At 36.0% G+C, this 288,358-nt stretch overlaps 1 protein-coding gene across 1 annotated transcript; it reads left to right on the forward strand.

Moving 5' to 3' along the window:
• The first annotated feature begins 602 nt into the window (after positions 1 to 602).
• Positions 603 to 130,542, forward strand: LOC145674907 (uncharacterized). Its single transcript, XM_081745168.1, has 17 exons — positions 603 to 696; positions 10,061 to 10,331; positions 16,603 to 16,675; positions 21,245 to 21,300; positions 24,928 to 24,994; positions 36,579 to 36,937; positions 47,793 to 47,862; positions 50,859 to 51,058; positions 60,915 to 60,969; positions 63,481 to 63,698; positions 65,137 to 65,203; positions 79,231 to 79,427; positions 94,052 to 94,112; positions 105,372 to 105,493; positions 117,252 to 117,384; positions 121,343 to 121,382; positions 129,144 to 130,542. Exons 2-17 carry the CDS (start codon positions 10,213 to 10,215, stop codon positions 130,346 to 130,348), a joined length of 3,042 nt encoding a protein of 1,013 aa, XP_081601294.1. The 5' UTR covers positions 603 to 696; positions 10,061 to 10,212; the 3' UTR covers positions 130,349 to 130,542.
• The last annotated feature ends 157,816 nt before the right edge of the window (positions 130,543 to 288,358 follow it).

The raw sequence follows: 288,358 nt of genomic DNA on the forward strand, positions 1-288,358 counted from the left end.
ATAAAACAATATTTGTTATCTATGTTCTATAAAACGACACTAAATTTATCTCTTTGTGCTCAACCATAACGAAGATATTGCTATTTTATATTGTCATTGTTCGTTTGACACTTCCAGCGGCCATTTTCCAATATGGCGGCGAAGATCGGGTGGGATTTCGGGGGACTTTTAATATGTTGTTTAGAACATCATTCCCAACATGTGTACCAATTTTCAGCTTGTTACTAATTTGTTCCTTTCTTCATTAAAATTTGAGCTTCATTTACTGCAGTAATACTACTACAGGACAGGACATGCGTCTGCAGGGGAGAAGGATTTAGTTCATCGCATTCTAACGGTCGAACCGCATTAAGAAAGCATCACATAACATTTAACCATTTAATATTTCTACAGTTACTCATTAATAATAACAGAAATAAGCTTGCTTCGTTTCATTTTAGGTTAATGTATACTTATAAGTTAATATTATTTTCCAAGCAGGCACATATTGAAACCTCAATTACGTATATTTTAAAAATATATTCATTACAATATGCTCCTTGTTAACCATGGTACTTTACACTATATGATAATAACATTCTATTTTTTCGAATCTTGTGTTCAGTTGTATCCAACGAGAGGAGATTGAGGGAGGTCCTCAGCCTGAAGAGGGTGAGATAATAGTTGTTACTCAGCCACCCAAGGACATGGATTGAAGTAAGTATCAATACGTTAAGAAGTACATTTATTGACACTCAACAAAGGATCCAGTGACGGTTTTGGCAAAAAAGAAAAAATGAAATTCAGAGTTATTTCAAAAATTGGGTACACTCATTTAGATTTAAGGACAATTCCTTTGGAGAAAATAGAAAGGAGATTTCCAGTGACTCCCTACGTTCATGACTGGTGAGTATCAGGGTCAATATTGGTATGAAGAGAACCGGTAGCCTCTGTAGGTCACGAATACGTTGGTATCGATGTCTTAAAGTGAGGTGTGTTTGAACAGGAGTCGAAAAACCGATCGACGGTTCCGACAGCATTGTAGTCAATTCTCTGGTCACCGTATGCTTCTCGAGTGGCTTCTAGTGGAAATCGTTGGGTCTATCCTCATCTCCTGGTTCTGTTGCTTAATTCTATGCCGCACACTACGCATGAAACCAAAGAGTCAGTAGGTTCTTCGCAAATAGTGACGAAATCCGGCCCAGAAGCACGGGTTGTTCATTTGTGAGGCGTGTATATCCGGTGACTGACGGGCACCGCAGGCATTGCAGGTATGGGGACAACCCGAAAGACACGCTAGTTCCCGAATATGCAAACCTCGATGTCGCGTTTGAAGTTTGTCCATTGTCAGGGCTCAAAACAGCCAGGCACTACTAATAGCTCTCGGCTATTTCGATCCTTGCGTCAGCGGAGCTTGGTGTGTGTGTGTATGTATGTATGTCAGGGAAGAAACTATATTGGGCCTCCCCCATAACACTCCTAACTACGAGCATGCTGGATATCACAACTAAGCCAAAGAATGGGTTCCAACTGGAACCAAACCAAGCTCAGCTGACGCATGGGTCGAAATAGCCGAGAGCGTTCAGCAGTGTCTGGTCATTTTGAGATCTGGCTCTCGAACAACTTCAAATGTGACACCGAGATTTTCATATTCGGAAACTAGCGTGTCTTCCTGTTGTCCCCATACTCACAATGCCCGAGGGTCCCGTCGATCACCGAATATACACGCCTCACAAATAAACAATAAGTGCTTCTGGGCCGGATTTAGTCACTTCTTGTGAGGATCCTGCTGGATCTTTGTGGCTTCATGGGTAGTGTGAGGCATAGAATTAGGAAACAGAGTGAAGAGATGAGGATAAACCTAAAGATCTCTACCGGAAGCCTCTCCAGTTGTGCATGGTGACGCGAGAAGTGACAACAACACTGTCGGGACCGTCGATCGGTTTTTCGACTTCTGTTCGAATACACCTTACTTTAAGACATCGAAAATAACGTATTTGTGACTTACAGAGCATACTGGTTCTCTACATACCCATATCGACCCTGGTATTCGCCGGTCAATAAACTAGGGAGTCAACAATGCTTTGGGTGGAGATTCCCTTTACGAATTGCAAAACACACCACGTGTAAGAGTGCAGATTTTATAATTTAGTACCTTGTCATTACTCATTGCCGAAATTTTTAGAAACTTTATTTCATGTCAGGGGACAGATTTAAACGTAGATTGCACAGTATCATTTGTTTCCAGTTAACCATATGTATATATCATAAGTAGCGGGCATATTCCTGGAATGAATCGAAAGTTGTTAAGATATGTCTCTAGTGTCTGATCCCTAAGGTCCAGATTCTTATGTAATATCAAATAGCAAAATATGTACATAAACATATAAAAAATGCCCAAAATATCTTATTAAATACGTAATATCCAGAGAATGTTTAATATTTAAAAAATCGAAAACATCTACATATATCAGTAGTTTTAAGTGTATATATATATATATATATATATATATATATATATATATATATATATATATATATATATATATGTGTGTGTGTGTGTGTGTGTGTGTGGATCAATAACAATTTATAGCAGGAAATAAAAATAACGTACTCACATATTCTGGTCTGCAACTTTCCCGTTCAGGCTATAATATTACGAATTCCTTTGAACAAGTAACTTTTATATTATATATTTTTTAATTATACAGAAACTCACACTATCATTAAAAAACGCTGTTTATCAGTACCATATATATGTTAAAAACAATGTATTATACAAAACTTTACTGTGTAAATATATATTCCAGTTTTTCGTCGGCAGAAAATCTTACGCGATTCATTTTGATTTAAGAATGCACAACCAAGTACTTTCCAATGTTCTCTGAGTTAATTGATAGCCGTCTTTCGGAAATTATGTTCTTATATGCTGAAAAGAATCTTTCAATATCACATGACGTTGTAGGAGCGTATTTATACAAGGAAATACTTTGAGGGGATATATCTTATGGGATGGGAATCGCGACTTCCCCACTGAGAATCTTACACACACTATCAAAGGCTTCATATCCAGGATTTCTTTCAAAAACCAGCTCAATCTTTCTGCAAACTTTGTCACCAGCTTCACCTCGAACAACTGCAAGTTTTACCCTTACATTGTTTACAATATCGAAAGACTCCTGCAATGAAAGTCCTTAAGATTCAAGTTTATTTATGCTCTCCTAAAGGAAGCCAAAGTTGCTTGCAATGTACGCTACAGTTGAGACAATTTCAGGATCATTAAAAGCGACTTGAGCTCCTCTCACTGAAATCGGACTCTGGTGGGAATATGTCAACTACAAGATTTACGACGTACGTTTACGTGCTTAAAATGTTCGTTGTAAAACACGACCTTCTTTATCCAATTTTCCCAATGTGTAACTACGTGTTCAGGAGGTAAAGGTACATCCGACAAGTGTTGTTTGTAAAATTGCACTCTCTGTGGAGCTTTCAGAAAAACCTTTTTTGTACTCGATATAAATTTGTTCACCCGAGGAAAATTGCTTCTCACTTAATCCGCCACACGTTGGAATGCGTGAGCAAGACAAGTGAAATGAATTAAATTCGGGTACAATACTTTTAATACTTTCCTGGTGACAAATATCAAGGTAATTTTTCCGCAAAGTCGATTCGTCTGGAATTTGACGCTTACAATATTTTCCCAGGAATTCCCGTATTCATGTACCTGAAGCTTATACCAAAGAATATTATCAGCCACCATTTTAGAACACATGTGTTTGAAAAATTCGTTCGTTCTAGAAACCCCTTGCTACATTTGGGTCGGAAAAAGTTTCTTTCTACCGAAACAAAGTTCCTTGTTTCTAGTGTGGAGGGCGCTTCTCTTATGTTGCTCCAATTGCGATTTCATAGAGCATCCGAATTTTTGTCACATGCTGTACATATTGCGACTTTACCACCAGTCGTAAATTATTCATCTATTTCAATCCACGATTTTAATTACGTCGCTAGTGAAGAAGCGGCCGGTGCCACCTTATCACCATTATCGGATAAAGACTCATTCAGAATGCCAGTCACACTAAATTCTGCTCTTCACGAGTCCAAAAATAATTTATTGTCTACTGTCGGAATTTCTTTGCTGTATATTCGAGTACAAAAATAAAGTCAATTCGTTTAACACTAAAATAAATAAATAAACCAACAACAACTTCAATACGATTGCGAATATCTTCTAATGGGCGCTCCAACTACGATTACGGTGAAGAAAGTGCTCCGGGTATTAATTATGCAGTGGTTCTATGTACGACAATCTGCCAGACACTATGAGACGACTTGAATAAACGAAGTAAACCTAAAGTAACTATGGGTGGAAAAGCGAACTGCACCTGCTAAACTAAGACCGCGTTACCACATTACATGAATTTTGTAGCTGTCATAAAAAAATCTTGAAACAATATTTCTCCATGTATACATAGTCTTGAAAGGGACATACAATATTTTTTTCATATTGCTAGGAGTTAAACCATGTGCAACTTTCTGGGTTATCTTGCTTGCTACCTGCTATCGCCCTCCCGCTGACACACACACAAAGTTTTGCCGCTTCGGAAACAACGGATTCTTTTGGACAGGGAGGGAAAGCGCGCCAAAGTACACGTTTTTAGTGAGGAGGTACATTTTTTGTCCACTAGAGTGCAGTGCTGCATGGGTCGAGATATATTTCTTGCTTTCAGAAAGTTGTTAGAAAGATCAGGTTGAAAGTTTTTTATGACAGCTACAAGATTCATGTAAAATGACAACGCTGTCTAAGAATATACATATATTCAAACGTGACCACTGAAAGAACGCGCCCAAGTTTGCGTCAGTTTCCCTTTGTTTCTTCCCCCTACATATGCTTTATACCACACTGTCATCATTTTTTTTTGATGCCCATCATTTTTCTTTGATAGTTCTTTTCTTGCCGTTCAAATGAAAATTGCAACGTTCTGTGCAAATTAGTCAGCAATCTTTGAATTCCATTTTTCAACGTGTTTCTGTCTTATCTGAATTTGACAGAAGCAGAACACGTTACGGCTTCTGTGATCCACTGTTACTCATCCCAACGGTTACTATATATTTTACTCCATTTGTCTTCCCTCGAGTTAATTGGATGAAAAACAAAGGATAAGGAGGGGCATGCTTTTCGCTTATATTGCTTTCTCTCCCACAGAAAGATGAAATAAATATTTGTTCGAGGTACGATAAAAATAGCAAAGATACAAAATGTCACTTCTCTCGCTTTAGGCATGTGATTTCGGCTATCTTGGTGTGTTCTATGCGCCGTCTGAGAAGGAGAAGAGTCCGAGGGTGGTTGTTCTATTTACTTGGATTCTTTGAAGTCAGCGCGAAAGCTGAAATATCCTAAGCACAATTCATTTCTTTTAACGGTAGCGGTGAAAAGACAGATTATTGCATGGAATTAACCTGTCTATATTCTATAGTGTTGTCAGAAATAGAACAAATATGAAGGGAAAAACCGTGCAACTGTTTTCTTTTTCGTTTGTTATACTATTAAGTAAACTTTAAAAATTAATATTCTTAAAAATGTTCACGATAACGCAAAATATGTAGAAAATATGTAACATCATAAGAAATATATAACATTGTATGAAATATGTAAAATCAAATTTACCTATATCAATGTAAACGTCTTGATATATATACATGTGTATTCTTGTACCGCTACATACAACCAATTAAAATATATAATTACATAAATGTCCGAGGGTTAGTGATCTCATGCATGCATAAAGTGCAATTACTTTTCCTTTTTCGAAAAGTAGAGTAAGCACGATCCGAAACGGTCACCATTATCCCGAACGATCCAGAATGGAAACTATTATTTGTAGAGATTATTAGTATACAGCAGACACTGGAATCAGGCCCATGGAATAAACGTAAGGTATCTAAAAATGTCGGTTATGAGTGATGGCTTCCCATATTATTCGTTTAAAGTTTGCAGTGCTTTCGCAATCTTCGCCATGTGTATTCTGCAGTAGGGAACTGCTCCCAATTTTGTAATTAATTCTAAATTTTATTTTCCAACAAAACCGCCAGGGAAGCCTTTGAAAATACATTGCGTTAACAGTGCATTCTGTATCTGTTTTATTTCCAAGAAGATGATGTACCTTACTATACTAATATTTTCTTATGTTTCAGTTTTCAAGGACAACTAAACTCAGTGTATAGTAATATTAACTGATCTCCTACATCATGCGAATTGCTACCGTTACGATTGTTCTTTTCGAATTATCACAAAAGAAATTTCCAGCTCATTGCCCATCACGAAAGCGCTCCTTGGTGCCATTTGAAATCGCTCGCAGCTCTTAACTAGCGTTGCCCACGAGAAGAGAAATTCATTTCAAAAGGCAAACTTGCAAACCGATGGGAAACTACCGATGGGATTCTTTTTTCTACTCCAGTGGGATTATCCTTACATACTACCTTCAGCAGAAAGGTGGTACTATCACTGGCACATACTATTCTACACATCTGAGGATGTTATGAGATGCTGTTAAGCAAAAATGCCGCCGTATGAACACGAAAGAGATAGCCTCCTTGCAGGCAATGCAATCACGTATGTATCCTAAGCAACGCCTGAGAAAGCTGAGAGATGTAGTTTTGAAATATTGCCGCGCTCGCTATATTCTCTTGATTTGGACCAATCGAATTGTTCCTGTTCTCACAGATGAAGAATCCACTTCGGTGTTCCCATTTTGATATTGCAAAATACGTCATAATGGAAGTGGAACAATGTTTCCCATACAATGTACAGAGTTGTACAATGACGACGTTCGAGGGTCAAAAAGACGATGGAAGAAACGTTCTTAACTCTGTACCTTCGACTGTTGAACGTAAACACGACAAAAATGTAGTGAGTGTTATGCGTATTGTTTCAAATTCAGATAATGTACGAATAATACGTGTATATGATTTTCCTTTGAAGCTCCCCTATGCGTTGATTGGAAGAATTGTTCATCTACTTTCTAAAATTGAAAAACAATACTGGAGTCAGCCCTTCATCCAACGTGGATAGTGCTGTTAGCCTGCTCAAGTAAAACTGTATAAATACGAGGGGGGCTGATAAGTTCTCAGCCCGACCCCCTTCCGAATGTACTACCCTGATGTAATTAATGTCATGTGAAACGTTGATCTTTTATATGTTTAAGTACCAAATTTCACGATTCTACCATGAACGGTTTTTATTTTACAGGTAATTGAATGAACCATGGCGGAGCCAGATGTCAAATTCACCAAAGAGGAGTTGCGAGGTGTAATGAAGTTCTTCTTCCTGCAACAGAAGTCGCCCAAGGAAATCCATTGTTGCATGCTAGACACATTGGGTGGACAGTGCCCTTCAGACTCTACTGTGAAGAAATGGTGTGCGAACTTCAAGCGTGGCGAAGTTTCAACAGAAGATGGTGAAAAGTGTGGCAGGCCAGTGTCAGTGTCAACTCAGGAAAAAGTGGACCAGATTAATGACCTGATTTTGAGCAACAGACGGATTTCGCTTCAGGAGATAGCTGACAAAGTGCACATATCCAAAGAACGTGTTGGGTCAATAATCCATGATCAGTTGGACATGCGCAAGCTTTCTGCGAAATGGATTCCGGAATGTTTGAACGCAGATCAGAAACGCGAATGTGTGAGATCATCGCAGGTGATTTTACGGCACTTTGCGAACTCCAAGGAAAATTTTTGGATCGGCTTGTTAGCCAGGATGAAACGTGGTTGCATTACTTTGATCCGGAAACCAAACAGCAGTCATGCGAGTGGCGCCACTCAAGATCTCCAAGGCTCAAAAAATTCAAAGCACAAAAATCCGCAGGGAAGGTGCTTGCCTCAATATTCTGGGATAAGGATGGTGTTTTGCTCTCAGACTACCTTTTAAAGGGCCAAACCATAACTGCAGAGTATTACTGCAGTCTGCTGGCTAAGGTAAAGGACGCTATTAAAGAAAAGCGCCGGGGAAAGTTGACATGAGGTGTATTGTTCTTGCAGGACAATGCTCCCATCCACAAGGCTGGCAGAACAATGGATTTTCTGAGGGACCTAGGGTTTCAGTGCATTGACCACCCACCTTACACGCCAGATCTTGCCCCTTCTGATTATTATCTGTTTCCAAAACTCAAAACAGCACTGAAAGGACAGAAATTTGACAGTGATGAAGAGGTGATAACAGCTGCGGAACAGTTTTTTGCAGACCTTGAGAAATCTTTTTTTTTTTTTTGGAGGGGATGGAAAAGTTGCATCATCGAAGTGCCAAGGGTGTTGACCTTCGAGGGGACTATGTTGAATAGCCTCACACTTTTATACCTGCAGCTCAAGTCCTTCTGGGTCGGGCCGAGAAATTATCAGCCCACCCTCGTATATCCCGCCTTATGCAGAGTAGTTTTGACATATGATTAGCATCATACTAAACCCCTGACTACCTGCAGGAAACATATGTTAGTCGAGCGCTTTAGTATGGCACTAATCACGCGTCATTACGACTCTGCATAAGGAACATCCTGTCTAAGTTGGTACAATGACAATCAATTACATGCTTTTATGCTCCAGTGACATTCATACGTTAATTTTGTGTGCTTTGAAACGTACAGGATCATCTGGACCTCCTACAACTCAGTTGCTAACTCAAAAAAAAAAATGAAAAAAAAATGAAATCTTTAAGTTTTACGTCCCACGGTTATGCCGGTTAGGCTAAAGGAGACGGTGAAGATGAGAAATGAATGAAATGGTGGAATGAAGAAAGTGGGAGGAAACGGGAGAACCCCGAGAAAACCCACGAGCACGATGTTTGTCCACCACAAAGTCCACACGGCGCGAGCTGGGATCGAACCAGGGACCCCAAGCACCGGAGGTGAACGCTCTACCACTGAGCCACCGTGCCCCCCCAGTTGCTAACTCATATGACGAAGTTAGGTAAATTCCTTGTATCGATCAGTGCTCAACGTACTCATAAGGGTGACATAAGTCAACAACCATTATCTTTGCAGTTTGCAGAAACAGCGAACAGCAGTATCCTCTAACTCGGGATCCCAAAACTTTCTTATTACCTACGTCAGTCCACCAGTGGGGTCATCACTAACCCCAAAGAATAATATCGAGACCAAGAAGAATTCTGAGTGATTCTCCCTATACTGCTTATGAATGGTCCCGAAACCAAGAAGAATTCTGAGTGATTCTCCCTATACTGCTTATGAATGGTCCCGAATTAGAAAATCTAGTGTCGTCATCACAAATTCAATCTACTGATGTTGGTAGTCATTTCTTAATTCTATTCAAGGACATGATACTAGTGACTGTTTCATCTCTAAATTATCCTCTGTGTTGTCACGAAAATTCTCATCTCTCCTCCTAAGGAAAATTATTGCTAAATTATTGTAAGGAAAATTATTGCTCTGTAACCTATAAAGAAGAGGCTCTGTCTCACATACCTTTGTGTTAAGATAGAATGTAGTACTTCATATAATCAATTTTCAAAATATTAGGACTAGGGTTAGACTGGATTGCCGGGCAACACGCAAGAGATCTACTTAATAACGAAAATAAGATGAAGAAATTTCCCTGAAATAGTTAAATTATTTTTGTAGAATAATAGATGCAATAGTTCCTGTATTTTATGAATGTACTAGTAATGCTAGTAGTAATTTTTCAAAGCGGGTGTGAAATTTTCTCACTTGATGTTACAGTTATAAATTAATTACCAGAGCACCACGACTGTCTTCTGTAATCAAACTTACAAAAATGTTTGATTTGTCAGATGTTGAAAAATAGAATAAGGGTATGAACAATTGATTATTCAAGAAAAATCATAATAGGCATATAAGAACTTTTAAATGGGGTATTAGAAATTTCCTTCGAGAAAATGGTTCTGTTTGGGCCCTTGTAGTATCTGTGACTTGATGAAAGGAATAAAATTATGACTCTATAGTGCTTTAATACATGCTTGAGGCATTATATTTCATTGAGTCATAACACTACAATCACTAGAATCACTTTATTTGTTCATATGACTTAAATTAAAGTAAGTTAAATTTTTATACAGGAGAACCCTGCTGAGGATGAAGAATTATTTCTACCATCACAAGAACTATGTACAAGTGAAGCTTTTTAATTCAAACAATCTTATACAACTTACACACAAAACACTCGATCCTCAAGACAATTGCGGACGGAAGTAATTTAGGATCGAGGAAAATGATTTCTCAAAGTTTTGGTAAAGGAAAGCAGTCCCGTAGAAATGAGAGCCCTGCAACTAGTGATGCATCAAAGAAGCTTAAAATAACTGTTCCACAGAATTCGGAAGTTTTTAAAAGGTAAGTATCTAAGATGGTTATTTATTTAAATCTACACATTTCTGTGTATTTCTGATCTTGATATTAGATCATAACAAAATCTTATCTTGTTACATAACCTTCATAGGTTAAGACATTTCTGATGGCAAAATAGTTAACTTTCATCAATTTTGGACAGGAAACCTGTGTTGGCTCTGTAATTTATCCTAAACCTGATGTATGACATTCAACTTTTGACCAGAAAAATTTGTAAAATCGTACACTCCTCTCAAGGTTTGGCACAGCAGAAGAGTTTTGCTGCCTCGACTAGCTATGTCAGCCGGAATGCTACGGCACTACTTCTGTTCCGTCTTTGTTTTTTTATTTGCTGACCTTGGATGATATGATCCAGTAGTTTTTGTTACTTTTCCTGTTTTTACCATTAAAGTTAAAACATATACGCATATATATATGGAGGATAATGTAAGGACGGATTTTAATGGTCAAAATAATAAGAATAAGAAAGAAAAAAGAACCTAACATCAGTCCAGAACTTGCTTTGGACACTATCACGAAATTATCAGTTTCAAAATTAATAAGAACAAACTTAAGATAAACGCGAGTATATCCATATAATCTGCCTTAGCTAAATTACTTGATGAATGAAACCTTTTTTCTGGAAAGTATTGAAATATTTATGTATGCAGAGAAATAACCCGCTATCTTCTTTTATTTGTTGAGCTAATAAACAGGATTATTTCGTTCTTTTCTCGGTACCTTTATTTATAATGACTGTTTGAAATGTATGTTGGACATTGTATTCCAGGATTCTTTTAAATGTAATTATGTTATTGAATATTCCTCCAGAATATATGAATCAGTAGTTTTGAAAAGGTCGTGAGTCAGAAAATTGCGATTTTGCATTAAGTTCACTTTCTATTTCTGTGAAAATATATATACTATCTAGTTGAAAATGTCATGATTTGACAACAGGAGATTGGCAGATTTGTGTTTGTTGTGAAAACGCCGTGAGTCAGTAACTGATGCTCTTTTCAAAGTAGCACTCTATGTTGGTAGTTGTTAAGATGGCATCGTCTAGTGAAGATGATATTGCCTTATCTCCCAAAAACGTAAAAAAGGTGTGAGAAATAGGAAAACATACAAGCAAGTGAGGATAAAAACGCCGAAAGTTGAAGGCAGCAAACATGTCAATTACTCTGGCAAAACAGTTACTGCAGGAACAACAGGAAAATACTACAAGTAAGTTTTCTGCATTCATGTAGCCTAGTTTTATCGATATTTGCCTATATTGATAGTTATGACGATTTGTTGGTGATTTTCTTACAAGTTTGCACACAAGAAACAAGCAAAATTAATCATTTTTGCCACATCATTACGTGATAAAAAAAGTTGAGCACAACATATCTATAAAATCTTAAACACAAATTAAGAAGACAAAAGAATCTCAAAATATCAGAAACATTGTTTCTAATACCAGAAAGTGATCACGGCGTACCGTAAAATGTATAATAATCTTTGGCATGTACTGTCTCACTCAGTTTGCAATGTCCATGTCAGAGTTTAGTATCAATTTGTTGCCGTTGTTGTATGACGTGTTTCCGTAAGGCACGCACTGAATAATGTTTTATGTTTCTAGATAGGCGCGGCGGTTCAAGTGATGCAAAGGGAGTTACTTGAGTGTACTTTCACGGAAAGCTACTATATATATATATATATATATATATATATATATATATATATATATATATATATATATATATATATATATATATATATATATATATATATATATACGGAACTTAACAGTTACAACTTAAAAGTTTGTTTCACGAGGTAGTTGTACATGATATATTAAAACTGATACGTACGATGTGAGAGGAAATTACTGGAACAGAAAAATAAAAATGTATTTACACGGTACCTCTTTCCTATAATTCGAAATAACTGGAACCCACATCACACTGCTCAGTAGACTCATGGGTTTCGGATGAAGTGCGGGTTAAGTATTCATGAAGTGGTAAATTGGACCCACGATCACCGTTCGTGAACAAAGTGTTTCTTATGGAATGTGTCTCATAAAGTATCTTCCAGTTAGAGTTTCTTATGTAATTAGTAGAGACTGGATGTTAGGCAAAATGCCTATTCTTTAAGATTAAAGATATGGTCAAAAATAACGTTTTAAAGTTTTTATAGGTTGTTATAGTTTCAATTTAAGCCAATTTTATTTTGCCTATTTTGCCTATTTGGCCCCTTCCTGCCTAAATAATTGCTTTAGTGCCTAATGTTGCCTATTCTATGCATTTTCTTCGAAATAAGGCTTTAGTGGTAAAAATATATAATTTAGTATCTCAAGAAAGGATTCTGCCCCATCGAGAAATAAGTGCTGTTTGTAGTAATAAGATGCAATAAAACTTTGGACTGTTATATGTAGTGATAAAGCGCTGTATAGAATGTATTTACAAAATACACATGGAATACATGTCAACCTTCGTTTTTATATATACATTAAAAATATTAACAAACAGGTATGTTTCTATATTCTTTGAACAATACCTATGACTTGAATTTATTTTTTTAATTGTATTGAGTATTTATTTTCGTTATTTCGAGTTACACTTTAGTGCCTATTTTACTGCCTATTTTTTAAATTTTAAGTGCCTATTTGCCTGCCTATTTTCTAGGTTTTTAATGCCTAAATATCCGGTCTCTAGTAATTAGTATTTCCAATCATGGTACTAAACAAAAGGGAATGTGCGGGAGAGGTCCTCATAAGATTTTCAACAGCACTTAACATACATGAAATGTTGTACACATAATATTGTCTAGATTAGAAATGTGATTAATACACCTCTCTCTCTGAATGGCAAAATGAATACACTACTTTTTGTATATAAAGGCTATGAACGATATTTATTAATGATTTCTGTTATGTAAACGAACTTCTTTACTCAACGCAACACAAATGAGTAATAAATTCTTCAAGTTTCATTTTAGTGAAAGTTTGTAAGAGGAGTTGTTGCGCAATTGAGAGTTCACTTGTCTTATTACGATTTTTACGATTTGTCACAACAGTACTTATTTCATTTGTTTCAGGTGCAAAAAATATGTTTTTGAGAAGTTCACTGACAGTGACAGGGTGGATATTATCACTTTCTTTCATGATTTACCAACCAAAGACATTCAAAACACATTATCTCCAAAGTCAAATTCAAGTTGTTGATATTAAAGTGCGCCGTCCAATAAAGGACAACCCAAAACGTCGAGCTGTGAATTACTCCTATGCTGTAATTTGCAACGGAACAAACACTAATGGTTGTAAGAGAGCATTCGTCAGCCTGTAAGAGATTACGGAAAAAACGTATCAGAAGTTCTGTAATCTCTAGGAAAATCGTCAAAAGAGGATGAAGGCCATTTTAGGGGACATCTGTGATAAAATTTACCAACATATATCGTCGTTTGAAGTAAAAGAGTTTCTTACACCAGCAGAAAGATTAGATACCGGAACGCTGAAGTATTTGTCAAAATTATGCAGTTTATTTTGCGAGAAGTATTCCGAACAGAATGTGAATGACTTTTAAGTTTTTCCACGGGGACTTTAATGTTACATTTGATCTGCTTCAAGTCGACGTCTGCGTTAAGCGTGAAGAAATCTCTCAGCGAATCTCAAGCAAATCCTTGAATGGAAATGCCAGATGTGTCGCTGCTGCAGAGAAGATAGTTCATTTACCCAGAAGTAAGAAGTTCTACTACAAAATAAAACAAGTGGAAGAAATTTGCAAGACACGTGCAGGTACTGCTGGAGTTTGCTTAGATTTCATGCAAAGTTTACTCCACTGCTCAAAATTCCATTCCAAGAAGTCTTGTACTACCGACAGTTGTTTTTTAATGCCTTAGAAATGCACAAATTGGGGCAGAACAGTGCACAGATTTTGCAGGTATCGTGAATGTGAAGGAAGGAAATGACCTGATGAAGTTTGCACATTTATTCTTAGCTACATTGACGCGAATATTTCACTCTTAATGAGAATCCTTCATGTGGTTTCCGACAGATGCCCTGACCACAATCGAAAAAACACTATGATTTGATCTTTCCTCATATTAATTGCCAATGGTAGAGTTGATAACATTCACTGGTACTTTCCAATGCAAGGACACTCATTTCTCCTTTGTCAGGGGCTTTGGCAGTATCAAAAAGAAAACGAGCAAAGCTGATCGTGTCTAAACCCCAACAGAATATAAAAAGATGATTGTTCTAGCTGAAAGGTTTGTTATCATAGCAGCAGAGAAGAATTTTGCATTAACATTCAAGAAATGGTGGTCAAAATATTACATAAAGCAACAGTGTCAATCGATTCATTGGGAAAAGCAGTTCTTAGAGATCACAAGGTTAACTTTTGTGTGTCTCACGTCTCCTATTTTGAATATTGTCATTCGGTTCCTGGAATTGTTAAAACAAAAGAGCTCATCGATGGGTTTACAGAACATTCGTTACGTTACCAACAGAGAAAAAGCTTATTCTACAGACTGCCCTATCAACGCCAAGAAGACAGCAGATATGAAGGAACTCCTAAAGCACATTTCTGATGATGAGGAAATGACTTTCTATTAAGATATTGTAAACTGGGCTATAACGGAACAAGTTGAAGAAGAAAGTGATTGCTAATAGTACAGATGTACTTTTTCATTAAAACCTGCATTTTATTGCATTTATTCTATTCATAAGTGTCTAGTAAATGCTGTAAGAACAAACAAATGTTCTAAATGTTCAGTTATTTCACATTTGTTTTGAAATGGATTTTAGTTCAATTTTTTTATTTATTTATTTTGGAACAGCAATTACGCACAATAAGTTGTTCATTTTGTACATTGACAAGAAAACTCTACTTTTTCAAACACAGGTCGATCATATCATGTCTACCAGGATTTTCAAAAAAATAAACTTTTTTTTTTCAATTTTCTCATAGCTTTTCTTACTCATGATCTTTACAAAACTACTGATTCATTTGTAGTGAATATTGAACTTTCTACTTTGGAGACACTGTAATGACAAGGTTTCTTCCTGACACAATTTTTGTCTAGGCGGGATTTAGTTCCTCGAGTTTTTTATGTAGGCAATATTTTAACTCGTGATGGTTTGAAGCGCGAGATTTTGGTTTGAAAACTACAAACATGAGAGTTCCATGATATATGGCATGGTATAGCAAGGTGTGCATCAGGTACCAAAAGCAACAAACTACAAGCATCATGAGATATGTAGTACTAATAGGATATTATGCAAGTTTTACTTACTTGAAGCAAGTACGATGCATATAACCACGTTTTACGTTGTAATATAAAGGGTGTTTAATAAGTTTTAGAGGACATACTTTGATTCTTTGGCTTCACAATGGCAACAATTGTTTTATCCTATTGTTCACAGATAAATCATAATGGACACTGAAGTAGACATCAGGACCAGATAACGGTTGGTAATGGAATTCATGCGTAAAACCGGTGATGAATCTGTCACATCAATTCATATGAAGTTGCTTCCGGTTCATGGGGATCAAACATTGAACCACGCCAGCATCGGACATTGATTGTAGGGTTTTAGAAACCTAGACATTCGATATCAATCCAGAAAATTATGGCTTCCTTTTTCTGGGATGAGTGCGGTGTCAAAGACTTCTTGGAATATGATTCCACAATGAACAAGGATCATTATTGTTTGTCACTGCATAAGGTATGATGTGCTTTGCAGACCAAGATGCCGGAGCTGCAAGTTAAGGTAATGAAACTCCATCATGACAACACCAAGCTTCACATACCAGTGATGACACACCAGAAAATCATGAAAATAGGATGAGAAGTCGTCCTTGAGCCTTCCTATAGTTCGGATTGGCTCCTATGGACTTCTTCCTGTTTGGTCGTCTGAAGGCCCACCAGCGGGGAAAAATATTCAACAGTGAGAAGGTCCTCAGTTCTTGTGTGAAACAATGATGTAAATGTCAGCCACTTGAATTTTACCAAAGTGCATTCAAGGCATGAAAAGAACGTAAGACAAGACTACATGGAGCTACATTGAGTGACATGGTCTTTTAGGCAAATGATCAAAGTACGTTCACTTAAAATTTCATCATCATATTGCACTTAATAACAATATTATTACCAAGTGTGGGAAACTTATTGAACGCTCTTGTATTTAGAACAAATTATGTTTAGTTGCATTTTACTTTCTCGTCTAAACAGCTTTCGTTGATATACAAGTTATTTCAGAATGATATTAATTTAAATTTCTTTTCTTTTGGGACAGCTATCTTAAAGATGTATGCGGTTATGTTAAAGGACCAAAATATCTTCTTACGCTTAAAGATGAAGTTAAATCGGTAAGTGAGAGATTACAGGAAAGAACAAAAATTAAATATAGTTAAAAGATAACGGGGCAAACTTAGAATATTATAACTTATCTCTCAGAAATCTCCGTCTCTATATCCTTATCCTTAAAAAAAAAGAGTAACAAGAAACAGTTAGGGATGCGCACGAGACAAGATTTATGGGTGTCTCGACTCGAAAATGTGCTGTAAAAGTGATGTCTCGACTCGAAAAACATATATTTTTCTATTGGAAGAGCCGTGTCTCGACTCGAATTTTGTCAGGAAAATCCTGTCTCGACTCGTCTCGTGCGCATCCCTATGTAACTTTTATTTTAAGGTAACTACAGGCGAAAGTAGAATTTACAGGAGAAAAACATGTGCTTATTTTTCAATGAACATGATTGTCTCAGAAACATGACATGTGCTTATTTTTCACTGAACGTGATTGTTTAAAAACGTGACGCGTACTAATTTTTCAGTGAACGTGATTGTCTAAAACGTGACATGTACGTATTTTTCAATGAACGTAAATGTCTAAAACGTGACATGTGCTTATTTTTCAATGAACGCGATTGTCTCAAAAAAGGTGATCATTTCTCAAAGTATACATTAGCCTTAAACGCCGGAGGATGCGACTGCTGCGTCAAGATTTTAAACCTTGACCGCCATATGCAGAGTCGTTTCGACGTATGATTAGCGTCATACTAAACTACTGACTACTGCAGGAGACTTATGTTAGTCGAACTCTTTAGCATAGCCCTAATCGCGCCTCAAAACGACTCTGCATAAGGCCCTGAACGATTAGCTCCTGATTAAGCTAGGAAGAAAATCTTGGTATCAACGTCTTCCTGAAGGACGAAGTTTGCCACCGATATGCATTTTACGTAAGTAGTGGATACTAGTGCTGTCGAATTTTTGTAACATTTGCGGTTTTCGGTTTTTAATTCTTCTGTTTCTTTTGTTTCTTCCAACGTTTTTCTTGCTATTTCTCTGACAGTGAGTGCTACTGATATTCTGGTCCAATCCTCTTTCACGTACATCTGCTCTTTTGTCATTAGTAGTACATGCAATGTGGTAATTTCTTTTCGAATCTTCATAATTTGTCTCATCTAGTTTCCACCACTTTGCCCAAACAGAAACAATTTGTCTTCTAACTTTTTCTTGATGTAGATATGTGCTACTAATAGTCGATGTTGTCGCGTTAGACTCTCACCTTGCATTACTTTACTGTCCATTGCATCACGTATGTTTTCTCTCCCCAATAAGATAAAGTTGATCTGGGACCGTGAGGTGCCATTCTTATATATAATAAAATGTTCTTTCTTCTTAGCAAGATAAAATGTCCTTTCTTCCGACACTTGTAGTATGTTCCTGCCTTCCTTATTTCTGTCTCTCATTCCATATCCTCCATATGTTCTTTCATATTATAATCTTGATCGTCCTACTTGCCCATTTAGATCTGCTAAAATAAGCTTCTGAGGTAACGAGAAGTTTTGCAGAGTGCTATCTTGCTTCATCCAAAACTCTTACTTTGTCTCCTTATCACATCCAGCCTTTGAGAGATACGCGCTAACCATATTCAAGGTTTCCCTTTCTCCTAGCACAAGCTTGATTACCATAATTTTGTCGCTTACTCTCTTCACGTCCAATAATATCTCTCTCATATTCTTATCTATGGCTATTCCAATGTTATTCTTTCTGTTGTTGTTCCCAGTGTAAATAAGCTTGTATCCACTTCATATGTCCTTCGACCTTGAACCCTTCCATTTAGTCTTGTGGATTCATGCTTGCTTACTCTTCTTGTCAGCATCATTTCATAACTCGTATCTCACATCTTTTAAAGTTCCGACGCTCCACGTTCCTATTCTAATCTTGTGCTGTTTTTGAACTCACTTCTGTAACTTCTTCCTAGATTTCTACTGCTCACTTCTCACGATCGGTTCGCGTGTCCCTTCTGGGAACGCCCTAGCATTTTCTCATTCATATTCCTTTGTCGATCCAGATTTGATTTGGCATTTTTTTTACGCCAACCTGACGTCAACTTCCAGCCTGGAAGAGCAGGATTTTCTATCAGGGTTTCCTCCACTAATTTCAAAGTACTACTACTAGGTCTCCTTCTAAAATTTACTAAACTACTGTTAAAATTATAACGCTACTATTAGAAGTCACTGTAAATCTTCAAAATACTTTACATTAAAAGTGTGAATACATACCCGCTGTTGACTATGTGAAGTTATAAGATACTGTATTTCCTTATTACAAACACAGGAAAGAATTCTATGTTTCGTTCTTTGGATGTTTTTCACAAACAACGACCAGCTATCTTTTTGGTTCATTTCAAAAGGAACAGGAAACTAATTTCGTACATAACTGAATGGGCCAAAAAACAAAGAAGGCGTCAACTAAAACTATTTAAAAAAATATAGAATTAATGTTCCGTCATCTGAGATGCTCCATCATAAAAATTAAAAATGCTCCAACTTAAAAATAATCTGTAAAATGGAATACGATGCAGACACGCAAGTGGGATGAAGTGGGTAATTGTCAGCCCCTGGTGGGAAATTGTAGAATTTTTATTTTAAGAAGAAACTTTCCGCGTCCTAATATTATTCTGGCTTCCCCTAACCGTATCTGGCTGCAACTTATACGATGTACGTTGTATATTAATACATATGAGTTCTTTATTCATCTTAACCGCTACCAAGTTAAAATAACCTATACTTGTTATATACTATTACCTTAAAAATGTTATTTTTTATAGACGATTGTGAATAGTAGATATGCTAAAGATAAGACTAAATGATGCTAAAAAATAAGGGGTTGAATGTGTATGCATATATATATTATTAATAAATTGTAAGGATCCTGCATCTTAAACCAAAAGCAGCGCTACTGTATCTGTATATATTAAAATGTTAGGTTTAAGTGTTTATCTCCAATTCTTTCTACAATGAGATCTCGAAAACCACAAGTGGTAGAAACGTGCCGCTTTGCTGGTCGATTCCAAATTTTGTATAGATTTGCCAGTTCTCATTCAAATTTTCAAAAATTTGTCTTTATTTTTCTATTCCACATTTTAGGCGTCGTTTTGACCCTGTTAATTTAATATTGCAACTAGGTTGATATCCTTGCAAAAGGCAACCAGTATAGGAGCTACGTACAGCGGATTGATGGACATTTCAGGCGCTTTGCTTTAGTCTGAATGACAAAGTCTATTGCAAGCTGTCAACTTCGAAGGCTTCTGGACCACAATGAGACGTACTCGGATATGGAATTATAAGAAAAAATATCTGCATTTGATAGATAATACCAAAGTATTATCTATCACTTATCCAAGTTGCCAGAAACTCCCTGCAACATTCTATATATTAAAATACTACATTTATACGTTTGTTTATAGCAATTCACTCCCTTTGAGAGTCTTTCTGTCCTTCACAAAGGAACTTGCACAGATACAGTGAAAAGTGGGAAGGAGATTCACTCTCATATTAAAACTATGCGCTGCGTAAATGGCGTAGGTTCAGCTAGTATTTTATGGAAGATTTAATTACTTTACGTTTCATATTACATTGTAGAACCTAAAGTCAGGGTAACTGCCTCAATAAGTGACAGTATATCTCAGTGGCGTAGGGAAGGGGGGCCTAGAGGGGCCGGCCCCCCAAAGAGGTCCGACAATGTACTTTGGTATCTTGATGTTTGTAATTTTTTATATATATTTTTATGTTCATATATTTTTTTGTTTGTAATTTTTCTATATGTACCTATAACAGCACTTGAGCACCCCCAAACACACATCCTGGCTACGCTACTGGTATACCTGTTCCGAACATTTTTTTTTTTTTTTTTTTGTCGTAAGAAGATTAAAAGATATGTCACGACGAAATGCTGCTACCAATGGTTAGTTTCTTTGTGATATTAAAAGTTTGTTAGTTAGTTAGTTAGATTCATCCTCTACTGCACAGATTAGCCAATATTGTTAAATTCTTCCAAAGGAAGCAAGGAGTTGAGAAGCAATAAGAATCACGTGAGTTTCTTGGCACGTATTGAATATTAACCGCTTTTAAGATAAGTTGTTCCTGAATCTGATAAATATTAAGTGCATCAGAATAAACTCATGTCAACAGAAACTGGCGTGTAATAGTAATGTCCCACTTTTTAACGTCCATAACGTTCCAAGGATATAATCTTTATGCAGAAAGTGACGGATTGAATATTCGTATACAAGAACTGGTGTAATAGAAATGTGAGGGAAAGCTGGAGAACCCTGAGAAAGCTACAGAAGATGGTGTTGATCGTCATGAACTTGGGTTGAGTCAGCGTTAGTGCTCTGTCTCTGGACCTCCTATTACCAATCAACTCATTTCAAGTTTATGTTTTCCCCGGAGGAGCTCATGTGGTTCGGATTCCACGTTAATCAGTAGGCCCACACCTCATATAGCCTTGATGCTGAACGGGACGTTAAACTCCAAATCAATTCAATTCAACTCAGTTTATGTTATGAATGGCTATGGAACAAATGTTGTACTATAGTCACATGTAAAAGATAAAGTAATATAGCTGTTCTAATTTTCATTCTTTTAGGTAGTTAAAAGTATGAATGATCTTCTACTAACTGAAGAAAACGACTCACCTCAAAGGTAAGAATGTAATTCATTAAAATAAAGTTTAAATTATTTCTAAAAAGTGTTCGATGCAAAGCTGTACTCGTATTTGATTATAAAGTTAAATTGAGCTCCCTACCTCTATAGCTGGTAAAGGACTCTAGTATTGGGCGTGTTTAACTCGTCACCATTTCGATTAAACTACGAACATTAAAACCCTTTTTTGAGGTTGAAATAATAGGCACTGTGTTATCCAAAAGTTTGCCTAATTTTGAAGAGTCTGTTTATTGTTGGATTTTCCTACTATGTAAGGTACTACTTAATTGGGCTCATTGCTTGAATGAAAGAAGCCACGAGTAATTATAAGACATTCTTCAGATATAGCTAACAACACATTGATAAATTCTTTGGGCCTTATGGAAAGTCGTTTTGACGTATGATTAGAGTCAAACTAAAGGCTTGACTACTGCATAAACATACGTTAGTCGAACTCTTTAGTATGGCACTAATCATGTCAGAACGACTCTGTATAAGGCCTTTTGAGTTTAACGTCCAACGATTATGGTTAAGGGAGACAATGATTAAAGGAAATCTATAATGATGGACGAATTAATAGAATGAGAAAGTGGGAGGAAACGGGAGTACCCCGAGAAAACTCATGAGCATGATGTTGTCAACTAGAAACGTACTTGGCTGGGAATCGAACGAGTGACCCTGCGCAGTAGAGGCAAGCGCTGTATTACTGAGTCACCGTGCCCCGCAACACACTGATGTGTCCACCTTCCAAACTAGATAAATATCGAATATCTGCTACTTTGTTTAGTATTTAGGGAGAAAAATTATGAGGCAACCACTTTGATAAGACGATAGAGTCATCATTACTTTTTCTCACAGCATCTTCAGTTATAACTCATTTTCTTTCGAATAAAAAGATAAAATAGTTTACTTTCACATTTAGAGACCAATTTCAAGCTTAAATTTTAAACGCAAGGCCGAGCAACTAAGGTTACATTATAATGGCTTGAAATATTATCAAAACAGTGCTGTTTATTCCGGGTTTCAAGGATTAGGATTTAGGATCTAGAGTTTTGGGTTTTCGGCACCTATGGCCATGTTAGCCCGTCACGTATGAGGAATGACGTACCTCAGCGATCACACTATCCGGGGAAAGGGAAGGAAGAATGTGGTCTGGGGGGTCTATATGTTAGATACCATCCCGGCATTTGCCTGGTGTGAATGAGGAAAACAGAGGAAAACCTCATTCAGGGTGGTTGACCTGAAAAAGCTTTTCTCACTTTTATGACTGAGTGCCCCGTTGGGAATCGGCGCAAGCGTTAGCAACAACGCTACGCGGGGCCACCTTCCGGGTCTCTAATAAGTTGCGGAGTTGAATATTACAAATCATTTCAAATTCCAAAAAATACGTATGCTCACGACATAAACAAGCCGTTATTTTAAGAGAGGAAATATGAAAATAAACAAACTTTTGAATTTCTTGGTCATCATAGGAAAAATGAACTTTGTGAGGTTGCCAAATAACTAGTGGAGGAAAATTTGAAATGAATGGATTTCGTTCAAATTCTTCAATATAAGTAGAAATTATATGAACCTCAATATTAGATTACCAACTGTGAGCCTTACAAAGCCGAAATCATACAGAAATAATTCCTTCATGCAACGACTGTATTTGTTCTACGATTTGCTATTTCGAACTGTTACACATTTTATACAAAACCAATTAAGTTTTTCACCTTTTCACGACCAGGAACTATATGATGTTGCAATACCAAGTACAGTGATTCATAATTTAAGTATAAACTTACCTGCTATTTTGTAATGGGTTTTCTGCTTCCGCTTTTATTTAGTTATAACATAAATATTCAGTCACGAATTTTGTATAAACGTTAAGTTAAAGCTTTTATTTCTAAAGAATTGTATAAATCGGTACCCGTGGTAGTATTATCTAATATACAAAATTGAAAGTGACAGTATTTGTGACATCATAACTCTTGAACCACCGAACCGAACTCAATTAAATTTTCAACCTAGATGACGTTCGGACATGCAATGCTTTTTTTTTAATCATTTTCCTTTGACGGTAGAACTTAGGGAAGACGAGAGAGAGAAATATAAAAATAAATAAAGTTTAATAGCTCTTGAACCACCCGACCGATCTCGATCAAATTTTCAACATATATGATGTTCGGGCTTGGGATGTTTTTGTTTTATTTCACTTTGATGGTGTAATGGGGGAGAGGGGGAGGAGTATATATGGTACTTGTACCGATTATGGCCCGGGTCCCTAATATGGCCCACCCACCATATCTCTGCAGATTTACGTTGTTATTACTAGATGACAATATAGACTATGTCCTCTGAGCTGCGCAAATATGTATACGCTTTTCATGAGGACATAGTTTATATTGCCATCTAGTAGCACCAACGTAAATCTGCAGAATATGGTCTGTGGGCCATAATCGGTACAAGTACCATATATATATATATATATATATATATATATATATATATATATATATATATGTGTGTGTGTGTGTGTGTGTGTGTGTGTGAAAGTGATTGTGTTTGTGACTTCATAAGTCTTGAACCACCTGATCTATCAGACAAATTTTCAACATAGATGAGGTTCAGGCCTGGAATTGTTTTTATGATTTCACTTTGACTGTGTAACTTTGGGGTAAGGAAGAGGGGGATATATAAAATGATCAAAAATGAACAATATTAATGTTGCATTCATAGCTTCCGGGGTCATTGAGATGAACAGTGACACTTCCGATACTGGTTAAATCGAAATTCAGCCCGCATTGCTCTTTATGTCCAAAATGAAACACATTCTCGCCGTGCGAAGAACGGACAAGCTACTGGTACTTAATCAATCATAATATAATGTCGAAACTTAAATGAAAAAGTGTAGTGAATGTGTGCTTTAAATTTCAAAATTAAAGAATAAAAGTGCTTCAAATATTTGCACTAGAATCATTGTATTTTCTCAAGAGAAAGTTTTACCTCGAATAAGCGTATCTTTAACATGTGAGGATAATATTTTGTCTAAATGGTTGTTAGTGCGTGTATGTGTGTAAAGTATGTAGAATCCGATGCGTAGGTAAGACCTTTCCGTTCCTCTATTCGTTAACTTCTTGCAATGGCTAAACTGTAATTTCTGAAGTTCATAATTATTTACATTTAATTGCTTTTAGAAAAATAATTTGCAATTCATTAACAATATAATGTGAAATTATTAATCTTCAAAAACATTTAGCCAAAATAAACATTAGAATAAAATAAAGTTTGCAAACAATTCGGAGGGCTCGCTAAATTTCAATGTAATAGACAGCATGATTATGAAACAGAACGATTGAGGCTCTTAGTTTTAAAACGAATAATCGTAAATAATAAAACTTAAAAAAAAAAAAAAAAAAACGAGCTTGAATAGAAAAGAGTCCTATTTGTATTATGAAATATATTAGCATGTTTAGTTCCTTCCCCTGACCAGATTTCTTTCTCTCTTCCTACTGGATGCATCTGTTATTATTTATTTTAATGACATGACGTCACCTTTCTTCAGCTATTTCATCTTCAATGAGAATTATAGTATTCTGGTTTTGGCTTTTTAATATATTTTTTTATTTTAATTTATTCCGACAGGTCTGAAAAGTGTCTTGAAGATTCCACAGATATTTACAGTGTAATTTCACCTTGGGGAGAATCACAGGTAAAACGTTAAATTAAAATGTAATGTATTAAAACTTATAATCTGAAACAAATATAAAATAATATTAAAATAAATATTAGAATTCATGCGTTAGCACAGAAAAACATGTTCTAAAATATACACTTATTAAGAAAATGAATATTTTTTCAGCTCCTTTTTTTTCTGACAGCATGAACAATGTTGTCACTACGGAATCTTAAAATATTTGAAGAGGGCTTACGATTAATTTATTGGGAAGGAAAGAACAGTCTTAGTCGGTTATTACTTGTTTTGATAATTCAAAGCATATTTATATATATATATATATATATATATATATATATATATATATATAAGGGATAATTATATGCATAATTGGTTTCGTTCAAATATTCTTCTAGACTTAATGGAAGCTTCTCATTTCATAGTCTATTCTGTTATGTAAAGGAGCATATACATAGATTGACTTATAATCGCCTAGGCCATATTGCTATAGGTGGAAAGTGAAATTTGGACAGAATTTCTCTCATAATGAAAGCTAGAGATAAGAAAGGAATTTTTTAGACACATATTATTCTATCACGAATTGAGTATCTCACGAATGTCAGAAGTTAGAGAGATGCCACCTGGGTTATTAACTTTTCGTTAAAAATAATAGAACAAGTGTTTCAACGCTTCTGAAAATGGCGTTCGTAGCGGAAAAAGGAGAATATGGATATTTTCTTTGTTTATTCAGAAAGTTTCGAACGTTAATATTCGCTTAAGTTAGAGATTTGAAATTCAATATATAGACTTTTAATTCAAAATAAGAAAGCACGTATTTCAGTCCTTACAGAACGTTTGCTTCCGAGGTGGGAAAGCTTTGTCATTTCTAAAATATTGAAATTTTCCTTTATTTATTATGAGGATTCACAACTCGATACCTAGGACAACGAGTGAAGTTGCGCTTGAATAAAGGAGAAATCAATTGTGTAGAGATTGGAAGAGGAGTCAGATAAGAATATAGTATGTTATTCAACATTGACAGTGAATGGTTAATGAAGGAAGCATTAATGGTAAGGAGAAATTTCAAGATTGGAAAGCAGACCATTAATAAGATTAGATATGCAGATGATACAGTTATTATGTCTAGAACAGAAGGACTACAAGAAATGATGGACTAAATAGTTTACACTGGAAAACTATATGGAATGAAAACTAAAATCGAAAAATAGAAAATAATGAGAATATCCCGTAGAAAGAGAGTCAGGTCAGAGGTCAGGTTACAGGTCAGAGTGGAACGAAGAGAACTTCAAGAGGTCGATAAATTCAAGTATTTGGGAAATATTTTGACGAAAGACGTTTACTGCACCAAAGATATCAGGTCAAGAATTACCATAGCTAAAGAAGCATTCAACAAGAAAACGTCACTTTTAACTAGCAGTCTTAATATTGGACTAAGGAAGAAACTGATCAAGTGCTACATATGGAGTATTGGACTGAATGCTTCAGAGACTTGGATATTTCGAAAGTTAGAGAAGAAATATTTGGAGAGCTTCGAAATGTGGCGTTCGAGGAAGATGGAGAAGGTAAAATATATATATATATACACACACACACACAGAGAGAGAGAGAGAGAGAGAGAGAGAAAGAGAGAGAGAGAGAGAGAGAGAGAGAAACAAACTAAGATGTTTTAAAACGGATAGGAGAGAAGAGGACAATTCTAGCCAGTATCCTTCGTAGGAAGGCCAATTGGATTAGACACATCTTGCGAAGAAATTATCTTTTTCATACTGCTGTGGAAGGAAAGCGAGGAATAGGAAGAAGAAGAAAACAAGTGATCGATGAAAAAATAGAAGAAAACATTGAAAGTTAAAATAAGGTGAAAATCGAGAAACATGCAATAAACTTTTCCAGGCCCAAACTGAAAATTAAGAAGAAGAAAAAAAGAGAAACAACCCTCATTAGTCCCAGGAACTGCCAAGAGGCAGAATATTTAGTAATAATAATTATGAGAGTGAGGAAGGTGGAGATTCGTTTAAATTAGAGTTAGTGTTCGATTTGTGTAAATCTAAATCATTGTTTTTTTTTTTTTTTTAAGAAGTATAAATAATGGAATATGTTAGAAAGACTTGAGGCATTTTTAAGAACGATAAATGGAATTTTACCCATAAGGTGAACGTTATTTGGCTTTGAAGATATTTGAAATTTGATATTTTAACTCTTAAATAAAATAAAAGAAACACGTATTTAAGAGTTTACAAAAATGCCAGTACTTAGCGGAGTTCCAAAGGACGGAATCTATACTTTTATTTATATATAAATAAAAGAAATATAACGATGTTTCGCGTTCAACACCTCCTAGCTTACCGCACCGATGATGGTAATTTTTGTTGCATAAGCATACCATACTCTAACTTACACTTTTGTCTGATTAGTTTTCCAATAGAGTTTTCTAGAGGGTCAAAACATTCCTAGTAAGAGCATTTCAATGCCAACATACAGAGTAAACTTTAACGGCAATATGTTCACTTTATTTATTTGAATTGCAGGGCAAATATTTTTCCTTTTCTTTTTTATACACATTCAGAGTTTAATTTCAGGATATTAACGTCACTGATTACATTAAAACCAACTACAATTACGATTCTCCTTTAAATACGCAACTATAAGGTCTTTATCGGAGAAAGTAATAATAATTGGGACTTTGTGAAGGCAAGTTTGAGCGGAAAGTGTTGGGAACGTTTTCTTCCCGCGATGAGAACGAGCCTTGCACTAACCAAAGAATAAAAGTGACTGACTCATCAAAGCCTAGGCTATACTACTATATCTAGAAACTTGGAACCAGGGGAGAAAATTCCTTTTTTTACGAGAGCAAGTCATAAGAAATTAGAAATTCTATGTCTAGAATTTCGACATATAAGACCATTTTAGCCATTCACATATGAGGAATGACATTCCGCGCCGACCATACTACCCGCAGAAATGGGGAAAGAAGGAAGCGGCCCGACACCTCTCTGCTAGGTATCACTCCGGCCTTTGCGTGGTATAAATGAGAAACACTCAGGATGCCTGGCTGCAAATGACCTTTTATACCATTCCGATCTGCAGCCCCAGCGGAAATCAAACCTGGGGCCACTCGCACCAATGGTGAGAGCAGAAGTTGCCATTTTATTAGCCTTCACTTGCCCTTACCCTCAAAATAAATTGCCACCCTCACTCGCCTTCGCCCCACATTCATTCGCCTCAGAGAAAATAAGAATTTGTTTTTTTAAGCAAAACTGCATATATTTATTAACTGAGAACTTAACTATTTATATTTTACGTCTTAATTATTTAATGTTTACATGAAAATTAAAATATTAAATTTAACTCTAACTTCATTTGTTTCATAGATGCATGAATGATTTATAATATATTCGAAAATAGTTCAATTTCGTTCAAGTATTCGAAAAGTCATATCAGAAAGTAACACTTTGCAAACAGCATTACTAAATCAATATTCGCTGATTTCATAATAACTACAATTACTTAACTTTAGAAGTCTAGTCTTGTTCAAACAGGTCATAGCTACCAATCTTTTTTTTTTTTTTTTTTTTTTTAAAAGGTCTCGTACTGTTAAGTTTATTTCAAACAAAATTACTATAATAACTCTCTACAGCATGTTTGTGAAGACGCGAAGATCATTGGCAAAGAGGGCTACATCTATTCCATTATGTTTTGGTATATCATTTATGTATAAACAGTACAGGGTCGAGAAAGGATCCTTGCGGTACCCCTACCTTAATCTTCCTTAAGCTAAATTTGAAGCACCTACTTTCGTGTAAAATTTTCAGTTGTGTAAACATGGTTGCAAGATTTTTACATTGATATCTGGGATTCCTATTTTATTGAGTTTGTAGAGCAGTATTATAGACCACGCCTTTTCTGCATATAAGAACAGTACTGATGTACCTTGGTTCTTGTGAAATTTATCCGTTACAAAATTCTACTAATCGGACCAGTTGCTGAATCATGGAATGATAGTTCTTGAAATCAAGTTGCTCGTTAGTGATTATATTATAAGAGTAAGAATTTTTAAAATCTGATTAGTAATATGAATTCAGTTTTGCAAGCGTAGTAATTAAGCTGTTTAGTCTGTGGTTTGAAGGGGAACTTCCGATCTTTACCGGATTTCGGCATAGCTATGATGGTTTCTTAGCCGTTGCGGTAACCTACTACTTCTTCTGCAGCGTGCTGCATGCAGAGTTTAATATGCTCCTACCATCTGTTACTACTCGCTCTACTCGCTCCTATCCTTTTCTCGTTTGAGTAGTTTTCTTCGAATTTTTCAAGTTTTCACTATCCTAGTTCTTGTTGCCTACTTTTCTTCTGCCTACATTTTTCAGTTGAATATCCACTTGTCCAGCACGAGGTTATGAACAGAGAAAATATCAGCTCCGCCCGGAAGGGTCTTCGTGTTTTTCAAGCTATTCTGGTATATGTTCTGGATCATAACATAGTCAATCTGATATCTTCGGCTGTCTGTCGAGGATTTCCATGTATATCTTCTTCTTTTGTGCTGATTGAACCAAATGTTCTCAATTACTAGTGAATTCTGTCTACAGAAATTCACCAGTCCCTCTCCCCTTTAATTTTTTTCGCCTAAACCATATTTGCCTACGACACTATATCTTCCTGTTTTCCTGATACACCTGCATTGAAATATTCCATTATAATTACCATACACCCCAATTCCCCTGTTGATGTTACATTCGTGTAATGTTCGTCATCGGTAGTGGAGCTATTGTCTTGGTAATAAGATAATTTGTTCTTTGGTTCAGAGGGCGGGTTTTGCGTTTGAGATTAGGTTAATGGAGTCTGTGGTTAGAGGTTGAAAGTTTAGGTTGATGTGGTTTCCCTGGTACTCTTTATTTAGTCTTGTCAGTAGGTTGTGTGTCGTTTGTCTTCTGTAATGTAGTGTTCGTGGATGTGTTTTTCTTTCAACGACTCTTTCGATCTTGTTCCCAGATTTACTGGTTAAATGTTTTCCCTATACCATACAACCTTTGTAATTGCTTGAGTGGGAGCCCTTTCAATTAGCACAGGTAGGCGCGCGGGACACTCTTTGGTTTGCTACACTCAGCAATGCACTGGTCTTGTTCACAATTGATACATTTAGGTAGCTGTGAGCAATTACTGGTAGAGTGCGAAGAACCGTGACATATGTGATACTGTAACAACTCCTATAGTGGGGGTTTATACTCTTCGACTTTAATTTCCATATATAAAATATGGTACAAGTTCGCGAGTCTAAGTTTCTTTGTTAAATCTGGTGACTTAAGAAGAAATAGTGGAATCGGAATTTTCTCTGTCTCTTGAGTGTTGTGGTTTCTGTCCCTGTGGTCTCTGCCATAATTTTTTTTAAAGCTTTGTTAAGCAACTATACGTGAAATCTAAAGAGAGTAAAGCAGCCCATACACGTAAACACATGCCTGAAGAAACAGCCCGACTTGTATGAAAAATGATAAAACCACAGGCAAGTTGATCGTGTATGGCCTCGTTCATTCATGTTAAAAGTTTTCAAAATCTTCTGAAAAGTGAAAACATGTTTGATGTTTTTGCCGTTCTGCAGGCATGTTTACCGTGTATGGGCTCGTTCATGCAAGGTGGCTGTTTTATATTTAGGTCCGCCAATCACGACAGCGGAAGAAATCACGTAAGTCTCTCCTCCGTCGCATGCCAAGGTCGTGCAGTTGCAGAAAGAAAAAGCACGCGTTTCCTCGTCCTCCACATTTCTCAAACTACTTTCAGTTGTTGGACAGCACGTTGGTACGTGTGTGGGCAAAAAATTCTTTCAAGATGCATGATGAAAGAAACCTTTCATATATGTTGGTAATGCAAGTGCGTGCGTCTATGGCGCGCTTAAGAAGAGAAAGCGGATCACGGTCGCTGACAAAAGAACGGGAACTCTATTCATAGCTCCTAAACAGATCCTAAGAAGATCCATTAGAATTGTCGTTGAAAAGCTGAATTTTAAGACAAGTATAAATTGAGCAATAGTAGGATATTATTAATTTCTGGGGCTTTCTAATGATTAAAATATACAAACGAATTACATAATCCAAATAATTAATAAAATTACTTAATACTAAAAGCATATATAAATAATATCGTCATTATCATCATCATAGGTATATTGCCATTATTGACAGGTCACTTGCAGCAACTGAGAAGCTTTCATGCCCCACGGTCTTCCACTAATCTCTTCGTCTTCATGTACGATTTCTCTGTTGTGCTACCGTCCCTTAACTGTAGTCTCCTTCGCCCCCTCCCTCTCTTTCCTGCCACCATACCCTCTATGATGTCCCTCATGATACAGTTCCTTCTTAGCAATGTCCCAACCAGTTTCTCTTTCTCTTCTTATTAATATCTAGAATTGTTCTTTTCTTACCATCATTTCTAACATCCACTCATTCGTTTTCCGCTTGACTCAGCTAATTCTCTTCATTCTTCTCGACACCCACATTTCGAAAGTTTCAAGTCTTTTTCATCATTTTTACGTACTGTCCATGTTTCTGACCCATACACCACAATACTATACACGAAGCATTTTATGAGTCCTTTTCTCTTTATTCAAGTTTCCACAAAATATTCTCTTCCTCCTAAAGACTTCTTTCGCCATTCCTATCCTTGCTCTTATTTCACGTTTACGTTTCATATCATTACTAATAATACTACCCAGGTATCGAAAACTAGTCACCTGTTCTATTTTCTCCCCTCCTACTTCTATATTTGACATCAACCGCTTTGTTTCAATCACCGTCACTTTTGTCTTTCTAACATTTATTTTCATCCCATATTCTTCACAGCCTTTCCTTAAGTTTTATAACATCTTATTGATTTTCTCTCCAGAATCTCCATCAAGCGCTTTATCATCTGCAAACCGTATACATCTAATCATTTTACCTCCTGTTAAAATGCAGTGTTCGTTTTGTAGGCTCTTTTTCACTATCTCTGCTAGATAGATATTAAATAATGTATACGAGAGACAGCACATCTGTCGAACTCCCGTTCCAACTGCACTATCCTCTCTCATTTCTACCCCTATTCTAACAATTACTTGTTGGTACGTATATAAGTTTCTTATGAGTCTTCGATCTTTCCATTCCAACCCAACTTTCTTCAGAACTTCCAACAACAATTCTCAATTCACGGAGTCAAAAGCCTATTCTGTATCAATAAATACCACATATACCTCTTTTCCTTTTTCTATAAACCTTTCACCGATCACCCTTAATAATCCAATTACATCTCTTGTGTCCTTATTTCTCCTGAACTGTTCCTCCTCAACTTTTTCATTTGTTCTTCCGTATACCCTTCTATTAAAGATTCGAAGCAAAATTTTTGTTGCAGGAAATATGAGACTAATAGTTCTATAATCCTCACATGTCTTTGATGTTCGATTTCTTAGTCTTCGGTATCATGATAGTCGCCAGGAAGTTTTTGTCCACTCTCCTGTTTCAAATATTTAATTGTAGAGTTGGAACAATCCCACACTATTAATTAATTCGATTGGTACATTATCTATCCCCGTCGTCTTTCCATTCCTAATATCGCATATAGCTTTTCCAAACTCTCCCGAAGAATATCAAACCCTTTATCTTCTCCTACCTCATTTTCTATTTCAATAACTAGGCCACACGCTCTATTTCTACTCTCAATATAAGTGCTTTCGATCTTCCTAAGACTTTACTCTGTCGCTGACTACCTTCCCATACTTATCAATGAACTTAAAAAGTTCGTTACTCTCTATGTCTGTGTGTCTGTCCGTCTGTCCTTTACTTGCGATTTTTTCAGTTTTGAACCCTGCATTTGATAGAGCATCAAAAAATATCTTAGAAAGTGATTTTCGCGTCACTCTTACAGATCCCGAGATATTGGCCAAAAATAGCCAATTTCCAGAGATTTAAAGAGCCATATTTTGGGAGCGCAAGTCATAAAGAGATGATATTGGTGTTGATCAATACCTAAGATATTTTGGTTCTAAATAATGACCGGTGCACTGGCCAAACCTGGCCAGTGGTCACCAATTAATATCGGTTTCAAATTGTTTACCATTCTCTTAGGTATTGATCAACCAATATCATCTCTATATGACTTACCGTTCACGTGATATTGGCAAAAAATGACCGATTTCCAGATATTTAAGGAGTCATACCTTGGGAACCATAAGTTATAGAGAGATCATATTGGTGTTGATCAATACCTAAGAAGATGGAGAACTGTTTGGTACCAAATAGTAACCGGTGGCCACTGAGCAACTGGCTACTGGCCAACTCGCCACCGTTCCCCAGATGCTGGTCAAAAAAAGTTCGAATTTTGGGAAATTTAAGGAGCCATATCTCGGGAACTCTAAATCAGAGATAGAAGATATTTTTCGAATTTTTGCGAGGAAGAGAAGGTGCGGATAAAAAGATTTACTTTTACATGTAGCAGGCACGTAGTGAGGATTTCGTAATAGGGGGGTCCGTAACATGAAATACGTTGTTTATTACACCAGATGCTCGATCATTCTAAACTATTTTACTGGCAACATATATTGGCTTGTTAGGACAATAAAACGAGGATGGGTTAGTAAGTATTTTAATAAACTATGAAGACAATAAAAAAGTATTGAAAAATATTTTACAATATCTACGTTCCTTCCTCTGTTCATTCCAATATAACAAGTTTCCTTTCGTTATGACCTCAACTATTATAAAAAGTACATATATATATATATATATATATATATATATATATATATATATATATATATATATATATATATATATATATATATATATAGTATATATGTATATACTATTATGAAAAGTATATATCCAACAACGTCTTGACAAATATTTTGTGATATCTGCGTTCCTTTCTCTGTCAAAATTAATGTTAAAGAACTTTCTTTCTTTCCACATAACGTTTTGTTTTTGCGCTATAGTTTTTTATTTTTAACGCTGATTCTTCATTCTCTTGTTTCTTTTTGTTTCATTTTCAATTTGGTTTCGAAGGAGGGTCAGGACCCCCTAGACTCACCTCTTGGCTACGGGCCTGCATGTAGAAACAATCATAGTTATCCTTTTCGCTCCATCTCACCATTCTTTCTAGTTCGTTTTGGCAATATTCTTGGAGTATTCTCAACTGGTTTTCTACTGCAATCGTACTACCCCCTTGTTTCCTCCGCTGTTCCATAGATTTCACCTCGTTGTACATTTCCTCATATTTCCGAATTCTTTCTAATTTTTCTATGTCCTCGCATTTTCTTTTGTAAAAGTCTTCCCTTGCTCTGTCTATTTTGTTTCGCTACTTATATATAAGTAATGCTCAAACACACAGAAGAAAAATATAAAGTTGTCTCATACTCATGTGCTCTTATGATCCCACGCTGTTCTTACACACTGAATGTCGCCATTTGTAATTACGCTGCTCACTCTAGCGACGCCTGTAAGAACTACGATTGTTGCACGGTGCTGTCTTCTACATGGCAAATTTACAAAGACCCTTGAATCAAGAATGTTATAATATAGGAGATTTGCCCATGGCTGTCTTTGTCACCGTAACTCGGTTGAGCAGAAAAACAAACGAGCATCGCTAAACTTGATTGGCTTCTCTGTTTTCTGCCATTAATGTTCGCTCAAAACATTAGATTCTCCATATGTCAATATGTAGGATTTATTTAGTTTATTTTTATTTAAAATCCTTAATTTAACGTTCCTTGATGAAATTCTTGATAAAATGGTTACATATAGAGCTTACGTGCTAATGTTCATTACCTTCAGTGGAGCTCGTGCTCCTATTCTCGGGCGAGGCTCGCGCTTACTTGGGCTATAGCTCACATTCTTCAATGCAGATTGTATTCATTATCCTCTTGAGAGCTCGCGCTTACTAATTTCGTTGAGGCATGTGTTTACTCGGGCTCGTACTAACCACGTTCAGTGGGACTCGAACTTACTACCATCAATGCGGCTGGTGCTCAATTATGTCCGTAGGGCTTACACTCATTTGTGCTTAGGTTCATTACATTCAGTGGGGCAACTACTCACTATTCTTGTTGAGGTTCGCGCTTACTCGGGCTTGGATTCACCTTTTTCAATGAAACTCGAACTCGCTAGCCCTCTTGGAGCTCGCGGATTTTTCTGTCACTCGCTTACTTTGTCTCAAGCTTACTGACGTCATTAAGTATTGTACTTACAGTATTTGTCATCGGATTAATTACCCTCAGTGGTGTTCGCTCTTAGTGTTCTCGTTGAAGCTCGCGCTTACTATTTTCGTTGAGGCTCGTTTCCGGGATCGGGTTCACATCCTTAATGAAGCTGGCGCTTACTTTGGCTCGTACTCATTTTTCTGCGAGGCTCTCACTTACTAACCCCTTTGGAGGTCGCGCTCACTAATCTCTTTCGGACACGTCCGTAGTCGAATTCAAAACCACTACATTCAGTATGGCTCGGGCTCAGTAATTTCAGTTTAGTTAGGCTCATGTTCACTCGCGCTTGGTTTCAGTTTCCTCAACTGGGCTTGGGCTCACGACCATCAGTGGGGATGGAGCTCATTAATATCAGTGCAAATTGCACGTATTTGAGCTTGGGTTCGTTACCTTCAATGGGACTTAATATTCTCATTGAAGCTAGCGTTTACTTGTGCTTATGCTCATAACTTTTAAGAGACTTGCAGTCCCCTGGAGCTCCTGGTGTCACTAGTCTCCTGGAGCTGGTGCTCACTAATATGGTCGGGTACGGTGAGGCTCGCGCTCGCTAATTTCAATTGCATTAGTGCTCGAACTCACTACCTTCGGTGGGGCTCGGGCTCACTCGGGATGCGCTCACTAATTCTGTTTGTCCTCGGAATCGCTAATCTCAAATGGGCTCGTGCTTTGGCCCACTTATCTGAAATGGACTCGGACTCAATATCCTCGTGCTCAGAATCCACAGTGCGGCTTGCATTCGTATAGGTTCATACTTAATTTCGTTCGGGTTTGTGGTCATTTACCTTTAGTGGAGCTGGGATGCATTACTTTCAGCGGGATTGGGCTCACTCGGGATTGTGCTCACTAATTTCATTTATTCTCGTGCTAGAGCTCACTTATTTTAAACGTGCTCGTACTCTGGCTCCTCCCCTCAACTGAGTCTGGGCTTACTACGCTCCGTTGGAGTTCCTCTCACTTGAGCCTGCGCGCAATAATTTCATTTGAGCTTGGTGTCATTACATTCAATGGAGTTCAAACTCATTACTTTCAATAGGACTCGCGAACGGACTTACTCAAGAACGGACTTACTAACTTCAATTTGCTTCACGGTAGGGCTTACTTCCGATTATTTGCTTAATATTGAAGAAACAGAATGTAAGATATTGCAATTTTTAACTTTAACTTGTGGAACATTGATTATAAGTTGAACCAACGAAGATGGCAGAATAGGCGTGGTGAAGCTATGACGTTTGGCGTCATGATCTTGCAGTAAGGGCTCATCCCGTATTTTATAAGATCCTTGACTTGAACGCACCTCCCAATTAGTATTTTAGATAAAAATAAACTACAGAAACATTCCTGAAGAAGATACGATATATCTAATTCCTTTTTGTTTTATAATAATACTAGGTATTCCATCAAATCGCTCATCGCACAACTAAGGATGAAGAAACTGACGCAGTACCTAAGGACAATCGTGAATCATTGGTAAATTGTGAAGAAAGCAACGAAGCTACAACTGAAACTGCGCAAGCATGTATGGAAGAGACTGTCCATGGAAAGAATGCTCAGTCACCAAAAAAATTATTTGAAACTAGAAGTAATCCTGAATTGCGAAGTAATCCCGATGATATAGAAGTGCTGTCTCCAATAAGAAAATGGGTCTCAGAAAAGGAGCTCAACAAAATATTCATGCCATGTGAAGACAAGTCCAAACAATCAGAAGTAACTGCAGGTTTATCATCTGTTGGGCAGGATATGTACTCAAGGTAAGATAAATGTGCCATGCGTTACTAAACTTAGGTTATTATTCTTTTTAATTCTTTATTTCTATTTACGTCAAAAATACGGTAAATAATTTTATTAGAAACAGAATAATAAGCTTACGTGGAACTTGATCTATTTTCCATTAAAGTACTATCCTTGGCTAGAAATGTACTTATCCCAACGTTGAATCCATGACTGGAAGAATTTCTGGAAGGTTTGGAAGGGCGTTCAGCTGCTCTCTCGTGGCTCGCTCAATGTCAGGTATGGTGTCAAAACTTTTCCTTTAAGCACGGTTTTAATTTTGGGGAAAAGTCAGAAGTCATATGGTGCTATATCTGCAAAGCACAGCGAGTGAGGACAGACATGAAATTTTTTTTGACCAGAAACTCTCGGATCAAAAGCAAGGTGCGGCACGGCGCGTTTTCGTGGTGAAGAAGGAAGCCATTTGACCATTTAATCGGTGGTTGAAATGCTTTTCACGAAACCATACGAAATGTTTAGTTCTTCGGGGAGCTCCCTAATAGTCATTCGCCTGTTTGAACAAACCATTTGTGTAACTTTTTGCAACGTTTTCATATGTTTTTGACATCGAAGAACGTCTCGATCGTTGCTCGTTTTTAACCGACTCCTTGCCACTTCTGAATCGCTGATACCACTTGTAAACAGTCTTCAATTTCGCCATTTCATCATCATCACACTGATTTTGACATTTCGTGAGCTTATTTGGTACTTTTCTGCAGCTTAGAACAAAACTTCATGTTGGCGTGCGAAAGACAGTCTTAACATGTGCGCACTCTTCTGCCTCTGGAAGCCAACCAACATATCATAAGTCGTTCAAACTCTACTTTGCTGACTGTACCAAAGGTTTATGCTACTGTGCTTACTAGTTGAAATGGATACATCGATAGATGACACTATACAACCACATTCACCGTACTTTTTGATCACACCTTGTATAGTATCTCTGCGTTTTCACACAAATACGAACTTATACTGTATACCATCACCCTTCGTGATATAACAAAATAAGTTAGAAAAATATTAGCTGGTAATAGTAAAAGAATGAAGCTGTGGATTGCTCACTTAAACAGGAATACCCTTTCTCACTTTCCAAACTTCAGATCTATGGTGGAAAAGGTAAATTGTGTTGGTTGTGATCTTTGAACATTTTCAAAGCATTTGGAAATTCTTATTCTTGAGTTTCGGAACAGATTTGCCCATTTGTAGCACTTGAACCAGTGGTTCTGTTCATCAATAATCCATTTGTCTCTGTTGATGTTATTGATCTTGGTAGTAGGATATGTGAAGTGTTTGGAAATTATAATCTTGAAGATTTATAACTTGAAATCCTAACTATTCAAGAAGATATAGTTTTGAAATCTTCCTATGCAACTTGTACTAATATATGGATTCTAACGGAGAGTAAAATACCCCCTTCTGAGCAGTGTTGCTAAAAAAATTTATTCCTGCTTTGGCTCAACTTATCTTTGCGAAGTCGCATTTTCTGCCATGAACATGATCAAAAATAAGTACCGAACCTCCCTGACACCCTCTCACCTGGATGACGCAATAAGAGCAGCCTATTCCAGCTATACACCTGATATCAGATTTCCTTCAACTGGCAGCAAACGTGCAGTGTCAGTCTTCTCACTAGGTATGTGTCAATTTTCAAAATAATAATAATAATAATAGTGATGATGATAATATTAATAACAAATAAATAATACGTAGTTGTTGTACTAGTAGCAGTAGACTTATTTCTATAGTAGTTTTGTATTTTTTCTAAAGGCGCCCGCACGTCGGAAAACAGGAGCCAGTTGCGCCCGATAAGGTGAAAAAGTTGGACAGCGCTGTAGCTATGACATTATAGTTGAGAACACGCTCGGAGTTTTTGTGTTGGAAAAGCTACTTCAAGAACGATGATTCTGTGATTGTTGCACAGCGGGAATTTCTCGGTCGTCGTTGCCCGGCATGGGATAGGTCTCAACAAGAAAATCATATTATTATGAATACACAATTTCCAGCAGATTATTCAGGGTTAAAACGAAATTCTATAAGTAGAATATGTTTAACAGCGGAACGTTGTTGCAATCAGGAGGTAGGCTGCTTCACTAAAATGTTCGTAGGTTTAAGAAAATTTCCCTCGACTGACACAAAATAATCCCCTTTCTTGTAAAATTTTCCCTACTTTGTTGAGTATCAAAATTTATATGAGAAAAAATATGATAAGATTAATTTAACTATATTAAAGGAAGTGCCAACCACAGTTGTTACATTCATTTGATTTTTTTCTTCTATTTTTTGCTTTTTCTTTCACTTACTTTTAACAACGGGGTGCGATGGCTCAGTGGTAAAGCGTTCACCTCTGGTGTGTGGGGTCCCTGGTTTAATCCCAACTCGGACTAAGTGGACTTCGTGGTGGACAAACATAGTGTTCGTGAATTTTTATGGGGTTCTGCCATTTCCTCCCACTCTTTCCATTTCACAATTGCATTAATTTCTCATCATCACAGTCTCGTTTAGCCTAGCCGGCATAAACGTGGGACGTAAAACTGAAAGATCGTTAGTTCTAACAAAAAAAAAAAAAAATAGACCCAGCTAACAATGGATTAAATTATGATACTTTGAACACACACACGAATCATACACAAACTATTGCTATTCTGTTGGTTTATTTATGAAGAATAAAAAAAAAAAAAAAATTAAACATTGATATTGGTCAATCAGCCAGCTAGAGAATTTCCCTGCATTTTTCACGTTTTATTGAAAAAGTCCCTCTTTCCCTTTTTGCTAAATTTACCTGCGAAATTTCCTTAGATTAGGAAAATTTCCCTCAAACTACGAACACTGCAGTATTCTCGAGTGTCTGAACGTTGCGACGTCTACCTGAATATTTCCGTGTAGATGCTGAATCAGTCTGTTGGAAATTGCGTACCGATAACAGTATGGTTTTCTTGCTGAAAATTCTCTTCACCAACTACAACGGAGAAATTGCCACTGTGCATTCATAACTACAAACTCGTTTCCATTTTAAAATTTTTACACCAAGTAAACATGATGATATCGAAAATGGCACTCAGCTTGGCAGAATGCTTGAAATGAACTTTTTCTCATCCCAAAGGCATATATAAGTGCAAAATGTTTGCAGACAAAATGTATTCAAAGTGTATTCAACGTAAGAACCACACCAGAGATAAACAAAACAGTTTGTATCACTCCGCGTCAAGCACGTGCTTCACGGCGAGATTTCTGCTTCGGTCAGCTGTTCTTTTTCCGTGCGTTCCTCGATCTCTAAAGCAAGATATATCTCGGTTATAGAGCAAGCATGGCTAGAAGGTAATTTCGGGGGAGGGATGTCCGAGATTCCTCCCCCGGAAAATTTTTGGGCGAAAAACGTGATTTTTGGCTTAACTTTAATAACTTTTCCAAATTTCCGGGGGGTGGTGGTGTGGCGGAACCAACTCCTGACTACGCTACTGAATGAAATTAAGTAATAGCGCTAAGTAAATGTTCTTAACAACTTAAAGAAATAAACGATAAAATAATTATGAATTACTCACGTTAATCTGAGGTTTCTTCTCAATCACTCAACGCAGTAACTTGCAGGTCTTCATCAGAAGATTCATCAGATTCGTTGTTTATGTTAATTACAAGGCGATCCACCAAGGTGTCCTAAAGTCCGTCCAGATTCCACATTTTCTCTTCTTCCTTCAGCACATGACGAATATTGTTTTTCCACATATCTGGTGTCACTTGAGTCAAGGCAGTTTCAAGCAGCAGCCGAACGTCACTTAACTTAAACGTGGTATTGTTTCTGGCTACAAAACCCTTAACAAACGCCCACACAGTTTCTATCGGTTTCAAATTGCTGTGGTAGGGGGGAAGTCTCTCAATCATTCTCCCAGTCTGTTTTGCGATGCTGTCTACTACATATAGGTTTTCGTTGTTGAGAGCAGTGCTTTGCACTTTATTCAGCACTTCCACTTTAACATCGGACATATTCTGCCGTTAATTTCACTATGTCATTCACTAACACAGTAGGATTGTTTTCCAGCAGTTTATTGAACACGTTAAAAACAATCCGTTTTTCCCCGCTCTTCAATGGTTTTCCTTTTGGATGTTTCATAACTTGACACTGAACAGAAGCACTACATGTAGCCTCCATGTTTTCAAATTGTAAGGTGACTGTTGGGGGCGGGACTTAAAATGACTGTTGCAATCTCTGCGTTTCTTAAGGACAGCCATTACACTTTTTTAAAAACTTTTTTTTTATTATGGTTGTTAAGAGCAATTCAAAATATATTAAATTTGTACCGAAACATATTATATAAATGTTTATTCTCTACTACATTTACTATCTACCTCTCTCTCTCTCAAGTGTTTAACATTTGTTGTTATTGATACTTATCGGTTTGCATGTTAGCAACACTGTGACGATTGTTTTTTCTCGATAACAGAAGGTAAAAATCACAGAATATGGCATATATTTTGTCAGTAATTTGTAGTAGTATATTTTGCTCCGTGAATTAATATTTTTTCGTCTCGTATAACAAATGTGTGAAGTTAATTATACGAAACAATGTGAAAAAATAGTTCCTGTCTTTAACCAATTACAAATAAGCAACTATGTCAATCACGGAACTATATTTGTAACTCCAGCCAATTACATTTCATTGTAGTACGACATTTGTTTATCCCAGGTGTGTTTCTTACATTGAATACACTTTAGTTATGTTATGTCCTTGTTTGTGGTTTCGTACTGATTATCACGCTGCAGAAAACAAGATAATTTCTTACTACTTATCTATAAAAGTTTAGTTTCTGTTGTCATTATATATATATATATATATATATATATATATATATATATATATATATATATATATATATATATATATATATATATATTTTCTGAGGAGAGTATATACTTATTAATTAGAATTAAAATAAATCGTAACAGTTTCAATAAGTTAATGTTATCTACATCAGACGTTAACTGGTAGAAAACGTCTGATGAAGATAACGTTAACTTATTGGAACAGTTACGATTTATTTTTATTTTAATAAAGAAGTATACTCTCGTCAGAAAATTATTAAGTATCAGCGGCGTAGCGTAAGGGAACGCCGGTATGCCCGGCATCCCCTGTTAATAACAAAAAATACGTATTTCATTGTATGTAAATTGTTTACTTGTAATTATCACAATTATTTCCACTGCAATCTTCTGGATGTGCTCTCTCGCCTTACTTTGACAAGCGGAACCTACGCATGCGCGTCACTCAGATACACATTTTCTGTCTTTCCTCTTGTCGTATGCTATGTTCCTCGGGCATCCAGGCCTACTGCAAGCAACGGGGTTTTCGTCTGCTTTCTGTCGAATGCGCATGCGCAACTACTTGCTTTCCACTCCTCTACACCCCTTGCAACTCAACATTTTGCTTTAGATAAACGCTGGCGTATTGAAGTATTTCCAACTCTATATATCTTGAACTAAGTTATAGTTTCTGTACAGAACGTACGAGCGCTAACATCAAGGAGATTAAACAAAACAGAAATGGTTACTTCAATGCCTTTTTGAAGTATGCCGGCTATGTAAATAATAGTATAAAAGTAGTTATGCTTTATCGTAATTAAATACCTCGTAATTTAATCGTAATTAAAGGTAAACTATTAATCTTTATCATAAATACATAATATGTCCAGTGGCGTGGCCAGAAACTCTTTGAGGGAGCTCACAGACACGAGTATCACAGTCACCGATCTGGTAGACCAAGAGAGCCAGCATTCCCCGCCCCTCGCAAAGATTGCTTGGGCCCTTCAGTCATTGGCACATATCCCGGGGAGATGAAGGGGACATGTCCTCTCCATCCGATTTGAAATTGTGATGATTTGTATCCGAATGCCACAAAGGAAAGTGAGATGAAATTGAGGTCCCTTGACTTGTTTCATTTTAAAAAAAGAATCGTATTCTTTAATATTTCATTGTCATTAATTATTGTTAATCTATTTTCAACTATTTGTTTAATTCCTGTAACGATTCCTATAATGCTACTGAGATCATCATCATTTTGCTCAAATAAGAGTATTGTTGCACCATACATAGTTGATTTTTTTCATGGTTTTGGGGAAGTCATTATTTATATTATTACAAAACAAGTGTCCTAAAATTTTAATGTATATCATTGTGGATGCGTAAATAGAAACATATCAATTATAAATATGCATGTATTCAGATTTCAGAATGTGTTCACGGTACTGATTTGTAATACTGATACGTATCACAATTTCATCTACATCGCCTGGTATATAATATACAACAGGTTCACCTCAGAAATCAGATTCATCTACCGTAATATGAGGAGTCTCATCTCTCCTTCCCCAGAATAAGTCTCAAATATGCTCTCCTCCCTCAAATCTGCCCTCCTCCCAATGTTGAAGATAACTCTGCTCTTCTGATCCTCCACAGCATTGTTTTTCATGTTCATGAATAGTTTGAACATCGCTTTAAAAAAATGGAAACAGTCTTACCCGTTCCCCGAATGTTGAAAACAGATTTGCGCCCCTGCCTTCAGTATCTGGATATCTGACAACGAAATACATACACAGAAACAGGCCCCCAGAGTTGGTTTAAGTGCTTTCTATTTGCATCTTCAAATGATATACGTATACACTCAGGACCATATTCACGATTGGGGGACTGAGTTCGGACCCAAGATGACAAATTTGTAGGGGCGACTTTTTCAAGAGCGAGATTGAAGTATGGTATGGGGAGAAAGAAGCTGCCCATGGGAACTATGCTGGAAACAATGTTTATACAACAGTTTTCTCGTCACAACGGTAGTGGCAAGAAGAAGCTGAGACAATTGCTTATTGGCTTCTAACGTAATCCACGCACTTGCTTCTGTATGCCCCACTAGGCCACCAATTAGGGGGCCTCCCTTCTAATTTTTTTTATAACCCTATGTTTCCCATCGGTATAGCAATGTATTGCTAATTTTAGTAGTATTGTATCGCACAAGTGACTAACTTTGGCATCCCCATTTCGGAATACCACGCTACGCTACTGTTAAGTATATATACATATTACAGTACCTTGACAATAATCAGATTTTAGTACAACGTATATATATATATATATATATATATATATATATATATATATATATATATATATATATATATATATATATATATATATATAATTTTTTGATCAATTTCACTTCAATGAAATAAAAAAATGTTTAGAAAAGCTCATGAAAGTTAAAAGTTCACAAAGGAAAAACATTATTTAACCGTTTAATCGAGCTTATAGAGATAATCGGCAATGTTAAATTATTTGTTCATCTCAACGGAAACTGCAAATTAAATGACATTGAAGGTTAAAATTATTCTCGGTTAGACGGCAGGACGCAGCCTATCAGAAAACAAAGCGGGATTCTGGAGATTTCACACGAAATATAGGCTGCAGGGCGAATTCAATGCTGAACTCATTCAAGCTTGGGCTAATTCAAATAAGTAAAAGGAAAACGAATATATACAAAGTAGTTCCAATTAATAGTGCTTGATTTGTTCACAGCACAGAAGTCGCTACATTTGTAAATAAGTAACAAATCGTCATTTAAAAATCACAAAAAAAGTCGCTAATCGGAAATATTATTTTTAGTCGCTATACTGGAAGTCGAATCTCCTAGATTTAGCGATATTTCTCCCGAATTGGCAACACTGCTTTTTCAACAACATATTATGCAAAATATACCACCATATTAAGATTTATAAAGAAAAGCTCACAGTGTCCTCAAATGTCTTATGCGTCGGTGCTTGAGCTCTCCGCTTCCCCTCTCCCTCATAATAAAATTCCGTGTATACTATCACAAATAAAAGAAAATAATTCATTAAGAGACCTAATCACCGAGAAATTAAAATACCGCTAATTTTACAGTAATTATGTGATATCTTCAAATAGATAAAATATAATGAAAATGTGGAACAAGAACTCGCTAGACAATACTATTTTGCATGAGATACTGTTATCACGAGTCACCTAGTAGCTTTCCGATTTCAATCATTTAGAAACGCGAAAATAAATGCCGATTTTCTAAATGACTGGAAATCGAAAGGAGACAAGTGAGTCATGATAACGGTACCCCATGTAAAATAATATTGTCTAGGGAGCTCTTGTTCCACTTTTCGGTTATCTTTTATCTGCTTTAAGATATCACATAATTACTGCAAAATTAGCGGTATTTTAATTTCGGCGTGATAGGGCATCGCAGCAAAAGAGGGGGAGGGGGTTTGGACTTGCGTTACGAAGTGTGAAAAGGGGGAGGAAGGGGTTTACGTCCTCGTTACACAACGCATATTTTTTTGCTGTAATTTTTATTTTTATTCTCAAGTGTATATGCAATCTTTTAAACAAATAATTTTATTGAATCCTTTTCTTTTTTTATAAATATTTCTATTATTTCGAGAATTGCGAACATATAGCCTATATAAATTGAATCATGCAGGAGGGATTCGAAGACGCTATTAGATACCAGCATAACTGGTGACGAACAATTCGTGTATTACATTACAATATGATTCCGTTTTTGGTTATGGCAGCATTGCATTTACGGCACACGCTTTTCTGGAGGTAGTTGTTAGTGATCGTAACCGTCGCTTGAAAATGTCCTCGAGTTCCCACTTGTGTCGCTATTTCTGAGAATATTATTTAAAACTTTAGGTTTGAATCAGTACCCCACTCTTTTCTTGTAAAAGGTTTCGCATGTGAAACAGAAGAAAATCTTTTTCGTGAAATACTTTCCGCGACGGAACGATCCACGATTTGGACCAAAATAAGATATGAGAAACCTAATTCGTCGGATATTCATCTCGTACTATTTTCTTTTATAATTAATTTTGGATTTGAATATGACAGGTAAAATCGAGTTTATTTGGATTCTGGTCCTGATTTAGGACAAGGACAATTTAAAACGGGGTAAACTGAAGTCCAAAGTCCAAAGAAAATACTCGAAAGACTGTTCTCAAAGATGTCTCTGCTCCTTCACGTGTGCAGTCACTTCAAATATGTGGTCGACGAGGAAGAGAATTTCCTTGCATTGACGACACTGGCGAACTTCAAATATTCGAAGCATCCTGGATCTTGGAAAATAAGGCCGATGTCAGTTATTTAGATCCTATTTCATCTGTATTTTTCGGCAGTATTTTCTCTTTACCAATCATCGATAACCTTAAAGGATGGGTGTGATTTCCTTGGGATGACAACAGTATGGAAGTTTGAAGAATTAAAACTGGTTAATTAAAAACCTTATAGAGTTAAAATATTATTACGGTACTACCATTTTCTAATACTTTGAATTGTTGGCAAAAGATACTCAAATATATTCAGAATGTAAGCATTTTGTAATAAAAAGTTCAGAATACAAGCATTAAACAGTTTTTTGTTTAACAACCCACAAAATAAGCAAAATTGGTGAAAAAAACAAAAATCAAAAAGTGTTACGTAACAAATGGAAGAGGGGTTCTGCCTTGCGTTACAAAGTGTGACAAGGGGGAGGGAGGGGTTAAAAATTGTTCAAAAATAGAGTACGTAATATGTGGACGATCCCTTAGTTCAACATGATGGATCGGTTTGTTTCGGTTGCCTGTCACAAGGAGACTCTTACTGAAATGAAAATAAAATTTGCATTCAGATGTGATAGATGCCAGTGAAACCATTTAAAAAATGAAAAGGTGAAAGATTGAGAATTATTATAACTGTAATTGAAAACAACATATACAAGTCTGAATATTAATAGTCGATACTAATACAAATAACAATTTGTGAGTGCTAATAGATACTCAGATTGTCATACAGTTACCATAGAATGCAATAGTGAACGTTAGGATCAGAATAAGTGTTAGTCAGAATCCAGAATAAACGCTGAACGTGGGGATGATGCTTTGGTTAAAAGTTTGTCTTTATATACTCGTCGTTGTTCTTGTTTTCCCAACTATTTTTGTTTTTCGGGAAGTTTTTGACACTGTACACTTGAGTCTAACATTTCCTAATAAACATTGTTCTTACGTTGACAAAATATAAGATGTTTTTACAACCAAATTTAAAACAAGGTGTTGAGTAATGTACCATGTTAACATAAGGAAAGTGTTTGTCCGTTTTGACATACTTGTTGTTTTCGTCACTTAAAGATGACCAATCACTGCAAAATTAAAATCCAGCTAATTCTACAGTAATTATGTGATATCTTCAAATAGATACAAGATAATCGAAATGTGGAACAAGAACTGTCTAGACAATATTTTGCGTGAGGTACCGTTATACAGAGTCACCTAGTAGCTTTTCGTTTGTAGCCATTTAGGAACGCGAAAATAAATGGCGTTTTTCTAAATGGCTGGAAATCGAAAGCAGATAAGTGAGTCATGATAACGGTGTCTCATGTAAAATAATATTGTCTAGCGCGATTTTGTTCCACTTCTCGATTATCTTTTGTCTATTTGAAGATATCACTTAATTACTCTAAAATTAGTGGCATTTTAATTTCGCGGTGATGGAGCCTTGTAAGCTATTTTGATTATCCTCAGCTACCTGTCTGTTAACATTAAAAGTGTTCAGCATTTCCATTCTCCGTTTTGCACGTAAAATATTCGCATAATGCATATTATTATATGCGTGTATTTCACCTTCCCATTATTTCATGTTAATAAAAAGAACTTTATGCACTTATCATATGATAATTCACGTAGTGTATAATAATACCCAGTGATTCTCTTCATTATTTATGCTAGTGATATGCGCTTTGTTATCTATTATATCATGCCAGAACTAATGCTTGAAACAACCAACTTTTGTTTTTCCAGTTCTTCCTTAAGAGAAAATTGGACACCATGGTCTTTATATAGCAAACTAACCAGTGGGGAAGAAAGTAATGTAAGTATTATATTCATCTCCCTAAGTTTGTATTTGTATTTAAACCTAAAACTTCATTACAACAGAAACAATCTTCGCAACTTAATTTTTGTTTCAATTCTTATTTGGGCAAAGTTAATTTATTGCTAATTGTTGTTCTTTTTAAACTAAAACCTTATTTATTTTTTTTTTTTTAAAGAAGCTTTACTCCACGGCCTTTTTGTTTGGGTAATTTGTAGCTCTTTTGAACATTTCAACTGCAATGAAGAAATAACAGTACATTACGTTTTTCTTTCTCCAATATAACAGAAAAAACATTTAACTCCTGCATCCTCAAGAAAAAAAAAGATCCATTCAGTTCAATGATCAAGGATAGTAGATCACTCGATAGGAAAGAAACAGATAAGTCAGTGGATGCAATGGGTTTAACGAATTATTTGCAGAACTAGTAGAGCAATATTCTACGATAGAAATGTTTTATCGAAATTTTATTAGTGTTAGCAATAACTAACTAACTCTATGGCCTATGGAACCCGGAGGTTCAAAGTTCTCCATTGATTTCTGTCCGTAGTCAATTGGATTCAGCTTCTACTTTGTATTTCTATTTCTACGAGATCTATCTTAATATTGCTCTCCCATCTGCGCGTAGGTCTTCCTAATGGTCGTATTCCGATGTTGAACAAGATCTTGCGCAAGATTCGAGTTAGTCTAGAACTAAGTTTGAGCTTTCTTTATTTCTCTGTTTTTATTTATATATCTCAATGCTTTTCATAGAGCTATACTCTTCATTTATCAATGCGCAAATAACAGGTATTCATATGATAAATTACAGTAGAAAGAAATAATACTAGAAATGCAAGAAATAAAACAAATAAAAATAAAAATAATACAAATGATGTGTGAACTCATAAAAATAATTGACGACGCAATGATGAATATACAAGAATAACTTCAAATTTAACACAAGAATACCACAATTTAATGCAAGAATAAAATAATGTTGTAATGTGCAAAGTACATGATTGTATATACATTAAATACTTCAAATTGAGGATTGCATCTAAAAATAAAATAACTCACAAATAATCTGAATCAAGTAATATTATACTTTTAATAATTGAAAATTATAGATACATATTGAACATAAGGCAAAGAAAAACGAATCTTTAGCCCTTTAGGAATTGACTGATCGTGAAGATTACATAATCTGTTTACTGGAGAATGTTGAACAGTACTTCATCTGTTTATAAAAAAATGGTGTTTGCAAAAAGTCTTGAGCATCAACATAATAGCAAAATCGTTTAAAATTATTTCGAGCAAACAATCTACGAGTAAGTAATATAGAAAAAGAAAATTTCCGCAACATAGCAGAATATGATATCGTATTTATATTAGCGGATCTATTGTGCTTTCTAAGTACAAATAACAAATAAATTTATATTAAATACGTTCTATGTCGTCAATGTAAATTTGAAAATAAGGGATCCAAATTTCACAAACATATTCTAATTTACTGTGTAAAGCTGTGTAATATAATATTTTGATTGCATAAATGTTAGTCATACGTTTCGTTGTTCTTATTCAGGAAGAACAACCTCTATTCAGAAAGTTCGGTGAATGTGTCTATATTTCGAATGGATTGTTGAGTTATTACAAACAGCAGTTACTGTCCTTCGAAGACATCCCCGTTGATGGCAATCCCCGACTCGTGACGTAGTCGTCTGTAGGGATGACCTTTAGCTGGGCCTTAACATTACGTTCGATGTGCGATATGTGCATAAACTTCTGGCCCTTCAGGACTGATTTAAATTTTTAGAACAAGAAAAAGTCCGGGGAAAACAATTTTGGGGAAGGGTAAGTGATTAAGTGACACAACTCACCTGTTGGCCAGGAACTGCTGCATCAGAAAGGCAGTATGTGGTAGGGAATTGTCATGAAGCAGGGCCAAATCTGCTTCCTTGGCGTATTGGGAGCGTACCCGCTTGATTCATTGAAGCAGACGTTTCAGTATTTGCAAACATGTAACAGCATTTAACGTGATGCCCTCATGGAGGAATTATTTATGGAGAGACCCTGAGAGACGAAGAATACCACAAGCATTGTTTTGTTACAGAATCTCTCACTTCTGACCTTAAGACTTTTATATGATTCTGAAATTAAGTATTTCAAATATAGATTAAATGTTAGTTTCTGATCAAATGTAATACCCAAATTACCAATAAAATCCTTCATATCCAGCTGAGTTCCATTGATGCCATAATCATATTTTATAAATCAATTTTTCTTAGGGAAAGCCATGACAGAACATTTATTGACATTAAACGATAAATTGTTAATTATACTCTACTGATAGCATGAGTCAAGATAGTTGATTAGAATCAGCAATATGAATTAACTAACCTTCTTGTAAATTTTTACATTATCAGCATAAAGTAATCACTGAATACTTGACAGTAGGCATGTTGTTTACGAACAGTAATAATAATATAAAAGGCCTAAGTTAGATCCTTGAGGGACGTCGCATGATGTAATATAATGAGAAGACGGTTTACGATTTAAAATAACTGTTTATTTCCGACTGAGTAAATATGAAGATTAAACGCAGACTAAACTCTTTAATGTAGCGGCTAGGCGAAACGTGTGAGGAATAAAAGGAACTGTCCATTTTTGGACATACATAATACTAAATTAAAAAGTCACTGCCTCAAATGAAGAATTAGATTCTTATCTACAAGACTATCCAAATCCTTAATGGGAGAAGACAGTAAAATATACCTAACAATGTTGGAAAAATGTTATTAGGAACGATAGGGATATAAAGTTATAATTTTCTAAAGTTCTTGCTTGATTTGTGATACATAATTTCCAAATTTCGTTAGTAGGAAAGAATATAATTTGTAACACGGAAAAATAAAATACTTGCAGATATATCAAACTGCTTAAACAATTGGAAGAAATATATTAAATATAAGAGACACAAGAAGGAGTATACTTATTGTTTTTAATTTTTCTTATAGATAAATGAAAATATTGATAGCACTTCGACGTCGGAAGCAGACAGTATTAACAAGTCAGATTATTCACTGTTATGTGTTGGCGGAGAGGAGACTGTAAATAAAAAACACTCTCAACATCAAGAAAAACGAAGTGAGTCAGAGGTAGATGTTACAAACGAAAAGTATGAAGAATGTACGCATTCAACAGGTGTTAGGTCAAGGTAAGGCTTCTAAGGTAAGGGTTCCTCAAGTAATCAAAAGTAGCATATATTTTCTCGAATACTTAATATTTATTAACCATATATTTTAGTGGCTAGAAAACATAGCATTTCGCTATATTACCCGAAATTTGTATCTATTAAGAACGAGTTGATTAATTTTTACACTCACGCTAAGAAAAGTCATATTGCAAGGACATTTAAAAAAAGTTAAACTAAATTTTAAAGGATCATTATAAGTGCTTTATTCATTACACACTTTATTTCTCCTAGTAGCCTGTGCCTCCTTACTCGCTCTTTAAGATTCGCCAGGAGGAAGCTGGGCGCCCCCAGGTTGGGATCCACTACTTTCCATCGTGGCATTCTGACTGTCTGTTAGAAATTTGCATTGTGACACGTATCAGTAAACTGGATCTTTCTATTTCTACTGCGCATACACCAGTGAATTTCCATGAAAGACCATAAATAATTCTCATAATTTACATAATATTTATAAACAAATACGTAATAAAATCTATATCAGTAAATCTATAAAATCTTCTCTCTATAAAATCTATAAAATCTCTTTCATTTCTCCACGTAGATGGATGCTACGAGGAAAAACAATAGAGAAGTAATCTCTTTTTTCAGTTATGGTTGAAATTTTTAAGAAATTATCAGCTTTCTCCGAACACTTTTATTTATTTAAATAAATGTGTAATATAACAATCAGTACGTGTAACTATGTATTAGTGGTTTGCTGATTCTTCCACTCATTACACATGGTTCATAAAATTTGTCACAGATTCTTTTGAAGTACATTTGTCATTTGTCAATTTCCTTATATAATTTTCTTTTCTTTTGTATTTCTCATGTTTCCTTTTACTTTGTTTTTTATCACTTTCACCTCTTTCTCTCTTTTTAAAGTTGAGCATGAAAGATGAGAAAAGAAATGAGGTGAACCTCATTCTATCACTCTCTCTTGCATGAAATTTGTGGTTTGTAGTCATGTGTTCTGCGCATTTCTTGCTCCAAACAAAGTATGTAGAGGAACCAAGCTGAGGTTTATCCTGACGCAATTAGTGGCACTAAGACGTTAGGTTGGTTGCCTAGGTTAATAGGCGTACTTTCACAATGAACTTAAACGCTGATGTTGAGTTTTTTTTTTTTTTTTTTTTTTTTATCGAACTGTACAAGCAAATGAAGACTAGTTTGAAATGCAAATGGTTCTGGAGAATCCACATTCTCGTTCTTTGGATTCGTAGTTCTCTAGAGGGGGGCGCGGTGGCTCAGTGGTGGTAGAGCGTTCACCTCTGGTGCTTGGGTCCTTGATTCGATTCCAGCTCGCGCCGTGTGGACTTTGTGGTGGACAAACACTGTGCTCGTGGGGTTTTCTCGGGGTTCTCCCGTTTCCTCCCACTTTCTTCATTCCACCATTTCACTCATCTCTCATCATCACCGTCTCCTTTAGCCTAACCAGTATAACCATGGGACGTAAAACTTAAAGATTTATTATTATTATTATTATTATTATTATTATTATTATTATTATTATTATTATTATTATTATTATTATTATTATTATTATTATTATTATTATTATTAGTTTTCTAGGAGCAGTTTTAGTTCATTTACATGGGTCGGAAACATAACTTTCTGAAACAGCTTTTCCGAAGTTTGGAGTCGTTTTAGTTTCTAGCGACGATAGCAGAAAGTATAGTGATAATCAAAAATGTTGAATTTAAGATTTCAACAGAATTACACACTTCTTGGTCCCTACATGCCGAAAGTAGGTTTGTCTGATGTCAGTTCGTCTGTTTCTTTGTCCGTATGTTCAGACGTATGTTTGTACTCTCACATAGAAACCATATCGTTCAACGATTTTGAACCAAGGTAACACAACAGTTTTACGAGACTATCTGTAGGAAGCGAGGTTCAAAGTTTGTTCCTATACTCTCAAAAGTAAGGATAGTTTACTGAAAATCAAAATTTGCTGTTTTCTGAAAATTGACTCAAAATTTTCTTTATATTTGATAAATCAATGTGTAGCATTAACAAGGCTACAATATAAGTAGTTTTTTTTTTCTTTTAGGAAGAAACCAGAAGGTGTAGTTTCCTGTTGAAAGTAACGTCTTTTGGAACGAAAGGTATTTTCGAAAATGACTCATCCGATTTTGTTCATTTTTCAGAAATAACTATCTTATCATCAACATTAGAATGCACCGTTTCTAATTTTTCCTAAAAAAAAGTCCACAAGAAGTTATTTGTTTTCGGGGGGTAAAGTTTTTTTCGGGCGATTTTCGAGAAACATTCCAGGTATATATATATATATATACATATATATATATATATATATATATATATATAGATTTTCATAAGTGTTCAGTTGAATCTCTTCATATTTCATGTTCCATTAGGAACCCTTAATACGAAAGATAGCGATTCAAGTGAATAATCGAGAACAATTTCTTTTAGTTTTAGGGGTGAGTTTGTTTTTTTCGAAATTTTCCGAAAACGCTTATTACGGTTTTGTTCATGTATCATAAATAAATGATGCAGCATGTCATATTTGCAACATAATTTCGTTTATTTAGTAAATGGGAGCGAGAAGGTTTAATACAGTGATCCGTATATTTTATTAAATTCGTCGTACCATATATTAAATGAATTGTCTTTATATGAGCTCTTATGTAACTTTGTTTGAAGATCACTTTTGCATCAAGGGCACTCCCACGTGCAAGTCTTTATCGTGTCCGGACTAGTGGTGGGCAAAAAACTGTTTTTTCGGCTTTGGGTTTTCTCCAGAAACCGGTTCGGTTTTTCACCGAAAACGGTTTCGGTTTTTTCCAAACCCGGTTCAGTTTTTCAGCGAAAACGGTTTCGGTTTTCTTTAAAACCGGTTCCGTTTTTTCCCCAAAATTTGTTCTATTTCTGACGAGAATCGTGTTTCGTTGTTCTCCGGAAACCAAATCCGTTTTCACAGAAATAGTTTTATGTGCTTTCCAAAACTTTTTACCGAAAACAGTTTCGGTGAAAATCAAATCGGTTTTGAAGAAAACCGAACGTGGTTTCGGTGAAAAACGTCGGTTTTTCGGGTTTCGTTTTTTCTAGTAACCGGTTTCCGGTTTTTATAAAAAAGTTTTGCCCACCCATAACTTCCTAACTCAAGATACATTTGTACACTTTCTCAATAAAACTAGCAAAGAAATGATTGATGTAGCATGAAAATTCCATCTTACACTTTATCTGTACTCTTTCTGTTATAAAGACTAATTCTATAATTTTTTCTAAAAATATAAATGGAAGTATTTCACAATTACTTATCGTCTTTTCACGTGCAGTATAATAGCCGTTCAATATTTAATAGTCGTAGTGGCTTGTAGTAGTGGACATCCCCAAAGCTTTCCCACCCCAACAAAAATTTCTGCATGCGCACCTGTCTTGCACTGATGCTACACAAAGCCTTTTAGTATTCAAATACTTACTTGCAGTTGCCATATGGCTCACTAACTCAGTTTAATATATAGAATATGAGCTATGGGTAAACAATGAACATAAAAAGATCTATTACAATTGAATCAGTTAATACAAAAAGGGCTTGAGTCAAACAAACTTAGTTTTAAGAAAAATAAGAAAAACATTGCAGGTTTGAAACTATAAAATCAAGACGAACCATTTTCTTCGTCTAGTTAAAAATTAAATTAATCGAATTTCTGTATGGGAAAACAATTTTATTTTCATTTTCATGACAAAAAAAAAAAATCTGCTCTGGATTGAAGCCCTTCTTGCATGTAAAGTATAGAAGAAGCCCTGTATGCATGTAATTTTATTTATGAGGGTAATTTAACTTGAACTGGCAACATAGTTGTGAAATGGAATGTAGAGAATCACTCACCTCAAGAAGCTTACAGTTCTTCGATGTAGTCTCCGCCAATCTGTTGAACTCTTTGCCAGATGTCTGATAACCAGGGCCCGGATTTTGTTGACCTAAAATTTTCTAAAAAGTGACCTATAAAATGACACTAAAATTCCTGCAAAATGACCCTAAAATTCACAAAAGTTGACCTTAAAACTTGTAGTTTTTTAAATGTTTATTTCATTAAAACATCGACATTTTAAAAATATCTATTGGATTGTAATTACCATTTGCACTCATTTTTAAATGTTGTGTTTCAGTTACTTGTAGTCAATTGATCATTTGCGTCTTTGGTTTAAAAAAACAATAATATTGCAACTAAACTTTGACCAATTTATATAGCTAAGCATTTCATATTTGAATTACAGATATATAGGCCCATATCCAGTTAAGCAACATATAATCATTTTATAAGCTGTGATACAACAAACTAACTCAGGAACTTTGTAATCGTCAGAAAATTTAGCTCATATTTTATTCAGCATTGTAGTAGATAACTGTAAACATTGTTACGATTTTATTGAATTAGCAGCCTTAATTATATACGGAGCAGCATCTGATACAAAAACAACATGGTCATGCTGGACACCTTCAGGCCAAAGTAGCGATTTATCGAAAAGTCTACATATTTTAAAATGGTTGACAGATTCCAACACTTCACCAGTTAGCAAAAATATTTTGCTAGGTTCGTCGGCTTTCATTACCCCAACAATAATATTGACTATATAGCGTTCCTTCACATCACTAGTATGTCTATAGAAACAAAAGTTTTCTGAGTCCCAAGTTCCTATCTTATTTTTCTTATTGTGTCCTCGTTACATTTTGGCATGTAATTTTTCCTAAAATTCGTTTCGTCTGGAATGGAACGATTTGTATGACGCTCCAGGAAATCCCGCAATTTCACATTCTTGAGTTTCCAAAGAGGAATATTGGAAGATACTAAAACATCACACAACTCTTTTGAAAACTGAGGATTTGCCTTTACTATTCGAAGCACTCTCTACAAGTAACAACTGCGAACACTTGGTTTCAGTTTGTTTGGCCACTTACGAACCCCCAGCCCTCGTCAATCAACTACAGCTTAGTGTTCATTAACTTGTTAGGAACGCACCTTTTCCACCACAAAAAGTTTTTATTTGAACAAAAAGGAAAAAGTTTTTATTTGAACTTGCCTTGTCCTATGTGTAACAGAAAAAATTTGACTTGTCAACAAGATCCGGGTCCTGCTGATAACCGTTATCTGTCAAAGCCCCACTTTGTGAGAGGGTGTTGACAGGGCGTCCTAAGGCACAAACAATGCTGGGAATGTCTCCGAAACGTTTGACCCTGAAAGTTTCTTTCATTTTTGGAAAAAGATCAAAATCGCAGGGGCTCATATCCGGGAAGTATGGCGGGTGCTCCAGTACCTCCTAACCCTATCGTCGTAACAGAGTATGCACTGGATGGGCTGTATGGCATCTGGCATTGTCCTGTAGGAGAATTGGTCCATGCCTCAGGAGGTCTGGACGTTTGCGCCACCGCAATGCTGGTCGCAAATGGTCACTGTGGTATGAAGCATAGTATGTAGCATTGACGGTAACGCCCCGTGGAACTTGATGTGACAGGATAATGCCTTCGTAGTCGTCATCAATTTCACATTTGCTGGCTCTTGCCTAAGCTTTTTTGGTCGTGGTGATTCTGGGTGGCGCCATTCACTCGACCGACGTTTCAATTCAGGCTCGTACGATCTTCCCACGTTTCATCACTTACAATAACGCGGTGCAAGAAGTCATCACCTTCCTCATTGTAACGTTGAAGGTGTAGGCGCGCACATTCCCATCTCTGACACTTTTGAACCTCGGTCAGAGCATGGGGTACCCATCTGGCTGCAATTTTCCGCATGCCAAGATCTTGTGTTAGCATGCGGAACACTGATCCAAAGAAGAAATGTTCAGCTTCTACGCCAATTCACTAGCTACAAGTCCAGCGCCGATCACAGTCAAGCAGTGTCCGTAATCTTGCAAGATGAATTTCGTCCGTAGCTGTTCGCATATGCCCTCCTCCGTGCATTTTGTCTGTTGACTGTCGTCCCGCCTGAAATGCTGCAACCCATCTCGTCATGGCCCGATACAGTAGAGTAGCTTCAGCACAGGCCTCTAGTAATCCTCTGTGAATCGTCCTAACATTTCGCTCTCGTGCCACCTGGAATTTCATAAACACACACTGTTCTGCAAGCGTGAACATTGCGTTAGGGCGGTATTTCACACAACAATCACTTTAACAGTGTCTACTCACCACACACACCGTCATATGGGACGCATATTTTGTTTTTCTGCCCCAGCCTAGCCACAGTCTCATTCTCATTGGCTGATAAGATCACGTTACAATAAACTTTCACTTCCTATTTCGGTGTATCCTTCTTAGGGTAACACCTGATTGAATAAATTTAGTTTTGATGCATATTGTTTGTTGTTGATATCAATGATTTATACATGTAAAGTTTCATAAAATTAGCATTTAAGTATTTAAGTACTGGTATTAGGAAACAATACCAGTATTTCAAAAGTGGCCCCAGCTAGTGCGCCGTTTATTACTAACACATTCATACACGTGTAATACCTTTAGGCAGTGGCGTATTTAGGATTTCGTTTCGGGAGGGGGTACTATGCACAATACATGAATAAGCACTTATATTTCTCCTTTTGGGTGCCGATAAATTTTAATGACTTTTCATATAACAAATTTAGTTCGGGGCGGGGAGAGTTCGGTATCCACCCCCTAAATACTCCACTGGCTTTAGAGAATAAAGAACAAACACATTCAACGGTGAGACGGGGGCCATTGCCCTAAAAAAAATGTTGAAATAGGATAGAACTTACAAATTTTAATCTGCGTAGCGTCCTGAGAACAGAAATAATTTTTTAATATTTCCTGTTCCTATTTGTAGAGAGTAGAATGGTCCATATTCCCCCATAAAATCTCATGGTTCTCCTCTTGGGTCTAACCTAGAAAGAGATGAACGATTGGAACGAAACTTGCAAGATTAATACCTCTTCAGCTTACAATATAAACGAGAGAAAAAAATATTTTCCGTTTGCGAATACAAAGAGGGGACGGGGTGCATGACCCTCAAAAATTGTCCAAACGAGGCAAACTTACAAATTCTAATTCGAATAACGTGCTGAGAGAAGACAATTTTAATTTTTCTCGATTCCTATTTAAAGGAAGCAGAGAGGGCATATTTCTTTATAAAATACTATTGTCCAAATGGGACACAACTTTCAAATTTTAATTGGAGAACGTCCTGAGAACAGACAATTTCAAAAACTTTTTAAGTTTCTTTTTGGAGGGAGTAGAAGGGCAATATTCCTCCATATAACTGTATGCTTTGGATCTGGGGTTTATCCGAGAAGGAGTTGAGTGATTGGAGCGAAACTTGCAGCATTATACCTCTTTCGCTTACAATAAAAATGAGAAAAAATAAAATATTCAATTTCCACATACAGAGGAGGGACGGGTGTCTTGAACTGTAAAGTTGTCCAAATGGGAAAAAATACAAATTTTAATTCAAGTAGCGTCCTGAGAAAAGAAAAAAGAGCTTCATTTTTGGATTAAAATTTGTAAGATTATTTGAACATTTTTTTTAGAATCATGTCCCCCGTCTCCCCTCTGCATGTGCAAATGGAAAATGTTATTTTTTCCCCGCAATTTTATTGTGGGCTGAAGAGCTATGAATACTGCAAGTTTCGTTCCAATCACTCAACTCCTTCTAGGCTACACCCAAGACTCAAACCCTTACACTAATACACCGTTTTGCAGTTGATAAGCTCAAACAATAAAGAGCAAGATTCGGGAAAGCATCATCAGACCCATTTTACTATCAACCATCCTGGCATTTAACTGGTAAGAAACGCGAAGAATAGAAATTTTACCTGCATTCTGCGTGCAAGGAATTGCCGTATTTTTTCTTTTCTTACCACATGCAATTCAATGGGGGCAACCAGTGGTCCACCAGCAGACTTTCGTTTGAGTAAAACCATTCTAATTATTCAGTACAGCTCACAGATGACGAGAAGAACCCTAAAACAGGGGAGCAGGGAAAGGTCAACGACATGGTCAAGTACATTTTCGGTTTTTAAGGTGTGGTCTATACTTAGATGTCGTCTGCTACTCCGGGTAGTTATCTTTGTGCTATTCCGTTGTGTCATTTGAAACCCCCATGCGAAAAGTAGGCGAGCCCATACCTACGTCACACTACTTCTGCTGGTGTTCTTCTCGTCATCTGTGAGCTGTCCCATTTAATAATTCATCTTTAGACTAAAAGGTATAATAGAGGGCAGTTATTGTTTATTTTAATTTAGAGACGTGAAAAGCAGTGAAGCCATATCTAGCATCTTGGTGCTAGATCTAGCATAATCCACAAGCATTTAGCATCTAGCATCTTGACTTTAGCATCCTTGCCAAATCTAGCATAATTTCATTTTACCCTTTGTTAAAAAGAAAAAGAACGAAAATTTAAATGGTTTAAAGACCGTCGGGAATTATTCTCTTTAGTTGAAGCGATGGTTGGAGCAATGAAACCAGTCAGTATTTCTGAGGTTGTAATTTTTTGTTGAATTCAGAGCAAACGCAAATGTTCAAAAATAGCAAACGTGACTGCAAAATATATTTACTTACCCATAGTTTTATTACTGCCAACTGACACCTGAATATGTGATTATCTGGGATGTTTCTGTTCCTTTCAATTTACAACTTGAGAGGGGAGGGATTTGAGCGTCAGGGGACAACTAGTAATACACTAAAAGAAATGCTTCAGGGCTGTGTCGGAAGCGGCATGTTGTATATATATTTCTTAAAATGTTATCCATTCATAAAATATAAATTCGACCATCCTCCCCTATAACGTGCCATTTATCATCATTCCTAACAGCGTCATATTAAATTTGTACATGAATACAGTTAATACACTTCATTAAAATAATGAAGATAAGTAGGGGCGTGTCTTTGAAATTAGTTAGGAAAGATAATTTGAAAATCTGGCATAATTTACAAAAATCATGCATAATTCAGACCCGTGTTTGGCATCATCGCGAGTCTCGAGTGTGGCAACCCTGGTGAAAAGATATATATAATGAACTAGAAGAGTCGATTAGGGAAATAAGCTAGAGTGAAAATAATAGTCTTCACGCACACGCTCACCAATATTAAATACACAATAGGTGTAATGAAACTAATGACAATGCGAAACAAGTAATCGCGGTAATAATGTAAAAAGATTCCTCGTAACACTATCGCTAAGTAGAGAATTATCAGTAACAAATTAGAGATTCGGTAAGACGTACAACTCTCTTCAACATATAACAAACAGCGAGGATAGGCGGATTACAGAACTGCAACTGATTCTTTAAATATTGATCGACAACTTATATTTTATAACATTATCTGCTACATCGCCTTCTATTGTTCGGATATTGTCGAAAATTGATTCCTCCCCATGCGAATCACACCGTCTTGCTTTAATATTCTCTTATCAACTAGGTCCTGTCTCATACACCCTCGCTGCTGAAAGAGACGTTAAACTCAAAATCAACTCAACATATAAAATAAATATAATTCTCCATGCAGAAAGGGCTTCAGTCACTGAATCAAGCCCATGCTGCCTAGAATAATCAAGGTTGACATCTGTTTATAAAATGTTAAACCAATGAAACTGAAGCTCTTTATGCATAGAAACATAGGTGTACCCAATAGGAAAAAAATCCGGTATTAACTCTTTTTGACCATTTTGGTGATTGAAGTTCTTTTTGCATGAACTAATTCAATTATCCTTTCACTTGAGAGTGATTTCAGAAAATAAGTTCAGTAAAATATCACACAAACATTTGAGACCAACAGAACATAAACTAGAGAAAATTGTTTCTAAAATCAAACTGCTTTTGAAACACAACAGAATCATCAGTTATAATGATTTAATTTCTGTTTCAGTTCTGAAGGTCCTCACAGTTTACTTGTCTCCATGGCTATCAAGAAGGCATTCCAAGTAAGCTATTACGACCATTTATTGTATAATTAGAGACGAAACTTTTTCACAACAATTTTTATATTTTGTAGCATTAATTATAACAAGTTTCGCATTTATGTCGCATTTATTTTTTTAAATGTAGCACAAGTTTTTTCTTTAAATTATGGAACTTGTAAAGAGATATTTTTGGTAGTATGGTGTGTATCTAATACAAAAAATTGGATATACCTTGATTAGGTGCAGATTCTAGCTATTGTATTCACCGAAATATAGAAATTAATGCGAAAATTTAAACACTTCTTGCAGCAAGATATTACCAATTCTTCTTTTAAGTTTGTTCTCCTGTCAGTAACAGTCATATTATACTTGGAAAAGACTCTCTCGGCATCAATATTTGAGATTGGCAGCGATATTGAACGTAAAAAGCTGACAGCAAAAGACCTGTGATTAACTTTTTAACTGTTTAACAATGATACAATGTCAACTTCCTTATCCTCACTGTTGAGAACTTCAATAACCTTACTTTTAAATTGACCGTAAGCAACAAACAGATCATGAACATTTTCAGCACAAAACACAGTCAACGATTTAAACAACAGTTCAGTTTTGTTCATGTCTACATCTTTATGAAGTGAAATAGATTCTGGATCAAATACCTCACAGAGCTTTTTGTAAATGCAACGTTTTTTAAAGTTAAATAATATTGGAAATGCGCTTTTTAGTTAGTATTAGCAATAATTAACAAGAATTTCACACAGCAAAAAAATTGAAGTGTTGAAATAACAAAATGACTACCACTTTATCATGTTACTTGTGTGTCAATTCAACACCAAGCACATCACCTTCAGAGCATATCAAAAATACCTTATTACTGGCTGTGAGTATTTGCATTGATTTTTACTGTTTGATTTGAGCAAAACTTTGCGAAATATATTTCGCATTTATGCCAAGTAACTAATAACATTCTATGTTTTCTGTAATCGGTCACAATAATATTGTTCTAAACCTGTGAATCATCTGACAACAGTTACACAAATATCATTGCTTCCATCTGTTTTCTTTATCTGTTATTCTTGTGTCTCAGCAAGTATGAATAGAAGATGTCAGAACTGTTGCCTATCTAACTGTTGTCAGACAATTCATAGGTTTACAACAATATTATTATGACCGATTACAAGAAACATAGAACAATATTCGTTACTTGGTATAAGTGCCAAATATATTTTGCAAAGCTTTACTTATATTAAACGATAAATACCAATGCAAATTCTCTCAGGTAGTAACGAGTTATTTCTGATATGCTCGGAAGGCAATGTGCTTGGTGATGAATTAACACACAAGTAACACGCTAAAGTGGTAGTGATTTTTTGTTGTTTCAACACCTCATTTTTTACAGTGCACGTTTTCGTTTTCATTCGCATTTATCGCAAGTAATGCCGAACTTCCCAAAAATTCGTGGTAGATAATAAAACGTGATTTCTGGCTCTGAAACAAAAAGTCTGAGGTTTCCAGAAACATATACTCATTTCTTTAACGTTTCCCACATATCACATAAACGAAGACGTTTCGTCTCTACGTATAATTAATAGAAATAAAAGTACATTAAGGATATTTCAGGCAATTTCACCCCTGCGGTTACTAAATTCAATTTCTTCTCATGTTTTTCTGTACATAAAATTCTCCTTGTGAGCAAAAGATTGAGAAACTCTTTCGTCAACACCTAAAGCTTGAGTGATAGTAATAATACTCTTCATTTGGAATTTAATCTACTTTGAACACAATTTCTGATCTAGTGGAAATCTAAGGTCTTAACAATGCTTCTGCTACTAACTGTAATTTACGGTTTATTTCCCAAAATATATTTTTTTCTTTCGTGTTTAGTTAAAGGTACGTGATTAGTAAGTGCATACGTGAGAAATCAAATGAAGGGTAAGGGGAAAAAAGAAGGAATGTCACAAAACTGCAATTACGAGAAAACGGCGTTTTAATATTGATCATCATCATAGGTATTCTGCTTCTATTGGCAGGTCACTTGCCGCAGCTGAGAAGCTTCCATGCTCCACGGTCCTCTGCTAACCTCTTCGTCTTCGCGTATAATCTTTCTGTTTTTATATCATCCATTAATTGTAATCTCCTTCGCCCCCTTCCTCTCTTTCCCGCCACCATACCCTCTAGAACGTATATATATTTAATATTGAATACTACGTAAAAAGAATAGGGTTAGTTTACATCTTTTGCCCCTTTTTACATGGACATTTTTACATCTACGCATGAATGGCATATACAATCAAATAGTACCAAGAGTCACCAACAGATAGGACAAAGCACCCGAAAAACCTCATACATGGACACTCTTTGTTTTCCCCCCTTACCCTTCAAATTATTGTTGAACGTATTATTCAATAAGTATTTTTAGCACTATTATTCAATACGAGCTGAAAGCTAACTATGAAATTAAGCACAAATGTTATAACCTAAAACATTTTCCCTAATAATAATGTCTCAAAAACATAAATATTTTATTTACAGAATTTTATAGATAGACAGTCGACATCAATACGTAAAAAATCTGCTAAATGGAAATCTAAGTCTGGAGAGAACGTTTGCGAGTCCTTTGAGAAGACTGATCCGGAAAGTGAAAATCTACACAAATACAATGAAGTAGGAGATATCCAATTGTTAGATTTTTCAGATGAAAAGTATAGTCCAACAACAAGTATGACTCCTTTCGAACTTACTAATGAAAGGTAAGGATTCTTCTGTTCTTAATTAGTGTACTTCGTACAAGACGTAATATGCTATTCTGAACTTGGTGTCGCGGCGGTTGTGTGGTAAAGCGTTCACATATGGTGCATGGGGTCCCTGGTTCGATCCCAGCTCCGACCCAGTGAACTTTGTGGTGGGCAAACACCATGTGTGTGGGTTTCTTCGGCGTTCTCCTGTTCCTCCCACTTTATTCATTCCACCGTTTCATTCATTTCTCATCATCACGGTCTCCTTTAGCCTAGCCAGCATAACAGTGGGGCTTAAAACTCAAAGATTTCCTTTCATTTCCAATACTGAACTTATCAAAGTAGTGGTGAAAAGTGCATCATACCAAATGAATATGACGTTGAACCACACAACAGCCCTGATGTGACATGAAATGGAGTCGTAGAAGTTGTGAATTGTAGCAAGTGGAGCGCCACACAATACTGCATACAGTACATCACTTACTTTTGTGAGAGAGGCGGAAAACTGTGCTGAATTCTTGTTTCAAAAATAGACCATAGATAATCCCCTTTCGGATTATTTTGGCAAATATATACTCGTCAAAGGGTATAAGATGAACTTTCCAGGTTTTAAAAGGGATGTTGATATCCCTTGTTAACCCTTTATTTCGCTCTGTTGCTCTCAAGCAACATCGCATTCTATTGCGTTATCCGCACGAATTATAACTTCAGTGATAATTTAATTGGCATTATTGCTTTCATACTATATTCCTATACATGGTTTGCGGGTCGCTTCTTTAGATACTTCTAATCTTCGTCAACAGGACACAGTTAAATTTAGTAATGTAGAAGTTTTATCTTCTATTTTCCGCGAAAGTTCTTTTCCATTATTTTATTTGTGGTTTCTTGCTCTGTAGGAAAATATTTCAACGAAACTGCTGCTAATTATTGAGAGTATTATTATGATATTTGACCATAATAGGGTAATGCTGCTCAGTAGCTACACATAAGACCTATTTTATGGTAATGTTGCTTTGAAATAAACATCCTGTATTTTGTAACCAAAGTACAAAAATTATGAAATTATCATCAGGAAGACATGGTTCAACCATAAAAGCAAACTAAATATTTTAATGGTAATGCTATCAATGCTTGCCAATTAAAAGGTTAAAGATTTTTTTTCGCGATTCTGAAATTTAAGTGAATAGTCTCCATGGAACACCTGTCAAGATTAAACACACTGGGCTAAACTACTTTTGTCAAATTTTAATTTAGAAACGTACCATCCCAGAGTACCTCTTCTCAATTTTCTGCTACATGGTCCTACGTACCGCTATCGACTGCATTACATTTCATAAAATATTATTATAGTTACTACTATTAGAAGAAACGTTTAGGACAATATTTTTGATATATAAAAATTTCTTATAGTTTAGAATAGGACCGCACTATTTACAGCTGTTTCCGGTTTCAGTTTTCTGCAGGATGAAGAATGCGATGAACCGCAGTCTTCCGAGTTGACGTGTGATGAAGACTTGGAGGTAAGTTGTAATGCACATATACTATTTCAGAATTAAAGCATTTTTTACTTATTATAAAACCAGGCCCGTATCCACGGGGGGGGGGGCTAGGATGGGCCGGCCCCCCTAAATTTTCACTGCCCCTCCTAAAATTTTCACGGTAGGCTTGCAAATGAACTATAATATGGTGATGAAGTATAATATGGTTAGGGCAGACCCCCCTAACGTCTATTGGCCCCCTACATTTTTGGACTGGCTACCGGCCTGTATAAAACAGTGCGAAATTTTAGGGTCTGTTACATTTTGAACCTGCTCTAAAATGTTTTCGTCAAACTAAGTATGTCTTCCTTGAATGTGACTAATCGAGTCTGTTCTTCTCAAGATTTTTAGAGTAGAATATCTCCGAAATATTTTTTTTCAGCTCATGATACTCATTGAAAGAGTTAAATTTGGTTAAAACTTTCTCTCCACCTAAAAAAGAATAGGATAAACTTCTTGATTGTACTTTGTACTAGAAACATTTCTCTCGATTCTGAGGAAGTTTCTACTTTGAAAAAAATTGAAATTTCTTTTGGAATTATCACTAAATTCTTAAGTATATATATATATATATATATATATATATATATATATATATATATAAACTAGACACAAGCATCACAGCTGTAGAACTTCACCAAAATAGATCAATGGTTTTAATGATTTCAATACAAACGGAAATCTTATTTCTCTTTCACATTTCTGGTTTATATTTTTTGCTTCCAAATACCCTCCTCATTTCGTCTCGACGTTGGTCTTGAACATAAACTGAAACAACATTAATTACGAACATAATAAATAAAAATGTCTCTCATACGTATTGGGTTAATAATTTACAAAAAGCTAGTACAAAGTAAATAATTGAATCGGTGATTGCAAAAAGGGCCTAAGTTCATTTTGTGTAGCTTTGATATACTAGAGCAATGGTGCCAACCCGTGGGAAAAATTACATTTCGTGGAATTTTTTGACTTTAATTTCTCGAAAAGAGATAAAGGTGATTTTGCTCAAAATTGGCTACATATATAGGAGTTCTCACGTATATGAAATTCATATGAACAATATTTTCTAGAGGCAAAAAACAGACAATATATCATTCAGTTGATTTGATTTTGAGTTTAAAATCCCTTTCAGCAGGGACGCTATATGAGATGTGAACCTACTGATTAACGTGGAATCTGAACCACATGAACTCCCTCCGGGAATCGAAAACAGGTCTCCCACGCCAAAGGCGCGTATGCTAACCACTTAGCCATGAAGGATCTCTAATATATCATTAGTAAGCATGAAATCACTGTTGTTAAATTTTAACAAATTTATTATTTTTATCAATCAGAAAGTTTAGGCCTATGCTACGGAGGAAGTGATTTAAGGACTGCCTGATAATCAAAGATCAACTGCCAAAGTTATGTTCTTTTATTTAAAGAAAGAAGACAATAAAATAATGCATACGAGTAAATTAAAGAAAAGATAATATCAAATGATAAACAATCAACTTCCAAAACGGTCCGCATTAAACGTATGGAGAATGAAAGCAGTATCGTTAGGGTCAACATGAGATAATCGTACAGAAGCGTGATGAAGGGATTGTATTTCTGACAACAAAATATAATTTTTCATGTAAGGATATAGTTATTTACAAACTATGTTGTATACATGAAAGGCCGAATAGTATAATCTTTGTATTTTTTTTTTTTTACTATTATTTATAGTTACTAACTTGCAATTAGGGTAACGTGCGAAGTTTACAAGCAAAATGGGACTTTCTAAGTCTCGATATAGGATTTTATAACTTTTCAGGTTGGTATCACTGTACTAGAGAAAAGCTGTTTACATCCATGACTGCAAAGTTTCTTGCGATTGGCCTATAGTCCAATGTTGCGTTTCCAGAGTTGTAACACTTTGTACACTTGTCCTTCCTATACACAAAATTAGAGAAATGAAAAAGTTCGTGAAACAAATTTCAGAAAAATGTGACTTAGACCCTTTCTGCAATAATCGATTGATTTTAAAATACTTAAAACTGACCGTAAAAGCATAAGATAAAGAAAAATATGCGTATGTAACTATTAATCACGAACTAAAACATCTATCTATTAAAATGCTAGGTTTATATGTTTGTCTCCAAAGAAAAATTTATATGTTTGTCTCCAATTTTTCGACAATGAGATCTCAAAAACCACAAGTGCTAGAAACGTGCCGTTTTCATTGGCCGATTCCAAATTTTGTGTAAATTGTCCAGTTCTAATTGAATTTTTAAACAACGTGGGCAATATTTCTTTGTTACATTTTTAAGAGTACACAGGAAGTGTTGAAATTTTTAAAAAGTAAAAGCATCGTATCCTATGAGTTATACATTTCAACACAACATGGTTGTACACGAGGGTTGTATATCTCTCCTTGGTTTGTTTCATGGCCAAATGATAATGAAAAACGGAGGATAACCATTTTTCCAGTTTAAGATGAATCTTTATTATTTGGAGTGTTTTGCCCAATGAACACCATATATCACTGACACTATAAGTAATTGTGTGTGTAATGTATTTGCTTATTACATACGGCATGCAAGAAGAAAGAAATACTGATCATACATGAATTAGAAACTCCAACCGGAAGTAGGCTCAAATCTTACAAACGGTGCGAGATATTATCCCCTTTATGATACCCCTTGCCGATTTTTATGAGGACGTCCTTCACTTGTGTCTGTAAAGGGACATGTACAGATATTGTGAGGAATGACAAGAAGATTCATGTGGGTGATGCGCTGTGTAGAGAGCACAGGTTCAGCTAATTAGATTAAAAAAGTGAATCGCAGAAAACAAGAAAAAAAAAAGCATAACGAAATAAGGAAAAAAATATACGAACCTTTTAAATTTCACACTTCTAAAATGTAAGTTCCTATACCAATGTTCATATTTTCTATTGGACAACAAATATACTTCGATATGTAATTGAGGTCACAATGTGAACAAAGATTATAAGATTTACATTTTATTGTAGTAGCTATCTGATATTTCGTAAATAGTTTTTCATATATATATTTTTGTTTTAATTCGTCAGCTAGTGGATAAACTGTAGTGACTGAAGGTATAGAGAGTGAGAAAGGAAGTTTTTGGCGATGATATGAATTCATTGGAAGCATACTTCAAGTAATGTCACACGATATTTGTCTTAGTTCATGCAAGAAGTACTTCCGTGCCCAAAATGGCGTAATTGAGATAACATCATATGTCTTTTTTTTTCCTATTGGGTATACCTCTGTTTCTATGCATAAAAAGCTTCAGTTTCATTGGTCTAAAATTTTATAAACAGATATCAACCTCAATTATCCTATGCAGCATGGCTTGAGTCAATGACTGAAGCCCTTTCTGCATGGAGAATCAATCATATTTGTTTTACCGGTATATGTTGGTGGCAATAGCTACTGATTTCATCCCATTCGGTTGGCAGACTTGAAACATCTGGAACCTGGCAAAAAACACCTGAATATAGTTTTGTGTCAAAAAAGAGCAACAAATTAATAACTAAATAAAATTACAAGCATACAGGGCTTCGTCTGTAATTTACATGCAAGAAGGGCTTCAATCCACAGCAGGCCGGGGCCCCCTAAATTTTCACTGGTCTCCTAAAATTTTCACGGTAGGCTTGCAAATGAACTATAATATGGTTGGGTCGGGCCCCCCTAACTTCTACCGCCCCCCTACATTTTTAGGCTGGCTACGGGCCTCGTCCACAGCGCAACCTCTTTTTCAAAAATGGAAATGTGGTTTTCCTATGCAGCCTTCGATTAATGTAATTATTACCTACATGAAAAAATTGTTTATCTTGATTTTATAGTTTCAAAACTGCAATGTTTTTCTTAAAACTAAGTTTGTTTGACTGAAGCCGTTTTTGCATTAACTGATTTATTTTAGAAATACCGAGGACTATAAAACTGCTTTAAAAAATGTGCATTGAAGTTGCTTGACTGCATTTCACAGTAGTGGCCATTGATAACAATGATAAGGATTCTCAGTGTTCTGTAACAAGATATACCCAAATATTCAACTTCGGTTCAAGTATGCTTCGGATTTAATCCTAACATCAGGGGGGTAATCTGCAGGCCAATGAAGCCTACCCCCCTTCGAAACAGAGTTCATCTAACAAGTGTTTAGTTAAACTTGTTTGCTGCACCTAATGAAGAATGCTTATAATACAACAAGTAGGATTGTCTATTCTTCGAACGGGAAAAATAAGGATTAATAAATATACAACTGAAATTTGAATATTATAAAATATTGTCCCTCGCTTCTGATTTAGCAGTGGAATTTTCGAAAACATTTTCGATTAATTTCCACTTGAAGTTTATATACTGCACTGAGAAAAATCCGTTCTCCGGGCAGCGGTATATTGTACAAATATACGGTATCATCTTGCTTACTACGGAAGTCAGTAAGGAGCATACGTTATCCGTATGCTACATAGGCACTGTCCTTATCTGTTACATCATGCCGTTGCAGGATGTCTGACACCTAACAGTTTACCGTATATCACATGCATATACTTATGTTACATTCCTCAGCTATATGTTCTGTACGTCCATTTGTATGTGAGATCCTGATCGCCTACATTGTTTCATACAGATGTAACACTACAGATGGAACACTTATAGGGAAAGTTTTATAAAACATGCGTTTTCAGTTATAAGTCTGCTGTACGTTAAGTTCAAAAACTACAGGAATTACACATGTAACCTACCTTTTTAAGTACGCCACCTACATTTTTTCTCAGTGTGAACTAGCCTTTGGTTAGCTGGGGGTTCCGCCCCCAGACTCTCGCGTTTATTCGGTCTACGGCCTTGCATCTCTTATGCATCACTCTTTCCACCAAGAGTGAATTTTGTTCAATTGCTCTTTATATTTCCTCAATTTGTCCAGCTGGGGGCTTCGCTCCCACATTCCTGACATTGCTTGGCCTACGGCCTCGCACCTCTTAAACCTACACTTCGACCGAATTTCAAGTTTATTTGCCTATTTCAACTATCTAAAAGATAAGCTTTTGTATCCCAAGCATATCACCCATTTAAATAACATGGAAATTTCTTCATCCCCCTTTAGACCCTTTAAAAATAAAAAAAAATCACTTTTGACAATTTTCCTGTCAGTTAGTCCCAGAAGGCTCACCATTCTAATCCTGCCGGAAGTGCCTAAACATTTTGGGTGTAGAAGATGTCCCATATGAATAACATGGAAAAGATTTTTCAATTCCCCACAAAAACCACTCTAAAGTTGGAGATTTTTATTTTTCTGATTGTCTTAGGTAATGATAACGAAAATATACAAGCATACTGAATTTGAAGTTTGTATTCCAATTGCAAGTACCTAAAATATGAAATTATATGTCCAAAAAAAAAATAAAAAAAAAAAAATAAAATAAAATAAAATAAAATAAAATAAAATAAAATAAAATAAAAAAAATAAAAGACCCATTTAAATAACATGGAGAATTTCTTCATCTCCCCTTTAGACCCCCTAAAATTAAAATTATTCACTTTTGGCAATTTTCGTGTCGGTTAGTCCCGAAAAGTTACAATCATGCCAAATTTTAATTTTCGACGTCAACTGGAAGTACTCCTTTAATTTATGTCAGTTCATGTAGTTTTATGTATAGTTAGGATAGGATTTACGCACCTATACCTCCTCTACACCCCCTAACTTAAAAGAATACTCAATTGAGTTTTCTGTATACATAATTGGAAATTTGAACATTATAGAAATTGCTCCCTTTCCCCCATTAGAACTGGGATTGTCGAAAATACATGTTGTCATTTATAACATTAACATCGGATTGGCCAAAACTAAATTTGTGCTCGTGGTGCAGTTCAACAATGCTGAAATAACAGAAGTGTGCATCTAAAATGCGACACTGTGACGTTCACAAAATAGATCCACTTTAAGCGTCATTACGCTTAGAATACCACAACTATTGTGTCACCAAGTGTTTATTCCAGTGGAGCTCTGGGAGTGTCCCCCGGAGAAGACGGATAAAAATACGTCTATAATATAATAATAATACCACCAGTGCCCCTTTCCCCCGAAATACTAAGTGTGTATTTTTTTCTGAAAAAACAACTGGTGTCACCAGACACGTCATACGTTTATTGCGTTAGTGGTGCGTCTTACAAGTTTCTGCATTCTACGTTGTGCTTTAGCTGCACGAGCCTTTTCATTTTGTCATATGGAAGCCTCTAAATCTGGGTTTATCAGTGACGACGCCAGAGGGGGGTTAGGGGGCGAGCGCCCCCTAATGGTTACTACTGCCCCCCTGACTGCAACCCGGACTGCCCCCCCAGACTTCTACGATCTTAAAATATTCTACATAGGTATTTTATACGTCAGTATCATAACCAGTCTGATTGGCAAATTATATTATCTATAAATTTACTACGTGGCAGATTAGTGTTCAAGCTTTCTTCTTTGAGCATCTTGACATGCACGCATGTTTCTGTTCTCTAATTTAGCGTCTTTCCCGGTAAATTTTAGTTATAGTTCTTTCTTATGATTTTTAGTTTCCAACAGTGAGAATAGGTAACATTGTATGTCCGATTCAACTGAAAACAGAACTTTTCACTGTGCCTAGCAAATAACAATAATAGAGTTGGTCGACTTGTTTTCTACGCATTGGATGAACTATTAGAAACAAAGACAAGATAAAACCGTTAATTATATTAAATACATTAAATAACTTGAGTGTATTGATCTAGGTTTGAAGTTTTTAGTTCCGCATTTTGTTGTATTTAAAGGCTCTATTTTTTTCTGAAACATTATTTACAGCATTCAATATTCATAGAATGTTCTTATAACAGCTTAATTTGCGAATACCAGAAGTTAATTTATGAAGGAGATAAAAAGAGTTTTTTTTTTTTTTTACTGCAAATAATAATAAAGATATGGAATTAAATTGATTAGTCTCAATGAAACGTATTGTCAGAGTGTTGATCTTTAGTTAGTAATTAGTGCTCCCTTAGTTACTTTGCTTCAAAGCACTGACGTGACGTCTACCTATTGATTAGAAATCTATGAGGAACTGCTAGAAAATTGGTACGTGAAATGGTAAAATTTTAGTTATTCTATATACTTTCGCCGAGGTTCAATATACTTCCTTGTACAGTGCTCGAGTTTTTGCAGACCAGTTCAAAAAATCTGGAGACTTCCTCGCACCATTGTTCGTAGCATCATCGTTATGAAATCTAAAATGGCATTCTTTGAAGTGTTACTTGAGTTTGCGAAATCAGTAATAGTTAGACAGAGCTAAATCTAGGGAATAAGAAGGATGATCTATATGAATTTTTGTCCATGAATTTTGGAGTGCACAACGTGTAAATGTCCCTTCATTAAGCGGAAACTGTGTTATGCGGACAACGGAAAGCAAAAGAAAACTTTAACGGAAAATTCTGAGTTCCAGACTGCAGCCTTTAGAACTTTGTAAGAGGGTAAATATATACATTACATTCTGTAAGAGGGTAAATATATACGTACATTACATGTCTGCGATAAATTCTTCGTTCTTTTGTTAAATCTTTCTGGGCATTGTTGACCTTCCCCAACCACTACTCATAATTTGTCCTTAATCTCACCTTTATCAAGAATCATACGGAAAGTCGGAAAGGAGAAGACGAGATGGAAGAAGACGAATACGGTACCGAATTCGAAAAAGAGTGTAGAATAAAGACGTATCAAGATGCTCTCAGAAGTTTAAAGGAACTGCAACAATTTGCCTTACGAAAAAAATCACTCTGATTTACTTAGTGTAGTTTCTCAGGCCAAAGTGTGTGCGGAAAGTCGAGCAGCCTAGCAGCAATGTATAAAGAAAACTCTGCTTGACTACTGAGAAAAATAAAGAAAGCATATGCATAGCATATTTTGTACTAATTTTAAACTTTTTGTGTATTAATTCGTAGAAGAAAGAAGTACTGTAATTGAAAAAGGTACGTACAACGTACGTACAATATTTTCTCTGTATGTCCGTTATAAGCATATATTTCTTTAAAGGCAACGTTTACCTCCATTATGCGGAAACCTGACTTTAACGAAAATTTTTGCCAGTCCCGTTCGATTCCGCTTAAGACAGGTTTTACTGTATTTTTAACACCTCAAAGTTAGTCGATATTAAGAGATTTTTCTTCCACGGATCCATAAAGGCCTCAGATAAGTTGCTTTAGGTTTCAAATGTTGCTCGCAAGATGGAATGTACTGTATTATCCTCAGGCCGGTAGCCAGCCCAAAAATGTAGGGGGTGCCCGGCTGAAGTTAGGGGGGGGGGTCGATCCAACCAAATTATAGTTCATCACCACATTATAGTACGTTTGCAAACTTGCCGTGAAAATTTTGGAGGGGCCCGCAAAAATTTAGGGGGGCGCCCCCTAGACCCCCCTGGATACGGGCCTGATTATCCCCATGTTACTGAAGGTTATGCATTTAGAGCATGCGTTCCTTACTGGTTTCAAGCTGCTATTTTATTTGAAGTAGTTTTAATAAAATGGAAAACAATCCGAAGGGGAAAAATAGTTTTATATTTCTAAACACTCAAGAATAGCGGTCTATAACTGTTTTTATCGTACGTACTGGAAATGATACTTTTTAGGCTATTTAAACTTGTAACCTTAAATGAGGCTTCCATACAGTTAGGAACGTTTTCAGTACGTACTAAAAAGTTCCGTAGTAATGGTATGAAATTGTGGTACTTATTTATTTACTTTCGGCTATAAATATCTCTGTTGATGATGATAAATTTACTTGGTTTGTGGAGACCGAATGTAGATAAATTTGACAATGGCGATTGTAGCAGGGGCGCACAGACGAGTGAAAACCACCACTACCCAAAAAAAAAACTTCCTAACCCAACATATATTTCTACATTTTGTCAATAAAACTTTACTTGTTGAACATGAAAATGATGATACTTCATGAAAATTTGATTCTACACTTCATCTGTACTCTTTCTCTTATAAAAAAAAAAAAAAAAAAAAAATAATCTAATTCTATAATATTTGTGAAAATATAGGAAGTATTTTACAACTACGTTTCGGGTGCAGAATAATACCTATTCAATACTACATAGACGTAGTGACTTGTAGTATTGGAACACCCCAAAGCTTGGAACAAAAATTTCTAGATGCATGCCTGGGTTGTAATATTATATTTATCCAGTAAAAGAGCGTAATTAATTTTTTACTTACATACCTGCAATTGATTCGTAATATTTTCTCTTAGAATCCACGAATTAGCCAGACTTACCGCGATAATCGGAAAAAAGCTCCAAATGTTCGAGCACAAGGATTCTGCATACAAGAGAAAAACAAGATGCATGTGTAGATGGTGTAATGTTTACTTGTGTTCGTAGTGTTTTCGAGAATTTCCATTGTAAATGATCACAATAGTTTACTATAGCATCCCAAGACTGTCCATGGAAAAGACGAGGATAAATGTGAGGACACTGCAAAGTCCATTTGTGTACACAGCTCTTCCAGTGTTGCCGTTGTAAGTGATGAAAACAACCGTAGTAATGAGTTCCGTTCACAATGTAATGCTACGTGTAGAACCCATTTTGCATAGAAGCCTCATAAGAGGCGCATACAATTTTTTTTTTTACTGTAATTGTAATGAATAACAACGAAATACACGTTATACTGTAATGTAAGTCAAACATAATAAAACTAATATTTTTGGCATGAAAAACAGCTGCCCTCCCAAAAATATATCTGCCCCTCCTTTGCCCCCCTACGAAATTAAAGCTGGCGTCGTCATTGGTGTTTATCCTTGGAAATATACACCACAGACGTAATTTACAATTCAGCAAGAGTTCTCGCTATTCATAAATACGGTTCAGCTATGCATCATTTTCAATAAAATATGTAAGAATGTTCTAGGAAATGCATGTCTTATGTGGAAGATGGGATGAACAGTAGGTGGAAAATAAGAAGACATTGATTTTTGCTCTTATTTGGACTTTGAATACGATTTTCTTTCCTATGCCAGAAATTATTATTGGAAACAAACACATTAGATTGGGGACGAATGGAATATGAGAGCTCATACAAAGTAATATTTCGAAGTTTTGAGTTAGAGTATCAGTTTATGTCAATTTTTGAAACCTGAGTTTGTGTGAAGTTAAGCTTACTTCAGTTTAGTCCTGTTACAAGCATGTAGATATGACAAACGAAAAACAAAACTAATTCACTGCAATTCAATGAATGCCTTACGTATACATTGAAATGGCTATATATATATATATATATATATATATATATATATATATATATATATATATATATATATATATATATATATATAATCTGAAGGAATGAACTAAAACTGAAAGAATGAAATGAAATCCTTAAGTTTTACGTCCCACGGTTATGCCGGTTAGGCTAAAGGAGACGGTGATGATGAGTGATGAATGAAATGGTGGAATGAAGAAAGTGGGAGGAAACGGGAGAGCCCCGAAAAAACCCACGCACACGGTGTTTGTCCACCACAAAGTTCACTTGGCGGGGGGTGGGATTGAATCCGGGACCCCAAGCACCAAAGGTGAACGCTCTACCACTGAGCCACCGCGGCCCCCAATCTGGTACTACAGTAGCCAGACAAAGATATAAGGAAACCACATGTTTTGAAGTTATGGTTGATATTAACCCTTTCGGAACCTAGTCATTTTGGGTATTTTTGTAGACTTTCAGTTAATGAATTATGACTCAGAGATTACTTACCCGATTGATATGGTTAAGGCCTTGTTTCTTACAAGGGACGTATGCGAACCATCACAGCTCGATCTTTATGAAAATTGGCACCCTGACTAATTGTGGATCGCTAATAATCGTGATGAGAATCATCCGGTGCGGAAATGTGCTTGTTTACGAGCTACGTATAATACATATACCAAGTAGTGACTGAGTGAGGCTATGCCGAGTTATACCCCAAAAACGCCAGAAAAAGGCAGAAAATGAAAAAGTATGCAGGTAACCTGACATCTACGGGAGCGTGATTCGTGACCAAGAACACGGCAGTAGTGTCACACAAACAGTGTTGCCATCCCAATACAAATTTATATTTTTAGATAGCAAGTGTACTATTTTATTGTATTAAAATCATTGGTATAAAACGTTAAAGAAAATAAGCAAAAGGTGGGTTATCATTGTTGCCAAATAAGGGAGATATGAGGCTCTGAAGCTGACAAATCATGGGGATCGTACAGAGAAATGAACATGTACAACAAGAAGAAGACTGTAGAAGGACCAAATGTACAGTATAGAGTAAACTAGAGCATGCACAGCATCCAGTGACTAACGCCCTTGATACAGGATTTACCCAGAAAGAGATTACATGGTACAGTTGCCGTACAAAGAAGTTCCATGAGACATTATGTGGAAATATGAAGAATAAGCCTTCCTGTAGCGCAGCAACTCCAATTGCGTTTGTGTGGAATCGATATCTCGAACTGTTCCCGAGAGTTATAAAACGAACTAACTTGGGGTTGCAACACTACATAAGATCCTGCATACCTTCCAAACCACAGAAACGAAGGCGTAGCGCCTGAAAAGAGTACAGAAAAGATGTGGTAAGAAAGGTAACAAACCTGTGAGAAGAAAGTACCTCAGAATCGACCCGCAGAGACTAATGAACTATGATAGTTGTCAGTCGAGAGTATAGGAAACGTGTAGTTAGCATGTGAGACAACAATGAAGATAAATCACAATGCATTCAGGTTACCGCTAATATACAGGTGCAAAATATTTTAATATAATACACCAATAAATTCAACAGAAAGGACACAGATACGTATGGCAAAATACGTACATTTCTCGCCCTAGTCGCACATTCAACATGACGTATTAAGCCCGTTAGTCACTGGCTGCTGTGCATTCTGTGGTTTACTCCTTAACGTACACTCATGTCCAAAATTATTGTCGCATGTCTATAAATATGTTGTTGGAGGAGTATAATTTGACAACGAATTCGCCCGGTATTTCTTATAACGTTAGTACGTGTATAATCGGCAAAGACGTGTATGTGGCAAATTTCATATCAAAAGAGCAGTAAATAAGAACAATAAAACGAAAATAAAACTTCTTGTCCATTTAGCAACATTTTGTTTTACTCATTCTAATTTTCGTATTTATAATTCTTTACGCATGAAATTTACCAGAAACATATATTTTCCGATTATACACATAGTATCAGTATTAAAAGTGCTCTACAAAATCATTTTCAAATAATATTCTTACAAGAAGACATAGATACGCGACAATAATTTTGGACATGAGTGTACATTTGATCCTTCTGCAGTCTTGTAGTTGCTATACATTTGTTGGTTCCGTTGTACAGACCCCATAATTTCTCAACTACAGAGCCTCATGTCTCCCTTATTTGGCAACACTGATAAGCCACTTTTTGCATATATTCTACCACTTTTCATGCCAATTGTTTTAATGTCATAGAATGATATACGTTCTATAGGAAAAGCTATAAGTTTGTGTTGGGATGGCAACACTGCTTGCGTAACACTACTGCCGTGTTCTTGGTCGTGTGTCCTCCTCCGGTAGGTATCAGCTTATCTGCATACTTTTTCATTTTCTGCGTTTTTCAAGCGTTTTAGGGGTATAATTCGGCACAGCCTCACCGGTCACTGCTTGGTATATTTATTATACGTAGCGAGTAAACAAGGCATTTCCACATCCAATGACTATCACGACGATGATTAGAGATCCACAATTAGTCAGGGTACCAATTTTCATAAATATCTAGCTGTCACGTTTCGCATACGTCCCTTGTTAGAAGAATGATATGGCAATTTTATGGCGTAAGTTTGATTGCATGTTGCCCACGGGAGGGAAATGTAGGGGTAAGAATTCATTAAAAAATCCCTAACCAAATTTTAGGACATTTTGTAGCAGGCACCACTATCGCTACATGGGTTCAAGTCACCTCCAAAAATTCTTGGTGTGTCGACAATTCACAGTGAAAACGCGAAATCGTTGGCTGCTATGCAAAGACAGAAAAAATTCTCCCTTATCGTACACATGAAATTTTGACATTTTTCCTGCCTCGGAAGGAAAAATGAACAGTTTTGCAGGTGCTGCAGCTTCCCTAATTATCCCATTGGAACTTCCTGTGGTTCGCTGTGTAATGCAAAGAAGAGGCTTTCACATACTGGTACGTTTGTTCCAATGTAGCCAACAAGAGAGGAAAAACGGGATATTTTCCAAATTTTCCCCTAAAATAGGAAATTTAAATTTTGTTTGGCTGGAAACCCTGCTGCCAGACAGACGCGAACTATCTTAAAATAAACTTTGGTGCCCCACTAATGTATCATAGAAGTATCATGTTGATGTCTAAGAAAGGAAACTAGTAATTTTAAAAGATTCATTATGGTAAACAGAAAAGTAAAAAAAAAAAAAAAAAAATCAATGTTTAGAACCTAAATCCGAAATTTTTGTGCGTCCCCTAATTATCCGATTGTAACGACCTGTACTTGCTTTTGTTCAGTAAGGACTGACGTTCGACTGGCGTAAGTTGACTTGCGTTCGTATGTATAGATACTGATTTATAAATATAAATTTTAATTTTTGACCGAAAAATAGGAAAATTTTAATTCCCCTAGTTGGCAACACTGATTGTGAGTTGGTCAAATTTGTCTAAAAAAATAGGTATCCATTTGAGGTATACGCTTGACAAGTGTTAAGTAGATCTCTCTAAAAAGAAGGAAGTTACACTGAAAAAAACTTCCTGAAAAAAAACTGAAAAAATCGAAATTCGAAAATTTAGGATTTTTTGACTTTGGGCTTAAATTTGAGAAGGAAATTAGACACTCGGGAAGAAATACCATAAACTGTAGTCCAACCATATTTGGCATAGGAAAAATTATTCTGATATCTTAATTAGCGTAGTGTCAACCCCGTATGCGTCACTTTGGACATTAGGTCGGGAAAGGGTTAATAATCAATAATGAAGGCAAAATATTATATTATTTGCAGACGACTCCTATATCACCAATGTTGGAATCAGCAGTTAGCAAACCTGAGTACAATACACATAATCATAAGGTTAGCTTTAATGAAGAACAACTTGAAAGAACAGAATCCAATGAGAATCTACATGCATCATGTTCCGGAGAATCTACCAGTGAAGATAATAGTTCTTCCGAGCCGATGTTTTCTCTTAAGTATTACAGGTAAGGCTGTAGCTATAATAATTGTTTAATAACATCTCCAACTTCTAAATGTTTGAACTGTCAAGAGATTATGCGCACTACTTTTCTTAACTTTCATTATTAATATTTCATGTATTGAATAAAATTTCTATCTCCTGTAATAATTCCAACACATCGGCAAACTTATCGTTGATTCGTTCTTTTAGTTCACATGGCGTTTCCTATTGATTGTTTGAGGTCACATGATATTTTGGCGGGAAAGGACATCGTACAAAAGGCATTGCATTTCCCCGTCTGTCCGATTTGGGTGATTTTTGGATATGTTATAGCTGAGGACCCTCCGGTGAAATATTTATATGGAGCCAACTTCAGAGGTCACCAAAAGTCACACCGTTCATTTGCCGTAGCGCAGTATAACACACAACTATTTTTTGTATGCCAAGTTTGTATGCCAGTTCTACCAACACCCTTGTGTGACATTTGGTGACCTCTGAAGGCCACAGGGCTGATAATAGGGAGTTTGCCGCATATAAACAATTGACTGAGGGATCCTCAGCTACAATATATCCAAAAATCACCCAAATCCGACAGACGAGGAAATGCAATGCTTTTTGTACGGTGTCCTTTTATTGAGTCACTGCCCCCTGACACACAGTATCCGGCGGGAATTCAGAATTTCCTGTCACGTGATATGAAGCGGGAATTTTGAATTGAGAGCACTTTGGTGTAACGTACTACTTTGGATGGACTTTTAAATTAGAAGGCAAGGGGTATTTTTCTGGCAATTTTGAATTTGTGCCAACTAGGTTCTTGACTCCGGGTCACGGTCCAAGACTCAGTGGTCATGAATTAGTGCTACGTAGAACCACTATTTATATTGCCCCTTGCAATTAGATTTGGTGACGGCCTTCGTTTTGGGTATAATTACTTTTGATCGGCGAGTGGCTAGGGCGCCGATATCAACAAAACCCCCTCGATGCCCTATTTTGTTTGAAGGAAATGTGAAACAAATCTTATTTCGTTTTCAGAAAGTAATTAAATTGTAAACCCTTCTGTGTTGTCCAATCTTTGATTCTTTGGTTAGTTTATATTCCCCCCACATTTTTTGGGTAGCAAATAGGATTTTTTCTCCAGTTTTTCGCATTTTAGGTTTCAAATTGACATTTTTCGAGATTTTGTTTCTACTACTGTTTTAGCTAGCTTTTTTCCATTTGTCATTTTGTTCTCTTTTCAGGTACCTTTTGTTTTATTTGGGTTCGTGGTTTGGACCCTACAACGCTTTATTTGAGTTTAGTGACCCATATTGCGTGGGCTTGTGACCACAAGTGTTTGTTTGTTTACATTTTATCTAGGTCAGGGGGTATGACCCAGATTACTTGTTTATAGTTGGTACCATTTCCAAGTTTTGTTTTTCTTCCAGATTTCCCATTTTGGTTTCGTTCCAGCCAACGCTTTAATTTTGTTCGTTTTGTTTCTTAAGAATATTTAGTTCATTTTAAAATTGCATTTTATTTTATTTATTTACTGGTAATTCACTTTAATCTTCAATTGGTAGCGTAATTCCTTATATACCTTACCTTAATGCAACTTAATAAAAACTGTAACGTGTTACTCGTCTCACCGATATAATAATTGGAACATTAGTTGCTACGTGTATGCTGTAATACGAAGCTGTGTCAGTACGTTATTGTTTCATTTATTCATCAAACTGTGTACTCAACATCCTGCTTTGTACTCCAGCATTTTCATTCTTTTATCTTGGGACATTCTTCACTACACCGTCACCACATTCACCTGACAACAACAACTACTGTTGCATCATCGGCTGTTATGGTTGTGCTACAAGTGTGTTCCCATCCCCAGCAAATGTATCGCTTATGCCATCTCTTAGCAGTGTGGATAATTATTGGCAGTTGATCCGACGTTCTTCGTTATGGTCCAGCGGTAAGAAGTTTATCTTACTTACAGCATCTATCCCATCTTGAGATCTTAAATCTTTTTTTTTCTCCTACGATTCCACAGATCTTTGCTGTCGAAACGTCAGGATTCTCCAAGGATTCGACTCCTTCCGATTCGACATTTTGGAGGGACGCCATGTTACGGGATATGAAGTCAGGACAAGCTAGGACATCTTTATTTCATGTGGAAATTCAACAAGCCATCAATGGAAGCCAACCAGCCTTCAAGAGTTCACTGTCTGATGTTATTAACACCAATATTCTGTTATACGTCGCAATCTGACTTTACATTGAAAGTTTAATTAACTATTGCTTTGCTGTTATTGAGGAAGTCTTTGTACATGTAACTTGTAATAAACACTGGTAGCAACTTCCTATTACCTTTTGCCTACCAAACAGTCTGACACGCGACGCTTTTAATTTACTTTGTTAGATCAATTGCTTCTCTCAATTGGTTTGACCTCATTGGCCCCTCATAGTCAGGCTACTACAAGACATTGTCCGTTTCGTTCGTTTACCCACGACACGATGTTACAACAAGAAAGTAATAAATACAGAAGTAAGTACTTTGACTCAGGTGAGTCTCTTGTTGGTTCGTTTACCTGACAACGTTAGAAATCTCAGGAGAAAATTTGAGAACTTTGAGTTGAGTCGACGACATGTAGAAACATGGACTTGGTCAATGTCAGTTTTGGGTAATCGACCACGCTCAGGAAACTCTGTGGTGTCTCGTTCGGTGTTAATGATTTATAATCGTGGTTAATTATTTGATGCTAATATTACCGTAATTCGGTCAATCTGGGTTCGATGATAGCGAACCAGACAACCAGCTAAATAAATACACTTAACACATATCATTAAATAATTTATTCTTGATTCTCATAACAATTAGATTAATAAACGGCTTAGGGCTTTGCATGGGCAGTGTGGCTACTATCTATCTTCCTATTTCATTCATAAACTATTGTATTTACAGTTTAAACTTAAGTTACTTTAATTGACTTTAGTTGAAGCTAAAGATCGTTCGGTTTTGTTAATAATTGCTTAATTTAAACAGCTCAAGAGAAACTACTAACCTGGTTGCTGTTGAAGTACTTCAGTCTTGGTATGGAAGTGTCGAGATAATAATCACTAAAAATATAGAGACTTGGATGTCGAATCGCGGGATCTTTCCGAAACAAGGGTTTAGTCGAGACTGCTCTCCTCGAGCTCTACATGCAGGTCGAAAACTACCTTCCGTATTTCTTGCAATACTTGAAATTCCTATCGTTACAATTACCTCGTAGGTGATTCAACTGTCTTCCTTGTAGCAAGACTTCCTTGTCGAATCGCGGGTTCTTTCCGAAACAAGGGTTTATTCGAGACTGCTCTCCTCGAGCTCTACATGCAGGTCGAAAACTACCTTCCGTATTTCTTGCAATACTTGAAATTCCTATCGTTACAATTACCTCGTAGGTGATTCAGCTGTCTTCCTTGTAGCAAGACTTCCTTGTCGAATCGCGGGATCTTTCCGAAACAAGGGTTTAGTCGAGACTGCTCTCCTCGAGCTCTACATGCAGGTCGAAAACTACCTTCCGTATTTCTTGCAATACTTGAAATTCCTATCGTCACAATTACCTCGTAGGTGATTCAACTGTCTTCCTTGTAGCAAGACTTCCTTGTCGAATCGCGGGATCTTTCCGAAACAAGGGTTTAGTCGAGACTGCTCTCCTCGAGCTCTACATGCAGGTCGTAAACTACCTTCCGTATTTCTTGCAATACTTGAAATTCCTATCGTTACAATTACCTCGTAGGTGATTCAACTGTCTTCCTTGTAGCAAGACTCCTTGTCGAATCGCGGGATCTTTCCGAAACGAGGGTTTAGTCGAGACTGCTCTCCTCGAGCTCTACATGCAGGTCGAAAACTACCTTCCGTATTTCTTGCAATACTTGAAATTCCTATCGTTACAATTACCTCGTAGGTGATTCAACTGTCTTCCTTGTAGCAAGACTTCCTTGTCGAATTGCGGGATCTTTCCGAAACAAGGGTTTAGTCGAGACTGCTCTCCTCGAGCTCTACATGCAGGTCGAAAACTACCTTCCGTATTTCTTGCAATACTTGAAATTCCTATCGTTACAATTACCTCGTAGGTGATTCAACTGTTTTCCTTGTAGCAAGACTTCCTTGTCGAATCGCGGGTTCTTTCCGCAACAAGGGTTTATTCGAGACTGCTCTACTCGAGCTCTACATGCAGGTCGAAAACTACCTTCCGTATTTCTTGCAATACTTGAAATTCCTATCGTTACAATTACCTCGTAGGTGATTCAACTGTTTTCCTTGTAGCAAGATTTCCTGTCGAATCGCGGGTTCTTTCCGAAACAAGGGTTTAGTCGAGACTGCTCTCCTCGAGCTCTACATGCAGGTCGAAAACTACCTTCCGTATTTCTTGCAATACTTGAAATTCCTATCGTTACAATTACCTCGTAGGTGATTCAACTGTTTTCCTTGTAGCAAGACTTCCTTGTCGAATCGCGGGTTCTTTCCGCAACAAGGGTTTATTCGAGACTGCTCTACTCGAGCTCTACATGCAGGTCGAAAACTACCTTCCGTATTTCTTGCAATACTTGAAATTCCTATCGTTACAATTACCTCGTAGGTGATTCAACTGTTTTCCTTGTAGCAAGATTTCCTGTCGAATCGCGGGTTCTTTCCGAAACAAGGGTTTAGTCGAGACTGCTCTCCTCGAGCTCTACATGCAGGTCGAAAACTACCTTCCGTATTTCTTGCAATACTTGAAATTCCTATCGTTACAATTACCTCGTAGGTGATTCAACTGTCTTCCTTGTAGCAAGACTCCTTGTCGAATCGCGGGATCTTTCCGAAACAAGGGTTTAGTCGAGACTGCTCTCCTCGAGCTCTACATGCAGGTCGAAAATTACCTTCCGTATTTCTTGCAATACTTGAAATTCCTATCGTTACAATTACCTCGTAGGTGATTCAACTGTTTTCCTTGTAGCAAGACTTCCTTGTCGAATCGCGGGATCTTTCCGAAACAAGGGTTTAGTCGAGACTGCTCTCCTCGAGCTCTACATGCAGGTCGAAAACTACCTTCCGTATTTCTTGCAATACTTGAAATTCCTATCGTTACAATTACCTCGTAGGTGATTCAACTGTCTTCCTTGTAGCAAGACTTCCTTATACCTTATTCTGAAGTTTTACCAAGTGTTTTACATATTTCCTGGTTGCGAAGTCTATACAGTAATGTGTGCATACACGGAAGTCTGGTTTTAAGCAATTCAAGAGATTCTTAAGTCAATGTCCTTATACACTTGTACTATCTGACCTGCCAATTATTAATGTATCCACCACATTATTATTATTATTATTATTATTATTATTATTATTATTATTATTATTATTATTATTATTATCATTATTATTATTATTATTAGGGTTAGGATTTTATTGCACTATAAATGCGGGGAAACTGCAAAATAAAAAATGCAATTATGCACTAAAAATCTAAAAAAATACACTATAATTAAAAAAAATGCTTTCACAGAGAATCATCCGTTACTATTTATTAGTGTATTACCTATATATATATATATATACACGTGGTTCTACTCTGTTTTTTCTCAAAAGAGGCACGTAACACTGAGTTGCAATAAACAGCAAAAATCATATGAAGGTTTTCGAACTGGAATGCATGGCGGTTGTCTGCAAATAACGATTTGTACATTGAAAAAGTTCTTTCAGTTTCTACAAAAACCACCGGAGCATATTCGAAATAGACCATATCACTTATTCCTAGATCTTTTTCTAATTTGGGCAGTACAAATTTTGTGCCTGGAAGAATGTCCACTATCGCACACAAAACATGGTAACCTGAGTTTTTTTCAATACATCTGTCATTTTTCTTGACACTACCAGTCCTACTTCTCAGGAACACTTTCTAATGCACTTACTGCATTTTTGATTGAGTCAATTCAAGTTGTCAACTTGTCTCCAGATTTCTGTAAGGAAGTAATCACCCCTGGTAGAAATCCAAAATTAAATTGAATGCACATAAGCTTACCTTGGATTTCAGGATTGACCAGGATCTCTTGTGCAGTTCAAATCGCGGAAGCTTCGGAGGGGTCGAAAGAGTCTATCGTTTTCTTTGCAGCTTCGAAGTTTTGACAATAGTATTTACGGGTTTCTAGCCACGTTTCCCACCTGGTAAGAACGGGGCTAGGTAGTAGAGGGAGTTCAGGATGCTCAAACTTAAAAGCAGCTACACGTGATGGGGCCTTACTGAACACTTACTTTACACTTCCTATGAGTTTATCAACATCAGGAAACTGCACACGTATCTCTTCAGCCACTCTGTGGCAACCATGCTCGAGACACGTAATGTGAATCATTTTCGAATATAACGCCTGCAGAGAGTTCGCTGCTTTTACCATATACGGTGCAGCATCGGTTACAAAGAGCAGCACGTTTTCGTAAAGGACGCCATTAGGCCATAAGAGATGCATTGATTTATCAAATAACTTACTGATCTTGGAATAATTGACCTTTTCCAGAACTTCGCAATTCAAAAGAAATGTTTTACCCGGCCCATCCTCCTGCATCACTCCAACAACAACATTCACTGCATTTCGTTCCTCCGAATCACACGTTTCATCCATGGACACCCATATTTTCTTTCCGTCCAATTCTTGTCTAATACACTGCATTGTTTTCTCGTAAAGTTTGTTCACGTAATTCTTCCTTAAGGTCGAAGAATCGGGGAGGGGTTTGCAAGTGTATTTTTCCAAAAAGGCACGCAATGTCACGTTGTCCACTTTGTTCAACGGAATGTCAGCACAAATAAATGCTTCGCACAAATCTTCGAAAAAAAAAATGATTTTTGGATGTACCATACTGCGGGAGAAGTTGTTGCGCGGCGTTTGCCTCTCGTTTCGCACGTAACTTAAGTCCCCGTGTGTGATTGTCCCTTGAAACATGCTGTTCAACGGTAAATTTTCTTTCGGCTGAAACTGCCGTATCACACATCTTGCAGTAGACAACACTTCCATCTGTTGTAAATACTTTTTCAGCTCCAAATTCACTCACAAATCGTTTAAGCTTGGAAGCAGTACTCTATTTTATCTTCGGCATTTTAACCAGATAAACTGCAGAGTTAGGCGTCTACTAACAGCTCACCAAAACAGTGAATGCCAAGGCCAGTGAATTCTCGCTCCTTCGCTTCATGTGACTAATCGCCAGAGACTGCAGTCTGCGGACATTGGCCACGCCTACTCCAACAAATCTTCGAACTAGAATCGTGTAGAGCAATTTTCCTTGCATTTTATTTTGTGTAGGCTGAAGCATTCTGCTTCAATTTATTGTTTTTATAAGAAAAATGAGAATTATGCAGTTAAAAGTAAGATTAAATACTAAATATGCATGTAAAATGCCCAAAAAACTGTAAAAAAATGCACTTATGTACAGAAATGGACAAAAAAATGCAAAAAATGCACAAACAAGTTTGTCTTAAATTACTTCTTTTTAATAAAACAGGATTTATAACAACGATCAATGTTTATACTAATCCAGAAAAAAGTTGCAAAATCATCAAGATCCTAACCCTAATTATTATTATTATTAAGTTCGGACCTGGAAATTTTTCTTCCACATTTCTCTATCTTCAGCTCTGTCTTTTAACTCCCAATATTTTCTTCTCTTCTTCAAACCATCAATCAATTCTGTTCTTCTTCTTACTTCTCACTTTTCTTCTATGGCGGTGTGAAGAAGACAATTTCTTCGCAAGATGTGTCTAATCCAAATATCCTTCCAACGAAAGATGAATGAATCCTCTCCTCTCCTATCCGTTCTAAAACACCTTCGTTTGTCACTCTCTTTGTGTTCATTTTATTTTCTCCATGTTCCTGCAACACCACAATTCGAAGCTCTCTAAATATTTCTTCTTTGACTTCCATAATCACGAAGTCTCTGAACCACTCGCGCAAATTCTAAAGGGGGGGTGAGGGGGACATGTCCCATTCAATCTCAGAACTGGGGAGACTGTCCTCCCCAATATTCCGATTTGAAATGTGTTGTAGGGGGGGAGAAATGATGATTCCTATCCGACTGCCACTTCATCTAAATCGCCTGACATATAATATACAATGGGTTCACCTCAGAAATCAGATTCACCTAGCGTAATATGAGTTTAATGCCCCCCCCCCCAGAATAAGCCTCAAAACTGCCCGCTTCCCAGTGTTAAAGACAACTCAGTTCCTCTGATCCTCCACAGCATTGTTTTTCAACTTCATAAATATTTTGAACATCGCTTAAAAAAATTATGGGAACGGTCTTACCCGTTCCCCCCAATGTTGAAGACAGATTTGCGCCGGTGCTCTAAATCATACATATGCAGTACTTGACCAACTTCTTTCTTAGTTCAACATTAAGCCTGGTAGTTAAGAGTGATCTTCATTTGTTGAATGCTTCTTTGGCTATGGCTATTTCTAGCTTCTTTGGCTATCTCTTCTGTGTAGTAAGCGTCTTTCGTCAAAATACTTCCCAGATACTTGAAATTATCGACTTCTTAAGTTCTCTTTGTTCTACTCTGACTTGTAAAGGAGAATTTCCATGGATATTCTCATGACTTTCGAGTTTTCGATGTTTATTTTCATTCCATGTACTTTCCCAGCATCATCTCTTGTAGTCCTCCTTCTGTTCTAGCTATAATAATCGTACCATTTGCATATCTGATCTTATTAATGGTCTGCCTTCCGATCTTGCAATTTCAAATTTCCGTTAATGCTTCCTTCATTAAACATTCAATGTAAATGTTGAATAATTGGGACGTACTACACCCTACACCCGCAAATTGTATTAGATACCGTGTTTCGGAAGTGACCAATTCTGGAATCAACCACTTTTCTTCGTCAAGCCGAGTTCATTAATATATATATACCATGTGTGCAATCGCTGTAAATATCCCATCCTCGGAAACTGTATTATTCCCTAAGTTTGTTTAATTTCAGAAATAGTAATGTTAATTGAAAGTAAGAGAGGATTACAGAATGGTTACCGAGAAGTATGCGCAGTGGGTTACATGCACAGGACCGACACGGCGTAGGATCGACACGGCATAGGATCGACACGGCGTAGGATCGACACGGCATAGGATCGACACGGCACAGAACCGAAACGGCACAGGATCGACACGGCATAGGATCGACAGCAGAACTTTCATACGATCGAAATAGTAAAAAATACATTATTTTATAATTACGCAATATTAAGTAACAATTATTTTCTCAAGGATATATAGGAGAGAACAGTCATACGATCGAAACGGCATAGGAACGAAACGGCGTAGGATCGACACGGCATAGGACCGAAACGGCACAGGGCCGACACGGCACAGGATCGACACGGCACAGGACCGAAATGGCATAGGATCGACACGGCACAGGATCGACATTCTGTAGGGTGGTCAACACTTTCTGAAAATATCAATATCGCATATCCCTCACCTTGAAGTTGTGGATATAAAAAATTGTAAGGATAAATAATTCTAAATGGTCTATTTTTAAAAAAATTATATATATATATATATATATATATATATATATATATATATATATATATATATATATATATATATATATATATATACAAATTGTATAAAAATATTGTGCGTAATATATCCATGCCGTAATAAATACACCTTTAATTTTGTGATATTAAAAAAAAAATACGCTAAATAACTCCAATAGTTGATTCGAGGTTTTCAATACCGAATAAATAATATTATTTGTCTGATATTTTTATAATGCTGTAATTTTTTATGTATACTAAGTTGAAGTATGTACATGTAACTGCAATTTTAAAACTGTAGGCTTAGAATTTGCGTTTGGATTTTTTTTTTTAAGCGAAGCAATGCACCTATGTTAAGTTGCCTCCTTTCAAATTTCGAATTGAAATCGGAAGCCAATCGTTTGTTTTTCGTTTGTTATTGACTTTTTTGAAGAAAAATAGTAAAAATCGTATCTTTCTTAAAACATAAAGAGATGTTTACAAAATAAAGTTGGTATATGGCCAAATTTACCCTTGTTCCTCCACTTAAAATTTTGATTGAAAATCAAAATCAATTGTTTGATATGCGTATGCTACTAATTATTTTTAAAAGAATAGTCTGTTTCGAAAAACATAAAGAGTCTTTTCAAGAGAAATGGGTGTTGGAATTTCATATTGGCTCCACTTTAAAGTCTCGAATCAAAACCGAAGCCAAGCGTTTCTTATTGGTTGTTTTTAAGAGCAAATCGCTTGTTTCGAAAAAATAGAGAAAGAGATTTACAAAATAAATTTAGAATGTGATCAAATTCAATCTGATTCCTTTACTTACAAATTTCGATTCAAGACCAAAATCAATCGTTTGATATGGATTTGTTGTTGCTTGTTTGGAAGAAAAGTAATTTGATTCGAAAAACATAAGAATATAATTAAGAAATAATGTTGATGAAGGTGATTTGTTTCGGGGCGGTTTGCTTATTTTGAAGAAAAAATCACTTGTTTCAAAACAACCAGTAAAATATATCTATTTCCAGGATACATTTGGTGGTCAACTTCATACTGTTTTTTCTGCTTTTAAATATCGATTCAATACTCAAGCTAATAACATGTTTTCCTTTCTTATTGATTGGTTTGAAGAGGAAATAGTTTGTTTTGAAAATTATTAAGAGTCATTTACAAAATAAGGTTGGGTGGGCCAACTTTTTGGTGGTATTTCAAATTTCGATTTAAAATCAAACTCAATCATTTATTTTTCGTTCGTTATTGATTGTTTTGAAGAAAAACTAACAGCCATTAAAGAAATGTTTATAGTAAAGGTGGTCACCTTCACAGGGTTCCTGCACTTCAAATTTCGTTCAAAGCATAAAACGGTTAAGATAATAAGAGAAACACAATCAGTACTCTACGCAAATGTTTAGGGGGTTCAGGGGCTTTAGGAACACAAGTTTATATAATATCAAGTGTTTATATATATAAACGTGCTTAATTTTGCATAATACCTTGCTCAAGGGGGGTTTCAAAGTCCTTAATCCCTTTACTTCAGTACGCCACTAAACATCAATTATAAGTCATTCGTTATCCAAATTGTACTTCTTGTACTGATTCAATCCTTAATTTTAAAGTTCAAAATTATATGAGCACTTATTATGCTATTGGAAAAGAGCACATATTTTATGACAGTGCAAGGTAGTTTCTTGTTTTAACAATTGAAAGAAAGGAAAACACCAATAAAAGTAATAATAATACCTGACACGAATTCCGATAGTAAATCATATTTTATTATCTTATTTGAAACTTTGAGAAAATTGAAGCTCTACACCGAATACAAATTGGATAATAAGCAATGCTTTATAATTGCTTGATAAATTTCAAATTGAGAACAAAGAGAGTGATACTGTTTAAAAGAAAGATTGAATAAAAACAAGAATTTTAGGAATGATCTAAAAAATGGATCAAAATATTATGATCTTGGCTAATATTAATTTTTGAATCAGTTACCATAAAATATTCGAACGGTCTCTAAATCGAGTTTTCTCCAGATATGTAGTTCTCCAGGTATAAGGAGTACAAGAAAAATTTCGATTAATTAAATATTTTGGATTTTTTTTTTATAACGGGCCACAAAATTTTTGGACGGTCCCTAAATCGACTAGCACTGTCCATTTAGCACTATCATTCTTTTGTCACTCACAATTATTAATATTCATATAGTAAATATCTTATAATTCTTATATTTTAAAATCAATTGACAGGTCTCTGATTGCTTTTATGAGAAATAAATATTTGGTTTTATAGATACTACGCAGTGGGGATGATCGTGCGTCGTTTCGGTCCTATGCCGTTTCGGTCCTGCGCCGTGTCGATCCTGTGCCATTTTGTTCCTATGCCGTATCGATCCTGTGCCGTGTCGATCCTGTGCCGTGTCGATCCTGTGCCGTTTCGTTCCTATGCCGTGTCGGCTCTATACCGTTTCGATCCTACGTATTCTATGCATATAACTTGCACATGCATAGAATCGACAGGAGTTTATAATTTGTAAGAGCAAAGATTAAACAGATAATAAAAATATTATTTTTTTAGGCACATGATTAAAAGTTAAATTATTTCAGAGCAGCGGCGTGAGAGCAAAACGGCACAGGATCGACACGGCATAGGATCGACACGGCATAGGACCGAAACGGCACAGGATCGACACGGCACAGGGCCGAAACAGGTTTCTGAGCTGAATTGTCGGTCGTATGCCGTGTCGATCCTGTGCCGTGTCGATCCTGTGCCGCATCCCCTGCGCAGTAACATCGTGAATGTTATTTACAGCATATTATTCAAAGCATCCATTCTGGCAAGTACACTTCTCCCACACAGTTCGCCCTCATTAACCTAAACCAAACTCGCGTTCAATCCCTTCGTGTCCAGTTCTCTCTTTCGAGCTCTTGCTCACTTCTCTCAATTTACCTTGAGCTGGCTACTCTCAAATGAGTTCACGCTCACTCCCGATCAGACTCACTTCTGTCAATTGGCTATCACTCACTCCTGTTCGGGCTCATTTTTGTCAGAGGCTCGCGCTCATTAATCTCAATGAGTTCGCGCTCATTTGGGCTCGCTTCGCTTCTCTCAATTAGATTAGTGCCCCCTAATCTTAATAGGGTTTGCGTTCACACGGACTGGTGCTCATTAATATGAATTAACACTGTGCTGACTTGTGCAAACTCACTTTTCTCAATTGGGCTCGTATTCATTAATCTCAATTTGGAGCCACACTCACTCACGCCCGGGCTCACTTTAGACAAGGTTATTTTGCATTGAAATCTCTCGAGTTGAATGGACGCAATGTTTCACTGATAATGTTCACCTCTGTTGCGTCGGGCCTTAAGGTTGATCCCAGCTCGCGCTAAGCGGGCTTTCTACTGACCAAACTATGTGCGTGGATTTCCTTGTGCTTATTTTGTTTCTTCATACTTTCTTTTTCCATTCTACCACTTCATTTACTATTATCGTCACCGTCTCCTTTAGCATTGATGTATAGTTGTGTGACATTCAATTTGAAGTTTCTTTTCATTTCATTCTGGTAGAGCTCATCGGCTTCTATGGAATTTGCTGTCACTCACCACAGATGTCCAAATTTACGAGTATATCTTTTCGACTCTAGGTCTCGCGCTCAACAACATTTCAGCTCAATAATGAAGATCAATCCCGAGTGACCCCGAGCTGTATTGAAAGAGCACGAATTGGATGGCCTAATTAAAGAAAGTGAGCCTGAGCACGAATGCAATTAAAATTAGTGAGTGTGAACCTACATGAGACTAATGTTCTCAAAACGGGACTGATCGCAATCCCAGTTGGGAAAAGTGCGCCGAGCGCAAGTTCAATTGATAGTAGTGAGCTGGAGCGGAATTGAGCATGAGCACAATTGAGAGAAAAAAAGCGTGAATGGGAGCAAGCAAGAGTCCAATTAAAAGAAGTGAGCATGATTGAAAATGAAAGCGAGCTCATTTGAGATTAATGAGTGCGATCTCAATTGAGAAAAGTGAGCATGAGCGCGGGAGTTTGCGAGCCTAATTGAAATTAATGTTCTCAAATCCAATTGAGAGAAATCAACTCAAAACGGGTGTGACTACAAACCCAGTTTAAAGAAGTTTGCTCGAGCGCGAGCTCAGTTGAGAGAAATAAAGTGGAGCGGAAAGAAGCGTGAGAGCAATTGAGAGAAAAATCATGAGCAGGAGCAAGTATGAGATCAGTTAAGAGAAGTGAGCACGGGTGTAAGTGAGCGCGATCCTAATTGCAAGAAATGAGCTCACAGCAGGAGTAAACATGAGTATATTTGAGAAAAGTGAGTCCGAGCGGAAATGAGCGCCAGCCCATTTTGGGTTAACGAGTATGGGTCCAAATAAAAGAAGTGAGTCAGAGCACGACAAAGTCAAAGGCAAAGTGTAAATGGCTATTCTTATTTCTTATAGAGTACCGGGATGATAATCCTTTGATGCCAATCTGTGCTAGTTGACGTCGTGAATTTAGTGTAGAGCTGTGAGATAGAATAATGATCGGAGACCGTCGCTGACTGATATAGAATTTTTTAAAAATATAATTTACATGTTTAGAGATAGTGTGGTCATTGGATAAGTTTCTCGAGGTAGGTCCAAGTGACCTATATCTTGTAGTACTGGATCATTGGATCGCTGAAAGTTGAGGCAGAATCTTCACCAAGCAAGAAGATTATTTATTTCAATAATGATTATCCCAAGATACTATTAAGGCCTATGCAAACGTTATTTTACTCAATCACATTCATCTTACCACCTGTGGAAACGCACTTCGGAATTATGCATTTTAAAAATTCTGCGCTGTATTATTCTTTTCACTGTTGACAACAAATATTTACTATCATATTGAGAAATTGATCTTTTTTAAAACAAAACATTATCATGGTTTCTCTATTTCCTTCTGTTTTTTTACGTGTTTCTTAAACATTAGTATTTATATGTTCAGTACTTTAATCTATAAGTAGGATCACAAACATTAATATCGAAATAATCAATGTAAATCTTTGATGCTTTTGTTTGAAGATAGTGTTGTTTCTGATATTTCACCTATTTCGAAGTTCATTTGTTTTTGAATGATACAAGTATTTCAACATTATTGTTTTTCTATTTTTTCAGTTGGAGGATCAAATGCGGTTTCATGAAGATTTTAGAACCAATTAGTAAACTGAGTTCGGAAGTGAGTATATATTGATAATTTTGTAAATTAAATTTGTCTAGCGAGCGTACTAAAATTCGCGTCAACGATTGACAGAAAATCACAGTATTCTAGAGCAACGTTCCTCTAAAGCGATCAGGTATGACAATATTTCAACTCTGCACAGACATTGGTAAGATGTATCTCTAATGATAAACTTTACGTGATATATACACACACAGTGTGTTTCAAAGCAACACCGACAACGTTTGGGAGACGATTTCTGACACCAAGATAAAACAAAAAGTATAGACCATCCTGGGTACACAAATGCTTCCTTTCGGAGTTATAGGTTGCCGAAAACATGAAAAACTCAACTTTAAAAGACCATAGCTCTAAAACTATGGGACCTACCGTAGTCAGATCAAGACTTCACTTAGGAAGTAATATGTGCGCTATCCAAATATACATATTTCAGAATCCTAATTTACTGACACAACAATTTTTATAGATGGAGTTTGGCTACGGACATAATCTGAAGTACTCACCAACTGTAGAGCCCAAAATTATGTCATCACCAAAATACTTTTCTATGGACATGATATTGTTTTCATGTTAAGTATTAGAATAAGAATAAAATGACAATTGACGTCCAGGAATAAAAGTAGATAATACTGAAGAAACAACTACAAAATTACCTTCCACCAAGGGAAGTTACACACGTACTAGCTAAATGGTAGTTATGCTAATCTAAATTGATCTTCTGAAGATATTACATTGTGCTCTCATAACATTGTAGAGCCATGTTCAAAAATTTAAATCATCTTTTTGGTTAAGAATATGCACACAATTTTCCACAAAGAAGCTTATGTCCAGCAACACTTACTTACTTTCTATCTAGATACAAAGTTTAGATCAAATGCATCGTATACTTCAGAATCAGAATATTGAGATGTATGGTCTGTCAAAAAGACTGAAATGACTTTTTTCTTTTAAAAAAAATTCTATGTTAAAACATTGCTAGGATTTTGAGAGCGGAAGTGTACAATATCGCAACATATGCTAATAATTACATGAATAATCGATAATCACAATTATATGATACATAATGATGGAAGCAGAGACGTAAAGAGACATAAATTTAATGGTATTAGCAGTGACCCAAACAATAGAATTTTGCTTTTCTTTAGGAAAAAAAAAGTTAAAATTAGAAAACAAGAGCATGTGAACAGTAAAGCAATCCAAGGTTATTTTACACAAGTGGTGAACCATTTCTCCCCTTTTAGAATTTATAGTAACAAAAGTTACCATAACGTATTGTTGTATTAAACGCTTATGAAACTCATCTAACACGTATTGAACCTGTTTCTTTTTATTTGTCAATTCAAGCATGGACCAAAGAAGACCTCGGATGCGTTTTGGAACTGGATGGTCAACTTGGCGACGCCAAGTGGGGGCGGGGGTTGGTGGTTGCAAGGTCTTTTTTTTTTTTTAAGGCAAATTTTAAAACTTTTTCACGTCCTTATTTTTCAAGATATCAGATTAAAGTTTTGCACACGGATTGTATGCACCTGTGAGTGTTTCTCACTTTTTTGAGGTTTCTACGTAAACCAGAGCCCAGGCCTGACAGGCGCAAATGTTTCAAGGGGGCGATTTAAAAATATTCGATTTTTTCCGAATTTTCCGGTTAAGATGCAGGATACCGTCATGTGAGGGTACCGTTGGGAAGGATGCGTTATACTGAAGAAAAGGACATATGAACCATGATTCTAGGCCACACAGTAATGTTGCAGGAATTTTTTATATTATGTACTATGATATAAATTTATATATTTAAATATTTTTTACCTTCGGTTTAATTCTGAAAACTTTTCCCGTCCTTATTTTTCAAGATATCAAATTGAAATTTTACACACGCATTGTGTATATCTCTAAGTATTTCTCAGGCGATTTTTAGATATCTACGTCAACCCTAGTCTGGGCCAGATGGGCTCAAATTTTCCGAAAAGGGGAGTTTTCGGAAAATTTCCCAGATTTTCCCTAATTTCCGTTTCTGGTGAATGACATGGGCATGCGAGTGATATCGTTTGAAAGGTTGCTTTAGTCTAAAGAGTGAGGTTTGAACCGTTATCCTACTCTTAATAGTAATGTTGTAGGAAATTTTTAGATTATATATGTGTATAATGGATCACCTTCAAATTAAAAAAAAAGATCCGACCTTTGTTTTCAAGTTATATTATATTTTGCACACACATTGTGTACATAACTACGTATTTTTAAAGTAGTTTTCAGATCCCTACGTGAAACCAGGCCTGGGCCAGAGGGGCACAAACATTTTTGATTTTTTTCGAAAAAAAACTCCCGGTTTTCCCCAGTTTTCCCGTATCTGGTGTACAATACGGACAAGCGAGTGGTACCGTAGAAAGGTTGTTGTATTCTGAAGAAAAGAAATGAAGAAGTATGAACTATGATCCTACTATAAATAATAAGGAAACAGTAGCTGTTTGACTGAAAGTCTAAAATTTATCTCAAAAAGTGGAAATTTGGAAAGGGCTACAGGTTTTCCAAACTGAGATCAATCCGTTGTAGGTAATAAGGCGATATTCTGTAGTATCAACGTTTCCACAAATGTTACAGTTGCTGTCATCAATAATTTGATGGTGATCCTGTTTAGCTTTAGTATCTATAATCTTATTAATAGTTCTGAACAGAACGAACAAGCTGAGGTTAACACAAAACTATATGAAACTCATCTCCAAATACATTGTCAATTTACTGATGGGAATTTGGAAATTATGAGGACATTGGCTGGGCTGCTCTTGTAGAAATTAGTTATAGAAATTTTTCACTGTTTTAAATAAGGTTCTGGGCCACGGACAGACAGATAAAATTAATTACATATTACCTCTTGTCAGTCAGCTGATTTAGATATTGAAGTCCTAGATCATGCAATGTCAGTTGTGTTTACAGTATTCGATGAACAGGGGCATTGTCTTGAAGGAACATAATTTCTTTTTTCAATTTTCCGCGGCGATATATTTTCAATTTGAGTCTCTCAATTTTGAGTAATGCAAAGTAATACGTTGTTAAATATTTGACCAATGGGCAGGTAGTCTATGAGTATGACTCCATCCTTATTCCAGAAGAATGTTGCAAACACTTTCCCAGCCAGGGAGTAATCTACACCCCTCCAACACCCCCCTAACACCCCTCCAAATTTCTTCACACACACCCCTGGATGGAAAAGGAATACTCCCCCAAATCCAATTGTATCAATCAGTATCATCTAGGTTATTTATTGCATCAAGTTAAAAAAGGTTTAGCGTTTAGGAAAGGAGGCAATATTCTTATTTATTTATTTCACTTCAAAATACGAAGCAACCTCATTCTTATGTACGGCTTCGAGAACCACACGACCTCATTGTTTCGGGGGTTGTTTCGATTGAAACAATTGACAAAACAGAAGGCTGATACCTACCCTCCTGTGCTTCGCAGTCGTTTCCGAGAAAAGAGATTGATGGACAGATGCAGATGACTGAAATTGGCAACGTCTTGAGCGGTTATTCACTTACCTCCTCCTCAATAAGGAAAAATGTGACAACATAGTAATAAGCTTATACCAGATTCAGTTGGTACTCTGCAACAGGCTCGCAACTAGAGGGGGGTTGAGGAGGGCCTGGCTCTCCCTAAATTTTTATGTCCCCTCCAGACCTCAATACAAAATGCACAATTTAGATATTTGTAAGCGAATTTTTAATGACTTGGCCGCTCCTAACATATTCATGGCCCCCCAAAGCTCTGTGGCTGGTTTCGAGACTGCTCTGCAAGTGGTGTATCAACGGACGGACGTTAGAAGGGTGTAGTCAAAACGTTTCTAGAAATGAATAGATCGATTGAAGTAAGAATTATATATATTTTAGACTGAGTCTAGCGTTATGCAGGAACGCATTTGGCGCTAGCTTCATTTTTGTAAAGTATATTTTTATTCACGTAAATTCATTGAGCGGAACAGGGCTCATAGCGAGTCACTTTTTTAAAAACTAAAATTTACTTTTTTCAAGTTGGTCCTTAAAAGTTATTTTTTTTCAAATTTGTCACTAAAAGCTACTTTTTTGAGAAGTAAAATGACTTTTTAGTGTAATTTATGTTTTGCATTGGCAGTTTTCTAAAAAAATATGAAAACAAATGGAAAAAAGCAGAAACTTGTTACTCATTACTCTTCTGAAAGCTTCAGTATGTGAAACAGTCAGCTTCATTCTCACTTTAGCTTTTATTCTTTCTAAAGCACAGTAGACGGTTGGTGGATGCGTAAGTTCTCAAGGTGGGGTTGAGAACCCTTCTCTGTTTATTGTTTCTTCTATCATAATAATCTTTTGGTTTTCTCTCGTAATAGTTAACGTTGTGTGTATGTGTTTGTGTGGTTCATCATGTTCGTCTTGTGTTATGCTGTTTGTATGTTCTTGTGATGAATTTGAGTAGTTGATGAATTTGAATATTTCACGTTTTTGAGAACTCTTAATGCGAAGTTAAATATAATGTCTGGGATGAAGAAATTCTGAAATAGGCCAGAACTGGTTCCACTTACTCAGAAGCTTTTTACATCTGCTAAGTCTGCTTACCGTAACTACAAAACATACTTTGAAAACCTAAGAAAGGAGGAATCTCAAAAAGAAGAAGTAAAGAAAAAACAAAACAACAAACAAAGAGAGCGAGAAATTGACTAAGGAAGAAAGGGGCATGATGAGATTTTGTGTGCTTTTGACCATTTGTTATCACTTTTCAACTATTTACAAGAGACCAGACCACTATGAGCCCTGGGATTATTAAAATTAGGGTATATTAAAGAAGACAAAACAGTAAGATACAAAATATTTTTAAATTGAAAAACTGGATTTGTGGAAAACAACTAAATCAAGAAATAATTTTCTTATGAAAGATATTCAGAGCGAATAACGTAACCAGGAAGGGCAGGAACGGGGATTAAGAGATCAAATAATATTACAACAATTAACGTTAACTACAGGGTTAGAATATTGAAATAATGAAATTGGAACTATGTACAGTATTAATTCCTAAACGAATGTGATTTCAGCATGGAACGAGGGAATTTTTCCCCAATTAATATTTTGGAAAAAATCACCCACTAAAACTTGCTGGGGATGAATAAATTGAAATAATAGCAGAATTTTGCAAAATAATTAAAATAATTCGTATGTAATCAATTCACATGTAGGGGAATTATTGGGTAAAATAGTGGAGGTTAGTTCCCAATACAGTGAAACCTCTCTAACGGACATCTCTCAACAATGGACATCTTCATAAGAGGACAAACTTTGTTATTCTTTCATGCCATAAATATGTGTGGTGTGGTGTTATGAGAGAAAACCCTTCATTTTAGGGACACCTCTCATTTACGGACAAGTAATCGGTTCCACCGATGTCCGTTTTTAGATGTTTCTCTGTATTACTTAGTTTAGTAATAATAATAAATGTTCAAATGTGTGAACTTACTTTATTGAACCTACCAGTGCAAAGATCTGATATTATTATTATTATTATTATTATTATTATTATTATTATTATTATTATTATTATTATTATTATTATTATTATTATTATTAATAGTAGTAGTAGTTGTTGTTGTTGTAGTTGTAGTAGTAGTAGTAATAGTATTGTAATAGTTGCGTAACAAAATATACTGTTTTCTTGTTTGAGTCTGTTTAAAAATTATATCACTATTCTGAGAGCACACACACCCTTTTATTTTGAACACACCCCCAAGTAAAAATTTCTGGCGTACTTACTGTTCCCAGCCAACTTCTGTCTCTTGAACTTCTTGGAGTGAGAGGAATATGAGTGTCGCTACTTTATTGACTGTTGTTTCGTTTCATGACGGTAGTAGTACAACCATGTTTTGTCCATGGTAACTATTCGTAGTAGAATTTGATCAGCATTGCGGTCAAAATGAGAAATGACTTCCCTTGATTTCCTCACTTCTTTATGCTTTTGGTTTGCTGATAAATGTTTCGGAACTCATTTTTCTGAGAGCTTGTGTATGCCCAATTCAATATAAATTATGTTATTGACGCCATCCTGAGAAATACCACATGTTTTCCTGAGATTCTGGAATCTTCAAGAATAATACCATAAATTTCATGTACGATTTGGGTGAAAATCAGTTTTTGGTCTTCCTGCATGTGGAGCATCATTTGTTGAGAAATTGCCACGTTTAAATTGTGGCACCCACTTTTTTACACTGGATATGATGGAGGAGAATAGCACCTTACTCCGTAATTGAATCGCTTTCTGTTAGAAGGGTGTATGATTCATTTTTCACAGTTTTTACGTTTTTAAAGCAATGAATATTTTAGAGGTAAATGTAACAATTTGTGGTAAAAGGACCTGGGTACATTGAAACATGTTAAAAATATGTTTTTTTACATAAAACAAACCGTCTCGTAAGAACACAGTTTTTTGTCATTTACTGAAAAATTTGCTTATTGCACATACGCTCTTTTAACAGAAAGAGAGACAATTATCGATAATTACAAATACGTAAGTGAATTTTTTTTACAGAAATTTAAATGTTCATTCTTTACTGATTTTTGGGCGCTGAACACGAAATTAAAAGTAAAAATGTGCTCCTGGCTAAGATTTACTTGTAATTACACAATTTACATGTTACATATAACGCTATGATAATGAAATTGTAAAGGTAAAAGTAACAAACATTAACATACTTACGGAAATAAAAATAGCTGTCTGTTATAAATGTTTGGACACTGAGTATGAATATCAAAGATTTAACGTCCTCCTGGCATACTATCGGTGTAATAGCACTCTTAACATTTTGCATCTAGCGTTACAGGACAAGAACTGTATTGTACCAAAATCATCTGTTTTAAACACGCCGTCTCTTTGCTTTTTTTCTTGTGAGGAACATTAGGGATATAACATAATATACATAATATAATATAACATCTACATAATATAACATCAAAATAAGGTCAACAGCGTGATTCATTAAGTACATCGGATTCAACACCAATCATTATTTTATTCAGTTCGGCATAACATCCGCTCGAACTTGAATTATTATTTATACCTACGTGGAATCCATCTGTAATATCACTAGTCGACTCTCATATATCTCCTTCAGCCATCCAGTACACGTTAGAACATATATACCTATATCTACACTACTTCAGGATTCTATAAATCAAAAGAACAATAGCTTCAACGTCAAAACTCAATTTCCTTACTTGCATTTTATTACGCCTGTATATAGATATACCAAACTAACGAGTTGATCACATTTGAAGGTGAGGTAAAGAAGAATAAGTTGAGGGGACCCGTAACTAGTTTACTCACACATATTTATTATTATCTCCATGTCACAATAACATTATTTTAACTATATTCAGTCATTAACAAACTAGATCCATTATATTTTTTTACTTCTTCTAATCAACAACAGTATATCTCTTTCCTTTTTTTCTTCGAACAAGTTAAAACATAGTCATAGCCATAACATTCCACATAGGTTTACAATCATTAAAAGAGAACATTAAATTATATCATATGACAATATTTAAATACATTGAAATATTCATAAGTAAAAATGAAAGAGATTTAATAATAAGTATAAAATTTTTAAATGTTAAAAATAATCCGAATTTATATATTTATAGCCTTTCTGCATATAAAACATCTTTGACACAAATAAATAATTCTGCAAATTATTTTTTGTCATAGAACTCTCTATTTTAGGAGATGAAAACTATGTTTTTTGTTAAAGTATTAAAAATGTCTGTAACTAACAAAATCAAAAATTTTGGTCCGTTACAAAAATACCCAAATCACACTTATTTTCTGTAAGTTGGCCAACTGTCTAATTTGGCCACTTTTCGATGGAACCGATGGTGGCCAACATAGACAGGTTTCACTGTAATGGATATAAGTCTTCTAACTGCATGCCAACACGCCCACTTCTAAGAATCATCTCAAAAATGAGGTTAACCGTTAGAGCAAGTAAGTGCTCATTAGTGCCATTAACATTAACGTTAATGCCTCCATCGTACGGCCCTTTGAATAATAATAACACCACGCTCTTTGCTAGTCTCAATGCATCCCTATATTCTCGCGAACACTGACGTGCCCAAGTTAGTTACTTTTTTTTTTTTTGCAACTATTGTTTATCTGTTATTGTTTATTGTTTATTGCTATCTGCAGAGTAGTCCTTACATTAATATGCCATTGTCCTTGATAATCATTGCGTATTTACAAGCAGTTTGTTATTACTGTTAGAAGATATCAAAAAACAACAGATAAAATCTACTACTTAACGGTTCATATTTTTCTTTTACAGTACATAAACGATTATTATTATTATTATTATTATTATTATTATTATTATTATTATTATTATTATTATTATTATTATTATTATTAATAATAATAATAATAATAATATTCCAGCATAAAAGTTATCAATTGCATCACACTGGCAACAAGCGACGCATATTTTAACTTCATAAAAATTCGTTTCTCACGATTTTCTGGAAAACTACGTATGATAACATCTTCATTATGTCAAGTTGTTTATCTCAGTGTGATATGTCTTACTCTGGACAATATCACAGTAAAAGAAAAATTAAATATTAGGAGTACATCGTACTTTTGGACTACATCTCATTAACCATGGGAAGATTGAGTACTGTATACTTTAGGATGTAAGTTTCAGCTTAACTTGCATCATACATTCTTAGGATTACAAAAAGGAAATTTGTTCGTTTGCATTTGAACAAAATTCTGAGGATTACAAAAAGAAAAAATAATTTTTCCAAATTCCGGAATTTTTCTGAATTCCGGATTTTTTCCGAATTCCGGAATTTTTCCAAAATCCGGATTTTTTCTGAATTCCGAATTTTTTCCGAAATCCGAATTTTTTCCGAAATCCGGATTTTTTCGAATTCCGGAATTTTCCTATTTTACTTTCCGGATTCCGGAAAGTAAAATTCCGGAATTGGCCATCCCTAAGGAACATCTGGAGCATCTCTTGGAATCATCTAGCAGAAACCTGCTAACATTAAAACTGATCAATTTCCTTTCTGATGTTGTTCCATCGCAGAAATGACCTGGTGAAGTCGCTCTCCTTGCTCGTCACTGAAAGATTCACAATTCACTGGAAAGACATCAAGCTGGGAATGTAGGCAGTGCATTTTGAGTGGCATATTGCACCCAAGTTTCTCGTAGGCAAATAACAATTCTTCTACTAATTCTTTGTAATTTTTGGCTCGGTGGTTGCTCAAGAATCTGGCACAAACATTGCGGAAAGAATGCCACGTATGGAGCTCATCAGCACTGAAAATAGGTTCAAACACCTCGTCTTGCAATAGCTTGCGTATTTGCTGACCAATAAAGACTCCCTGTTTAATTTATTCTGTACTTAGAGACGGAAACTTTTGGCACAAGTATGCCAATGCACGTTCATTCCTGTTCATGGCCTTCACAAATGCCTACATGAGTCCAAGTCTGATGTGCAATGGTGGTAATACAATGCTTTGTGGGTTCACTAGAGGTACATTTGAAATGTTTTTTTTTCCTGATAACCAAGCTTTTCGTCACGGCCATTCGTTTTGAGTGCAATGGACATTTTTAGCACGACTACCCTACTCACATATGTAACAACTGTACTTTGTATAGCCATCCTGTAGACCAAGCAAAATTGCGATCACCTCAAAATCACCACAAACTAACTCTTGTGTTCACGATATTTTATCAGATCCAGAACGTGTTCCAATATGGAATAACTTTCTTTACCTAGGAGTGCATAAGCAACAGGGATTGTTGCTGATATCTTCTTACTGTTGTACAGGAGCATAACCTTAAGACTTGTTTTTGAGGCGTCGTACGGAATCTTTAGTTTCTGCATCAAACCTGGAAAATCATTGCAAAATACTAACTCATCGGTGCAGCAGAAATATTTATTTTGTAAGATCTTTTTCATGATTGCATAGAGTTGATACTTTAACTGTACCCTCGAGAAAGTTCCACTGCTGTAGTCTAGATGCTAAAAACGCAGCTTTATTCTTTGACAGTTCCAAATCTCTAATCAGGTCATGAAGCTCCGCTTGTGTGAGTCAGTGTGGTTAAGGATAGTTGGTTTTCAGGTCAAATGAAGGATCAGTGTCACTGGTATGTTGAGCAGGTTCACCTTCACTTTCATTCTCTGTATCACTTCCCGTCGGAATGGTAGCCGGGAGATCGGGAACAGACAATCCTTCTCCATGGACCACTGGACGAATGACAGATAGTATCACTGGGTATTCGATCTTCCTCTTCTTCTTCGTATTTATACCTTTCTTCAAGCTGGGTAGCATGCAAAAGTAGCAGTATGTACTATGGTTTGTTGATTCACGCCAAATGGCGGGCACAGCAAAGCGCATGGAAACGTTCTTCCCATGCATCCAGGTATTGAGAGTAGATGAACAACCCGTACAACAAACGTGGGGAGCCCATAATCTAACCTGGTATCAAACACGATACCCAAAGTACATTAAAATGCTCTTCGCACTGCAGCAGTCAATGGCCAGTTCCTGGAACCACAAATCACGTCCGCACATATGTAGCACATACTGTCCACCGAATTTTTACAAACGCGGGGCATTGCTGCATTTTCCTTGAATCACTGACACTTCGCGATGAAAATAATATGTACAACAGCGATAATAGCCTCACTCACTACTTTCAAACTGCTGGTTCACCAGTAACACAAACAGTCTGCCAAACTACTGCTTGAAGCACGCCACGAATACGATTCAAGATGTTAACTGGAGCTAGTTGCAACTTGCAATCATTGTCTGACGTGACTCATGAGACGCTCGCACTAGTTATTGATAATGTACAACCTTGCCAAGTCGAATATGCAGCAAATATTTGTCTAAAACGACACTTTGTACCGTGTAAAACAATAATTTCAAATCATGTACTTATAATGAATGTCCTATAGCGTTATATGCAAAATATAAAACGCTAAACTACTCAGAAAATTTTAAGAGAGAATTTTAAGTGCGACTTTCGCGTTCTGTGGCCAAAAATTAATAAAAAACGGCTACTTACCTGAAAAAAAATAAAAAGTGAAAAATGTTGAACAGTGTTATCCATTGTTACAAATATTTAGATTCGTTGGAAATAATTGCAACAAGTTAAAGTTGGGTATGCAATTTTCATATGCATAAATTAAAATAATAGCATTTTTATACTTGTTAGCGTACTAAAAGTTTGTTCTTTTCCTCTTAGATCGCCTCAGTATTTGACCTAAATGGAATTTGGTTTCCAAACCAGAGTTCAAATAAGGACGTTTCTAATGACTACGATTCTGTTACTGCTGAACAGTCAATTCATCTTCTGTATCAAAAAGGGTTTGTGTTACAGTTGTTGCTATAATATTAATTCTAGAAAAGTGCTATGTTGTTGCTGACCATTTGGTATATTAATAGACTTAATAAAATGACTAGTGCAACCTAATGAAAAATTACAAATATAATTCCATATTATATCGCATAATGTTCTAGTAGCAATTGTGTATATTCTCTACTAGTGTTTCTTAAACTGTGCTCCACAGATCTTTTGTTGTCCTTGAGATCTTCCTTGCTCTCTTATACGGAATATTAGTTGAAAAAATTAAGTGAATGAGTTTTTTGAGAACGTCAAACAAAGTTTGGTAATTATACATACAAACATATTTCATTTTCACAATTGTTTAAATACCAGGTGTGATAAAAAATACGGTGGATAACTTTATTAGAAACAAATGAATAAGCTTACATGAAAATTGATTTATTCTCCTTCAAAGTACAGACCTTGGCTAGCAATGCACTTATCCAAACGTTGAATCTATGATTGGAAGCATTTCTGTCACCTGCTCTGTCAATGTCAGGAATGGTGTCGAAACGTTTTCCCTTAAGCGCGGTTTTTAACATTTGGCAAGAGCCAGAAGTCGTATGCTGCTATATCTGGAGAGCACAGCGAATGTGGACAGACAGGAATTTTTTTCGAGGATCAAAAGCAAGGTGTGGCACGGTGCGTTTCCGTGGTGAAAGAGAAAGCCATTTTGTACATTTAATCGGTGGTTAAAATGCTTTTCAGGGACTCGTACAAGATGTTTAGTTATTCGGAAAACTCTCGAATAGTCATTACGGTGGAGCGTTTTGCACTTTTGTTGGAAATTTGATGACGGCTAGAGCGGAAAAGGTGCCATTAGTGGCACCGGCCTTACTGATTTTTTTTTGAAACAATCTCTTACTGTGCCTCAACGGACTTAAAGTTTTTAAGTGTTAGGTTAGGCAACACGCTCAACACCAATGAGAGAAAAGCTACTTGTGGTCGTTTCTAGAGTTACCTTATGTCTAAAATACAATTATTTTATTAAAAGAAACTTGTAGCAATGCCAGTAAATAATTTTAAAATGTTTGAGTCAAAGTACAGCCATATTAGCTCAATTGTTGTAATTAATGTCCAGATTTTGTTTGGAATGCCACGTTAACGATGATTATAGTCATATCCCTTGATATAACACGATTTGTTTTTGGCAACTCTTACCTTGTTATGTACACCGACAGCAAATGCCATATAGCGACAGGCTGCACAACTTCGTGGTTGCTTACTTTGGCTACGCTCTTCGAGAGTCGTCACAACGTCCGGCTCCGTCCAGAAGATTTGCGCACCTCCCGCTCGCCTCGTTGGCTCCAGAACCTACGCCAACGTTTCTAGAAGATTTTCGCTCGAAGTTCGGCGGTGGTATAAATATTGTGTACTTGGCCAACTAATCCAACAGGCCAGTTTATTGCAGCTTAAGCGTTAACGGTTTTAGTTCGCTACTGTTTTTGTTAAGACAGAGAATTTCCGCATTGTACCTATAGTTGGGTTCCAAGATCTGTAGCAATGAAAGCAAGATGAAGAAAAAGACTCATAGCAGACCAACGCGGGAAAGTGTGAAACGAGGCTTATTTGGCACTCCAAGTGAAATGGAGTTACCCACGTACGCTGACGTTATGCGACATTATCATTGGTTTCGAATTGGTTTAAGTGTAACTAAATTACCAGTGACTGACATTTGTAAACTAGTTGGACAAAGAGTTGTACATATTTGGCGTAAAGCAAGCATTCATGTGGTTTCAGAAAAGAGTTTTTGACATGCTGAAAACATTTTATAATAAGTGTCGCACCAAGAAAAAACATTTCAGTCGACAAGGACAAGAAGCAACACTTCATGCAGGTTTGGTTGCACACGAGGAAAAGTCTCTTTTTGATACTGCGTCTTGCAAATGTAAAACCGCCGAAAATTGTAACTATGAGAGTACACGCAAGATTCCAAAACGAGAATTCAAGTTTCTTTTGGACCAGAGAACATCACGAAAAATAAGCATTGGTAACATTGGCGTCTGAACAAGCAAATCTCTGTCAAAGATGTTTTCCCGTAAAGTGAGCAGATTTAAGGGGCGGGCAACCAAGAAAGACGCTGGAAGTGTTGAAGCAAGTCCATCAACTAGTGGTATTAGACATAGGCACAGGTCAAAGATACTGGCGTCGTCAGGGGAATCCAGTGAAGCTGTTGAATCGGGAAGCACGTCGGGATCTGACTTCGAGGCGCGACCAAGAAGGAAACATAGCCTAAAGCGCATCTGTCTTCAAAATACAGCGGAGGCAGCGTTCAGAACTAGAGCTTTAGACAGACAGGTTGCTTTGATCGCTTCTGCCGTACTTCAGGAAGAGAGACTCATAACGCTAGAGGACAAAAATCTTGTTGTTGTCAGATCTAAGGTACGAAGAGGAAAAGATAAATTGAGTGAGAAGATCCAGAAAGAAAAGGCTCACCTAGGCCGGGCGATTACAAGTTTCTACTTCGACGGAATAAAGATGCAACTCTTGTGCAAGAAAAAAATAACGACAAACTACGAAGACGAGAAGTTACAGAAAAGCATATCACAGTTCTATCGGAGCCCGGTTCAGAATGCTTGGGTCATGCCACACCTAAGTCAGGCACTGGCAACGATATTGCCGACTCTATATTGGAGCTTTTAGAGAAGAACCAGTACAAGTCTTGAAGCAGTCCGCAGCGATGGTGAAGCCACGAACACAGGATGGGACAACAGCGTGATAAGTCCTGATACAAAGATCCCTAGGAAAGGAACTGCAGCATCTCATTTGTCTTCTTCATACCAACGAGTTGCCATTTCAACACCTGGTTACCGAATTGGATGGTGGGACGACCGTACCCAACGCTTTTTCCGGCCCCATCGGAAAGAAATTAAAGGATTGTGAACGTTCACCGATCGTCTCCTTTACACCCATTTCCGTTGAATGGATGTCTGAAATGAAAACAAAAAAAAAAAAAAAAACAGATGGTTTAAGCAGCGACCAGAATTATCTGTTTGAAACTTGTAAGGCTGTTGCTACAGGAATGTGTACTACTGATCTAGCAAACAGAAAACGAGGACCATTATCACATTCACGATGGCTTACATTGGCCTGTAGGATGCTTCGCCACTACATCAGTACTGATAAACCTAGTTCAAGTTTGTGTCTACTTTCCCAGTACATTGTTAAAGTATACGCTCCCGTCTGGTTTTCAATACGGCGAAATCCTTCGTGCGAAATGGGCGCCATGTATCTGTTTAGCACAGTTGAGCTATCACGTTTTCTGCCACAAAATCTACAACACATAGTTCATTCTGTTGTACAAACAAACGAATACTACGCTCATCATGAAAACTGCTGATAGCGATGACAGCAAATGAAAATCCGCATATTCGAACGATAGGCTGGAGAAGGATAAAAAAAGTGCCGCAGCCAGAAGACTCCGAGATCAAGCCGCCCACGTGACTTCATTGTTCCGAAATTAAACTTTACACCTGAAAATTAATACGACATGATTAATTGGCCTAAATGTCTAACAGAGCCGCCAATCACACGAAACATAACGGATCAGCAGCTTTAAGAAAACATCCGAACCTCAGCTACTCTAACAACAACATTCCCTTGCCATAGTCAAGCTGTGGAACGCACAGTGAAGCTGGTGTCCGAGGCAGCGTCGATAAAGTGCGGCCAGAAATCAAGAGATATCTACGTTAGAGCCAAACTGAAGTCTAGAACAAGAATGCCCCGCTTCGAGACCAAGAAGAACTATGTGACCTAAGGTCAAATGTCAACGTATGCCTACTAGGTGGGTGGGTGGGCGGAATCCGATGTGCAACCACCTCCCCGTGGTGAGTTCTGGGTTATTTTGCGTACAGAGCAAAATAAGCGAAGAGTTGCACAAAGAAAATAGTATTATAAAGGGCTATGCCTATAAACATCGTTAACGTGGCACTCCAAAAAAATCTGGACTTTAATTCCAACAACTGATCTAATATGTCTGTAATTTGACTCATAAACATTTACTGGTGTTTGGCATTATTTGTGTGTTTAACAGTGTGTGTGTCTTTAGCTGGCAACAGTGTTCAAGTTGCTTAACGCTTTTCTATTGTTTGGTGAATAGTGTGTGAGTGTGGAGGCAGCAAGAACGTGCAGTTCTGGTGGACCATATATCATGGTCGAACATCATACAATATAGCACAAACAGTAAGCCATCGAATTACAATCATTTACAACTAAAGACCTTGTGAACATGTTTATTCTCGTGTATTATTTTTGTGTGCAAACTGAAGTTGTAATCATTAAATATAGTGAATTTATATTGGGTTGCATTCATGTGGTGTACGAATCAAGCCTTACAGTCCACTAGTATGAACATCGTTTTTAGCATTGTTATTGTACTTTAGTGAAAAAACAAATATATACATTCATATTGTACAACTGGTATTGCTACAAGTTTCTTTTAATAAAATAATTGTATTATAGCCATCAGGTAACTCTAAAAACGAACACAAGTAGCTTTTCTGTCATTGGTGTTTTGCGTGTTGCCTAACCAAACACTTACAAAACTTTAAGTCCTTTGGGGCAGAGTAAGGGGTTGTCCAAAAAAAAAATAATAATAATAAAAATCAGTAAGGTCGGTGCCAATAATGGCACCTTTTCCGCACTAGCCGTCATCGAATTTCCTACAAAAGTGCAAAACGCTCCACCCTAAAAGTTATTATCGTGTTTGAACAAATTATATGTGGTAATGTTTGCACGTTTTCATCTGTTTTGACGTCGAAGGACGACTCGATCGTTGCTCGTTTTCTACCGACTCCTTGCAGCTTTTGAATCGCTCAACATTTGTAAACAGTCTTTAATGTCACCAGTTAATCGCCATACACTCATTTTCACATTTCATGAGCTTTGGCATTTTTTTGTAGCTTAGAACAAAATTTAATGTTGGCGTGCGACATTCTTAAGATGTTCTCAGTCTTTTGCCCTGGAAGCCAACTAAAATGTCACAACTTGTTCAAACTCAACATTGACTGTACCAAATGTTTAGGTTAGCGGGCTTACTAGCGGAAATGGGTACAACATCGATAGATAACACTATACAACAATATTTAACATACTTTTTTTTATAACACTTTGTATAAGTAGTATTATTTTGTTCTGCTAACAGAAGTATAATATTAAGGTTTTTTCAGTTAATAATATTATAAAATACCCAAAATTAATTAATAATTTTCATAAATTTATTTTAGGAATTTTATGAGACATCTTCTTCTTTCTCATCTCAACCATGAGTTGATGGCCAACATAGAAATTTTAAAAAAATTCTCTCCCTTGAGAGAGCTGTTTTATACTTTGATAAGGTCTCTTCTTCGTAACTCCATCTAGATATTCTATCCTTGGTCTTCCTCTTCCTGGTTTTCCTTCTACCTTTCCTCTTATCAAGACAGTGATCCAATCGGAGTGCCGAATAAGATGGCCAAGCATGCTGTTTTTTCTTTCCCCTATTATCTCACATTACAAATGCTTCCAATGTGGATATTTCAGCTTTTCTCAATGTCCACGTGTCTGATCTGTTAAGTGCTACGCTTCATACCAGGGTCTTAATAAATCGTTCATGAACGTCCAACGATACATTTTTTGATGTTAGGAGTCCTCTTTTTCTATTGAATGCTTGATTAGCTTGTGCTGTTCTAGAACGTGAATCTTTTTCACCTCTTCCGTCCGAAAATGTTAGACTTCCTAAAGAAGGGAAGTCTTAATGTCTTCGATTTTCTCTCCATCTAGCCATATGTTTGCCTCTTCCTGTCCTGCTCTTATACACTTATCACTTTGGTTTTCTTCTTATTTATCTCCATTTTACATGTTTTCACAGTTGGTCGTTCAAGTTTGAAAGTGATTCCTGCAAGTCCTTTTCATTCTCCGCTATCAGTGCTATGCCATCAGCGAACCTTATTGTGCTGAAAACCTGGCCATTTACTTTTATGCCTTTCTCGTTTTTATCAAAGAATTCTTTCATAGCCTCTTCTATACAGATGTTGAACAAGAGAGGTGAAAGTCCACATCCTTGTCTTACTCCTTTACTCATTCTTGCTTCTTTCTGATCTCTTCCTATAAGCTTAACAAGTAAGAAGTAAGGTGTAAAAAAATCCATGATGCCACAATACGATACAATCCTGGTGTTCTAATTCCATATTCCGTATTTCATGTGAATGTGGGAAAGCTTATACTGGACAGACTGGGCATACAATTGAAATTCAACAAAAAGAACATTCCGATTACATCAAACAACAGCAAGCAGAAAACTCAGGCCTGCCAGAGTACAACATAACTGAGGGACACCACGTCTCTTTCTTTGAAACAACTTTGATAGCAAAGTGTTCAGGCTACTAGGAAAAAAGTGAAGGACGCAATAGCAATAATAGAAGAAGGCAGCAACCTCAATAGGGATACCGATCTTCAGCTCAGTCAAACATAGCTTCTCCTCATTGGACGAAAACTATTCAAAACAAACTATCAGGGCTTGTCAACCAATCAAATAAACAGCCAATCTTAATAGACTGACGCTGACTGGACGTCGCCATTGACCAATCAAATTTCGCTCGTATCCTACCAACATCTATATAATGAAGGCTTACGTTTATGGTCTCTCATACTTTACCATGGAAACGAGAACAATCAGAACAATCACAAAACGACGTGGAACTCACTTGGCTGATTGCACGAGAACAGCTATATTCATTATGTCATCACGACTACTTCAATTCTTATATGTATATTAGTATTGATATATGCTGAAAACACTATGTAAACGGTTCATCTTAAGTGGTATCGCGTGGCAGTTTACTAATCAAAATCAGAGAGTTACGATGCAAACGGAAAATTGCATAGGAAAAATGTGATAGAAAAACGATCTTAAATTTTTACCGAAGTGAACTGTCAACTTTCTCGTAGCTATATGGTTAGCCACGGATGTAGTGAACTAGTCAAGTACGGAATTAATTAAGCTCACATACATAGTTAGCTAATCATGGACGGTGTGGTCCTACTTGTGGTGTGTCGACAGTCTTATATGTGAAAGGAACTGTCCTATGAGCGACTGATTCGTAAAGAAATCTAAAAACCCGATGTATCCGAAGAAATTATTACACAAGTTACAAATCTTTCGCAGGACTTAACACTTCATCTAGCTATAAGGTATATATCAGATTGCTATATGACAAGCTCTTATGTAAAAGTCAAAAGAAGGGGAAGGGAAATTAAACAATTAGTTTACGTTTTGCTAGCTTACAACAGGGAAGGATGGTAATTTAAAGAGTTGGTGTACCTTTTGGATTGTTTAGAGTGCACTGCATTGTAATTAGTGAGATTGGTTGGGAATAGCCAATCACGTACACAGGATCTCAGAAACTGTCTTTTATTGTTGAAATGTTTTTCTAATTTTATTCATCGAGTATTAGGAAGTCTAAATATAGATAGCTGGCGAAACCGTGACACGTTTAAGTTTTCCGAAATAAAATGTATTGCTTTGCTTAGTGGGTAACAAGATTTGAATTAAATTAAGTAGAGAAAAGAAAAACCTTTGAAGAAAGGAGACATTACAATTGGATTTTTAATAATTAATTACATAGGAATATACTTTTCATGCAAATATCCCTGTTGTGTCATTAAGTTATTTGATAGGTTTTATGTAAAATGTAATTCAAAATTAAGATAAGTTTTATTTGCGATCAAAGTAGAGGGAAAAACATATTTGACGAACAGGATCACTGGTATGTACATTTTTAATAGCAGGGTTGTTCGAACTAATAACGCCGAATTTGCGTTACTAGCAGGGTTAATAACGCCAGAGGCAAAAATGTTTTACGAGAGGAAAGCATATAATCTTCCATCATCTCAATGTAAATGAATTAGTCGCTCATAGGATACATAATACTTACTATCGCTAATAGGACTGTCGCTTCTAGGACTAATTCATCACGCACGTAACCAAGAAGAGGGACGGGTATTACAAGCTCCGGCAGAAATCTCAGTCAACGATAATAATGTGAAATGGGGTTAAAAACTGTGGGAAGAGAAAAGAAGGGAAATAGAACACAAAATAACAATCCTAATCAAATCTACTTTCAGACTCTCAAGTAACATTACAAGTGTAACACTCCGATTTTGATAAAATTTGGCAGATAGATACTACACTTGAAATAAGTGAACACGTGTTTTTCATTTTCTGCGGAGAAACGGTTTTAGGGGGCAAACGCCCCCACCCAAAATTTTGAAAGTTGAAGTCCGAAAGGCAAAAACAAGTGAACCTAAGTCAACAGAATTGTACACACATATTATAGACGTAAAATAAGAGAATACGGGTTTCGTATTTTACTGGAAAAAACAGTTAGGTGATGCACGGACCCCTTCAAAACTTAGATCACGAAATATCAAAAGTGCTAATAACCGTATGTCGGATGTGTAAAGGACATGAAGAATTGCAACGAAACTTTGTTTAGGGACAATAAGCAAAAAATAAACGAATACAGTTTTTTATTTTCTGCAGAAAAACGGTTTTAGGGGGAAAAGGCCCCCACCCAAAATTTTGAAATCTGAGGCCTGAAAGGCAAGAAGAAGTGCGCCGAATTGAATGAAATTGTGCGCAGATATTGTAGACTTAAAATGAGCTAATTGGGTTTGGTATTTTCCTTGGAAAAAATCGGTAGAGTGGGGCACGAACCTTTCAAACTGTTCATTACGAAATATCAAAAGTGCAAATAAGTATTCGTCAGAAGTTCCTAAAGAATATGGAGAACTTCGGATAGGAACATTTAGCAAAACAATAAATGAAACGTGTTTAAATTTGTGCGGAAAACAGTGTTGGGGCCTAGGCACCTCTGGAAAAATAAATATTACGGTAATAGCGCAGGAAAGAGTGGACCGAAGAAACTGAAATTGTGTGTACATATTGTACAGACCCTATGTAAAATAAGGCCTTTCGTGTTTCTCAAGTGTCCCTATCCGTTTTGCTTCAAATTTGGCACATCAACAGCAAATAGGAAATTAAACGACACGTGTTTTTGTTTATGTGGGAAAATATTGTATGGGTTAAAGGTGCCTCCTGAAATACTATAAATTACGATATACTTTTTGTGCTTGTTTATCTGCCAAATTTGAAGAAATCGGATGGAGACATTTGTGAAACACTAAAGGCCTTATTTTACATATCCAATATCTACATACAATTTCATTCGCTTCGGTCCACTCCTTTCGCCGCTCAACGCCTCTGTCAACAGTTTTTTTCTTTTCAGGAAACACGAAACACGTATTCCCTCATCTTACATCTACAATATTTGTGCACAATTTCATTTACTTCGGTCCACTTCTTCTTGCCTTTTGGTCATCAAATTCCAAAATACTGAGTAAGGGCTTTTGCCCCCTAAAACCGTTCTTCCGCAGAAAATTAAAAAACAAAAAAACAAAAAAACAACGTATTCGTTAACTTTTTGCTTATTATCCCTACACAAAGTTTTGTTCCAATTCCTCATGTCCTTTAGGCACTTCTGACATACTATTACTAACACTTTTGATATTTCATGATCAAAGATTTGGAGGAGTCCGTGTTCCATCCAACCGTTTTTTCAAGGAAAGTACGAAATCCGTATTCCTTCATTTTTCGTCTACTATATCTGTGCACAATTTCATTCACTTCGGTCCACTTCTTCTTCCCTTTCGGGCGTTAACTTTCAAATTTTTGGGTGGGGGCTTTTACCCCCTAAAACCGTTTTTCCGCGGAAAATGAAGAGTCCGCACTCGTTTATTTATTGCGTATTGTCCATACATATAGTTTCGTTGCAATTTTTCGTCCTTTACACACATGTGACATATTGTTACTTGCACTTTCGATATTTTGTGATGAAAGGTTTGGAGGGATCCATGCGCCACCTAACTGATTTTTTTTTTTTTTCAGGAAAATACGAGACCCGTATTCCCTCATTTTACGTCTGCAATATCTGTGCACAATTTCGTTCACTTCGGTCCACTCGTTTTTGCCTTATGGGCGTAAACTTTCAAAATTTTGGGTGGGGTCTTTTGCTCCCTAAATCCGTTTATCCGCAGAAAATTAAAAAAAGCATGGATTTCTTTATTTTATGTATAGTATCTACCTGCAAAATTTTATCAAAATCGAAGTGTTACACTTAGGAAGTGTTACTTGTTATTATTGAAATAGTAGAGTAAAGTTTATACTTATAGGACGAGTTTTTCCAAACTAGATTAAGCTGTTACTGTCGATTAAATAGGTACTTAATCCGAAGTAGAATACAGTTGTGGTTTTTAGCGCGATTACTCCGAGTAAAGCGACTGCTCAAGGGATAGCATTTACTCCGCCAAATTTGAGCGAGTGAATTCAAAACCACTACTTAGCCAGTAAAATTTTTTTTATTGTTTCGAGCTCACCGTCCTGCCAGGTTACAGACTTGTAGTTAACATAGTCATTGGGACCAAAGAAGAGAGTTCATTTCATTAATTATGGTTCTGTTTGTCAAAAGATTCTGAACATCGCCTAACATGGTCCAGAGAGAATGACAAGCATGATATCCACAGTATGTAACGTGTGAGGTATGAGTGTCACGAAGGTATGGTATGAATATGTATAATGAAAAATGCGAAAGCAATACAGTATAACTATCGACCAGAACCCGTTAGTGGAAAACGATATCCTATCAATATCTTGAGAGGACATGTTCGTTTCAACCGTGGTGTAGTGGATCCTGCCTTTGTTTACGAGGATGACAACACGCACCGACACAGATAAATGTCCAAGTTATAGATAGGCTGCAGAATCAGGCATCCATCCTATACATCACCAGTGTATTCCCCAGAACTTAATCATCAAATTTACCTTGAAGAGTTGCACAGAGGAATATACCACCGTTAATTCTCCAGGTTCTCTAAACTGCCCTTAAGTAACTATGGGATAACATACCCCAGACTCTCTTGAACAATCTTTTCAGCAGCGTGACAAACAGATATTACAGAGTAAAGTGCTGTCTGACGTAGTCATAAACCATATTAATGTGAACAAAACTCTTTGTACTCTGGAACTTGAAATTCGTGTCCTCTGTCTATATTTCATTGGACTTTCATTTAGACTTATTACTTGCATTTCTTGGATTGGTACTTCTAACATTAGCAGGCTTCTTTTACAAATAAAGCTGGACTAATGCTTGTTTATGTTCAAATATTAGTTGAGCATTTCTATTTCAAGTATGCCCTAGGAAAATATGTGAAACATACTTCGGACCACGCTCGCCCCGATCTTACAGAGGAAACTTTCCCTTTGCTTTGAGGAAAGAAACAAATGACCTTGGTTTTGTTGCCAATTTATCATTCAGTTTTTTGGTCTTGACGAGTGAAAATCGTAGGCTACTTCGTTACAATGGTTAGCAAGACAATGTACAGGGAAGTCCGTGAAATGATTCATTGTGGCAACATTGTCCGTATCCAACAATTGAAAGATCTCGGCCACAGGAACTTGTCCCTCCTCTTTCGACAGCAGCGCCAGCAGGGCCATACTTGAAATACAAAGGCTTTATTGAAGAACCCAGTGTTTCCAAACTTTATCGTCAGTATCTCTGAGTTCTCTAACAATTCGCAAGCTGTTTATATATGAGCTGAACACTATTGTCTTATACAGAATAAATAAGTTAGTCAATAATCAATAATGAATCTTTATATTCTATATTATTATAATTATTTTCTTTCGTTTTTCCCGCTCTATAGTCCGACAGTGTTAGCTCTTCAGAAGCAGGCTTATGAATTAGCTTCACTAACGGATAAATATCTTGGGCCTGAAATTTTGGCAGATAGTAATGAAAAAGACCTTTCAACTGTGGATTTACAATGGGATGAAAAGGTAAAAAACATCTGAATATTTCATTCTTAATGTTTAAAGTAGCTTTAAGGAACATTTCAGAGAAAAACCCTTCAAAAGGCATAATATATGTTTCCAGAATTACTAATTTCGTGCATCACGATGCATTAATATGAAATAATTATTATTTTGTTGTTCTAGCTTGTAGTGAAACTGGCTTAAACATAATTTCTTATTTATTTTTCCTGTTGCAGAATGAAATTTTCTATTTTCCTTGAAGGTATATGCAGGCCCCTATCCACGGGGCGCCGGGCCTCCCCTAAATTTTTACTGTTTCCTAAAATTTTAACGGCAAATGAACTATAATATCGTTGGATCAGATCCCCCTAACTTCTACGGGTCCCCCTACATTTTAGGGCTGGCTACGGGCGTGGATATATATTTTCTCCAGTAGTTCATTTGATCTACGAAAATTTACAGACTTGTTGATGATAGAACAGAGTATTTCTAGATAGCAATCTTACATACTTGGGCATTTCGCTTTTGTAGTGACTGTGGCCAAAATAAATAAAAAAAAAAGGATTTCTGTCGCAGGTTCATAAATTTCCCTCAATTTATGTTAGACCAGCTGATTTACTTAGAATTTAGTTAACAACAATTCTGATTCAATTCAAGCCAATATAAATAAGAAACTAACTAACTGTATGGCCTATGGAATCTGGAGGTTCAATGTCGTGTTCACAAAAGCTCTTCACTGACTTCTATCCTTAGCCAACTGAACCCAGTTTCTACTTTATATTCCTATTTCTGCAAGATCCATCTTAATATTGTCCTACCATCTGCGCTTAAGTCTCTCTTATGACCGTTTTCCGACTGGATTTTTCAGTTAAGACCTTGAAAGCGTTCCTACTTTCTTCCATCCTGGCTACATGACCTGCCCATTTGAGCATCCTAGATTTGATGACCCTAAGAATGTAGTTCGTCGTATAAATTATGTTGTTCCTTGTTATGAAGTTTCCAGCATTCTCCATTCCCATTCCCCTTTGGCCCGAATATTCGTCTGACGATCTTGTTTTCAAATAGTTTCGGTCTACTTGTTCCCTCAGAGTAAACGACCATGTTTCGCAACCATACAGCACAACAGACATGATTATCATTTTATATACCAGTATTTTAAGCTTCAAATTTCTCGACAGAATTCACAACAACAAGAGATTTTGAATTGAATAATAACACGAATTCCTTGGCGTTAGTCGACATTTAATTTCTTTGTGAATATAGTTTTCATCTGTTAATATTGATCCTAGATATTTGAAAGTATCTCCTTTATCAAAAGTTTTATTTGATATTTTAAAGGTCTTCACTACAGTTTTTCTGTAATATCTTCGAAACAAATAAAAACATTGGAAAAGCAGAAACGTACTGAACTAGACAATACGATTTTGCATGTGATACCTTTACCACAATTCACCTATCTACTTTTGCTATGCCGCTATTTACAGAACCCGCAAAAAGTGCTAAATTATCTACAGGTGCAAACTGAAAACAGATAGATGACTTATGACAACGATATTACATGCAAAATCGTATTGTGTAGTTCACTACGTTTCTGGTTTTCGAATATTTTTATTTATTTTGAAGATATTACAGAAAAGCACTAAAATTAGCGGTAGTTTAATTTCGCCGTAGTGAAGACCCTTAATGCTTCCATAATTTGTCGTATAAATAAGACACGATTCATTTCAATGGATAATTTTGATAACAGACAGAAAATTATGAGAAAACAAAAATATAATAATAAAACACATTCCAGTATGAAACAGGGTTAATAATTTATTATAAAATTAAGGGAAACGAAAAGTTTTGTCCATATTCATCAACAGCATGTAAAGGTTACATTCTTCTACTTATTTTCAGTCATGTGGCAATACCGTTTTTAAATAGCGTAATGAAATGACAAAGAACACATTCCCAACCCAGCCCCCAACTTTCCGATATTGGGAGGGAAAAACATATTCCGGGAAAATGTTCTGTTTTTCGCTCATACCTTTCCACAGACTTCAGTATGTAATACCTAAAACAGTTTTATATTTCAAATTATATAAATTTAATTAGTGTTATTTCTAAATGTAATTACAAAAAGGTTATTGCGATTTTTAAATAATATATATCGGGTGTTCTAAAAATGGCGCCCACGGACCACAGAGCACTATTCAAAATAAAGCGAAAATGTTATATGATGCAATGCCCTCCGGGTCCTTCTTCAGCCGCTATTGGGAATCAAAATTTCATTATGTGGCAACATCGCATAATAACTTGGAGCCATTAGCATTGCTTTACAAATCCATCAGTCACATCGATTGTGAACGTAATATGCGGTACTAGTGTCAACGTCAATTGACTTTAACTGTCATCTGGAAAGAATCGATGTAATTATTTCATGGATTGGTATCTAATCTATGGTTCTTGATCTTGCCACATAGTGCAATTTGCGTCTCCAGACGAGGACCCGAAAGATACACACACACACACACACACACACATATATATATATATATATATATATATATATATATATATATATATATATATATATATACTATGCGATCAAAAATATCCGGACACCTGGCTAAAATGACTTACAAGTTCGTGGCCCCATCCATCGGTACTGCTGGAATTCAATATGTGTTCGCCCACCCTTAGCCTTGATGACAGCTTCCACTCTCGCAGGCATATCTTCAATCAGGTGCTGGAAGGTTTCTTGGGGAATGGCAGCCCATTCTTCACGGAGTGCTGAACTGAGGAGAGGTATCGATGTAGGTCGGTGAGGCCTGGCACGAAGTCGGCATTCCAAAACATCCCAAAGGTGTTCTATAGGATTCAATTTAGGATTCTGTGCAGGCCAGTCCATTACAGGGATGTTATTGTCGTGTAACTACTCCGACAGGTCATCGATCGTGTTGAAAGATGCAATCGCCGTCCCCGAATTGCTCTTCAACGGTGGGAAGCAAGAAGTTGGTTAAAACATCAATGTACGCCTGCGCTGTGAGAGTGCCACGCAAAACAACAAGGGGTGCTATCCCCCTCCAAGAAAAACACGACCTCACCATAACACCACCACCTACGAATTTTACTGTTGGCACTACACACGCTGACAGATGACGTTCACTGGGCATTCGCCATACGCACACCCTGCCATCGGATCGACACATTGTGTACCGTGATTCGTTACTCCACACAATGTTTTTCCACTGTTCAATCGTCCAATGTTTACGCTCCTTACACCAAGCGAGGCGCCGTTTGGCATTTACCTGCGTGATGTGTGGCTTATGAGCAGCCGCTCGACCATGAAATCCAAGTTTTCTCACCTGACGCTTAACTGTCATAGTACTTGGAGTGGATCCTGAAGCAGTCTGGAATTCCTGTGTGATAGTCTGGATAGATGTCTGCCTATGACATTTTACGACCCTCTTCAACTGTCGGCGGTCTGTCAGTCAACAGACGAGGTCAGCCTGTACGCTTTTGTGCTGTACGCGTCCCTTCACGTTTCCACTTCACTATCACATCAGACACAGTGACCTAGAGATGTTTAGGAATGTGGAAATCTCACGTACAGACTTCTGACACAAGCGACAACCAATCACCTGACCACGTTCGAAGTCCGTGAGTTCCGCGGAGCGCCCTATTCTGCTTTCTTACGAAGTCTAATGACTACTGAGGTCGTTGATAACGAGTACCTGACAGTAGGTGGTATCACAATGCACCTATTGTGAAAAATGTATGTTTTGGGGGTGTCCGGATACTTTTGATCACACAGTATATATATATATATATATATATATATATATATATATATATATATACAGAGAGAGAGAGAGGTTTGTTTCGACTTGTAGAATAGTACTCTTTTGGCCCGTGGGGGCAAGGTTTAGAACATCCGATATATTATAATATACCTGTTTCTTTATTAATATTAAACTGCATCTATTCCCCATTTCAGGATTTGAAACACAGCTCAGATGACGTCCTAAACCGAACTGGTAAGATAATTTATAAATACCTTTCAATATAGACTTCATATTATTTCATTGACTCTAAAGTAATTTTGGTTCTTGGTATAGCCTACAGAAGCAAGTAATCATGTTGGGTCTAAACTTGGCAACTTTCACTAAACAGAATGTGCTGAAAAGCACAAGTTGCTTAAATAAATAGAATATTTGATTTTGAAATTTAATTTTCATTATATATGTTAAGAATAGCATATCTAAATAAGCAAAATAATATTCATTGGTGTGCAAAACTTAAGGACAAAAGTAAGTCTAATATGCTGTGTCACTCCCAAATGGATCGATGAACCTTGATCTAAAGAAGTCCTATGATACAAGAAACAACATGAAGGAAACATAATTTGAAGAACAAAAACGGAACTTTAATAGTTAAATTTATATTTCGGCTCATGTACTTTTAAATAGAAATTTCCTCTCCGCTTTTAGGGCCTTTCTGGAGGATTTGGGACTTTATAAGGCTTCTGATTTAACCCTGTAACCCCTACCTATCGTATAACCATATAAATCACTACGAAGGTAAATGCACAATTTATCCAATAAAATACTGCAAATAATGTAATAACGAAAATATCAATACTAGACTTTCTCTTACACAAACTCAGTAGAAATTTTATCAGATCCAGCACGAAATGTGTATAAATTTTACATGAATTAAAATATGAATTAAAATTATATACAATCACAATATAAGCCATTATATTGTATAAATAATTAAAAAAAAACTCAAATATTAGCAAAGCCTACAAGAAAATAAACAAAAGATCAGAAATGTAAAACCAAAGTGATGTTTCCGTTCATTACTGATCACAAACTATATATCCTAAAACATACAGACTGGCGATATTATTTGACAATATCAGATATTTGAAAAAAGTGAAAATTAAAATTTATTTTTGAAAAATTTTCACCTTTAAACGAAATTATCAATGGAGAATAAAGTACATATTAGTTGTTGTTTCTCTCTCATCTCTCATGGACCCCTTTTGTTCTAATGGTTAACACGCTTACATTTGGTACGTGTGATCCCGGTTTCGATCCCGGTGGGAGTACAATTGAATGAAAAAAGTTGTTTGGATTCCACTATAATCAGTAGGTCCATGTCTCGTTTAGCTGTCCCTGCACAACTGTGAGACATTAAACAAACAAATATCACATGTATAATATATAACTGTTTATTAAAAATATTACATAGCCTATATACCGGTACACATTTTTTACGATTGTAGTTGTGCCCTTTTCTTGCACTTAAAAATTTAAAAAAAGCAATTTCAAAACACAATTTCACGAATTCGTTCATCTTGTACCTATACCCTTGTACCTAAAAACAGGCACTAAAACTTAAAAGGGTTTGGTGATGCTATGTATCCTTGCAAACTTCAAGAAGGTTACACCATTATATTTGTGTACTATTCAAAGGAATGGATCCTGTACTCCCTCATATAAACATATCATACAATAAAGCCCCAATGAAGAGAATGTATTACATCAATGACTATTATATAACAAGCTGTACTATCTATCTTAATTTACAGAAGTGTATATCCGACTCCTGGACAACATTTATCAAATTTTGTTTTCTGACAATTTTCCAATTTAAGAGGTAGGAAAATACACTTTTCCCGAAATTTAAGAAAGTTTCCTCGTGGCTAAGTGGTTAGAGTACGCGCCTTTGGCGTGGGAAACCTGGGTTCGATTCCTGATGGGAGCTCATATGGTTCGGATCCCACGTTAAACTCTAGGCCCACGTCTCATATAACGTTGCTGCTGAACGGGGAGCTAAAATCAAATCAAATCAAACCGAAATTTAAGATTATTTTAATGTATTCATGTACTATGATAGAGAATTGACTCTTGTGCTCGTTCATATTATCTTATTATGCAACATAGCCTCATCAAGGAGGATAAAATAGATCGAAAACCATCCAAATGTTATTGTTTGGCAATTTTTAATGCATGTAAGGTAATGAGATGACACATCGGAACTAATGGAGGTACACTCATGTCCAAAATTATTGAGTTCGTTTTTTAGTTTTTACGTCCCACGGTTATGCCGGTTAGGCTAAAGGAGATCCAAAATTATTGTCGCATGTTTATAAGTATGTTGTTGTAGGAATATAATTTGATAACGAATTCTCTCGGTATTTCTTATAATGTTAGTATGTGTATAATCTGCAAAGACATGTATGTGGAAAATTTCATGTCAAAAGAGCAGTAAATAAGAACAATAAAACGAAAATAAAACTTTCTTGTTCATTTAGCAACATTTTGTTTTACTCATTCTAATTTTCGTATTTATGATTCTTTTCCTATGAAATTTACCACTAATATACATTTCCCGATTATACACATAGTATCAGTATTAAAAGTGCCCTGCAAAATCATTATCAAATTATATTCTTAGAAGAAGACAGTTATGGGTATGCGACAATCATTTTGGACATGAGTGTACATATTATGGTTCTCCACTACCACACCAATTTTTCTTGTTTTAAAAAGTGGCCCTATATTCCGCTCCTGAAAATTAAGGGATAGACCAACGTGCCGATTTAAAAATTTTAACTGACTTGTGAGTTGTAGTAAGTATCCTTAAACCATGGTCCTTAAACAGGGACCCAGGGCACAAAAACGAAATCAACTTGGGTCAATACTACTACATAATATTCTGTCCTCCACATATGATTGCCTTCTTTGTACATTTCTTATATCCGTGAAAATGAATGAAAGTCCGGCAACATCTTGCCAAAGATCTCTTATACGTACACAGGAACCAATATATTGCATGACTTGACATCAGTGCGAGAATAACACGGAATGGTCCTGTTTCTCCAACAAGAACCAGTTGAGTGAAAGGACCGAGACAGTGTGTGTCAATCAAGATTGGAGAACAGATCATTAACAAGATCCATTGGCGTCAAAAGTAAATAATCTTTGGGGGAGGACAGACTACCGGGGTCCCTCTATAAAAATAATAAAAATATGTCTTCGTACATTACATGTTAAAGCATATTTCACTTAAAAAATAAATAAAAACTTAATTTTTTTGTATTTCATTTTTACCTTTGATAGTTTTTTTTTAATGTGGTACTAAAAACACACACACAAACACTTTACAATGTTTGTTTATTCAAACAGCAAAATTCAACCTTGTTTTAGAATTTTAATTAAACTTAAATCATACCAAGTGTATGTCAAAAACAAAACCATGATAAAAGGTAGTGTGAAGTGAATACTCAGTACTAATAAAAATTTGAAAACAGATTTTAGGCCTACAAGTCTACAACTAATGTAAACGTAGCTTAACAATGTTGTCAAAACATTAGTTGATTTTCTTAGCTAAATTAAACTCATTTTGCTGCTCGTTATCTAAACAAAAACAGTTTGTTACTTTACAGTTTACTCCACATCCGCTTTCATAGGGCCAAAAACTGACTGCCTTTTTCACAATTGGAAACATACTTTTGTGCTACTTTTTAAAAATATATACTTTGTCTAACATTCTTTTTGGGGACGTAGCAAACTGCTATTGAGTTGAACCTCTTTCGGATCATAGATCACGTAAGATACGTCTTCAGCAGTGTTCGAAGTGGCAAAAAAAGCAGAAGTGGTATGTTTTATTACGATTTTGACTCGACATACCGGTTATCTAGATGTTGAAATACAGTGAGGGTATGTTGCCTAAAAAATCGCATTTCTATTCACACAATGACTCAAAATCATGGGAGAACTTTTCCGTAGTCACGGGCGGGGGACCATGGAGAGGCTTTCTTCGCGCCACAACTTTCTTAGAAATAAAAAGTATCCCCTTATATTGTATAATAGAGAATTATACACTAAAATGCTCTAAAATCGAGTTTCTACAGGTATATTAACAATTTGTAAATGGTTTCCTGTGCCACTATTGGCTTTCCGAGTATCTATCCACGAAGACAAATCTGAAAAGGTCTATCTAGTTTGGCTAAATCATGTACTGTTCTAAAATCCCTGCACGTGATTTCTTCATATATAGACTCTTGGGTAGCAGCTGCATGCAACAACCAACAGAAATCCTTGTGTAGGAGCAAGACGTAAACTTCTTTGTAGACACCATTTTAAAAACAAAAAATTGGGAAAAGAAAACAAAATGTTGGTACTGCCAACTTAGAAATTATTTCTACATAATAAATAAAATCTTTGACGTGTAAAGCTATTCGTTAATTACTGTGTATAAAAATGGATTTATTAAAGATATATTAGCATACACTTTCCAGTGACGGTATGTCTTGATCACTGAAAAAAGAGAGGCGGTATGGCATAACACCGCAAACCGCCTCACTTCGACCACTGGTCTTCAATTTCCGCAGAGCCGGAATATTGGACGGAACGAAAACCGTGTTACAAATATTGAAGGGGACACGTTCCCGGTGGAGTTGACGCCCGTAACTAGATCAGCTATGCGGATGATACATTTATTATTGCTAGAACCGAACTAGGAGTACAGGAGATTTTCAGATAAAATAGTTGATACACGAAAACTATATGGAATGGAAATCAACATCAAAAACTCGAACGTAATGTGAATATCCCGTAGAAAATCGTCCTTACGAGAATCGAAGGGATGGATAACTTCAAGTATCTGGGGAGTATTTTAACGAGACATGCTTACTGCACCAAAGAGATAAAATCAAGAATTGCCATAGCCAAAACAGTGTTCAACAAGAAAAGATCTCTCTTAACTAGCAAGCTTAATATTGGACTAAGGAAAAAGATGGTAAGGTGCTGTATATTGGGTATTGATCTGTATCGTTCAGAGACTTGGATATTACGAAAGTAGAGAAGAAATATTTAGAGCTTAGAAATGTGGTGTTGGAGGAAGATGAAGAAGAAAAATGGACAGAGAAAGTAACAAATAAAGATTAATCCAATGTTCTCGGGATTGCTGCCAGAGTGAGTGTTGCTGTGCTGAGCTTTCGTTACCATACAGCGGCAACGTCTTCAGAGCTATGTGTTGGAGTGTGCTGGTCGTACAATTTATATTGTTGTCTTTAAGAATCGCTGTGTTTCTATTGGTTGTTCTTGTTGGCCAATGGCGTGCTCTGATTTTGCTGGTGGAAACTGCTCTCTGATTGGCTGATGGTTCTTTTCATACTGAGAAGCTGAATCCAGATGTCAGGTACATGATAACCTTCGTCTCTGTTGATGGATGGCTTGTATGTACGGATGAATAGAGATTCATGTATTTTCCTGTACCAGAACTGTTTGCTTTTCTTTAGTACTTCAATTTGGTCCCACATGGCCGTATGATTGTATTGTATGCAGTGTTCGGCTATTGCAGATTTTTCAGGTTGTTTAAGTCTGGTGTGTCGCTGGTGTTCTTTCATTCTGTCTTCAATGTTCCTACCCGTTTCACCTATGTAAGTGGCGTTACATTCACAGGTGATCCTATAGATGCCTGGTGTCTTTAATCCCAATGAGTCTTTTGCAGTTGGTAGTAAACTCCTGATCTTCGGTGGAGGGCAGTGTACAGTCTTGATGTTGAATTTCTTCAATAGTCTTGCTAGTTGGTTGGAGGTTTTTTCCATATATGGAATAACTGCAATATTTTCCTTGTCTGCCGTGTTGTCCTCTTTTGTGGTGCAACTTCTGCTACTGTATTTTCTCATGGCTGTCTTGATCTGTTTCGACGAATAACCATTGAATTTGAATACCGTTTCCAGGTGAGACAGTTCTGTGTTTATATTATCTGGATCTGATATTTGATAAGCTCTGTGTATTAGAGTATTTAACACCCCCATCTTCTGTGCAGGATGATGAAAACTTGTCGCATCGAGGTAGAGATCAGTGTGCGTGGGTTTCCTGTAGATTGAATGGCCTAGACTACAGGAAACCCACGCACACTGATCTCTACCTCGATGCGACAAGTTTTCATCCATTTATCCACACACACCTTCAATCAAATTATATCGCGGTTTTTTCTTCTGATTTTTTTAATAATGTACGGTTATAAATGCCTTATATTGCAATTCTATAGTACAAAATTAATTCTTACGTTGTAACCATTTCCTATCAATGCTCAACTTTATTTCTAAGTTTTCCAATAGGGTATTGTCCACGTTTAAGGTACAATATCACTATAAATTCAACATTAAAAAAAAAAAATTTTTTAGCTAACAACAGGATGTTCTCTACGTATAAGAGTGTAATATCAGTGAAATTTCAACAATTTTTATCATTAAGCTGAAATTAAGGTATGCGTCTAATATCCATATGCGTCTAATAATAATACATTTCCAGGAGTTTTTATTATTTAAGATAAAAACAACGTATTTTGTTGGCATATACTTATAATAATGCTATATGACCAGGAAGTGTTTTTCCTAACTTAATAATAGTATATTCTGTGAACACCAATGTTCAATACGTATTCTGTCTAACTTCAATTAAATATTACTTTATATATGTGTGCAATTAAGTATTCTTCCATTTACCGTATCTCCATCTGTAGGATTTCCTTCTATCCTAAAAGTCTTTGTACACTCCAACAATGATCTAACATTGAACAGTATGTAAGTCTTTCGTATGATTCAATATAATACTTCTAATATTAATGTTATTTCTTGTACTATATATTTATATTTATGGAGTACTGTAATATATTATATTCATATCGGATTTATATTCGCAATGCTTTTCTTTATATGTTATTGTTGTAGTTTACTTCAAACCGTCGCTCTGGGGTACTGTTAGTAGTACAGTACAAGGTTTAAATGCAGTGATTAGTATTATGTATTAGGAAGGGTATCCATTTCATTCTCCTGTACTTGATCTGTGCCTTTGAGTCAGCAGGCCAGTTCTTTTAAGGCAAAAACCATAACATTCTTATTTCGGGAAAAAGCTACAAAATTCATTTGCGGGAAGTCACTACCACGGGAATAAGCACGGAACAACTAAAACATCCTTGGAGTTCAGTTTGAATATTATATTTTTTTCTTTCAATTTTCAGTTTGCTGACTTATGTCCTGATATAAACAGGAATGAAAGCAATACGTATGTAAAGATTGCTTCCCTACATTTCTGCCCATTTGGAACATTGTTTGTCATATACTATTAAACATCACTTTATAATTACCTGTAATTATTGTATTATTTTTATCTACCAAGAAATGTACGTAGAAATATCATAATGTCTTTTGTTATTTGTTAACATTTTGCATTATTCTTTATGCATGTATGCTTTTGTTATCTACTTTTGCGTAGACCGAGTCTGTCGTTATTTTTTATTTCAACTGTTGTTTCGCAAATTCAAAATATAACGGATTGGAGCAAATTGTACACTCTTTCTTTAAAATGAATACCATCGTCAACACAGTATTTTCTTTCGTGCAAGTACTATGCAAGACAGCGCATCAGATATATTGCGGTGACTAGTGAATCATGACAACCACCATGCCTCCGAAACGAAAGTACGTTATTTAATTTAAATTTACAAAAAGAATATACTTTCATTAAAAAAAACTTACAAATTCGGGTCCCAAAATGGAATCTCGGAATCAGATTTATACACCCTTCCAGTCCCGCATTCCTATGCGTCAGATTCTTGCAATGTAATATTCTGGTCACCTTGAGGTTATGCTTATCTTCCAGAAAGCGAACCCTTCCCCAAACGATCCTTTTGGATCCGCTAATGGTATAGTATTATAATTACTTATACGTATATATTTTTATATTAATATATGTCTTTCTATTTTTTCATTTCAGAGCCAACCACCTTAGAAAATATCACTTATTCAAGTAAAGAAGTGGCTTCTGACAACTCACTAAACAAATTTCTTTCAATTTCTTTGGAGTGTATGTTGAGTGTTACGTATATGGTTTTGCTATCATTTGTCATGTTTTATGTTGCTTTCCCTAGACGTACACTGAAAGAATTAGGTATTTTTCCGAGGGATATCTCAAGCCAATTTCTGGGTATATTATTTCTTTTATGTGGGGTGGGACTATCTTGTCACTTGTGGTCTTCAGGCTATTATTCGAAATTCGTGAACGTAATACAAAAAGTTGCCATTTACCTAGAGCATATTCCTTTTCCAATGAGCACAGACGAATCCACAGTTTTCGGAGCAAAGAAAAGCTGGAAAGATCGGGAAATATGGTATCCTTTTTTGTTCTCGGTATTCACAATATTGTCCCTTAATGCTCTGTTTGGTGAACGGGACGAAGGTGCAATAGATCCTTACGCCTGCTCTCTCAAATTACCATCGGTCTACTCTAATAAAAAGACTTGCGTAGGAATATTAGCATCACTGTGGATTCTAAATTATTACAGTCTTACCTTCAGAAAAGCTTTTGAAATTATTTTAGACTTCACTTTACGGATACTTTATATCACTACTGCTTTCTCGACAGCTTTTCTTCTCCTTTGGGAGCCGGTAATGTACTTTTACCCTCGAAGCTATTCCAGTAAATACGTTGTATTTTTCTTTCTTCGAAACTATTTGGATTACCTTTTTGCCATTGAGTTAATCCCTTTGCTCATGATTGCTCATTATGGAAGTGCAAGACATCAATTTATGTCGAAAATGTTCTGGTATTTATCTTTTACAGTCTCCCTATTAGTTGCACTCCTCACAGGAACCTTCTTACTAGAATATCTTTCAGATATTGGAATAATAGAGAAAAGATTTCCATCAGGCCCTAAATGCATGTTCTGTACAAAAAATTCAATGTCCATTGATGCAATTGTACCATGCTTCGCAGAGAATTTGGAAAGCCGAATATTTCGTACGCTCTCATACCTTCGATTGGGAATTTCTGCTTTCTTTGGGATGTGGTTGCTTTTCTCAACTATTATGGGATTTTATAAAGAGAAAAATAATAAAAATATCTGGACTGGTTGGTTACTGTCATTAGCACTTGTTGTATCGCAGGCATGTGTTATTTCACCTCTCTATTTTCAGCTTTAATGAAAGTTATCTATTATTTATGTCTTCCTTTAATATTAAATTATATGATTTAATTTTAAATTATGTGACAAGAATATTTATTTCAGTAACTGTTTTGCAAAAGTACCAGTGACGCTCGCTTCACTACTTTTTATTACATGAACTGTTAAATGTGATTATTGTTTCAGTTTTTATTGTAAAAAAACATAAACTTACATGGAAAATTTTATTATCAAAACTAAAGAATATAACTTTTTGTTATATTCATTTTATTGTAATTTATTATTTCTATTATTAATTTATTTTTAATTCATTTATATAACGATTTAGAATTTTAAATAAATATTCTTTTCTAAGTAACAATCAAGGGAATTTTTATTCAATGTGTCTATTTTCTACACTACCATTAGTAGTGCAGCACAAGTATATTGACCCTTTTACTGCGTAAGTCGACTTTTGTCGATGGAAAGAAAATGCTTCTTACCAGCGAATGTCGACTATAGTCAATGTTTTAAAAATTATTGTCCATATCTTTGGCCTATCAGGAGTAGCTTGAGTCGCACGGTACACCTTTGGCTATTACCCTCGACAAGCCCAAGATACGGACAAAAGATTTTTAAAACATTGACTATAGTCGACATTCGCTGGATAGGGAAATATTCTTTCTGTCGACAAAAGTCGATTTACGCAGTGAAAGGGTTAAGTGCCCAATTGTGAAATAGGACCTACTACTTTTCTTTCGAAATATTTGTCATGTAGAAGTGATTTAGATTTCAGGGCTCCTAGCATCTATGGTCATGTTAGCTCGTCAAATATGAGGGATGAAGTCCCTCAGGAAGAGTCCGAGAAAAGGCAAGGAATAAAGGATTGGGGAAGGAAAGAAGTGACATGGGACTATTCTTTTAGGTACCATTCCGGCATTTGCCTAGTGTGAATGAGTAAAACTCAGGAACAACTCACTCAGGATGACTGATTTGGAAAAGCTTTTACACTTTTTCGACCCAGTGTCCCCATAGGGACTGGAACCCGAGACTGCTCGCACCAAAGACGAGACGCTACGCGAGGCAACCCCCCCAAAAAAAAATGCAAGAACTTAATTTAACTAAGTTTCAACTTCAGTTTGCGAGAACTATTAAACTATAGTTACTAACAATGAAAAATATCAATTGGAAAGAAGTGAAGGAAATCGACCAGGCTCTATATTTAAAGGTGGAATTTTGGAAAACCTGAATCGATTATTGGCCAACAGATTTAAACCTGGTATCTTCTAGCCACAATTCAAGAACAGTAACATGTACGTACTCGATAAATGTAAACACCCTATTGTATTAAGTATTCTGCCTTTCGAAAGATCTTGGTATTAATAAGCTTTTTGCATTTTCTTTCCCACGCTTATCGATCTTCAGCTTTTTCTTTTAGCTCTTACTTTTTTCTTCTATTCTTCAAATCATCGATCAGTTGTGTTCTTCTTCTTCCTATTTCTCGTTCTCCTTCCATCTTTTCTTCTATGACGATATGAAGAAGAGAGTTTCTTCGCAAGACGTGTCCAATCCAGTTGGCTTTTCTACGAAATTTATCGACTCGCGTTTGCATGTGCGAAGTGGATCGCTACTGGAAAACGTAGTTTTCTCAAATTCGTATTTACTACATCGAATAAGGGACGCCGTTTCGTGTATCACCCAAGAGGGCACTCGATATGACCCTGGATATGTGGCTGCTTGCAATCGCAGTGGCCATGTATCTGTTTCATGTTGGGGGGTTAGATTTACAGTCGCGGTGAAGGAAAGCTTGAAAGTCTGCAGGACATCTGAACAGTGATCAGTACTTAGAAATTACGAATAACGTCATGGTGTCATCAGTACGAGTACTTCAGCCTCAAAGACGATTCTACAATACATACTTCTCTGTGGTTTAGGAATGTTTTGCAGTAGGGATGGCTGGAACGGTTCCTGGTGGAATCGGTTTTCGGCTCTGAACGGACCCGGTTCTACACAGGTCCGTATCCAGGGGGTTTAGGGGGCCTGCCCTCCCTAAATTTTTGTTGGACCCCTAAAATTTTCACGTAGGCTTGCAAATGAGCTATAACATGGTGATAAAAACTATAATATTGTTGGATTTGACCCCCCTAACTTCAGCCGACTCCCCTACATTTTTGGGCTGGCTACCGGCCTGGTTCTAGAAGATCCGGTTCTGGAACCGGGTTTTCGTATCCAGATCTGGAACCAGTTCCTAAGATCCGGTTGCGGAACCAGGTTTTTCGAATCCCGTTCTGGAACCGGTTCAGAAAACCGGATCTCCGCTACTTGAAATTTGTGGCCATCCTAGTTTGCAGGTCATCCTGAGATTGATTTGATTGACTGAGCACCTCAATCCCATGAAAAACATGTGGGCAGAGGTGAAGCGTACACTTAGAGACAGTTGAACTGAGACGAATTCCAATTAGGAATGGCCTGTGGGAACTTGTTTCGAAGGCAAAGCTGCAATTAGGGGAACAAGACATATTTGTCAGCTATCTAATAGATTCCATGTCCAGAAGAGTGGAACGAGTAATAAATTCTGAAGGATTTGGACACAATATTATTGTCCCACCTTAACACTCAAAATAACCCTCTTGAGAGCTGGTTAAACTTTTCTGAAAATATTTCTAGGAGTAACCACTCCTTGTATCGTATTTTCGTGCGCTTCTAGTAATAAAAAAAGTCTGCAGGACTTGAACACACAAATCCATTCTGAAGAAACATGAATCTGAGTTTCCGGTGTTCCATGACCATTATACTCATATCAGTTGCAGACATATTACACTTGGGATATTCCGACACCTCGAAGTCTCAATGTAGCAAAAGTTTGAACACACTTAAAAGCAAATGACAATGATTTTTTTTAATTTACTTCAATTATTCAATTAATGAATGTGTGGATTTATTGGGTTTCTTTCCTTCAAGCCTGTCAAGATTGTATGTCATGTTTCATATGTTTGATTATGGAACATTTACTTTCTACATTTGGGAAATTCCTAAATTCTAAAATTTTGATATTCTGGAATTCGGAAATTGAATCAATGGTTTCCTAATGCTACCTATTCGACCACTACTGTTTTCTAAATGAAGATATGACACAAAACCTACAGTTGGAAGTGTTTACCGAAATGCAATTATGTATGTTTCAATCCCTCGCGTACCAGTGGTATCCAACCTTAAGGGGCACATCCTGGAGAGCCGTGAAGAGCGAGTAAGGGAAGCGCAATCTATTATAGCAGTACAACGTGATATTATGAAAAAAATACAACTTGTAATAAGTATTTACATTTAGCAAACTTCAAAATGCTGCAAGGACATTTTGTCTTTCGTATTTCAAGATTTCTAATTTATTAAGAACTAAATAATTGAAGCCTCGCTGTAGAAAACAGTGTAAGCGCCACCTTGAGATTGTTTACTTGTTTTATTTTTAAATACGTTTATGGCTTAGATTTTCATACATAGCTTCACTTCGTTATATGCTAGGTTGTAATCGTAAGCAATAGTATTTTCTATTTTGGGACACTTTGGTACAATTTATTATCATTTGACTTTATTGTTACAGTAACTATTGTTTCTGGCACTTACATTGTTTTCTACAGCGAGTCTTCAGTTATGCAAAATAGTTTTTGTTTACAAAATTATGAAATATGAGTACAAAATGCTACTTCAGTGCATAAGATGAAGTCAAAAACTTATCAAATAAGGGCAATGGGAAAATTGATCTTGATTGTTGACCTTTTTTCATCAGAATTTTCTTGATATTCGGTGCAGTGTTGCCAGATCTACTGATTTTGCAGGAGATCTCCTGCTTTTTCTACGTTCTACTGATCTACTGCGAAAGAAAATGAAAAATAAAAAATCTCCTGCTTTTTCCTTATTTCGAGAAGCTGAAGAAATATATTGTTATTAATATTGAATTTTCAATGTTTCCTCACATAAAAAGATGAAATTTCTCTGTTATAATACACAAAGCTCTGTAGAGCATATAGTTATAGAACTTTACTGTATATAATATGAATCCAAAGAATATAACTGTATGTCATCTTCTATATGCATTATGGTTAGCGTTTTTATGACTTTCTGTAAGATTTACAAGTGTTGTTTAGATTGGGACTTGGGTTGGAAGAGTGGCTTAGATCTTTTCTCCACGATCGTCAGCAAGAAATCGTCTTACGCCACGATCACGTGTGACTGTACCATATAGCTACGTTATCGCTACGTGCATGAAAAGACATTTTCCCACTCCACTTTGCTCTTTCACTATGTTTTACTTCACACACTTGTGTATCAAATAATATTAATATAAATCGGTACTTTTCCCTTTCATTCGCTCAACGTAGTCCATCGGAAATGAATTCTGGACCGCTTGTTTTGACTACTGCCCCCTTAATAATGGCAAATTTTATTGCTGCCCCGGATTTACATTCAAATGCCACCATTGTATGTGTCTACTGCTTTCTCCTGTTTTTTATCTTCGAATCTCCTGATTTCCCAACTGACTAGTCTGGCAACACTGATTCGGTGATAAGTTCGACAAAGATAAGTATGGTCGTGTTTCTACTCTTAGAGTTTGAAATTATTTAATATTACAAAAATGTCAAAATAATATGAATGAGGAAATTCTAATACATGTAATCAGTAAACAAACTATAAAGTTAATCCTTTTTACACTTACTCATACACATTACTACACATATTACCTTTCAACAACCAACGTACTTCAATATGGAAAAGTAAAGTTCAGCATTGACGTCATCACACAAAGCCATAAAGAGTCGAGTATTCCGAGAACTTGACCACAAAATTAACAACTTTAATAGCCATTGATAATGCCTGCTTCAGGTTCTCTGGTAAAATTTTTACAGATGAAGCTTGCCTCTGAATTAAGCAGTGCGAGCCAACACTTGTGAGACTTATTTCCTTTACCAGAACATGTCTTTATAAATCCTTACCGTGAACCTAACATTGCTGGACCTCCATTAGTACATACACCAACAACTCTGTCCTAAAACAAATTATTTTCAAAGAAAAAGTACTGATAGCTAGTGATGAGCGCAAGAGTCTTGGTGTTGCAATTTTTGCAAGTCTTGCATGCAAGACCAAGACCAAGACCAGGAATACCGATGCAAGACCAAGACCAAGACTAAGGGGTGCAAGACCAAGACCAAGACCAAGACTCTTGTTCAAGAGTCTTGCTCAAGTACCGGAACTGCTTGATTTTTTTAAAGAATATATATAAAAAAGGACATGCATTTCTAGGCTTCACTAAAAATGCTGCTGAAGTGAAATGTGTCCGCAGTAGTCCGTGTGAGTCGATCTGCCCCTGTAACATATAACTACAGTGTGCCGTTTTCCGAATTGGTTGTTCGCGTTTTCTGTAGATATTACATGTTTTCAAGACACACATGTATCATCTTGCGCCATGTGGCGCCGTATATCATCTTTTTTGATGGACAAACACCGTGTGCGTGTATTTTCCCAGCGTTTTTCCGTTTCCTCAAACTTTCTTCATTCCACCATTTCAGTCATTTCTCATCATCACCGTTTCCCTTAGCCTTGGTGCATAATCGTAGGACGTTAAAAGAGACATGGCATTTCATTTCAAAGCACATTAGTGGTGTTCTTCCAAAACTAGAGAGAAATGTAGTATTGAACATCGGTAATTCCGTACACCATAGGTGTCGACTACATGGGTATGACCTTGGCTCCGAGACTCAAGCATCCGTTGGAGATTTCAATTAAATTTTCAACATATATTAGGTTCAGGATTGGGATGATTTTCATCATTTCGCTTTGATAGTAGAACTTAGAGTAGGGGGGAAATATTTGAAAATGTTCGAAAATGACCGACATTAATGTCGAATGAATATTTTTCGGGGTCATTGAGATAAACAGTGACACTTCCGATGCCGTTAAATCCAAATTCAGCCCCGGAATTTGGGAAAGGAGGAGGGATATATATATATATATATATATAATTATCGAAAATGACCAATATTAGCACCGAATCCATAGTTTTTGGGGTCGCTGAGATGAATAGTGACACTTCCAATGCCATTCAAATTCAACCCCACAACTTGGTGGGAGGAAGAGGGGAAGATATATGAAAATGATCGAACATGACCGATATTAGCACCGAATCCATAGTTTTCGGGGCTACTGAGATAAATAGTAACACTTCGGACGCCGTTTAAATCTAAATTGAGCCCCGTAACTCGAGGGAGGAGGTGGGGAAGTTATATATAGAAATGATCGAAAATGGCCGGTATTAGTGCCGAATCAATAGTTTTCGGGGTCATTGAGATAAACAGTGACACTTCCGATGCCGTTAAATCCAAATTCAGCCCCACAACTTGGGGAAGGAGGAGGTATATATATATATATATATATATATATATATATATATATATATATATATATATATATATATATATATAAATGATCGATAATGACCAATATTAGCACCGAATCCATAGTTTTTTGGGTTACTGAGATGAACAGTAACACTTCGGACGCCGTTTAAATCCAAATTTCGCCCCGTAACTCGAGGAAGTAGGTGGGGGAGTTATATATAAAAATTATCGAAAATGGCTGGTATTAGTGCCGAATACGTGGTTTTAGGGGTTTCTGAGATGAACAATGACACTTCCAATGCAGTTTAAATGTAAATTCACATCTTTATGTCTAAAGTTAAACGTATTCTACCAGTGGGAAGAACAGATATTCTGCTTGTATATAAATGAATAAACAATGTGTACTAAGACAATATAAACTGTCAATTATAATTGCCCATGAATGACGCACGTTACAAAAAATGAGTTTTCTTCAATTTTCTCGAAAACGACGCATGAAAATTTACACTCAGCTACATAATTTGGTTCAAGTCTATTAGTTGTATGGATGGTAAATGTCTTCTCATCTTTGAACTTTTGGTGGGGGGAAGCACCAATAATATTGCAGAATTTTGTTTACATTTTCAATACGTTCCTCTGAAGTTTATACCAGTGTTTCTCAACCTTTTTTTCTTTGGGGCACACCAAAGTACGTTTCAAATTTCGCGGCACGGCTGCATGTGATTTTTTCCTTGATGCAAAAAAGCAAACACATAAAAATGCATTTTATGCATTGTATACATTGTATGCATTTTTATTATGGAACGACTAAGTGATACACATCTCACAAGCAAATTACGTAATTATTAATATGTTTCTATTACGTTTGAATAGAAACATATTAACGTAAAAGAAACTTATGACTCTTAAGCAGGAATATCGGGAAGAAATATTGCTATCAGAAATATAAGAAGACATTAACCTTAAAGTTTGTGAGATATTTGTTCCTGGCATTTTTGCAAAGCATATTCATGCGTGGACGAACTCTTGACAGGCGCAAATGCTGAATAGTAGATATTAATAATCTTCACCAAAAGCACTGGCGCAAATCCCGGGGGGGGGACGAGGGGGGCATGTCCCCCCAATCTTGGATCTGGGGGGACTGTCACCCTCAATAATCTGACTTAAAAAGTGCTTTTTGGGATAAGTGTTATGATTTGTGTCCAACTGCCACAAAGGAATGTAAAATGAAATTGATTTATCATGGCTTTTTAGAAAGAATTCTATTCTGTAGTATTTCAAACTGAACTTTGTGCTGTAGTGCGTTTAGTAGTCTCATTAATATGTATTAATTCCACTTCCGCTATTTGGGCACAAATTGCAATAAATGCCAGAGGAGGATATGCCCCTCTCCTCATACTGGAAAGTTGTCACAGCTGTAGGTATGGGCATAAATTCCGGGGAAATGTGGACACGTTCCCCCCAACATTGGAACTGGAGGCTCTCCAAATAATCCGGTTTGAAAAGTGATTTTTGCAGATGCGTGTGATGATTTGTATCCGACTGCCACAAAGGAAAGTGAGATGAAATTTGTTTCTCTTGGCTTTTCCATTTTTAATGAAATTGAAGGTGTTCGACTGTGCGTGACGTAACCTGATATGAAATCTTATCTCCTCCTTTGCCCTAGGCCCTAGCACACGAAGAGTATACAAACTATCCAATGACTGTAAAACCCATCTTTTCAGTAAATGCGCATTTCATCTATTTGTAGTATCAGCCTAGTATCTACTCATGCTTCGTAGCTAACTCTATAGCCTATGGAACCCGAAGATTCAATGCCGCGTTCACAAAAGCTTTCCACTGACTTCTATCCTTAGCCAACTGGATCCAGTTTCTACTTTGTATTCCTATTTTTGCGATATCCATCTAAATATTGTCTTCCCATCTGCACCTAGGTGTTCCTAATGGTCGTTTTCCGATTGGTCTTACCACTAACACTTTGAAAGCGTTCCTACTTTCTTCCATCCTGGCTATATGTCCTGCCACCTAAGTCTCCTAGACTTGATAACCCTAAACAATGTTTGGTATGCCGTATAATTTATCTAGTTCCTCGTTTTCAAGTTTCCGCCATTCCCCATTCCCGTTCCTCTTGGGTCCGAATATTCGTCTGAGCATCTTGTTCTCAAATACTTTCAGTCTATGTTCTTCCCTCAGAGTAAGCGACTATGTTTCGAAACCATACAGAACAACAGGTATGATTATCGTTTTATATATTTTAAGCTTCAAATTCCTCGACAGAATTGGCGACGACAAGAGATTTTGAACTGAATAATAACACGAATTCCCTATTTTTAGTCAACATTTAATTTCTTTGTGAATATGATTTTCGACTGTTAATATTGATCCCAGATATTTGAAAGTATCCACTTTATCAAAAGTATTATTTAATATTTTAACGCATTCATACGCGTAATTTGCCGTATTACGGTCCCGACCCACTTCCATATATTTAGTTTTCTCTGCATTTACTTCTAAACCCTTGTCCCTGCAAGCGTTTAATAAGACCTCTGCATTTCTTTCTATTGTTCCCTATCATCCCCTATTAAATTTACATCATCAGCATACGCATAACCTGGTGAACACCGTTCAGCTCTAGACCCTGGTTGCTATCTTTGATTTTCCTTATAGCGTATTCCAGGGCAAAGTTGAATAATAATTGTGACAACGCATCTCCTTGTTTCAGGCCATTCTCGACGTGAAAGGTCGTGGCCAAAACTTTTCCTACCCGGACTTTACTTTGGGATCCATTTAAACATGCTTTAATTGATCTAATTAGCTTTTTCGGTATTCCAAATTCTGTAAGAACGTTGTACAATGTTCCTCTCCTAACCGAGTCGTAAGCCTTTCTAAAATCAATAAATAGTTGATGTATTCTCACTACCGGGCTACTGTATTCCCACTTGTTTTCGAGTATTTGGCGAATGGTAAATATTTGGTCAATAGTTGATCGATTTCGTCTAAATCCACACTGATAATCTATAATAATTTCATCTGTGTATGGGGTCAATCTTGCAAATAGAATATTTGAAAGGATTTTATAGGAGGTTGACAGAAGAGAAATGCCTCGATGATTATTACAGTCAGTTTTGTCGCCTTTCTTGTGGATTCGAACAATGGTTGATTCTTTGCACTCTTGTGGCAATTCTTCCTTGTTGTAGATAAGGATAATGAGTTTGTGTATCTTGTTCCACAATTTTTCGCCTCCAGCTAAAATTAACTCAGCCGGAATTTCGTTTACACCGGAGATTTGTGTTTCTTTAATTTCTTTATAGCGATTTCTACTTCTATTCGGTTGGGTTCTGGAATATACGGTTCTGCGGGGTGTATCTTCCTTTCCCCACGCACATTAGTTTTTGGCTGCGTATTAAGCAAATCGTCAAAGAAATCTTTCCATCTATTTAAAACGCTATTTGTATTAGTGAGAACTGTTCCATCAGCTTTCTTTAACATAAGGACGAGGTTGATAGCCTTTCTTAAATTCGTTGATCTCTTGTTAAACATGTCCCGAATGTTTTTATTTTTACTATTATCTTCAAGTTCCTACATTTTAGCTTTCAAAAAATCGCGTTTCTTTGTTCTAAAAGTTTTGGAAGTTTCCCGCCTGATGTCTACGAAATTTAGTGTAGTTATTCGGATTTTGTAGAAAACGTAATTTTGCCTGGTTTCTCTTCTCTGTTAGTTCGAACCATGGTTTGTTTGTACGTATTTCCGCGTATCCCAATTTTTTCTTTTCAGAGAGGACCCTTCGTAAGGAAAGAAAATAATTCAATTGCTGGAATATTTTTCTCCATAATCTTAAGGTTACATCTGTTAACCAAAGAATATATGACATGCGTCAGTTTTCTGTAACGATCCTGTAATGTTATTGAGATTATCATCATTTTGCTCAAAGAGTATTGTTGCGTCATACATAATTGATATTCTTTCTTCATTCTTACTTCATTGATATTCTTTCTTCATAGTCTTGGGGAATTCATTATTTATATTATTATAAAACAATTTTAACGTGGATCTTTGTGGATGCCTAATTAGAAACATACCAATTATAAATATGCATGAATTCAGATTTCAGAATGTGTACACGGCAGTGATTTGTAATACTGGTATGTACTACTACTTCATCTACATCGCCTAATATATGATATACTCTACAACAGTTGATCAGATTCATCTACCGTAATATGAGTTTCATCTCCCTTCTCTAGAATAAGCCTCAAATCTGCCCACCTCTCAATGTTCAAGACAACCAATAGCGTATTTAGGATTTTGTTCCGAGGGGCTATGCCCAACATAAGGAAGGAAGTGGGCAATTGCCCACCTGAGTTTGAAAATGAAATATATTTTAATTTATGCATAAATTGAAGTTATAATGGAAAGAATTGCTGTCCGATTAATCCTATATGATATGATACAAAAATTTAGGAGTGAATCTAACCCTTTATTCTATTCATACAAGAAAAAGGAAGCATCCTCTTGGCCTTCCTAATTTTCCGGGCTAATTATTCCCCCGTTTTGAATTTCTTTAATTCAAGCATTTCCTTATTTTAAAAATAACTAAACGGTATAATTTTTCCTTTGTTATAATAACTAGAGTCCTGTCGTGTTGATATCCGCGCAAGTTGGTGTGGAACACCAGTTTCGCTTATCAACTCCTCTTAGTTTTTATACTACTGATGATGGTCGACTTGAATCACAACTGACAACGGTCGGTGAAGTATGATAGGCGAAGTGAAAGAAAATAACGTCAAGAAAAAGAAACAGAAAAGTAGAAAGGACGAAAGAAAGAACAAAAGGACGCAGTTCTTACATGGAATGAAATTTGACAAATACAGTATTATTTCTGAACAAAGAGTATAAGAAAATGGAAAGTCAAAGACATCCTTAGAAATGGTCAAAAGGATTATTGTTGTGCGAAAAACTAACAAATTTATTTTTGGTGTAGCTTGAGAGCGATAGCCTTCTAAATACGCCACTGAAGACAATTTTGCTCCCTTGATCCTTCACAGCATTGTTTTTCAATTTCATAAAGGTTTTGAACATCGCCATCGCTTTATATATATATATATATATATATATATATATATATATATATATATATATATATATATATATATATATATATATATATATATAAGATATATATATATATATGTGGGGGGGAATGGTCTTAACCGCCCCCGCCCCCAATGTTGAAGACAGATTTACGCCGATGACCAAAACTGTACCATATTTTGCGGCGGGCAACATGCTTTGATCCTTCGTTAGAGCCGCAGTAAAACTTCTTAAATATGCGCAATAATTAAATAAAGAACGATCGTGTTAATTGTAAATTAATCCATTTTAATTAAAAATTGCAGAATTACGCAGAAACCTGCTCGGTGCTAGCATGTTGATTGTTTAAAATTGTATAATTCTTGTGATTTTAATCGGGAAGAAAACACCAAGAATCGTGTGTTAGTGAAATTACTTTTCTGTGTCCAGTGTTTCTTTCCAAATAAAAATGAACAGCGTTAAAACAAACTTTCCAGCTTTAAGCTTGGAAAACAAATGTGAAATCAAGTCGATTGGCAATATATATATATACTTAATTTTCTTCTAAAGATAATGTCTTTGCGGAAAATCTTACACATTAAAAATCTCGTGACACAACTGACACGTATTCGCGACATACCGTGTCGCGAGCTCCTTCGTGGGTAAGCGTTAGCGTACGCGCCTTTGACTTGGGAGACCCGGGTCCGATTTTCGGCGTTAGCTCATGTGCGTCGGATTCCACGTTAATCAGTAGGTCCACGTCTCATATAGCCTCGCTGCTGAACAGGACGTTAAACTCAAAATCAACTCAACTCAATCAACGTGTCGCGACACAATGGTTGAGAAACGCTGGTTTACATCATACTGTTCTAGATTCAAACGGTTCTTCTCTCCCTTAAAATAAAATAAAACCTGCGACCACTCTTCTTTTGGAGTTCATGCTTCTTAATTTCCCAGTAAAAGTTCCCTAACGCGCATTAAGGTGCAAATAATTTTCTAGTCAAGCTAGTAATTTGAACAAGGACTTCTCTACACTTTTAAGAGAACGCCAGAAAAACTAGCCCCAGTCTATCTTAAGGGCCATTGGCCATCTTCATCACACTAGTATAGTATGTATGTACAGATTACGGTAATTTGTTTTTAGAAATGTTAATTTCTTTACAACCTGTAATTTCATTTGTTTTAATTTCTTTTGCAACTACCAGATAAAATGCTCGAAGAAATAACTCTAGTTTTTCTTTCTTTCTTTTTCTTTTCTTTTCTTTCTTTCTTTCTTTCTTTCTTTTTTTTTTTTTGTGAGAACTGGAATTCAAGGACAAATTATCAACTAATGTACCCGCACCTTATAATTTGAAAGCACATACGGACAAAAATTGAGATAAAAAAGAAGTTTAACCACTTAATCTTCAACTTTTATGCAATGTTCACTCAAAAACCAGAAGTAAAAGAAATTAAAAATTTCCAGTTCCAGTCATAGAACGAAAACAGGAGCAGGTAGTTGCTAAGATGTTTTCTGAAGCCAATTCAGTGTCTGAAGAAAAGGTACTCTCTTGAAAAACGTCCCTGTGGTAGAAATTTGCTACTGATTTTGATTTCAATAGATATTTCTTTTGAGCCGAAATTATCAGAGAAAACGACAAGCGTTTTCTTTATAATCGATTCAGCCTCCCAACAATCCTTCAACTAAGACCGGAAGTGATAGTAATTTACTACCACTTCCGGTTCCCTTATTGATCACCATGGCGCCAAAAAGAGGCAAGATATAGTGGAAATTTGCTTTTGGAAGTACATTCAGCGTCCCGAGAATTAGTTTTTCCCGATCTTTATGTCTATACAGAGCCGACTCCACCATATGTACAACACATGCATAGAGTGATATGATCTGTCTCGTAACTATATTATTTGAAATGAATATCTCTTGTTGGAAACAGACTTCATGATGATAGTAGTTAAATTTACTAAGCTGATCTTCTATTTGATTACTGCATTCATAAACCACGTTTAGGTCACATAAGTCTAAGGTCACGTGGACAATGGTAAAGCAAATGGCCAAACAAATCCCAGCAGTTGCGTAAGGAAGGAGGAGGCCCAGAGGGGCCGGCTTCCCCCCAAAGAGGTCCGACAATGTACGTTGGTACTTCGATGTTTGTAATTTTTTATATATTTTTATGTTTATATATTTTTTGTTTGTAATTTTTCTATATGTACCTATAACAGCACTTGCCCCCCCCCCCCAAACACATCCTGGCTACGCTACTGAATCCCAGCATGAATTACTTGATTGTTGCCAAACACAAGAACTCAATTCTCGAACAGTAACGGACATGTGTTCCATTTTTAGTTATCATAGCTGTGATATGAAAACTAGTTTTATCTTTGTCACAAACAAGTTCCTCACCATTGAAAGTGGAAACAATTTTTTAACGAATGTAGAAAGAAAATCCAGAAAAGAGCTAGTTGCACTGGAATTATAAACTGATATACTGTGATTGAAGCTCGATATTGAATTCTATAAAAAAGATCACCATCTTCCCTTTGTAGGTGTGTTTGGTTTATCTTTCATTAACATAATATATTATTATTTAAATTAAGAAACAGACATATCGAGATTGTATTTGTAGTGTTAAGCCTTTCTGGTTTGATGTGAGTGCATTTTCCCTCCTCTTTGTTGTTAATGATGGCGTAGCACTTAAAATCGTGACTTTAAGATTGATTCCTTCTGGAGAAGGGGGTGGCGGGAAATGATGCCGTTGCATGGGGCGGCAAATTGCCTAGGGCCGGCTCTGTGTTTGTACGTATCAAACCAATGTAGTGAAAATCGCAGATTTCCTGTTTCAACACTGATTGCAATAGTGAAAGAAATGGAAAAAGATGGCGACAAGCATTCCAATATTTATTTATTTATTTTCGAACTTCAACAGGGATAAATCCCTAATTATAGAAGTCTTACATTAACTAAATTACATTATTTCATGTTATACTGAAACAAAAAAAGAAAGAAATATATTCATTAAAAGAAAAAAACACAGAAATCACAGAAAAGTGTTCCCAGTCAACCATTACATTACAACAGCTTCAACATATTTATTTTACAGCAGCAATATTAACAACATGAACGATGTTTTCACTTCGTATATATATTCATTCACTACGAATTCAGTATGGATTATGGACTATGGATTCAGTATGGAATATGGATTCAGTAAAACAAGAATACGTTTCATTTCTGACTTTGTTTCTCTATTACAACCAGAAATGATAGACATTAACTATTTTTTCTGGCTTCAAAATTAATCTTTATACAGCAAAAACAAGGAGATGGGAACTAAAAACTTTTTGATGTGGACTCAGTGTCCGAGGAAAGTTCTATGTTTGATCTTATCCTATTGCATCTAGTATTTATTCAAATACTACTTTCAGTTTCACCATTTATGAAAAAAACATAGTAGTGAATTTACTATCAACAGAGATATTCACATAAAACACAAGACGTAAAGAAAACATTCACTTGCATACACATGGAACAAATATATACAATAAATCAGTTACTCACAAAGGTACTCTATTATACAATCTACTTCCATCATGTATAAAAAGTCAAGTCTCTGTAAACAGCTTTATAATCTTACTTAACACTAGAAGTCCGCTTGGGGGTCGTTTTTTTTACCCCAACATAATATATTTTATTATATTTCTCACACTTTTACTTCTATTGTTCTGTTTTGTGTGTGTGTGTGTGTGTGCGTGTGTGTGTCAGGGGTGTAGCCAAGGGGGGCCCATTGGGGCCAGGCCCCCAAATGGTTTCCTGCCCCCTCAAATGACCAGCTTTTAAAACATCATAGTAAAATTATCTCGCTTCAATCATTTAAAAGTAACAAATTTTATTGTCAATTAATAATTTACGGTAAAATAGTATGGAGAAATATTGTTTTTCTATACCGATCGAAAAATAGTATAGTATCTCTTCCTTATACCGATCGAAAAATAGGATATTTTTTTGTGACAGCAGATTACACAATTTACTGCGATTTATATTTGACAGTGTGAAGACAAACGTTTTAACAAGGTACTACAAATACAGCCATAAAACAAAGGTACTAAACTGATTTGTAAGTACAGTATATTTTTATATGCTTTAACAAGTGTTTTAAAAGACATAGAGGATGGAAAATTTGGTGAGAAACAATGTTTTTATTCAATTTGGATTTCATTTGCTCTCTCTTTTATTTCTACTCAGTATAATAAAATAATGGTTTTTTTAGTCACGAATAACAAATAAGTATTTTTGTCAGGAAACCGTAAAGAAATTAAGTGGAATTTCAAAGAAAATAGGTTCTGTATACAAGGTCTTAAATTTAAATATAAAGGTAAGCAAGGAAAGTTCTGTCGCTTTTTCACTCACCACCTTCGAACATCGATTTGTCACATAACCTGGAAGATCAAAAATAGTCCCCATCAGCATCGACGACCTTCTGAAAACGTTCTGGAAGGCCATGAAATGCATCGCGGTAGAACTTGGTGGGCCGTGAAACGAAGAAAGTATCAGGTGCATTTTGGACTTTTACTAGCGATTTGAACTGGCGTCCTCTAAGGTGATTGTCCAAAGAATGGAACAGATGATAATCGGACGGTGCAATACCCGGGGAATATAGTGGTTGCAATATTGTTTCCCATCCAAGGCGGAGAATGGTGTCCTGAGTCATTCTAGCCACGTGGGACTTAGCGTTGTCCCGTAAACGAGGGCCCATTTGTAATTCAGAAGTGATGGCTCCAGAGTTTTGAGTTTTTCTTGAGCACAGCTCAACTGCTGACACTACACAGTTGCATTGATACTCTGACCAGCTGGTACCAGTTCCCGATGCACGATTCACCAAACACACAGAAGGACCTTCTTCTGGTAGAGTGCTGGTTTCGGCTGTTTTGAAATCGGTTCATGGGATGCTAACCAATGATGACGGCGTCGTGGAGCTTCGTATAGGACCCACTTTTTATCATATGTCAACGCCCTGTTCAGAAATGGCTCCGAAACAGTAAATAAACACAGGCTACTGCCGCGTTGCCTTCTGGCCCGGAGTCAAAACATGTGAGACTCATCGACCCAACTTGTAGTGTTTCCCAAGTTGATGGATGTGCTGCCGAATGGTTTCTCCATACACTGAATTGTAGTCCCGTGTTGGTCTTCTGGTACGTGGTGTTTTCGGTGTTTCGTCATTGTCCTTAAACTTGTTGAACCATCGCTGCACTGTCCGCATCGTCACGACACCCTCACCAAAGGCCTGGCATATTTTCTGTCCCGCTACAGCGACGTTTGACCTCCATTTGAACTCGTTCAGCATACATGCTCTTATGACGCTCTGTGGATGTCCCATGTTCCCTCTGTCTTTACGCAAGTTCACGGTGTATCTGAATTGCCACAACCAGGTAGTATGTTTGGTATACCAACACAAACAACTGACGTTCGCCTTATCTCCACTCGCATTCAACTGACGGTGTGAGGTCCAATTGAACACAGACTTCCACGAAAAGGGACAGAACTTTCTTGGTTACCTTTATAGTTATGCACAAAAGTATAGCGTTTGGTCCCAGGCAGTAGTTCTTGATTAAGCATAATAAAAACTATCTTGAATATAATTTATGGATAATAATAATAATAATAATAATAATAATAATAATAATAATAATAATAATAATAATAATAATAATAATAATAATAATAAGAAGAAGAAGAAGAAGAAGAAGAAGAAAATGCTAAAATAGTGTTTTTAGTTTTCCAGAAGAAAACCAAAATTTTCCTTTCTTTCAGGCCTCAAAAACACCAGCAGCAACACATTTTTTGGCTTTGTACATTGTAACTGCCCCCCCCTAAAAACGACGGGTCCCTCCTACACAAATCTGCTGGCTACATTCCTGGTGTGTGTGTGTGTGTGGCTTTGCTTTGGAGAGTTTTCTGTGTATATTTATATTTTTTATTCAAAAGAAGCATTAAACTTAGAAATATAAAAACAAAATTTATGAGGAACTGCGTGTTGGGATCCCAAAAGACCCCCGGTGGACTTCGCGAAACTTTCAAAAATACAAACACCTTTTATTTCCCTGGAGTTATAAATAAAAGGGTGGGTCTGGCACCTCTGCTGACTGCAAAACAAATGAGGTTTGCTATTTGTCTATCATTTCGCGTTGTTCGCTAAGTTTTTGGTGTGCCGCTTTTCTGTGGAAGTGATAGAGCTTATGTTTAATTTTGCAGTCAATTGAAGTATACTTTCTGTAATAGAAAATCTTAGATTTACAAAAGGGTGCAGTACAGAACAAGCGAAACATAATTTATCTACTGATAGAAAGGAGAACCGTTATGGTAACAGTAGTGGTAGTGATGCGAATGAGGACTTTACGGATGAGTACTCGGCGATGGCTTCTTGCAGTTTTCTATGATTTTCTTGACATGGCAGATATGAATGTGTACACAATTTACTGCAAAGTAATCGGAAATGTGAGAAGGATGGAACTTCTCCGCATACTGTCAAAGCAATTAGTCAAAGATGAAGTCAAATATGGAATACAAATTTCACAAAGGGAAAATAAATCAGTTACAACTGCGGTCAGAGCTTCCGCTTTTGGAGATCTGCTAGAGAAGAAAAAAAATATGAACCAGTCTCTAAGGAAAGCAAGAAACGCAAAAGATGCAGACTCTGCCCTCGTAACGTTGACAAAAAACGACTCTGATGTGTGACATGTTTGGAATTTGTGTACATAGAGCACACGAAAAAAAAAATATTCTGTGCTCACTGCTAGGATGGAACAGAAAGCCATGAGAGTGATAAGAGTGAACAAAATTAGAACTGGACCAAAATTGGAAACCACAACAATTATGCTTAACATAAGTGGTTTAGAGGACAAGATAACAATGGTAAACTGTAAGACCTACAAAATACGATATATATAATCAAAAGTATGTTTTCTAGTAGAACATTATTTCAGATTTCACAGTAAAATACTTATAGAATCTGTTTCTAAGTTAGTATCTATAGAAACTTATTATTTTGTATTAAATATTGATAATTATGCGGGTTATGCACATGGATGTCTTACTATTATTTAAAATGTTTTAATTAACTCGAAATCAGTGAAATAATAAATAACCGAACGTAATTGCTGCTAAGTTAAGTGTGGGGTCGAATTTGACTCCATGCGGACTTAACGTTAGTATATTCAATGCGGACTTCTAGAAGGTACTTGCTAGAACAATGCTTTTACTCTATTTAAGAATATGTTCAAAATAATTCGTATGCGCAAAATTAAATGTATAATAAGGTGATTAGAGTATCTAGAAGAATACATATGTAATAATTGTATACAGGATGTTTCGAAACAACACCGTCAACGTTTGGGAGGTGATACCTGACACCAAGATTAGATAAAAAGTATAGACCACCTGTGAACAAATGCTTCTTTTTGGAGTTATAGGCTGCTGAAAACATGAATGAACTTTAAACGTTCATAGCTCCAATACTATGGGACCTATCGTAGTCGGGTCTAGACTTCACTAAGGAACTAGTGTGTGCCCTATCCAACTATAAGTGTTTCAGAATCATGCGATACTTCCGCAACAATTTTTATAGAGGTAGTACTTTCAATTATATGCCCGTGGCCAAACTCCCCCTATAAAAATTTTTTTGTGAGTACCTTAATTAAGATAACTGATAATACAAGAGTAGAAAGTTGTAATGGACAAAAATTCTTCAAATAATTGTTACAATTTCAAATTTGTTCAATACTTGTAGTCTCCCTGTGAATATTAACGAACAATGGCGAAATTATAACTAATTGACTATGGATGAATACTGAACAAAATGCCAATTTTAATAATTAATAGCATTTTTTATTAAATGAGCACAAGACACAACTAAGATATACACTTAAGATGTATTGTGACAAATACAATTGAAACATAAAGGTTGAAACAGAATAAAACTTATACGTTTCACGTCTAACATTAACACAGGTTTGATTTTTGACAAAGAGGTACGCTTTGTACATAGTATTGTCCAGTGATACGATTATAGTAATTAGCTTAATTTCTCGTTTTCTATGTTACTGAAGAGTTCATGTAATAAACACACTTTTCTGGTTTTTCATTGGCCATCAAAGCTAGTCCATTTAATCTTTTTTTTAGGTATAGTTGATAACAAGTAATTCTTTACTAATTTTAGCTGAGTACTGAACAAATCAAAAAGTGTGTGCCTTAATCGATATTTAACTTGTTTTCAATCCAGTGGCGGAACTTCAAAATCAGATCCCTATGCAAAAATTCTTTTCAGGCCTCCTTATAGGCCTATTAAGCAATTCAATCCTTTCATGTCTCTTTCCAACATAGATGTTTGAAATCAGGTAATGAGTAACATAATGTAAATACAAACAGTGGCACATCAAAGATTTCTCTTTTGGGTCCGAAGATTTTTCGGAGTAGCCTACAAAATGCAAATAATAATTGTGTGTATTTGCCCCCTGAAATTGTGAAAATTTTCTTTTTTTAAAAAATAAAAGTTCTGGTATATCCAGACTCTCGGGCCGCCTCCGTCAGTGTCCCTGAATACAAGTAACTAATAATCAAAACTCTAAATTGTATTACGACTGTTACCAAATGTTTTTAAATATTTGTCCATATAAATTTAATAAGAGAGAATGGATTGATAATGATTGTTACACTATTATAACACAACGAACATACAGATATACGCTGCTATGATTGACAGTGAGTTCTGAAAAATGTGTTACTTATAATCCTAATGACCTTCCGATTGCAGTTTCGATTTCGATTACAGTTTCATTTTCGAGTTATACCGTACCGTATATCCATATACTGCGTGAAAACTAACTGTATTCAAATAAATTTTGAAATTCATTAAATTTAATTCAGACCCGTAACCGATGAGGCGTATCCATTCCAATTAAATTACTGAAATTAAGTAAAATAAGTTTACGGTTTCAGAAGTTCGTTGACTTACAGATGCTTCGTTAATAGTAACTGGTATTGACAACTCTCCCACCTCAACATTCGTATGATTATCACTTTCGAAATTTTGTCCAGAAGTCGAAAAAAACTTTCTAGAGTCTTCGCTTGCCTATCATCATCTTTAAAGTATCGTAGCTTCCTTTTCCGATAAAAAGACTCACTTGGCTTTTTATCGTCGGCCATTGTTATTACATGAAAAACAAAGTACTTGTACTATTGAAAAGTGAAAACACACATCATTAGATAAAATTCCATTTGTACCGTCCGACTTTTCTTAGTATTCGCCTGCCTTCCTGAACCAACGAACACCAAAAGCGTGATCGCTTGAACTTTCATAATGTGCATTTCATTTACGCTGACTTTTATCAACCTTTAACTGTAGTCATCAAACCGAAGCACTATGCGGGGACACTGTTTACAATAAGGTGGAGCACCCTTGAGGACATTTCTTTCTACTGTGATAATGCCACTCAATCCATAAGCAAAACTTATAGTTGACTTCCTTTTGTTTGTTGATCTATTCCCATTTCAAACACATATTTGGCAATGCTATTCTGTAGCAAGGTCGCGGAAGAGTTTTTGGGACAGAAATGAAGAGTGTTATATTTATAGCTTGTGCATATGGTGGGATATTGGAAAGAATGCAGCTGTCTTTAGTCGTATTGCCGTAGTGCTTAATATAACATCTATTAAGAAACAACATTTCCCTACATTTTATCTCATATTCGTAAAGTCTTCCTTCTTCTCTCTTAAAAAAAAAAAAATCCTTAATATCTCTACGCTACGTAAAATTTTTCTCAAACTAGCATCAGTCGTGAGTGTGGCATTGGCGCCAATTGATGTACGAGTTCATTTCAATTGTAAAGCGAAGTTTTACAGCCAACCACTGAAAGATTCGACTTTATTGTCCTTTTGATGTATTTTATCTTTATCTCAGTCTGCACAATAGGCTATTTATATGAAGCTACTAGGAAAATTTTTCATCATAACATTTTCTATAATAAATATTCACATTTAAAACACAAAATTCATTTTCCAGTTTGCACCCCTCCCCTTTTACCTGGCGCCTCCTGCGAACGCGTAGTTTGCAGAATTCAAGAGCGGGCTCTGGCTCTCGTGAACGTGGCATTGAACCTTCGGATTCCATAGGCCATAGAGTTAGTTACTTAGTTCAATTACGTCTGAATTTTTAAAATTATTAGCCTTGAAAATATGGTAGGATGAAAACTGCCTTTCAAGGCTCGAAACATAGACATACTTCTGTTGAAGGAAAAAAGAAACTTGCCGAACTGTCTTATGATTCAACGTTCAAAATGCTGTTTCGTTTATTACCGTTACTGGAGTTTCGGTTCCAGTGTCAGGTTGTTTACACTGAAATTCCCAAAATGGTTTTAAGAGATCTGCTGTTATTTGCCACTATATATCTGTGCGAAATAACATTTTTCTTAGTTCGTACGTATGGTAAGCAAATACAGGAACGTGCATAACATTAAACCAGATCTACATCTGAAATTACTCAGTTTTGAGTCAGACATGCTGAAGTTAAAATTAAAAAAGAAAGAAGAAAAAAAGAAAAATGGAATCAGTGAATTCATATTAGTTCTAACTGGTACGTAGTACAGTTGTATTTTTCCTAACATCTCCATGTATAACAGTATTGTATTGTCATATATGGTGTGTTTAATGTTGGAAAATCGTAATATATCAAGTTCAAGTTTATGATGTGTAGAATATATTTAAAAAATCATTTTTGATTTAATGGGTCACCGCGGAGAATTAGCAGTTGCTATATGGGTTTGCGACATAAAGATTGGAAACTTTATTCTAGGTGTTTTTTTTTTTAATTCTTTCTACCCCTTAAAATAACGACACTTTACTGAAGGGTGAAACTAAAAATAAATTCAACTTTGTCGAAAACAGCTCCAACGATTTTGTATTTGATATAATAATGATCTTAAGTGTGAAGGTGAAATAAAAGTAAGGATATGAATGAAATAAAAGCCCTTAGGAGAAAGAAAATACTATTTTGTGGGACCTTGAATAAAGAGGAGAAGACTCATAAAATGTTTTGTGTGGAGTATTGTACTGTATGAGGCAAAACAGGGCTATTACGCAAAAATGATGAAAAACAAGTGAAAACTATGAAAATATGGATGTGGAGAAGAATGGAAAGAATTTGCTGGGTTGAGTGGAAAGCGAATGAAAGGGTCTTAAAAATGGTAACGCAGAAAAGAACAATTTTAGATATTATTAAGAGGAAAAGAAACTGGTTGGGTCATTGGACTAGAAGGAACTGTATCATGAGGAACATGCTGGAGGGTATGGTTGCAGATAAGAGAGGGAGGGAGTGAACGAGACTACAATTAATGCACGATATCAAAACAGAAAAATCATACGTGAAGACGAAGAGGTTAGCGGAAGACCTTTGAGCATGGAAGCTTCTCAGTTGCAGTAAGTGACCTGCTAATAATGGCAGAATACCTATGATGATGATGATGATGATGATGTATAAATATTTCATGAACAAGCCTATGCTGCGCTATAAGTGATCTTTCTTAAAAAAAAAAAAAAACTACGAGAGGTAGTTTATGCATGGAAGTGAGTTCTCCTCAACGATTTCGTCTCAAATGGGACGGGCAATTTTGTTCGTATATCATAAATAAATATCATTAATAAGCGGGCAATATGCTATAACTTGTTTATACTGATAAACATCCACAAGAAATAATTTTCTGTATGTTGTAAGTATTTTCGAACTTTTTTTTGAAATGATTCAGACGAATTTTGTTTGTGCCCATAAATAAGAACACAGAGGGAAAGAAACGTATGTAGCGTACGTAAAAAACGTAGATTACATGCGTAAATCCTGTAGTGTTTGGACTTAAAGTATGACAATATATAACATCCTGCAGTAAAGATTTAACTGAAAAAGTATGTTTTTATAATACTGTCCGTATAAGTATTCCATCTATACGTACTTTCCGTATGACTATGTATATAGGTGTAAGAATCTCATATACAGTTGGAAGTATATAACATGTAGCTGACGTATATAACATACGTATACGTGTGAAATATACAGAAGACTGTTAGATGTCAGATATTCTGCAGTTGCATGATGTAATAGTTAAGGGGTAAAAAGGCAGTATGTATGTAGCATGTGGGTAATGTATGTTCCGTACAGATTTCCGTAGTAAACATATGGATTCCTTATATTTGTACAATATACCGGTGTCCGGATAACGGTTTTTTCTCAGTGTATCTCATTAATAACACTACAATTTGGGTAAGTCATTTTAATACAGAGAAAATTCCAAAAGAAGTAGGTAGTCTACGCTTGGGATGAGTTACCTCTGGGATGGATTTCTCAAAATTTCGTAAATAAAAATTCCATTAACAACTCTATATCATTGGGTGAATTACTTGATACGAAAATGTCCTCAAGGGCAAGGGCGCCGATTTCTCTGTAAATTTGGGGAGGGGCATATTCAGATGCAAAAGGTATATATATGAGGATTTTAAGACATTGCTTTCAAATTATGCCAAATATTGTATATTCATAAACACAATAGGGGGTCCCACATGAGCTTTGGGGGGTCCGGGCCCCCGCCCCCCCCAAGGATCGGCGCCCTTGCTAAAGGGGTAGTTTAGTTTTGGGAATGATTGTTTCTTTTAGCAAAATATTCTCAAAGATAACTCATGCGAGATTTAGGACCGGACCAAAAAACCAAAATAAATGTCATCTAGTTATTGAAGCAACTTCCCAAATTAGAAGAAAACTTTTGAAAGAAGGACGAGTATATCTAATGTTCGAAGCTCATGGAATAAAAGACTTTATTACTGTGTCAAAATGCAATATTTGTCTTGATTATGGTCACATCAGTAAACACTGCAAAAGAAGAGAAAGTTTGTTTTTTCTGTGGACAGGGGGGGCACGATAAGTCGGGATGTGTGAATGAAGATAAAGCCAAGGTTTGTATCACATGCACCAAGAGAAAGAAAAAGTGCAACGCTAAAACCGAACAAGAGTGTGCAACATATAAAATGCTATACGAACGCACAATCGCAAAAATCGACTTTTAAATACAGAAAAAAAAAAAAACAATTTTAAGATAAATTATGACAAACTCAAAAGCATTTTATGACAAATTTCTTAAATGAAGAAAAATTAACAATCATTCAAATCAACGCTATGGGAGCAAAGACGGCTATGGATGAAATTAAAGAACTAGCAAATAAAGTACAAGCAGACATAATAGTTGTACAAGAGCCTTACACAAGAAATGACAAGTTGATTAACATGGGAGACTGTGAAACAATTATTGCGAGAAACCACACAGGAGAGATCCAGATTCCTCAAAACGTAGGTGAGAAACCAAAAGCTGCAATCATAAACAGAAATAAAAACATCAAAACATTAAATATAACACAATTTGGAAATAATTGGACGGTATGTGTGGAGTTGAGAACGAATCTAGGGAACATTAAATTAATCAACTGTTATTGTCAATTTTGCATGGACATACAACCTTTTTTGGATAATATAGAAAGATTTTGTCAAATGTATAAAGAAGAAAACATCTTAATATGTATGGATTCAAATGCCAAATCAACACTATGGCACGGCAAGAAGAACAACAAGAATCAACAAGAAGAAACAAATTATTTTCAATCTTCAGACGAAACATTAATATATAACCCAGAGAAGATAAATTGGAAAAAGTTCTGGCAAACGATAAATCTACCACAGATAGAAGAAGAGAGTAACTTAGATGAATTAGCCCAGAAAATAGAAGATACAATAAAATTAGCAATTAAAAACTCAACAAAAACAAAAAACACAACTAAAGGATTACAAATTAAAACAGATACCTTCTGGACCAATGAATTACAAGACCTGAAAAGAAAAACACGTAAAGCTAGGAAACTTTATCAACATACAACAGAAAATAATCTAAGACAAAACAGATTAAACAAATATAGAGAGTTAAAACAAAAATATGAAAACAAAATAATAGAATCAAAGAAAAATAGCTGGAAAACATACATTGAAACTAATTTAAATCTAGATCCCTGGGGTGAACCCTACAAAATTATAAGCAATAAAGTTAAAATACCTACTACCCTCTCAACTCTAAAAAGAACAAATGGTACATATACAAATAATTGGGAAGAAACAATAGACTATCTAATAAAATCTCTATTACCACAGGATATACCTGAAGAAGATAATACCTCACAAAGTTTCATAAGAAGAGAAATGCAATTACCACCTTTGGAAGACAGAATAGAAGTAATAGAAAACCAAGAAATAATAAATCACATAAAACGACTTAAAAGCAAAAAAGCTCCTGGACCGGATGGAATAAAGTCGGAAATTTTTAAACATAACGCTGACACATGGGCACCATACCTAGCAAAACTCTTCAACTTGTGTTTTAAAAACGGACGAATTCCCAAAAGGTGGAAACAAGCAAATTTAATCATATTCAAAAAGTCAGATGACAAGAAAAATGACGATCCAAAATCTTATCGACCTATCTGCTTATTAAATGTAATAAGTAAACTTTTCGAACGAACCATTGTGGAAAGAATAAACAAAAACAGAATTTTAAATAATGACAAATTGCAATATGGTTTCAGAGAAGGAAAAAGCACCGAAACAGCTGTAAAAAGACTAATTGACCTCATAGAAGAAGGTAAACTGGAAAAGTATCAAGTTGTTATTTATGCCGACATTAGTGGTGTTTTTGACAATCTATGGTGGCCCGCACTTTTTAAAGAACTCAAAAAACTAAAAATTAGTAAAGCTTTTTACAACATCATGCTGGATTATTGTACTGACAGAACGATTACATTAAAATCTCCAGGAAAAGATATAACAACAATAAGCACCAAAGGATGCCCACAGGGTTCAATATGCGGACCTACAATGTGGGACATTACTTTCCAACCATGTTTAAGAAAACTAAACAATCTAAAAGAAACATTAGGCTTAGTTGGATATGCGGACGATTTAGCAATTGTGATGACAGCATCCTCAAGAAGACAAAACAAATAGAGCAAAAAGGAAATATAATATTAGAAAATCTAGAAAGATGGTGTATAGAAAATAAATTAACTCTATCGGTTAATAAAACGAAAATTACAGTTTTTGGGCAAACTCTACAGAGAGAACCCATAATCAAAATTAGGAACACTAAAATAGGAATTGTGAATGAATTCAAATATTTAGGTGTATGGCTAGACAAACGACTAAACTACGAAAAACATATAACTGAAACAACAGAGAAGATGAAAAAAATAGCCAACAAACTCTTAACAGTCGCTATGAAAGATTTTAAAATTGACAGAAAAATTTTTAAATTGTATAACAAAGCTATTCTAATGGCTATTGCACAATATTGTGCCGGAATCTGGGGTCATAGACTGTTTCTAAACAAAAACTTAAGGCAAAAATTAATAAGAGTACAGCGATTAATGTTAATTAGAACCCATGGCATCATAAAAACTATCTCTGCAGAAACAATACAAGTTTTGGCCAATGAAGAACCCATACACCTTCAGATTTTAAGAAGATGAATTAAGACGTGGCTAAAGAATAATGAGAGAACGAAGATATTGGAAATTACGGGAGAATTGCCAAGCACCGAAGACAATATTAACAAACTGATTAAACGGAAGTGGGAAGATGAATGGAGGGATTCGATAAAGGGACAAAGAACAAGAACCATTATCCCAAACTTAAAAATAAGAGAAGAAATGGGAACAATAAGCAGTGAATTGATAGAATACATCTCTGGACATGGACCGTATAAATCTCATCTGAGAAGACTTAATATAATTAATGACGATAAATGTACATGTAATGAAGTACAAACACCAGAACATGTATTCTGGAATTGCAATAATTATATAACAAATAACAAAATAAGAGAAATAAGAGACCAGTTAAAAAGGGATAATATACAAACTTTAATAAGCGATAAAATGAAATTAGGAAAATTACAATTTGTTGCAAGACATGTATCAAGAAACTGGTGGAAGGAAAGAAACGATGAAAGAAGAAGAAATTGATAAGACCCACACCCTATATTGCAAATATAAAGAAATAAAGAATTAGAAGAAAGTAAACTAATCAAACAGAAAAAAACTAAGTTCTGATGACAATTCCAGAACTTAAACCTTCACGTTCCTTATTTGTGTTAGTGTATAGTGCCTTGTTTAGTGTTTTGCTAGTGGTGGCAGGATTTTAAAATATAACAAGTGTTTTAGAAGAAGAAAGAAAATAAGAAGACTTTACAAAGCTGGTGAGAGAAATTCAGACAGACCAAAACAGTTCTGATGTTGATTTCCAGAACTAACAACTAACGAAAATTTGGAAATCTGGAAGTCCCGATTTTCTTTCAAAGAACTTTCTTTTTAGTGGGAAAGACAGGTATGAATAACATCAAGAAATAAATTCATACAGGGGAGATAATTATTTAAAGAAAAAAAAAAAGATCCTGGTAATACCTGTTTAAATTATTTACTAATTATTTCTTTTCTCTTTTCAGCTTACCTTTACATTTTATGCAAGGTGTTTCCTGCTCATGTATATGTATGTATGTATGTGTGTATATGTGTCTTTGTGTATTTTTCAATTTATTTAAAAAAAAGGAAATAAAACAATAAGAAAAAAGAAAGAAAAAATAAAGAATAGGACATGATTTAAATTTTGTTTTAGGTATCATGCCAATAAAAGGTAAGCCTCGCCTCACCCTAACTGAGGCCAATCATAAAAAGAGAGAAAACATACGAAAAAAAAATTAAAAAGTAGTAGAGAGAGAATTACTAGTAAGAGGCAGTAGCGTCTGCCATTTAATAAGACCATATGAAATGGCAAAGGCAGGGGAAAGTGGAGGCTTAACAAAAAAAAAAAAAAACCCTCATGCGATTCTATTGATATTTTATAAATAAATATTCCATTAATAACTTTAATATGTATGTATTTCTGGTTCATAGAAAAAAATGGTGCCATATAATATTTGCCGTTGCGTAAGTACGTATTGGTTATTTATCTTCCTGTAGAGTTAAGGAAACTACAGGAATTACCTTTTAATTGCAATTCAAAGCAATTAACATTGCAATTGTGTATTTCTTTAAATGGCGTAGCATATGCTTGTATCATTTACTGTCTTTGATTTTCTAATAGTAATAACATACATTTAACAGCATGTGTGGAATTATAAATATAAGTTGTTCATTAATCCTCAGCTTCAATATAACTTCTACAAAACAAGCCTCATTATTCATTACTATGATTAATATTATCCTTTCTATTTATTCGTTTTGCAAATTTGTTATTAAGTAATCTGATCACACAATTTTCCACAATCAAATTTCTTCTTAAACCTTCGTTGTTTAAGATTGTAATTTATGGGCTTTCGGCATCTATGACCCGTCATGTTTTTGAGGGATGACGTCCCTCGGCGAGTACAACATCCGGAGAAGAGGAAGGAAGAAAGCGGCCTGGGACCTGTAAGTTAGGTACAACCCCGGCATTTGCCTGGTGTGAATGAGGAAAACCTCATTAAGGGTGGCTGGCCTGAAAAAGCGTTTTACATTTTCTCGACCGGGAATCGAACCCGGGACCGTTCGTTTAAGAGTATAAAGGGCAAGTACCTACTTGCATTGATCTTATCAATTTATTTAATACAATATGAAATACCATATATATATATTTTAACTGAAAAAAAAACGTATCCTTTTAGTTATACAGCCTTTCATCAATCAAAGTGTTAGAAACAACCAGGAAAACTAACATTGATATACAAATATTCAGATCATGTCTTGCTCCCCCCACTTTTAACGTCCAATCCTCGCCACTGGATTTACTTTGAGGAATTAGAGGAAGCAAGTTTAGTGCAGTGGTTCATATCTTTTATTCACTTAACGGAAATCATCTTTTAACGTACTAGTCGACATGCCTGTGCGTTGAAGAAAATAGATCTAAACAATGTTGTTAAAATCTTGTGCAAATAAATAAATAAATAAATAAATAAATAAAATAAAATAAAAAATAACGAAGAAACCACACCTCAAGCAATGCTTCAAGGTCTTCCGCTATTACTGGTTCATTCTCAGCAACCTTTAGATGTTTCCTCTGCAGAATTACTTGCTCGCAAGTCAAAAAAGCATGTAGCAGCGAATCGTAAACATTTGGTGCATAAACTAAGATTTAATAAGTGATTGTTTCTGTGTGTTCCAGTTAATTAAAGTACAGTTATTTTTGGATACTTTTAGTTAAGAATATAATAATAAACTAGTCAAAAGAATCGTACATATAGTTTTAGTTCTAAAGCTGCTGAAGATGATATTTCACCGAAAGTAAAATATAATAATTGATTTCAAGAAATACAAACTGTATCCTGTTGATGAGCAGACATATATCAGTTGACTGAAAAGGAAAAACATATTAGGTAAGTTTATCATGGAAAGTTTCCTTCAAAGTGAATTGAGAGATCTATTCTCTGCCGAATAGAGAAAGGAGATAATTGTGGAAGAATTGGTAACATGATAAAGTATGGGAGGAAATATTAGGATACACTGAGAAAAATCCGTTCTCCGGACAGTGGTATATTGTACGGTATCCTCTTGCTTACTACAGAAATCAGTACGGAGCATACGTTATCCGTATGCAACATAGGTACTTCCCTTAGATGTTATATCATGCTGTTGCAGGATGTTTGACATCTAACAGTTTTCCGTATGTCACGTGCATATACATATGTTACATTCCTCAGCTACACGTTGTATACGGGGGGCGCGGTGGCTCAGTGGTAGAGCGTTCACCTCCGGTGCTTGGGGTCCCTGGTTCGATCCCAGCTCGCGCCGTGTGGACTTTGTGGTAGACAAAAACCGTGCTCGTGGGTTTTCTCGGGGTTCTCCCGTTTCCTCCCACTTTCTTCATTCCACCATTTCACTCATTTCTCATTATCACCGTCTCCTTTAGCCTTACCGGCATAATCGTGGGACGTTAAACCTAAAGATTCCATCCCATTACATGTTGTATACGTCCATTTCTATGTGAAATCCTGACCGCCTATATTGTTTCATACGGAAAATACGTATAGATGAAACACTTACACAGAAAGTATTATAAAACATGCGTTTTCAGTTATACGTCTGCTGTACGTTAAGTTCAAAAAGTACAGGAATTACGCATGTAACCTATCTTTTTAAGTACGCCATCTACAATTTTTTTCTCAGTGTATCAATAAAAAACACTCGTAGGCACGATGTTGCCCATCAGCAGGTCGTATAGCAAGGGATCGAACCAAGAAACTTTTATACTAGAACTTAGCTCTCTACCATTTACGCACTGCAAACAGGGTCGCCCGAAGAAAATTTTCTAGGGGGCCCATCTCTATGGTTGCTATATTACACCTGGTATTCCTGGTATTTAATATACGTGCTTTGCTATATTATGTATACATTTTAGTGAGCAAGGGGAGCCCGAGCACCACTCTGCCCCCGTTCGGGTGCCCATGACTGTAAGTACTTATATTTGAAGTAAACAATGACTAGCGGGGTAAGTCAGAAAGTAATGGTAATAGTAGGGGAGTATTGAGGGTTTTACGGAAGTAATAACGCAATTGAGGCAGACAGGGCTATGCATATCTAAAGTACTTTAATGTTTAAATCTATAGTCATGGGTGGGTCAATGGGTCGTGGGTCAAAATTTATGAGTGTGTCAGTGTGTCGTGGGTCAATATTTGAGTGAGTCAGTGCATTGTATTCACTGACATCATCTTCTGAACACTGGTGAAATTGTCTACGTTTTACTTTTAAAGGTTCCATTTTTCTTCCTTTTTCATTTATTTCTATTTACTTACCTGAGATTAGTAGCTATATCTAAGTGAAAAGAGAACTTGAGGCACTTTTGGAGATTCATATTTGTAATTGTAATAATGATACGAATAGGACTTATTACGTGGCTTTCCAGACAAGTCGAATTTTACTTTGTTTTTTAACGTGTGCCTACTTTAGCTTGATTTAAGCCTTTCAACTTTCATCCTGAAAAATATCTGTAATTACAAGAGGAAATAATTATATACGATAATTAAAATTCATCGTAATAGGCCCATGACAAATACTTTACCATTTTATATCGAGAAGGTCAGATCCACCGGTATTGTAACAGAGTGGTATTTGAGCGAATGACCGTAGAAATTCAAACTCCGGCTAGTGATAATTTCACAGCCTTGTTTTATTACAAGTGTAAACCCTTTATTCAGTTGAGAGGAAGGACTGGATTATGGGTTAGAGTTGATGACTATGGCTTTTGGTGGGTGGTGGATCAGAGTGGGTTATGCTGAGTGGTGGGGCGTAGGTCAAGTGAGTTGTGGGTCAGGGTGCCTGGTGGATCAGTGAGTCATGGGTCAAGTTTTCATTGACCCACGCTATCTCTGATTATGTATTTCGAATGAATCGAAACAAACCCAATGCCGTAAGCGTCAGTGGACCATCGATGGGCAACTAACGACATCTCGCCAAAAATTGGTGCCCCGCAACGACTTATGATTACTAGAAACTTATTCTTCCAACTTTGCCACAGAGGCACTGAAGAGAACCCCGCTTGTAGAGGGATAAATCATTGAGGTCTTTTTAATTTGGCTAATCAGAGTGCTCCTTTGATCGTGTATATTTGACGATAACCGTTTGGGATCAGATAAAGTGCATTCGGTATGTAATTTTACAATAAAATGATGCTCGTCTATTTACTTTATTTCATAGTTCTCCCACATTCACTTTGTAATGATCGACGACAGTTGTCATCCAAATTTATTCAATTATACGCACTCCTCTCAAGATTTTTCGCTTCATGATGTAGAGGCAAGGGTTACTCTTGACACCCGGATCTCACTTCAGGAACAATTTGTTAGGAAAAATAATATATAATAATAACCACATGCACATGATTGGCGATAATTCGTGTTGGCTCCTTCGCGATTCTCCGCGACGAATTGAAGGAGCGTGGATCAAAATGAAGTCCTCGCTGCTAGGCGGTAGTAAGTTCAACACCCGACTCTACATATCTGTTACGACTCGACGAAACCCTGCCGCCAGTGCCACGCTAGAGGCAATCCTTAGACGCGTCACTATATCGCAGCGTTTCCCAACCGGTGTGCCGCGGCACACTGGTGTGCCGCGAATTGAACACTGGTGTGCCGCGAAAAAATCGAAACAAAATTATTAATTCTACAGCAACCAAATTACAAGACATAGGAAAAAATGTATATTTTTGTATTTCACATTACTATGAATTTCTACCATGGAAAAAATTACTGTAATTGTAATATATTATTCTACATCTATTATTGTGTAGCAGATAGTATTTCGTCTCGTACACATTTCCACGATTAGCTGCTACGTTACGCTTCAATTGAGAGTCATGCTAACACCGAGAAATGGAAGTACTTGTACGTACGCGTCAAGTGAACGCTCGTAGAACACTCATTCGCACGTGAATGACAGAACAACACTTTGTTCAACAGCTGTGTTTTGACTTCGACGCATCGCAAGCTGTGTGTTTGCAATAATATGCGCCAGTTTTGATTAAAACTTCAAAGTTAAAAGTACAAGACATGAGTTTGTTCGTTCGTTATTTACTGATCTTCGTTTTTAGAGAAAGTTTGGATACAGTTTTCGAAAAAGAAAGCGTATTTCTAAAAATCCGAGTCCTATATTTCATTGCAGCTGTTTTCTATTATAAAATTAGAATAAAAATAATTATAATGAATTAGCATAGGGGAAAACCAGTGACCGAGCTTTCATCTCTGTGAGGAGATCGGCAATCACAGAAAAAAATAGCATTATATTTTATATTTGCAAATACTAATACTAATACTAATACTAATACTAATACTAATACTAATACTAATAATAATAATAATAATAATATCTATGAGTGTGCCGCAAGAATTCAAGTTAGACCCGTAATGTGCCGCAGGTTGAAAAAGGTTCGGAAACGCTGCTATATCGACTATCGACATTTACCGGCAAGTGGATAGACGTTTATATATATATACAGTATATATATATATATATATATATATATATATATATATATATATATATATACCGGGTGCACCATTTATAATGTCCCACCTTTATAACAGAGGAACTAAGAGAGTGAGAGAAGTGAAACTTTGCACAAAGCAACTACAGGAAGGGGGACATCTATCCATGTATTGGGTAACATCACTAGGTGAAAAGTGTTGCCAACCCAATATAAAGTTATGATTTTTTAAATGGAATGACCTAAATTTAATATCATAATTCAAATCAGCAATGAAAACAAAGACGAAAGAGATGACACTCGCAGATCAGTGTTGCATACTTTTTGAGAAATATTGTAAAACATATGTCAAATTTAAACGCCTTTAACACACACAAGGAATGAAGTAGTAACTATTTGTGCACATTAAATGAAATACTGGAAAGAACTCTTTAAAATGACTTCAAGTTTAGAAGGATCAGTTAAACAGTGTTGCCACAACAGAAGAGAGAAAAAATGAGTTTGGAAATAGTGCAATAACTTGGAAAAGGTCCCTAGTACAGTATGGGTTTAAATGCATAGAGGAAATCAGTATGTCATAAGGAGCATTGTCACGTTTATTTGAGATCGATAAGTCAAGTACTTACTAAGATATTCGGTACTCTGTAAAAGCTGAGAATTTTGTGCTGTACAACATGGTAACGCTGTTTCAAAATTCCCTTTTTTCCCTCTGCCTTGGAGAAATATTAAAGTACTAATCTGTGACACAAGTAATATTCTGTGACATGCTGAATTAAAGCAAAATATTTAAAATAAGGAAACAGAATATTTTTTCTGTTTCATGAATTTTGCAATGTATGTTACAAATAATTGTTTCTTGATCCTCATAAACATACATTTCTTAAATTTAATTTCTTTCTCCTGAATATAAGTTGGAAAAGACAATAAAACGTAGATATTAATAGTTGTAAAATTTGAATAGAAAATACATAGGCTAAGTTCTGTTAAATGGTAGCAAAATTTTTCAGATCATCCAATATTTATACGTACTGACCAATTTTAGGGGACCATACACAACTTATTTTGTATTTCATGAACCACGAAATTAACTACAAATAATGTATAAATTGTTTTTAAGTAGTGAGTTGCATTTATGTATTCATAGGTGGCGATTCCCTTATGAGGACCCAAACGTTACGAGTAAAAGTACAGCACGTAGAAATATGCCATAAAAGCTATAATGGAACAAACACCAAACAACCCCTGTTAGATGTCCATTAAAAACAGGAAATGTATCTGATCGGAAATGGAGAACCTGGTGGGTCCATGAACGATTGGATACGTAGTGAGTTGACGAGTAAACGAATAGAGTCTAAAAAAAAATCAAATCTATGCTGGATGGCCACAAAAAACAAGGAAGTATTTAACCAAGTCAGGGCTGGGCCAAAGTAGTGGAAAATCAAGGTGTCTATAGGGACCAGGCGCGTTAGCAAAGGTGGGTATGCTTGTAAACATAGTGTAAACGTACAGTGTAAAGAATATTCCATAGTTCTTCTGCAAATTATATACGACATCGTATTACTTAGCGCAGCGTAACTTTCTGTATAACGTCCCACGTTTATGCCATTTAGGCTAAGGGAGACAATGATTAAGGCAAATGAGTGATGATAGGAGAATTAATGGGATGAGAATGTGAGAGAAAGCGAGAGTACCCGACAACCCCATGGACATGATGTTATGCACCGCAAACTTACTGGATCGGAAATCGTATCAGGGACCCCACGCACCAGAGGTAAGTGCTCTACCACTGAGCAACCGTGCCCTTGCAGTTTAACTTTATGAAGGCTTAACCACAGTATTTTCCTATTATAATTCAATCAAAATCTTTTGTTTTTTGTACAATGGTTCACAATAATTGAATACAGAATTATGATATACTGCAAAATGATATGTCTGAAAAGCAATTATTCTCGGAAAAATACGTACAAACCCATGCATGGTGGCATCATTTCATCTATTTGAACTGAACGAAGTTGCAAACTCACACGGGGTTTTGTCCGTATGGAAGAGGCATTTCAGCGACAGTGTATATGCGCGTAAAGGAAGACAAGGGAGAGACAAGCACCATCCTGTGCTACGTGGTCATTATGATGTAACATATTTTGGAGTTCAGGATAAGCAAACGTGGAACTGTGTCCGTAGAAAATAAACACGTCACCACGTGAAAGTAAAACCGAAATGCTTATTTTCGCTTTGTGCTGACGCAAACCGTTACATAATGAGAGGGTCCAGGTATAAGTACGAGGGTCATTTCAAAAGTCTTACACACAGCCTATGCACGACCGTTTGAGTCACTTTTAGGTTTGTTGTGGGTCAGAGTTTGGGCTTGATGATTGTTTCTGTGTTTTCTGGTTTGCTTAGCTGTGTTGTGAGAAATTCAGTGGTGAACCTGACTGAGGTTGGGTTACACATGATGATAAGCGTTCCTATATCAACATCGAAACTCTATGTGGAAAGAATTCAACTAAAATTTTCAATGTTTTGCGGGAGGTTTGTCGAAATAGTGTAATGGATCATAGCACTGTATTTCGGTGCTCAGCTCGTTTCCGTGAAGGTCGTGTAATCATTGCGGACACCTCAAGATGTGAAAGACCATCAACTGCAACAGACTACATTCCTGAGATTATTGTGAATGACATTTTGATAGAGGGTCGACGAAAATATGTAAGAAAATTGCATATGAGTCCAAAATATCTGTCACTTCACTTTACAGAATTATTACTGAAAAGCTGAAAATGAAGACGAGATGGGTTCCGCATGATCTGAGTAAAGAGCAGAAAGCATGTTGCAAAAGAATCGCAGAAAAATTGCTTCAACGTTATCAAACAGAAGGAGATCAGCTTTTCAAACGACTGTTGCAATTGATGAAACCTGGATACGAGAGTTTGAACCAGAACTGAAGTTTCAGTCGTCACATTAAAACAGTTCAGACTCTTCATTCCCGAAGAAATTCTGCTAGCAACAATCAAACGTTTTACTTACGATGATCTTCGCGTATGATACAAATGGAGAGATGGCTACAATAGAGTGACATAGGGGACGTCTATACCAGGCGTATATTACAAGCTGTTTCTGCAAAATGTTTTGCGTCCGAAAAGTATTGAAAGAAATCCCGACATTCTTGCAGCTGGTGTATTCTGAACGATAATGCAAGGCCGCATACTGCTCTACAAGTAACAGTGACACTTAACAAGTATGGAAGGGAAATACTTTCCTTCCCAATATAGTCCTGCTTTGAGCCCACCGGACTTTGAATTGTTTCCCAAATTAAAAGAACCACTCTGTGGAAAACGTTTTGATTCGATTGGTGAAGCTTTCAGTGAGGTGACCCGAGTATTCAGAAACCTCAACAATGAAGGTGCCCTATCCAGAATACAGAATTTGCCAAATGTTGAGAAGTTGTCATAAACAAGTATGAAGATTGTATTGAACGCCTGTAAAGATATTTTGTACAATAAATTATTAGCTTGCATAACATCTTTCAGTGTGCCGAACTTTCGAAGTGACTGTCGTACAATATATTGCAAAAAATTTTCCGAACAGTTGCTAGGACATAATGTTGTACGTAGCGGTACATCTAAATACTAATTGCAAACATTAGAAGCTATTCGTACCATAACAAATAACAGTCTATGTGCCACGCTAAATAACAGTATATGAGTCTAATTTCGTAATAATGTTCGCAAAATTAGCGAATCGCAAACGAACGCAGAAACGATGCAATAATTATTATTATTGCATACCGATAATCGAAAAAAGGCCATATTTTAAATTTCATTAACACAATTCACTGCAGAATGATGCCGTATAAAACATTTTAAGACATTCAGTAATTACGACCTAGCAATTGTGTATGTAAGAGAAAACTTGAACCAATGATTTTTGTGATATTAATGCAAAATTCACAAATTTTTACGTTTGCTGCAGTATCATAGAAGGAGTTTACTAAATGTATACTAAACTAAGCTAACCAAAGCCAACCTACGTATCCTAACTCATATTTTATGTTCAAGGACAAAAAGAAAGAAAAAAACAGCTAAGTAAAATTTTAGTGAATCCCATCAGCACTATATTACAAACATATCACGCATTGTTGTGCGTGAGCCAGTGTATAGTGCATTACGTCAGTCTTACTACTTGCTAGTACTTGCATTTTGGTCAATTTATTTACCTTTGAATTTATAGTAAATATGGTGCTTTTTTACTTTTGGCGCAACAAATTTTGAAAGATTTACAGGTAAAAGTCCGTATTTTGCATGAAAAGACATAAAGAACAATTTTCTGCAAGCGATAGAGTTAAATTCAAAGTAATACACCTGTATTTTATGTTTATAAGTGTAGATTACTATAGTTCGTGTCCCTCGAATTGTCGTGTGGCATCAGCCAACAAGATCGCAGTGCGCTGTTACTATACCTTCAGGGAGACAAAATTAATTATGAATGATTTGATTCCTCCCTGAAGGTTTAGTAAAAGTGCACTGTGAGTTTATTGGTTGATGCCACGCGCCAATTCGGGTGGCGCGGAGTATAGTGTAAAATTCTTACGAGTACTTTACTAGGGATAAAATAAGTGAGTGCATAGAAACTATTTTCCACCGGTGCTGTATTTGTGCACAGTGTACATTAGTTGTATTTTATGTTTACAAGTGGAACGCTACAAGTATGAAACCGTGACAAGTATTATTGAAACTCATATCATTACCAAAATCCACTCATTTCACTATCCTTATTTTTGCATATACCAACCTTGCTGACGCACTTGCTCCCTTCGGACTCACCCCCACTCTAGAGATGCCCTACTGTTTCGCCCTGCCGTGACTCGGTTAGATAGCATTCGTGCTTTTTAGTGGCCTACTAGCACAGGTTGTTTCTTGTTTTTTGCATTGCAGTTTTTATGCATACATCCGGACGCCGTATTTACACGTAAATCCTAGAAGAATTTTAATTTTTCAGCAATTGATTATGATGGTCCCCTTGAAATCTAACTATTCCATTTGACATGTTTCCATGTCGGCCAGCGCAAATCATTTAGTAAACAGTAAGAAGGAATTTGTAAAGAATTGTAATGTTTGAACAATTATTTCGAGTTGTATGGCAAAAGTAAAGCTGCAAGAGAAATCTTCCTAAAAATGTACTTAAAACATTATGTCGAGCTTCACATGAAAGGCAGTAGCGCGTTTCAAACTGATTCGATGATTTGTAACTAAACATTCAATAAATGAGCTGACAAATACAAAAGATAACGTGCAGTTTGAAAAGTTGACGGCAAAGTAGAAATTTAAAAAAATACACGAATTTTATGGTACATATAAGTAGGTATTTCCAGAAAAAAATGCCTATTTCATTGGTGCATATAGGCTACAACTCATACAGCTAACCTTTGTAGCGATTTATAATATGGTAGCAAAATAATAATAAATAAAAAAAAATACTCAGTTAGGGCCAATGACTAAAATTTTAAGTTCCTAACGGGGCGTTTACACTTTGTCGATTTAGTAGCACGACTAAATCGACTCACTGCATTTGCCACTAAATCGAAGCAACTAGGTCGAATCAGATTGATGGATGTGTTCCATTATTTCAACCACAGAAAATAGAACGTCTTTTAATTCAGTTGCCAGTCGATTAGTCGCCTTCGATCAACAAGCGATTAAGTTGAAGTCCCGTTTACACGGTCGATTAAGTTGAAAGTGACGTCAATTCAACTGAATCGAACGCAAATCGACTAAGTGTAAACGCCCCATAAGTGAGAGTTCATCTGTACAAAGTATACCACACAAAGAAATTTGTTTCGTGACCTGATGGATAATGCCAAAGACTTGGGAAACTATTCCGATATGGGTTACGTCAACGCAAAGCAATATTTAACATTTTGTTAGTGATCATCGGCATAGCAGTTATAATGACTTCTTGCATTTTTTGTATGAACAATTTCTTGAACAATGCTTCCGAATGATCCTCTTAGACATGCAAACGAAGAAAGTGAATAATTATTTTGATTACCCACTTGGCTACACCCAACAGCTACAATACAGCCAAAGAAATTGTGCTCGCAAATCATCCTTTGTATTGCTTCAATTGGAACACTCTTACTTATTTCATTCATTCGTGTTTAAAAAAGAAATAATAACAAGTCGGTAATATTTACAGATAATATTGAATTGTTTCGATATTACTCCCCTAAAGTTGCACGAGAATAAGTATATTCACTGCACAAAATAGCTATTAGGTAGGTCTCGTAAACGTATTTCTACCATCCTGTTAAAATTTGAATTGGTATTACTAACTCAAGAACATTATTACGTTTAATTAGTCCCTTCGAGGACTCAAATGGGTTTCATTTCATTGTATGTCCATTGATTAATGTTTTATTTCATTTTAATAATTTCTTCACGATTTCTCCAACGCTGAGGGAAAAAAGGGAATTTTGAAACAGCGTTACCATCTTGTACAGCACAAAATTCTCAGCTTTTACAGAGTACCGAATATCTTGGTAAGTACTTGACTTATCGATCTCAAATAAACGTGACAATGCTCCTTATGACATACTGATTTCTTCTATGCATTTAAACTTGTACTGTACTAGGGACCTTTTCCAAGTTATTGCACTATTTCCAATCTCAATTTTTCTCTCTTCTGTTGTGGCAACACTGTTTAACTGATCCTTCTAAACTTGAAGTCATTTTAAAGAGTTCTTTCCAGTATTTCATATAATGTGCACAAATAGTTACTACTTCATTCCTTGCGTGTGTTAAAGGCGTTTAAATTTGACATTATGTTTTACAATATTTCTCAAAAAGTATGCAACACTGATCTGCGAGTGTCATCTCTTTCGTCTTTGTTCTCATTGCTGATTCGAATTATGATATTAAATTTAGGTCATTCCATTTAAAAAATCATAACTTTATATTGGGTTGGCAACACTGTTCACCTAGTGATGTTACCCAATACATGGATAGATGTCTCCCTTCCTGTAGTTGCTTTGTGCAAAGTTTCGCTTCTCTCACTCTCTTAGTTCCTCTGTTATAAAGGTGGGACATTATAAATGGTGCACCCGGTATATATATATATATCATTTTTTTATTTCTCCGGAACGGTTTGAGATATCAAATCGCTGTAAACGGATGGATAGTATTTATTTCTATTTAAAATCGTCTACTAATTGGATGTGATACTTATTGATGACCTTTTCGAAATGAAGTTCTTTGAAGAAAGCCAATTTTTCAATTCGCAAGTGGTAACTTTGCTCCTAGTTGTTCGAAATAAGTTATAGGATGACCGTAGTATTCAATGCAAATATACTATGGCTATACGTTGCTCCCTTAGTCTCACTTATGTTATTTTATTATTATTATTATTATTATTATTATTATTATTATTATTATTATTATTATTATTATTATTATTATTATTATTATTAAAGAAGCCTTCAAAATTTAGTTGTTTTTCGATGGTTATGATTAGATATCAGATTTTTATGCAAATGCATATTTCATTTCCTTATATGCTTCTCTGTTAAACTTCATAGGAGGTTCTAACAACAATAATATATCTCGAATTTGAAGTTTTATGGTGCATATAAATGCATATTTCAAAGATTAAAGCGTATATTAGTGCTTAAGAACATATTCAGCATAAAGTTTTTATTTCAGGTGAATTCTTATAAAATGGAATAAATCCAGTTTTAGTTTATATTATCAATACATTTACATGTCTATAAAATAGAATGAAGTTTAGGATAGGAGGATGGAAAATGCCTAGTTTATGGTGGGCCAATAATATTAGCAGCCAATCAGCAGAGTAAAGATCATTACAACTGCCAGTACTTACGAAAATATACAGAGTGATTGTTTTAAAACTCGTGGATTTCATTTAGGTCTAGAATTTGTAAGTCCAATTTTCATGCGGTTTGTGGCAAATGATCAAGGAAGGATGGGAGATTTATGTGACTATGTATACTGGTTTAAATTCATCCGGGGTAATATCGATCACGTCTCAAGAAAAACAGCAAATTTTCGCCAGTGTACTTACAATTGGAATGAGGCTTTGGATTTTTAAAGCGAAATTGCAGAATACAAATTAAGTGTTAGTAGTAACACCCATAAAACACATGTGGACAGCTATAGCCGGTTTCTTGCCACAAACGACGGAGAGATTTCTTGGGCGACCTAAGGAGTCGTCCATAACTGACATATTCCATAACAGCCGCCTGCGGGATCCGATGCGTCCATGTCTCACTCAGAAGCGATTCTGTTTCTTCCAATTTATTTACAAGCGACCACATTATGTTCTTGTCTGGAGTAGAACGTGAAGCAAATTTGTTTCTGAATGCTCTTTGCATAGCAACAACAAATTCCGTTCTCCGAAACTTTTAACGACAAACTCGTGTTGTTCCAAAGAATACACTATTCTCACTGAGCCCTAATCATACTCACACAATAGCACAGATCGGTACAGCACAATTCACAATACAGCAGCTCAGTTTCCTGCTTCTTCTTAACCTTAATGAGGTTGTCATCTAACGGAAAAAAACTCAAATCTCCACACCGCACCACACCTCGTTCCAGTTGTAAGGTACACTGGCACCATAAACGGCATCCCTCTGTCGACAGTCTGAAACAATCCTTGACCAGAGCAGTGAACAATTTTCCCATGGACGTGGTGCGTAATGCCATTGACCAGTGGCCGGACAGACTTCGTGCCTGCATCCAGGCCAAGCAGGGACATTTCGAAAAATGTTTCGTACGTCAGGTGTACAACATATCAATGTAAAACATGACCAAAATTCATAGCCTTGGTGTTAATAATCTCTGTGTTATTCACATTCAAACTTGTGACAGTATTTATGATATATATATATATACCTAGTTATATCATAAATACTGTTACCATGATTGATTAGCGATTCACAATTAGTCAGGGTACCAATTTTCATAAATATTTCGTTGTCACAGTTTGCATACGTCCCTTGTCAACGACCTCGATTCGACACTTATATTGGTAAATTTCGATAATTTATATATAAATTATATATATATTAATTATATATGATCGAAATTTATATATATAGTTTATATATAAATGATCGAAATTTACCAATATAAGTATCGAATCTATAGTTTTCGAGGTCGCTGACAAGGGACCTATGCGAACCGTGATAGCTAAATATTTATGAAAATTGGTGCCCTGACTAATTGTGGATCGCTAATCATCATGGCAACAGTCATTCGATGCAGAAATGTTTTGTTTACTCGCTACGTATAATATATATATACTAAGCAGTGACCGGGTGAAGCTATGCCGAGATATACTTCTCAAAAAGACTGGAAAAAGGCAGAAAATGAATAATGTGTACAAGTAACCTGATACCTACGGGAGGGAGACACGTAACCAGGTAGTTGTGTCACACAAGCAGTGTTGCCATTCCAACACAGACTTGTAGTTTTTCAAATAGAATGTACCATTTTATGGCATTAAAACAATTGGTATAAAACATTAAAGAAAATAAGTAAAAGATGGGGGATCAATGTTGCCAGATAAGGGAGAAATGAGGCTGTAAAGTTGAGAAATTATGGGGTCCGTACGATGAAGCGAACAAATGTACAACAACAACACTGCAGAAGGAATAAATGTACGGTAAGGAGTAAACCACAGCATGCACAGCATCATATTTTGAAAATAGTAACAGGAATACATTGTTTGACGTATACTGAAATACAATCAGATAACCAATGTTGTCAGCCCATGAGAAAATTGTATTTGTTTCAATGACACTACTTGAGGTTATAACGTATACTAGCATCAATTACCCGCTTCGCTGGGTTAAATTAAGAAAAAATAGTAATTTGTTCCGTTAGTCAGTCACTTTTTTTCTATTAGAGCTACTAAAATGTTGTATAATATCAGTCATTTTTGATCATTTTTATATTTCTTCCCCTTCTCCTCCCTCATATTGCGTGGAAGAATTTGGATTTAAACGACATCGGAAGTGTCATTGTTCATCAGTATGTAATTTCAGTATTTTGTATCTATTATTTCAAAAGTTATAGGAGCTTATGAAGATAAATGATCCACCCTGTATATTCACGATCATGAAACCAGTTACGAGGAATGAGAAACTATCAACGAGGCGACCTATTTTCTTATTTCGTTAATGGGTAGCAAGAACTAGAAGAGGAAAAATCAATGAGAATATGGCAATTCTAAATGCTAATTATTACATCTTGTAATAGTTAAAATCTTTGCTTTTTGTTTGTGAGATGAAACTCATAGTTGTCTATTTGATTATAAAAGAGTGGTTTCGTATTGTACGTATATTGATTAATGGTAAAGTATCAGTACATACTTTTGTTTTAAAGAAATATTATGAATTTCAATAGTATCTTAGCTAGGTGTGGAACCAATCTTCTGAAATTTCGCATCAATCTAATTAAGTCTATAGCTTAACATGTTCGGAGTTTCACCGCTAAAAGATACGAAAGTACGTAATTCAAGCTAGACATGAGATAAACGAATCAAATGAGGATTGATAAATTTCATTTCCAGAAAGTGTTTTCATAATATCATATTATATTTTTCCAGGCTTACCCAGAATTCGCATACCCAAAGACCTTGCAATTAAATCTTCACACACTCCACGCGAATTTCTCATAGAGTAAAGTTTTCTAACTATCATAGAGTTTATGTTTTAATAATATGTATAGTATCCAGTAACACTTGTCTCAGAGGCGTATCCAGAACTTTGTTGAGCGGCGGGAGTAGATCTGGAAATACGATAGAGATATCGATATTTTTGCAATATATGTAATATTTGTGCGTCATATTTCTCTACATGTTGCTAACTTTAACTTGGTATATCAACTTTCAAGTTTCGGTATCCCAATATTTGATATTTCTAAATGATAGTAAACCCATTTGTTTGATCTCAGTTTGTAATCTCTTATCTTTTCAGACATACTTAGTTTTATTATGCTCCAAAATCAACATTGTTTTGAATACAGTACGTAATTGGATATTACAGTCTTTCAATAATCGGCTATTAAAGTTAGGTAATGAAATTAAAATAAGTGATATTTTTGCAGGACTTGAAGAAAAGAAACACGTGTATGCATTTCACACGGGTCTTGTTTTTTGTTGTCTCATAATCTATATATACAGTTGTATATAAAAATGAAAATGACTGTGACTTAATAACTCTTGAATCACCCGACCGATCTCAATCAAATTTTCAACACAAATAAGGTTCGGGCCTGGGATGGTTTCTATCATTTCACATTGACGGTGCAACGTAGGGGTAGCCTGGACTGGCCCAGGTGGCTAGGCGGCGATTGCTGCCCAGACGGGGGCCAAATGAAAATTTTAATAAAGAGAGAAGCTCAGGAGGAACGGAAAATAATGTGGAAAACTTGTGCAACAACTAATATCCTTGTGATCAGTCACGGCGACAAGCTGCATGATCAAGCTCCTTGAGAATTTCACGTCTCCTTAAAGTAAGAATAGACCATGCTAGCCAACACGCTTCCTATTGCGGAATATAGAAGGGAGCCGAAAGTATAGTGGGCTGACAATACAATTATTATGAGTTTCTTGGCCTAGGAAAAATATAATTTGAAACCCAACAGAAAGAGATCTGAGATCACTTTCATGGTTTATGGTATCACGGCGTTGCGCCTCTGTAACAAGACTGCCCATGGTTTTGGCATTTTTGAGTTACTCATGAGTGTTTGATTTCATCCTTCAGCAGTTGCCAATTTTATCAGCCAAGAAGTCGAGCCGCGGTCAGTTATTCAGTCACATTGTGAGGTAGTGTGTATCCTTATCGTGTTGTTTCGAAAATTACCATGGGAACGGAGGTTAGTGCTATTGTCACGAGTGGATTATAAATTCGGACTTCTTGAATCTGCAGCGTTGATAGATGAATTTTTTTTGTATGTAGGTGTTTCTTTTAAACAAAACTGTGGTTGCTGTTGAATTCGGCTTCCTGGTTGTTGTGCATTCGTATACTACTATTACTATTACAGTAAGAACTGGATATACATAAATTTGGGGAAAAAATTACGTAACTCGAAACGAAAATTCATTACACCACTTTCTGGTAGCAATATTAAGATTTACTATTGATAATTTATAAAATATTTCCTGGTATTTTATCAGGTAATTCCATTACGATTATCCTGTATGCAGCGACAGATCTAGGGGAAGAGGAAACTTTCATATTTTGTGTATAAATAAAACCTATCCCAGAGTTTAGAGTTCTTTAAAGTAACTCTAAGTAGCAGCAATACAACCCACCGGCCCCCCAGAAGTCCGTTCCGCTCCTGCATCTAGGCCTATATGTGCACACGATTTTCATAAATACATCCAATCTGGGTACTTGACATAATTCGTAGACCACAAGTGCTTGCTGATATTCATGTTCTTACGAGATTTGATCGTGGTTATTCCAGAGTATATTCTACCCCGCCCCCGAAAAATATTTCGGGTTGCATGCACGCGCTGTTTTACAGCTTATCTCTTATTCATGAATACTGAAACCGCCAGTGGTGACTTGAAATGAATTTTTCCGTAATTCTTTATCAACAAATTACAAATCTCAGCCATCCAAAGGCGAAGTGAAAAAAAAATACTAATGACTACTGTCTGCGTTGGTCTCATAAATCTTGTTACATAACATATACCTTGATTATATATTATGATATCTAAGATAATAGTGTACTTTCATTCTGGAAAAACAGTGGACAGTTGGTCAAGTTGTAGTTGGAGGAATTAAGAATTTTTGGGCCAACACAATATGTCAGCCACCGGGGTCAACTAGTAGCCAGTCCGGCCCTGCTTAGGGGAGGAGGAAATATTTTTTTTAAAAAATGGTCAAGAATGACGGATATTAGTGTCGAATCCATAGTTCTTTGGGTAACTGATATGAGCAGTGACACTGCCGATGTCATTTAAATCCAAATTCAGCTCCGTAACTTGGGAAGGGATATATATATATATATATATATATATATATATATATATATATATATATATATATATATATATATATATATATATATATATATGCAAATGACAGAAAATTAACAATATTAGTGGGAAATCCATAGTTTTTGGGGTCGCTGAGATGAACAGTTACACTGCCGATGCCGGTTATATCCAAATTCAGTTTTTTTATTTCCAAAATGAAACGTATTTTCTCTATAAATGAAAAGCAAGTATTCTGCTATAAATGAGAAATGACAGGAACAAGTATCATATTTCTCAATATGGAGTGTTTATTGGCTACTTGCCGCTGCTAAAATATAAGCTACACAACAAATTTTGAAAGGAGGTAACTAAAAATAATGCTTATTTTTTAATCACTATATTACAGCTTGTATGAAACCTTTGTGTAATTTAATTTTAAGCCTCATGCTTTTATTGTTTTAAATACATACTGTGTCTGGCCAATCAGGGAAGGATTGTGTTCAGGTTTTCTGATGCCAGGGATGACAGGATGTATGATCACAGAAAAAGATGTCGAACAATTTTTATATTCTTTTACAGTAGATCTTTGAACTTGGTAGTTTTATAACCGCAGCAAACAAAGCAAAACCGAATAACATTTCAAAGGAAATAAAACAACACTTAGAAACAATTGGAAAAAATAATCTTAAAATCGAAGCTAACGAAGGGACAAAGAAACAATATGAAACAACACGTAAGCGTGATCCATCGAAATAGATTAAATAACACTTAACAGAATCAAAGAGGAGCAGGTTCAAGAGAGTAAATTACCACTGAAATTGTAGACGAAGCTGTAGTAATAATAAAAACAAAAATTATTTTACGTAAACTTACTCTGTCATGATTCATAGTGAGGCATCATTTTTGGAGCGAAAGTAATTTTGAAAATAGAGGACGAAAGGATTTCAATCACTTTGCTATCAATCTATTAAAGTTGCCAAAGCCTATGTCGGAAGATTTTAGCAATTTGACACAGCTAAGTTTCCGCAGATAATACCAGTTTAACAGGATTTTCCAGATATTTGTGGACGCTAATCAAATTTCAGAGTTCGAACCGAAGTGTAAATTCTCCACTCAAATATCCCCTAAAAGTTTAAATGTTATTTTTTGCATCTCCCTCCGCCTATTCTTACGTCATTTTCCCGATGTATATATATATATATATATATATATATATATATATATATATATATATATATACAAATGATTTGAGTGGAGGGATCGGTGTCAAATATAGAAGTAGGAGGGGAGAAAATAGAACAGGTGATTAGTTTTCGATACTTGGGTAGTATTTTTAGTGATGATATGAAGTGTGAAGATGAAATAAAAGCAAGGATAAGAATGGCGAAAGAAGCCTTTAGGAGAAAGAAAATGCTATTTTGTGGGATCATGAACAAAAAATTGAGAAAAAGACTTACAAAAAGGCTTCGTATGGAGTACTGTGCTGTATGAGTGAGAATTACCGACATCCGCAAAAATGATTTAAAACGATTAGAAGCTTACGAAATGTGGGTGTGGAGAAGAATGGGCAGAATTAGCTGGGGTAAAGCGGGAAACTTGTGGGAGGGTATTGGAAATGGTGGGAGAGAAGAAACAATTTCAGATGCTATTAAGAAGGGGAATAGAAACCGGTTGGGATATTTTCTAAGAAGAAACTGTGTCATGAGAGAGGTGCTAGAGGTGATGGTGGCAGGAATAGAGGGAGAAGCGAAGGAGACTACAATTGATGGACTATGTCAAAACAGAAAAATCGTACGTGAAGACGAAATTAGCGGAAGACTGTGGAGCATGGAAGCTTCTCAGTTGCAGCTTCTCAGATTTGTAACTTCAGATATTTATGAAATTGTCCAGGAAATTTCTCGGACTTTCTCCTTAGTCACCAATATAAAGCTAGTAGGGGGTGAAAATTGAAAACAGTGATTTTCTTATAAAAGGCTTATATTCATATTTTACTGATGAATATTTCATTAACAAACGTTCAATACAGCGTATCTTCTCTGTCCATAAACCAGAATAGGTAATTTAATCCTGGAGGTATTTTTTCGGACATTTTCTTAATTGGTTGAAAGAGATTTTTTCCCTCATATAAATACTTTGCTAACAACTATTATGCCTTAAATCTTTCTTGAATTTACATCTATTGGAAACTATACCATTTATTCTTCTAAACTTATGGGCACCAGTATTAATTCTTGCTTCACAATTTTGATATTTGTGTGCAGTTCGTTGCGAGTGAGAAAATCAGAACGAAATGAACTGGCATTCTTTATTTCTTTCTTGTCCGAATGAACATTTTTTTTAAAATTAACTCTATGGCGTATTTGGCCCGGAAGTTCAATGCGGCGTTTACAAAAGCTCCCCATTGACTTCTGTCCTTATACAACTGGATCCAGGTTCTACTTTGTATTCCTATTTATGCGAAATCCATCTTAATATTTTCCTTTCATCTGCTCCTAGGTTTGCCTAATGGTCGTTTTCCAATTGGACTTCCAGTTAGAACTTTGAAAGTGTTCCTACTTTCTTCCATTCTGGCTTCATGACCTGCCCATCTGAGTCTCCCAGATTTGATGACCCTAACCATGTTTGGTAAACCGTATAAATTATGTACTTACTCGTTATGAAGTTTCTGCCATTCCCCTTTACCCTTCCTGTTGCATTCGAATATTCGACTCAAGATCTTGTTCTCAAATATTTCAGTCTACGTTTTTCTCTCAGAGTAAGCAACCATGTTTAGCAATCATTCACGATAACAGGCATGATTATCGTTTTATATATTTTAAGCTTCAAATTCCTCGACAGAATTCGCGACGACAAGATATTTTGAACTGAATAATAATACAAATTCCCTGCTCTTAGTCGACATTTAATTTCTTCGTGAATATTGTTTTTGTCTCTTAATATTAATCCAAGATATTTAAAAGAACAATTTCTTAAACAAAATTAAAATTTTCAGTGACTGAAAAAAATTTAGTGAGTGAAAAATTAAATAAAAATTCAATTAAAATTATTCAAACATTTGCTTTTCAGTGAATACAAACATTTACAGAACAAACATTTGTAATATTTAATTTTCCACTGTTATCATAGACTTGGAACAGTATGAACCCTAAGGTCTATGTGCGAAATTGTTAGTATATCGGGCTTCCGTGTTCTCAACTTGGAGTTCATAGGAGATACCGATCAGCCCATTAGATTTCGTCAAAGATAACTTTCCACCTATATTCTTAGCCTATGAATCATGGCTACAAATTCTAAGGTTCAAAATGTAAAATGTATTGCTGTGTAATGATCGGATATAATAATTAGCTATCATGTTTCAAGTCCTACATTCCGATTTGAAGCCCAGAATTTGACATATATCGCATACACTGGCATAAATTTTGTCGAAGATAACGTTCTACCAGTGATCTCAGACTATCGCTGATGACCACAATCAAACTGTAACATTGTTGACTTTTATCAATCTACCAAATCTGGTTTCTTTAAATTATGAAAGATGCCCATGCCTCAAATCTGAAAAACTTGATGTGAAAAAACAAATTAAAAATCAGAACTAAAAATTTAAAACAAAAGTTTTCTAACAGTGACTGTGAGTGAAAAGTTGTGAGTGAAAAATTTTAAACAAATATTTTTAAGCAAAATTTAAGAAAATCAGACAATAAATGAAAAAATAAAACTAAAATTACAAGGAAAATATTTTTAAAACTTTTGAAGAAATTTTTAAACAAAAATCCGGTAGTCATAGTGACAAAAATCTTTGTAATCAGATTATTCCAAAGATAATTGCCCATCAATTATTTTAAACTATGAGTCGCGACTACAATTTCTAAGGTGCAAGGTGTAAAATTGTTTTTGTACATCAATCGGCTTTAATAATTACCTATCAGATTTCAAGTCCAAAATTTCTATAAGGGGATGATACTATCACATGTGTCAAATTACAATAAGGTAAGAAGTCGTCTCTGTATTATGTTTCAATTCATAACAATGTTATAAAAGTTTTGGTTTTGAGGACAAGATATAGACGAATGTGACGTCAAACTTTTCTCTTATAAACGATAATGGAACATTTCTTCAAACATACATTCAAAGTGATTACACATAACAAAAGTATATTGATGTGATGTCAGGATTATTTTCCTGACATGTAATTCATCATCATATCATGATATATTTACAAATATCTATCTATCTATCTATCTATCTATCTATCTATCTATCTATCTATCTATCTATATATATATATATATATATATATATATATATATATATATATATATATATATATATATATATATATATATATATATATCGGGTGATTCCATTAGTGCATACCAGGCCTTTAAATCGAAAACGGTCCGAGATATGTAAAACTGAAAAACACGTATCCCATTAGTTGCAAAGGACAACAGAGCGAAGTAAAAAGTTTCGTCCCAGGGTCTCCCGCAGGGTCCTAGACGGTGTCCAACTGAAAATTGTCAAATGGAAAGAGGGGTCAAGTGATATACCGCTTGAAAACTCTTGTTAAAAGAAAGAAGCTACAACAAGTCCCGATTCTCTACGATCACCCTATGCAAAGTGGCGCCGGGTCAAAATTTCATCAAAATTTGCATTGAAAACAATATGGCCACTCCTATAAATCTGAAACGGGCAGCCAGACGGAAAAACAGAAAAACAAGTGTCACATGGTGATCAAAGGACAACAGATCAAAGTAAAAAGTTTTGCCCCAGGGTCCTCCGCAGTGTCCCAGACGGGGTCCAACTCAAAATTGTCAAATCGAAAGAGGGGTCAAGTAGTATATCGCTTGAAAGCTCTTGTAAAAATAAAGAAGCTACAACAAGTCCCGATTCGCTACGATCACCCTATGCAACATGGCGGCGGGTCAAAATGTCATCAAAAGTTGCATTGAAGTGAATGTGAAAAAAACACATATTCCAGTGAAATTGGCGGTAAAATTGCTGGACAGTGTCCGGTAGCCCTGGAGAGTTGTGGTGTTCATCAGTAAAACACATCAGCGAGTGGTGCACACAGCCGAAATATTGAGTCAATGACACTAGTCGGTCGGGAAAAAACAACTGTTTTCACTTTTCTTGCACAAAACTCTTCGAGATGTGGAACGAAGCAAGTATGCTCTACCAATGTTTCCTGCATCTGTTTTTGTAAGAGGTCTGGGGCTCTTCCCAGATCTTGACCTTGGTGTCCGCACAGGATGTGTGTTTGAAAGCCCTTTGTCGGTAGTTGTGATGTTGTTTCTTAGGGTGGCCTCTCCCCTCCCAGACCTCCGACACTGTATCCTCCCGACTGGCTAGTGCAACGGACGAAATATTTCGGCTGTGTGCACTACGCGATGATTTGTTTCCATGATGCACACCATAACTCTCCAGGGTACAGCAATTATACGGAACATTCCCCTGGGACTTATTGTTTGGCACCATTTGCCAGCATTCAGCCCAGAACCCAAAACGGCGGTATAAATAGATCTGTATTCTGGACTTGCCGTGTCTATTCAATGACGTATAAATCTTGCCAATCCCCGAGTGTCACGTTGCGACCCTATCCGCGTTATTGTGTTATTTCCGTTCGAGAATGCATCCTCCCCCCCCCCAATTCCCGACCTAGGTTTGAATGATGTCACAGCCTGGTTCGTCTGTATACCTATCTTAAGCTCAGTGTTCCTCAGTAACAACAGGCGAATAATGGGATTGACGCAAGGTTCTAGCCCTGTCCTTACCTGCCTTTTTCTTCTCTATGCGTCGTGTAAAAGTGAAATTCATGAGACATTAATGTCGTGAAACATATAAGTTCAAATGAAATACCGAAATGAATAAACATACACATCTTTGATAACGACTACTGCAACTGGTTTGTGCTGTTTGTTGGTTTATGTTTGTTGTACAAAACATACGCCTTTCGAGAGAAACAGTCGCAGACAACCTTGAATTGAAAGGCACGGACGTGAGGTACGCTGGAACATAGTTTGTTACACAGTAAGTTAAGCAGGCTTTGCTGAAGGGTCGTTAGTACGAATTGTAGTGAAGTACTTGTACTGTGCAAAAGTAATACATGCTACGAATTGAGTTGTGTGTGTGTGTGTCAAAAGGCTTCCATTCCATTGTAGAAGGTAGCACGTACTACCCTAATATCGTGTGTTAGTGCAGTGTCGGCTAAAGATAGCATTGTATTGGAACAATGCCATATACGAACGGGGAGGCATTTGACATGTTAATGGTGTTAGGGAAATGTAGGCAAAACTATAGAACTGCAGCCCGAATTTATAACGCAAGGTTCCCACAGCGACAATCAATTTCCCATAATGTACTTCGACGGTTAGCAAATCGTCTGAAACAAACAGGGCGCATACCTCCTCAATATGGGGGTCACAAACATGCTCCAATTGTAGATGACAACGATGTCGTTATTGATGTTTTGGCTGCTGTCGAAGTACGTCCTAATGCATCCTCAAGAGATATTGCCCGGGATCGCGGAATTAGTCAAACAAGTGTACTGCGTATACTGTGGAAGCATAAACGCCACCCGTATCATATCTCCTTGTGCCAGGTGCTAACAGATGCCGACCGTAATAAGCGCCTCCAGTTTTGTAATTGGGCCCGTCAGAAATTGAGGACAAACCCAACGTTTTTCAGTATGTACGTGCTGTCGACAGACGAAGCAATATTTACAAGTGATGGTCATATCAACCTACACAACACGCATTATTGGGCTGCGGAGAATCCGCACTGGACACTACAGAGCGACCGACAAAGACGTTGGAGCATCAATGTGTGGGGTGGTATCATTGGAACACATGTAATTGGGCCCTGGTTTATTGATGTAAATTTAACGTCGGCTCTGTTCCATCAATTTTTGACAGAACATCTACCGCAACTGCTGGAAAACATCCCACTTCATGTGCGGCGTAATATGTGGATGCAATTGGATGGTTGCCCAGCACATGTTGCTCGTATATGCAGAGGTGCATTAAATACTTTATTTCCGCACCGTTGGTTAGGAAGAGGGTCCAATACTCCTTTCCCTCCTCGCTCTCTAGATCTTACGTGCATGGACTATTATTTCTGGGGTCGACTCAAGCAGCTTGTTTACACGAATTGACCAACTACACCAGAAGATATGAAACAGCGTATAATGACCGCATTTCGAAGCATAGGAGAGGCAGAGCTTGAAGCTGTGGGCTATAATTATTATCGCCGTCTGGACCGTTGTCTTGCTGTACATGGATGACAATTTCGGTAAAACGTGATGCAAAACGTGCTGTGTGAAGTGCACATCTGTTACATAACGGACAGCAGCCGTCTCCAAGGTAAATATGATATATCCTTTGTACGTTATGCGATGGTAAATTAATTCTTAGAACAACGTTAGACGTTTCAATATAATATGCTTACCTGTCCACCATAACGCTTTCATTTCCATATTGTGCATGTTACCAGTGTTGAATACGAGGCGAGACAAAACAACATTTTTCAGTAGTGTCACGAAGAGGACTGAACAATCTCTGTAGTATTGTACCCGGAAAACGTATGTTACCAAGGAAATATGGCTGTCCAAAATGTTCAGGGTCTTCTCTCCAGCACAATCAAACAACTGCTAATTTGGAGGTGGACCCTGCCTTTATATGTAGAACTGGTTACCGTAATATGTTGTACTTTTGAAATAAAGAGACACTTGTTTTTTAGTTTTTACGTCTGGCTGCCCGTTTCAGATTTACAGGGGTGGCTATATTGTTTTCAATGCAAATTTTGATGACATTTTGACCCACCGCCATGTTGCATAGGGTGATCGTAGAGAATCGGGACTTGTAGCTTCTTTCTTTGTACTAGAGCTTTCAAGCGATATACCACTTGACCCCTCTTTCCATTTGACAATTTTGAGTTGGACCCCATCTGGGACCCTGCGGGAGACCCTGGGACGAAACTTTATCACTTCGCTCTGTTGTCCTTTGCAACTATCTCGGACCGTTTTCGATTTAAAGGCTTGGTACGGACTAACGGAATCACCCGATATATATATATATATATATATATATATATATATATATATATATCCTATTGAACACTTGCCAATTTTATTTCTAACAATCCCAGAAATTTGATGAATGGGCCAATGTACTCCAGCCAAAATTTAAAAAGAATAAAGCAAATAATTTGTGTTTTGTGAAAGAAAATGAACTTCTATACTTAACCGTATAATCATATGTTGTAATGAAAGCATATCTTAGAAGGTAAATTTGCATTAAATACGATCGCTTCGTAAAACGAATTGTTTGTGAATATATTTGTTTGTAAATTTTAGCCATGAAAAGAAATAAGTGGAACCATCTAAATTTACAGGCGTATATAATTTAGTCCTAGAGAAAAAATTGTTTGACAATTCTCAAATTTAAATTTTGGTTCTACGTGTTCCTCCCGAACTTGACGAGGAATATATCATGATATACGTGTATTCAAGAGAATAAGTCAGAATATTTGTCCATATAACTATAGGTTGAATAAAACCTCATCAAAAAGGAGAAATTAGCAGGGGCGAACAAAGGGCCGGGAACCCGGGCAACCGCCCGGGACACTATAGTCAGAGGAGCACCAAAACAAACCTCAATAATTAAATTATATAACGCGTTTTCTACTGACTTTCTGGTTTATATTCTTGTAAAATAGCGTCAATTAATCATCCTTTTCCATTCCACCATCGAAGAAGAAAAATGAAATGAGATGAAATTTTTGAGTTGGTTATACTAAAGGAGACGGTGATGATGAGAAATGAATGAAATGGTGGAATGAAAAAAGTGGGTGGAAACGGGAGAACCCAGAGGAAACCTACCACGAAGTTTACTCGGCGGGAGCAGGGTTTGAACCCGGGACCCTATGAACCACAGGTGAACGCTCTACCAAGAGCCACAGCGGCCTCCATCAAAAAAGAGAGTTTCACATTACTATGGGGGCAAAGTATCGACAAATGGAGACATGGCATGTAGAAGAAAGAATGGAGCTATATCATGTATTTGAGTATTAATTTTTCTTTTTGCAAAATGGATTTAAAATATTAAAATCACTGTAATAAAATCACTAGGACTAGCGGGTGCAAAAAAGTCATTTTACCTGGGTGAAAATTTTGCCTTGGTCCGCTCCTGTAAATTAGTTTAAAACAGGACACATCGCTAATTCAAATTTCTCCCAAAGTTCAAAATTTTCGCCAAATTATTAAGTTTTGCTTACGTATATATTTGCATATTTTTACCCACCAGTCTCAGCGAACACTTACCTATTTTTATTTTTTTTTTCAATTCTCAAATTTAAGCGGTGGTTTTATATGTCTCTCCATATATTTCAGAAAGGTTCATGATTCTACGGTTACGAAAGAGAATGAACCCCTATACTCATCCATATAAGCATATTATGCAACAAAACCTCATCAAAGATGAGAAATTGTGACAACAATCTACCACGAAGTATTACATATTACTTGCACATACTTTTGGCAATTATTTACAAGTCTAAGAAAATATTTAACATATTTTTTATTTCTTGACAATTCTCAAATTTAAGATGTGCCAAACGCAACCCTGCCAAAATTTGAGAGGTTCGACAATATACATGTGTCTTTTGAAAAAGAAAGGATTCTGTACCCATCCATATAGTCATATCATACAGATACAATAAATTCTCATCAAAAAAGATGAAATAGGTAAAAAAAACTTCTAAAATTTGGCTTTCTTGCAACTTTTTACCCATAGAATGGACCAATCAAACTTGAAAAGTTACATACCTTGGGCCTATGCTACCATAGAAAGTTTGTAGTTTTAACTCTTAGTAATTTAAAGGGATAGCCCTATCCATTCATCTCAAAACTTGGAGATGGAGAAGGTACCCTTGTTAAATTTTCGTTTAGTCATACCACGTGATGCGGTGATGTCAGTTCCTCTGCCAATCAGATCCGAGTGCGAATAATTACTGAAATTACTACTATTGTTGATTCCTTCATAAACAACACATTTATTGACTAAGCCCTTTGAAGTAACTAAGTATTCTGGTCACTTCAAAGGATGATAATTATTTCTTGTCTTTTGTACAATTGTGTTAACTAATTTTAACATTATTAATTATGTACTTGAAATATTAAAAACTTTTGTACATGACTATACAGGACTCCGTTCAAAGTCCTTAAAAGTCAAGAAAGAAGATTTGATTTGAAAATATAGAAAATTGCAACTGAAAAACAATTCTAAAATAATCTACAAGGCTGGATTACGTACCAGTTGTTTAAGGATTTCACGCGAGTGAACAATCTTTCGAACTAGCATATAAACACCTCCGAAAAATGTGACAATGATTATTCAGCTAAAATCAGAAAAGGATCAGAGAAGAACACACATCGAAGCAAACTACGTTGACATCAGTCTGACCTTTTGAGATATGAGAATGTCACCGCTTTTCTTGACTCAACGTAGACCTTTGAGTCGGTATTGACTCTTGACCTTTGAGTCGGTATTCTTTGTAGCAAGTAATAGCTTGACAGCATTTTGCAAAGATAAAGTTAAAAAAGATTTCAGAGATTACGAACTAGTGAGTAACGTAACTTGATTATAAGCAATTAGAGAAAATAGTGTCTTAATTACGAGGCACGTCCTCAAAATAAGTGTACTAGGGCCTTAGCGGGCAGAGGGAATTTGTTATTGTTAGTGCTGGTCACACTACCGTGTAGCTTAGCTCCTACCCTTTCCAGGGAGCCCAATCAAGCGTTAGTACGACCAAAACGCCACAGTAGCGTCTCCCGTGAAAGACTCGATGAAATCTGCCACCAAGTGGGAGATTCGCAGCGTTATCCGTTATTTCGTTGTAAACGGAAACTCTTTGTCTGAAGTTTTCAACGAGATCAATACAATTGAGAAGGGCTATTCAGAACAAGAGGAGGGGGCTGCTGACGAAGGGAGTCTGCTTTCTGCACGACAATGCCAGATCGAATACAGCCAATGCAACAAAGAAAATTTTGGAGTCATTCGGATGGATGTTTTGAACCACCCCACCCATTCCCCTGATCTCGTGCCTTCACATTATCATCTGCTACCTCCCTGAAGCTGCATATGGGTGGAACAAATTTCAACTGACGAGAAAGTGAAGGTGGAGGTGAAGAATTGAGCAAAAGAGGCGGCGGCAGACTTCTTTGACCAAGGCATAAAAAATAAATCCTTCGTTTCGTTAAGTGTATCAAGAGGGATGGCGACTATGTGGAAAAATAGTTCACATATGTACTGATGTAACCATCTAAATCTTACTTTTAAATACTTATTTGAAACCTACAAAATATAGTACACTTATTATCTGGACGTGCCTCGTATTGGGGAATCCATTCAAGCAACTAACATCATATTTGCAATAATTTTCTACAAATATGTATAGCTATTCGTAAATATTCTTTTGCATTCCAGGTGACCAAATGAAGCTCGCCCGAATAAAGAGGTCATCACTTACTGCTTACAAGTTGCAATAAAAGACATGAAAGGAAAATATTAATGTAACATAGCTGTATAAAGGAGAGTGAATAGTTTCCACACGAACCTATAAGGTGAATATTTTAAATATACTGTATACCTGTTCTCATCAAAGAAATCTCGAAAAATCTTAACAAACATTAATTCATGATGTTATAGGATTTATGAACACAAACTCTTTGTCACTTTGGAGTGTGATTGTTGCTTGGATAGAAGCACGTTAATTTGCATATATTCCTGTCATCCATATATTACAAAGGATATAGCTGTAAAGGTATATATTATTAATGCTGTAAACAACTTCAAGTCTACTTGAATAAGTATCACTCAGTTGTTAAAATATTGAAAATAATAAAAAAAAATCAATTACGTCCTATAGAGTTTAATAAGCAACATGGAGAGGGACATTTACTCGACGAGAATAACAAATGAAACTCACAATGAGCTATTGCTCAATCCACTTCCTGACAATACTCAAGAAAAGAAAATAAGCATTTACAATGAAGCTGACACTAAGACAGAACTACCTGAACACTTAAGGGAATCACTTTATAAACATATGGTTTATATCTATACAACCTTCCCTTTCATTGTTATAGCATCTCTTGCAAGCATTTTGAATATTTTCGTTCTTACTCGTAAGAATATGAAATCACCCACAAATACTCTTCTTATTGCATTAGCCATTGCGGACTCCATGATTTTAATAACTCGAATTCCAAACGATATGTATTACATAATAGTAGGTGATAGTTATGTTTACTTCCCTTCCATACTTACGAACGCAGTGATATTACTTTTCAATGCGATCTCATCATGGATGACAGTTTTAATTGGTATATGGCGCAACATAGCGGTTTGGTATCCTCTAAAATATCGCGTACTATGTTCGGCAAGAAACGCGTACATTGCAGTAATTGGAGTGTATGTATTTTCAATTATACTCAACATTGCTCATTTAATGTGGTTGCATGCAAATAATATTTTTATATCAGCATATGAAGACTCTTTGTTTGAGAAATGTCTAAATTCAACCGATGTACTATCGAGAGATAGTCGATATACTAAAGCTCTTAATATAGTGCAACAACATTCACAATATTCTTTTAGTTGGGAAATATTTGGAAATGTCATCGATGAGCTGTTTAACTTAGGTCATGATCTGGGGATGAATGTATTAGAGAAGTGCGAAGTAAAGGGCATGAATATCTCTTATTTTGCTGAATACTACCAAGAATTAACTCATTATCATGTGGTATTCGACGTCGTAAATACTCCCAGAATTGTACCTGTACTGTTAGTATTCATCCTCTGTTTGCTAATTATTGCTGGTGTTAGAAGAGCGGATAAAAAAAGAGAAGAGATGACACAGAGAGAATCCGCTAATGATAACGATTTATCCAAAAGAATAACTATTATGCTTCTTTCGGTCATTGTTGTATACATGTTAACTCACATTCCTATTGCCGTATTGATTGTATTGACACTCATTTGTAACAGTGACAGTTGTTATCATTATAGATATGCCATTCACATTCTCATTAATGTAAATAGTGCTAGCAATATTGTGCTTTATTTTCTAACCAATACTGAGTATAGAAAAACTTTGAAGCAATCAATTTTTTGCAAGTTACTTCTGAGATCCCCTAATTGGTATATTAATTCAAAAAATGAGGATAATTCAGAAGAATCACCGATCTAGGATTTTTGAAAAAGGAAACTAAAAGTTCACAAAATATGTTTTCATTTTCTCCATTCGATCAAGAAGTGTAGTAAAAAGTTTGTTACACTGACCATATTGAATTATTGGGCTAAGAGTGTGTAAAGATCGCGAACCGTTTGTCACCGTATTGTATAGGCGAGAGTTCCTACTTGATTTAAAACAATCAAAATGGCTTCAAATCTGAAAACGATTTGTGACTTTGAGCAACAGGATAAGATCACAACATTTTATTTAAAGGTTCTTCACTAATAGTATTCAAAGAATTATTCTTTGTTAGTATTGAAATTATATAATGTTGATGCTGTCTGCTTTTGGTACAAGAGATCCTGGATTGGATTCCTAGTGAGAGAGAATTTAAATTTGTACATTTTAAAGTGGTTTGCACACCATTTGAAACTGAACACCCATAGCCTGGGTTCTGGAAAAGGAATGTTAAACTTTACCAAACTACAACAATGTATTTCCCGTTCTAAAAAGTCATCGAATGTTTATCACATTAGCAGAAAGTACAGAATAAACATATTTGAAAACTGAACTAGTAAAACAAAATCACTGAACAAAGCAACGTTTATTTTAAAATAATAACTGTGTGACACTTTCGCCAACTAATTGAACATATTGGCTTGCTCAGATGCTGTAAAAACAAGAGATCGTCATCATCATCATCATCAAAATATCAATTTACTCTGTACGAGACAGAGAAGGACCTCTACCATGTATTCGGTATTTTCTCCGGGGCAAGAGAATATGTATGTAAGAAATATATGTAGAGAGAAGTCGGACTTGTATCTGAATTGCAGTGCTAGTTGAGTCTAGTATATGTTAGGCAAGTGGCGTAATCAAATGGAGATATACGTGCCTAAGTTTGTATGGAGTATACGTGTTTTAAGACTAATGGATCTTTTTGGTTGACATGTTTAGAAGAGAATGAATGACTATTTTAGGAGGGTTCGAGGTGGTTTTATCTTCTTCTGTATAGTTATCAGTGTAAAATGATTTTCGAAGTAGTTGTCTCTATATCGTAGATTCAATTTAATTATGACTTCTCTGATGACTGAAGTTTGCACAGGAGGCCATCATGCCATACTGAATCAAAAGCTCCGGTAAGGTCCAAAACTGCAGCGGCACTGTTGTGAACGACAGCAAAAGCTTTCTGTATAGTGTGGCAGATGCGGAATAGTTGATCAATTGTCCTATGTTTGGGTATGAAGCCAGCTTGTTGTGGTATGAGTAGATTAATGTGAGTGAGATAGATATGTAAACGGTTGACAAGTATCTTTTCCATGAATTTAGAAAAAATATTTGTTAGTGCTATAAGTCAGAGATTAGTGGAATTATCTCTTGGTTTCACTGGGTTTCGTAGAAAGGTGGTACAAGATGTCTTGCATGATGTAGGGACGTATCCAGTTCGTAGGCTTGCTGGATATAGTTCTGCCAATTTAGAATAAGGTAGTGGTGGTGCTGCTTTGAGGTGTTTGGCTGTTATTTTATCAGGCCCTGATGCTGTGTTTTTACGGTTACGAATGACATCTTCTACCTCAAATGGTTATATATCAGTTAGAAGTTCAATCAATCCAGTTCAATTAGAAGTTCAAGATGAAGTTGATCATTAAGGTCAGCGGTTACCAAATTTTCATGGCGTGAGATGCTTTTTATGGTAGTTACTTTGCGTTCCACGCCGCAATATGAGTTGGTCGTAGATGGAGATGGAATTTGTGAATAAAAAGAGTAGCTAAGTGGTGAAGTTTGTTATTATCAGTAGGAAGATGTATATCATTGATAATATCAGGCAGTTCGGTCGTTGTAGTCCGTTTGTGCAACTTCCTGATTTCTTGCCAGAATTTTGAGATGTTTTCTTTGTAGTTCATTTGATTTCTTGCAGAATGAGTTGAATTTTTCTGTTTAAATTTTTTGATCTCTGCTTGAATGGTGCGATTTAATTGGTTGAGTTCTAGCTTAATGATAGGTGAATGATGTTTGTTATATAGATTTTGAAGATAGCGTTTGTGCCAGAGATTGTTCAGGATGTTCCTAGGTAACTGTTCGAGTTCAGGGGTGATGTGAGTGTTTGGGATGTAGGCTTGATCAGCTTGTTTGATGGAGTTAGATATTGCTTCTGCGGTAGCTTTGATAGAATTTGACGGTGCTGCAGTTGAGATGGTGTGAAGTTTTTCGTTCAAGAAAGTTCTGTATTCCTCCCAGTCTGCATTCTTAAAGTCTTTGATGATGATGTGATATTCTGTTGGAACATTCGGATTATGGAGAATTACGTGGAGTGCGACGTAGTCGGAATGGAAATCAAGTGATGTATGCGTTGTTGGACGAAATTTCAAAAGGCCTGAAGCGCAGTAGATCTTGTCAGGTTTTGTATCTATTTCATAAGCTTTCCGAACACGTCGTGTCGCATCTGTTGTTTGAAGTTGTATTAGTGAACTGTTGAACATATATTGTAATAATTTTCTGTCTTGCTGTTAGTTGTAGGATCACCAAAAAGGTCATGCTGTGTATTTAAGTCCGAAGGTAATAGGAGGTTGGGTATCTTGGCCAAATAGTCAAGGAGTTTGAATGATTCCTTTATGGATGTCTTCGGGTTGTTATGAAACGTAGCAACATGGATGAAAGTTTCCAGCTGTATGTTGAGTAAGAATGGTGTGGTCGATGCATTATAATTATCAGTTTAAATATTAACTTTAAAGTATTTGATCTCCTTCTTAAGCATGATAGCAATACCACCAGATGGGGTTGCTCGGTCGTGTCTGATTATATAATAGTCTGCTACAGTTATTGAAGATCTTTTGTGAGATGAGTTTCATTTTGTAATGTACCATTACAATTAATGGAATTTTTGTTTGAAAGGTCCAATAATTTTTCAACGCACTGTACTACGTGATTTTTCAAAATAGGCTATAACTTCGGTCCGTATAGTATATTTATTCGTCTTTATTCAAACCAAAATTAATGTGGAACCTTTAAATAATCTAGTAGTACTGGTATTTTGGGGAATATTTTCTTTATTTATACATTACTTTATTATTAATCTCATATATGGACATTTCAGATGGATGAGTATTGAAATTATCATCTTAGTGCTATATAAAAACATAGTCTCACAATTGGACAGAAATTCTTAAAATTATCCACCAATCTGATTTTTGGCAGAATAATTTAAACCCCTTCGTCTCTCTGAAATGCCCATATCCTCCCAAGATCCGGTTTTACCCAGTTTTTACTATTTTTCATTCGCTTTATAATTTTTAACCGCCAAAATGCTTGATCCTGATTGAACTATTTTCTGACGCTCTGATATCAAGGCGCGAGAATGCTTATTCTAGAACCTGCAACAAACCAAGCCATACCTCGCTACAGCTGCTCGTTCAAATTTCATAATTTAGCCAGGAAAAAGCTGCATTATTAAGGTAAAATTAGTTCCAGTACCTAAATTAAGTTGGTGGAAGCGAAAAGGAGCTTAATACAGTAAAGTTTGTAGTGAAATCAGCCGAAAAAATCTAAAATAAGGATTGGGTTCAGCGACGCCATGTTCGTAAACATTAATAATTGTGGACAGGAGTAGCATAAGAGTGCTTCGATTCTAATGTTTAAAAATTTTCAAGTTCTTTAAGTGTCAGTGATTTAAAACACTTAAATCTCCTTTTTTCCCTCCCGAAATTCAGTTTGGAGTTACGTGAAACCTGTCCAAATATAGCTTGTGTCTGTGTACGTAGTAAGTGTAATTTTTTTAAATAATCACTAGAGCAACCCAAAAGCATAAAGAGCATAAATAGCATAACAACAATTTACACATATGGTTGGTACCTTTAACATGGTTGTGATTGTCTAAGGGTCCAAAAGAAACTAATTTTAAAAGCATAATAAAGGATAATTTTAGAAAATAAAGCATAATATAAAATATATAGCACAATTCTTGGAAAATTCTGTTTAACTGCAAGTTTAACATACTGTATTAATATTTTTTAAAACTAATATTTACATTGCAAAATCATTGTGAACATAACAATGCAACAATGAAAAGCTTATTGTTACTTCTGTAAACTTTTTGGTGTAATCCTTTGATGTGCAGTAAAGAAAGAAAAGAAAAAGAAAATTTTCCGCCAACAATGAATAGTACAGAAGAACTCCACACTATGTTGCTATGTGTACCTTTTGAACTTGAGCACTTTCTGTACTTTTTGCTGGCAATTTTTAATTTCCCTTTCTGTATATATGCACCTTTAAGGCGCACACAAGTGACAAAAAAAAAAACTGACTAGAGCAAAGCGTATCTATTTATAGTGTATTAAGTAGAAAGTTCATTAAATAGAAAGTAGTTGCATAAAATATTAATAAATAGATAAAGATATTTAGAATATTTAAAATATAGTAAATATTGTACGTTATATAGGATTAATGTAAAACAATGGTTGAAATTAAGAATAAGGCATAATATAGCATAATTTGAAAAAAATAAACATTATTAAACAAAAAATAAAGCATAATGTGGGTTACTCTAATAATCACTAACATGGCGGTATCCGATTTTGTAGCAGTTAGTGTAATTTTCATTATGATAGCGTAAACCTAAAAAAGGGACTCTCATTTATTCCGGAATTGATTAAGCATCCAACCAAACTGGTTTGGACAATTTTTTTGTAAGGGTTCTTTTCCCTTCAGGAAGAGGACCCTTATCGGTAACATAATATTTGAAAACAGAATTTAGTTTTGCAGAAGGGCCACTTGGCCCTGATCTTTTCGTCTTCCTTTCTTCAGTTCGTAGAGCCGATTAGTGAAATTAAAAAATGTTTGATTCTGATATGTGTTGGCATATGCAATTATATGTATCAGTATTTACTTTCTTGGGTATATGGAATGGAATGTGCATGTGTTGAAGTGAGTAGCATAGATTTTAGTATTAAATGTGAGAGAATGTATGAAATACGTATCGATGGACAGCGTATTGTTGTTTGTTCATTTATCTTCGTTCAGTAATAGTGAGTACATTATTCCTTCTTAAAGAGTTTTACAGAAATACCACACCGTAATTATATAGTTCATTACTTATGATTAATAATAATAGTACAAACATGCTTAATAGTACAAGGATTATTTCGTTGTGCATAGGCTGTTTTCAAAGTACTAGCGCCATTGCGTCTAAATTTAGTATTATTCGTTCCTAATGTTCTATTATCTAAATACCTAGTGATCTGGTTTATACGGAAATGACCCTTCTTTTATAATAAATTACGAGTAAACATTAGCTTATGCCCACACAAATAGGTAATTAGACAAATTGACTTGTAACTGAACATTCCTGAAAAGCACGATCGTTTATATATTCCAGTAACCAAAATATTAATCATAATATTTTTTGCGTTTCAACGTTACTTAAAATTTGCTTATATGGTGTTATTTCTATCTTCGGGCTGCATTTACAAATCCTCTTATCTGTTGCGCGCTGCGAGCAATAGTATTGTTGATATTTTTCTGATATGTACTTGCATATTATTCATAACGTTGGACTTTCATTGCGTACAAAATTAAATTCTAAAGCCGTGAAGTGAATTATACGATAGATTGTTACGACAGAAATTCATATTTGGTTCATGTAGGATCACACATGCAAATTGATAGATTATGGCTACTGCTGATTTTAATGTAGTTATGTAGACTGCTTTGAACAGTCTCGGGCTTAGTGACGAAGTATAGGGTGTCTGAAAAGAATTCGACGTCGTAAAGAAAAATGAATGAGTAAATAAATAAGTTATTAATGATAGTATCATTAGTATATAAATTATTTATAGTATAGTAAGGAATATGAGTAAATAGCAAGACGTCCATGTGTATATGTGTCCAGTGGTTAAGTTAATATGAAATATTGATTATATATATATATATATATATATATATATATATATATATATATATATATATATATATGTGTATATATATATATATATATATATATATATATATATATATATATATATATATAACAGTTAATTCCTTAGTGCATGAATTTTCACGTCAGATCTTATATGAGAGTAGTGTGTTACGAACAATGATGGATGGTATTTTTCACTTAGCGGCTCGAACCTACTAAAATAAATACACCTGTTAATTACTCAACCGGCCCGACGATACAAATAATACCCATATGACAAATGATCCCGGATACTTCACAGTAAATTACCTAACAGAATAGCTGTTTTAACAGAATTAATACAGTTTAGATATATGCGTTTAACCTGTATTTATGATAATACCCGGCAAATTTGAATTTTTTCACGTCCCCCGACCAAGACAAGGTCGATATTGTTCGTAGAGGTGACAGAGTGGATAGGATTAAATAATCAAGTAAATCGATTACAGTAGATTGACTCTAGTAATACCGAACCCAAGTGTTCATCCTCCCTTCCCTTCAAATATTTTCATTTTTTCCTTTGTTTTAAACTAGGTAGCTATTGAAAAGAAGCGACACTTCTAGGTTGACACTTTTGTGGATATGGGAGCTACTAGTAAGATTTTTCAAACAAGTTACTGGTACAAAATCTATTTTTATTTATTTTTTGGCAAATCTCGGTTAGATTTTTCTACTTTTGACTTTAGTCTAGTTTTCTATACTTTCCTTAGAACTTTTCTCAGTTTTAGAGGTCGGATAATTATTTTTGAAATTCTAAATTAGAGACCACACCATCTTTCCGGTAGGGCCGGAGTATGCAAGGTCTTAGTCGGATTACAGGGAGGAGGGGGATTTCCCTAAAGCTTGTGCCTTTATGAAAATCCTCTTGTGGGCACGGACTTGCTGTGGTTTTGGGGATACTTATTTTAGGCTACGCATTTGAGTAGGCCACTTTTTTCGGCATATAAAGGTATATTTGGCTGTGGATTGTTGTATGTTGAAATTCGACCACGTTTCTTTGTAGTATTAGTATCTTAACTTATTCCTTTGTCACCGCTTTTCCTCTCTCTCTCTCTTCCTTATCTATTCCTCTACTCTCTTCAAGATTTTTAAAGATTTTAACCCCCCCTCCAGAGTTTTGAACTTCATAAATATTGACCATATATTATGTAGCTTTTGATCCTAAATTACAAGCTGAGATGTCACAAGACACGATTCGTAGAGGTATTCATTGGTGTGAAGTACAAAGTAAACGGTTTCCGCCATATTGACGGATTGCAGTAGTGATCAATGGTCCAACCTATAATTAAATGTCACTTGTGTTTTCCTTCTATCATTATCCAATTAGAGACTTTCGTCAAGTTATTATCTAATCCCACTCTTGTTTCCACTGGTAGTTCTGAATGTGAAGATTGTTGTAGTTACTTGGGCCCAAAAGTATTGTCAATATCTTTACTTACATTTAAATCTATATTCTTTGTGTTTACGTGCCTGCCTCGCACATTGAATGTCCGCTTTTCTAAACAGAATACCTGGAAATATTAATTTCATCTCAAAGCGCGGGAAATAATTTGAATTTATATTATATGCAATATATCGGATTCAAAATTTAAAGTGTTGCAATTCGATTTGTCGAGGTTAATAATTTGAAAGATTGAATAATTAATGAATATATTATATGTCGAGATATGAATATGAATATATATTGAATATGAATATATTATTGAAGTAAAATGTATAATATTGAATTGAGTAAATGAATATATGTGTAAATAGTCTTGGTACCTTACCCCGAACGGTTCTTCGTTGCTACGGACGTGAAATATCCGATAAATGTGAAGTGTAACTATTGAAAATAGCGCCGCATTTTGTATATTCGTTTCAATCTGTGGGATATTCTTCAATAACATATGTAAGAACTAACATTAATAGTACTACACTAACCGCATGTAGCATGGGTTTAAGGCAGGTCCGCGTAATTCCAATTTATTACCAAATCGATCCTCAGAGTAGTAAACTAAAACCCTATTATAGAATTACATTTAATACCATCCCTCCTGTACAAATCCTGAAATGCAACCAGTGTTTTTCACCTTGATAAATCGTGCTCTCATTGATGAAGATCCTTCTGAACTAGAAAAATTCTCTGTTACTAGTTTTTCCTTGAATTGATCAGTAATGTAATCAGTAATCATTGCAAGTAAATCAATGGAAATGACCAAAGAGGCAAATTAGTCGCAGTGATGGTAGAGATGAAATTTTGTCCTTGTTATCCAAAGTAGGAGAAACGTACTCCTAAGTATATCTACAGACAGGATATGTATCGGTTACAATTAGTAACCTAGTTTCATGTGTGTAGGCGAAAGGTAAAGTGAAATGTTTGGACAGGAGAAAAGGGTGCTTTGATATTTAGTGTAGTATTAACGCTTATCGCTAGTTACTAGACAGGACTCGTAAATATACTCGAAATCTTCATATATGAGAAAAGACTCACTCAAAATCCTCATGAAGAGTTTTCTTTCTTCTTTTTCTTCGTTCAGCTATGATCTTGAAAAACATAAATATATTAATTTTCTTTTAATTCGTAACATATGTTCCAGAAATTTAAGTATATATATATATATATATATATATATATATATATATATATATATATATATATATATATATATCCAAATATAAAATGTTCTTTTAATTTTTCTGTTAATATATATATGTCATCAAAACGCTATTGTTCGATTTCATATGTAGATTGATACGTCATTATGTATTTATTGCATGTTCATAATAACTTGTGTCTAATTCTAAAATAGATGTAATAAATGTTCACCAAATTGTAGTTAGATGGTTTCTTTTACGTTATTTTCACCCATCTCGATATGTTGTCCTGTATGTATGTGAGTGTGCGTGAATGAATGATGAATTACTTTTTAAGTGGTAGCATTAATATTGATTTACGATGATAGTGTCTGTAATACATATGTAATAATATACTGATACATGATAGAGGTTATAAAGGACAGCTAATTTAAAAGTACTCAAAATCGGGTCTATGAGGAAAGCCAAAACAAAAGGATGAACCAAAATAATGACAGTCCTTTCAGAAATCTCAAAACATCTACTTGTGGAAGATATATATGTGACGATTTTTTTTTTTTACCTTGACCGATTCAAATGTGTGATTGATCTTCGCTATGGGAATTCAGACACTGGGTAAAGGTTATGCAACATTTGGAAATAATAGATAAACGATTAAATTAAAACTCCTCATCACCCGGACTGGGTCGGGGCAACTCCCACTTGCGTAGTTGCCTGGATCCAGGTCAGGGTCGTATGTGGGAACATGTGTCTCTTTCCGGATCACTTCAGCATTAATCCCCAAATAATAACACTTGGATACAAATTACATCCTAATAACTATTCGAGTTCCTTCACCATATTCCCATATTTATCCAGTAATTTCTTCTCCTCTAAATTCATCTATCTTCTTCTTTTTCTCCTTTCCTCTTTCCCCTTTCCTACCTTCTTTTTCTTTCTCACTCTTTCTTTTCCTATTTCTAAAAAAATGAAGAGGAGTCGTGACTGGGAGTTGTCGCTATTGACACGGTCATTAAATCGCTTTGATGTTTCCCTTCGGAAGTCCGATTTGAATTAGTAAATCACAAAATATAAATATGAAGCAAGAATTTATTAATTTATTTTAATTTTAAATATTTTGGCTAAATTACTAAATTACACAAGATTTCAATATTAATTCAAAAGTATAGCGACTTCATCCATTTTTCCCATTCACGACGCCACTAATTACTTCAATTTATAATGGCAATATCTACATTGAAGTCCTGTGGATAGGTTTGTATGTCAAATAATTTTGTGCTTAAACACTGTATATTGATATACATAATATTTGTGGAGGTTTCATTGGTTTTTCTTTTATGAGTTTTGGTTTGACACATCTTGGCTGATTGAGGTAAGTTTTGGTATATTGATATATGCATATCCTTGAGTGGAGTTCAGTATGTTGATCTTTTCATAGAATATTGCTGCTGGTGCCTTTTTAATGGAGGCATGTAGCGATTGAGTTTCGGTTGGTTTCGTGGCCAGAGTAAGTACAGCTGTAACCCATTGGATGATATTGCGAGTTATTTCTTCCACAGCATCTTTTATGGCTCCTGTGTATTAGTAGTAGCTGGTAGACAGACAGATTAGATATTGTTCTTGTCCTGGGTTCTAGATGAATCAGCGTTGCTAATTTCCTTTATTGTCTCTGGAGTCTTAATGAATGAGGGTTTCTTTCTGTCAGTAGGATATATTCTAGTAATATTCTAGTGGTGGCAGCTTTCAGTCGATTACACAAATGCTGCTTTCAGTTTTATGTCTGTTTATTTTACATGTGTGTTATCTTATTCTGCCAATGTTGTTCGTAGTTTTTCTAAGGCGACATCGGTAACAATGTTGTAAGGCGTTGCAGTTGAACTGATGATGCCCATATTGGAAGCATTTTGAGCAGGGAAGTGGCCGTCCTTGGTTTCGGGAAGCTTCTATTCTGTGGTAGTAATTATCAATGATGATTCAATTAGTGATCAAAGTACTAACTTGTTATGGATTGAATGAAAAATTATGTATGAGTGGAAGTGGGCCCGTGTTTGATTTGATCCTGATAAGATTTCTGATTATGCAGTTCTTTCTTGAATTCTTCTATGGTGCAACTGTAATCCACATTGGTGATTACACAAGTGAATGTATCTCTAGGTGTGAAGGGTTTCCGTTGTTTACCTTGATTGTCGTACCATGTTTTATCAAAACTCAGATTTAATGGTTTGAAGATATGTCCAAATCTTGCTCTGTCCGTTGTTGATGAGAATTTAATTCGCACGCCTTATGCTTTTAATGAAAAATATTGTGTATTTTGCGTTTGGCAAACGCTGGCTTATTTTAATGTTAAGTGTTTTCTTATCGTAGTATTCAATTCGTAAGGTGCTTATGGTGACACAAGTGTCGTTAGATGGAGAGGCTGAATTTGGCTGAGGAGCAGTGTTCTGCAAATGTCTTTGTTGGTGCTTCGATGGTAGAGGTATCGTGATCCTTGTTTTGAGGAGAAGCAATGTTCTGTTATGTCTCTGTTGATGGTGATATTTCAGTGATGGAGTTGTTTTGATCCTTATTTTGAGGAGCCGTATTGCTGAGTGCTTCTTCCTGTGAGAATGTATTAACTGAATCATATTCATGTTCATGTGGTTTGCTGAAATCGCCTTGATTGAAAGGTCTATTATAAGGAGAATCTAATTCATAGCTGTTTGGTGGAACCACTGCTGAGTTCAGATGGGTTTCTACTAAAATCCGATGGTTCAAAATCTTTTGGCTGGAAAGGACTGGCCGGTGAGTAGTCATTGCTTGGATACTCATGGACTATGCAGATTTGTGTACAGTCTGCAGTTGATTCCCAGGGAAGTGGACTACTTCGAGGCTTTTCGATTCGTAGAACTCGATGGGAAGCAATTTGATCCAGTTCCGCTTGCTTCTTCAACGAAGGAGTTTGAGTAAATTTCCGTAAGGCCTTGGAGTTTTTCGTTTTTTTTCACTGAATTTTGTTGTTCGTGGTGAAGCTGTTTTATTCCAGTAGATGATTCTTGATTTTTGAAATCACTGTTTGGAGTAAGAGATATGATGACGTAAGTTTTTCAGTTAATCTTCGTTCTCTTTCTTAAGCTGTTCACTTCGGTGAGAAGAGTAAGATAGGGGATGGGGTGGTCAATGGAAATGGGAGAAGAAAACAAGTGGGAGTTAGTTTTGTAGTGTTGTTTATGTGTGTCCGTGTAGTTGAGAAATGTTGGTGTAGTGTATGTGTATGTAATATATATGCTGTAAGTTCCCTAACAGATAGTCCCGTTGGGATGAGTTAATCCTATGAGCCGCCCAGCTGTCGGCAAAGTCTGTACAATCTGAAGTCCCTACTTTGAGCTCGGAAACTCACAGCAGTTTTGGAAATTGCTGAATGAACGCTCTCACACGCGCCAAATCTTCTGGCGTTGTTACGGTCCAAGGTCATCCAGGTGACTTTTTCCTAATGCAGAACCTGTTGCTGTAAAGTTTGATACCCAAACTTGACTAGTTTTTTCTATCCGGAACAGAATCATGTCAGCGAAGTCCGAACCGAGTGCGAAACGCCCGCTGAGTAGTAATTGCAGAACCACCATTACGCATATACTCCTCCACAACAAACGCACAATGCTCACCGCACCATACCATTGCGACTACTGAAAATGGCACATACCCCCTCCGCCGCCGTATCCCCGCCACAACTCACACAACACCCTCTTCAAACACGGGGGGTCTTTCTGGTGGATCCTGTATGTAGATAAAAGATTGACATACTTATTTCTATGATAGGTGATACATCTTCCTTTAGCAGATACTCTTTTTCCTGCTGTACAGTAGTTCATCTCACACCTAGATAAGAACATGTCCAAACTAATATCATATTCCTCCTCCGAAACGTTACTCAATAACTTCCATAAAGTTCCATCATTCATGATTCTGAACCTCATGAACCAAATCAATAAGATGTGCATAACATAATACTTAGAACAAAGAATGCATATAATGATTTCACTTCCATTGTTGTTCAAGTCTGTAACAAATGTACGACGGTGATTCAGAAAGTATTGCCTCCAAGGTGATACCTTTACTTGTGTTTGACAGATAGCAGCGGTACAGGTATAAGTGGAAATCTTGCAATGTCATTTACAAATGGTGATATCAGTTTTCAACGTAGTCCCCATTACAGGCAACACACTTGTGCTAACGCGAAACAAGGTGTTTCATGCAATCGAACCACTGTCGAATTGCTGCTTCAACCTCCGTGTCGCAACTGTAGCGTTGGCCCTTAAGATCATCTTTAAGTTTGGGAAAGAGCCTAAAGTCGCAGGACATAATATCCGGACTATAGGCAGGATGAGGCCGAATGTCAACAACACTTTGCCAGCAGAAGGGACAACTTTGAATTTTTTGGCGGAAGAGAGGACGTATGGAGGTACTGCAGTGAGTGACGCTTCATTTCAAGATCATGATGATGTATCCACGACTCGTCGCCGGCGATGAATGTTCCTGGGCGCACAACCTTCTGCATCAGAAATTCAATGACAGTCCGCTGTTTAAACCGGACGTCACCAGTGGATGCTATGGAACGAGAAGAGATAGGAAGGAGAAATAAGTGACATTGTATAGCTTAAAAATCAGTGCATTAATGATAAACAGTTAAGAATAGTTGCAGTACTATAGGCCAAGTAGCGGACTTGGAGTCATTACTTCCTGAATCACCGAAGTATTAACGTGGGGATCGATGAACACTCCGACCAGAAAATAATTGCTAAATAATAACCATTACTTGCAAATTAACAATCGGAATGTTAATGATTGAGAGCAGAAAAATGTAAGAAGATAGCAAGCCAAAAAACAGTGTTACCAATATTTTTCATACACAAACATCTAAAATACCCAAAACTAGAAATCTGCTGGAATTAAGGATTAGTATGGAATATGAATCACCATAATGAAACACAAATTTCTATGTTCTTCCACCAGATATCAAACCGGAGAACAACACCAACGATGTGCCCGCTAGCCACTTGGGCGATTTCACTTCAACCGGGGCAGTTTTTACCATTGTCATCTATATAACTTTTTTCAGCATTCTACTTAATCCAACACAGAAATTTTGAGGATTATTGAAATCGTTCATGTTCCTCAGAGGGACTCGAAACTCGAATGAATTTTGGCTCACAATCATTAGCCCAACACCTAAGAACGTTCGACTACATCACACCGGCCAACACTATCGGAGAAGGCATAAAACGCAGAACAATTCAAAACTCTAATAATGCTCATAAATATTTAATTTATCTTCTCTTCACTCGCCAAATAATAAAAGTACTATGTTTAAAGATTTTAGTTTTATAGTTGCGAAAAACCCTAAATCAGAATAAAATGATGTTCTCGTAAATAAAATATATAAGAAAGAATATGGCTTTATATTGATTTGAAATAAGTTCCAGCTCTGATTACCTTCCTAAAAGTATGTACATCTTGACCAAAAGATAGTTTAGAAAATAAGTACAGTTTGGTAATAGACAAAATAATTATTCACGTGAAAAATAATTTGGCATAAATTACTCGAAAACTATGAATATGCCATATGAAAGCATCGTAAATATCATATAACGACTTTTCTAGAATACATTTTATTCAGTAAAGAGAAAATTAAAAATTGTTAAACTCCTAGGCAAGTTGCGTATTGACCACAGAAAGGGCAGCGAAGCCAAGGTAAAGGGAAGCAAGGATGAGCAGGGAGGGGCCTGAATACATTGACTGTGTTTCTCAACATCTAATAATTCCGGTGAACCGAACAACTGGTAAACTATTTTTGATTCGTCACAGTTCAACAAATTTTGATCGAAAATATGTAAATTGTTTAAATTTATGATTTTTGCATTCATTTAAGCATAATATGAGAAAATGTAACAGTAGTGCACTATTCTTAGCTCTGGTTAAGAAAAAATACCCTTGTACAACAGATCAGTATATTTCAAATGTATTAAAATTTATGAAAACATTTAATCAAAGTAGTTGTAAATACCGAGATTAAGGTATTTTTATTCATTTAACCGTAATGTGATAAGTTTGGATATAATTAAGACATACGCTAGCCCATAACTTTTATACTCTTCACCTTTGTACATCCATACTTTAAAATGCACAAATCAATGTTATATAACGAGCTTCAAATTATGGTAGAACAAATTTGTACAAATATATTTTTGTTACATCAAAAAATCAGCACGAGGTAGTCCTGATTTCTTTATAATTGAATAAGAATTTACAATTAGTACAGACAAAATCCAACAAATCCAAAAGAAGCAAATTAAAATACAATATAAATTTTCAAACCAACAACTATACTACAATATAGGCAAAAGTTTCGTGAGATCCCTTGTACAAAATAGATTCCTGTTGAATTCATTTCGAGCGTCTTTGTTTGGCTTGCGTTTTATACAGTACATCTGGAGCGTCCCTTGTAATAGTCCAACAGTAGTCTGCTAACATATTAGAACTCCACTTCCCGTCATATCTCTTCTCCATGGCTGCAATATCTTGATAAAAACGCTCAACATGTTCGTCACTTATTGCTCCACAACTCTAAGGAAAAAGGTGAAGATGGAAATGAAGTACGTGGAGTTTCAGAGACATGTGGCAACCAAGTTTCTTGTAGCGTAACAACAACTCAGCCAGTATTTATCTGTAATTTGTTGCTCGGTGTCTTCCTAAGAACTGTGAACAAACACTTCTCAAGCTTTCCCACGGAGCTTTTTCCTCACCTTGTAGAATTTCATGGAACTGATTATCTCTGAATAGCTCTGAAATCTGTAGTCCTATAAAGGCGCCTTCTTTGGTGTCACTTAAGCGAGGGAATTTTCTTCTTAAGTACTTATAGGCCTCTCTTAGTACTATTATAAGTAACTTAAGTACTTAGTAGTTTTGTTGATTTATACTCTTAACAAAACTTTTCGTGAGACCTAATTCAGTATGAAACGGGTAAAGCAAAATTCGCTTGCGATCTACAAGTGGTTCATGTTGCACATTTTTCCCTCCAGGCTGAAGGGTTCCTCTTGTACTGCAGTCACTTTTGCCGTAGTGAGATACACAATTTCTACTGTCCCACTCACAAATAAAGTAACAATTTTTTGTATACTCTAACTGCATATCTAACAACAGTGCTATCACTTTGAGGTCATCTCAAATGAGCCAGTGAGAATCATAATATTTAATGGCTTGAAGTAAACGTTTTAAATTTTCATAAGATTCTTTCAAATGAACAGCATAACCTCGAATAGAAGGAAGTTCGTTTCTATTATGTAAAAGTACTGCCTTTAAACTCACTTTTGACAAACCTATGAAGAGCCTTCACTCTGTAGTATCGTAATTAATTTTGAGAGCCTTCATGTGACACTTATATGTATACATGCCACAAGTGCGTCTTGCATAGTAAACAAAAGAGGTGAACTTCTTTTCCCTATCCCTATACACTGAAATATTTAATTCTTCTCGCAATAAATTCCATTGTTGTAACCATGGCGCTAATATTTCTGCTTTGCTTTTTGGTAGATCTAAATCCCTGATTAGATCACTTAGCTCTTCTTGAGTGAGTCTATGCGGTTCACTTGTGGGGTCTTTACCACAAAGTTAGGGTCGTTCGAAGTATTTGGTTCAGGAGCTACAACTTCTTGATCATCATCTTAAGAAAGGTCATATTCTTTGGGTGGGTCAGGAACAGGTAGTCCTTCTTCATGTGGAACTGGGCACATTGCAAAAGGGAATATTAGAATATACCAAGGTCCATTTCTTCTTCCTGTAATTTCCCTCTTGGACATAAGGAACCATATAAAAGTAACAATCTTTGATGTGGTCGCTTGGCTCCCTCGAAATCGTAGGCACTGCAAAAGGCATTGAAACATCTCTTCCCATTAATCCAGTTTCTCAGATTGCTTGCACAAGTCTTACAAACAATGTGGGGTGCCCAAGCTTTATCCTGGTTTCCAATTTTACAACCATAATAAAGTTCATAAGCTTTTCTTAGTAATTGTGTTATATGCTGCTTTTATGAAGAAAATGTTACTTCACACACGTAACAGAAATTGTCCGCTCTATGCTGCATTTTCGTCTATTCAAACACTTAAAATGTCATTTCAAGCAACTCAGAGGAACTGTTCAAAAATATGCTTGTAAAACGGTGTCCTTTTATATGCAGCACTATAATAAAATCACATCAGCAACTCTGATGACTGCAATAGTGCTGTTGTTTCAAACAATATCAGAACATAACTGTGACAAGGAATAGAAAGGAACAAAGCGTTTGTATAGTTCATCCAGTGTGGCCAGATCAGGGACATTTCTACCCAAAATGAAGCGAATATATTCACTATTACAACGTTATTTTGAGACATGGATGAAAAAAAAACAGGGCTAATATTAGATTTTCGCTTTCACATTCGTGGTCAGCACCACAAAATCAATAGGAATTAGGCGATTTTGTTCAATTTACATTTTCATTGTTGAACAGTGTTATTTACGTGTCTCAACTGTAAATCAATATTTTTTGTTGGAAAGTAATGTCTGGAATTAACATTTACAAGATATTGAGCTTTATTTGCAATAGGACTAGCTCTAGCAATTACTCATTTAAGTTGTTATTTAATATTAATTACTTTTTGTGAATAATGATTACTGAAATCAAGAAAGCTTAATAGAATTCGTTTTCTAGTAAGATAGAATAATTATTAAAAAACTAAACTTTTTGATACATACGGAGTACTTAAACAAATAAAACAAAGAATATGGAGAAAGAGATGCAGAGAAATTCATCATACGTGATGTGCTCAAAAAGTATCGAACCTTTGATTGGCAAAAATATATTTATTGATCTGGAATTCCGAAACACTAACCCCCTTCAAAGTAGTCTCCTTGGTAATACACACACTTCTTCCAGCGCTCCCGCCGCTTCTGGAACGCAGTTTTTGGAATGGTGAGCAACGTGACGTCGCATTCCACACTAAGCCTTCTCTTGACTCAAATTGGGTTCCTTTTAGTGGCATTTCCAGCATAGGAAATAACCAAAGGTCACACGGAGCCATGTCGGGTGAGTAGGGAGCCTGAAAACATACAGGAATATTGTGTTTGGCGATGAAAGCCTAAATCAAATTTCGCAGACCCTCTCATCATGCCCAAATTCTCATTCAAAATTCAGTGTACCGATCCGATAGAATGGATTCCGCTTAGATATCGTCAAGCTTTGGGCAAAATTACAATATCGTTGCTCAAGTTTTGACCATTATACGAAAAGAAAACTGAAATTCGATGACCGTTCACTACACGAGTAGTGTAAAAATTCCCGATCTGGCTCATACTAGAACATACTATGCCATACTTGCTCAATTCAGGTCCCGCCTGGTTCGAAGTACTCAATAGTCCAGAGTCGCACGATACGCCATGACCCACGTACCGTTCAACCATGGAAAATCGAACACTCCAAAAACTCGTTCTCTTTTATGACCCCATTTTAGGGGTGTATTCATTCCCTTTTATGACCACTATTTGCAACGACTATCTACAATCTAAAGCCTAGTTCAAGGGAAGGCCTGATTATTTCCAATACGTAACGACCGCCTCCCTTGAACTCACCTTCTTGATCCCTGATTCGAAGTCCTAGCAACCTCGAAAGGAACCGAGAAGGGGTCAACGCGCAACGAAAAAAAAACGGAAACGGAAAAAAATGAAGAACCAGGAACTTACCTCCGGTGGATGCAGATCAGAAGAGAGAGTAATAGCTCCATTCAACTCCTTTAATAAAGCTTACTTAATTACATATGTCTATATGAATATTTTACCTTAATTATATTAAATGTTTTAAGAAAAAGAAAAAAATCATTTCCAGATATGATTTATTAACCAGACTTCAACTTTGACTATTGTGGTAATTAACCACAATATTACAATTAGCGTAAGGTGCCTGTATATTTATTATAGTATCATAACATCGTGGAGGAAGAAAAAAGAAAAACTTCGAGGAAATACATTTAGAATTCTGTCTGTTAATCTCATATTCAATTTGTTTACAATATCAACCATTATCAGATTTTCATTGTTCACTTTTTTTCTTATAATAAAACTGTCCATAAACAAATAGTCCAAGTAGATTGTACTGTAAGTGTTAGAAACCATCACCTGACACTTCGTCACAACCACATAAGAGAAGCAACTGTATTGCAGTCACAGAAAGTTAAGTAACATTTAAGAATTTCACATCACTCGTCATAGGTACGACATAATAACAGAACAGAGTGATTCTCGCCTGAGCGAGCGTCAGCTGAAAGAAGTGTTACCGCTTCCGGTTCCGTTCAGGTGTCGAAGTAAACATACAACGAAGGAACGGAGGTAATATTTACAGACATCCCCGTTCGGCAGCTCCAACCATGGGCGCACTTTAATACCAATTATAATGTCATAATATTATACGAAGTCAATATGATACACCTGACATCCCAATCACAGCTTCAACAAGTACGAACTCCTGCTCGTATACTTCACATAACTCAATATGCCGTAACAACTTAAATAATGATATGTACAGCCGAACCTTCCCTGGGCCGATACAGCAACTAATGACTCGGACGTTTAGTAATAATGTTCCCTTACGGGCGGACAAGGTAAGCGGACAGTATGGACAGTAGACGGTAGATAAATAATCTGATTTAGTAAACAATGAACCATATGACATGTAGTACACTTAGTAAATACCGATTGGACAAGCTATTTAGATATTAACTAGTTAAACTTTGGATTGAGAAAACCTATGTAGACAGACAGTTAACTAACAGATAGCGATTGAACTCGACATAACTTGGAATGTCCACAACTTTGGAACGTGACACTATTGAGAACAGCATCTGTATCTTGGCAACCTTACTACTATCAACATCTAAACCTATAACAAATAATGAGAAGCACTGGTAAACGCTGACAATATATATGATATATATATGAAATTTCACTTGAACTGGAGCTTTAATAGAAAACATTTACGGACACGTATAATATAATTAACCCAATACTTAATGAACTTCGCAGCAGAGAGAGAGAGAGAGAGAGAGAGAGATCGAGGAGGGGAGAGATTAACACAACGTGTGGACTACATGATGAGAGGGCTGGCTAAGACTATTCGGGGCCGCGCACAGGCTGGGCCCCTTTGTGAGTAGGTTTCCCCCATAGGAACTCTTTACTCGGACATCGTGTCGTGTGTAAGATACACTCGTAAGCTATACATTGTAGTACTAAGAAATATTAAGTTGTACTTCTTAAGAACACCAGTGCTTTAATTTCGTGATCTCAACTGTAATAAACAACTGCAGATTTTTTTTAACTCTGATAAACTACCGTAGCTAATACGAAGAAAGAATAGTGTCATTCAGTATGTTCTTGTTCCAGAATAATTTAACTGAACTAAATATATATCCGTTGACCTTTAGTAGTTCTAATTTTACCATCCAAGATTTCCAACAAAACAAGATTAAGTTCACTTTACTTCAATGCTCCCATGCAGAACTGTCATTGTAGATAGACTTAAAGTTAGTCACGTTACCTGAAGTGCTGCTACAAGAAGAAGAAATAATTAATTCTGCGGCATTGTTCAGCTTACACAATAATCACCACGTGCGTAATCAACTTCTACCTTCCATATGTTGGAATTATCTCCCTTCCATCCAGAACTTAGGGAGCATAACGTTCTCTCTATAACTCTACTCCTTGAAGCGTATTATTATGTAGAGTAAAACGACAAACTCACTCTCAGTCCATCACAAAATAAAATTTCTTCTAACAGAAGAAAGGAAAATACGACGCCAATCTTGTTCGGCTTGAGGTGTAGAGTGCACAGTATATATAAAGACAGTCGTTTCACCGCTTCACTTCTCTCTCATTCCCTCTGTCGGAAATTTTCGTGAGATTTTTATCATAGCTTTATTAAATGAACTAAAGATAATTCGCATAAAATATGGACATTAATGAACAAAATATATAGTAAGAAAGAACACTACAACCTTAATTTGAACTATAAATCAACGTTATAAACTGGCCTCATTCCGTAATGCTCCTATGCCTGTACATTCTCCTACTATGGACGACTCAATAGAAGAAGAAGAAGAACATTGCCAAAACAAACTCAAGAGCAGTTTACTAAGAGAACTACCGTCCAAACACAACAAAATCTGCATTTCAACGCAATGTTTGCGAAAGAATAATAAACATAAGAATACTTTAACTTGCCCAATTCTAGAATTACGAGAATAATATGAGTAATATAATCTAATATTCACATTGAGCCTAATAACTTGTCTGTAACAAACAAGGTATGTTACAGTTCTCACCGATCCTTGAGAAAATAAAAAAATCTTTTCTTTTTTCTTTTGAATTTGTGACTCGACACTTAAAGAAACAAAGACCGAACACACAATACAAATATAGTTACAAACAATATTTGTTTAAATCTTAATTAGGATAGCTGGATAATAATTCCCTCCGCTTATCCGGAGAACAATCAAATATTTTTAAGTTTTGAAAATTTTGTGTACCTACAGACTCACCAGACAAGTTATGCAAAACTGCACAATTCTTTAAGAGCTTATGAACCAAAAAGGGTCCAATAAAACAATTAAGATACTTAGAAGTTTCTTTCTTAGCAGCTGAATTAAGATACTGCGTTTTAACCATTACTAAATCTCCTTCTTTTAATTTTATTTCTCTTCCAGTTTTCTTCATTTTCTGACATTCTTTCCTAGGGTTACATATAGAAGTTACTATATGCTTCCGGGCTTCTGATTCCTCTTGTAGTTCAGGAGGCCACGGGAACGATCGCTTAAATGCTTCTGTAGCAGAATTCGAAAGGAATAACTCCGCAGGAGTTTTCCCAGTACTACTGCAAATGGAATGGTTCAGAAGATCTTGAGCCATTTTGACGACCTTACTCCAATTGGTTTGTTGAGTATTACACTCCAACCGAAGAATTCGATTAATTGGCTTATGAGACCTTTCAATTACTCCATTCGCATTTGGCGAATAACTAGACGTTTGAAGATGCTTTATGTTATGTTGCTGACAAAAAGAATTCCAGAGTCGTGAGGTAAATTGTGAACCTTTATCCGATATAATTACCCGAGGGTATGTAAAAGAATAGAAGTATTTTTGTTTGAGGACAGAAATAATTTCTTTGACATGTGCTGTGCGAAGAGGTAGATAGACAACAAATCTAGAATAAATGTCAATAATCGACAAAAGATAGTAATATCCATTACTACAAGGTAGTTTTCCTACCAAATCTATTCCTAATTTATCATGAGGAGCTTGTGCTTCTATTTGACATGCTTCCTTAGCAATGATAGGATTAGCGAACTTAGTCTCAGCACAGCGAGTGCAGTCTTTCACATATCTCTTTATAGAATTTCGCTGGTTACGCCAATAGAAAAGTTTACGACATACTGACAAACATTTGTACACTCCAAAATGGCCTCGCAGATGGACTCCTTCAACAATGTTGTCGACCAGACATTGTGGCACAATGAGAACCCACTGATTTGTAAGACCATTCTTACGATATAGAAGACCTTTATGTTCTATGAAGTCAGTGGCTTCAGATGGATTAACGAGAGATTCAAGAACTTTCTGACAAAATGGATCGTCATATTGACCTTGAAGAAATTCCTCACGATTAAGAAAGGAAAAATCAAGATTAGACAACAAATTAACCGAGAGATGGGGGGGATGCGGCACAGGATCGACACGGCATACGACCGACAATTCAGCTCAGAAACCTGTTTCGGTCCTGTGCCGTGTCGATCCTGTGCCGTTTCAGTCCTATGCCGTGTCGATCTATGCCGTTTCGGTCCTGTGCCGTTTTGCTCTCACGCCGCTGCTCTGAAATAATTTAACTTTTAATCATGTGCCTAAAAAATAATATTTTTATTATCTGTTTAATCTTTGCTCTTACAAATTATAAACTCCTGTCGATTCTGTGCCTGTGCAAGTTATATGCATAGGATACGTACGATCGAAACGGCATAGAGCCGACAAGGCATAGGACCGAAACGGCACAGGATCGACACGGCATAGGACCGAAACGGCACAGGATCGACACGGCATAGGAACGAAACGGCACAGGATCGACACAACACAGGATCGACAGGGCGCAGGACCGAAACGGCGTAGGACCGAAACGACGCACGATCATCGCCACTGCGTAGGATCTATAAAAAAAAGATTTATTTCTCATAAAAGCGATCAGACCCCTGTCAATTGATTTTAAAATATAAGAATTATAAGATATTTACTATATGAATATTAATAATTGTGAGTGACAAAAGAATGATAGTGCTAAATGGACAAAATATAATTTCTTGTGTGCTTGGTCAAAAGCATTTCTATATGTATGGAATACTTATATTTATTATTATTATTATTATTATTATTATTATTATTATTATTATTATTATTATTATTATCATTCTTCTTCTTCTTCTTCTTCTTCTTCTTCTTCTTATTATTATTATTATTATTATTATTATTATTATTATTATTATTATTATTATTATTATTTTTACGTTTTAACTCGTTTTGAAATCATGGCCTGATTACACTAGAAAGCGAAAGTCATGAGAAATGTAAGCTAAGTAGTAATATGGAATACTTTTAATGTTGCTCACTAGAGGAAACACTGCTCGCATGTCTTCTCGTCTCGATATCGAGACCACAAGAGATTTTTTAATAAGAAGCTCAGTTGGGAAGTAATAACTGAGCCGATGGCTCGAGCCGGCTCGCTTGGGGTGAACCATCGGCTCGAGCTGGCTTGGTTGGGATGAGCCATCTGCTCGGTTCAGCTCATCTGGGCCGAAGGCTCTAGCTGACTCGGTTCGGTGAGCTGTTGGCTCGGCTCACTTCTCGGTTCGGGTCGATAGTGAGTGCGCTGTGAGCCGAGCTGCTCAAGTTGTTGACAATTGTAAACTCGGGGCGAACAGTTTTGAAGATATTTGGCCAGTGCCCTATAACTTTTAACAATGTTTGGCTTGAGCTCGAATACTCAACCTAAACCCTCAACCCAAATTCACAAGCTCGTGAACAATATCCTTGACTCCTAGAATTCACGACTACCGAGGTTAACAATCAACTAGCTTTTTAGTATTCAAATACAGACCGCGTATCTTTCATGTTTAATCACAGTGTTGTTATAATTATAATTATAATTATTATTTATTATTATTAATAATAATAATAAAAGTTGTACTAGTAGTAGTACTAGTATTATTGATAACCTATATTGCCTATGCAAGATACTTGAAGAGAATACTCGAAACTACACACCAGATTTGGCTCGACTCGACCCTAACGCTGGTATAAAGGAGAAACCAAGCTCTCTTGAAGCAAAGGAAAAGAATTCTAGGTGTAAATAGAGGAACCGGGCACACTTGATTATAAAGAATTCTCCACATGACCCAGAGAGTCCAAATATTGTGTGAATACATATGGGGCAAAAGTAAGCTGCATTAAACGGTTTCCTCCTCGTAATATGTAATTCCGTGGAATATGGTACTTCTGTGCACAGAAGCAACAAAAGTGGAGAAAAGGGATGTTGTACACGTTGCATAAGGATACAAAGAAGTGCGCTGCAACAGTATACTTGATTCATCCGTTAGGTGAATCTTCTCCCAGGAATACTTTTGATGGCGTTTTCCCCTTCCTTCGAGTTGGCAAACCTCAACTTTTCCCTGAGCTATGAAAAACTTTATTGCTACTGTGAATATACCAAAATACTATCCTAGTGTAGACCACTTTCATTTTGATTTTGTCATTGCTGGAGAAATTTTCTAAAAGGAAGCTCGTTGAAAGTACATTTAAAAAAAAAGGATAGTCTTTTTTCGACATTCTAATGTACAGATGGTGATCAAAAAAATGGAAACACCTGTAGTTGGCAACACGTCAGATGTATGGGTTGGCAGTGGTGTCGTGCGCCCGCAGAGCCGGACCGCTGGTGGTGGTGTGTTAGGTCGGTCTCCATACTACGTCAGACGCAGTGGAACAGCAGTGTCCAGTGGCTGCAGCAGACGGAGGTAGTGTAAAATGTGAGACCTCTCAGATTTTCAAAGAGGGCAAATTATTGGTGCGCGGTTATGTGGAGTGAGTATGACGGCAGTGGCTACTGTGTTAGGTGTGTCGCGTGGGACAGTGTCGAAGGTGATGACGGCCTACACAACACACGGGAAAACCACATCGGGTACGGATGGTATCGAGACGAGACGAGACGAGACTTTGTACAGTCTCGGTAGATAAGTAGCGGTCTCGGTCTCGATCTCGTTTCGAGTCAAAAATCGCCGTCTCGGTCTCGTCTCGGTCAGCAGATGCTTGTCTCGATCTCGGTCTCGGTCTCGAAGGCCAAGTCTCGGTCTCGTCTCGAAAGTCTCGAAATAAATAGTGTGAAATTAAAATTGTGAAAGTATTATTATCGTACAGTCTGTCGTTTTCGCTTCTTATTTTTTGCCTTCATTCTTGATTTAGAATTATGGTATGATGTACCTCTTCGTAGCTAATTTGCTATCGCTAATGCTTTCCATGCGTGTGTTCCAGGTTCAATCATCAGTGTGGGTATAATATACCTGGGATAAAACCCTAATAGTAACCCATATTTCACTTTCAGTAATAGACTTTGTGTCATATAGCCTCAGTACTGCCTATACAATAAAAATCAATTAAATTAACTCCAGTACTATACAGTAGTTTATTTCCTTCCTTTGAAACAGAGTTGTTCAATACCTCCTAACGGATAACGCAACACATAGCAACACGAATGTATTTAATCGTAAGGAAATTGAAATTTTACAATTTCTCAGTTACTATCCAATACATTCTGCTTTGATTGTCATTTTAAAAACAGAATATAACGGTCATTATCTTAACAAATAGAGTAAATTATTACTACAATATATTTTGTTTCAAATTGATCAAATGCTTTATTACCGTTTCACATCTCAGTGTTTAATTGACACTTTAAAACAGGCACTTCCTTAACCTTGTGGTAGAAGCTACGACACTCATCTTTGCTGTCTGCGGTCTCTGGTTGGATCACCAAACAAGTTAGATTCAAAGTCCGATGCTTCGTATAGTATGCGTCTCACTTTAAGTACATTCTGTTTCTTATACAAGTTCATAGTTTTCTTTTCTATTAATTTTCGTAGTTTTGCTGCAATATGAAGGATCAACAAAATCTTTTTTCGCTGTACGAATTTCCTTAAATTTTGGATCCGTTTTTACCCTACCTTACCTAGTAAAAGTCATATATATATATAAATCTGTAAATATATTATTACAGATATATCTGTAAATATATCTGTAAATAATTTTAAATTTTAGAGGTAGACTATGCTAAGTCACTTTTTGGTCGAAATTGAGTTAACTATACTTTTTAAAAATATATTATGTTCTTTCCAGTGGTGTAATAATGTAAGCCTAAAAGCAACCTATTACTTTGTAACTGCTTAGTATAGTTTGAAAACAGTACTATAGGTCTTAGTTAAGGAACCGGATTTTCGCTTCTCCTGTAAAATTGCGAAATTGTGACTTGGTTTAGTTTACCTCTGAGGTCCAGATATAATAAAGTCATAGCCATAATCATAATCAACCATTATCAATCCACTGCTGGGTGAAGGTCTTTCCAAGTCTTCTCCACAACTATCTATCTTGACCAATTCTTTATCAGGTCACTCCCCAGTTGTTCTTGATTTCGTCAAACCTTCTTGTATAAGGACGTTTCCTAGGCTGTTTCTATCTCGTGGTATCCTGTCTAGAATTGTTTTTGTCCATCGATCATAATTTCTTGCAATATGTCCAGCACATTTTCCAGCCCATGCTAAAAATAATTTTATTAGTACCAGTCATTAATTGCCAAATAATTCTTTGTATTTTATACATTTGGCCTACAAATAGTTCAAATCCGCTACTCCTGGAGCACAGAAACGCTAGTTTTTGATCTTTGTGTTGAATCTGACAACACTGACTCAATGATTTAAATCAACACAATATGAGGACCTCCATTTGGTCTAGCGGCTAGCACGCTTGACTGCGTTTAGTGTGGTCCCGAATTCGATTTCCGGTGGGGGTACAGTTGAACGACCAAAGTGGTTCGGATTCCATTATAATCATTAGCTCCACGTCTGCTTTAGACGCTCTAGCATAATCGTGGGACGTTAAACTGAAACAAACCAAACCAAAAATCAACACAGTGTGTATTACTAACTGTAAGTCCTTAAATAACTTGCATATAGCTATATGGTATGGATCGAGTTTGAGGTGGTCGGTAGTCAAACAAAAAAACAAGTGAAATGTAAGTAGGGTGTAATTAGAACTTTTAATTAAGTATGGTTTTGTGCATATCAGGCCTAAGGCTAAGGGGAACAACTAGTGTTACTAAAAAGTTATCAGTTACATTTAATTTCAGTTATAATTTGCATTTACATGTATTGCTGGAACCAAAACTTTGACATTAACATTAACTGTGAAAAACATCGTCTTTTGAAAACATTCTTGTACCATAAAACAAATTACGTGTAATTTAAAAATATTTTGCAGTTTAGCTACGTTATTTTCACTGTATTTAGAATAATATCTAGCATTTATTTAAGATGGCAACACTGCTTAAAATAATGGAACTGCCACTTGTAATTAAAACCACCAGAAACTATTGTTGTAATGTTATAGAAGCGAACTAAAGCACCAATCATTATAAAAATTTAACATAAATACGATATTCTAAGCAGTATAACAATCACTATCCAAGTGTTTGGTATCTCTGAAACGGTTTGAAATAACAATTGTTGTAAATGACATTATGATCACTTAAGTCTTTTGGAAGAATCTACATGATGAGACCATGAGACGTGATATGCCAGCACGTTTTCGAAGTAAAATCTTCAGAAAAAGCTATTTTTTTCATTTTTTATAATTTTGTTCCTTCATTCATTCGAAATGCATTATGCCATGGTCATAGTATTTGACGCTAAGATACAAATAATGAGCATTGCACCATTCCATTTGAGTTATTAGAGATCTCCAAAATGTTGATGTTAGTGATACTGTATTGTCCTTTATTACACGGAATAATGTATGTGGTATTGTGTTTTTATTTAATATCTAAATTAGAAATAGGTAATACTTTACATAATGCAATTTGAGAAAATAAAATTTTATTTTGCGTTAGCAACACTGCTTCTTTATCTAGTGGTATTGTAGGGTATCTAGAAGAATTTTTCCTTCAATATTTCACACAACATGGTAAAAAATTTCAGCATTTTGAATATATATATATATATATATATATATATATATATATATATATATATATATATATATATATATATACGTGGATCCAAAGGGCTATATTCCCCCTTAACGCTCAGGTATACACTGAATAAAATGAGCTTCATTCCTGCTTTACACTGGATAAAGAGGCAAAGTATGGTTCCTCCTCTCCCCTCCCGGCCCTCAAACCCCTCACTTTATCATATCCTAGATCTGCGCCTATATATATATATATATATATATATATATAGAGAGAGAGAGAGAGAGAGAGAGAGGGAGAGAGGAGATTATGTACAACAGCAGTGGATTTTGTTTCGGGAGATGCTTGAGGAACGGGTAAGAAACCTTTGTGTTGTAAGTGTAATGCGAAAAAATGATCATAAATATATTTCGGAAGGGGCTTGAACCCCATACCTACCCCCTAAATACGCCACTGTACATCAGTCAACCGTTCCCATATTAGCTCACACAGCAACGAAACAAATTTTGAGTAAAGACAAAATAACTATCAATGTTCGAGACGAGACCGAGACTTTCGAGACTGACCAAGGTCTCGTCTCGATTTATAGAGGTCTGTCTCAATCTCGGTCTCGTCTCGGTATGTAAAAGTTCGTCTCGGTCTCGTCTCGGTATATAAAAGTCCGTCTCGGTCTCGGTCTCGGTACCATCCCTAACATCGGGGAAGCGGTACACTGGGCGGAAGAAAATCATGAGTGACAGGTCACGCCGGGTATTAAACCGCATTGTCACGCAGAACCGTCGTGCCACTGTGGAGCAAGTGACGGAGGAACTCAATCAGCATCTCCCCCACCCTGATTCGACAATCACAGTCCGCCGCGAATTACATGACATGAACTTACGTGGTCATGTTGCACGGGCCAAACCGCTCATCAGGGACCATAACGCTTTCGCACGCCGCAAATGGTGCCGCAACCATGCAACTTGGACCGTTGAGGACTGGAAACGTGTGATATGGTCGGATGAGTCATCCTTCACCCTATTCCCAACCACGGGCCGTGTTTATGTGTGGAGAACGCCCAAAGAAGCTTATGATCTGCATTGTCTCCGCCCAACTGTGAAACATGGCGGAGGCTCGGTGATGCTGTGGGCTGCCATATCATGGTTTTCATTGGGTCCTGTGGTCACACTTAGCGGACGAATCACTGCCAACAATTATGTCGCAATTTTAGGAGACCACTTGCATCCTATGGTCCGGATGTTGTTCCCGGACAATGACGCCATCTTCCAGGATGATAATGCACCCATTCACTCAGCTGGCGTTGTTTCAGCTTGTTTTGGGGAACATCGGGATGAAGTTCAACACCTCCCCTGGCCCGCCCAATCCCCAGATCTCAACATAATTGAACATCTGTGGTCCGTCTTGGAAACACGACTCCAGCGATGATTTCCCCTCCATCCTCTCTCACAGAACTGACTGATGCCCTGCACGAGGAATGGTGAAAAATTCCACTTGCTACCATTCACGACCTCTATGCCTCCATCCCACGTCGCATCAAGACTGTTCTGAAGGCGACAGGTGGCCCGACACCATATTAATCTGGTAAGTTGCAATTTCGTTCAGGTGTTTCCATTTTTCTGCTCACCATTTGTACCTTAGAGCTGTATGGAATACCTACACGGAGGAATACGGTACCTACGAAACTATCGTCCCTTCTGTGTCAATTGCGAGTGGCTTGCAGAAGGCTGTCTTGCAGTTTTATTGTGGAATGGCATCAATTAGCATGGCTGAGTTGTAATAAGCATCTACGCAACTTGTGAGTGATATACATAGTCAGATGCTCTACTGTTACACGTGTAATTGTTGTATAACAGAACGGGAAGTGTTGCGTTCAACGGTAGAGGGTTGTGTCCAGGTATTTAAGGTCGTGTAAAAGTGTAGACGTTGGTGTTTAAGTAAAGTTGATTGTGTTAACCTGTACACGCCTGCGCAATGGAAGATTACCCTGTCCACGAGCTGGCAGATATGCAACTCATTTATGGAGTAGCAAGGGGCAATAGCCCAGAGGCGAGGCGTTTATATCGTGACCGTCGCCCTCAAAAGAGAGTAACTTTCCTTGTATTTTTCCACGCCTCCATATTCGACTTCGAGAGAGGGGTCCCTTCAGTTTCTCGTACGTGAAATCGGAGGAAATAGCCCCATATGGACAGCTGAACTTAAAGACAGCGTACGTCGAATGATCAGAGACCGTCTTGAAACTATCATGTGTATGGCGTAAAAATCCACATGCAACTCTAGTAAACGATCAGCAGCAGAAATTTGGTGCTTTATGGTGGATAATTTTGTGGTAGGATCTTATTTATTACCGGAATGCCTGTGTGGGAGTACGTATCTTTTATTTTTACGTAATTTTCTCCCAAAATTGATAGAACATGTGCCCTTGAACATAAGACAGCTGATGTGATTTCAGTATGACAGTGCACCTGCAGATTTTGACAGGAATATGCAGACTTACCTAAATGAAACATTCCCAGATCGTTTGATTGGGAGAGAAAACCCTGTGTTATGACAACCTCGTTCATTCTACCTCACGCTGCTTGATTTTTTATTTCGGGGATACGTATGAAACTCCGGCCACGGCAGTCGAAGAACTTGTAGCTCGATTTAATATAGCTGCGGCAATCATCTACGAAATTTCAGATGTGCTTGACCACACGCGGAAAAATTTGCTTCGCCGATGTCATCTTTGCAATGCGGTCAACGGTCGACAATATCAGACTGTGAACTGTTATTCTTCATAGCTGTCTCGTGTACACATACTGCATTGCACAAATACTGTACAAGGTACCTCTGAGTATTTCACAGTTATCCGACCTTGTACGAAACAGAATAAATCGATAATTTGAAATTGTATTTCTTTCTTTCCTTGTGCAACACGCGCAACACCTTGAGTATCGTCGAATTTCATTCCTTCTGTACTCGTAGTTATCTTCCACGGATTTACGCATTACGGGGAGGAAATCTTTTAATGCAGCTTACTTTGGCTCAAATTATATTCACATAATTTGTGGGAATCACTGTTGTTATGTGGAGAATCCCTTATACTCTAGTTCATCATACATGATCTTTTGCCCCTGACTGTCTTATGCACAGTCGTTATAAACCTACTCTGGATCAAAGTTATTTTTTTCCTTTTTTACACACTCTTAAGTTGAACAGGATCATCCGTTACCATTAGCATAGAAGTTATAATTGTGATAAGCTAGAGACTTCGTTTCATTTAAATTCTTCTTCTGAGTCCAGGAATCACCTCCAGACGTTCATTACATTAATTAAGTACACCCTATATATATAATGATAAAAAATGATACCGATATTAGTGTCGATGAAATAGTATTTGGAGTTACTCAGACGAACAGTAACACTTCCGATGCAATTTAAATCCATACTCAGATACCATTGCCCTTTATGCTCAAAATGAAACTATTCTCCCCGTGCGAAGTACGGGTATTCTGTTAATAATTTATTATTAAAAATCACACCACAAAATACAAAGTGTATCACGTAATGCACACGTTATACTGTTACTTGCTTAATGTATAAATGGAGGATGAAGGACTATTATTGGATCAAAAGATCCAATATATTTCAGACAAAAAAATTCTTGTAGGCTTTATATCCGGAGAACAACATATAGTGTACCCAAACCTAAACTATGACTGAACTCACAAGGAAGGGTCACGCAGTGGCTCCGCTGAGATCCGAACGAGACAATTGTGTTTGCATTTGGAATGCTATAACTAGATGAATCCCAAAGTTATACGTGCCACCAGGAGGAATATCGTGAGTTACAACATATTTTGTAATGTAAGAACTACAAAAAAATTACATGGCAGAATAATTAGAACCGAGTCATTTGTTCGGAAACGGTTGGGTAAGTGGAAAACTCGGCCAACACGTATCCCATCATTTTCAACGATAAACTTTTTGGGGTAAAAAACTTTGTCCCAGGGTCCCTCGCAGGGTCCCAGACGTGGTCCAACTCAAAATTTTCAAATGGCAAGGGGGTTTAAGTGGCACATCATTTGAACGATGTTGTAAAATGAAAGAAAATGCAGCAGGTCTCGACTCTCTACAACAACCCTGTGCAAAATGGCGACGGGTCAAAGTGTAAACAAAAACTTAATTGAAAAGTCCATGGTCACCCCTATAAATCGGAAATGGTGAGACAAATGTGAAAACAGAAAAGGATGTGTGGTATTATTTTCAAAATATAACGATTTAAGTGAAAACGTCTGGTCCCAGGGTCCCCACATGGTCCCAGGTGGGGCCCAACTCGATTTAGGGGCCATTCAAAAATTCTGTTGCCCTTGATCCAAAAAATCTAATATATATTTCATTCAATAAAAAATAAATCTTGTACGTCTTATATCTGAAGAACTACATATAGTGCAGCCAAACCAAAACTATCACTTAACTCAGCATGATGTGCTTATTCCGAAAGAAATACGAAACCTTGATTTAGGGACCGTCCACACGTTTGTAGCCCCTGATCCAAAAAGTCCAATATATTTCATTCAATCAATAATTTTATTGTATGTCTTATATATAGAGAACTACATATACTGTAACCCAACCCAAGATATCACTTAACTCAGTGTGATATGCTTATTGCGTAAAAATATGAAAAGTCGATTTAGGGACCGTCCAAAAATTTTGTGGCCTGTTATAAAAAAAATCCAAAATATTTCATTAGTCGAAATTTTTCTTGTACTCCTTATACCTGGAGAACTACATATCTGGAGAAAACTCTATTTAGAGACCGGTCGAATATTTTGTGGTAACTGATCCAAAAATTAATATTAGCCAAGAACATAATATTTTGATCGATTTTTTAGATCATTCCTAAAATTCTTGTTTTTATCCAATCTTTCTTTTAAACAGTATCACTCTCATTGTTCTCAATTTGAATTGTATCAAGCCATTATAAAGCATTGCTTATTATCCAATTTGTATTCGGTGTAGAGCTTCAATTTTCTCAAAGTTTCAAATAAGATAATGAAATATGATTTACTATCGGAATTCGTGTCAGGTATTATTATTACTTTTATTGGTGTTTTTCTTTCTTTCAATTGTTAAAACAAGAAACTTCCTTGCACTGTCATAAAATATGTGCTCTTTTCCAATAGCATAATAAGTGCTCATATAATTTTAAACTTTGAAATTAAGAATTGAATCAGTACAAGAAGTACAATTTGGATAATGAATGATTTATAATTGATGTTCAGTGGCGTACTGAAGGAAAGGAATTAAGGACTTTGAAACCCCCCTTGAGCAAGGTATTATGCAAAATTAAGCACGTTTATCATATTAGCACGTTTATATATATAAACACTTGATCTATATAAATAAAAGAGAACGTACAAACCTTTGTCCGCTCATCACGCTAATACGGCTGAACCAATTTCTTTCATTTTTGGGGGGTTATTAGGATTTGGACCCTAGATGGTTTTTATCATATCACTTTAATTTTTAATTACCAGTGTCTTGAGATAATTGACCATTCAAGTGTCCATAACGTACAAATCCTTTGTTATTAGTTCATCATAGGTAAAAATAAACGTATTTATATGCAACCCGCATGACCGTGTCACTCGGCGGGTTAACATAAATGACAGGCGATATACAGCGGAAAATAGCTTGAATCTTCTGTTTAAAATTTTTTAATTGATTTGCTTATTTTTACAGACACTTTTACAATATGCCAGCACCGGGATGACCGCAGCGAAGCGGGGCGGGTTAACATAAATGACAGGCGATATAATGTTAAGATTTACTGCAATCTTCTATGGTTTTTATCATATCACTTGAAAGCGAAAAAGTAAAAATTATCTAAGTAACAAAGTTTATTGCGTTCCGGGGTGACCGCAGCGAAGCGGGGTGAACGCTGCTAGTATTATATAAACTTGTGTTCCTAAAGCCCCTGAATCCCCTAAACATTTGCGTAAAGTACGGACTGTGTTTCTCTTATTATTTTAACCGTTTTATGCTTTGAACGAAATTTGAAGTGCAGGGACCCTGTGAAGGTGACCACCTTTACTATCAAAATTTATTTAATGGTTCTCAGTTTTTCTTCAAAACAATCAATAATGAACGAAAAATAACTGATTGAGTTTGATTTTGAATCGAAATTTGAAATACCACCAAAAAGTTGGCCCATCCAACCTTATTTTGTAAATGCTTCTTAATAATTTTCAAAACAAACTATTTTCTCTTCAAACCAATCAATAAGAAAGGAAAACACGTTATTAGCTTGAGTATTGAATCGATATTTAAGAGCAGAAAAAACAGTATGAAGTTGACCACCAAATGTATCCTCCAAATAAATATATTTTACTGGTTGTTTTGAAACAAGTGATTTTTTCTTCAAAATAAGCAACACGCCCCGAAACAAATCACCTTCATCAACATTATTTCTTAATTATATGTTTATGTTTTTCGAATCAAATTACTTTTCTTCCAAACAAGCAACAACAAATCCATATCAAACGATTGATTTTGGTCTTGAATCGAAATTTGTAAGTAAAGGAATCAGATTGAATTTGATCACATTCTAAATTTATTTTGTAAATCTCTTTCCCTATTTTTTCGAAACAAGCGATTTGCTCTTAAAAACAACCAATAAGAAACGCTTGGCTTCGGTTTTGATTCGAGACTTTAAAGTGGAGCCAATATGAAATTCCATCACCCATTTCTCTTGAAAAGACTCTTTATGTTTTTCGAAACAGACTATTCTTTTTCAAAATAATTAATAGCATACGCATATCAAACAATTGATTTTGATTTTCAATCGTAATTTTAAAGTGGAGGAACAAGGGTAAATTTGGCCATATAACAACTTTATTTTGTAAACATCTCTTTATGTTTTAAGAAAGATACGATTTTTACTATTTTTTCTTCAAAAAAGTCAATAACAAACGAAAAACAAACGATTGGCTTCCGATTTCAATTCGAAATTTGAAAGGAGGCAACTTCACATAGGTGCATTGATTCCCTTAAAAAATTCCAAATTTCCAAACGCAAATTCTAAGCCCACAGTTTTAAAATTGCAGTTACATGTACATAATTCAACTTAGTATACATAAAAAATTACAGGATTATAAAAATATCAGACAAGTAATATTATTTATTCGGTATTGAAAACCTCGAATCAACTATTGGAGTTATTTAGCCTCATTTTTTTAATATCACAAAATTAAAGGGGTGGGACATGAACATATTACGAACAGTATTATTATACAATTTGTATATATATATATATATATATATATATATATATATATATATATATATATATATATATATATTTAAAATAGACCATTTAGAATTATTTACCCTTACAATTTTTTATATCCACAAATTCAAGGTAGGGACATGCGATATTGATATATTAGGAAAGTGTTGACCACCCTACAGAATGTCGATCCTATGCCGTTTCAGTCCTGTGCCGTGTCGATCCTATGCCGTTTCGGTCCTGTGCCGTGTCGATCCTGTGCCGTTTCGGTCCTATGCCGTGTCGGCCTGTGCCGTTTCGGTCCTATGCCGTGTCGATCCTACGCCGTTTCGTTCCTATGCCGTTTCGATCGTATGACGGTTCTCTCATATATATCCTTAAGAAAATAATTGTTACTTAATACTGGGTAATTATAAAATAATGTATTTTTTATTATTTCGATCATATGAAAGTTCTGCTGTCGATCCTATGCCGTGTCGATCCTGTGCCGTTTCGGTTCTGTACCGTGTCGATCCTATGCCGTTTCGGTTCTGTGCCGTGTCGATCCTATGCCGTGTCGGCCCTACGCCGTGTCGGTCCTGTGCATGTAACCCGAGATGGGTACTATCTCCAGGAAGTTCCGGAGGATATCTGCTAAGTATATCAGCAATGAAATTGTCTTCTGATGACACATGTTGAAATTGTAGATCGTATCTTTGGAGTTTCAGAAGAATACGAGTAGTCCTAGGATCTAAACTTTTCATGGTAAACGCATGCGTAGCTGCTGCGTTATCGCAATGTACAACCGTCGGACGACCTAGAATATATTGCGAAAAATGGTCGCAAAGGAAGAGAATAGCTAATACTTCTAATTGGAAAATGGACAAGGACAGCTCATGTGGCTTTACCCTTCTACTAACATAAGCAATAATGACTGGGGACGATTCACCCTCAAGGTATTGCGCAAGATATCCTCCTAAATTTTCTCCACTGGCATCTGAGAAAATATGGAATGGAAGTGAAAAGTCAGGCTGGCTTAGAGCCGGTGGTTGACTCACCAGTTCTCTTAGTTTGTAAAATAACTCTAATAAATCAGGAGTGAACACAAACTTCCTATCCTTTTTTAACAAATCGTATAGAGGAGATGTTAAAGCAGAGAAATTAGTTATAAATTTTCTTCTCCAATTTACTAAACCCAAAAATGCTCTTAATTGCCGTTTGGTTTTCGGAATCGGGAAACAACGAATGGGCTCATTATGTCGAGGATCAACCTTGATATTATTTCCACTGATAATGTGTCCTAGAAAATATATTTCGGGTTGGATAAACTGACATTTTTGAAAATTCAATGAGAAGTTAGCACGAGCAAATATTTCGAATGCTTTTTCTAAATGTTCGAAGTGGTCTTCGAGGGAAAAACTAGAAATTAAAATGTCGTCTAGGTAGACAGTGGCAAAAGATTTAGTAGTCTGATCAAAGAAAGAGTACATGATATTTTGAAAAATTGAAGGTGCACTCTTCATACCCATCGGTAATACACACATTACATACTCATGACCTGCGTATACAAAACTAGTACATGGATATGATGTGGGATTTAACCCAATTCCATAGTATCCAGAAGAACAGTCGAAAGAACTGAAATATTTCGCCTTGGTTCAAAATTTCGCCTATAGGTTCCACCTGAATCTTCGGCGCCAAAACTTTCTGATTTAGAGCTCGGAGGTCTAAAACTGGACGTACTCCTTCTGACGCTTTGCGTACGCAGTGTATCGGATTACGATATGGAGAAGGTTGTTCCCTGGCTAACCCAAGTTTGATCCAAGTTTGGAGTTCTTTCTCAAAAGCAGGTTGAAGTGCTTGAGGAACAGGATAGTACGGTCCTACTACCGGTTTTTCGTCTATTAATTGAATTTTATAGAGTGGTGCACGCACCCGTCTAGGATACTCTGAAAATAAATATCGGTACTTCAAAAGAATACTGACTAAACGCTGTTTCGAATTTTCATCTAAGTCGATTCTCGACTCAACATAATCCTGAATTTCACCTCAGAGACATTAGGCTCTGGATCCACCGACGAATAATGTTCAACAAGATTCATCGGAAAATTCCTAGGCTGCTTCACTGACTGTTGAGGTTCCTCAATGGTTGAAGTCACTAAAGAAGTGTTCTTATCCGTTTGTTCAATAGCTCGAACTGGCCATGTGGGTGAAGAGACTTCCACACGATTCGAAGAAATTCCAACAAATAAGACTTCAGGCCTTATGGTCTGTAAGGAAATCTGAGTCCCAGACGAAGTTTGGAGTCTAACTTCATTTTTACCTCGATCAATAATACCATTGAATTTATCCAGGAAAGGACATCCTAGGATGATATCAGTTCGTAAGTATTTCATTATAAATATAGGAGTTTCAAAAAGGTGACCTTGAAAATTTAAATTGAAAGTTTGTAATCCCTGTACTTGGAATTTTTCTTTTCCTGCAAAGGCTCCTAAAGTGAGTTTAGTATACGGATGTAGCTTGGCGGCAGGGAAAGTTAATTTTAGACGTTTCCATACTTCCCAATCCATCAAATTCAGCTCAGCGCCTCTATCCACCGTATACCGCAGATCTATGCCAGCAATGTTTCCTTTTATCATGGGTGAAGGGGAAAAATAGTACTCAGACGAGGAACAGACATAATCGTCTTCAACTACAAAATTAACATGGAATTCTAGAAACGGATTTGTAGAACCAGAAAAGTTTGACGAGGTCACTGTACAAATACTTCGGAAGGGGTCTTGTCCTTCGCAGCTTGCCTGCCCCTTTCTCATTGGCAGCTGCGAGTCATGTTTTCCGAACTGTTTACTTGTTCTCTCGAGTTCGGAGACCCTTCACTGTTACTGCTAGACATCTGTCTAGATCCATCATTTTCTTCTACTCGATCGTTATTATAACTATTATTGTTATTGTAGTATCGATTTCCATTATTTCGATATCGATTTCCTCTTCCTCGAAATCGTCGATTTCGATTATTACCTCGAAATGAGTTCTGATTATAATTATTATTATAATTATTAAAGTTCTGAGAATACTCCGGGTTCCTCTTTTCAATCTGACAACTGATATCAACCGTTTTATTCTGATTAAAGTTTTGATTATTTTTGATAACCTTCGCCTGTTTAATAAATTATCTCTTTCGAGAAGGAGGTTCAAACTCGGTACGCGGGCCGGTAATCGAAGACAAGTTCCCAATCTGAATCATCAGATCGACTAAGTTCTGACTTGGATTAACAGATAATAATCTTACGTCATCGTAAGATAAACTTCCCAAAATTAAACCTGAAAGTTCCTGAAAGTTAGGATTTTCGGTAATGTTATAGTACATTTCAACCAAGAACCAAGAAAATTCCAGCAACGAGGAATATTTATTTTTATCATACTTTAAAGATTGGAGATATCTTTTCTGCATCAGCTCGGTTTTCTTATTACAATACTGACTTTTGAATAACCGGATACAATCATCAAATGAACGGATTTCATGTAGGACAGACTGAATCCAGACTTCAGCTCCATCTCGCAAGCAACTTTGAAAAGCTCTGATCTTTTCAAAATCCGACACAGAATATCGATCTATACAACGTTTGAAATTTCTGAGGAAAGCTCTGGATGCACCAGGACGAATTTCTCCACCAAAAGTAGGAAAATAACTAAGATCCTTTAGTGAGATCTGTTTAGATTCATAATTATATTGCTGACCAGGAATCCTAGACCATAAAGGACCATTGTCAAGAGGACTTAAGTTAGACACATTATAGAAAGGTGTAGAACACTGACTCAAAGGGTTGATTGGATTACTAATGGAACTACCCCAACTGGGTTGACTGAATGATGAATATTTCGGAGTCGAGTGACTCGAATTCCAATTAGACATAGTGTAGACCGGAGAACTACCATTGCCAAAGATAGGCACGGTATTTCTACCAGTACTCGGAAAAGTATCTAAATTAAACGGGGACTTCATCGTCGGAACACTAGGGATAGGTTTAGGAAACCCAGGAGTATTAATTGCTGTAGTAGCGCCATTAAATAACAATCCATCCGAATGTGAAGTCGGCTGATCACTATAATCAAACTTACTCTTTTCAGCAGACGTCCTATCTTTTCTGACATCTGTGAAACAAACTCTTTTAGGAGCAACACTATCGTCCCCCACTTCGGTCTCAACATTTATTTCTTTCGAAACCGCAAATTTCGCTCTAACTTCTTTAATTTCTTTCTGAAGCTGCTCATAACGAAGCTCGAGTTTTTGTTGCAAGACAGAGACTCTTTTAGTTAAGCTTCTCTGTTCATCACAAACTGATTCGAGAATAGTAGCAGTAGTTTCATAGCCTTCTTTAATCGAAGTTATCTCCTTGCTATTAGTATGAACTACTTCAGGCAAATTTCGCAATCCAACTTGCAATTCTTCCGCTTTTTGATTTACTTTCAAGAGGTCACTTTCGACCATTTGCAGTCGAGCCTCTTGTTCTAACTGAGATGCAGTTATCACATTTATTTGTTCGCGTAGTTTGTTCGATTCCTCGACTATTTCTTTGTGTACTTCTAATTTGACTTCGTTAATTTTCTCAGCTAAGATCAAAATTTCATCATGCTGCCTATCAAACTTTTCATTAAGCTTTTTGTTTTGTTTGTGCAACTCTTCGCGTTGGTTGTCCAGTTTCTCATTCTGAGTATCAAACCTTTCTTGCAAAAATGCAAACGCGTTTCCATTGAACTCTCGGATCCACCAATAGGGGACGAAGTAACTACTGGGAATTTTAGAACATCTTGTTCTTCACTTTGGTTGGACTTAACCAAGCCACCATTTCCGAAAGATTTTTCGATTTTCCCATTTCCATCTGAGGGTTGGCAACCCTGACAAATCCATTGCTACGAATCCCGACTTACTAATTCAAACATGCTATCGGATTCTTTTATCCCGACACAACGGAAGTGATACCATCGAGTACATTTTTCACACATTACTGAATCTTCCCGTTCAGCAGTTTCTGATATTACAGACTTATTACCTTGATTACAGCACGCGTATTCTCGATCAGAATCGGAGCTAGCAACACTGCCCCCAACTGAAATTCGCTCAGACTTGACATATTATTAGTTACACAATAACACTATCACAAAATATATATCACACTGTATATAAAAATATATCAATACAATACAATACTTCCCTTGGGAGAAACCAACACCGGTAACCTTACCAGTGCACATCACCGAACAGTCCGCCTCACTCTCATTTTCTTTCTCTCCTCTCTCTCTCTCTGTTTTTTTTCATTCTCCTTCCATCCACAATCCTACCGTCAGAAAGATCCTGGCTGGGTCGCCAAAAATTGCAACGACTATATACAATCTAAAGCCTAGTTCAAGGGAAGGCCTGATTATTTCCAATACGTAACGACCGCCTCCCTTGAACTCACCTTCTTGATCCCTGATTCGAAGTCATAGCAACCTCGAAAGGAACCGAGAAGGGGTCAACGCGCAACGGAAAAATAAAACGGAAACGGAAAAATAAAATGAAAAACCAGGAACTTACCTCCGGTGGATGCAGATCAGAAGAGAGAGTAATAGCTCCATTCAACTCCTTTAATAAAGCTTACTTAATTATATATGTCTATATGAATATTTTACCTTAATTATATTAAATGTTTTAAGAAAAAGAAAAAAATCATTTCCGGATATGATTTATTAACCAGACTTCAACTTTGACTATTGTGGTAATTAACCACACTATTACAATTAGCGTAAGGTGCCTGTATATTTATTATAGTATCATAACATCGTGGAGGAAGAAAAAAGAAAAACTTCGAGGAAATACATTTAGAATTCTGTCTGTTAATCTCATATTCAATTTGTTTACAATATCAACCATTATCAGATTTTCATTGTTCACTTTTTTCTTATAATAAAACTGTCCATAAACTAGTAGTCCAAGTAGATTGTACTGTAAGTGTTAGAAACCATCACCTGACACTTCGTCACAACCACATGAGAAGCAACTGTATTGCAGTCACAGAAAGTTAAGTAACATTTAAGAATTTCACATCACTCGTCGTAGGTATGATATAATAACAGAACAGAGTGATTCTCGCCTGAGCGAGCGTCAGCTGAAAGAAGTGTTACCGCTTCCGGTTCCGTTCAGGTGTCGAAGTAAACATACAACGAAGGAACGGAGGTAATATTTACCAGTGTTGGGCAAATTTCAATTGAATTAACAATTAACAATTAATCTGTAAATTTAATTGTTAATTGCAATTAACAATTGAAATAAGTAATGGTTAATTGTTAATTGCAGTTGGCCATTGAAAAAGGAGAATCAATTGCAATTGATCAATTGATTGAAAGTAATTGCAGTGGAAAGTAATTGCAATTGAATTCTGTAATTCAATTGCAATTGAAATTAATTGGCAATTGATTCAATTGCAATTGATTTTCACAGCAATTACTTTCAATTGATTGATCAATTGCAATTGATTTTCACTGATTAATTTTCAATACTGTAGTGCAGAGAGGGCGTGGGGCAATGAAAACTTTAGCCACGACCAATTGACTCACCACCCGTCGTGACCCACGACCCACCGTGACCCACTCTGACTCACCACCCACCATAAACCACTCTTACCCACTGTGACCCACAGACCCACCAAAACCCATTGTCATCAACTCTGACCCATGATTCACGACCTCTACTCTACTGACTAAAGAGTTTAAACTTGTAATAAAAGTCTATAAAATTATCACTCATCGGAGTTTGAATTTCTACGATCAATCGCTCAAGCACCGCACTAATACAATAACGGCGGATCTGACCTTTCTAATATAAATAAAATAGAGTTTGTTTGTGTGTCTGTCTGTCTATCTTTGTGCGGCCTGTGGACGATACGAGTGGACCGAAACTTTCCAAAATTTGGTCACGGGTAGCTTGGTCTAGGCCCCAGACCAAGACAAAGAGTTTTTTTTAATTCCTTACTAGGGGGTCTCCAGGAGACGCTTACCGGGACCGGCCTGGGGACCAGAAAAGTTGACCGAGAGTTACCAAATTTTGGTCAAAGATACCTTGGTCCAGGTCCCACACCAAGGCAAAGCGTTTTCAACAAAATTCGAACCAGGGGGTCTCAGGGGGGCGTTTACCGGGACATGTAAAAGTAGAACGATATCAGTGCCGATTTCATAGTTTTCGCGGTCGCTGAGATCCATGGTGAAACTCCGATCGCATTAACTTCCAAATTCACCGTGTTCGGCTGCGGGCCGTGGGTCAACGGGGGGGATACCGAAACGTAAAAGTAATCCAAAATGACCGATATTAGTGTCAAATCCATAGTTTTCGCGGTTGCTGATATCAATGACGACACTACCATTAGCGATGACTTTCAAATTCATCCACCGTTGTATGCGAGCCTTGGGTCACCAGAGGGAGGAATTCCAAGACATGTAAAAATAATCGAAAATGACCGATATTAATGTCAAATCCATAGTTTTCGGGATAGCTGAGCTCAATGGTGAAACTCAAGACCACTTTTACTTTCATATTTAGCCCCCATCAGCTAAGAAAGGGGGGCATTATAAAGGGGATCACGAGACATGTAAAAATAATCCACAATGACCGATGTCAAATCCGTAGTTTTCGCGGTGGCTGAGATCAATAATGATACTTTCATTAGCGATGATTTTCAAATTTAGCCACCATTGTATGCGGACCGGGAGTCACCGGGGGTGGGGAATTGCGAGACATGTAAAAATAATGGAAAGTGACCGATATTAGCGTCAAATCCATAGTTTTCACTGTCGCTGAGATGAATGGTGATACTTCCACAGGCGTTGACTTCCAAATGCAGCCCCCACCGGCTGTGGGCCAGAGGCATTGTTTTTTTTAATTGGAACCAGAGGATTATAGGGACTTTTACCGGCATATGTAAAAAGTAGTAGAAAATGGCAGATGCTAGTGTCACATTCATAGTTTTCGCGGTTTGGTTGGAAGTTGGTGAGGGCCAGAGGAGATTTTTTCACAATACGAACCAAGGGGGTCTGAGGGGTGGTTCACCGAGACATGTAAAAGTAGTAGAATTTGTGTCGAATCCATATTTATTGGGGTTGCTCAGACGTATAGTGACACCCCCGATAGTGTATACGTTCAAATTCAGCCCCCATCGGCCTTCCCAATGAAAACACATGTACGTTGTTGGATATATATTCACACAAAATATATCCAATTTTAGAAATGTTTCTTAATTGTTCTCCCGTTGTTCAGTTCGCTTACATTGATATTTTATCTGATCCATGCGAAGAACGGGCATAACAGGTAGTACGAAATGGTAAAGTGTTTGTTATGGAACAAATTACAATGAATTCAATTATATAGATAATAATTATAATTAATAATTATTTCCTTGTTGAATTATAGATACTTTTCAGTGGAAAACTGAATAAAATTTAAAAGTCCCAAATCAACGTAGAGTAGACCAACGTAAAGGAAAAATGTATAAAATTTTCCATATAATTAAGCTTACAAACTTAAATGGAAATTTAGCTTAATTACATGGAAATTTTTTGTGTCGTTTTGTGCGCCTATTTCCTCGTTTTCTGCGTCACCGGAAATGGGTCAATGTTATCCTACAAATATAGTGGAACAAGTTAATGCTGTTCCGTCAGGAACGATTTCCAGGTCGTTTCCTTCACATCATCTTGTGCGTGTTTTCTACCGTTTTGTAAACCTATTTCCACGTTTAGCGAATCAATGGTAGTGGGTCAAAATGGGCATTCAATGTGGGAAGAAAAATGATCCACTCTCCCACCAGTATCGAATTTCAAGGTCGCTTTTTCGCATTGTTTAGTGCATGTTTTTACCGTTACTGCGCATATTTTCACGTTTTGTAGGCCAACGAAAGTGGGTCAAAGACGACCTACAAATATGGCAGAAAAAGACATATCCATTCCACTTTCAAGGTCCTTTTGACCCTCTCCCACTGATGCACAAAGCGACACAAATCATGCAAAAAAAAATGTGAAGAAAACGACCTCGACATTCGATGGTGACGGAACAGCATTAAGTTATTCCGCTATACTTGTAGGCCATTTTGACCCATTTTCATTGTCGCACTAAATTGGAGCACAAAACAGTACAAAGCAGGAACTATACGATGCGAAAGAAACGACCTCCAAATTCGATAGTGGCGGAACAATGGATCTATTTCTTCACACATTGATCGACCATTTTGACGCATTTCTGGTGATGCTCAAAACGTGGAAGTAGGCGAACAGAACTGCACAAAATACACACTAAACGATGCGAAAGAACCAACCCCGAAATTCGATAGTGGCGGAACAGTGAGCCATTTAACTCCCACTTTAAAGCCCCGATTAACTCACCTCGGCTGATGCACAAGACGAGAAATAGGCGCAGAAAACTTTTTAAGAAAAGGCACTAAACGATGCGAAAGTAACGATCTGGAAATTCGATAGTGTCGGAAGAGTGGGTCATTTTCGTCACACCTTGGAGGCTCATCTTGACACACTTCTAGTGACGAACAAAACGTGGAAATAGGGGCAAAACGTAACAAAACAGGCACTAGTCAATGCGAAAGGAAGGACCTCGAAATTCGGTAGTGGCGGAGGAGTGAGTCATTTTCGTCACACTTTGGAGGCCCATTTTGACACACTTCTGGTGACGCGCAAAACGTGGAAATAAGGGCATAAAACGGCACGAAACATTCACTAGTCGATGCGAAAGGAAGGACCACGAAATTCGGTAGTGACGGAAAAGTAGGTCATTTTCGTCACACTTTGGAAGCCCATTTTGACACACTTCTGGTGACGCACAAAACGTACAAAACAGGCACTAAACGATGCGAAAGAACCGACCCCGAAATTCGATAGTGGCGGAACAGTGAGCCATTTAATTCCCACTTTAAAGGCCTGTTTAACTCACTTCCGGTGACGCACAAGACGAGGAAGTAGGTACAGAAAACTTTTTTAAAAAATAGGCACTAAACCATGCAAAAGAAACGACCTAGAAATTCGATAGTGTCGGAACAATGGGTCATTTTGGTCACACTTTGGAGGCCCACTTTGACACATTTCTGGTGACGCGCAAAACGTGGAAATGGGGGCACGAAACAACACGAAAATTCAGTAGTCGATGCAAAAGGAAGGACCTCGAAATTCGGTAGTGGCGGAGAAGTGGGTCATTTTCGTCCCACCTTCGAGACCCATTTTGACCGTCTTCCAGTGACGCACAAAACGTCGAAATAGGCGCACAAAAGGGTACGCGGTGTGAAATTAACGACCTTGAAATTAGATAGTGGCGGAACAGTGGGTCATTTTCGTCCCATCTTGGAAGCCCATTTTGACCCACTTCTGGTGACACACAAAACGTGGAAATGGGGGAACGAAACAACACGAAAATTCAGTAGTCGATTCAAAAGGAAGGACCTCGAAATTCGGTAGTGGCGGAGAAGTGGGTCATTTTCGTCCCACATTCGAGGCCCATTTTGACCCACTTCTAGTGACGCACAAAACGGAAGTAGACGCACAAAACGGCGTGAAGGAAACGACCTCGAAATTTATTGGTGGCGGAAGAGTAATAATTTGTTCCGTCATATTTGTAGGCCCATTTTGACCCACTTCCGGTGATGCACAAAATGTGGGAATAGGCGCACAAAGCGCACAAAACACGCACAAAAGATGCAAAACAAAATATTTCGAAATTCGTTGGTGGTGGAACAAGTTAATGACGCCGTGAGCACCAATATAAGTATATACTGTAGTTCTTACCAGGGGGCGCGGTGGGTCAGTGGTAGAACGTTCACCTCCGATGCTTGAGGTCCCAGCTCGCGCAGTTTGGACTTTGTGGTGGACAAACACCGTGCTCGTGGATTTTCTCGGGGTTCTCCCGTTTCCTCCCACTTTCTTCATTTCATTCATTTCCCATCATCACCGTCTCCTTTAGCCTAACCGGCATAAGCGTGGGACGTAAAACTAAAGATTTCATATAATTTTTTGTAGTTCTTACCATCAAAGCTGAGAACTGCACGGTCCATTTTTTTAGCCAAAGTAGAACCCCAACCGGAATAGTGATGTCAACCAGCCCGGCTCGGTTCAACTGAGCGTACAGCTTGAGCTGGCTTGGTTGGGATTACCCATCGACTGGGCTCAATTGAGCCAATGGCTTGAACCGGCTCGGTAAAGGCGAGTTATCGACTCGGCTCGATTGGGGCCAATGGCTCGAACCAGCTCCATTGAAACGAGTCCATAGGCTGGGTTCGAGTTAGCTTAACTGAGCCAATGGCTCGAACCGGCTCGGGCAATCAGCTCGGTTCGGTTCGGCTCGTGTGAGCCTTCGGCTCGAGCTGGCTCTGCTGGATGAGCTGTTGGCTCGGCCCACTTCTCGGTTCGGCTCGACAAGTGAATGAGCTGTGAGCGAGCCGCTTGAGTCGTTGACAACCCTAAACCCGGGTCGAGCAGTTTTAAACATGTTTGGCTGGAGTCCCATAACTTCTAACAATTTTTGGCTCGAGCCCGAATACTTGCTCCTCCTGAACTCAAGCCAAGAACCTCGTGACCGATGTCCTTGCCTCCTGAAGATTTCTTGACTACCGAGATCGACAGTTAACTAATTTTTAGTATTCCGATACAAACCGCCTATATTCCATGTTTATACAGGTACACGGTGTTATAATAATTAGTTATAGTAGTAGTAGTAGTATCATTGATAATTATATTGTCTATGTAGGATACTTGAAGATAGTAGTACTTGGAACTACACAAAGGATTTAGCTCGAATTGGCTCGACTCGACTGGAAACTCGATCCGAATTCGAGTCGAGTTGGGGGAAATTTTTCGAGCCGAGATGTCGAGTCGAACTCAAAGATGTCTGCCTCGAGTCGAGTCGAGTTTTAAAGAAAACTCGCTCGAACTCGCTCGTGCTCATTCCTATTGTATGCATGACGGGCATATAGAGTTCTTTCGAGGGGGATAGAACCATAAACATAATATATTTAAAAAATACTTAGTTTCACGGCTTTCTTCCCAGGGGAGAAATTGCTGATTTCAATTGCAATTAACAATTACAATTAACAATTACAAGTTTCAATTGTCAATTGCAATTAACAATTAAATTTTTCAATTGCACCCTTTGCAATTGACAATTAACAATTAAAAGTTTCAATTGCCTGGTGACCAATTAACAATTAACAATTGACGAAAATTTAATTGCAAATTTCATGATTGAATTCAATTGCAATTGAAATTAATTGTCAATTACAAATTGAAATCAATTGCAATTGATTTTCAGAGCAATTACTTTCAATTGATTGATCAATTGCAATTGATTTCAATTGATTTTGCCCAACACTGATATTTACAGACATCCCCGTTCGGCAGCTCCAACCATGGGCGCACTTTAATACCAATTATAATGTCATAATATTATACGAAGTCAATATGATACACCTGACATCCCAATCACAGCTTCAACAAGTACGAACTCCTGCTCGTATACTTCACATAACTCAATATGCCGTAACAACTTAAATAATGATATGTACAGCCGAACCTTCCCTGGGCCAATACAGCAACTAATGACTCGGACGTTTAGTAATAATGTTCCCTTACGGGCGGACAAGGTAAGCGGACAGTATGGACAGTAGACGGTAGATAAATAATCTGAATTTAGTAAACAATGAACCATATGGCATGTAGTACACTTAGTAAATACCGATTGGACAAGCTATTTAGGTATTAACTAGTTAAACCTTGGATTGAGAAAACCTATGTAGACAGACAGTTAACTAACAGATACCGATTGAACTCGACATAACTTGGAATGTCCACAACTTTGGAACGTGACACTATTGAGAACAGCATCTGTATCTTGGCAACCTTACTACTATCAACATCTAAACCTATAACAAATAATGAGAAGCACTGGTAAACGCTGACAATATATATAATATATATATGAAATTTCACTTGAACTGGAGCTTTAATAGAAAACATTTACGGACACGTATAATATAATTAACCCAATACTTAATGAACTTCGCAGCAGAGAGAGAGAGAGAGAGAGAGAGAGAGAGAGAGAGAGGGGGGGGGGTAGAGATTAACACAACGTGTGGACTACATGATGAGAGGGCTGGCTAAGACTATTCGGGGCCGCGCACAGGCTGGGCCCCTTTGTGAGTAGGTTTCCCCCATAGGAACTCTTTACTCGGACATCGTGTCGTGTGTAAGATACACTCGTAAGCTATACATTGTAGTACTAAGAAATATTAAGTTGTACTTCTTAAGAACACCAGTGCTTTAATTTCGTGATCTCAACTGTAATAAACAACTGCAGATTTTTTTTAACTCTGATAAACTACCGTAGCTAATACGAAAAAAGAATAGTGTCATTCAGTATGTTCTTGTTCCAGAATAATTTAACTGAACTAAATATATATCCGTTGACCTTTAGTAGTTCTAATTTTACCATCCAAGATTTCCAACAAAACAAGATTATGTTCACTTTACTTCAATGCTCCCATGCAGAACAGTCATTGTAGATAGACTTAAAGTTAGTCACGTTACCTGAAGTGCTGCTACAAGAAGAAGAAATAATTAATTCTGCGGCATTGTTCAGCTTACACAATAATCACCACGTGCGTAATCAACTTCTACCTTCCATATGATGGAATTATCTCCCTTCCATCCAGAACTTAGGGAGCATAACGTTCTCTCTATAACTCTACTCCTTGAAGCGTATTATTATGTAGAGTAAAATGACAAACTCACTCTCAGTCCATCACAAAATAAAATTTCTTCTAACAGAAGAAAGGAAAATACGACGCCAATCTTGTGTAACAGACCGATTACCGGTTTGTTTACATTGGATCCGTATTGTTATGTGTATCGGTTGAAGTCAAAGTTGGTTCCCGCATAATATTACTGTGCCCAGTTTTGTTACGTGTAAGTTTACACTAATTTAATATTAATTCGTTCTGTATTGTTAGTACAAGGCACTTAAACTCATCAGGAAAGTTAAATTAAAACTTTGAGTATTTTTTTTAAATCTAGTTTTTACCGATTCACTTCAAACCATGTAACCGTTTCTTTACAGTTTATACAGTATTTTGGAACAATTAATATAAGTAAAACTGGATACTACTAAATTTTAACTTAAAAGCTTACCGAATATTTGATATAGTTGTGTTATTAGATTTCATTCATTTGTGAATTATCTCGACGTTCACTTGTTACACTATATTACTGCTGATATGGCGATCCCTCTGGTTATTGCCGCAAGAGGGCGTTCGAATCACTATACGTGAAACTAATAGTTTAAAAGATGGCGGCTCGGCAGTGAAAAGAAGTCCTCCGTTGTCATGACAAAACCTAAACAAGTACCTGAAGAGAATAATCTTTTTTTATTTATTTATTGATTAGGGTTTTCGGTAAGTTAGATATTAAAAATAGATATAGAGATTCATGATTTTTACGGTTAGGTTCTTGTATTGATATGTATTTATGGTAAAATTGCGCGAATTATAATCAAAGATATAATATTAGAAACCGCGTTTATCAAGGCCTGGCTACGAGTGTAAGATGACGCAGTGAATTGATAGATTTCGGCGCGTAAGAACGATGGTCTAGGTAAGTCTCTTAAAAAGTCAGAAATTTCGCAACTAAAATGCAAATTCGGCCTGCAACCTAGTAAAAATTGTGAATTTAGGATAACCTGAAACATTATTTGGAGGAAATAGATATTAAGGAGTTCTGACCGAAGTCAAAATTCGTTAAAAACTTTTTGGATGAAGACCATCGAATGTTACCTCCGCCATCATTAGGAATCTGAAATGATGGGACAGGAGATATAAAGGGTTGAGATTAGTCTCGTCGACTTGTGGAACGACATCCTACTATGGTAGTATGTGGAGCCAACAATCCGGGGATATTAGTGTCAACTCTTCACTTAAACAGGTCGGATAGTCTAGCCGAACCTGAGGACTAAACAGGGACTCAGACCTGCTGATAATTGGGTAACATTTCTCCTTATTTTCTATAAACAGTATAGCATTTCAACTAATGGCATCTTTAAGAATCAGGATGGGTAACTAAGTTAAAAGGGCGTTACGCGTCTCTGAACTTATCAATCGCCATCGTCCACTCATATACAAGCATGTATAATTGAATTACGAAACCTTATGTGTCTCTACGTAAATTTGAAAATGTGTATGTTGATATTAGGGTAATATTTTACTTTGTACGCACCTTTCGATGGCAATGTACCTTGGAAAAATTTGAATATTTAGGTTAGATAGGTTATGTTAAACACATTACTGAATTATGTCTTGTGATGATGCTTTATTTCGTGAAATATTTGCTGTAGGTTAAGTTAGGTCTAATTCGTAAACGTGTGATCCATAGTATCTATGTATGTTAGGTTAGGAGATTTTCTTTCATTCGTGTGTCTAAATTTAATACGTGCCATTTACATATTGCAATGTGATATATGCTATTTTGCTGTGAAACCTTTACGATGAATGCACATACGAATATTCTGTATCTGAAAATTTAAGTGTTTCGTAGTTTATTTCATTTGATCTAATATTGCTTCGCGTGTCCATTGTAAACATTATGATGAAATTTTCTTTGAGAGTGCTCTAATATATTAATGTGTCCTTGTAGTTGTGTTGGTAATACATGCGTGTAGGTTAGATAAAATTTCCATTTCTTTTATGTAGAACCGGTAACAATTGTAATTTGAGCGTGCTTTCCTATATTTTGTCGTGTGTCCCTTTGTTATTAATTTGTAATGTATTTTGTATCCGTGCTTGCCATATTTTGTCGTGTGCATATTCAATACGTGTAACGTCGGTAAAATTGTACTTTGAATGTGTCTATTATTATTATTTTGTCATATGCCCTTTTATAGTATCTCTTCGTATGTATGATCACACTGCGTTGCGTCAGATATTTAGTTTTGTAAGTTAGGAAAAATTGAATATAACATGTCCTCCGATGTTAATATCGTATCTTGATGAGTGCGAGTAATGGATCTGTACCGATGCGGGAGAACTTTACTCTGGACATACCTCCGGAGTTCGACATTACTATTGATAAAATATTATTTCGTGCTATGTTTGTTTATTTTCTGTTATATATATATATATTTACTTTGAACGTGCCATAGTTACAGTGCAGAATTAAATGTTCGTATATATATATATTTGCCTCATTAAAACCAATAACGTTGGAATGTTTTTCAACTTGCTACTCTCACAAGTAGAATATGATTTCTCATGCGTATCCATCCCTCTATGAGTTTAATTAGTTGTAAACAAAGATAATAAGTCAAAACAATGATAGTAATTGTTTACGAGGCGTTTCAGTAATTGGACCCTGTCGAGTATATGTAGTTTTTTTTCGTTTTCGCTAGACATCTGTATATATATCATTTCATTAATAGTAGTGCTTTCACAGTAGACGTATTATGCGAATGATGCATAGGCTAATGTAAAGTAATACATGATGCTACTCATTTTTTTTTGAAAATGGAATTGTAGTAGCGATGATTCTGCCTATGTCTGCATAATTTGCATGTTGTTTAAGGGATGACAGGGACATTATAAGCTACGAACGCCCAATTAAAAAGAATCCTCTGTAAATACATAAGTAGAAGGGATGGATCGTCAATTCTTTGAATAATAATAATTTCGATATGTACTAACGAAATAAGTTTGAGAATCATGTTGGAGAATCTGGATATGTTAAAGCAATATAACAATATCCTTTTATAAAGATGTTAATGAAGTATCATAGAGATACCACGATGGAGGCAAATGTTTAATGACATTTTTTTTGAATCTGTTATAATGTAATCGTTAACCAATGGCACAAATAAACTAGTCTTGAGAATTTGACTTTATGATTTCAAATACAATTTATAAACTTGAACTTATACAGTTCTAATTGCTCATTTTTTTATATACTAATTAAGCTGAATAATATTGACTCTTAACTCTTGGTTGGCCACAAAACAAGAATTTGGAAAATCTTCTGATAATAGTAGTAATTTTTTTCCTTTCCTTCTTCTTCTCTAAAGCTAACGCAACCTGAACATTAAGTCTAATATAACCTTGAATTCTTTTTTTTTCAATACTCTGGGATGGTGTTGTTATAATTGGCGACCTCAGCTTTAGGATTTTTGTTTATTTGATAATTTGTGTTAACTACAAGAGCTAGGCTGAAGGGTTGTTATAATTGGCGACCCTTAGCCAAGGATATGTATTAATATATTTTTATAATTAGTGTTTTGTGTGCCTAACTGAGATAAGTATGTAAAGTAATGAGTGGATAAAGTAATGAGTGGATATGACGATGATAAGTTGTTAGACGCGTGACCCAATTAATGCAAAAATGAGTGACGAAAGTCTTAGTGTAGATGGTTCTACCGAACACTTTAAATGTTGTGATAATAAGTGCAATACTAGTGACAATGTATCCATACGCTGTGAAACTTGTGATCAATGATTCCACATCCGTTGTTTGAACATTCCTGATGAGGAACAGGAAATGTTACGTACCACTAACAATAAATGGGTTTGTTTCGACTGCAAGCTGGATAGTGCGTTAGATACAGAGACTGAACCACCTGTGGTGCGAAATCCGAAAAAGAAAGGTGTACCCGAAATCGAAATTGGTGGGGGTCCATTACTTAAAACTCTAATTGGGATCATTAAGGACTTGAGAACTGAAATGTCAGTTATGAATAATAAAATGGATGCTAACAAAAATGAATTAAAGGTAGACATTGTCACAATTAAAGAATCTTTGTCCGTGGTACAGGAGGATTTATCCACTGTCAAGCGTGAATTGAAACGTGAGGTATCACAGTTGAGAACTGAATTGGAAGAGAGTAATCAAAATTTAGGCCAAACTGTAGAAAATGTCAAAGAGTTCTGTAGTAAAGAAGTAGATAATTTACATGTTGAAATTACCAAAGTTAGGTCAGACTTAGAAAATACAAGTAAAATTTGTAAAGAAACTGCCGAAATTGTGGATTGTAAGGTTGAAGATTTGGCTAAAGATATGGAAATCTTGAAATGTGACATTAGTAAAGTAAATGTAAGATTAAATAGTGAACTCCAAAATGTAAAAGAGAGGCAAGTTGAGGAACATGGACAACTTCGGGAAACTAATGAAAAGACAGTAAATATGATCCAATTAATGGAAAAAGATGTCATTGATGCGTATCGTCACAGTCGTGAGCGATGTGAACGAAATGCTGAAACTTTGAGACATCTGATCGAGAGTCGTGGTAACCTAAATTTAGTTGAAACTTCTTTCGAGAGTCGTAGATCGGGTCAGGATGATAAGGCACTTCCGAGAACTCCGGTATTCAAACTTGATGAAATTTTAGCAAATGATACCGAGAATGACATGAATTATTCTTCATCTTCTTCGTCGGACTCTGAAAAATGCCGCAAAGAATCTCGCAGAGCTAATCGTCTGAAAAAGGTGAAAAAGACAAAGAAATTGGCTCGTACGGGAATTAGTGAAAATCAGTGTGGCCATAGGGATCTGGTCATTAACGATCAGGATAATCCAATGAGTTTGGAGTTAAATCAAAAGATTAAGCCTTGGGAAACTAGTCCTTCTTATAAAAGGGGGGCTGGCACGTATCTCAAAGAAATTCATCACTTCACAAAATTTGACGGTCAATTGACGCAGGGGGTAGCGCAAATTTTTCTAGATGATCTCTTACAAACGATGAGTATGTACGTTCTCACTGATAGGGATCGTATATATATATAGTGGGACGCGTTCTAGAAAAGTCAGCTAAAATCTGGTATCGTAGTGTTGCTTCTCAAATTAAGTCTTTCTCTGACTTCGTGCGGCTTTTTAAGTTTCAATACATATCGGAACGACTAGAGAGGGCACAAAAGCGCCACCTCTACTCGTTACGGTATGATAAGTTAAAACATGCTTCCTTGTTAGGTTTTGTGAGGCACATTGTGGAAAAATATAACTCAATTGTAACGTCCCCTTCGGATCAAGAATTAAAGGATTTGATTTTAGATTGCCTTCCTGAGGAAGAAGCGAAAATTCTTAAACTAGGTTCAGTTAGCACAGTGCAAGACTTAATGTTACGAATAGCTGAATTAGAGTGTAGCCCGACTCCGACTCCCTCGTTAGGAAATCAGGGCAATCAAAGATTTCAAACTAGAAAACCACATTTTAGGAAAACATTCTTTTCACCTAATAACACTAATCGAACCGACAATGCGGTGCAAACGGAGCCGATCTGCACTGAAGGTAGTGTAAGAGAAAATAACTCCAATTTTCAATTTGGAAATAAACCTCAAAATTTTAACGGGAGATTATACCGTAATAACTGGAAAAGAAATCGGAACCAAAAACAAGGATGGGATAAGAATAGAAATAATAACTTCAAACCCATGAACGGTACTCAGCCGGTTCCGATGTATGGGGTGTACCAGTACCAGTACCATATACGGTACCGGGCATGTGTAATTTTAGTAATATGAAACCGGTTATGATGCCAGGTCCTTCGGTTACTATGGTAACTTCTTCGTTTCCCCAAAGCTTACCTGTGGTGACTACTGTCACTTCCGCTTTACGTCCACCGTATCCTGCGGTGACTGCGGAACCAACAAATCCGGTAGTTGTTTCGGAAAACATGTTGAGCAGTCGTCACTAAGGGGAGATGACGGCTGCTCCAACCAACTTCTCTCCCCAAAACAAAATGTTAGTAAACCTTATTCTTTTGAAAAAGAAAACGTGTCGATTGAAAATGAGTCTTCTTTAAAATTACTGACTTATTTTGTGTTAAAGGAAGAAGAAGGGAATATGTCCAAACAAGATTTCGAGATATTTCCTTCCCCTTCTATAGATTGTAAGGTGGGAAAGATGCAAATTAACTGTATCCTGGACACTGGGGCAGAGTTGAACCTTCTCAATTATAATATTTGGCAAAACCTTCAAAATTCCTCCCGTTCAGCAAAGCTTAAACCAGTGCTCAGTGTACATTTGACTGCTTTTGCAGGTAAAGATAATTTTCCTGTGAAGGGATTGCTTGAATTGACTTTAAATATACAAGATAATCTTTTTAATGTTCCAGTCTTTGTCGTAAAAGACATGAAAGCTGGACTCTTACTAGGCTCGCCATTTTTCGCTAAGTTTCGAGTTACGTTGTATAGCCATAACAGAAAATTAATTTTGAAAAATAATAATGAGGAAGAAGTAACTTTGGATATCTCTTATCCAAAGATACTCCTTGTTCATTTAGATACTGATTCGGAATTACGTGAACCTAACAAAATTATTTCTTCTAAGGAACAATGTAAAGATTACGGTGAGATTTCTGAATTGGAAATCAAAGAATACATTAAAGGTCGTGATGATTTAGATGATGATATAAAACTAAAACTAGAAAATTTGCTCCTTAAATTCAAGCACTTATTTTGCGAATATCCCAAACCCATTCGATGCGAACCTTATAAAATAGAATTAACAGACCAAGAACCTGTTGTCGGAAAGATCTATCCAATCCCTCAAGCTATGCAAAAAGAGTTTGAGGAAGAATTGAATAAATGGATGAGGTTGGGGATAGCTAAAGAACATCCCAGCAGTTATCGCAACCCAATTCATTGCGTGCGAAAATCCTCAGGAGGTGTTAGGCCTGTAATCGACCTCAGATTACTGAACTTAAAGGTCGTAAGTCCTAAAATAGAGGTCGAACCCATTAACGAAATTCTTACTCGCATCTCTGGAGCTAAAATTTTTAGCTCCATGGATGCTACAATGGGATATTATGGTATTCGACTGCATCCAGATTCCTTCGCATCCACAAGCTTCATATATTTAGGTCGACAGTATGTATTATGTGTCCTTCCAATGGGTTTAAAGTCGAGTCCTAGTATCTTTCAAAATGTGATGAATTCATATTTTGGATTAGATACTAGACATTTTGTTGTAGTATATCTTGACGATTTAATGTGCTTTAGTTCTACTTTTGATGAGTATTTTATTCATTTAGAACAACTTTTTGAAATTGTAACCTTTGGAAATTTTGCGCGAAATTTCAAGAAATGTCAGTTCATCAAGTCTGAAATTTTATTTTTGGGACACGTTGTGAATGGGAAGGAATTAAAGCCGAATCCCAAACACAACGAAGCGATAAAGTACTTTCCGATACCGAAAACCAAGAAGAAACTTAGATCTTTCTTAGGCATTCTTTCTTGGCAAAGGAAAATCATTCCTCAGTTTGCGGCCTTAACAGCGCCATTTTTCGATTTGTTGAAGAAAGACAAGAAATATTGTCTAACTGAGGAATTGCTGAATAGATTCCAACAATTGAGGGAATTGTTGAGTGAGCCTCCAGCGCTCAGTCAACCCAATTTCATTCAACCCTTTCACTTATTTTCAGATGCGTCACTAGAGAATTTGGCTGGCTATCTGGCTCAGTATGATGATACTGGAGAACTTCTTGTTATCGGCTATGCAAGTAGAAAATTAAAGTTATATGAAGTTTCCTATTCGATCTTCCAACTGGAGTTGCTGGCAGTATTGTTTCTGTGCGAGCATTTCTCGTATTATATTTTAGGTAGAAAAGTCACGGTCCATTGTGACAACAGCGCAGTGACATACGCTTTTACGTTACAGAACTTAGATCCCCGAACCACAAAAATTTTGTTGAGGTTACAGAGGTTCGATCTTCGGTTCGAGCACATTAAGGGAGTGTACAATAAAATAGCTGACATATTAAGTCGCAATACTCCGGAACTCCCTGCCGAACCTGAAGAATACCATGTTAATTCTGTTAATTTTGTTTGTTATGATGAGAGTACGTGGTTCACTGTAAATGAGTTAATGCAAATGCAAGCGGGTGATAAGTACTGTACCGAATTAAAAGCGAAAATGTCAGACAGTGCCGATTCTTGAATTCGTCTAGTAAATGATTTGGTCTATATTCAAAATTCAAAAACGAAACATTGGCTGCTAGTAATCCCAGAGTTATTGATTGAGAGAACGATTAGGTGGGTTCATGAAACGGGGCATTTTGGTGTTAGTAAATGTTTGAAATTAGTTCAGGAATTGTTTTTCTGGAAAGGACAAAAACGTACGTTCCAAAATTTCATCAATAATTGTGAATCGTGTGCCCGAACGAAGTTCTCCAATAGAATTATTGCTCGTGAGGATCTACATATTGAGGCAGATAAGCCACATATCAAATTGTGCATAGATCTCGTGGGAAAATTGCCATGTAGTTATGGATTCTACTACATTCTCTCAATTGTTGATGTCTATTCACGGTTTCTATGTTATTTACCGTTGAGGACTGCCACAGCTGCTGAGATTGTTCGGACTCTAGAAAAGGAATATTTCTATCTCTTCCCTTACCCAAATTTCATCATATCCGACCAGGGCCCACAGTTCCTCTCGAACACGTGGAAGAATTACTGTAATGATCACCAAATTCAGCATATCTTGGTCACGCCATACAACCCTTCTGGGAATGGCATCATTGAACGTTCGCATCGAGAACTCAATCGGATTATTCGATTGTTGTGCAGCCATAATCACACTAAGTGGAAAACAGTGCTAAAGACGGCACAAGATCTGCTAAACTATTCTTATAATAGCACCATTGGATGTATGCCTGCTGAGGTGTTCATTTCGTTTTCAGCTGCTGATAGATTTCGAGAAAATTTTCCATGGCCTTCTGAATTGAAAACAGTAGAAAATTCTAAACGGCATATTCAGGTGGAACCCCGTTTGTTATTAAAACGAAAACGAAAGTCGCAAAATAATGTGATTGAAATTAAGGAAATGGACTTGGTGATGGTCAAAACCCATTTTCAATCGGATGCGTTTAAGAAGATCACACATAAGTATATGCCTGTATTCACAGGGCCTTTTGTTGCGACTCGAGTGCATCACAACTCTGTTTCTTTAAAAGATTTGGAGGGGAGAGAAGTGCCGACTCAAAATTTATCGAATGTAAAATTGTTCAATTGCTCTCCGGAAAAGAGAGAAGAATTATTAAAAGACTTTAAACAGTCATAAAAATAATAATAAAATAAAAAAATCTTAATGTTCTAAGTAGTTAAAAAAATTTTTTTTGCAAAGCCGCCGGGAAAAATGTAACAGACCGATTACCGGTTTGTTTACATTGGATCCGTATTGTTATGTGTATCGGTTGAAGTCGAAGTTGGTTCCCGCATAATATTACTGTGCCCAGTTTTGTTACGTGTAAGTTTACACTAATTTAATATTAATTCGTTTGTATTGTTAGTACAAGGCACTTAAACTCATCCGGAAAGTTAAATTAAAACTTTGAGTATTTTTTTAAATCTAGTTTTTACCGATTCACTTCAAACCATGTAACCGTTTCTTTACAGTTTATACAGTATTTTGGAACAATTAATATAAGTAAAACTGGATACTACTAAATTTTAACTTAAAAGCTTACCGAATATTTGATATAGTTGTGTTATTAGATTTCATTCATTTGTGAATTATCTCGACGTTCACTTGTTACATTATATTACTGCTGATATGGCGATCCCTCTGGTTATTGCCGCAAGAGGGCGTTCGAATCACTATACGTGAAACTAATAGTTTAAAAGATGGCGGCTCGGCAGTGAAAAGAAGTCCTCCGTTGTCATGACAAAACCTAAACAAGTACCTAAAGAGAATAATCTTTTTTTTTATTTATTTATTGATTAGGGTTTTCGGTAAGTTAGATATTAAAAATAGATATAGAGATTCATGATTTTTACGGTTAGGTTCTTGTATTGATATGTATTTATGGTAAAATTGCGCGAATTATAATCAAAGATATAATATTAGAAACCGCGTTTATCAAGGCCTGGCTACGAGTGTAAGATGACGCAGTGAATTGATAGATTTCGGCGCGTAAGAACGATGGTCTAGGTAAGTCTCTTAAAAAGTCAGAAATTTCGCAACTAAAATGCAAATTCGACCTGCAACCTAGTAAAAATTGTGAATTTAGGATAACCTGAAACATTATTTGGAGGAAATAGATATTAAGGAGTTCTGACCGAAGTCATTATTCGTTAAAAACTTTTTGGATGAAGACCATCGAATGTTACCTCCGCCATCATTAGGAATCTGAAATGATGGGACAGGAGGTATAAATGGTTGAGATTAGTCTCGTCGACTTGTGGAACGACATCCTACTATGGTAGTATGTGGAGCCAACAATCCGGGAATATTAGTGTCAACTCTTCACTTAAACAGGTCGGATAGTCTAGCCGAACCTGAGGACTAAACAGGGACTCAGACCTGCTGATAATTGGGTAACATTTCTCCTTATTTTCTATAAACAGTATAGCATTTCAACTAATGGCATCTTTAAGAATCAGGATGGGTAACTAAGTTAAAAGGGCGTTACGCGTCTCTGAACTTATCAATCGTCATCGTCCACTCATATACAAGCATGTATAATTGAATTACGAAACCTTATGTGTCTCTACGTAAATTTGAAAATGTGTATGTTGATATTAGGGTAATATTTTACTTTGTACGCACCTTTCGATGGCAATGTACCTTGGAAAAATTTGAATATTTAGGTTAGATAGGTTATGTTAAACACATTACTGAATTATGTCTTGTGATGATGCTTTATTTCGTGAAATATTTGCTGTAGGTTAAGTTAGGTCTAATTCGTAAACGTGTGATCCATAGTATCTATGTATGTTAGGTTAGGAGATTTTCTTTCATTCGTGTGTCTAAATTTAATATGTGCCATTTACATATTGCAATGTGATATATGCTATTTTGTTGTGAAACCTTTACGATGAATGCACATACGAATATTCTGTATCTGAAAATTTAAGTATTTCGTAGTTTATTTCATTTGATCTAATATTGCTTCGCGTGTCCATTGTAAACATTATGATGAAATTTTCTTTGAGAGTGCTCTAATATATTAATGTGTCCTTGTAGTTGTGTTGGTAATACATGCGTGTAGGTTAGATAAAATTTCCATTTCTTTTATGTAGAACCGGTAACAATTGTAATTTGAGCGTGCTTTCCTATATTTTGTCGTGTGTCCCTTTGTTATTAATTTGTAATGTATTTTGTATCCGTGCTTGCCATATTTTGTCGTGTGCATATTCAATACGTGTAACGTCGGTAAAATTATACTTTGAATGTGTCTATTATTATTATTTTGTCATATGCCCTTTTATAGTATCTCTTCGTATGTATGATCACACTGCGTTGCGTCAGATATTTAGTTTTGTAAGTTAGGAAAAATTGAATATAACATGTCCTCCGACGTTAATATCGTATCTTGATGAGTGCGAGTAATGGATCTGTACCGATGCGGGAGAACTTTACTCTGGACATACCTCCGGAGTTCGACATTACTATTGATAAAATATTATTTCGTGCTATGTTTGTTTATTTTCTGTTATATATATATATTTACTTTGAACGTGCCATAGTTACAGTGCAGAATTAAATGTTCGTGTATATATATATTTGCCTCATTAAAACCAATAACGTTGGAATGTTTTTCAACTTGCTACTCTCACAAGTAGAATATGATTTCTCATGCGTATCCATCCCTCTATGAGTTTAATTAGTTGTAAACAAAGATAATAAGTCAAAACAATGATAGTAATTGTTTACGAGGCGTTTCAGTAATTGGACCCTGTCGAGTATATGTAGTTTTTTTTCGTTTTCGCTAGACATCTGTATATATATCATTTCATTAATAGTAGTGCTTTCACAGTAGACGTATTATGCGAATGATGCATAGGCTAATGTAAAGTAATACATGATGCTACTCATTTTTTTTTGAAAATGGAATTGTAGTAGCGATGATTCTGCCTATGTCTGCATAATTTGCATGTTGTTTAAGGGATGACAGGGACATTATAAGCTACGAACGCCCAATTAAAAAGAATCCTTTGTAAATACATAAGTAGAAGGGATGGATCGTCAATTCTTTGAATAATAATAATTTCGATATGTACTAACGAAATAAGTTTGAGAATCATGTTGGAGAATCTGGATATGTTAAAGCAATATAACAATATCCTTTTATAAAGATGTTAATGAAGTATCATAGAGATACCACGATGGAGGCAAATGTTTAATGACAATTTTTTTTGAATCTGTTATAATGTAATCGTTAACCAATGGCACAAATAAACTAGTCTTGAGAATTTGACTTTATGATTTCAAATACAATTTATAAACTTGAACTTATACAGTTCTTATTGCTCATTTTTTTTATATACTAATTAAGCTGAATAATATTGACTCTTAACTCTTGGTTGGCCACAAAACAAGAATTTGGAAAATCTTCTGATAATAGTAGTAACTTTTTTTTCCTTTCCTTCTTCTTCTCTAAAGCTAACGCAACCTGAACATTAAGTCTAATATAACCTTGAATTCTTTTTTTCAATACCCTGGGATGGTGTTGTTATACTTGTTCGGCTTGAGGTGTTGAGTGCACAGTATATATAAAGACAGTCGTTTCACCGCTTCACTTCTCTCTCATTCCCTCTGAAATTTTCGTGAGATTTTTATCACAGCTTTATTAAATGAACTAAAGATAATTCGCATAAAATATGGACATTAATGAACAAAATATATAGTAAGAAAGAACACTAGAACCTTAATTTGAACTATAAATCAACGTTATAAACTGGCCTCATTCCGTAATGCTCCTATGCCTGTACATTCTGTTACTATGGACGACTCAATAGAAGAAGAAGAAGAACATTGCCAAAACAAACTCAAGAGCAGTTTACTAAGAGAACTACCGTCCAAACACAACAAAATCTGCATTTCAACGCAATGTTTGCGAAAGAATAATAAACATAAGAATACTTTAACTTGCCCAATTCTAGAATTACGAGAATAATATGAGTAATATAATCTAATATTCACATTGAGCCTAATAACTTGTCTGTAACAAACAAGGTATGTTACATATTTTCAACCCCTATTTTAACATAGCAGAAATTACATTAGAAAGGCTACAAGCATTTTTAATGTAGCACAGCTGATAAAAGAGTACGGCCTATTTTTCAACCCCTATGTAACATAGCAGAGCTGATAAAAGAGTTTGGCTGATTTTACCACCCCTATTTTAATATAGCATAAATTACATAAGACTATGAGCACACAATTGTGTAACATGGCAGAAAGGTAACAAAGCAGAGAGATCATTCTTTTACTGAGGTAGCTATCCCCAACCCTCCTCCTTTCGCATCCAAGGCTTGGGACCGGTAATGGCAGAGTTAAAAAACATAGACTATCTCAGAGATAAAAAGTAACAACAACAACAACACACACACATGGTTTACGGAGTACTCAATCTCCCTCCAGTAACAATCACATTCTCATAAACGAATAAAGCATAATATCATTAGCATCAATAGTAGTGAGTGAGAATGTGTTTAAGAAATCGCGTAGTGAATAACCAGATGCACAATGTGCTAGATATAGAAAACAGTAATGTCCGCAAAATTCAGATAAGTCACCTTGAATACGTCTATTATTTCATGTACAATACAAACAGATTCGTTTAAAAAAACTTATATGATATTTAATGAAAGGGGGTATACCATAACTATCGAAATACTCACCAACACGCACATTACATATATAAATTGTAACCCAATGTTCACCAGGTTTATTACTAGAATCAGTATTTATAATTGTGGCCGGAAATATGTAAATAAACAGAGGTAGTTCATCTGAAGCATATACACCTATAAAATGATTTTAGGCAAATTGTGTTGTAGTGGCTCATAAAGTTAAAGGGTATTTAACATTTTTAATTAATTAATATATATTTTTCTCTGTAAATCAATTTCTGGTTCTGAGGAGAATTCACCGTTAATAACTGCTGTTACAGCAGATGGCAGTGCTTCTTTAAAATGAACCTCTAATCGTACACTTCCTTGACGTGGACTAGTATGAAATGCAGCACTAGCACTAGAATCGGGAGTTAAACCAAACACCAATAGAGTATAGCCACTAGGATATTCGATAAGTGAACTATCATTACCTTGATTAGAATAATAAATACCTGAACCTGTAAATAACGTAGAATATGCTTGTATATATGGCTTATCAAAATCTGGTTGTAGTGCTTTGGATGGTACAGGCGTTCCATCAACATACATTGTAAAGAATGACATACTAAAATGCTTAAAATTAAACGGATTAGTCTGAATTACCATTGAGAGCAATGTTAGTAACAAACCCACTAATAATACGTTTAGGCACTATGCCAGAAAACAGATGGAGATGTGTACTATCCATAATTACTTATGGTAAAGTTTCTGTCTTCAACTGCACCTTTGTTATAGGATATTCTATTCTAACTTTAGGATTTTGTAATACTCTATTTTGTGCTATCTTAACCGCAGGTGATACATTAACTTTTTCCACAAGCAATGTTGCATTTGTAATTACAACTTTTCCCTCAGCATCGGCTTCACTCATTAGACAAAATGCAGGTTTAGCTGGAGTTGGTTTAATACGCAGTTGTACACCATTCAGTAAAAATTTCTCCTAATTGGAAAATATCAGCATGAATATAACCCAATTATTCAAATGACTGACTTAAAGTAGTGAGAAGAAAATCTTGTTTAAATCCTAAATTAGTATCGGCAGCACTGTCCATATGACCTGCAGTATCTTTAAAACACATTGATGTTTGAAGATGCGTTGATTTAGCATTAGCATTATAATTTAGTAGTTTTTCAATATACAATCGATATGGATATGTATGTGAAGAGTAGGAAATAAGTTGATTATTCAAATATATTTGCACCTCGCTGAACATTGCTTTTTGAAAATCATTTACAGGGCCAATTTTCTTATCGGCAGAAGTTAAATTAGAACCATCTGTTTTAGTAATTTTACATTTAATATGTAACTTGTAGGGGTGAATTAATATAATCGTCCCCATGACCAGGGACTACAAATTCTATTGGTGCATTATCACACATTGAAGCCACAGGCTTATATGGAACTATTTTATTACATATAATACTTGTTTCAGTTGGTAAACCCGCAAATAAATCTAATCCTGATTTCGTACATTCGTACTGCATTTCTTCTTAATATTAATATTCACACAAGTTAAATTTACAATACGATATTACGTCTGCGAAAATGTAATTTAACACATACACTGCCATATTGGAAATTAAGTGGATTACGTGTACTATCTCTTAAATCAATAAAAAATTGATCAAACTGTTTTCTTTGCACGGGGACATAATGAGGATTTTCAAAAATATGTACATTATTAATACCATACTCTGTAATATTTGTATTTATAATACATAACAATGGAGCTATGGTATCACCTACTAGTTGTGGATCTACAATATCACAATAAATATACATAAGTGTGGGTAGCGATTCTTTTAAATCTGGTGAATAACAAGCATGATGCACAACTGCAATATCTTCTTGCTTTATATGATCAAAACCTAGTATTCTGGCTAATTCGGGAGATAGGCGTACTTCTATATGCATTTGATCCTGATCTTTTCTTACTCTAATCACCTCAATTCGTTTTACCGATGCTTTAACTTTTAATTGTAAATTTAATATATCACTTTTATAATTAATTTGAGATAAAGTATAGTTAATATGATAATAGTGTCCTGGTAAAATTTTAATTATGTTCCAGCTTTTTGTATTCATGATACGGTAATAAATATTATTAGTATATTTGGAAACATTCTGAAATGAACTTGTATAATGTACTTCAACAAGAGCTGTTTCCCACACTCTCATCTCCAGTACAATAGGATGGAATAATTTAGTAGTATAACAAGGAAAACATTCCATAGAACTGTTGCTAGGAAGTGTGAGGTAAAATCTATCACTTTGCTCCATAATTAATCTAATCAATCACAAATATCCCTGGATTTTTATCCCCTTCACACTACAACCTGTTGATGGAAAATGAACTTTTCTTTCTCTTCCTGATCCTACCCATACTTGATTTAATTTCTTTTGAGCTTTACTTTCTAAATTTGTATTAGATTCTTGCCACCGATTTTGCAAAGCCTCTTCAATAGGTTTATTATTATCTAGTACATCTCCTGCTACATTAATTCCTGTATGTATCAACAGTTTTGCACCTTATTTTAATAATGGAAATACACTACGGAATAAACCTCGTAGAAAACGACCAATGCCATAACCTTCTTGGTATGGTGTACCTCTATATATATTATACCACTACCTGCTTGATGACTAATATTGCAAATAAGGATCGTTCATTTTTCTTTCTTTCTTTCTATATACTCAAATTTATCAAAATAACTTCCAATACTATATTAGTACTATGTAACGTCATTTTATTACTTATAAGTACACCATTTGTTGATAGCTTTACGTTTACAGGGTGGAGGACCTTCCTCTTCATCCACCTCATCCTCATCTTCTTCCCCTTCTACTTGTGTGAGTTTTCTAATATATTCTATTCATTGAGGATTACCGATGTACTCTAAGGGTATATTGGCTTTTGCTAATAATGTAGCAAAGGATTTCCAGCCGGCAACTGAAATATTTTTCTTACGACATCTAACAAAATCGGACACTAAATCTACTATATTGACACCTGGAATTAATTTATTATCAATATTTACATTTCCATTTTCATTCCACTGAATATTAGGATTTTGTTTCAATTTACGTAGGAAAGGTCTTGCTTTACGTTTACAAATTTCGGGGAGAGAAGACATTATTTCATACTCCTCTTCTTCCTCCTCCTCCTCCTCTTTATCAACAGTGGTATTTGTTGCTGTCGTAACTGCGGAAGGTTTTTGAATTATATTTAAATATTTTGTAATACTTCTCAATATTGTATCCATTTTCTTCTGCATTCAGACTTTTCTTATTTAAAAGTTCTTTTATTTCATCATCAAGACTAGATATCGTTTGGTAATGATGTAATTTTTCCGGTGAGATTAAAATAAGATTTTGTGCGTTTTGCATACCTTTTTATTTAATTAAACTTGATAATATACCTGCTAAAATAGGTGCAAGCAATGCAGTAACAAAACCACCTTTTTGTACAATTATTCGTTTTTTCTTTTGGACGGACTTTTTCCACCAAATACCCGAATTCCTTTTTATATTTTTAAATCTATTTTTCTCTTTTTTATTTAATGGAATATTTCCTTGTAATACGTTATATGAACATTCGCAGATCGATCGAATTAAATCAGGATCTGCATTTTATAATATTGCCTTACGTGCTTTAGGTTTTGACTTTGCTAAACTAACTAACTAACTCTATGGCCTATGGAACCGGAGGTTCAGTGCCGCGTTCACAAAAGCTCTCCACTGACTTCTATCCTTAGCTAATTGCATCCAGTTTCTACTTTGTATTCCAACCTCTGCGAGATCCATCTTAATATTATCCTCCCATCTGCGCCTAGGTCTTCCTAACGGTCGTTTTCCTATGGGTCTACCAGTCAAGACTTTGAAAGCGTTTCTACTTTCTTCCATTCTAGCTACATGACCTGCCCACCTAAGCCTCCTAGACTTGACGACCCTAACAATGTTGGGTAAACCGTATAAACTATGTAGTTCCTCGTTATGAAGCTTCCGCCATTCCCCATTCTCGTTCCTCTTGGGTCCGAATATTCTTCTCAGGATCCTGTTCTCAAATACTTTCAGTCTATGTTCTTCCCTCAGAGTAAGCGACCATGTTTCGCAACCATACAGAACAACAGGCATGATTATCGTTTTATATATTTTAAGCTTCAAATTCCTCGACAGAATTCGCGACGACTTGACTTTGCTAAAAGTGTTAGTAAATGTACATTTTCCTTACTAATCATTTTTACGGCTATTATAACAAAAATAGTTGTTAAAATATAAACATTCTTTCAAATAATTATTTTTTACAGGCACACAAACATAATCAAATGAATCGGAGGAAAAATATTTTTTCGAACTCGCTGCTCATCAGGAATATTTTGTTTTAAATCGAAAAGTAAATAACCATGGGCAATTTGAGTTGCATCTTGATATGCTTCTTGAATAAATTTTGTATTACCTGGATACAATTGTCGTGCCAGGTAATTAATTTGAGCTTGGTCTCTAGGATTTTTAAAACATACTATATAATGAAAATTTAACGAAATATCCCGCATTTCCTTTTCTTGATGAAAAATATTTTGTGTTATAAATATTACACTTATATTTCTATGATGGCTACCTTTGGTAAAAAAATATCTACAATCCTATGGTCACACTCGCGCATTAAATCATCAATAATTACAAGATGTGAACCCTTTGATGCTTGAAATTCATCATTTTGAGGTAAACCTTCTCTATACGTTCAGCATGAAAAAGCGTCATACAAGAGCTGCCATTCACCATAACACTATACAATATTTTTGAATAAATTACTATAATGTTCAAGAAACGTTTTTAAGAAAATAGGATTTTCCGCACCCTGTAGGTCCTGTCACAATACATGTAAAACGAATTTTCCATTCCATTTTTTCTCTCTCTCTATAATAGACTCGTTTAAAAATAATATCATTACACTATTGAGGAAAGATTAATCCATGAATTTTCATTTGATGGTATGGTAAATCTACCCATTTCACATAGGCTTTATTATTTTTCTTTCGCAAAACTTTTTGAATAAGATTTATATTAGGATATTGAGTTTTTATCAATTCCTGATCATAAAAACGTCCCTTACATGTTGTTGTTGGTATCTTTCAAGTGGTAGGTTATTGGATTTGTTGGGAATACTTTAGCTTTTTGAAAGATTTCTGTAGTCCAATTATGAGTAAATCTTTTGTTTTTTGACATTTTGGTTTCTTTTCAGATGGTGAAAATTTTTTACAATACACTGTCGATAATAAATATTGCTCATGTTTTTTGGTGACATCTGCAGGTTTCATCTTAATCGTACTATGAATGGTATTATTATATTGTTTTAGTAATTCTGGCAGTATTGCCATCCATTTATAATTACCTTGTAAAGTAAAGCGCCGCTCCATAAGGTTACGTAAGGTTTTATTGAAACTTTCGACAATACTTGCTTTTATTTCAGTTTATGTGGAATAATGTTTAATAGCATACTTTTTCATTAATTGAGTGTGGTGAGTGTTATAAAATTCGTTGCCTCGATCTGTCTGTAGATATTTAGGACTTATCTGGGTCTGCTTTAAGACAGACTCAAAAGCTTTAGCAACATTTTCCCTTGTTTTTTGTTTCACGGGCACAGGCCATGCTTTTTTATTAAAAGTATCTATAATAGTTAACATATAATTATAACCTTTATTAATTTTTCCTAACCCTTTTAAATTGCCAGAATTTATTTCTACTAGATCGCTTGCCAAAGATCATGGAGACCTTTGGTGATTACAGGAATTCTAGGATAATGCCATCTTCGAGGCTTGTATAATTCATTTACAATTTCTTTCCTTGACATCCCTACCTTTCTATTTAATATTTAAATAACAATTATTTACGTATGTCACAATGATTATTATTATTTACTACCTGATAGTGACCCCATGGTAATGTATGAATATTACAGTCGAGTATATATCGTGTTCTCATCATACGGGTCTAATGGTACTTTAGTTTTTCGATTATTTAAGTTATGTTGTTTCGACTGAAATTGAAATCGAGTTTTTTCAATGATTTCATTTTCAAATAGACAAACTTTATAATCGTCAAAAGTGATTTCATTTTTTACCACATTTGTTTTCACACCCTTACATTTTTCTGTTTCCTTTGAATTGACAGTTTTTATTGCATAATTTTTTGCTCTTAAACAAATCACTTCAGAGATCGGAACTCCTTTCATTTCGTCCTTCATGGTTCCTAAAACATTTTTATTTTTCGATGGAATGTCATACGGATTAGGTTGACAATAATTTGAGGTATCAAAATACTCAATCATGTCTTTTATATCTTTATAAATATCCTTGGTTTTAATGTGGTAAATGAAAGAGTCAGTGTCCATGTAAGCACTACTAATCTTATCTCCATATCGTGGTTTCATTACATTATAATGACATTAATACATTGCTAATTTTGATAACTCTAAAACAGTGGCACCTACATATATCGGTTTACTTAAAGTGACAGATTTTTTTTAACATATGAAATAATGCAAGATTGTCTCCTAACTTTACCCAATTTTGAAATTGATTTTGCGTAACTAGCTTTTTACATCTTATTCGTCATTAATTAATTTTATGTCTATACGTTTACGTACGTTCTCCATTGTCTTTCCGTTACGGAATTATTTAGTAATTTATAGAAATCTTTCTCAAAGTCGGTAGTAGCATTACTCCTACGTACAGTGTTATCCTTGATGTACGAAGATAACCTCTTTTCTTGTCGAAACCATAATATTTTGCATACCTTTACTAATATTAAACCTTCCGCTACATAAAATTGTAAGACTCTATAATGTAATACATAATTCGTTTTAGACTTAAGTGTTAAAAGTAATTTTGAGTATTTACAATTTGGTAGATTTTCGTTTGTGGGACCACATGGAAGATTACTATGGTCTTCGTGTAAGCTGTTCGGATAATCTAAGTCCACTTCCAGAAAGAAACCCCAATCACTATCAGCGGGTCAATTTATAATTTTGTTCTTGTCTTGCCAATGCTCAATGTTTTCTTCCCACTGAAATTCACCATATGGTTAATAATCGATCATCGCCAAATAAAATGTTCATATCAATATATAGGGCCTAGTATATACGATATTTCTTTTTGAGGATGAAAATCATGTAAATAAGGATTGTTAGCTTTCACATACCTTAAACCAGATTGTGTAATGCCTCCAGGAATCGATTTTTCGATATATATGTAACATGGCTTGCCATGCCAAACCAGGCGCACTATAACAACTAATTGGATTTATTTGATAGACATTTATACATGCTTTTTTAACACATCTGCTGTCAACAACACATCAGATTTAAGATACAAATCATGATAGTCCCCTAATGCTTTACATTTAAATATTTCCAAAATACTTTTGGCATACTCATAATCTTCATCTTTAATTTCTGATCCATTTAAAGTGCTATTAAATCCCTCTTTTGCCGGCAGTTGTGATTCATTAAACTAATTTAAATCGGTCATCTATTCATACGGGTATACACCTTTTCGAATCAATAATGGCAATTTACTTTCATTAACATATTGTGAGGTATAGACAAACTGATTCGGCTTTAATTTTGACACTAATGTCTCCAAGCTATAAGAGATCTAAAAATCGCAATTCAATTTTGCGACCTTTGAAATTAAACTCTTTGTAAAACGAAATATATTTTCTTCACTCTGCGGAATAACAGTAATTTTACCTGGCGTAAACCCAAGTTCTTTTATAAATAAGTGTGCATCATAGCCAGATAAATTATGAAAAAATACGGGGATAAAATTGCTCTGTCTCTTAATCTGCAAGTTACAATTATTGCATATAGTGGCAATGTAATGTCCTGTTAAGTGATTGTGATGTTAAACTTTCTAATTTTCAACAATATGCCTATTATTACAAACAGGAAATTCTAAAATATTCCATATGTTTCTGCAATGGAATCATTGGTTTTTGTTCATCTAATATATTTATTATTTTTTAATTCCTTCTCCATTGCAGATAGGAAATTACTTGCCACATTTTCACCACGATAAATAACAAGTTCTGATTTTATATATTGATACTCCAACATACAATATAACTAAAGCTACATGCTTCATGTTCTTGAATTTGTATGGTGTTGGATTCAATTTGTTTATTTATAGGTTTGAGTAAAGTTTCGAAATCTGCAACAATTACGACATCGGTTTCTAATAATAAGTTTAGTTTTCTAAATTTTAAAACATCTCCTTGTTTGGGCATGTTAATGTTTGTTGGAGTGTGTTCTTTACATAATTTATCATGTTCTTCTAATTTTGATTTATTATAAAAATGTAATAAACACCGTCTACAAATAAATATGTGGTGATCACTTATTTGACTTCTAACTTAACTATTTAAATTTGTAATAAGACAATAATGGGAGTTTGAATCTTCCTTTGAATATAACAAATCAATATATTCACCTACAGATCTGTTTTCGCTTACATATAAATGCCGTATATGTTAACAGAAATTGGTTCGTCAGTAAATTTAGAATTATACATAGTTTGAAATTTATTTATGCTAGTTAATTCAACAGGTAATATTATATGTTTGTCCAAATAAAGGTAGTAAAGTATTAATATATGGTATATAATTATTTACACGCATTGGATTATCTTTCGCGGGGTGTAATGCTGCTAGAACGCAATACATAAAACATCTATTATCGGTATTTTGAATATTTAAAACACATTTTTTTTGCTAAAATCCACTGATGTAGTTTTACCTAAGATTTTTCTTTTTGACTTTTCAGTAGGCATTGAGATTTTTCATAAGACAATAATGACTATTGAAATTTCTTCACAATACAATAAATCAATATGTTTACATAAAGATCTGTTTTCGCTTATATGTAAAGGAAAAATTGTTTCGTTATCATAATCAATGCTGTATATGTTAATAGAAATTGATTCATTGATAAATTTAGAATTATATATATATATATATATATATATATATATATATATATATATATATATATATATATATATATATATTCATATTTCTTTATGGTTCTTAATTCAACAGGGAATGTTATATCAGTTTGTTCAAATAAAGGTAGTAAAGTATTAACATATGGTATATAATTATTTACACGCAGTGGATTATCTTTTTCTGGGTGCAGTGCTGCAAGAATACAATACACAAAACATCTATTATCGGTATTTTCAATATTTAAAACACATTTCTTAGATAAAATCCATTGAGGTAGTTTTATATAAGACGAAGCAGCTAATGGATCAAAATTGCTCATTTCAATTTGTAATTCATGATTAGGTTCTGCGCATAAAGACCAGCCTGATTTTTTTAATTGCTCGATTTTCTTGCTCCACTAAGATCTTGTTAAATATTTATTCAATTATATCATTCAAATCAGTAGCTAGCTAAAATAATTTCGTTTCCGCTGTTAACATAAACTCGACACGTTTCTAAATCTACTGTTTTTTCAAAAGTTGTAGCCAAAAAAAATTTACTTTAAAAGATGAATTGTCTTGTTCTTGTTTTAATAATTCTAAAAATTCCTTCTTTTTATTGTTTAAAAAACAAACACTATCTTCGTTAGAAGTATTTGATTTAAATATAAAACGTTTTGAATTACCATTAAATACAATTTGTTCTGGAATAATTTGATTATCAAGTTTACATCTTTTTACGTAATTTGTTATCATTTTTATAGTTTGAAAATAACACTTCTTTTTTGACTATAAAGTCACTACTGTTACTATTAAATAACAAAATTTTTATTTAATTCTTAACAACCTAATATAAATTTAATAAATATAATACGCTTCTTCTAAATATAATTTAATAAATGTACACCACTTCTTGTAATTATGTCAGCATGCTGATATTTTCTAAAACCTGTAAAAAGCGAAAAAAAATTAATTAATACATTTCGTAAAAAATCATTTCGATTATTTTTTACCGTAGCGAGCTCTGGTTTTCATGAACGTAATTAACACATCGTATATTTCTAAAAAATAATCAAACATAGGTGAGGTTATGAGGAACACCTAAAAACCACCATCACAAATTTTGACGGTTCGAAAATACTTATTTTTTTTAAAAAAAAGTCAATATCTCGATTATCTTTTATCCTAGCGAGTTTTGGTTTTCATGGACGTAATTAACACATTGTATATTTCAAAATTTAATCAAATATAGGTGAGGTTATGAGGAACACTTAACAACAACCATCACAAAATTTGACAAAGTTCGAAAATACTTAATTTAAAAAGATCTATATCTCGATTTTTTTACCGTAGCGAGGTCTGGTTTTCATGAACGTAATTAACACATCGTATATTTCAAAAACATAGATGAAGTTATGAGGAACACTTAAAAACCACCATCACAAATTTTGACAAAGTTCGAAAATACCCTTAATTCACACTCGATGGCAACAACGACTGGAACACGATGTTCACTTTTCACAGACCAACGAATTACTGTTCGAAAATTACATTAAGGATCAGATCTTATATAGCTTTTCTGCTTTCCTCTGATTGGCTAAAATAAATCTTATTTTCATTGGACAAAAATTTGAAAATCAAGTATATGATTGGCTAAAATAAAACTATTTACTATTGGCTCATAAAATAAAAAAAACTGTTCAGTATTAATCCAAAACAAAGCGACTAAGATATGAGGACTTCATTACTCGAGAAATTGGTAAATATTTTCTAAGTTCATTTCGACTGTCAAACATTCATAAAATGGTCCATATCTCGAAAATGGTCAAAAATATAAAAAAAATTATCAAAAAATTTTCCCGTATCCCATTCCTTGTCGTTTTTACATATGAAGAACATACGGAACCGTGTTTCAGCCTTGTACGACAACAGAGGGGTCCAGCTGCCTTAAAAAGTTACTAGATCTAGTATACTTTTTCTGACTAGATTTAGTACCTTTTTACGGACAGAATTTTTTCGATTACTGGAGAACGAATCAACATATTTAGATGGGGTTTGCATTTTTGGCCATGAGACAACCAATAGATTTTGTCCAAACATGGTGACCTCCAGGTCAAAAGGTGAAATTTTTAACTTTTAATATCTCGAGCACAAATCAACATATTGAGATAGGGTTTGCATTTTTGACAATGAGACAACCAATAGATTTTGTCCAAACATGGTGACCTCGAGGTCAAAAGGTCAACTATTAAACTTTGAATATCTCGAGAACGAATCAACATATTGAGATAGGGTTTGCATTTTTGGCATGTTCGTAGTCTTATATGATTTCTGCTATGTTACATAGGAGTTGGAGAATGTACTCTTATGTAACTCTTATGTAACTCTTGGTATGTTAAAATAGGAGTGGAGAAATAAGCCGAACTCTTTTATTAGATCTTCTATGTTACATACTTGTGTTCGTAGTCTTATGTAATTTCTGCTATGTTAAAATAGGGGTTGAAAAAAGTGGTTATAAAAGGAAACGAATACACCCCCAAAAAGTGCTCATAAAAGGGAACGAATACACTCCTAAAATGGGGTCATAAATGAGAACGAGTTTTCGGGGTGTTCTATTTTCGATGATTGGACGGTACATAGGTCATGGCGTATCATGCGACACTGAACTATTGAGTACTTTGGATTAGGCGGGACATGGATTGAGCAAGTATGATCTAGTATGGTCTAATATCAGCCAGATCGGGAATTTTTACATTACTTACACGTGTTTACTCGTTGGGCGACTACAAGCTACTGACATTTTCTGCGGGCGTAAAAAAATTCACGACTGTACATGAGTGTATCCTCTATATTTGCAGTGAAGAAAGTCTCCCGTGCTTCATTGATTTAAGCGGAAAAAAATAAAGTTTGATGCCCTTTGAACACACCTTGTATTTTTTTAAACAAATCATTAACGTTAGATTGAACTTTACTCACAAAAGAAGGTAAACCTTGAACAGGTTGTCTAAATATATATATATATATATATATATATATATATATATATATATATATATATATATATATATATATATATATATATATATATATGCAGGGTTAACATAAATGCATGGCTAAAAGTGACGAGGTGATTGCGGACATCTAAATAAGAAAAAATATTCCTATAAACATGGACAATCGATGTTTCTTCGTTTCCGAGATACAGGGTGTTCAAATGTCGAGTCCTTTCAATAGGTCAGTATGGGAAGGTGAATGGAAATGTTCAATATTACAGAAACAATACAATCAAGTGGAATTATGTCTGTACAAATAAATTTGCACTGACGTAGAGAGTGAAACTAATCAACATTTCAGGTTATTGCGTTGTTAGTGTTGCCGACCTGGTAGAAAATATTATGTTTGCAAATAGCACTAGACGTCCACACGTTAGCATATGATTGCTGATGTCAAAACGTTCCTAAACATGGGACACTATCATCCGAATTTTATGTGTGGTATAAACCAATGGTGTAGCCTCCATCGAATACCTTTGTCAATTACTTATCTTTAGAAACATGCAATAGTTGTGATCTATGAACCGTTGTTAGCCATTAATTGATTTCACACTTGGACGCCTTGTCTTTCGAAAATGAAGCTGAATCTGCCCCATGTTCAGAAACGTTTTGATATCAGCACTCATGTGTGTGTGTGTGTGTGTGTGTGTATGTGTGTTTATTTGTTTTATCTAATGGGCAAAGTGATTCTTGAGGTTTATACAAATGGAGTATCATGTTTCTTTTATTCTACGTAGTATTGTTTTGTTTTGTTATACGAGTCTTGACTTCTGATATATGAATGTATAAGTTTTATAAGTTAAACTAGTAAAGGAAAACTAGTTTTTGCTTCTAAAAATAATATTTTTATTCATGAAATAAATGGCAGTGGAAATAAGAAGTAACATAGAATAGTAAGTATCAATACATAATGCATTGGTGCAGTGTTGCCAGATCTGAAGATTAAGAACTAGCTGGCTTGTGGTCCTAAAGAAGCGGATTTGAACTATTTGTAGCCCAAACATAAAAATGTCAGATGGCAGGGTTGGCAGTGGTCTGGCGGTAACCGCAGTTTCGGATTGTTGGTAGTGGTGTTTTAGGGGAAACTCCATATTACGTCAGCTTTAATAGAACTGCAGTGTGAAATGAACTGGCCAGGCGGTAATAGTATAAAATGAGCAACCTTTCTGATTTTTAAGGAGATATGTGGGCTTAAGTCAGATTTGTGGACTCTGAAATACACTTTACAACGTGTACAATGTGCTCTGTCACTTATTTCTCACTTCTTTAACTCATTTGCTAAATTCTTTATTTGGAAGCCATTAATTTTCGAAGTTTTAGTTTTACTCTACTTACGCATTATGTTAATATGGACAACACAGGAAAACAATCATATTTACAATGTTCATATTTACACAACTACGCATTACTATTTGAACAACATTAACTGAGACAGCAACACGGTCAGTGATATTGGAACAGCGCTCTAGTGAAACAATTGTTCATTATGACTAGATTACAGAACAAACGAAACCTTTATTGTATTATATAAAACTAATAATTCGTGATTTCATATATGAAAATAATAAAGTAGCCCATTCTTAAGACATATCGTGCAGATAATTACAAGTAGCCCAAAAAGTAGCGTATCGGCCAATTTGAAATTTTGGTAGCGGGGGCACTTATGTAAATAAAATCTTCCAATCCGCTACTTGTAGTTCAATCTGGCAACACTCCATCAGTGTAAGCAGGATTTCATCAAGGAGAACTGAAGCTCTCAAATTCATATTTTATCAGGTTATTGTTTACATATCAAAATATTGTAAACATTTTTTTCTCAAGACATTTTGTCCAATGGGAATTTAAACCCAGAAACTTTCCTCCTTTTTGCGAATGCCACTGGTTTAATGTTGTATGTCAAGTTAAAATTTCATAAGAGGATTATGTACACCTTATGTTATACGTACGAGCATTATATATTTTAATAGAATATATAACAAATCATTTATATATAATAGAAATAGAAGTATAGTGATACAGAACCATTAAGTATTAATGTTGTTAGAATAGAGTACAATTATTCTGAGTGGTTGAGCACAGAATTTTTGTTAGCCTGTAGCATGCATATTCGCATACTATAATCACCAAACAGTTAATTAAGTTGGTGTCATAAGAGTCATGTATTGCATTATAATTAATAAATGTTTCAGAAAGAAAATTATGTTTGCAGATTTTATTATTTTTCTGTTATAGTTGCCATTGCAGGGTCCCTGAATTGGAAGCAAACGCTACGTTGAATGTAATTCTGCTCTAATTATGAATAGAAATAATGTCAGTCTTTAAGATTTTCATTATGAATCAATACGTCATCAAACCTATAACAAATAAGAATTCTACGAACAGCAGTCAAAAAGTTCCCAGAATGATGATGTAGTTCTGGTATTTATGATGCAAGCACAATGAATCTTGTGCAATAAACTAATTCTAAATTTAACAAGTGTGAACACGTCTTAACAGGCAGTGTACAAATAGTGTAGCTAAACGGAGGAGGGTTTAGTAATCATTTGGTACAATTTCAGAGATCGAGCAACGCGGAAACATCAAATTCATGTCAAATTGAGGAATATCCAGAGGGAAAAAATGGATCTGAAAAGGTAGGGGGAATGGTAGGTAGCAGCATCACGTCACGCCCTCCCTGCCTACCATTACCCTTGTGATGTTTTAGGAACTGGCTAGCTAGTTCTTTATCTAACTCCCCTTTCTTGTAAGAATTCGTATATAGTCAATAATAAGCCTTTATTTTGAACTTAGCCTCGCAAAAAACAACCTTGAGTCAAATTGTAATTTCTAGAAATTTGGATTATTCACGCATATAAATGGTCCATTCAGGTGAAGGTCTATCCAAGGATTTTTTCCATCATCATTTCACATATACGCACTCATAAATGATCAAACAAGCTACCAATCACAACAATAAGCTTTTATTTTCAAAATAAAAGTGACTCGACTCAAAGAGACACAACTTTATCCCTAATTTCTAAGAATTATCATTTAGCAAACATTCTCCAGTCAACAATTCACATATACACAACCATAAATGGCCGACATCCATCCAATCATAACAATAAGACTATTTTCAAATTAACAGTGGCTCGACTCAAAGAAACATGACTCCATCCCCAATTTCTAAGAAGTTTGACTTTCACGGTCATAAATTATCATTTAACAATCAATCTCCATTCAACAATAGACATATACACAGTCATAAATGGCGAACATCCTTCCAATCACTAACATCTGTCCTTGTCTCGGCTCCAAATGGCTCAATTCGGACCTAATTTACATACGCGAACTGTGTCCATCCTCTACTATACTGCACTAACGTACGTTGGATGTTTATTGTCCCGTCCGTCTCACTTGAGTTATTACTCTTGTAGAGGCCTCTAAAATTTTTATATTTGTGAATGTTTATGATGCTGTAGCTTCCTTAGTTTGCAACACTGAACAAAAAGTTGTTATTGTTTGTTTTTGTTTTAAATGTAAATTTAAAATTTATAATAACCTGACGTAGTGCCATTTGAAATATATATATATATATATATATATATATATATATATATATATATATATATATATATATATATATATAACTTTGGGTTGGGTTGGCCAAACTGTTAATTTGTTGGTATCTAGCAGTACATGAGAAAATGTCCCCCTGCCGATATTTGCATGGTGCAAAATTTCAGCATTCTCCATTCATTGGTTTACAAGTTACAAGTGCATTTCAAAAAAAAATGATCCACCCTGTATATATTCCACCCTTTCCATGGCACTAATGTCATATACAATTTCTGTGACTTTACTTTATCCTTTTCAGTATTTTCCATGCGCTGTGCAACTTGAGTTACATGAACCTAATAGTATAAAGGAGTTCTCCATAATATTATGAATTGTAAATATCCAACACGTTGTACAGAGTGATTCATATTTTAGGATTGAAGTCCAGCGTTCTTTAAAACTGGCATGTTTCAACTTGCGTAATAATTTCATACTTATTTTGTCAACATATTTATCGTTCAATTGTATTATTGTTCATGTTTGTTTGTCATGTTTTGTACGTAGGTAATGCTTGTTAACTATTCTAGCATCAAGTCCCTTCGGAGAACATTGTACAGTTGTTGTTACGGATACTGGTTGAGCATAAATACGGGCGATGAATGTTTTCAAAGTCGGCACTAATCGTAGAAGAGAACGAAGAAGACAGTATATTGTAATTTTTTGTTTGTAAGATACAAGTTACGTATCATTATTCAAATATATGGTATTATTCTTAGTGTAGTAAGAGTAAAGAGTAAATTCACACCGATCATGTGTATGTATTTTATTTGGTGAACTAAGAGGAATTGTTGCATTACCATTTTTTTCATTATCCATTCGTTCCATCAGTTCATTTTTTGTGTTATAATCGTTTCCTTTATGTAATACAATTGGCAAACAATTACTATTTTAATGCCATGATACAATATAGGCAGAAGAAAAGTAAGACTTGTAGATATAAATAAAGGGTTAAGTTCCAAAGTTGGGCGTCCGTTTCCAGCAAAATTTTTAAAATTTACAGGAAAGATATGGATAATTTGATCGTTTGTGCCCTTGATAATATATGAGAGTCTCGAAAAATATGTTTATTTGTTATATATAAGCGGCTATAAACATGGGACTATACAGCGAGCGGAGGGAACTACTTGGCGCAAGGTAACCGAACAGTTGCATTGTGGGAAAGAAACTAACATTTATGCTATCAACATGGCGAATGTACAAGGGCAATGAACTAACAGTTTTAACATTTGTGAAGCAATACGTTGATAACGAGCAAAATCTTTTAAAAGTTTGTGAAGAGCACGGATTAGTGAATCTTATAACAAATTGCAGAAAGTGTGCAAAGGAGATAACAGCGAGAAAACGTGGCGAAAGCGGACGCCCAACTTCGGAATAAAGGCCTATAAATAAATGGCAGTCATAGATACAAAATCAAGAACAATATAAATAAGAATATATCTTTTCAACCTTGTAAAGTTTATGCAGGAGCGTAGCGAAGGAGAGAGCCCAGGGGGGACGCCCCCCCAAAGGTTTTCGATCAAGTACTTTGGTACTTTGAAGTTGGTAATTTTTTATCGGAATAAACACAAATTTCCTTTAATGTACTATATCTCAAACCAAAATAATGTCACTAAAGAGTTCCTAGACAACCCGTGTTCGCCAACGTCATACTTATTCTTAAAAAATGCTTGCATTTTGGGTACGGAAATTTAGTTTTCCAAGAAATCTCTTCAATTTACTACTAGTTTATCCTAAGGTCTCATTTGACAAGCGCATACAAACACACACACAGACACACACACACACACACACACACACATATATATATATATATATATATATATATATATATATATATATATATATATAGTAGTGTCGAATTAATAGTATTTGGGATAGCTGAAACAATCAGTTTCAGCGAAGCCTAAGTTCAGCCGAATGGATCTGGAAACAAAGGAGCATATGGAGGGAGGGATCCATTTTAGCTCGGTCTACGACCTCGCATCTCAAAACGCTACAACCACACCCAATTTTTAATTCCTATTCCCATTTCAATCATGATATTTTATGTCTCAAGGAAACGTCCATTTAAATAACATGGAGGTTTTTTTTCTCCCCATTAGACTCCCTAAAAACTGGAAATATTCAATTTTCGGAATTTTCCTGTGGGTTAGTCCCAGACTGGTACAATCATGCTAAATCTGACATTTGGGGCCCTACCCGAAGTGCCCAATAATTTTTTCGGGCCAAACCATGTCCCATTTAAATAACATGGGAACCTCAATAAAGTTGGATTTTTTTTTTTTTTTTTAACTTGGATGATGCTATCGGAAACGTACAAGACTACCAACTTTTAAGATTTAATTCCAATTCTAGGTACTTAAAACATAAGATTTTAGGTCGAAAAAATCTCCCATAATAATAACATGGGAAAAATTTTCTCCTCCCGATTAGACCTCCTAAAAACTGAAAATATTCACTTTTCGGAATTTTCCTCTGGGTTAGACCCGGAATGTTACAGTCATACGAAAGCTGACCATTGGGGTCCTACTCGAAATGTCCAATAATTTGGTGGCCAAAACATCTCCCTTAAGAATAACGTGGGGGAATATTTTTTTTTATCTTCCCATTAGATCCCTAAAAACACAAAATATTCACTTTTCGGAACTTTCTTGTGGGTTAGTACTGGATTGCTACAATTATTCAGTTGCCCATAAAACCTCAATAAATTTGGATTTTTTTATTTTTGGTGATTTACACTTATGATGCTATCGGAAACGTACAAGAATACCGACTTTGAACTTTTAATTCCAATTCTAGGTACCTAAAACATAAGATTTTGTCAAAAAAAAAAAAAAAATCCATAAGAATAACATGGACATAATTTTCTCCTTCCTATTAGACCTCTTAAAAACTAAAAATGTTCACTTTTGGCACTTTTTTCCCATGTGCGTTATTTTCTGTCAGTTCATATAGTTTTATATATTATATATTTATACAATTTTATGGCGTTAGCGGCATCGACAGCCTTAAGCTCGTCACGTTTGATGAATGACATCTCTCGGCGAGCACAGAATCCGGGGAGGGAAAGGGAAGAAAGGAATGAGGAGGGGAAGGAAGCATCGTGGGGCCTATATGTGAGGTACCATCCCGGCATTTGCCTGATATGAGTGAGGAAACCCCAGGAAAATCCTCACTCGGGATAGCTGGTCTAAAAAGGCTGTACACCTTTTCGATCCAGTAGCCCTACTGGGAAAACGGCACCGCTCTTGCCTTCGGTGCGAGTGTTAGCGCCTACGCCAGAGGGGCCACAAATTGCAATTTTAAAAACAATTAAAATTTTGGTAGGGTCTGGATAGGGTTGTCTATGAAAATTACAATAAATAAATAATTAAAAATAACAATTTAAAACTTTAGTTGTGCTTTATGGGGAACTGAAAGTCATTCCATGTTATTTCCATTTAAATCATCCCAAGGTATTTACGGAACATTTTCTACACCCAAAAATGATTAGGCACTTCCAGTAGGACTACAACGATTAAATTTGGCAAAGTTTGTAGCCTCCAGGAACTATATAGAAAATTCGCAAAAGTGAATATTTTCCATTTTTAACAGCCTTAAAGAGTCAAAAAAATGTGTAATTTAAATAGGCTTTTTCGATGTATAAAATCTCATAGTTTAGGTACCGTAATTGAAATCGGAATAAAAACTAGGAAGTTTGGTATATTTGTAGGTTTATGAGGTGCGAGGCCGTAGGATGAGGAAATTTTGTATCTGGCGACAAATTCCCACCTACTTAAAACTACACTAATTACATAAACATTCAAGTGTGCCAACTGTCCAGTTCATAAAGAAATTGAAAATCACAGCAACTGGATAAGTAAGAAAATGCTAAGCCAAGTAAGTCAATTAAAACTAACGGCAGTCCTTTAAGTAAATATTGACAACAACGCATTTTTATTTCCCAACTTAGTCAGAAATTAGTAACTTTGGGACGAAGCCCCACCTAGCAAAAAATCTGGACTAATTACATGAACCTTCAACTGTGCCAACTGCCAAGTCCATAAAAGAAGGGATAATTCACAGCAACTAGGTAACTAAGAAAATGTTGAGCCAAGTAAGTCAGCTGAACGTAGCGGCATTCTTCTAAGTAAATATTGCCAATAAGACGTTTTAATTTGCCAGTTTGTTCAGAAGTTGGTGACTTTCTCCCCCTTAACGATGCCCCTGCTGAGATAAGACTTTCGGTTAGCTTTTCCGGCCCTCCTGAATAAGTCATAGTCCCCCAAGAAGAACTTCCTGGGTACATCCCTGTATGATTATTTGATTATATTGGTCACTATTTTATTTGTCAGTTTCGTTTCTATGCAGTTTGGATCGTACGCAGTTAGGACCCTACGCACTTTGGATCCTACGCAGTGTGGATCCTATGCAGTTTGGATCCTACGCAGTGTGGATCCTATGCAGTTTGGATCCTATGCAGTTTGTTCCCACGCAGTTTGGATCCTATGCAGTTTGTTCCCACGCAGTTTTGACGCTACGCAGTTTCGGTTGTATACAGTTTTGATCCTACGCCGGTTTTACCCTATATAACTTCAAAAAAAATTAGTACTTAATATTCTGTGATTATAAAATAATTGTTTTTTATTGTTCTGTCATATGACCTTACCTGTTTTGGATCCTACGCCGGTTTCAGTTTCGGTCGTACGCAGTGTGGATCCTACGCAATGTGGATGCTACGAAGTTTGGATCCTACGCATGTAACTCCTTTTCTTAACAACTATATACTTCCACTACCTGACACTAGCTCATCACTATAAAGAGAAATTATACATTTCAAATCAGAATCAAAGTACGTAACACAGTAATATCGTATTTTAATATACTTACCTCCGTTGTTCTTAGCAGTTAGCACTCAGCAAACGAACACACACAATAACAAGTCAGAATTCGCTCCATAACAACACGAAAACCAGTCGAGCATGCGCTGCGAGTGCTGGAGACTAGCTTGAAACAAAACACAACAGGTGACGCTCTCATCAAGAAATGCATCAGAAACATTGTAGAAATCTGCATCAATCGAGTAATCTTAAACCACAGTGCATTTACATGTTTCAAATGACCCGTTTTTTGTTTTCGATCGTTTTCTCGGGCTGAAAATGCTGCGCATCAGTGACAAAAACGAAATTTATACATATTAACGCGCCATTTAATGCACGTAAATGTTTCAGATTTCCTATGATGCACTTGTAGTTCTGTGTGTATGTGTAAATAAGATCCTCTCTTTTTTTGAATTGTTCTAAAATATACAAATAATAAATAGGAATTTTACAATAAATCAGCAAACTAAAAGCTAAAATTAAAACCTATTGCTTTAAGTATTTTTCCTGTTACCGAAATATATTGTATACACTTTGATGCTTGTGGTCTACTTTGCCACGCTTAGTTGCATGCATGGAGAGCATGCCCGCGACCGTTCGATCTATTTAATGGACGGGTTCCGCAAGAATGTAGTGCACTCCGCCCGTAGTTCCTCAATACGCTATTGATTGCTCTTGAACAATGTTCACCGTCATAATTCTGACTCGCCTAAGCGATGTAACCCCGATTCACTGAGGGAGTGGGATACGCCCACTGCGCGGACAAACCGAATTCCTGGGTGCCTACCAGTAGACCTACTGGTTGAGGCAGACTACTAGCGAGTCAGTCCTACCATGCTCTGCAGGCATGGTGCCCGAGCGTTGTAAGGCAAGCTCACCTCCCGCCCGTGTTCACCCTTACCCAGATTCCTGGCAGTGGCTCCCACGAGCTACCGAATCCCACGGTTTGACCACAGTTCGGCAGAGTCCAACCCAATTCTGATGCCCCAGCAATGCCCGAGGAGCCTTGTTCAATCCCGGTCCTGCCTACCTCTATCGTTCAACTGGCAACCGCCTTGTCATGTAGAGGTACCATGCACACGTCGAGATACTCCCGTATCTCATCCCGGACCCAATGGTACGTGTTAAGTCACCATTTGAGTTTGGTGCCGGCCCATATCCCACAGAGTTTCCTCCCTTTAGCAGGATCAGAACCGTTACCCAGATTCCTGGGATTGGCCCCTCCCCCACCTCCGTTTGGTCCCCCCACAGGCAGGAATCCGACACTGCCCCCCGGTAGGGTCGTCCAAGCAATACGGGACTTCCTCTAGTTACGGTAGAGGTGCACCGTACATTACCAGAGCCAATGACTGATGTACACCGTCTGCTCAATGCAGACATTGTTATTTGGGAGCCGTGTCTCCCGTATATTGTATACAGGGTGGTCCATTTTAATCTTTCCACGGAAATATCTCGAAAACGGTTGATGATAAATGAACCAAACAATAATTCAAATAGGAAATGCCATGGGATACGTCGAATGGTATTGTCGCGATGCCTTTCAGTGCCGCCCTTCATGGGGGCGCAGGGCTAAACTTCAGAAGTTTAAATAGAAACATGGGCAAGTGATATTTGGTTCGATAGATCTTTAAAAACCAAAGAGCACTGTGGCAAGAGATTTTTCATATCGGTCACCGTTTACAAAATGACCTGCAAGACACGGTGTCTGTATCAGATAAAACGTTCAGTACCACTAATATGAAAACGATTGGAGATAAATGGACAGATCAAAAAGTGAAACAGGAAAAAATAGCATGATGCTCATTGAATAATGTCTCGGTGCTCCCCAGAGCAGCCTTTCATGGGGCCCATGGCCCAACTTTGAAATTTTAAATAGAAACGTGGGTCGAGTAATACCTCGTTCAATAGATCTTCAAACTCTAAACAGCATTGTGGCATTAAACTTTTGAAGTTGGGCCCTGGGTCCCCATGAAGGCGGCTCTGAGGGACACTGCGACAATACCATTTGATGTGCTCCATGATATTTTGTATTTGAGTTTTTGTTCGGGTCATTTATCTTCAACCATTTTTGAGATATTTCCATGGAAAGATTAAAATGAGCCACCCTGTATATGCTGCAGACACGTTACAACAAGTAAGATTAGTATCAGGCGAAGATATACTTTCTGGTTTTTGCCAATATTTCCAAACAGAAGATTTTTTCTAATGGATTCAAAACTTCCGAAAATTTTACACAGTACAACGAAGATACGCATCTCGATAATATAATATTTAACATATTTGTATTAACTAAAATGGTTCTGGCCCCGTTATTTTAACCTTCCCTGCCACAAAGCGGGCACTTCATAAAATTGCTTAAGATAATTTAAATGCGCCTATATTAATTAATCTAACTAGGATTATATTTTAGTTCTTTTTGTAGCCATAACTCCATTCTATCACGGTGCTAACTTTAAAGAGTTTGGATGAGTGGTGGACATATATTTGTTGCCACAAATTTCCCCTTTTCTAATACAAGAAACATAAGTACTCAATAATCTTAACTTTCAACTAGTAAATATAAAATAGTTTTTACTTTTAAAACAAAATGTAGTAAAATATTAGAAAATTTCAATTTTTTCCAAATTTTCGGTTTTTTCCAAGCTCGGGGAAAAACGGTAAAAAACTGTTTTTACCCAAAATTTCCGGTTTTCTTCCAGGCCTTCACTACTGCTACCAAATGTTTTAAAATATCTATCCATCTAAATTTAATACGAGAGAATGGATTGATAATGATTGTTAAACTGTTATAACTATCACTGACGGAAATCCCGGGGGATGATGGGGACATGTCCCTCCCAATCTTCGAACTGGGGGACTGTCCCCCCAATAATCCGATTTGAAATGTACTTTTTGGGGAGAAATGTGATGATTTGTCTCCGATTACCACAAAGGAAAGTGAGATGAAATTGATGTTCCGCAGAATAAGCATTAAATCTGCCCGCCTCCCAATGTTGAAGACAACTCTGTTCCCCTGATCATCCACAGTACTGTTTTTCAACTTCATAAATATTTTGAACATCGCTTAAAAAAAAAAAAAAAAAAAGATTTGTAATATCGTGTCAACATCAATTCAGAAATAAGAGACGCAACGAATGCTTCTTTCTAGTTGAAGTTCGGCGTGAGCTCAGTCAGTTCCTGGTAAATTCAGGGACAATATGGAAAATAAACTGACGGATGTTATTGCCAGAAACTCCGACTACAATACAATTGAAGACATACGAAAATATCAACAAGGGTTAACTTTCAACTTGCCAGAAAATATAGAAACTCAACTTGCTACTCTCTATAAATATTGTCCAGTAACATCGATTGATATTAATAGGTCAATTTTTGGCTACTGATGTCACAACTTACACCAAAAACTGAGCAGAAGCATTTTCTATACTGTAAGGGTAATTGCCGGAGAAAGTTTTTTTTTTCTTTTTTTTCAGTGGAAACGTGCATCAAAGTGAGGCTCGTACTATTTTGTGTAAACCTAAAGATCGTGTTCTCATATCACTGTGTTTACTTTAATCTCATAATTTGTGTGTTTTAAAATGTTAGGAATATATAAACTGCAACAGTCATAAAAATAAATTCCGAAGAGAAGTCCCTGAAATGTAAAGTTATATTTTACCTACAAAACTGTTACACTTCTGCTGCATGTTTGAAGAAACCTCTTTTATTGCATTGCTAGTGCATATTAAGTGCATATTTTAACACATTTAACAGCATAGTTGCTTGCATATTTCATTAATTTTAAGTGCAAAAAATTTTGATGTCTAGTTATAACGGGTAACATTCATAAGTCCTAAATGTCACAAAACATAAACGTAATAAGTCCTAAAAAATATAGGCACTAGTCCTAAATTTTAGGTCTTGTGCCGTTTAGAAGTAGTGCCGTTTGGGACTTGTGCCGTTTAGGACTAGTGCCGCGAAATGATTTTTAGGTCTTGTGCCTTTTTCATTCACCTGCTTCAGTTCTGAAATACATCACCCCCACACGAAATTGCGACGATGTAGTAACTAGTTAGCAATAATGTTACGAACGTAGTTAATTCCAACGGAAACAGATATATTTGTACTACTAAAATTATTATTATAATTATCTGTTCTGCGGTTGTACATGAATTACATTACATAACTTATTTCATTCTAAGAATTAATTACATAATTGATTAAGAAATTCGTTTCTTTCAAATGAAGATACGAGAATCCCATGACAAATTCCTAAAAAAAAAAGAATTAAATAAAAAATTTTAAAAGAGCATATTTTACCAGACTTTTCTGAAGCCAAGCAAGCATTCAGAATTGCAATTGCAATATACTGTATATATACCCTGTGAAGTGTATTTTATTAAGACAAGGACAAAAGCCCACTCCAACTTTCCAAAGGTAAGACAAATGCCCACAAAAGTTTGATTAATTAGGACAAAAGCCCACTAGATATTTCACAAGTGAACACTAAATACCGAACACATTGCGCGGTATTAACACACTTAATATATATATTAAGAACGCAGACAGTTACTATATTTCAGAGTGTGTTTTGATATAGTTGACATGTATAAGCCGGAAAAAAAATCAAAAAATAACGCTAAATTACTAATGTAATATGCAAGACATTACGTTTGAAGAAATCCATACATAGTCATTTAGGGGCGTAGCCTGCGAACTTTTTTTAGCTTACAAGTTTTTGAAGATTTTCATCTGAATTATTATTCCAGGCATTCTGCAGAATATCTAACACATCACCAGCAGATGTTGGGCAGTTCTACGGGGTCAGGATCAGGAGACTGGGAGGCCATTCCATGATAGAGATATCTCCTTTGACTTGTTTCTTCTTAAAATAATTAGAACAAAGTTTGGATATGTCCTTCTTATTAGTATTTTGCAGAAAAATGATTCTGCGACCAAGCAAATCAAATTCTGGGGGAGTAGTATAGCTGCTTAAAATGGAATGGTAACAATTTTAGTCCAGATTTCCTCGTATTCTGTGAATCCAACCAACTCCAGAATTTCCAAAACACCTCGAAAGTATCACAGAACCTCCTCCATTTTTAAAAATTGGGGTTACACAGTTGTGACGCATCTTTTCTTTAACAGATCTTCGAACATAAACTCGATGTCGTTGTCCACAAACTTGAAATTTTGACTCATCAGTCCATAATACTCGTTTCTACTGCTTTGTTGTCCATTTTTTTGTTCTCCTGGGTCCATTCGAGCCTCTGTTACTTCTTTCCATTTAACCTAGGATGGTTTCTGCACATAAACACTTACCCAGAGTGTAGATACTCTCAAATGTCGATTCACAGTAATAACTGAAATGTTTGTAGGGTGACTACGATTAAATTCTGATCGGAGTTACGCTGCAGTAAGTTTCAAATTTCTTTTGCCAAACAACACAATAATACGATTTTTCGTACGTAACGTAATACGAGAACTTGCAGTTTGATTTTTGTCCAGGTTCTTTCGTCTTAGCTGAAAATGCTTAATGGAATCACCAAAAGTAGATGGAGACTATTTCAGATTGAAAAATGAAAGGTATTTGACGAATAGAAAAGCCCACATTATGGCGCGTAATCCTACCAACGTGTACCTCTTCACTTAATATCTTACCTCTCTGCATGATTTCTAATAATAACGGCAACAAACCCTCAGAAGAGGCAAAACATCCATACAAACACTGTTCAAAACGTCACTGTACTGTATCTTATAATATTGTTCACTAATAATGTAAACTCCTCACGTTATTTATGTCTGATAAGGCTTGTATACTAAGGAATTATATTCCAGGGGTAACTATAAAAAAGAATTAACTGCTAACGTTTAACCGTACTTCGATCAGGCAAATTTATTTCATGATCCTGATCACGTTATTTTTAATTAAAATAATCGCTGACTTTACAATAATTCAATAATCTTTCTTTTTTACTACATGTAAACATGTTACAAAAACGAAAAACGTCTATTATCCTCCTGAGATATTATAGAGACTCACACAAACAAAACATTTCGAATTGGTTGCTTTCCCTATCGTATATATATTGATTAACTCATAAAAATGTAAGTTGAAGCGCCTGTCCGGAAACTTTTGACCGGCAGTATATATATATATATATATATATATATATATATATATATATATGATATTTTAACTGTAAAAATGTATCCTATTAGTTATACAGTGTTTCGTGAAACAAAGTATTAGAAACAACCAGGAAAACTAACATTGATATACAAATATTCAGATCATGTCTTGCTTCCCCCACTTTTAACGTCCAATCCTCGCCACTGGATTTACTTTAAGGAATTAGAGAAAGCAAGCTTAGTGCAGTGGTTCATACTTTTTATTCACTTAACGGAAATCATCTATTAACGTACTAGTCGACATGGCTGTGCGTTGAAGAAAATAGATCTAAACAATGTTGTTAAAAACTCGTGCAAAAAAAGGAAGAAACCACACCTCAAGGAATGCTTCAAGGTCTTCCGCTGTTACTGGTTCATCCTCAGCAACCTTAAGATTTTTCCTCTGCAGAATTACTTGCTCACACGTCAAAGAAGCATGTAGCAGCGAATCGTAAACAATTGGTGCATAAACTAAGATTTTAATAAGTGATTATTTCCGTGTGTTCCAGTGAATTAAAGTACAGTTATTTTTGGATACTTTTAATTAAGCATATAATAAACTATTCGAAAGAATCGTATATTTTTTTTGCTTCTAAAGCTGCTGAAGATGAGATTTCACCCAAGATAAAACATAATATTGATTTCAAGAAATACAAACTGCATCTTGTTGAACGAGTAGACATATATCAGTTGACTGAAAAGGAAAACCATCTTAGGTAAGTTTATCATGAAAAGTTTTCTTCAAAGTGAATTAAGATATTTATCCTCTGCCGAATAGAGAATTGTTGAAGAATTGGTAAAATGAGACGCTATGAGAGGAATGTTGACGATATGGAATAAAACTCGTAAACACGATTTTGCCCACCAGCAGGTAGTATAGCCTGGGATCGAACCAAGAAACTTTTACACTAGAATTTAGCTTTCTATCATTTACGCATTGCAAGCAGCGACGCCCGAAGAAAATTTTCTAGGGGTCCTATCTCCATGGTTGCATTTTACGTCTGGTGTTTCTGGTGTTTAATATACGTGCTTTGCTATATTACGTATACATTTCCGTGAGCCAGGAGGTAGAGATCTGCACGAGCCTACAAAGTATATATCACTTCGAGCCGGGCCGGCGTCGGAGATTACTTTTTTAAATATACAAACATATTTCTCGGCCTAACTTTGTAAATATACTGTACAACGACATTTATTGGATCGTTCTTTCTGGAGAACTTTTAAAGCACAACTGCAAAATTAAATCTCTAATTCTATAAATAAAATTACAATTTTGCGTTAATTATTAAGTTTTTGTAATTCGGGCTTATTTCGAGCTCATTTGCTTATCATAAGAGCTCGGGCCGGGCTCGAGCCTAAATGCTAAAACATATTTCGGACTCGGGTCGGGCCTTACATTATAAATTCACGGGCCGGGCCCGGGCTAAAACTTCCGGCCCGTGTAGACCTCTACCAGGCGGACCCGAGCCCCCCTTTCGTGCGTCCATGACTGCAAGTAGTTATATTTGAAATAAACAAAGACTAATTCTAAGGAGGTAAGGAAGAAAGTAATAGTAATAGTAGGAGAGAATTGAGGGTTTCAAGGAGGTAATAACAATTGAGGCGGACAGGGCTGTGCATATCTAAAGCTCTTTAATGTTTAATTCTGTGGTCATGTTATAATGTACAGAGATGGAATGGGTCAATGGGTCGTGGGTCAAGTGGGTCAATGCGTCGTGAGTCAGCAGAGTGTGACCCACTGTGACCTATCGCCCACCGTGACCCACTCTGACCGACCGAGCCACTCTGCTCAGTGCATAGAGACAGCATCTTCTGAATACTGCTGAATTTGTCTACGTTTTACTTTGAAGACCTCCATTTTTCTTTCTTTTTCATTTGTTTCTATTTACTTACCTTAGATGAGTATATGTAAGTGGAAAAAAAATCAGACACTTTTGGATGTTGATATTTGTAATTGTAACAGAAGCAACAGGACTTACTATTTGGCTCTCAAGAGACAGTCGAATTTTACATTGCTTTTTTTCCTCCTTTAAGTTGGTCTACTTTATCTTGATTTAAGACTCAACTTGCATCCTATTTTACACTGAAAAGTGTCTGTAATTCATCAAGGAAATAATTATATATGATAACTAAATTGAAATTCATCGTAATTTGGCGCATGGGAAATACTTTATCATTTTTATCATAAAGGTCAGATCCACTGGTATTGTAACAGAGCGGTGCTTGAGCAATTGACCGTAAAAATTCAAACTCCGATTAGTGGTTATTTCACAGCCTTGTTTTATTACAAAGTGTAAACTTTTTATTCAGTTGAGAGGAGGGCGTGGATCATGCGTCAGAGTTGACGACGATGAGTTTTGGTTGGTGGTGGGTCACAGTGTTTCAAAGTGGATCATTAAAGGGTGGTGGGTCACAGTGGGTTGTAGCGGATCATGGTGGGTCGAAGATTAGAATGGGTCAGGGTCGATTGTGAGTCAAGTGGGTCATGGGTCAAATTTTCATTGACCCACGCCATCTCTACTAATGTATTTCGAATGAATAGGAACAAAGTTAAGAGAGATTGGAACTTTTACTTATCCAGAAGTCTTTACTTCTGAAAACTGCTTAGATATTTCGAAAATCTTCTCATCCAATCACAAATGGTTTTCAACAGATATAAAGATCACAATGTCGCTTACAACATTGTCTCAAATCGTTATGAAGAAGTGGTGAACAGAGGAGAAAGCAAGGAGAATATGAAAATTCTAAATTTTAATTATTACATCTTGTTTGTAGTAATAGCTAAATTTTTGCCTTTTGTTTGTGAGATGAAACTCAGGGCTCTCTATTTGTTTTTAAAAGAGTGAGTTGGTATTGCATGTACACGTATATTCGTTAAGCTAAAGTACAGTAGAGTTTTTAAAACTCGGCACCCGGCAGTTCGGATAACTTGGCCATACCCTATCAGGGCGAGGAAAGAAAAACGCGCGCAAACCTGTTCAAGGTCATTGCACTAATTTTTACAAAGTCAGCTATTTAATTTTCATTATAGACAACTTTATGCTTTCATAAAGTGTTTTTCTGAGGTCTGTCTTGTCAGGTAAATTAATGTACAGTGTGTATTCATTAATGTTCATTTTTATGACAAGTACAGGCTCTATCTCTTCATAAAATACGCACTCTTCCTTTGTTTAAGGGTATTTTTGCAGTTTATTCTCTGTTGTATTCGCAAGCAATCAATACATACAAGTACAGTACTCTTTCTGAGAAAACACTCGTACTTATTCTGTTTTAATCCCATTTCCGATAACCCGGCATTTTCATAAACTCGGCCACCATTCGGTCCATATTAGGCTGAGTTTTCGGGACTCTACCGTATCAGTACATACTTTTATTTTAAAGAAATATTATAAATTTCAATAATATCTTAGCTCGGTATGGAACCAATCTTCTGAAATTTCGCATCAATCTAATTATGTCTATAGCTTAACACGCTCGGAGGTGCACAGCAAAAGAAACAAAAGAACGTAATTCAACCTAGACCCGTGCCAAACGAATCAAGTAAGAATTGGTACATGTTATTTCCAGAAGGTTTATATATATATAATATCACATAGTTTCCTAGGCTTGCCCAGACTTCACTTACTTGAAAATTTGGCAATTAAAGCTCCAGAAACTCCAGAAGAATTTCTTATAGAGCAATGTTTTCCGACTATCATAGGATTTATGTTTTAGTAACATTTGTAGTATTTGGTAACACTTGTCTCACAAGGCGAATCCAGAACTTTGTTGAGAGGCGGGAGCACATCTCGAAATAAAATAGAGATACTTTCTAGATATTTACCCTCTGGCATGTTCCTCATGATACAGTTCTTTCCTAACCAATGTCCTAACCAGTTTCTCTTTTTTCTTTTTAATAATATCTGAAATTATTCTTTTCTCGCCCACCATTTTTAACATCCTCTCATTCGTTTTCCGCTCGACCCATTTAATTCACTCCATTCTTCTCCACACCCAAATTTCGAAAGTTTACAGTCATTTTCCATCGTTTTTGCGTAATGTACATTTTCTGCCCCATAAATCACAATACTCTATACCAAGCATTTTATTAGTCTTTTTTAAATACACAAGTTAGAGGTCATTATTTTTCATGGAAACTAATTTATATTGTCTGATATGAACTTGGGATGTCTAGAGCATCATATGTTTTTTTCAATGTTGCCAAGTATAAAATATATGTATGTAATTGTTTAAGTTGCCATTTTTTATTTATGTCAATATTTATGTCAGTATATTTTATTTGTTTCTATATAAAAACTATCATAAAGGTCAATAGCAACTTAGTGCAATGTATTATGTGTACAAACGTGGCTTCTAATCGCATTTCGGTAGTGGTACGGTACAGTGGGGTATATTTATGTATCTCAATAAATTCAGGGTTAACCTGTTATACTTTCTATCACGGTTATCCTGGGAATGTCATTTTTTTTTAATTTTGTTTCTGCGCAAAGACAGACAGTATAAGAGACCTTCATTGGGCACTACAAGGGATGTCGCCAGAGAAGCAGTGTTGCCAACCTAATATAAAGTTACAATTTTTCTATTAGCACAACGTCAGGTTTTTGCACCTGTTGAATGCACATGTAAAACGTAAGCAAACAAGCTACCACTTGTCTGTCAGTGTTGCTAGCTAACACCACTACAGCATCACGAATATTACAAGCACTGCATTGTATTATTATTCACTACCAGTGCTTCCATTTGCTCAATTTGCATTATCAAATAAAATGTTCAAATCACTGTCTTCTGCATCAAAATCTGACATGTTTATTTCACTTCGTTATCTTCGAGCTCAATACCTTCTATGTCAGATTCATTTAAAAGTTCTTTAAGTTCTTTCTCAACTGAACTTTGGCGAAGAGCACGATTTCCCATTGCTCCAATGCTGCTACAGACTCCCACATTGGGTCACAGAATAACAAACTGAAAATTTCCTATCAAATATGCGTCTTCAGTTACTGTTGCAGTCTACTGATTGTAAATTCTACGATTAAAAATATTTGATAACACCGAAGTTGCAGCAGCATAGTTCTTTTAAACCACTATTAAAACTTGATTACCCCTCCCTTTATACCTAGGTACATACAAAATGACATATTTCGGTGTTAACATGGTTTGAAGGAACAAACTAACAGTAAATAAAATACTTAAGTACTAAGGAAATAATCAGAAAAAAAAACATAAATACTAAATATTTATAATGTGTAGTTGGCAACACTGCATCATAATAGTTTCAATGCAGAGTGCCCCTGCACGATGTAATACCAAAATTGTTTCAAAGGATGATAAAATAAATAACCAAAACACTCGAATGTAACAATTTGCATATTCGGTAATAGACCCTTAATACGTACTACCAAAGAGGGGACCTGTAAGGTCCACAGCGTTTTGTTCATTTATAACTAGTTAAAACAAAACACTAAAAATTACGCAGGTACGTTTTATGACGAATGTTGTCAAGCGTGATATCAATTGTTTAAAGATTTTTTTCAGCGAATTAGAAATGGTACAAAATGTAAAAAGGAATTGTGGGCCTCCCAGTTTCCCCCTTGGTGTTCCTAGAGGTAATAATATCTATAGTATCCGGTAACACTTGTCTCAGAGGTGGATCCAGAACTTTGTTAAGTGGTGGGAGGAAATCTGGAAATAGAGATATTCTCTATATTTTTGCAATATTAATAATTTTATAGGTCTATTCCCTTATGTATTTACCAGCTCTAGCCACCTAACCTTTACATTAACCCTAATATTTGTACGTCATACTCCAATAAATGTGCGTCATACTTCTCTATATGCTGCTAAGTTTAACTTGGGATATCAACTTTTCAAGTTCGGTACCCCAATATTTGATATTTCTAAATGATAATAAACCCATTTATTTTGTCTTGGTTTGCTATCTTTTATTAACAAACTTACTAAGAGAATTTCATTATACTCAGAAATGAACAATATTTTGAAAAACAGTACGCCATAGATATACAGTATTATAGTTTTTCAATAATCGGCTATCGATGTTAAGTAATTACATGAAAATAAGTTGTATTTTTGCATTACTTCAAGCCAAAGGGAAAAAGTGTGCGCATATCACTGGGATCTTATTTCTTGTTGTCTTATTATATACAGGGTGGCCCAAAAGTAGGTATACACCCCTGTATTGGTGAGTTCATTTGCTTCGGCTGTTCCGAGCTTGAGGGATATTTTTTCTAACTAAAAGACATTAAGAACAAATAATAAAGAAACTAAGTCTACCTGATGGATAAAATTAAGAAATGATATAAAATGCAATGAGCTGATGAGTACGGTATTGTATATCTACCATACTATTGGGGCACCCTGTATATACATATGTGTATGAATGAAAGTGACTGTTTGTGACTTAATAACTCTTGAACCATCCGACCGATCGATCAAATTTTCAACATAGATGAGGTTCGGGCCTGCGATGTTTTTTTTTTAATTATTATTTCACTTTGACGGTGCAACTTAGGGGAGGAGGAAATATTTAAAAATAGTCAAAAATAACCTTTATTAGTGTCGAATCCATAGTTTTCTGGGTAGCTGAGGTGAACAGTGACACTTCTGATGCCGTTTAAATACAAATTCATCTCCGCAACTTGGGGGAGGAAAGGGGATATATAAATACAAATGATAGAAAATGACCGATATTAGTGACAAATCCATCGTTTTCGGGGTAGCAGAGATGAACAGTGGCACTTCCGATACCGCTTAAGTCCAAATAGTCCTTTATGTCAAAAATCAAACGTATTGTCCCCGTGCGATGAACGGATATTCTGCTAGTGTTCTATAAATGAAAAACCAAAGGAACAAGTATCGCGTTTTTCAGCATTGAGTGTTTCTTAGCTACTTGTGGCTGCTAAAATAGAAGCTACACAACAAATTTTGGAAAGAGGTAATTAAAATTTTGCTTTTTTTTATTTTCTTAACGTATTATATTATAGCTTTTATTAAAGCTTTGTATAATTCAATCTGAAGCCTCACACTTTTATTGTTTTAAATATATACTGTGTCTGGCCAGTCATGAAAGGATTGTATTCATTCCCTCTGGTGCCAGGGATGAGGGGGTGCATGATCACAGAAAAGTGTCTCGAAAAAATTCTATATTATTTTACAGTAGACTTTTGACCTCGGTAGGTGTATACCCGCAGCAAAGGGATGCACCAAAGTTAACCGGATAACAAACATTTCAAAAGGAATAAACCAAAATTCAGAAGCATGTAAATATCATCCATCAAAATAGATTAAATAACACTAAAGAGAATCAAAGAGGAACACAGGAAAGTAAATCATCGCCGAAAATTTAGATCATGCTATAATAACAATAAACGCAAGAATTATTTCAAGTAAACTTACTCTGGTAAATGACCCAAAGTGAGGCGTCATTTCTGGAGCGAAAGTAATTTTGAAAATAGAGGACGAAAGGATTTTTATCAGTTTGCTATCAATCTATTAAAGTTGGCAAATGCCTTTGTTGGAAGATTTTCCCAATTTGACACAGCGAGGTTTCCACAAAATAGTACCAGTTTAACAGGGTTTACCACAAATACTTGTGTCCGATAATATCAATTTCCAGAGTTAGAATCCAAGTGTAAATTTCACTGAAACATCTCCTAAAAGTTAAAAAGTTATTTTTTGGATGTCCGACCGCCTATTCTTACTACATTTTTCCCGATGTGTATATATACATGTGATTGGAACGGAGGGGTCGGTGTCAAATATAGAAGTAGGAAGGGAGAAAATAGAACAGGTGACTAGTTTTCGATACCTGGTAACGATATGAAGTGTGAACGTGAAATAAAAGCAACGATAGGAATGACGAAAGAAGCCTTTAGAAGGAAGAAAAGTATTTTGTGGGACCATGAACAAAAAATTGAGAAAAAGACCAATAAAATGCTTCGTGTGGAGTGTTGTACTGTATGAGTGAGAATTACGGATATTCACAAAAATGATTTAAAACGATTAGAAGCTTCCGAAATGTGAGTGTGGAAAAGAATGGAAGAATTAGCTGGGTCGAGCGGGAAACGAGTGGGAGGGTGTTAGAAATGGTGGGGAAGAAAGGAACAATTTTAGATATTATTAAGAAGGGCAATAAAAACCGGTTGGGACATTGGCTAAGAAGGAAATGTATCATGAGGGACATTTTGGATGGTATGATGGCAAAGAAGAGAGGGAGGGAACGAAGGAGACTAGAATTAATGGAAGATATGGAATCAAAAAATCGTACGTGAAGACGAAGAGGTGACGGAAGACTGTAGAGCATGGAAGCTTCTCAATTGCAGCAAGTGACCTGCCATTAGTGGTAGAATATCTATGTTTACCATTAGAATATCTATGTCTACCACATCTAGATGATAGGATGTCATAATATTAATAGCAAATTTTTAACGAAAGGTATTTATGAAATGCTCCAGGAGATTTGTCGAACTCTCTCCCAATCCCCCGATATAAAGCTAGCTGGAGGGTGAAATTAAAAACTACGATTTTCTTAAAAATGGGCTTGTTGCTTAAATTCATACTTTAATAATGAATATTTTATTAATAACCGTTTAATAAAACGTATCTTCTCTGTGCATAAACCAGAAAAATGAAATGAAATCTTTAAATTTTATGTCCCACAGTTATGCCGGTTAGGCTAAAGGAGACGGTGATTATGAGAAATGAATGTAATGGTGGAATGAAGAAAGTGGGAGGAAACGGGAGAACCTCGAGAAAAAACACGCACACTGTGTTTGTCCACCAGAAAGCTCTATTGTCGCGAGCTGGGATTGAACCAAGGATCCCATGTTGCACAGATGAACGCTCTAACACTGAGCCACCGCG

The sequence above is a fragment of the Thermobia domestica genome, chromosome 18, assembly GCF_964235325.1.
Source record: "Thermobia domestica chromosome 18, izTheDome1.hap1.1, whole genome shotgun sequence".
Classification (NCBI taxonomy): domain Eukaryota; kingdom Metazoa; phylum Arthropoda; class Insecta; order Zygentoma; family Lepismatidae; genus Thermobia; species Thermobia domestica.

Coding starts and splice junctions, on each gene's coding strand:
- LOC145674907 (XM_081745168.1), top strand. CDS start 10,213: ATGATTTCTCAAAGTTTTGGTAAAGGAAAGCAGTCCCGTAGAAATGAG. Junction 16,676..21,244: donor TTAAAGATGAAGTTAAATCG/GTAAGTGAGAGA, acceptor TCATTCTTTTAG/GTAGTTAAAAGTATGAATGA. Junction 60,970..63,480: donor CTATCAAGAAGGCATTCCAA/GTAAGCTATTAC, acceptor TTTTATTTACAG/AATTTTATAGATAGACAGTC.